This window comes from Carya illinoinensis, chromosome 2, assembly GCF_018687715.1.
Source record: "Carya illinoinensis cultivar Pawnee chromosome 2, C.illinoinensisPawnee_v1, whole genome shotgun sequence".
NCBI lineage: Eukaryota > Viridiplantae > Streptophyta > Magnoliopsida > Fagales > Juglandaceae > Carya > Carya illinoinensis.
In genome coordinates, this window is record NC_056753.1 from 30,794,462 (window position 1) to 31,036,346 (window position 241,885).

General features: G+C 35.3%; 26 protein-coding genes and 1 non-coding gene across 55 annotated transcripts; 20 read left to right on the forward strand and 7 right to left on the reverse strand.

Annotated features, from left to right (window-relative positions):
* The first annotated feature begins 1,492 nt into the window (after positions 1-1,492).
* LOC122300868 (alanine aminotransferase 2, mitochondrial) lies at positions 1,493-7,251 on the forward strand. 2 transcript variants are annotated; one of them, XM_043111805.1, is made up of 15 exons: positions 1,493-1,690; positions 2,399-2,449; positions 2,552-2,602; positions 3,193-3,258; positions 3,347-3,408; positions 3,583-3,661; positions 3,771-3,875; positions 3,966-4,076; positions 4,329-4,466; positions 4,607-4,681; positions 4,941-5,061; positions 5,163-5,317; positions 5,777-5,851; positions 6,205-6,408; positions 6,901-7,251. In XM_043111805.1, exons 1-15 carry the CDS (start codon positions 1,652-1,654, stop codon positions 7,015-7,017), a joined length of 1,449 nt encoding a protein of 482 aa, XP_042967739.1. In that variant the 5' UTR covers positions 1,493-1,651; the 3' UTR covers positions 7,018-7,251. The 2 variants fall into 2 exon arrangements, with proteins under 2 accessions (XP_042967739.1, XP_042967738.1); XM_043111804.1 differs by lacking the exon at positions 1,493-1,690 and adding an exon at positions 1,996-2,019.
* Positions 7,252-8,895: 1,644 nt separating this feature from the next.
* LOC122300869 lies at positions 8,896-12,886 on the reverse strand. The gene is made up of 5 exons (XM_043111806.1): positions 12,450-12,886; positions 11,746-12,340; positions 10,343-10,856; positions 10,190-10,271; positions 8,896-9,193 (listed from the first exon to the last, which is right to left on the reverse strand). The coding sequence occupies exons 1-5, from the start codon at positions 12,600-12,602 to the stop codon at positions 8,972-8,974; spliced, it is 1,566 nt and encodes a 521-aa protein (XP_042967740.1). The 5' UTR covers positions 12,603-12,886; the 3' UTR covers positions 8,896-8,971.
* A 2,304-nt stretch (positions 12,887-15,190) lies between these two features.
* Positions 15,191-16,212, forward strand: LOC122300870. The gene is made up of 3 exons (XM_043111807.1): positions 15,191-15,489; positions 15,723-15,847; positions 15,933-16,212. Exons 1-3 carry the CDS (start codon positions 15,229-15,231, stop codon positions 16,069-16,071), a joined length of 525 nt encoding a protein of 174 aa, XP_042967741.1. The 5' UTR covers positions 15,191-15,228; the 3' UTR covers positions 16,072-16,212.
* A 521-nt stretch (positions 16,213-16,733) lies between these two features.
* Positions 16,734-27,758, reverse strand: LOC122300871 (1-phosphatidylinositol-3-phosphate 5-kinase FAB1B-like). Its single transcript, XM_043111809.1, has 12 exons — positions 27,269-27,758; positions 25,881-26,930; positions 24,618-25,361; positions 23,675-23,828; positions 23,227-23,571; positions 22,149-22,976; positions 21,699-22,030; positions 21,170-21,293; positions 20,913-21,083; positions 18,906-20,402; positions 17,538-17,804; positions 16,734-17,351 (listed from the first exon to the last, which is right to left on the reverse strand). The coding sequence occupies exons 2-12, from the start codon at positions 26,495-26,497 to the stop codon at positions 17,028-17,030; spliced, it is 5,403 nt and encodes a 1,800-aa protein (XP_042967743.1). The 5' UTR covers positions 26,498-26,930; positions 27,269-27,758; the 3' UTR covers positions 16,734-17,027.
* On the forward strand, positions 24,454-24,579 carry LOC122302087. The gene has a single exon (XR_006240333.1). It is a non-coding gene; the product is annotated as a U6atac minor spliceosomal RNA (small nuclear RNA).
* Positions 27,759-31,817: 4,059 nt separating the features above from the next.
* Positions 31,818-35,080, forward strand: LOC122300872 (translation initiation factor eIF-2B subunit alpha). The gene is made up of 5 exons (XM_043111810.1): positions 31,818-32,478; positions 33,518-33,670; positions 33,757-33,898; positions 34,369-34,610; positions 34,759-35,080. The coding sequence occupies exons 1-5, from the start codon at positions 32,014-32,016 to the stop codon at positions 34,963-34,965; spliced, it is 1,209 nt and encodes a 402-aa protein (XP_042967744.1). The 5' UTR covers positions 31,818-32,013; the 3' UTR covers positions 34,966-35,080.
* Positions 35,081-38,041: 2,961 nt separating this feature from the next.
* On the forward strand, positions 38,042-38,945 carry LOC122295201 (FCS-Like Zinc finger 17-like). Of its 2 annotated transcripts, none has more exons than XM_043104327.1 (2): positions 38,042-38,416; positions 38,559-38,945. In XM_043104327.1, the coding sequence occupies exons 1-2, from the start codon at positions 38,121-38,123 to the stop codon at positions 38,755-38,757; spliced, it is 495 nt and encodes a 164-aa protein (XP_042960261.1). In that variant the 5' UTR covers positions 38,042-38,120; the 3' UTR covers positions 38,758-38,945. The 2 variants fall into 2 exon arrangements, with proteins under 2 accessions (XP_042960261.1, XP_042960254.1); XM_043104320.1 differs by having other exon boundaries at positions 38,049-38,416; positions 38,538-38,945.
* Positions 38,946-39,841: 896 nt separating this feature from the next.
* On the forward strand, positions 39,842-50,358 carry LOC122300873 (AT-rich interactive domain-containing protein 4-like). Of its 3 annotated transcripts, XM_043111813.1 has the most exons (17): positions 39,842-40,010; positions 40,591-40,729; positions 41,323-42,048; positions 42,180-42,368; positions 44,459-44,512; positions 44,701-44,789; positions 45,533-45,809; positions 45,954-46,010; positions 46,131-46,162; positions 46,383-46,518; positions 46,599-46,772; positions 47,303-47,923; positions 48,642-48,779; positions 48,854-48,952; positions 49,385-49,485; positions 49,595-49,685; positions 49,797-50,358. In XM_043111813.1, the coding sequence occupies exons 3-17, from the start codon at positions 41,896-41,898 to the stop codon at positions 49,920-49,922; spliced, it is 2,337 nt and encodes a 778-aa protein (XP_042967747.1). In that variant the 5' UTR covers positions 39,842-40,010; positions 40,591-40,729; positions 41,323-41,895; the 3' UTR covers positions 49,923-50,358. The 3 variants fall into 3 exon arrangements, with proteins under 3 accessions (XP_042967747.1, XP_042967745.1, XP_042967746.1); XM_043111811.1 differs by having other exon boundaries at positions 40,591-42,048; XM_043111812.1 differs by lacking the exon at positions 39,842-40,010 and having other exon boundaries at positions 40,549-42,048.
* Positions 50,359-50,495: 137 nt separating this feature from the next.
* On the forward strand, positions 50,496-52,197 carry LOC122300874 (E3 ubiquitin-protein ligase RNF144A). The gene is made up of 2 exons (XM_043111814.1): positions 50,496-51,788; positions 51,871-52,197. The coding sequence occupies exons 1-2, from the start codon at positions 50,989-50,991 to the stop codon at positions 51,947-51,949; spliced, it is 879 nt and encodes a 292-aa protein (XP_042967748.1). The 5' UTR covers positions 50,496-50,988; the 3' UTR covers positions 51,950-52,197.
* Positions 52,198-59,375: 7,178 nt separating this feature from the next.
* Positions 59,376-60,789, forward strand: LOC122300875 (glutathione S-transferase T3-like). The gene is made up of 2 exons (XM_043111815.1): positions 59,376-60,019; positions 60,102-60,789. Exons 1-2 carry the CDS (start codon positions 59,582-59,584, stop codon positions 60,618-60,620), a joined length of 957 nt encoding a protein of 318 aa, XP_042967749.1. The 5' UTR covers positions 59,376-59,581; the 3' UTR covers positions 60,621-60,789.
* Positions 60,790-62,146: 1,357 nt separating this feature from the next.
* On the reverse strand, positions 62,147-63,670 carry LOC122295216. The gene is made up of 2 exons (XM_043104334.1): positions 62,964-63,670; positions 62,147-62,807 (listed from the first exon to the last, which is right to left on the reverse strand). The coding sequence occupies exons 1-2, from the start codon at positions 63,595-63,597 to the stop codon at positions 62,305-62,307; spliced, it is 1,137 nt and encodes a 378-aa protein (XP_042960268.1). The 5' UTR covers positions 63,598-63,670; the 3' UTR covers positions 62,147-62,304.
* An 11,214-nt stretch (positions 63,671-74,884) lies between these two features.
* On the forward strand, positions 74,885-78,520 carry LOC122300879 (ethylene-responsive transcription factor RAP2-12-like). Of its 3 annotated transcripts, none has more exons than XM_043111818.1 (3): positions 74,885-75,302; positions 77,263-78,176; positions 78,280-78,520. In XM_043111818.1, the coding sequence occupies exons 1-2, from the start codon at positions 75,047-75,049 to the stop codon at positions 78,126-78,128; spliced, it is 1,122 nt and encodes a 373-aa protein (XP_042967752.1). In that variant the 5' UTR covers positions 74,885-75,046; the 3' UTR covers positions 78,129-78,176; positions 78,280-78,520. The 3 variants fall into 3 exon arrangements, with proteins under 3 accessions (XP_042967752.1, XP_042967755.1, XP_042967753.1); XM_043111821.1 differs by having other exon boundaries at positions 77,263-78,172; XM_043111819.1 differs by having other exon boundaries at positions 77,263-78,151.
* A 1,498-nt stretch (positions 78,521-80,018) lies between these two features.
* On the forward strand, positions 80,019-86,840 carry LOC122300878 (GDSL esterase/lipase 5-like). Of its 2 annotated transcripts, XM_043111817.1 has the most exons (8): positions 80,019-80,808; positions 80,894-81,139; positions 81,286-81,378; positions 81,479-84,454; positions 84,578-84,699; positions 85,374-85,604; positions 85,702-85,957; positions 86,502-86,840. In XM_043111817.1, exons 4-8 carry the CDS (start codon positions 84,184-84,186, stop codon positions 86,747-86,749), a joined length of 1,128 nt encoding a protein of 375 aa, XP_042967751.1. In that variant the 5' UTR covers positions 80,019-80,808; positions 80,894-81,139; positions 81,286-81,378; positions 81,479-84,183; the 3' UTR covers positions 86,750-86,840. The 2 variants fall into 2 exon arrangements, with proteins under 2 accessions (XP_042967751.1, XP_042967750.1); XM_043111816.1 differs by having other exon boundaries at positions 80,019-81,139.
* LOC122301885 lies at positions 80,732-81,541 on the forward strand. The gene is made up of 3 exons (XM_043113247.1): positions 80,732-81,139; positions 81,286-81,378; positions 81,479-81,541. Exons 1-3 carry the CDS (start codon positions 80,732-80,734, stop codon positions 81,539-81,541), a joined length of 564 nt encoding a protein of 187 aa, XP_042969181.1.
* Positions 86,841-88,352: 1,512 nt separating the features above from the next.
* On the forward strand, positions 88,353-105,605 carry LOC122300880 (GDSL esterase/lipase 1-like). Of its 2 annotated transcripts, XM_043111822.1 has the most exons (6): positions 88,353-88,447; positions 98,196-98,530; positions 98,606-98,727; positions 99,040-99,270; positions 99,393-99,648; positions 105,278-105,605. In XM_043111822.1, exons 2-6 carry the CDS (start codon positions 98,266-98,268, stop codon positions 105,514-105,516), a joined length of 1,113 nt encoding a protein of 370 aa, XP_042967756.1. In that variant the 5' UTR covers positions 88,353-88,447; positions 98,196-98,265; the 3' UTR covers positions 105,517-105,605. The 2 variants fall into 2 exon arrangements, with proteins under 2 accessions (XP_042967756.1, XP_042967757.1); XM_043111823.1 differs by lacking the exon at positions 88,353-88,447 and having other exon boundaries at positions 98,117-98,530.
* Positions 105,606-107,159: 1,554 nt separating this feature from the next.
* On the forward strand, positions 107,160-109,192 carry LOC122300881 (GDSL esterase/lipase 1-like). The gene is made up of 5 exons (XM_043111824.1): positions 107,160-107,481; positions 107,578-107,699; positions 107,852-108,082; positions 108,179-108,434; positions 108,758-109,192. Exons 1-5 carry the CDS (start codon positions 107,217-107,219, stop codon positions 108,994-108,996), a joined length of 1,113 nt encoding a protein of 370 aa, XP_042967758.1. The 5' UTR covers positions 107,160-107,216; the 3' UTR covers positions 108,997-109,192.
* A 13,848-nt stretch (positions 109,193-123,040) lies between these two features.
* Positions 123,041-133,118, forward strand: LOC122300882 (phosphoinositide phosphatase SAC2-like). 2 transcript variants are annotated; one of them, XM_043111825.1, is made up of 16 exons: positions 123,041-123,486; positions 124,353-124,557; positions 124,673-124,838; positions 125,515-125,737; positions 126,475-126,551; positions 126,895-127,082; positions 127,164-127,261; positions 127,420-127,553; positions 127,645-127,773; positions 128,318-128,684; positions 129,258-129,379; positions 129,551-129,664; positions 130,577-130,756; positions 131,039-131,215; positions 131,915-132,005; positions 132,550-133,118. In XM_043111825.1, exons 1-16 carry the CDS (start codon positions 123,391-123,393, stop codon positions 132,658-132,660), a joined length of 2,478 nt encoding a protein of 825 aa, XP_042967759.1. In that variant the 5' UTR covers positions 123,041-123,390; the 3' UTR covers positions 132,661-133,118. The 2 variants fall into 2 exon arrangements, with proteins under 2 accessions (XP_042967759.1, XP_042967760.1); XM_043111826.1 differs by having other exon boundaries at positions 131,063-131,215.
* Positions 133,119-134,436: 1,318 nt separating this feature from the next.
* LOC122300883 (phosphoinositide phosphatase SAC2-like) lies at positions 134,437-151,788 on the forward strand. Of its 5 annotated transcripts, XM_043111829.1 has the most exons (18): positions 134,437-134,570; positions 134,669-134,796; positions 134,843-134,929; positions 137,364-137,568; positions 137,670-137,835; positions 139,124-139,346; positions 140,154-140,230; positions 145,291-145,481; positions 145,581-145,678; positions 146,410-146,549; positions 146,625-146,750; positions 147,219-147,579; positions 148,306-148,427; positions 148,573-148,653; positions 149,640-149,870; positions 150,315-150,464; positions 150,947-150,983; positions 151,552-151,788. In XM_043111829.1, exons 3-18 carry the CDS (start codon positions 134,852-134,854, stop codon positions 151,618-151,620), a joined length of 2,355 nt encoding a protein of 784 aa, XP_042967763.1. In that variant the 5' UTR covers positions 134,437-134,570; positions 134,669-134,796; positions 134,843-134,851; the 3' UTR covers positions 151,621-151,788. The 5 variants fall into 5 exon arrangements, with proteins under 5 accessions (XP_042967763.1, XP_042967764.1, XP_042967762.1 ...); XM_043111830.1 differs by having other exon boundaries at positions 134,669-134,929; XM_043111828.1 differs by having other exon boundaries at positions 134,441-134,796.
* Positions 151,789-152,281: 493 nt separating this feature from the next.
* Positions 152,282-154,400, reverse strand: LOC122300885 (40S ribosomal protein SA-like). Of its 2 annotated transcripts, none has more exons than XM_043111833.1 (5): positions 154,205-154,400; positions 153,507-153,769; positions 153,076-153,273; positions 152,778-152,985; positions 152,282-152,584 (listed from the first exon to the last, which is right to left on the reverse strand). In XM_043111833.1, exons 1-5 carry the CDS (start codon positions 154,344-154,346, stop codon positions 152,490-152,492), a joined length of 906 nt encoding a protein of 301 aa, XP_042967767.1. In that variant the 5' UTR covers positions 154,347-154,400; the 3' UTR covers positions 152,282-152,489. The 2 variants fall into 2 exon arrangements, with proteins under 2 accessions (XP_042967767.1, XP_042967766.1); XM_043111832.1 differs by having other exon boundaries at positions 152,282-152,596.
* Positions 154,401-160,187: 5,787 nt separating this feature from the next.
* On the forward strand, positions 160,188-161,075 carry LOC122300886 (auxin-responsive protein SAUR78-like). The gene has a single exon (XM_043111835.1). The coding sequence runs from the start codon at positions 160,383-160,385 to the stop codon at positions 160,746-160,748; it is 366 nt and encodes a 121-aa protein (XP_042967769.1). The 5' UTR covers positions 160,188-160,382; the 3' UTR covers positions 160,749-161,075.
* Positions 161,076-165,253: 4,178 nt separating this feature from the next.
* Positions 165,254-165,589, reverse strand: LOC122301886 (auxin-responsive protein SAUR71-like). Its single transcript, XM_043113248.1, has one exon. It carries the CDS (start codon positions 165,587-165,589, stop codon positions 165,254-165,256), a length of 336 nt encoding a protein of 111 aa, XP_042969182.1.
* Positions 165,590-166,368: 779 nt separating this feature from the next.
* On the forward strand, positions 166,369-174,340 carry LOC122300887 (probable complex I intermediate-associated protein 30). Of its 8 annotated transcripts, XM_043111841.1 has the most exons (11): positions 166,384-166,518; positions 166,598-166,659; positions 167,153-167,199; positions 167,281-167,342; positions 170,857-170,928; positions 171,138-171,251; positions 171,613-171,663; positions 172,494-172,585; positions 172,918-172,998; positions 173,151-173,249; positions 174,023-174,340. In XM_043111841.1, exons 5-11 carry the CDS (start codon positions 170,877-170,879, stop codon positions 174,212-174,214), a joined length of 681 nt encoding a protein of 226 aa, XP_042967775.1. In that variant the 5' UTR covers positions 166,384-166,518; positions 166,598-166,659; positions 167,153-167,199; positions 167,281-167,342; positions 170,857-170,876; the 3' UTR covers positions 174,215-174,340. The 8 variants fall into 8 exon arrangements, with proteins under 8 accessions (XP_042967770.1, XP_042967775.1, XP_042967773.1 ...); XM_043111839.1 differs by lacking the exon at positions 167,153-167,199; XM_043111840.1 differs by lacking the exon at positions 166,598-166,659 and having other exon boundaries at positions 166,391-166,518.
* A 1,723-nt stretch (positions 174,341-176,063) lies between these two features.
* Positions 176,064-179,474, forward strand: LOC122300889 (chaperone protein DnaJ-like). Its single transcript, XM_043111844.1, has 6 exons — positions 176,064-176,546; positions 176,859-176,958; positions 177,129-177,196; positions 177,658-177,714; positions 178,489-178,731; positions 178,976-179,474. Exons 1-6 carry the CDS (start codon positions 176,442-176,444, stop codon positions 179,045-179,047), a joined length of 645 nt encoding a protein of 214 aa, XP_042967778.1. The 5' UTR covers positions 176,064-176,441; the 3' UTR covers positions 179,048-179,474.
* A 4,398-nt stretch (positions 179,475-183,872) lies between these two features.
* Positions 183,873-194,237, forward strand: LOC122300890 (dormancy-associated protein homolog 4-like). Of its 4 annotated transcripts, none has more exons than XR_006240089.1 (2): positions 183,873-184,840; positions 193,835-194,237. XR_006240089.1 is itself a non-coding variant. In XM_043111845.1 (2 exons), exons 1-2 carry the CDS (start codon positions 184,591-184,593, stop codon positions 186,251-186,253), a joined length of 426 nt encoding a protein of 141 aa, XP_042967779.1. In that variant the 5' UTR covers positions 184,257-184,590; the 3' UTR covers positions 186,254-186,605. The 4 variants fall into 4 exon arrangements, 3 of the variants coding, with proteins under 3 accessions (XP_042967779.1, XP_042967780.1, XP_042967781.1); XM_043111845.1 differs by lacking the exon at positions 193,835-194,237 and adding an exon at positions 186,078-186,605 and having other exon boundaries at positions 184,257-184,840; XM_043111846.1 differs by lacking the exon at positions 193,835-194,237 and adding an exon at positions 189,862-189,922 and having other exon boundaries at positions 184,272-184,840.
* Positions 194,238-194,507: 270 nt separating this feature from the next.
* On the reverse strand, positions 194,508-195,864 carry LOC122300891 (acyl carrier protein-like). The gene is made up of 4 exons (XM_043111848.1): positions 195,420-195,864; positions 195,197-195,310; positions 194,891-195,010; positions 194,508-194,713 (listed from the first exon to the last, which is right to left on the reverse strand). Exons 1-4 carry the CDS (start codon positions 195,462-195,464, stop codon positions 194,588-194,590), a joined length of 405 nt encoding a protein of 134 aa, XP_042967782.1. The 5' UTR covers positions 195,465-195,864; the 3' UTR covers positions 194,508-194,587.
* A 6,371-nt stretch (positions 195,865-202,235) lies between these two features.
* On the forward strand, positions 202,236-211,721 carry LOC122300892. Of its 5 annotated transcripts, XM_043111850.1 has the most exons (12): positions 202,236-202,564; positions 202,801-202,927; positions 203,228-203,373; positions 203,475-203,657; positions 203,775-203,874; positions 203,968-203,998; positions 204,641-204,683; positions 205,122-205,277; positions 207,051-209,253; positions 209,404-210,814; positions 211,010-211,093; positions 211,309-211,721. In XM_043111850.1, the coding sequence occupies exons 3-12, from the start codon at positions 203,315-203,317 to the stop codon at positions 211,371-211,373; spliced, it is 4,335 nt and encodes a 1,444-aa protein (XP_042967784.1). In that variant the 5' UTR covers positions 202,236-202,564; positions 202,801-202,927; positions 203,228-203,314; the 3' UTR covers positions 211,374-211,721. The 5 variants fall into 5 exon arrangements, with proteins under 5 accessions (XP_042967784.1, XP_042967783.1, XP_042967785.1 ...); XM_043111849.1 differs by lacking the exon at positions 202,801-202,927; XM_043111851.1 differs by lacking the exon at positions 202,801-202,927 and having other exon boundaries at positions 203,246-203,373.
* A 5,313-nt stretch (positions 211,722-217,034) lies between these two features.
* Positions 217,035-220,344, reverse strand: LOC122300893. Its single transcript, XM_043111854.1, has 3 exons — positions 219,968-220,344; positions 217,757-219,193; positions 217,035-217,580 (listed from the first exon to the last, which is right to left on the reverse strand). Exons 1-3 carry the CDS (start codon positions 220,070-220,072, stop codon positions 217,305-217,307), a joined length of 1,818 nt encoding a protein of 605 aa, XP_042967788.1. The 5' UTR covers positions 220,073-220,344; the 3' UTR covers positions 217,035-217,304.
* Between the last annotated feature and the right edge of the window lie 21,541 nt (positions 220,345-241,885).

A 241,885-nucleotide genomic window follows, 5' to 3' on the forward strand; every position in this document is an offset into this window, starting at 1 on the left:
AAGAAAATGATACTTCCAACAATAAAGTGTATGGATTAGCATTTTTTGTAAAAAATATTTGTGTATATTTATTTTTAATATATTTTTTTAAAAAATATTAAAATGAATAATTTTTTTTAAAAAAAAAAAAGGAAAAGAAAATTACACTGCCTATACAGAATTTAGCAACTTTTCTCGGTGGCTTGGGCTTCGCCAACTAGCTTTGAAAATGTGGGAATGTGGTAGGCTGGCTGCATTATTGTCACCAAAATATATTAAGTCAAAGTTTGGATTGGAAATCGTATTATATTATCATTATAATTTTCTTTAATTTTTATATAAAATATAATAAATAATATATTAAAAAATAATATTTTATTTAATTTTCATATAAAATTATTTTTATCTCTAAATTTAAATCAATCCAACGAATAGAGGCTGAAAAATAACTTATCATTTATTTTTATTTTTATTTTTATTTTTAAAGGACTCATGTCAAATTATTACGATCAACGATTTATTTATCGATCGTTGACTTTTAACAATTTGTGTATGATAGCGATTAATGAAAAATATGTGATGTGACACAATACAGCTACATTCTACTAGCTTTTTAGGTAAAGTGTTGTACGATTCATAATGTGTCTTAATTTAGATTTTATTTTTTTAAAAAAATGTAGAAACTAGACATTCAAATACGCTAAATATTAATATTTTTAATAATAATAAGAAATTATAATTTTTCATTGTGTAATACTAAATGAGGGATTTCGACAGGAATCTTATGAATTTTTTTTTTATATGTATTTTTAAATATTTTTATAATATTATTAAAAATATTTTCTTAATTATTAAATATATATATATATTTTTAATTTTATCGGAATACCCGTCTGCAAGCGCAGCATTTCTCATACTAAATTCAGTTTAAAATTGAGGGTGAAGTGGGGTGGGGGGCACACAGTGATAGCAGGCCCGCGTGTTTGAGGAAAAACCTGGGGCCGGCCGATTGACAAACTAGACACGATCAGAGTTAGTCAGGTCTGGTGGGGTTCTAGAAGAAACTGCAAAATCCGTAACTCTCTCTATCTGAGAAAAAAGTGCGTGAATCGACGCGGAAATTTGTGACCGACAGAGTTAGCACAGCCTTCGCAGTGGTTTCGATAAATTTTAGTTGAAATTTAATTAAAAAAATTTATTTTTATAAATTTTGGATAAAAAGTAATAAATTTAATAAATTTTTCACTATTTTATTAAGATTTTAATTTTAATTATAATTTAAATATAATTATATTAAATATTATGATTGCGTTAAAATTTATTATTGAATTAAAATTTATGGTATTGTTTGTAATCAATCTTAATAAACATATAAACTAAAAATTTGTATGCAAAGTAGGTTAAAATGCATAGCCAGTTACTTTCACTCAATAAATTTAAATTTAGCCAAGTATATAGTTGATGCTTAAATTTAATATTCATTTGATGAACTTATTATTACATTTTATTTTACACTTTTAACTATTCTTTGCTAAAATTTAACTCTGTTGAGCCCACTGGTATTCTACGTTCTTCGCCGACCTTTCTTTCCCCATCTCAAACCACTTTGCCTGCTGCTGCTTCTTCTCTCCGCATCTCATTCCCGTTTCCTGTTCTCGATTTCACTTCTGCTATGGCTCCCACCGTCACCCTCGATACCATCAATCCCAAGGTCTTCATTTCCACTCTCTCTATTTTTTTATTTATTTTTTCTAATGTGTTTGACTACTGGGATCTATCTATCGGTGTCTCTGCATCTGTGTTCGGTCTTTGGCTTTTCTTTGTTTCTCTCTCACCTTCGAATCTATAAACGTGTTTGCATTTTTTTTTTTTTTTTTGTTGTTGTTAAATATTACTTTTGCAAAGCTTATATCTTTGTGTTTTATTTGGTTTAGTGATTTTCGTCCATATCGTGTCTTCGTAAAATATCAGTTATTCAAGTTTGACCTCCTGATTTGCAGCGAGTTCACTTCTCCAGCAAATCTGATTGGTGTTTAAATGGTTACATCGATTCTATTGACCTTGAACACCATAAAAGCTGACAATTTTTAGTTCATATCGAACGATTCTTGGACCTACTTCAGGAGTCCCCGGCAACCATGGCCGAGGATATGAAAAAGTTGTTTTAAAGTCGGAAGAATCTAAAAGCACCATCTCGTAGTTATTTTTCTATTTTGACGTTTCTAAAAAATCTCCACCTCTAACATAGGTTTAAGAAATAAAAATTGATGAGTGAATGAGAGGTCCTCTACTCTTGTTTTTTTCACCATTAAAATTTATTTTTTAAAATGTCTTTTTCGTTTTCTAGTATTTGAGGCAGTTGTCGAAATATGTTATCTTCTGGACATGATTATTCACAACTAACCGACTCTTTTCCCAGGTTCTCAAATGTGAGTATGCTGTCCGTGGTGAGATCGTCACCCTTGCCCAGGTAATATGAGAAGCCATATTGCTTAGAATCCCTGCAGAGCAGTTATTATCCAATCTTTTATATTCCTCCCTAAGCTTCCTTTTTATTGTTCTCCTGTCGCAGAGACTACAGCAAGAGTTACAGAGTAACCCAGGTTCTCATTCCTTTGATGAGGTATGGTTCTTGTCTTTCGCATGTTATTCAGATTGAACATTTCTTTGCCTAGGCATTATATGTTTCCCTGGCCGAGTGCAGCCTATTTTCCCTTGCCACACCTCCATTTCAAAGCACCAATGAACAATTTTCATGTCTTGTTACCAATACGTAATGAATTATTTCAGATAAACTTATTTGCTGCTATGATAGAAGTCAAGGTTTGAAATTCAGACTCACAAACTAGGCCACATCTAACGTGAGCTACCATAGGTAAATTAGTAGTAGCATCTAATAAAGAATAATATTGGATTTTTTTTTTTATATATATATATTTTTTATAGTTAAGAATAATATTTGAAATTATAGATGAAAAGATGGTTTTGTTTCCTTCGGGTAGCAACTAGCGATTTTATTTTCGAAAAAGGTAATGAAGTAATAATACAAGCAGCACACTCGGATTTCTCTATGGAAAGATAGAAAAGCACTTCCTGCTTGATTCACGCTCTAGTCACAATCTCAAATAAGTTCTTTGAAATCTGATGCCCCAATGTCTAGTTGCTATGACAATAATTGCATTCGAGGTACTGACTTTCATCCATCTTATACAGATACTTTATTGCAACATAGGAAATCCTCAATCTCTTGGTCAGCAGCCCATTACTTTTTTCAGAGAGGTTGGTTTACTCTCAGTATGTGCTACGAGCACCCGCATTAATACAATTAAATGAATGCTTAATTTAATTCCTGAGTAATCCCTGTTAGGTACTTGCCTTGTGCGACCACCCTGCTATTTTGGACCGGAGTGAAACACAGGGTCTGTTCAGGTACTGAAATTCACAGCTATTTATATGCTATTAGGTCATCTAAGTTTTTGTAAGAATCTGACTTCAATAAAAATTTACACTAAAGCAATTTTTCAAATATATATGTTTTTAAAATTTATTTTTGAACCATTTATAACCCTTCCTAAATAAAGATTCTGGCTTCGTTTTTGGCAGTGCGGATGCTGTAGAGCGAGCTAGGCAGATTCTGGATCAAATACCAGGAAGAGCAACTGGCGCTTATAGTCACAGTCAGGTACTGGTCACCTTGTCCACCCCAGGGAATTTGAAGAGAAATTGATTCTATATTCATTGTCCATGTTGGGATGTCATATGACTGGTTTGTTGTTCCTTTGCACCTTCAGGGTATCAAGGGATTACGTGATACAATTGCTGCTGGTATTCAAGCTCATGATGGTTTTCCTGCAGATCCAAATGACATATTCTTGACAGATGGTGCAAGCCCAGCGGTAACTTTCGAGCTCATTATTTTTTGTTTTTATCACTTCCTATGTTTTCCAGTTGATACATAATAACAGATTGTGCTTTCTTATTCATAGGTTCATATGATGATGCAATTACTAATAAGATCAGAAGAGGATGGAATTTTCTGTCCCATTCCTCAGTACCCGTTGTACTCTGCTTCAATTGCTCTCCATGGTGGCACACTGGTAAGCGTCTAACTTTGGGGGCTTCAATCAGAAGCTCAATTCATCTGGCTAATTAGTTGTGTTCAACTGATAACTTTTAGCTGGCTTTTTTGATGATGGGCCTATATTCTTTTTGTAGCATATATTAAAATTTTGACCACACATGGTTGCTTGGGAGTTGGAAAATGTATATTTCATTTATACTTTTATGAATTTTCTCAGTCTTACGCATGTTCTTTTTTTTTTTTTCTTTTTTTTTTATAAAATCTGCAGGTTCCTTACTATCTTGATGAAGAAACAGGATGGGGACTGGAAATTTCTGAGCTTAAGAAACAATTGGAGGCTGCCAAGTCCAAGGGCATTGCAGTTAGGGCCTTGGTTGTTATAAATCCAGGCAATCCAACAGGGCAGGTAAGCTATAAGTAGGTTTTAAGAAGAAATGTTTTTAATAGAAAAGTATTTAAATTACACTCGAAGGAGAATGCCCGAAGATAAGTGTCAACTTTTGGCCACATTACATGAGATGACCCTTTTTTTGGTAATGCCTGAAGGTTCTTGCTGAGGAGAACCAGAGGGACATTGTGGAGTTCTGCAAGAAAGAAGGCCTTGTTCTACTGGCAGACGAGGTTGGTTAATTCTACTTAGTAATCTTAAGAAAGATGCATATGCACTGATAAAAAAATAAAAAAAACTTAAAGATGCATATGCATTTAGCAACTCTAGAATCAAATAGAGATTTGGATGCTTCAGAGGAGCTAGATATGATTTTCTTATCAAAAAAAGGAGCTAGATATGATTTTGTTTGGTTTATAATTACTTCACCGCTCTTTGTTCTATTGACTACTGTGTCAAATTTAGATCTAATGTCCAATAATCTCCATACAGGTTTATCAGGAAAATGTTTATGTTCCTGAGAAAACATTCCACTCGTTCAAGAAGATTTCTCGTTCTATGGGGTATGGGGAGGAGGATCTCTGCCTGGTATCTTTTCAGTCAGTCTCTAAAGGTATGCTGGATTAATAAATTGATCAAGAAAATGAGTGAGAAGAGCTTCTGCAAATCATTAGATGCTGATTTAAGACGCATGTGTTTCCTTGGTTTCTTCAGGCTACCATGGGGAGTGCGGGAAAAGAGGAGGTTACATGGAGGTCACTGGATTCAACGCTGACATAAGGGAACAAATATACAAAATGGCATCGGTCAATCTTTGTTCTAACATCTCTGGTCAAATTCTTGCAAGCCTTGTTATGAGCCCACCCAAGGTTAATTTTATCATCTCTTTAGATTAGTGCTGTTGTTGTCTCTTCTTTGTGTTTTCAGTTTTCTTCATAATTTTATTTTATTTCTACTTGTGGGTTTAGGATTAGACAAGCTTAATTTTAGCAAGCTTGAAATAGGTTCTTGGGACAATTGGGTCAAATCAGGTCAGAAAGTTATAACTTGAGACCGTTGACTCTTGATCATGAGTTATGAGAGTTCAATCCTTCTGAATTATAGTTTGCTTCAACCAATGATATAATATTTACAAGGGCTGGGGGTGTATCTGGTATTTGCAGTCAATTTTTTTAATAGAAGATTCCATAATCATGTTGCCATAAGGCATGAATGCATGGAAACGAGTTGCTATAGAAGTTCACCGAGGGGACAATTTATTGTCTAGTATAATATTAACTGTAATTCACATTCATTTGCTAGAAATGACATTAAAGGGATGTATGCAGGTTGGCGACAAGTCATACGAATCATACCGTGCAGAGAAAGAAGGAATTCTAGCATCATTGGAAAGGCGTGCAAAGGTTAGTCAACTGAACAAAATTAATTCTATGGGATGAATCAATGATGACAAATTAAAGAAAAAGGGCTTTTAGTTAGAAAGGACCTGGTGTAGGATCTGTTATCATGTGGAAACTTGTGCTTGGTAGTGGGAAAGGATATGAATATCCTGCGTGAGTTTCTAATAATCAGATTTAACTATTGATTATTTCTCATGTGGTCCTAGATGCGGTGTTTCCCGGAAATCTTTATTCATTTATGGCATGTTGCCTCCATATTAAGCTTTTCAAAAACTCTTGATTCCTAAAAGGATTTTTTTAGAAAGTTTATTGCTGCATATGATTGCTCTCATATGTTATTTATTGTTTTACAACAGGCACTAGAAAATGCATTTAACAATTTAGAGGGAGTATCATGCAACAAAGCAGAAGGGGCAATGTATCTCTTTCCCCGTATTTACCTGCCCCAAAAGGCAATTAAAGCAGCAGAGGATGCAAATATCACCCCGGATACATTCTATTGTCGTCGCCTCCTTAATGCAACAGGAATTGTTGTTGTTCCTGGTGCTGGCTTTGGACAGGTTAGTATTTGTTAACTTCTGCCGTTGGCGTATTAGTGTGGGATATATATCACTTCAGATGAGCGTATTGGAAGTTTAAAAACAGTCTTTTTAGCAAATCAATGGCCATGAACATCAAATAGTTTTCTTTTTTTCTCTCTAGTTAGTGATGGAAATCAAACCCTACCAACAAACCAATCTTTCAGATGCTATGCGTGGCTTTTTCATAAAGACCCAAGTACCGACCGATAAAATGAGGGTGGGAAATAGAGAAGGGTGAAAAGACGCATGGTTTAACTGACCATTTGATTGAATTTGTGTGAAAGATATGAAACATCCCTCACGAAATTGTCAGAAGGTAGATGTTTTTAGTGGGAGGGTCTCACATTTCTGTTCCGTTTCCCTAAAGAACTGTAAACTGTCAGTAAGGCACCTTTATTTTCATTTGTCATCTTCCAGAGGTATTTAACTGATAGTTTGTTTGTATTTGTAATGCTTGTTGCTTTGTCAAAGGTAACTGGCACCTGGCATTTTAGGTGCACAATACTCCCTCAAGAGGATAAGATTCCTGCTGTTATCTCCCGTCTGACAGACTTCCATAAAGGATTCATGGATGAGTTTCGTGACTGAAGGATTCATGGATGAGTTACGTTACGGTACACAATAAAGGCGTACCCACTCTGGTGGTACATGGACATTAATGTTCCCATACACATACATTTTAGACTTCCAAGTCCTTTTTTTTTTTTTTTTGTGTGAAGACTGAAGAGGGTCCTTCAATAATCTTTTTCTAACAAGGATTTTTATTGCGTCTACTGACACTTACAAGTGAATTAAAGAAGAGAGTGAAATATTGGAGGCCAACATGAACTAGTGATGGAGAGCTTGACACCGCTGTTTTTCCTGCAAGCTTCTCGTCAATTTTTTTATTTTTTTGGTGGAAAGAGAGGAGAAAAGAAACGCCAAATGGTAGATTTGACTGTGAGACGTTGTGGACGAAACAAGCGAAAGATGGACCCCCAAAGAAAGAATTGCAAATACTCATATTTATTAGATAATTTAGATCTCTCTCTCTCTCTCTCTCTCTCTCTCGTGTATGTTTTCGACTTGATTGCATCCTGGTGTAGTCACGTCTTTGCATCCTGGTCCCAATGTACATGGAATATTGGTTTTAATTTCCTGGCTGGATTGAGAATTAGACATCGAAAAGTCAAAAAAAAAGAGAGAGAGAGAGATTGAAAAGTCGTTAAGGTTGTGTCTGGATATTAAAGTTATTTTATTTTTACTTTTTATCTATTTTTTATTATTATTTAATATTTTACCATTATTTTTTTTTACTATTAACATATAATTTAAAATCACCTGTTAAGTAGCTTTTTTTCTCTTCCGGAAGCTTTTCTCTCCAAAAAAATCCAGCGCCACTTTTAGAATTCTGCCCTGTTTGCTAGGGGGAGGGGGGTTGGAGTTCGGCTCCACCAAACTCCCTCCTTCCCCAGCCTAGGCCTCCGTTTAGGGCCTTTTTTTTTTTTAATTATTAATTAAATGTCTTTTACGCTAGTTTTCTCTTGTTACCATCGAAACTAGCTAATCTACTGCTTTTCAGTAATCAAGGTTCGCCACGTGCCTCGCCATCAGGCTCTCTCTATGCACTAATCTTCGAGTCGACAAAAGAAATTTGTCCATTCAAGTGATGCATTCGCCTCATGCGCAACACGGTTGGGATCAACGGCGTTAAATCTTCCTATTCCAACCGTCCACTCCTCTCCAGGAGCGGCGTGTCCTGTACGCATCGTCACCGCCAATGGTTGCCCTCACTAGCGATTCGTCTCAATTTTTCGTTACTTTCTTATGCTCTTACTTTTCCTAACTAAAAATCAAGTGAAAGTGGATGTGTCAGTTCCTTCTAGCTAGTCTAGTTCAACACGTTACAGCACATTCCTTTTTATTGCAATTTTTAATTGCAATTTTATAATCTGTTCATCAGATTATTTAAAAACTATCATCAAGTGCTCTTCCTCTATGGAAAATGGGTGAGAGCCAATCTTTTGGCTTCGACCACCCTTTTTTTTTTGTGTTGTAATATGTGATGGCTTTAAAAAGACTATAGACGACTCAAATCCTATTGAATTTGTATCTTGTATCCACTAATTTATTTATAAATATCTTATTTGCCAAGAAAAAAAAATTTGAAATTGCCTCACTACCCAAACTTATCCTAAAAAAAGACATTGAAAAGCCATTAAGATTGTGGTTGGATGGTGGAGTTATTTTATTTTATTTTTAATATATTTTTTACTATTATTCAATATTTTATTATTACTTTTTCATTATTATTCACAGATCATTTGATATCAACTCACCATCCCAACTTATCCTAAATCTAGAGAGCTCAAGGTTAGTAACGCTTTTTTTTTTTTTTTTTTTTTATAATTATTTTTTATGAGAGGATTGATAGGTGGGCTAATCTTCAAACAATCTCCCTCCCAAAAAAAAGAACAAAAAAAAAGGTGACCAGTAGTCTTCTCTTCATTAAGAGACTTGAAATGCACGTTGTACAATGGGGAATTTGCCTTCTGTTTAACGCTCAATGATAGTTATTGCAAGGAAAGCAACCACAGGAGTTGTGGCCAGGAAAATGGGAGTTATGCCGGTTCATCATCTTACGTGCTTGTTCATTGGCTTTCCGCATGTGCTCCGAGTGTTGCTGCTGGGCTGCATATCTCAATTCTTCAGCTTTTCTATGAACAACTGCCATTCTCTTCATTAACTTCTCTTCCAAGTTTGATGTCATCCTTTGTATTTTCACCTGAAGAATCGTTTCGGAATACAGTTGCATGAGCAAAGGAAAGAGTTCCAATGACTCCATAAAGCAAAATCCAGGCAACCATGGAGAGACTAGGCAATCGTTTTGATATGTTAATTCAAATAATGGATTCTGATCAACCCACTATACTCCACTATATCAAATAATGGATTCCATCTCTTTAGTGAAGCAAGTTGATATAGCTTACACAAAAGCAGAACGAGAAGCATGTAGATATAACCATATTCACTCCTGAAAAAACAAGCGTTCTCAAATGATACGGGGAGCTGTCCCCCATGGCAGAGGGTGGCTCGAGGATCAAGACAACAGCAAAGCCTGACAAAGCCTTCAAAACACATCAATAGGATAGCTCGATCTTTATAGTCATCATTTCTATACATACATATTATAGTTTTTTATTTATTTATTTTAAATTAATTGAATTTTCCACACATCATCCATATATAATATATTTGATAAGAAAAAGAATTAAAAAAAATATAAGGTGCGATGTGTTAAGATGAATAGAATGTTTCTAATAACCCCCTATTTTTTTGACCGAAATGCAATGATGAATTATTAAAGTAAGGTCACATTTGGTATCCACGATACACTTAAAAGAAAATTTATATTCATCATTTTTATATACTATGCATCATATATAATTTTTTATTTTTTTATTTTTTCTTACCAAATGTGTAGTGGATCAATAATAAGTAGAAAAACTCAATTAATTTAAAAATAAAAAAATTAAAAAAAATATATAGTATGTGAAGATGATGAGTAAAACTTTATAGTTAATATATAATTTTTCCATACGTTTCATGTTCGTCGAGAATTTAGAGCCAAAGGCGTGGAAGTCCACGTTTCATGTTCGCCAATGCTTGCATTTTCAATGCAGAAGAATAATTAACAGCCAGCCAAACAAACAATCTCTGCTAGAATGGGAAGCAACAAAACGTTGAGAAAGAAAAATCACACTAGAGCCTGCGAAAATACCTCAAGCTTTCTTGATTGAGCTTCTGCTTTTGCATTTTGAAGGTTCACCCAAGCTTGAACTTTTGCTGCTTCTCTTTGATACCTGTAATGACCCATATTCACAATTGGTAACCAGCATCCTGCATGCTAATAAAACTTTACAAGCCAATTTACCTGAGGCAGCACTTGGTCTTTTCCTCTTCTTTCCACGCGGCAGCTCTGGAGTCTGAAGCACTTTTCCTGCACATGTTTTCTGTATCGAAATGTCTGAGGCTCTTTGACACTTCTTCTTCCTCCTCTTCCCTTGAGCTCCAATTCGACGCGACCGAGTCGTATTGCGTCCCAAGTTGTAGTTTGGCTAAATGGCACTCTTGCAGCTGTGCAACGTCAATGGTGCTGTCGGTGCTGCCAGAGTTCGCCAAGGTCAATGGCCCTGACCTATTTGCAGGCGTGTTATGCAGGGCAGGGGATGGGCTCTTCAATGGCGTGTGGCACCTAGAAGTAGTAGTAGAACTGCCGAGTGGAGTCATCTCCGTCCCAGCATCTCGGTGATGCACCTCATAAACCCCGTCTGTGCAGGCATCTTTCATGCTTCCAGCCGCTTTGTTTTTGAACAAGAATTCTTCTTCAGTGGGCTCCGAGTATCTGAAATTGGGAAAAATGGTTTCTATGTCGTCCGTGTACTTATCTGCATCAACAAATTTCAAATGTCTGTTGTTCATAACAAAACTAATGCCTATTACGATGGGTATATAATCGAGAAATTAACTGTACTCTATCGGCAACCAAATGCACGCTAAGTTGAAACTAGCTCCTGCATTGTTTGATAAACAGTTTTACAGCTAGGAACTCATCTGGGTGTTGTAGCTGAACAAGGAACATAATCAGACGGTACATCAAAAGCTTAGAACTTTGTTAAGCTTTGGGAGCACAAAAGGAGTTTGATAAGTAATGCTGTAATGGCGAAGGTTCCATTAAAGTTGAACGGGAGACCCTTAGAGCACTCCCAATGGCTCTTCTATAATACATTTTTCTTCAAAATTTAAAGAAATGCTCTTAAAGTATTACTCCATTGGATTTTGTATTTTAAAATTAGTTTACATTTTGCTACAGTGATCCATCTACATGTAGAGAATACCGTTCATCAATCTAAACATTTTTAATTCATTTCTCTTTCCCTCGTTCAATATTCTAAACAAATTAATAATATTCTTTTACAACTATCAAAAATAGATTTTCTCATAATATGTTTTGAGAATATTTTTATTATATAATCTATTCTTTTTATTTTTTGAATTAATTTATATTTTAGTTTACCTTATAAATTTGGGTTAATTTAAAATAGAATATAATTTATGATATTATATATAAGGAGATATTGCAAATATCAAAATATATGATGATATTATTGATAGTTGGAGAAAATATTTAAAATGAATAATAAAGAATAAAAAGTATAATATTTAAATGATATGAAAAAAAAAAAAGTTAATATATGGTATATTATAAAAATCAATATGTAAAATAAAAATAAAATAAAATAAAATAGATAGATATACCATCGTGAGTGCTCTTACCTTTTAGTAATATATCCGTTGAAGCTGAGATCTCATTGAGAGCTCTGACCGAGTAAATTAAGTAATGATGGTCCAAAGATGCAGAACCTTGAAAGCTTGAAACTACTTTTGAGACCTTTTCCTCAATAACCTTTGATGTCTCTGCAAAGACCTTTGATGTCTCTGCAAAGACCTCCACTTGTTGCCTAAACCTATCAGACTGTCTGCAGATCTTCGAGGACTCCGGTGGCTTTATGGAGTGGGCAGGAGAGTCATGGCAAGAGCTGCTCACCAGCCATTTCTCTGCGTTGTCCCACTTTGAAGGGAAGTTTTTTCTTAAATGATCACCGAAACTGAAGCTGAAAACAGGTCTACCAGGAGTCGAAGGAGCCTCCACTCTCCTCTGAGTGACCGAGCTTACTCCCTCTCTCCCCCTCTGAGCCGAAAGCTCAAGAAGCCCTCCACCTTCCGTGATGTTGTTTACCATTGGAAATGACTTGACAAAATCAGAGGTCTCTTTGAGATTGAGCTTGCAAAGTGGGTCGAGGAATGTGTCTACAAAGGGATTATCTTTGCTTTTCCCAATGAAGGTTGTGCTGCCTTGAAAAGCAGATTCCTGAATTAAAACAACCAAAAAGAAAACAAAACACCGTTTTAGTCGATAGCCAGCAGGGTATGGAAACCAGAAAAACAATAAAAGAAGAGTGCAAATGTGGGATCTTTACCCCATTAGATGCAAATACGGATTGAGCTTGGAAGTATTTGGGGCTTGTGTGATTCATGGTCATGGGATTGAGGTTAGAGGGATCACTGGAGACTAACGAATCACCCGAAGAGTCTCGTGTATGTTGAGTGGGTGGTTTGCCTGTCTGCACCATTTTAAATCTATGAACGAACAGGTCTATTTTGTAAGCCTGCTTGACAAATCAAATATATGATTGATGTGAAAGCTTGTTATACAACAGTTAAATTGATGGAATAAAACACTGTCACGAGAAAAGCGTCTGACGACGAAGTGAAAACAGTATAGCTGAACAAGGAAAAAGTATTGACTACAGAGAACCACGTTCCAAAATACTGTTACAAATGTCTCACATGCGATCAACCAGCCAACCTGCTCTCGGCGAAAGAGTACTGCTCCGTAAAGGGTACTTTGGGAGGAGGAAAACTTCCGCACTTTTGAGTACTGTGAATCCTGATTCAGAAAAATGCAATCTTGTTAAAATAAATAAATAACTCAGTTCTTATGTTCTTCTCTTTGGAAGCTTCTTATTACAGTAGTGGCTCTCACTGTGTTGCATCCCAGGTGTCCAGGACTTCTGATGTCCCTCTTCTTGCATCCAAGCTTAATGACAGTATACACAGTGGAGTAATGCTATTCAAGCTCCTCCATCTCCCCCCACATCAAATTTTCTAAAATTTTTAATATTTTTTAATTTATTCTTTTATCAGTTTAAAAAGAAAAAATAATAATAAAAATTAAAAAAATATGGTGTGAGAAAATTATGTGAATAGTAAAAATTTGTGTAGCTTTTTTGTACACAGGTGTTCTTATTTTCTATGCGCTTGGATGTGCTACCCAAAGAGTAAGAATAAATTAAGCACAGACTTGCATGGCTGATAGCAAAGCTTTAAACCTTGAACATCTTAGAACATATTTTATTCTGATTCTGTTCCAACATTTATTATGCTGATGGTAAAGTTAAAAACCTTGAATGTTTTTTAAAAATGATATTACAAAATGTCTTTTGTTGCATTTCTTTTATGAAGGAAAATAACGGTGAAAAGGACTCGAGATTCGGCTTCCCAACCTCATCTCTCTCTCTCTGATCTCTCTTCACTGTTGTGAAATATTGTTGGTCTCCCTGTTTGGGTGAACTTACTGAAATAAAAAGGATGAAAAATTGTAGATTAAATGAGTTCAAATTTAAGATTTCTGTTCTGAAATTATGTAAAATTATCACTTATAATAAAAAGATTAAATTGATGAGAAAGACGTAGATTTAATCATTTATACGTGTATTAATAATATTCCTAGTGACGATTTAAACCAGAGTGAGGGGGTCCAATGTTAAAGCCCAAGAATAGTAAGAGGTTGGGTAGATTTTTTGGGTTCACAATGGCTCATTTTCTTTCTTTTTATCTTTTAGGTATATGATCATACACGAAAGATGACAATATTAAGCTGCAAGGTTTTAAGGGGAAAAAAGGACTTACTTTCTGTATGTAGCACATAGGTATAAAGTGATGCTTTTTATAGTGCATCTGAAGTCTGCACATCTAAAGTGATTGATATCATAAAGAAGGGAAAATGTTCCCAATTGGAAGGAATCATAACCATCCAAAAATGGTTGCAAAGCATTTCTAATGATGAAGGGCCTATGATTTTTATAATCATGTCATTGCCTGAATAGTAAATGTTAACGCCTACTTTACGTGTCAATTTCTTTTTTATTTAAAACTTTCGAGTTCGGATAAGATTTTATATAAAATCCAAGGAGTTTCTCTATAAATCTTCCTAAGCTTGAGTTTCCCAACCCATCCTATCAGTTTGGTTTCACTAATAAATTACTACTCAATAGCTGTATGCCTGTATCAACATTTTTTTATCAACGACATGACGTTATCCTATCCCACCCTAGCAAGATCCACATTAATATATTCTTGCACTAGATCATATGATAATATATACAACTATATAGGTTAGGTGATTTATAACCTAATTATATTGTTATCAAAGAAAAGCGAGGTGTGATAGGAACGCTTTAGTTTTTTTATGGGGTGTTAAAATCAGTAGACGTGTTCTGTTAACTAAAACAATAGAATATGAATTAAGATGATTGATTGATGCAAAACTAGAGAGTAAATATGCAACAAAGAGTTGAGTTGATTGATGGAAATTTGAAAAAGAGGCACATGTTGTTGTCGTTGAGAAAGTCTAGAACTCGACGAATGATGTGCAAGGAAGAATTTAAAAGCAACTCTAATGCAAAGGGAAAGGTGTTAAAATTGCCATCACTGCAGCACAAGGGACAAAGTAAAAGATACATTCCATGGCATATGATTCCAATCTCGGATGAGGAAGACTCCTTTCGTATTCTCTTGGCCTCTTAAAAGTTTTTGCTTTTATGGTAAAAACATGAGTTAATTGTGGTGTAAATTTATCAGATGTTGTTTCCCTAGAAGCCTCTTTTTCTGCTAGTAGACATATCAATGTTTCTTTGGAGAAAATAGGTCTGGATTCAAACACCAACAGAAGAAAACAAGCAAGTTCGTTCTTGTATAGCTAGTGAAACTCTGAATAGATCCACCAACAATATATTGGGAAGAAAAAGGCAATATAAACAAACAACATGACTTGGGATTCACCGGCAACACAGATAGAAGATAAGCAAAATGGGCCCCAGATACATATATTTAACCAAAGAACGCACCATGATAAGACAACCTATCAATAATGGAATTTGATATCTGCTTCAACTTATAGAACTTTAGACACTCTTGATGACATGGCCAAACCATTATTCTATTGCCAATATAACTACGGTATGGGGAAGAACAAAAACTTCTTCTTCTTCTTCTTCTTCCTCTTCTCCTTGTAGCACAAGATCAATGGCTATTGCATGTTCTTATTCCTCTCACATCCCAGTTCTGAAATCTGGTCTAGTCACAAAGCCTATCAGCAAATCCCTAATGCTTAAAGACAGCCAAGTTCCACCCAGGAAAGCATCGAGATTCCAGATCAGATGTTCCATCAGAAACAAGGTTAACTATCCCTGCACTTTTTGTATTATCTTACGCATACAATCCCTTTCTGTCTTGATTCTTATAATTAAGAAAACAATCATACCAACAAACTTTTTCAACAGAACAAGACCTGGTTGGATCAACTCCAGTCTCATCCCCTTTTTTCCCTAATTGCAAGGAAAAAAAATACAAAAAGTAAATATTGCTTATCATTTTTATTAATGTCTGAGACTATGAATGGTTTGTTGCAGGTTTTTGAGGATCAGTCTAATGGTATAGTCTGCTATAGGGATGACAGTGGGGAAATAATTTGCGAAGGATATGACGAGGGCCCTCGCTTTCAGAAACAGACTCCAACAACAGCTTATCATCCAAGGTAAATAGTCCTAAAACAAGTAGCATAATATACCAAATTCAAATTGTTGGAAACCTGTCTAATTATTTGCTTTTTGGCGGGTCAGAGATGTTGATATCTTTGACCTTCTTCTTCTTCAACAAAGTAGGCTTCAGACTGTTAAAGGCAGTGGATTGAGCCACGCTGAGGAAAGTGTTGCTGTGCAGAAGGACTTCAATTGCAATGGCTTCAACTCATTCTGCTAATCAATGCCAAACTTTTTTCTATTGTATAGATGTCTCCTCAACTCCCTGCACTTACATCGATCATAGAATGTGTAAGGCAGGCATATACATCTATCATAGAATGTGAATCGGAGGCATAAATGCACTTGTTTTATTTTTAAAGCACATTCTTCACCCGTAAACGTACAAGAAAATGCCTCGTCTCTCCGATTTTCTCTTTCTTCACTAATTTTAGAAGAGAAACAATACCACCCGGACGAGCAGTGTTAGTCACGTTTGCGATATCATAGTTCTAAATATATGAGAAATATGTTCATCAGCAATGAAGTTTTCACAGAGCACGAAACAGAGGATAGGCCAACTATAGCTCTAGCCTACAACATCATGAATCCAAAGATGTTCTAGCTTTCGATACTAACACAGGTTCATAGAAATCTCCAACGCCGTATAAATTATTTTATCCGAGGCCAATGCTCGAAATCTTGAAAATGATGTTGGTGTAAGTGCACCAGAAACAATTTATGAACAAAATGAGCTCACAACGTGAAATAAAAGTAATTCTCTATTTCAAATAAGCAGAAGATATGATAAGTGGATCTCGGTGAAATATTTCTGGATGGATTTACATCAGGGAGAATTCGTGTTATTATAGAGGGAGAGGGGGACTGTGAATTACATTAAAATTCTGAGAATGAGATATGTATACACGTTGTAATTGCTAAATACATGAATAGGTTTTTTGTACAACGATTTCATGGAGAGGTCATCCAATATTATACCCCTGACAGAAATCTCCCCCGGTTCAAACGGCCTAGTTCTACATCTTCTAAAAAATAATTATGAATTTCTCGTTAAACCAAAAAAAGGAGCTATTAAAAAGAAAAACTTATGAAAGAGGGGAAAAAGAGCATGTGAGAGGAGTAATTCCAAATCACATGCTTGCTTAAGTTTACAAGCAGAAAGACTCGCAGTATCATTCAACCAATGTCCCCAGCTTGTGTGTTCTCTTCACATAATTCAGACTGGGATTTACTTGGGATAATAGATGGCGGGGACCATTGATCTGGGACCATCAAAAAATACGTAGTCATCGCTTTCCTGAACCTTTTCTTGTATTGCTTGGGGGAAATTACAGTTGGAGATTCGTTTTTTGGCCCGCCAAGGATGCCTGAAGCTTTCACCCATGTTTCGAGATGCTTATCCCATGTATACTGCCTCATGAAATCAATGATCCCAATAACTAACTCATGCTTCTCTTCATCCACCCCAACCAGTAAAGAATAATCCATTACATCGATTGACTGCAACACCACATATAAAAAGGATAAGGATATAATCTAATGATAGGCTGGGAGAACTTGTAGAGTACTCTTCATATTTTTGTGGCCAGTAAGGAATTTAAACAAGCTTAAATTTTTGGAAATGCATCATATTTCTAAGAGTAAAAGAAAAAATTATCTTAACATATATGGAGTTTAGAAACTTACTGCAAGAAATGAGGTATCGTTCCAAACAGCTCTCTCCAACAATCGCTTTGCTTTGTTTCCCACAAAAATAGGAGAAGTTGGCATTGCTTCGATCAAGTTCTGATCCAGCAGAACTTTGTTGCTACCACTACAATCAGGATTATACCGCGATCGAGAAGATCCTTTAAGATCATAAAGCCGTGTCAAGTTCCTACCAAACAGGAGATTCTCCATAACCAGAACATCCCTCTTTGATTCTTTCCCTCCTTTAATATGCTTAGATGTTACCTTCCAACATAAAGCAAAACAATAAAAAAAGGGGTAAGCCCCGGAGGATCTAATGTGTATAAGTTAGCAAAATAATGGGAAGTGCCAAATCCAAAGGTCCTTTACAGAAATAACGAAGCTCTTTCATTCAAAACCCTTAAGCAACAAGTATAGAAGCCTACTGAAATTAATTGATCAATATGATATTCAATGAGGAAAAGGAGAAACGAGAAAATGGCAGCTTATAGGTAGCTCTAAGCATCAGCTACTTATTTCAAGCTTCTTAGGTGTAAATCACTAGGATTTGCAGACAAAATATTGAGAGCACTCACCAATAAAGAGTGAATGTAACAGTTATCCACTCCGGAAAAAATAAAGAATGTAAGAGTTGTCCCACGAAGAAAAAAAGAAAAAGAAGCGTACACCCAAATGCTAGGCTCCAACTCAACCTATCTAGGACCTTTCTAAAGTATTTATTCTCAATAATAGACTTTATTCAGACAAAAAAAAAGGTTATCAACATATATACAACTGACCATGCATATGTGCATATTTTACTTTTGTCCTTAATGCATTTAGATAAAAAAGTAAATGTATTTAAAATATTAGCTCAATTCTATTTTCTTGTCAGAAAGAATTCAAATGACCTATGTATAATAGGTATAGCATGAGCATCTGATGTGCAAACCCATTACTATGAGTGGGGAACTGAGGAATGGTAGCCTTCCTCCTAAATCATCCTTCCATCTATTATGATTACGATGACTCTTAACATTCTTTGCTGGCCCGAGAATGGACAATGAATTATATACATTACATGACCAACAAAACAGGAATGATGTCATTCAAATTTATAACCAAACTCAAACAGGCCCCCAACAAATTCTCACATTTTTTTGTCCTTTTTGTACCAAACAAAGCTCCATTGTTTCAGTTGCCATGGCATTACCCTTACCCGTCTAGTAGACTTGTGCATCTATATAAAACAAGCTAACGCCTAGTTAAAATGATAATCATAGATAATATTACTGGCATTTAATTCATTACTAGACTTGACAAATTGCCAGGTTAAAAATGAGCACGATGATTTAGTACGACAAGCATGTGCAGCACAATAAGTACCTGATAGATCCCTAGAATCTTTGCCAGGCATGTTGGACTTCCTGTGCCAATTGATTCAGATAGGTACTTGAAGTACGCGGGGGCAAATTTTATGAACGATTCCAACTCCGTTTTTGTGACTTGTTTAATGATAAATCTATCATCCAATGTTTTTGCAAAGAATACATTGCTTTTGCCACCTTTGGCACCCCACTTTTTACAACGACTGAGAGACCTTATGAAATCAAGCTCAGAAGGACAACAGATCTTCCTCAAGGCTTCAAATCGCTTTGCAAAGTAACAAGTGACAGAATATTTCACCTTACCAAGTGGGCTATCATCTCCAAAAGAAACTCTGACATGCAATGCCTTTGTATATAAGAGTGGGTCTAGAACCAGGGAGGTACGAGATCCAGACAGAGATAGAAAGATATCATCTGAGGACCCAAGACTTCTATGATATTCAGAGCCCATGTCATCAGCAGAATGAAATGATTGGGAATTCACTGAATCAGAAAGTGGCAAGGAAGCCAAAAAATCCACACCATCTTTTGGTCTTTCACCCTCGTCACTCAATTGCAATTGACATTCTGGTGATGCTAGAGCATAAGATATAATACTTGTTGGTTCATCATCATACACAGGAATGACGGTATCATTAACACCTACAGGAAGAAACAGCCTAGCTCCACCCTGAAGTTCCAACTTCCTAAAGGATGAAATGTAGACTGGATTATACTCACTTAGTGCATCCAACTTTGGATCACTAGCTAAAAAGTTCTTGTTGAATGATCTGTAGAAGTTCAAGAAAGGCATTCGTAACCAGCTTACAGAGTCTTCTATGCCATCAGGGTTCTTGGTGGTCACTGCTGATGAAAGAAGGGAAACCTTAGTGTCATTTTGCTCTTCTGCTCGGTTCTCCAACTCAAATCCCTCCAACAGTTGAGGTGTGCTTAAAGCTTCTGCCACAGACATATCAGGAAGTGCATTGGTATTATCCATGGGTATTGCAATTCCAGTGTGATTTTCACCCGTCCATGCAGCATCAAGGGTATCTGACAGATTTGCCATGATAGGGAACTCACCTTCAGAGAGGGCCCTACGAACATTTACGTTTGATTTCAAAGGGCCTGATTGATCCTGATCCATGAATTTTTCTTGAACTACATCAGACTGATTGGTGTCACTACCATATCCTCCCCTCTGCTCAGGGCTTTTATCAAGATTTGAGTCCATAGGAAGAGAGGCACAACTATGAAAGGCTTTCTCAGGCTTGTTGGTCACATTCATTTCCATAAGGTTATCATTATTACCAAGGAGTTTCTCCACTTCTTCTGAACTTGAGCTTCCCAATCCATCCTGAAGGTTGTTCGTACCCAAACTGGCTACATAAATCAGGCGATGGTCCCACATATAAGATTGAAAAAGTAACTGCCTCCGCAGTCGATTGATCTCAAAAATGTCAATAACAGGTTGTCCCTTTTTCATTTCCCTGTTCAAAGTCTTTTGGAGTGATTCCTAAGATCATATCAACATAAAAGTTAGAATCAAGTTATTTACAGGCAGCAAACAAACATTGCTCTTGATAGACATAGTCAAGATTTGACATTTTTATTATAGAAATTTCCAGTGTATTTTCTAACTTTTTCAAATTTCCCTTCTTGACCAGGATTAGATTCATGTGAACTCAAAAAGGAACCAACTCACACGGAAAAAAGGCACTTCTTGCAATCAAAAGATGTTTGCATATCTCATGTTACAGAAAATGGTCAAAAGTATAAATGCTTATTCCAAACATACAAATCATATGTCAATGATTTTTCTTCATTTCAATTATGATCAATGCTGAAAGTTAAGAGAAAACAGTTTGAATTAACAATTTCCATAGTGTCCATATTTAAGTGCCAAGTGGACATATAGAAGAGTCCATATTCAACCGCAGAGATAGTCTACATATCTGCATTGGAGTACAGCTTCCAACACATGGAACTAGTGTATGAAAAATTTGAAATTAACAAAGAACCTCACCTCAAATTCTGCCTTCTCCTTTTGTAACATTCCTTCCAGTTCTGCAATTCGCCGCCTTATTTCGGGGGCTTTCGTGCCACTTATAAGAGGCCCATCAGAAGATCTTTTCTCTGCTATTTGGCAAAGAGCATTTAGTACTTCAGAAAATAGAAGCTCAGCTCGATCAACCACCTGTCATAAAAAAGAACTATATCATCACATGCAGCTATATAATCTACATGTAATCTTCAAATATCCAAACTTAGCAATCATTGCACCTCTTTGGTTTCCTTTTGTATCCAGTCCTGATTTTCATAGTTGAAGTCCAGCTTGGATGGTGGAAGGTAGACAGAATGAACATCAATTGACGCATATCGAAAGCAAGCAACCATTTTGCCAAATCTGCACATGTAAAAAAGTGAGAGTAGCAAGAGAGATTGAACAGCATACATGAACTAACCATTATAATTTATTTCTTTCCACCCATCTATTAGTTAGGTCGGTATCTACTTCCTTGAATGGGCACAATACTGAAATCAAAGTTTCACTTTTCTGAAGATTCACCAAATAAATATGGCGACCCAGAAAGAGGGAATAAAAGAGGCTGAATCATTCAACTTGTTAAAATTAGTTACAAAGATCAATTCCAATCCAACCAATTGGATCTTTGTTCTGGAAATGTGGTGTGCAATAACTGTATTGATCAAATACCCAGCACAAGTACCATGTCTACTGTACTCTTCCACAAGAGAGACCACCATGTTGTGACCATATAACAAATAAATATAACTGATATGAAAAAATTACCCATAGAAACGAAGACAATCTCTATGTAAAGAATGGCCACAACTTGCTACCCTGCTTGCAGCTGCATGGTTTGAGAAACTGAGCTCCAGAAATTTCCCAAAAGATAAACCCCAGGCAGCATCAGACATCACTACTCTCCGAGTTGCTGGAGGAAATCCACTGGCTCTTGGACACCGCAGGCATCTGTGCCACATCCAGATCTTTCCTTCCTTCTCACCTGGTAAGAGAATTTCTGATAGCTTCTTAACAGATATGGTGAGTGTGCCCTGCCTATGAGTATAGCAGTGAACATGGGCTTCTGATGGCATTCCACAAGAACGACATTGGTAACTCTGACAAACATTTAAGCAACGTCAGTTTTTTTTGTTTTAAATGTATTGCAAGGTTTTGTACAAGGACATATGAGTATGTATGTATATATGTATCCACAGGCCAGAAGAGAGTACTCACCTGATCAAATAAATGGTCTCGAAGAAACCTACCAAGAGGTTTGTCAAAGCTGCCATAGTATTTGATTCGAAAGAGATGGGACCTTTCACAAACAGTCCCCTTCCAAATGCACCGGGATGATAAGGACACCAAAATGCTTTGGTGATCTGAAGGTGATGGAGGAAACTCTTCTTTTAAAGGCACGGGATCTTCTTTCAAAGGTCCTCGCTCTTGTAAATGGTCTTTACTATCTTCTTGCACGAATGATGTCTCTGAACTGGTGATAGTTATGGCATTCTGTCCCAAAGTCTCTAAGGTCCCAAAACCATTAGCACTGCAATGATTCTGCAAGACAATAGGGGTGTTGCTGGCTGCAGAAGTTTCCACTACCAGGGGTTCTTTAAAACGCATTCTATTTTTTTCCTCAAAGCTATAATAGGGAGAAAGTCTGTTAAGGTAAGAATCTGGAAATATATTTCCCGAAGAAGCGCAAGAGGAAAAAACTGTAGAATTTATCAGATCTGTAGTGGGCTCTATGGATTGAGAGGCCGGATCTGAAGAAGAGACACTGTAGGATCTTTGTGGTTCAACAATATGATGGGGTCCCAGTGACTTGCCATCCACAGAAAGGCTAAAACCAGGTATTGTTGAAATGGATCTCTGAATGCTTGACGATTTATCTGGAAGTGCAACGGTTATTGGAGAATTCAAAGGGAGTTCAGGCAGAGTGGCTCCTTCATCGGCAAGGAAAGAAGTCTCCAAAGCCAAGTGATACGCTGCAAAAATTCCATACTGAATCACATGCTTCACTTTCTTCAATTCATCCCCACCAGCACCTCTAAGTAAAATCTGAAAAAGAGCCAAAAGAATCAAATGAATACCCTGTGGCAGTTCTATCAAATCACTTTGCATGTACTAAACAAGGACTACAAGATTGCCCAAACAGCATGATACACAAACACAGCATGAAGAAAATTCATTTGGGCCATCATCCCTGTGGATGCAAATAATTTTTTTACAAGTATGCAAATAATTATTCCTTTCATAATCCATATTAAGCTGTATCTATGGCCAGTCTGAATTAAGTTTGAGGACTTACGGTACAACCCAGTGGCTTTGGGCACCCTTCAAAATACATCAGTGTCTTCACTGATTTTTTGCCACCCTGTCCAGCAGAACCATGATCTTCTAGAAACTTCTCCACATGAAATGCATCGCAGTAGCCCAACTTCTGTGATGAAAGATGATCAATTGAAGGCACTATTTGAGCACCTGTGCAGCGGGCTATGCGTTCCAAAAGTGGCCTCTTGATGTTGAGAACAAGTGATATGTCTTTGGCAAGAAGATACTCCTGCGCATGTCTAGAAACTGATTTCTCCACCAAAAGGACATCAGGGTGGTGGGCATCTATCTTTGCCACTGCCATCTTTAGATGGTCCATTTCCTGGAGAGGGATATAAAACACATAAGTAGAGGAAAAAAAATCGCCTTCACTAGAAGCCACTCAGCAACAAATTATCAGAAAACAGTAAACAGACAATAACAACCTGCTGCAACAAAGTATCAAAACTTGACAGGAGATTAGAAATCCGCTGGTACTCAAGAGCCCCCTCAAGGATCAATAATCGAGGTTTCTCGATTTTTGATGTCATTCGCCGGTGAGCCACATTTTTCTTACAAACAACTCCTTTGATCACCATACTACAGCAAAAGTAAGTTAATTAGAAAGAATAAATTATAGAGAATTATGGTATGAGAAAGTTTCTAGTTCACCAATAAAAAAACTACCAAAGATAATGTAGGGACTAAACATCTGGCCTGGTAGACATTACAACCCAAGACATGATTAGTGTTAATAGTATAGAATATGTTTCAGATTGGATTGGACACTATACAGTTATTTTTATGTTTCCTCCATGATTAGTGAGATATCTCTTGCTCTGTTATTTGTTGATACGGCTTTAATGGAAAACATACAATTGCTTCTCTTGTGATTTCTATTTTGTTACTTTATTATGTTGCTAGAACACTCTTTTACTCTGACTTCTCTCACGATTTATTAGTTGCTTAACCATATATGATTAGATAAGAAACTAAGTATTAGCATTCACACTTTAAGCAGTACATTCATTCTAAATTCATACACCTATAGCCTAAAATGATGGTTGGGCAGATGCATACCGCTCGAACAAGACTGTTCCATTACAAAAATAGACCATCTCAGTGATTACTTACTGAATGAGAAATCAAAATTTGTGAGTTCATGTCCAGTAATGTGAAAAGAGAAGCATGATCTATTTACAGTCATAAAATTACTAAGTCTTTTGTGTTTGTAGAAAGGAGAGACGGTTGGCATCTCCCCTGACAGGGATGGGAACAGCCTTTGGGCTTACCTGTTACCACACATACGGTTAAGGCTTCCCAACTATGGTGGATCTTATACCCAATTTTCAACTTATCAAAAAATAAATAAAAATACAAATCTTTTACCTCTCACAGCGACGCCCAGATGCTAGGCATTTTACTTTTACATATCCACCTGGATCCATCCCTCCACCTTTGCTCATATCTGGCTTTAAAAGTGTAGCAGCCTCCCAGGATAAAGAAGTTATGATCTCCAACCAACTCTCTTTGTCATCTTCATCACCTACGGGAAGGTTCTCAACCTGCAATAGCTGAGCTACCAATGCCCTAAAATGACCATCAACCACATTTTTCATAGCCTTCTTGTGCTCCTCACTTGACCTATCCCTATTGCGAGACTCTCCACTTCCAAAACTGCTCGAGGTGCGTAAATATCCCCACTCTCCTACAGCATCCCCATAATCATCATCCTCATCAAACAAACCTGCTTCCCTATCATCTTCTTCATCTTCTGGATCGGGGGGGAGCCAGAGAAGTCCATTGTTCTCAAAATCCATGGGTTCTGCTTCGACATGCTGTGCGGCATATATAGAGGAAGGTGCTTCACACTCATCACCGGTGTCATGTTCATCTTTTTTTCCTGACTGTGGATTTCCTTCCAAACCCTGTGAGTCAAAGCTGTGATGCAATGGAGAGCTGTTTAAACTTTTTGTATTGTTGTGTTCTCCATCGGGATGGAACTTGTGTGATCGATCATCATTGCTCAGATCATCAAAGTCAGCTTGATCATAGTAATCGTTGACTTGAGGAAAATGCCTTGCGTCAGAATCTGACCGATATACATTGTACTCATCATCATCATCATCACTCCTGACCCCACAGAAAAAGCAAGCAATGAGTAACTGGTTATAATAAGAAAAAATCTACTCTTATGTTTTCATATAACACTTGCCAATACAATTTAAATGCAGTAATGCTAGTGCATTAGCTTTACGAAATGACATTTCAAGAAATCAACTCTTATCCTCTTAACATAAATAGAACTTGCACACCCTTCTCACTGGTTGACAGAATATAGGCTATCAGTTTTCCATGTTAAAGCATATTAACAACCATGTAGTAATTGTTATGTTATGCACAACTTAGTCGAGTATTAATATATCCTTGACTCAACATCTATCATACATTAAAAAATAAAGAAAAGAAAGATCTGTAAAATCAGCGTGTAAAAACGGCTTCATGCACATAAAATGTCATAGCGTGAATCCAAGAGAAATAATAACAGGAGAGATGTGGAGCGTGCTAAAATTCAAAAGAACTCAATGAAAGGCACTGAAAATGTCCAGTTGCAAATCCAAAAGAACTCAATGACAGGAGAGACAATCAAACCTGTGCACTGAAAATTCATACTGGTTTGGATTCCCCACATCTGAAACAATGTCATTGCTCCTTCCTGACGCTATCTCACCTCGCCTGTCCAAGCTTGATTCCATTGAAGATGATTGCCGTGGGCTGAGACCTGAACTGTGTTGAACTCGCTGGTAAGGATCAACTGGGTACGGCATTGAACCAAGTGTAATGATACTACTGTCAGCAGTGCCACTAGATTTAGTGCTGGCCAAACTTGTCGCTGATGGTGAAGTACTAAGATCCAGGTTGGAAACCTGGATCCCATTATCAGGGGTAGGTATGCCCTGCACCCATTGCTTGAAACAATAATTACACACGCGTATCCTCTCCCGCTCTTCCTGGGCAGTCGTTGGGTCAACACCAGATGGGACAGGAACTGAATTTGAAGTACACCTGGCGCAGAAAACTCGACCGCAATGACGACAATGGTGTCTACGGTTGAAAACGGTGAACTGAGAATCACACTCGTAGCAAACCCTACAGCTATGATCGGGCATCCAAAAATCCCTCGACACATTAGCTGGCTCGGATCGCCAAGGGATCCACGATTTCACGATGCCAACCAAATCAGAAAATGTCTTGTCGGGGGAGTCCATTGACCCACAATCCTACTGCCTTGTTCATTATGATATGCTCATTTGCCACCCTTAACAAATCATATAGCAATTCTACAAATTAACCAAAACTGGAGAATAAAAAATCCAACTCAGAGTATCTCTGCCCCAGTACAGAAAGACCGTCGAACACCACAATCCAATTGATGAACAGTTCTCAGCAATCTATGGCAGCCTTAAGCAGCTCTTGCTTCTCCATCTCATATTCTCAACCCAACATAAAGCCTCCTCCTTTTATCTAAACCCTGCCACCTTGTCATCGTCTGAACCAGAAACCCTACTTCTCAAACAATTCAGCTTCTGATCAGAATATAAAAAATAAAAATCTTAAGTCCTGATGCCGCTTCCATGTAGATTCATAAACCAAAGACTAACCAGCTCATTCTGCCCAAAAGAAAAATAAACGACCCAGGTCCTGAAATCAATGCACGCAAAGAGACAGGAAATGCGTTAAATTAAAGAAACCCCAAAAAAGCTCGTAAACGGTACAAAACTTTCTCGGCCACAACGCGAGTGAGATTCAAACACGCTTCTTTGGGTGACCTAACTCAAACTTGTCTTTCTTCCTTCGCACCCACGCGTACCCAGCAATTCCCCAATCCAAACCGACCCCAATATCCGAAAGAAACTCAATAATTCATATAAATGGTAGTCTTGAGCTTACGTTGATACGATCTAATGAGATTCTCCCAGTGAAAGAAGAAGAATTTGAAAAGGGGATATGCAGAATTCTGATCGGAAATAGGAATTTACCTCTTGAAGATAAAATTTTATCACAATCAGATAATATCCAAGTGAGATACGAAAGCGCGCACCACCTAGACTTCAAGCACGTGAACAGAAAACCGTGACGCAGGCGAAAGTACTCAGAGAAAGGAGGGTAGGTGGAAAAACTGAGAAAAACCCACCACCCAGAAAGCGATTTCCCTTGCCGAATCGGAATATCAAACGCTTGAATCTCCGATCTTTATGGTCTTTCACCCAATATTTTACACAGAGAAGCAGAATTCCGAAATTTTTTTAAGGCGAATGGGGAGTAATGGCAAATGAACGAGGAAGACCTCTGCTATCTGATCTCTTCAAAATCCCGTTCATGCATTGAAGAAAACAAACGATCAGATAAGGTTTATATCAAAATCTTTGTTCTTTTTCCACCATGAAAACGAGTTTTGAATTTTCTCTCTCCTAAGAATGAATTTCTTGCATCTGAGAATCTGGGTTTTTAATCTCCCCTTTTTCTTTTTTCTTTTTTCTTTTTTACTTTAATAGTTATTTTTCCCTGAGGCAGAGAAAGAGACACACTGCTAACGTGGTTGCATGAAACATATCTGATCTGAGGACAGTAAATAAATACAAAAATAAAAAGATAATCTTTTTTAAAAACAAAAAAAGGAAAAATAACAATGTTGCTTTTTTCCTTCTCTTTCTGCATTACTTTTTTCTGTGTGGTTAGGAACTTAGGAGACCTTACCCAGAAGACCTCGACGACGCCGTTTCACCGCTACCAATCACCAGTCACACACATCCAGTGTAAGCCGAATTCCTAAAATGCCCTCCCCATTTTTTTTCTTTTGTAATTAAAAATTGCTGGATTTAACATGGGTGGGGGGAGGGACAGAGATATTGCACGGGTAGATTTGACTTTCTTCTATTTTTATAAGTTTGGGCTCATTGGTCTTACGACCCAGCTCACTTTGACCAGACACGCACACACAGCTCCGAACCTCAAAAACCAAAACCGCGTGGGCTGCTTTGTTATGGTCAAATGACATTGATACTCTCAAGCTCCCCTCCCCCAACATATCTGGCCCTTTTTAAGGGAAAAAGGGTAAGGAAACTCCACAATTTTGGAAAACAAATTATAACTCAATCCATGACCTACCACCTCTTCAATATAACCAACTAATTGGCATTAGATATAATTTTATGATGTGTAAGTCTTGTACACTCTATTTATAAAAAAGAGTAATATTAGATACAAATCCTCAATAGACGAATTCCATGTAATCTCTTTATAAAAATGAAGGCTCTATTATAAAATAATAATTTTTTACACTTTTTCAAGGTATGGTCCACTTTTTTACAAAACCATATGCGGAATTTATCTATTTAAAACTTGTATAAATTATTTCTCTTTAAAAAAATAAATAAATATGTGACATATATGAACAATTATTTTTCTTACCTATTAAATACAATATATATATATATATATATATTAAAAACCCAATAATCATAATCATGAAAAATGATAAATACAAATTTGTTTTATAGACCGAGAGACTTTTTTATAAAATAATATCTCTGATTTAAAACAAAATTATTTATAAATTATAAAAAGAGTTATGTCTCTGTCATTACTCTTAAATTATATATTATATTTTAATTTCATACAAGAGTTTTAAAATTATATTAACGTCTTTGTTTGTTTTTAGAAATTAGATGAGTTGAGATTAAAGTTAAAAGTTAAATAAAATATTATTATAATATATTTTTTTAATATTATTTTGTTATTAAAATTTTAAAATTTTAAATTGTTTATTTTATTTTATATAAAAATTTAAAAAAATTGTAATAATTAGATATGGTTTGGTATTAAGATGAGAATTTTAAGTTTTAATATGAATGATTAAATTATATTTTAATATTATTATTGTTTTAGAATTTAAAAAAATTAAGAAAAAATTAAATTATTTATTATATTTTATATAAAAATTTTAAAAAATTAGAATGAAGAAATGAAAATTTTAACTTTTTGACTTTAACTTTGGACTCACTTTAATTAATGTACATGCATGACTCAATGGCATGATAAACATTTTATCCCCTCCAATCGTTGAATTTTTTTACACATTAAGTTTCAGTTGGATACGTTTTCGCAACCTTTTGGAAGAGTGTGTCGTTGGCATTTTAAAAAAGCCACGCGCATCATATAAGACTTTTCTTCCTTTGCAAATCGGCAAGAGTCATGAGACTCATGACCTACAATGGTGGTTGTCAAGACCACACGCCCTCCAAAATACTTGTTATTTTTATCTAATCTAATAATTATTTATTATATAATTAGTATGGATGCTTAGCACTCTTATCTATCGGTCGTATCATTCCAAATTATTATTTATATCCCAACTTTTAGTGACATAAATTAATATTTTAGAGTATTTAATAATTTTTTAGTAGTGTTACGTATATTTATAATTTTAGCTTCAAAACTCATTTTATTAGTTTTTTTTTTTATAAATTTAAATTTTGAATATCAAATTTCGTAATTTTTATCATATCAATAAGTGATATATGAGTAATTAAGTTTTTTTATAAATTTTTATTAAGTATAATTAGCATTTTTGATAACTTTGTAGCTATAGTAATGACATTTGTGTGAACAACTTTATTTAAGTATTTTGGACGAGTTATTTTAAAAGCAAATGAGTGATTGAGATTGTGGCTCAATGGTTTATGAGTTTGGCAGCGGGTACTACGTCTTGATATCAAATCCCATAATAGAAACTATTCAGAATTATTAGTGACTTGGTGACTCATGGATCATTAATACCCTCATGAGGCTGGAGTTAGGCTATGACTCAAGTCTGACTTGTAGGGAGCGTTTACTGTTCTTATCGTCTAGGCCCTCATGTTTGGCTTCTTAGCGAATTGGGTGTTACAATGATCATGTCCGGGTGGGAAAGTCATCTCTAATTGCCCCCTCCAACCTTTTTTTATCAAAGAAATGAGTGATTGAGATATTATATTTGTTCTAATTTGTGATGGTTTGTGATTTTTGATCTACATCCATATATAGAATTCTCATCTTATTTTATTCTCTAAGTATCTCCTTAAATAAAAAAATTAAAGGTGGATACTGTTTATCCTATTTGCCATATATAACTAATATTTTTACTTATTATTAGGAGCCCTCGTTTGAGACTTGGATAACCTCTGAGGGTGCAAATACAAAAATATCTCACATGCTCAACCGGAAAAATCAAAGGTTGATAATTTTATTTATTATAAAGAGTTCTCACTTCTCATCTCACGATAGGGAGACCTTGTTTGGCAATAGAGATGATAAAATCTTATCTAATATCAAAATTTTTCATAATTTTATTATCAAACATCATTAAAGCAAAATATTTTTTTCATTTCAAATTTTTTATTTAATTACTACGTAAAATATGTGTCCAACTACCGAGCATAATCAATTAACCTGCAAATCATGTATGGATGGCACTAGATGTTCATAATCACTCCAAAACCTAAATCAGTAATAAGTGATAGATAATAATTCAATAATGTAACAAAATGGAATGAGAGTTACCTGTTATCCATATATATAGATGTAGGAGTTTATTGAATCAACACCATAAATAGATTAGGTTCATGCAGCATGTAGCTGTGGAGCTTATCCCTAAATTATTGGAGTGATCTAACCACCGTATTATGGTTTATCCCTCATAGTAAAGAGCGTGGCCAATCGGTCTATTCAGATATTATCATTCAGGACTAGTAGGTTGTAATAGGCCTGGGCTTCGATTTAGGCCAGGTCAATATTGAACCATTCGCACTACAATCTTTCTAAACTTTGAAATAAAATAGAAAAACAATACAATTTTTTTAAATTTCAAGACAAAAGTAATATTAAGAAATAATATTCAAACAATTTTTTAACTTTATAATATTGTTGTTTCAACGAATAATGCTATATACCACACCACCATCTCACTTACATCTTATTATAATGTAATGCATTTATCATAATTTAATAATAAAGAAGCATATAATAAATGATTATTCAATTATAATAAATGTGTTACATCTTACTTAGTGAGATGCAAATGAGATGATGATATGGTGTATAGAATTTTTCTATTTCAATTTTCTTACTCTCATTTTTCAAAACTTGATATAAAACATCTTAATTTAAATTATTTCATTATTATTTATAGTATTCTTTTTTTATATTATCATTCAAACATGCCCTAAACATGACTCACAAAGTGTACCAATAGGATGAGCCAATTTCGGTCATCTTATGAGGCCTCATAAGATGTCCGCATACCGATAAAAAATATTAGATATGGTTCTCAAAATAAATTCGTATTCAATATATAATTATTACATATAAATATGTGAAACTTTCCCCGTTGATCATTGTGCCTGTCATGACAAAATTAGTAATTTCATAAATTAATTTTAAAAATATAATATTTTATGATAAAATAAAATAATAATAATGTCTGATCTAATCTATGATGTTGTTTGGAGAAAAGAATAAAATAAAATTAAAATTGTGGGAAGAAGATAATCAGCTTCGCTTTCTCTATTTATCCTAATCCTACGATGTTATATCGAACACGATGATTCAACAGATCGGAATCTACCAACACAGTCCCAGCGAATTCGGATTTTCTTTTTCTTTTTTCTCTTTTTCTTTTTTAGGTGATTTTCTGTCGTAAATATTCGTTTCCCGGGAAAGTGACACCCTCATATTACACGTATTAATGTGGCGGAGATCGGCCTCATTCATTCTCGACCAACGAATTCAACACGACGCCGCATCAACGTCAAAACCCGAAACCTTGTCTCTGTCTCCGCCTCAAACCGAGGCGTCGCACATGGCGGCCTCAGTCGAGCCATTCAACCAAAACCCTAACCCTAAGATCTCGGCCTATTACCAGACGAGGGCGGCCCACACCGGCGTCGTCACCCCGGACTGGCTAGCCCAGGCACAGGCTGCCGTTGGTCGCCAAACCGAGGACCTTCCCTCGCCGGAACCTGACCTCAAGGAGTCCGACTCCGGCAAGTCCTTCAGCGTCATCAAAGAGTTCGACAACTGGCGGAAGCAGCCCGATCTCGCCGAGGCTGTCGCCGCAATTCGGGCTTTGGCCGCCGTGATTAGGGTTAGCGAGGCCACCACCATGATGGAGCTCGAAATTGAGCTCAAGAAGGCCTCTGATTCTCTCAAAGTAAGCGTAATTCTTTATAATATATTTTAAATTAGAAGTGTATTAGATCAATTCTTTAAACGGAAAACATTATTACAAGTTTCTGTTACCACGTATATGTCCCATTCTAAATTAACTTTGTTGAAAGACTTACATGTTTGTTGTCTGTCACGTTTATTCTCCTAGCGTTCATTGTGGTGCATTATTTTGAGTTTTCACGATCTTAGGTCTCTTAGTGCTATGCTAGAAGATTTTACACGGCAACACCGTGAATTGGCTTGAATTATAAGTTTGGTGTCTGGGAAGTTATAGTGACGCCACAGAATTTGTGAAAAAAAAAAGGATTCATATAATTGGAGTGAACACTTTGTTTGTGGCCTTACGATGTTTCTCTGGGAGTTTCTCATGTTATATAGCACGTCGGTGAGTAAGAAATGGGTTGCAGTTGATGTCTTTCTGGAAGAAGCCCTTGAGAATTGGTATTGGGGTTTTTGACCAGTCTAAATTGCAGGTCGTTGAGTTTGAGAGAGTGCATTCATGTACAAATTTCAGGTATCGTGAATGTGTTGGTTTAGTCTTTGTGTTTATTAGTTGAAATGTTTATGCCAAATAATTCATGTAGAATGAGCTGCTTATAGATTATAACTGTACATTATAGTTTAAACTTGTGGACATCAAGTGATTTAAAAATGTAGTTAGGCGAGGATATTTGCTAAAGTTGTTGCACAGCCCCCTGGCAGGCAGATTTTGATGAATGCGAAAGTTCAACACGGTAAAAAATTGGAAACAAAAAGAAAGAGGAGAGATATCTGAAACAGATGTTTCTTTTTAACAGAAGTTTCAAGCAAACGATATTGCAAAAATACCTATAAAAGAAACAATATTGTAAAAATAATGGTTCAGCCATCTGGAATTGTAATATGTGTTTGTGACAAAGTTGGGGCAGTGTGGGAGAGAAGAGTAGTGTCATTGTCTGCTATGTGGGTGGTCCACTAAAACTGTTCACCTATATATAGATTATATTGCCAATTAATATGTTTAACCTGTATCTGCTGTCCAGTCATGGGACACGACCTCCATCTCCTTGACGGCAGGCTGTGATCTGTTCATGCGCTATGTAACTAGAACTTCAGCTCTAGAATACGAGGACTTCAATTCAGCTAGGTCTCGCTTGATTGAACGTGCAGAGAAGTTTGGTGAGATATCTTATAAGGTAACTAAGCTAATAACGACTATCTGGTGTTTTGCGATGGTGTTGTGAAGCCCCTATTAGCACAACTAATTGTCTTAATGTTGCAGGCACGCAGGATAATTGCAATGCTTAGTCAGGATTTTATTTTTGATGGTTGTACCATTTTGGTGCACGGTTTTTCTAGAGTTGTGTTGGAAGTGCTGAAGACAGCTGCTCAGAATAAGAAACTCTTCCGGGTTCTATGCACAGGTTTTGTTTTGTCAACACCCTCTTTTTGCATTGGAGTAGGATTAAATCAAAATTAGCACCCTTTCTACCGGCAGCACTAGATATTTGGGATCTTGTTTATTTGGTATATGAGCCTTTACCTCTTACATCTTCAAGAGCCTAGGTTGCAAATAAGCGAGGTTGCAAGAAATAGCATTCTTTTTGGTGCATAACTTGATCAATATCATCTGTCATCAAAAGTGGTCCAAGTGGATGATTTCCGAGTAGTTATATGCCTGTCCATTGAGTATGGTTCCCTGCTCCAGTAACATGTACTGGGGGTTCTAGCCTTACATCTGCATATCATTTAGTAACTCATGATGATACTATTCTTGCATGAATGAGTGAGCGGTGTCTGCATCTATTAAGACTTTCCATATTGTGTCGTGATGATTTTCCATATTTTATCATTTCTTACCACCAAATTCAAATTTGCATGCTGTAAAATGCAGAGGGAAGACCGGATAGAACAGGTTTACGATTATCTAATGAGCTGGCCAAGCTTGATGTTCCTGTGAAGCTTCTAATTGACTCTGCAGTGGCCTATAGTATGGATGAGATCGATATGGTATTTGTTGGGGCAGATGGGGTGGTTGAGAGTGGGGGTATTATTAATATGATGGGAACGTACCAAATTGCACTGGTAGCACACAGCATGAACAAACCAGTTTATGTGGCTGCTGAAAGCTACAAGGTATGCCAAAATTTGTTCTTTATGGTATCAAAAACTGCATGATGAAATGGAGCAATTCACTTTGTTGCATGTATCACATTTTTTTAAACATGGTGTCTTTTCTTACAAGAATTATACCAGATTGATAATTTGATACGACTCTTTGCAGTTTGCTCGCCTTTACCCTTTGGACCAGAAAGACATGGCCCCTGCTTTACGTCCCATTGATTTTGGGGTGCCTATCCCCTCCAAGGTTGAGGTCGAAACGTCTGCTCGGGATTATACGCCTCCTCAATATCTTACGTTACTCTTCACAGATTTGGGTGTCCTCAGTCCGTCTGTGGTCAGTGATGAGCTCATCCAGCTCTACTTATAGGGGCATGTTATGGTTACAATTTTGTCTCATTTACCGTTTTCCAGATCATGATGTAAGAATGCTTTGTGCCATGGAGATATTCTGGACTCAATGAATGAATGTTAAGTTTGGTTAAGCATTGGTGGATTTTTCTCTGCACTTGGTATAAATGGTCAGGCACGCATACGTGCACATGTGCACACGGGCATGTATTCCTTTGTGCATGCCTGTGCATCAGGTGCGAACTTTTTGTTTTTTTGCAGCGTATTCTTTTTGTGGTGGGCTCCACTATACTGTTCTGTTTTCGTAATTTGGAATTGATGCTTTTGTTGCTGGGGTCCTTATTCGCTTTTGTTCTGGGTATTGGACTCCAATAAGCTTACTCAGCATGCCCTTGGTTGATATTGAGAGCCTTAACAGCATTTAGAATTTTTGAGAACAGAACTACTAGATACAGTCGCAAGATACAAGCGGCGTGTAAACGACCATACGAAAAGAATAAAAAAAATAAAAACAGACAAGCGGGGCTAGACTCAGAGGACGATGAGAAGCCTGCGCTAGAGTTAGACTCAGAGGAGCTTGAGGTTGAATTGAATAGCACAAAGCTGTGAATGCTCTGCCTCTCCATCCAATTTTCGATGATGACCGATCGACGAAGATTCTTGACCTCCTTGTCCTTTTCAACCTTCCTCAACCTTATTAGAAAACCCATTCCCGAGCTGTGAAGGCCACATAAAAGTTGCTTAGCTGATGAGAGAGAGAGGGAGGAACAGGAAGTTGGCCTCTACCACTTTGATCCTTCTCCAGATCTTTCACACATAAAATAAAAAACAGCTGCTAACCTGAAACACGTGGAAGTGGAAAGCTAACTTGAAACAGTGCATAAAAAGCCATAGGAACTGGTGGAAGGAGATATAATGGTAGAAGGTGGTGGCACGGTAGAGGGAGATGAATCCAGAGATGGCGCTTTGCTTGCCATCTAGATCTCTCGTATTTCGAAATCGTTCATGAATTCACAAAATCCACTTAATTCTCACTCAAATGCTAAACTGTAATCCAACCTCAGCGATTAATTTCCAATCTTACACCAAACCTGAGTTTCATAACTTGAAGAAATTTTCAAATCACCAAACTTTTACCAACCAGACCCCAAAGACCATGCACTCTCCACTCTCAGCTCATAAACCTTGTCCACTGCAAAACCAACATGCCTGCCTAGGTTTTGAGCACAAGTCTGATTACTAATCACTTCTAAAAGCAAAACCAGATGGCCTATTACTTCCAAAAGTTGGGCGGGAAGGGAGAGAGAAGTTGGGGGGGGGGGAAGGGAGAGAGAAAAGTTGGGCGGGTGGGATAACAAAGGAGAGAGGAGGAAGAATTTAAAAAAATATATTATTAAAAGACATTTCTCCCATTTTTTTAATAATATTAATAATATTATTAAAAAAATATTATTAAAAGTTGCGTGTCGATTGTATCCGCCGCTTGTAAAAGACATTTCTCTTTTCGAAATTCAAACCTTGTCAGCGTTTAGAATTTTGGGATGCCATGCCCCTTGATATGAGAGCCTGTAAAAATATACAAACTCGAATACTTCCCTTCTGTTGTCAGTGTAACAAAACTTGATAAAAAATGACGATGGCCCTTCTTTTATAGGCCTCATTTTTATGGAGATTTTGCTGGGTTTCATGCATACCATGGTTGTGGGCCATCTTCTGGCTTGCTTCCAAATTACATGGGCCTTAATTTTTGCCCCACGCAGTCTACTACATACCGTCACTTAACATGCTCTCTATTGGGGTTAGTCAGTCAACTATTACAAGGCTTACGGGGCTTGCAAATTTCAATTTGTCTAATTAATTCGAAAAAAAATTTGAAAAAAATAACTTTTTATGTAAATTTCAGATTTATTTACTTTTTTTTTTTTTTAAAAGAGTACGGGATGATTACAAACTCCAAGACTGTATATCATTTCTCTATAAAATAATAAAAATGTGCACGGTTTTTAAAAATATATAAAAAAAAACTTAATTTGAAGCTCTTTTCCTATCCAATTTTGTTTATAAACTTATATTAATTACAACAAGTTATCATAAAATTACTACAAATATAAAGAGGTTATATAAAGTAAATTTATAAACTGATGTAATTTTATGAAATTCGTTAAATCTGCTTTATAATAAAAATAACTTTCAATTTGATATACCATATTAAGTCATACCAATTTATGAATTTATTTGTGTGTAATTTATTTTTAGTTAAAGTATTTTCCTATCATAAATTCCGAGATTTTTATTTGTGGCGCCACCCATTGAATAATTTGAGATCGTCGGCAATTTGATTTAATTGGGGAATGCTTGCCACTCAGCAGTCACACGTGGTTCCCGTTGATAACTTGATGTGCGACTGCTCATTTGATTTCAGCCTCCATCAGAATCGTTAAAGACTTATCCATCCAATTAAATCAAATTTATTCGTTTCTGGGTCCTATATTTTCTTTTTCGTATAAACTTAATTAAAAACCATTTAATTCATAAATCGGTCTTAGATTTTTGATCCGGACCGTATAAAATCAATGCTGGATGCAAGTATATTTTGTTTTATTTTTCTTAATAGGACCCCATGTTTCCTAAGGGATGCAAGAGGTCCCAAATTGCATTACTTTTTCTCGAACAACACATGAAATGTTTTTTCACACTATCCATAATAGCACAGGTGTGATGAATCTAAGATTATTAATGGGGGTGGTCTCTGTCCCACTGTCCTTTTCCCCCTGTCCTTTAACTAGATTTAAGTGCAAGACAATCTATATATATATATATATATATATGCCATTCGCATCATTTCACGTTTCTCGTGAAACTTTAGACCTAAGAAAATGTTCTGCCTTTTGGTGGGTCCAAACAAAACAAAACAAAAAAACCTAAAAAATGTCGAACTATGTTATCCTTGGTAAAGAGAATGCAGTGCTGAACTCGGCCGGTAAAGATTCTAATATAGAACAATCAGAGGCAAAATGGGAGTACGTGAGAAACTGAATAACAATAGTAAAGGAAAACATGTTATTTTCACCTTTTGACATTATTGTGAACTGTGTACAAAAGTGCCTTTAAATATCTCCCTCTTCTTCGCTTCACTAGAACTCTCATCAAATACCTCTTTCTCTGTTCATAAAAATGATTCCAAGGTTCAGGATCAGTCCTTTCAAGTTGGAGGATAAACAGATCAATGGGGAGAGCATAAAAAATAAGTGCTCAGAAAATATTTCATTAGCTGTTGGGTTGCAAATCCTTGTACAGATTTCACATGGTGAATCCAATGTTCTTGTGAAATCCGCATCGAAAAGTCAATTACCAACATCTCAAGCGCGTGATCATGTTCATACCAAATCTCCTGAATATTCTTGCTTTCTGAAAACATGTCAGTTGTGCAGCAAGAAATTAAGCCCTCATAAAGATGTATACATGTACAGGTAAACTCATCATCTACGTTAACTGATGGAAGTTCATTGCTTTTCCTAGAAGATCGTAACTTTTGAAATCGAGAAATCGCTTGGCTTGTGATCGTGGGCGTTTAATATTACGCTAATGCAGGGGTGACCAAGGGTTTTGCAGTGTAGATTGCCGCGACAGACAAATAGTTCTGGATGAAATGAGAGAAGTAGAGACTTCTACTAAGCAAATGCTATCACCTTATGGGCATCGTTGCAACAGTGGCCGACGGGAGACTCAAATCCTCCTGCAGGAATTCCGTCAGCGACATGAGCGTAGGCCGCGGATCCGTTGTCAAGCAAATTGGGCAATAGTTTCATAGCCTCATTGCTCATATGTACACTCTTTTTTACTATCGTTTTCAGGTGCAGATCGGAAGCAATGTACAGAATGTGTTGCCGAATGGAGTGGGAGTTTCTATAAGAATATCTGTTGTTAATATTTTTGCCATACTTGATGTATAAATTATAAAATAAGTAGAAAGATTTTCACTCAAAAATAACAGAAAAATAGAGAAAATCAGTGCTTTTGTTTCCCTTTGGATTGCAGGATAAGCATCATTTATCCTTTTTGCCTGTCGCTTTCTTTCTTTGTCTGTTACCATAAGCCCATAGCAAGTGGGCCGGCTTGAAAGATACAACCATGCTTTCTTTCCTAATTTTCCAGCATTATCAATGCTTTGATGTTTTCAGCACCAGCAGCTTCGTCTAGTTAGGCAAGGGAAGTAGTTTTATATCATTCTTTCGTAGTTGGCAGAAAGACAGCTCCTACTCCCATTTGTCATGACAATAACGTCGTATTAGTCATATTGATCTGTAAAGGTCTCACCTCAAATGTTATGTTGCCAATCTTGCTAATTCAATTATTGGATTCTTTACATTTTCCTAAACGATGATTGCAATTTGATCTTTGGTGTATGAACTTGTAACGAAAATATTGTAAACACACTGATTTTTAACTCTTATGATGAAAATCTAATCTTCTATCAAGAAAATACACATTTATTAAGAAAACTGTCATAGTTATATAAAAATAATATCACAATCTGATGTGATTTTACGTGATCCGTTAAATCTATTATACAATATAAGTAATTTTATAATCTACAAACTACTTAAAACTATGTTTGAGTTTACTTTTATATAATTAACTAAAATATTTCTCATTTATTAATAATCACTTCTTTAATCATTTTAAAAAAAAAAGATCGGTCTACTCCATCTGTCTATTCCATTGAAATAACATTTTCCTAAAAAAAAATGGATTGAGATGGAACAAATATGAACTGTGCGGATCGCACTCGGATGAACATTAGCGACACTATTCAGTGAGTCTCCCACGCATTGCGTGGATATCATTCTTATCACCTGAAGAGACCATGCATTTCAACATTTTATACTGCATTCACACGAATAAAGTGATCTACGATCCTTAAGTTCGACAAAGCTCGCTTAGTTTAGAAGCCTTACTTGATTACCGGTTGAAAGTTTGGTTAAGTTATATGGATGGATTTTGTGGTTGTTCCACCGACGGGTCGAGTCGTGAAGAGGAAGACACGGTTGGGCTGGAAGGCAGGTAAGGCTCTTCTTTCTCTTCGGCTTTTTCAAACCGTGAGAATGAGCAAAGAATGATGCTTCACAGATTACTAAGCCGAATCCATATAATTTTGAATATAAGTGATCATAACGTATTCCAGAGCCTAGTGAGTCGATGCACCGCATGAAGCCTTTTGCTAGATAAGTCAATGGTAATGGAAGGTGTAAAGTGCTCTATGTTGCCAATTTTCCTGTAAGATTTCGATTCAACACGTGCAGAAAACTCAACTTTCATTACCAAATTAAACCAGCTAGATTACGCTGAGGAATGCTGTTCGATGACACGTAGTATTGCTGTTAACTCTACATATCATCTTACTACAAATTCTTCATGTTTCTTTGATGAAGTTATAACAAGTTTTAGAAGAGAAGAAGAAGAACAAGAAGAGCCCATAAAAATAAAAACTAAAAAATGGAAGGAACAAGAAGAGGAGCCAAAACTCGGCCAATGGCTGTGCAATTGCTAATAGTTATCAACCCTGCAATTTATGGCATTTTCCACGAGTTGTACAATTAAAGCTGACTTTTTGTAATTTTTTTGTCGTTATTAATTTCCACAGAGGGAGAGAGAGAGAGAGAGGTGATGGACTGGACACTGGAGTTTCAAAACAAAGGGGAGCAGGCCTCGTGTAGCCGAACGAAGATCAAAAAGAAGCATGAAAATGAACATACGAAAAAGAAAGAAACGTAGGACTACGGGTAAAACTAGTAAATAAATCCGAGCTTCTGTTTGACTTTTAATCTATCTATTGGAGAACTGACAACGTCGTTACATTCACGAAGTCCGAATCTTTTGGCCACCCACTTAATGCAAAATTATCCCGAAAACTTTTATCTCTATGGATGGATTTTTTAGGTCCTACTATTCGTTTGGTTCGATTACTTAGAAGAAAAGAGAACCTGCCGACGAATACTTGTTTAATTATTGTTCTCAACAAATACATCTTTGGATTTTTTTTTTGTTCTGTTTCCTATGAGAGCTTTTACTTTATGTGTTCGTCAAAGGGCCTTATAGTTGTAATCTCTGTCGCCCTCTTTTATTTCTTTTCCTTAGTTTTGATGTTTGACCTGAGGTTAGATTTGTCTGACACATACTGTTTTAACACTTGGGAATAATATAATCTGATTTTGGGGAATTTGGGCTTTTGATTGTTTTTCTTTCTTGAAGTGTAAATTGGGATATTAAAAAAAAGTTCTTATTTTTATAGATTCTTTTTTTCGAAATAAAAAATTTGAGAAGTGAATTTTAAGGGCCTAGGGTTACCTTTTCCTTACTTTGCTTGTCCATTCAGTGCTTGTTTATGATTCTACAAGCCGCGGACTCACTTGGATCATCGATGTTTCTCGATTCCTCCTTCCGGGTAGTTGAAGACCTTTAATCCCCGCATGGGTCGGTGGGTTTTCTGTTTTATCGTCTGAAGGGGTGAGTTTTCCTCCTTATCCCATCTGGGTCTTGGCTATTTCCTCGATTTTGACAGCTTTCGGCATTGAAAATTGAGGGCTTTTCAACGTTTTATTCGATCAGTGGGAGAAAATTGATTAATTTGGCTCATATATCCATGACAAGGATATAGGGTTTGATTTGCTTCGGTTCTGGATTCCATGGCCTTTTAGTGTTTGGGGGGTGAATTCTGTTTTGGTGGCTGGGATTTGGATTGTTTGCTTGATTAGATTTTTAGGATCTGCTTGTGGGTCTTGATGGGTTTTGGGTGGATTCTCCTTTGGGGTGGAAATTGGTGCAGAGTTTGAATCAAGTGGGTGTCATGATTTCGGGTTCCAACTGTTCTATAAGAAGCTTGTGAGGCTTTTTGGCATAAGAGAATTGGTGGTTCTACTCTCCCGGAAAGAGAATACTTGCATTGTGAATGATGGTTCATCCTCAAGGCGCTTCAAAACACCCATGTAGTCTTCTTGCTGTTACCTGTGGGAAAATATCGGAAGATAAACTCAAGAAGGATGCTGCAGAGGATGAGCCCAGATATCCTTTTCCTGAATTGGCGTCTTCTGGACGTTTGGAGGTGCAATATTGGATTTTTGGTTGTAAATTTTCTGTTATTAATTTCAGAAATGAATTGTGTTACACATGCTTATATTTCCTGCATGTCCATTGATGACTCTTTTTACTATAGTTCTCACTCTCCGTGTGCAGGTTCAGACTCTGACCAATCCAAGCAAAGATGAGTTCTGTAGGACTCTGGAATCATATAGACCGAGTATTGTTTACTTGCAAGGAGTGCAGCTTGTGAATGATGAAGTTGGGCCTCTGGTGTGGCAAGGTGTTGACATGTCCACCCCAGAAGCTATATCTGAGATTTTTGCCATCACATTGCCTACCGCAGTATGTGATATATCTAAATTGCGCATGTTAAGTGCATTCTTTATGTATATACCTCTTTCTCTCTTCCCTTTTTTTTTTGGGGGGGGGGGGGGGGGGGGGGAGGTTTGGGGGAGGGGGGGAGATCTCCACAAGTGGTCAGTGCATTGCTCTGTTTCCTTTTCTATTTTAGGGCTGGTGATTGAGTTGGTACATGCATCTCATGATCTCCTCCTCTCACTTCCCCATATGACTGTTTTTACATTTTTCTTCTAATTTGGACATTAAAGCTTCATGCTTAGTGAATTTCTGCATAACAATCATTGAACCCTGGAACATTTGGTGAATAGTGTCAGGCAGGTACTGCAAGACTGCTCAAGCTCTTGTATGTTGTCAGAACTCCGGTTTGCAAAGATATCTTAGATTGTTATTTTCAGAGACATCCGTGCTTGGATTAATAGGATTGAGTTTTTAGTTATGAAGTTCAGTCATATGTCATTATGTGCTAAATTAAGCTTTTGAGAAATATATGTTCTCTTACTGTGTAAGTTGGATAAATATTGAGATGGAAAAAATGGATGGGATAGATGTAAAGTATGGAAGTTTGAGGGGAGGTTGGTGTTCAAAAGCCTCTAGTGGAGCATATGGGGTGAGTTTGTGGAAATTTATTAGAAAAGGATGGGATTCTTTCTCTAATAATTTTAGATTGAAGGTTGGAAATGGTAAAAGAGTCCTCTTTTGGCATGATTTGTGGTGTGGGGATGCTGCTCTCAAGCTGGAATTTCCTGCCCTGTTCAGAATTGCAAGGGATTAAAATGCTGCTGTTTTTTATTCCTACTGTGGCAGCAATAATAAGGTTGTTTGGAATGTTTTTTTAGAAGGGATATTAATGATTGGGAAGCAGATTAAGTTCAGGCTTTGTTGGCTAAACTTTACAGTATAAAGCTGGTAACTGAAAGGGAGGATAGTATGGCATGGTCTTCTGCTGGAAATGCTAAGTTTTCAGTTTCTTCTTACTATAGAGTTATGTCAAGTCATGGTAGTTGTGTTTTCCCCATGGAAAAGTATTTGGAAAGTGAAAGTTCCTCCTAAGGTTGCTTTTTTCTGTTGGGTGGCTTCTTTGGGCAAAGTTTTGACAACTGATAATCTTAGAAGGAGAGGATTGTTTATTTCTGATTGGTGTGTTATGTGCAAAAAGGATGGAGAATCTGTAAATCATCTTTTCCTTCACTGTGAAGTGTCTAGATTCTTGTGGGATGAGGTTCTGAGTTGGACAGGTTTGCATTGGGTGATGCCCAAAGATGTGGTGGATTTAATGGTAGGATGGAAGGGTTTGAAGGGCTGTAAGAAGGCAGCGTCTGTTTGGAAGATGATTCCTCCTTGTCTCATGTGGTGCTTGTGGATAGAAAGAAATAGGAGATGTTTTGAAGATAAAGAACGTACTTTGGAAGATCTTAGGGTTTTTTTCATGGGTAATTTGGGTTTTTGGGCGAAAGTTTATGTAATGGTGGATAATTTCCTGAACCTGTTTTAGTTTTCTGGGTTTTTTTTCTTTTTGTTTTCTGGAAGTTGTAGGTTTATCCTTTGTATACTTCCTGTGTACTTGGGCTTATGCCTATTTCTTCAATAAAATTATTACTTATCAAAAAAAATATGTTCTCTTACTGTTTATGTTGGATAAATATTGAGATGGAAAAAATGGAAGGCTTGTGGAAGAAAGAGAAGTGATTATAGAGTAAAAAAAACATTGAAATTGCACTTATGCTCTTTAATCATCTGAATTAAAATAAAAGAATTAATACTTATAAAAAACCAGCTGAATTAACAAAATGTAGTAGTGAAAAGAACTTTGTAAAGAATTGGTCAGAGTTTTCATTATAATAAGAAAATAAAGCAAAGGCAAGATATTAGTAAGAAATCAGTAGGAATGCTGTTAGTTCGGATAAATTGGAAGTATGTTCACAGATAATTTGCATGGTTCTGCATGGTCATATCTTGTTGCTTAAACTCCGTGCCGATTATTCCCATTTTACCACTTCTATTTTCCAAATTTTGTTGAAAGTCATGTGGGTATGTTGGCTTATAATCTGATTTAAGCTTTGATGTGCATGCAGGTTTATTTGGAGATCCCAAATGGAGACAAATTAGCGGAGGTGCTTCACTCAAAGGTGAGTTGCATAAAAGAATTTTGATCATGCCTTCAGGTGTTCACCACTAATGGTTATCTAATAGTGAATAAGTTTAGTGTCAGCTGCTTAGCTTTGAGTTCTAGAGGTGCTAGCTTGTGTTTCAATGGTTTAACATAATTTTCATTCATCAAAAATTTGATTAAAATCGGGGTGCTTCACTTTTGCAGGGGATTCCGTACGTGATATATTGGAAGAATGCAATTTCTTATTATGCTGCTTGCCATTTTCGTCATGCATTATTTTCGGTGGTACAGAGGTATATTATCTTTACCAAGTAGGTGCATGGTGAGGTTTATCTCTGCAATTTTTGAGGCAATGTTCGAACAAAAATTTCCATGTGATTAAGCCTTTGAGCTTTGTTTGTTTGGTTGTTGTGCTTGTTTTTTGCTATATGGACCAATTTGATCCTGATTAAGCCTTTGAGCTTTGTTTAGAACTGTGAGCTTGCCCATGTGACCCCTTAGGGGGGGAGTTTGGCAAACATCATTGCTTAAATTTGCGTCTTCGTGGGCCTATGACGAGTCCCCGGTTTGAAATCCTTTATTTTGCATCTGGGACATTGATCTCCATATATTTATACTACTACCACTACCATGTCTTATAAGCACTGAGACAAGCCTTTCATGGATGATGCTGATTAAGGCTCCAGTTGGGTAGCGGAGTCAGAACACTTTACTACTATTTATTATTTTATCTTTACTTTTTACGTACTTTTCACTATTTTTTTACTACTATTCAATATTTTATTATTACTTTTTTGCTACTGTTCAAAGAATATCTGAGATCATCTCACTACCCAAATGCAACCAAAATGTGTCTAACTCTTGCAAGGGATTCACAGGCTGCTTTGTGCCTTCTTATTTTATTTTTCTTTTATTTTCGTTATTGGAAGGGGGAGGGTTTTCACTTTTCAAGGCCTTAAAAAATAATAATAATAAAAAGAGTTAGATAATATGATATGAGCTTGACATGGCGATTCATTTATCCGTTGAATTGCAGTTCATCTACTCATACATGGGATGCTTTCCAACTTGCACGAGCTTCCTTCAGGCTCTACTGTGTAAGAAACAACCATGTCCTTCCTAATAATAACCATAAAGTTACTGGTGAGGTGGGGCCATTCCTTATAGGGGATCGATTGAAAATCAGTGTTGATCCCCCTGAGATAGATGCAGAGGGAGATGATGAAAGCTCTTCAGGTACTCTGCCTGCCATAAAGATACACGATGATGATTTGAGCTTGAGGTTTCTTGTTTGTGGAGTGCCTTGCACATTGGTAAGCTGGGTTGGATCTCTCTTTATCGGTATATATTGGTTCTTCTTCACTTATGAACATCTGCAAATCACTGCAGACCAAACACAGCCATCCACCCATATATATATTTGTTCATAGTATGCTTATCGAACGATTTCCTTTCAGGATGCATGTGTGTTAGAATCATTGGCAGATGGCCTCAATGCCCTCTTGAACATTGAAGTAAGTGATGATTGTTTGTCTGTAAAAGTCTTATCTGCATGTGTTTGGTATCATCTTTTCAGTTCGAGGAGGTTTCAGTTCTCTCTTTTCTTTCTCACTTTGTTCTTTATGTTGTTTCAGCTACGTGGGAGCAAACTTCATGGAAAATTTAGGTATATATGGTGCCTTTATAATTCTTCAGAGTTAAAAATCTTTTGGTTGCTGTCAACTTAATCTTCTAAACTATAATATTATGCCCTTGCTTGCAAAAGAGCTACTTATGCCCTTGTCTGTGAGGAAACCTACAGATACTGGTGTTGTGTTTTTTTCTTGATAAAAGATGTTTTGATATTTAACATTCTAATATGTTGATACATCTACAATGTGGTTTAGTGCCCCTCCACCGCCGCTTCAGGCAGGGACTTTTTCTCGTGGTGTAGTTACCATGCGATGTGATGTGACAACCAGCAGTTGTGCTCACATCTCATTTCTGGTGTCTGGAAGTGCGCAAACTTGCTTTGATGATCAGGTAATATGAACACATTTCTGTGACAAGGTTTTGGTATAGGAGATTTGAAATCTTATAATTGATGAATTATTGATCTTCAGCTCCTGGAGAATCATATAAAGAACGAAATTATTGAGAAGAGTCAACCGGTTCATACAGTGCCTGACGGTGATGAAAACAAAATTACATTCTCTGAGCCTCGTAGATCTGCTTCAATTGCCTGTGGAGCGACAGTATTTGAAGTTGGCATGAAGGTCCCTACGTGGGCTTCCCAGGTTTTTCAACTAACGCCTTTTCCCTTTCCCCACACGCCCCCCCCCCCCTCCGCGCGGGCGGCAATTTTTTTAAGCATTATGACTTTTCTTACCAAGTCGCAAGAGTTGTGCTCTCTCTTTACCATGCCCCAAATGCCAAGCTTTATATACTATTCATATGGACATAATTCCTAAATGTTAGAATGTCAGCTTGCTGGTAAATTGGATTGTTAAAAGTTGAAGCATAGTATAATCAACTCAGACCTTGACATGAAATGATTGCTGGTAAATTGGCTTGCTAAATTCTTTGGATATTTGGAAGTGGTGACAATTTAATCCTTGTTTAAACCCCAGAAAACTAATAGTAATTCAGCTTTTTAAATATTTTTTGGCTTTTTATAAATTGGAGTATCTAGAAAGCCACCTGTACAACAAATCTGAATCTGTTTCAGAGGTATATATATATATTAAACGCACTTACCCTGTTGACTTAATTTGTGGCAGCCAGCCCTGGATATTTGTTACCATGCTGCTTATGGTTGTTTTTTCAGGTTTTGAGGCAGTTAGCCCCAGATGTTTCATATCGTAGTTTAGTTGCACTTGGCATTGCCAGCATCCAGGGATTGCCTGTTGCTTCTTTCGAGAGAGATGATGCAGAGCGTTTACTCTTTTTCTATCCAAGGCACGGGAAAGATACCTGCATGGATAATTTAATTTTTAGCAGTCCCCCAAGTTGGTTGAGACCACCTGCTCCCAGTCGAAAGAAATCTGAACCAAGACAAGAAACTACACCTGCATCTCATGATGGTGTCTCTAGTAAGATTATTGATGAAGAGAGCAAGGTCACTGGATTGAGGAATGGGGCTAGCATGCCCTTACTCCCTCCTAGGAAACGACTGAAGGTTGCTGCAATGAGACCTATTCCTCATGTTCGGCACCATAAAATGACACCATTTTCAGGAATGTCCGAGGCAGATGGGCATGATGGAGGCCAAGTTAAGGCTAATTTGCCAGTTGTTGCCCCTACAAAGCATGGTATTGTAGGATCAACTCCTACAACACAACGAAGATCATATTCGAGCACATCTCAGTCTAAGCAGATCATTTCCTTGAATCCACTACCTCTGAAGAAACATGGGTGTGGTAGAAGTCCAATGCATAATTGTTCTGAGGTAAGTTGTCTAATTTGTTTCACCAAATCGCCAAAAGTTTGGCTGTCAAAAGTTGTTTTTTGGACTTCCATTTTTCCTGTCCTCGCATATTTCTTTAGGTTAAAAGAAGAAATGAGAAATATACACTTTTTTTTTAATTGGCAACAAGTGTTCAGAACAAAGCCCCGACTAATCTGGGGCTGCACAGGCCCTTGGCAAGAAATTTACAAAATGAAATGATATTTTTAGTTTATCTTCCTGGGCTATGTCTTTTGTGTTTTTTGATAAACCTCTGATTGCTTCTAAAAAAAATCATAATCTCTATGGTAAGAAGTCAAGGCTTATTTACCTCAATAACTTCTTGGTAAATGGACTCGAAATTAATAGATCAAAACCATATGATACACGCCTTTGAGATAAGGTGGCTTTTCACATGCCTGCTAGAAAAGCAATGTAAGTGCTGTGTCCTTCGAAGTTTAGTTCAAATCAAAGATGCCATTGAAATGAAGAGAAGACTTCTTAAATAATGGTCGCCTTAATGACTTCTGTTGATTGAAGAATACCGGTCCTATTTCAATGCACCTCTTCTATTCCTACTCTAGTCAGTATTTATAATATATAAGGCCTTACCCCTAGAACGTGTTACGTGATAGTCAGATCCTTAGGAAATAAGTTCTGCTGATTCATTATTCTCAAAGTAGGTTTTAAATTGTTTTTGTCGTTTATTATTCTCTTGTAGGAGGAGTTTCTGAAGGATGTGATGCAGTTTCTAATCCTTCGAGGACACAGTCGACTTATACCTCAAGGTGGGCTTGCTGAGTTTCCAGATGCGATACTTAATGGGAAGCGTCTTGACCTCTACAACTTATACAAAGAGGTTGGTTCATTGCATTTTTCTAGTTAGTGAGAATTTTGTAGAATTTGTTACCAATACATTCGAGGTGTTCTTAGGTGGTTACAAGAGGAGGCTTTCATGTTGGCAACGGTATCAACTGGAAAGGGCAGATCTTTTCAAAGATGCATAATTACACTATGACGAATAGAATGACAGTACGCCCTGCAATCCTTTCTCAGATCTTTCTACCTGACTTTTAGATATTTAAATATAGTTCACAGTTTGCAACAGAAGGAAAAGGAAAAAGGATGGTAAACAGGTAGGGGTGTGGGAGGGAAGGAATGCTTACTCCTAGAGCGGTTAGGATTCCTAAATCAGTCTAAATAAAGTATTCATTGGTGATAACTTGTAACGAGCATATTTAGAATCTATATGATGAGTGATTTAATAGTTGATTGCATATTACCTATGGAAAATTAAGTAGATTATAATGCTCATTAAAAGTTTTCTGGACCTTTTTTAATTTTTTAAGGGTTACTCTTGTATACTCCTCCGGTACGTGTCGAATATTTGTTTGCTTATTAATAAATTTTTCCCAAAAAAAAAAAAAAATCATTTGATTTAAGGTAATCTATATGTTTTGACAGGGAGTTGGTAATACGCTAAAGAGACACTATGAAACTTACCTTCTAGAATACGAATTGGCTCATGATGATGTAGATGGGGAGTGTTGTCTGCTATGCCACAGGTTATTACCTTTTTCTTTCTCCTTTGATTTTTCCCTGCTGAAATTGTATGCAAAGATGTTTATGTTAAACAAGTGGTTGCTGACGATGGAAGTGTGGACTGTTCAACAGTAGTGCAGCAGGGGATTGGGTGAATTGTGGCATATGTGGCGAGTGGGCCCACTTTGGCTGTGACAGAAGGCAGGGTCTTGGTGCTTTTAAGGTATTAGAAAAGCATACCTTTGTACATGAATATGCAGGTGGAATGGATCCATCAAAAGTTGGTGTTTCTTTTTTAAAACTATTGTTGTAATAATATGTTTCCAACTTGCAGGATTATGCAAAAACAGATGGGCTGGAATACATATGTCCACATTGTAGCATTACAAATTTTAAGAAGAAACCACAGAAAGTCGGAAACGGATTTCCTCAAGGCTTAATGGTATCAAAACCACTGTGATTCAGTTTTGCATCTCTTCTTTTGTTTTTTTCCATCTTTGGCTCACTAGTTTTAGGCTTTCTTTTCCTTATATCATGTTCATGAGAGACTGAATTTATTCGGCTGTCGGGGTTAGATGTACTTACTATGATCGCATCCATTTTCATTTGAAGTAAATTAGGAGGATTGTGGGGGAAACCACAAGAAGTAGAGAAGTGAAATGGAGCTTAGTAGTTGCTGGCATGACATCAAAAGTACGGGTTTATATATTTCTTTTTACTTTTTTAGTGGTGCGGAGAGTCTTTAGGGTGGAGGGATACCCTTGATTGGGAAGGGTGGTTGTATAATATTCGAATACTCCATTGAACATTTAACTGATGTAGCTTAACGAGGATAAGCGAGATATCCCTTGAACAATTTAGATTATCCCAAAAATATATATATTATATATTTCATCCGTCTTCTTCTCTATTTATTTATTTTTATGAGATCGTGTGATTGGCAAAAACCACTCACCAGAAGAACACCTGCTTGGAATGTGGCATAACGGAAACGTTATTTTTATTTTTTTAGTGTGTACGGTGACATTTTTTTTTTATATTTAATTTAATTAATTTATTATAAACCACTCAAAGTTGAAACTTGAAAGCAGACAATCTTCTGTTGATAACAAGCACGCCCCTAATGCAAACAAGCATATGACAACAGAATCAATATCTTGATCATAACAGACTCGAAATGCTTGCGTTGACAACAAGCATGCACATGTCCTGAAAGGAGAGAGAATTTGGAAGGAAAAAGAAAAGAAAATGTAAGCAGCAAGAAAAAGAAAAGAAAAGGAAAAGAAGGGAGCCTTTTCGGATTCCTAGATATGCATTGGGAAGCGTTTTAAACTGTCAAATTCATATACAACTTAAAACGTTTCAAGCAACAACATCAATATATATATCCAGAATACTAGACGATCGAGACGACCCTCCAGATCCCCTAGACTTACAGATAAAAACAAAATGAGATCGGAGAATCAGAGTGATATGAGATAGTACCTCCTCAATTCAAGTTCCTCAGGGAAAATCTAGAAGGAAAAATGGCAAGAAGCTCATCCTCTCATAACATTCTCTTTGTCGATGACTTCTATTTCTCGGCTCTCTGTGACGATGAAGAATTATTTCCAATCTCTGATGAAAAATACGCGCAAGAGTTACAGTTCCAAGAGGCTCTCATGTCTTCGGTATTATATTCAACAACCAAAAGTGAGTCACCAGGAGTGGAGCAGGAAGAGAATCTCTCTCCCACGAAAAAATTTAAAGCAAAGGAAAAAGAAACCGGTCAATCCTCTCAAAGCTTCTGCACCATTTGCATGGACGGGAAACGGACCGAAGAAATGTTCAGAAACAGCAACTGCACCCACTCGTTCTGTGCCGACTGCATTGGCTCATATATTGCGGTGAAGATACAGGAAAGTATATCAATGGTGAAGTGCCCTGATCCGAAATGCAAAGGTCTGTTGGAGCTCCATTCTTGCCGTTCCATTATTCCGAAAGAAGTGTTTGATCGATGGGAAGATGCCGTTTGTGAGTCCTTACTTCTTGGGTCGCAGAAATTTTACTGCCCCTTCAAGGACTGTTTGGCAATGTTAGTGGACGAGGGAGAAGAGGTGATTTCTTCCTCGGAGTGTCCGAATTGTCATAGACTGTTCTGTGCACAGTGCAAGGTAGCATGGCATGCAGGAATTGAATGTGTGGAATTTCAGAAACTAAATAAAGACGAAAGAGAGAGGGAAGATATAATGGTGATGGAGCTTGCTAAGAAAAAGAAATGGAAAAGATGTCCCCGTTGCAAATTCTACGTTGAAAAGGTGCAGGGCTGCTTGCACATTGCATGCAGGTTTGTATATGATCATAATTTTATATATTTTTCTTCCGTTAAAGTCATGTTGTATTTACTCGTCGTTATATTTTATTATCAGGTGTGGTTTTCACTTTTGCTATGGCTGCGGATCCTTATGGAGTGAAGTGCACTCATGCAGCTTACAAATACAAGTTTGACTTCCGAGGCCTAATTAGAAATAATGCATTAGGAATGTGATCCCATGCAAATCCTATGTTTTTGAGCCAAGATGATACACACACACATACAATACCTTGGGATTCAATTCACCACCTTTCGAGTTTGTCTGAAGTTGTTTTTCTGATCTCACACATGATACGGGGTCCATAGTTGTCATGTTCTCGACAATTACAGATGAACTCACCTTGTTATACTTACTATTTATAATAATCTATTTTCTCTGTTATTTTTGTATAGTCTTCTACTATATATTATGATTTGCCGAGTTATCTACGCCCATCAATATGCAGATTATTAAGTGGCATCTTCCGGTAATATCTATATTTCCGTTGATAACTTTACTGCATTTATATATATCAAATAGAGTAATGCTAAGTATAAATCTTTTATCATCCGTCCAACCCTAAGGTCTACCCATTAGTCCTTTGTTTGGGTTGAGATCTTGAAGATGTTGAAAACTAATTAAAAGGATGGACAATAGTGCATGACCCAATGCACTCTCGAATATTGTTGAGGATTTATGCACTCTCGAAATTAAATGAAATTTTGTTCTCAAACATCGATATCAATAAATTATAATATATATGTATATATAACATGATGACTTTATTTGATAAATGATGTAGTTGTTCTACTACAAGTAATTAGATATTGCTACGAACAAATCTCATAGTTCAAACTAATAAAGGTTGCAACGTACAATTTCGAATATGATGTTTTTTTGAGTATTTGAATGTACAACAAAGTGTCGGATTAAAAAAATCTAACCTCGGCGCTTGGATAGAATTGGTTTGGTTTTGGGGGGGGGGGGGGGGGGGGGGGGGGGGGAGTCGGTGGTGGTGTTAAACAGCGTCGAAGAAAGTGCCCTTTCAGTTTCAGTCAAAGCCTGTGGACCAGACATCCTGCCCTTTCAGTTTCAGTCAAAGCCTGTGTACCTTTTGGCAACTTGCAAACTCACCTCGCATCATCAAAATTACCCTAAAAAATGGGGATATTTTTGAAAAATCTCATGTAAGAAAAGGTCTCACTTCTAATTTATGAAAAGATCGCTGGGGAGTATACATACTAAATACTATTAACGGGAGATCATTTAATTTGTAAAAAAATTATATGTATTTAAATTTTATAAATCAAATCATGTTATCTCGATAACAAGACAGATTATTTTCACACCAACTCATAAATTAAAAAAAAAAAAAAAACTTTAAATTTATTGTAAAATTTTTTTACCATTAACTAAATTCCTAAGAAATTGCTTTACAACCGTGGGGGCCCGGCCATGATCACTAGCTTTTCTTTTCTTTTATTTTTTATTTTTTTTTATTTTTTTAAGCAAATAAGCATATTATAGATGAACTAAATGATTACAAGATGATGGAATGCAAGCCCCTATAATCTCTTTCCAAAGCCAACAAATACAACACTGTAAATAAAAAAAAGAGGGATCTAAAACTAAAAATTTGGCTCACACTAATTTTTCATATGGAGAAGCTGCTATAAGTTATTTTTATATAATCTAATAAACAGATTATAAAAGCTAGAAACCACAATAAAGAGTTGTGTACTAGATTTTATTGGTCTAAACTGGCTGAATGAGACTTTCTCAACCATTTTAACTTGATAATTGGTTAGGGAAAATTACAACATAAGATACTAGCAACTAGAAACTGTCGAATCACCGATGAAAGACCGTTATTGGCTGTTGCGACGCATACAGCTTAGGCGCCACACTAGAAATGAGAGTATAGGTTGGATCTAGAAAATCCGAAGCCGCTAATCCTAAAGGAGCCACACTTTTGAATTGTTTTCCTCTACCTTCTGATAAATCGGCGACTAGAGAATCTGGTAGTGGAGCATGTGTCGGTTGAAGGAGGCCGGGAGATGGTAGATCAACATATTTTGACGGAAAACTAAAGAAAAACAGAAAATAACCGTAGAACATGTCCGGCAAAGGGCAGACAGGAGGTGGGAGGCTCCAACCCCCTGGCCAGTGAACGAAAAAAATATATCTCGGGGTGGTGGGAGGCTTTTATGGCATGGAGTGGTTTTTTGATATTTTTGAGTCGAAAAAAAAAAAAAGGTCCTGTGGTTTTGGCTATGGATTAGAAGAGGAAAACCTCAGCTCGTTGAGTTTGATTCACCTTCAAATACTTGAAAGATAAGAGAAACTCTCTGGGGTCAAGCTCGGCCAGTTGAGCACTGCTCATCATTTTTGAAATTATCACCGACTTGCTTATTCATCAGAACCAAATCGGGCTTGTTGAGGCTATTATTTCAGTTCCGAGCAACTGGTTTTGATTAAGAGAAAGATGATGTTTTTTCATCTTTAACTTATCATATCCTTACTCATAGGGCTGAAAGTCGAACGGTCCGGACCGGAAAAACCGACCGGACCGGTCATTTTTGGACCGGACCGAACCGGTCCCGGTCCAATTTTTAAGAGACTGAAGGTATTCGGTCCGGTCCTGGTCCGGGGGTTTTTCACCCCGGATCGGACCGAATAGATTAAAAAAAAAAATTATTATTTATATAATAGTTGAATTACTAATAGTCTAATACTAATACAATTATATAGTCATACTAATTATAAATTCATAATAACTAAATCATTGTAAGTCTATAACTATAATATATATATATATTTAGTATCAATGTATTACTATATTCTTTAATATATAACTATTAACTATAATATATAGTACTAGTATAACCGATCAAAAAAAAAATATAGTACTAGTATATATATTAATGTATTAACATATTATAAAAATTATAGTATAAATTATAATATATCATATATTTGTAAATTTATAATAGTATTAGTATAGTTAACTTAATATGTAATATGTTAGCATTAAATCACTATAACTACATAGAATATTAGTAATAAGAGTATTACTATTATTTAATATAATATTACATATATTATCACTATCATTACATATATTTATTAGTTATAGTATTAGTACTAATAGACTAATAGTATTAGTTATTAATATTACATATAGTTACATATATTACTATTATTACTATTATTATTACATGATATAGTTACATATATAATTATCACTATTACTAATAGTAGTGGTGTATTACTAATATATATAATAGTATAGTATATGTATATATATTAAATATGTCACAATATAATTACATAAGTATTAAACAAAATGTCATTGAAAAAAAAAAAAAAAAAAAAAAACTCATAGGGTGGACCGAACGGACCGGACCGGACCGAATGGGACCGGACCGGACCGGACCGTATGAAGTTCGGTCTGGTCCAGGATGGGAAAATCCTGGACCGAATAGGTCCGGTCCGGTCCGTAAAACTTCCTCGGACCGGACCGGACCGGACCGGATTCACCCCTACTTACTCGTACTTATTCATATGACATTTTAAGTGACAATTTATTTAAATGAGAGGCATATGAAATTACTTTAAATATGTTATATTTTTGCACGTATAACTCATTAATTAATTCTATTTATTGTCGTTTAAAACTTAAGAAAAATAATTAAATATTTTCGGAGTATGGAATCTATGGATGACATGATATTCTAATCTTATTACAACATGCTATATAATAGAAATTTTAACTAGCGTGGCATCACATAATTAAATGAATGTATCAAGTGTTAGTGTTCTAAGACTGTGTTTGAATATTAAGCTGAGTTGAATTGAATTGATATAAAAGTTAAAAATCGAATAAAATATTGTTAGAATATTTTTTTTAATATTATTATTATTTTAAAATTTGAAAACGTTAAATTTTTTATTATATTTTATGTTAAAATTTTAAAAAAATTATAATAATGAGTTGAGATGAGTTTAGAAACAAAACCTGCCTATGACCATCTAAAAATTAGTTAGAAAATAAATCACCAAAATTGCAACCACAACAATAGATAGGCCTAATTGCGGCAAAGCCATGTCACGCACAACAATATTGGGCTGGCTGAGAAGTTCCGAGTTCAGTAACCTTGCTAACCATGGCCAGCATGGCAGGCCTTTTATCTGAATAAGCCGGGCTGGCCTAGGTTGCAAAGCCTACTCAATGTCTTTAACATGGATACAATATGTGCCTATTTTTTAAGTGTACGCATACTTATACACCCTAGAATAGGGATGAAAACCAAAGGTCTCACTTTCGATTTTAGTCCAAAATCGAAACTGTACCAATAAGAAAATTATATAATTACTCGACCGAAACCGGTCGGTGAAAGGAAAGAAAACCAAGACATCGATTCACCAGAATTGTTAGTGACGCGATGAGAGAGAGAAATGAGATCGAGAGAAAGTATAAGAGAATGAGAGTTTATTAAACCAAACGGAGTAATTTCTCTTCATTTATTTCTCAAACGGTATGAGTAAAACAACCGTCATTTTACATAAAGTATATATATTAGATTGACTAATTTTATGGTTTAAATTAAGACTGAACTGGCTTACGTTGATTTTTTCAAATTGCCATTGCCTCCCGATCGGTTCTCCATCGATTCAACATGTTCCTTTCTATTCCAACAACTTCTATCGATTTTGTGTATCCCTAGCCTAGAATTGTCAAGTCATTTCCCTATATAGAGTATGCTATTTTTTATTTTTATTTTGTCTTGATGGTCCACAGCTTCAGCAACAGGAGCATTGATTTATCTGTAGCGTGACATTGATTTTTGACAGCCAAAATAATGTCAATTGGTACGTGTAGGCCAGCAAGAACCAAATCTGGGGAAGATATTCTTCAGAATCTAACCATATCATTCCAATATTAATGCAATTTCATTCCCAAATGAAGCTATATATCGAGCATCCAATAAGCAATATTAACGTGTCTGAAACGGTACGTAGCTGAAATTTAGTGCCCATTTTACCTATAAATCAATAGCTACCTGGCTTGCCTGGGGAAATATTAAATGTGCCCTACCGCCCGCGCCCTATCCTATTCAAAAAAATACGTAATCGTAATTTTTTAAGAGTTTTATTATATATAAATATATTTGTATATTAATCTATATATTAATATTAATTTATTTATATTTAAAATTTAAATTAATATTATTTTTAATAAAATTTATTTTTTAATCAATTACATTATATTGATATACAGATTGGTATATAATTATATTTATAATTATATTTTTTCATTTTTTAATACATTGGGGGTTCGAACCGAAAGAGGGGTTTAGATTATATCAATCACGTCACAGTTTTTGATAAGTGAAAATTTTAACTATAAGTACATCTGTGTTTAATATATTTAATGTCATTAATTAAAAAATAAATTTTATTAAAAGTAATATTAATTTAAATTTTAAATATAAAATAATTAATATTAATACGTAATTTTATTTATATATAATAAAACTCTTTAATAAAATACTAATTAATTATGAATTGGAAGATGCTTCTGCACATAATTTTCTTCGCAAGTTAGAAACTGGCCTCTAAAACTAGGTAGCCATGAAAGTTACCTCACGACTTAGAGCATTGGCATTGGCTTCATCAAAGCCAATGCCAAATGCAAAATTAGATGATTTTACGAAAAATATGCTACATTGGATTAGTCAAACCCAGAAATGGGTAACTTTGACCTACAGTAAATGTATCGGGTCTTTCATATATGAAGTGCTACTGTGCACTCATCTTCACATTATTTTAGTGTATTTTATTTATCTACCGGTCACTTTTCATTTCCCTCTCTCCCCGTTTCCTCCCCGCGTTTTCTCTCCCCATTTCTCTCATTTTCATTTCTCCCAATCACTTCAGCTCTACACTTCGAATCTTCGCAGCCATTCGATTCTTCAACGGCAAGAACACTCGGCTCTACACGATCTTCTTCTCCAAAGGAAGCCGGTTTGTTTTCTCTCCCACTTTCTCTCTTTCTCTCGTTTTTAAGGTTTTTTTGATTCTTCCTTGGATTCTTGGTGCAGAATCATTCGGGGGTTTCTTCTACTGGTTTCAAGTAGATCAGATTCGTGCGGAAGGCATCCGATTTCAGGTTCGGCCGATTGCTTTTCTTTTTGAACCCTAATCTTGGATCTGTTTTTTATTTCCATTCAGCCCCGATTGGGGCTTTTGCTTTCGGTTGTTTGGGTGGAAAAAATAAATGGTTACTGAGCATTCGACTGAAGTTGGGTCATTGATTTTGTGAATTTCTTGTAGATTTTCTTCACCAGTCAGTCCCTTCGGCTCAAGCAACCACACTCATTCTGGTATTGTAGTTACTAAAACTGTAATGTATTGTTGCCTATAGGAAGATTTGTGTGGCTGTGTGTGAATTGGTTTTGTATGCACTCGGTTATATGGAGTTCTTCCCTAGCAATTGATGAATATCGTTATGTGTATGGTGGTATATTTGCTTCGGGATGATGAGCAAGTGATACTGTTGAGCCTGTTGTTCATAAATTTTTATTTTTCCCATTGATGAATATTTTGGAGTCTGTTGTTCTTGTGTGTGAGTGGGTAGATTTGACTATCATCTTTAGTTTGTTACTATTGGAAACTACATCCAACATGCAGATCAATTGGATGTAACTGATTTGAATTGGATCATCCCAGATTTGATAAAAATAAGGATGACATGCTTGTGTTCTTGTTTGTTTTTGTTTGGAAGAATTTGGTTTGTTCTTGTTTGTGTTTGGAGTTTTTCCTCATGAACAATCCAACAGCAAGCATCTATTTTTAAAACTTGGTGAGGTTGGTAATGTAAAGGATGCCATGATGCATGATTAGTAAATATGTTAGTTCAAAGAGGTCGATTAAATTGTGGGGACCCATTTGGAAAAGTGCTTGTGGATCTACTGTTTTTGTAAGGACCCATTTGGTTTTATTGCTTGTGGATCTACTGTTTTAGAACTTAGAGGTTCCTAATAAGATCGTGTCAATATTGTGTGAAAGCACTTCGCCTAATAAGCTTTTAGAAGTTGTGCTTCCTCAACTGATTCTTCCATTAAAAAATTGATGGAGTCTTCCAATTGTTTTGGTTTTAGGTGGACTATTCGATCTTGGAAGTTATTGTGTGAGGTTTTTGTTAATCCCCCATATGATAGAGCAGGTTATTCCATTCCTTAATAAATACAGAGAAGGTTTACATAACTCTTACTGAAACAAAGCAAACCTAAGAATGTTGCTTGTTTGCAAGGAGAACAGTAGGTCATTCACACAGCAATATTGGAGTTTTATAGTTACTAATAAATTACAGTCTCATATTCAATTAAATTGTAAGCTGAATTTTTATACTGTCTTTCTGTCTATGGAAAACTTGGTTTCCATATATGACCTGAATTTGATAGGCCTTAAATAAGTGCTTGTTAGTCTACTGTTTTTCTATTTTTTTATACTGTTTTTCTGTAAATTGTCTTGTTGGACCTTGTTTAATGCAAAATACGTTGTATGTGCTGCTGTTTTTCTGTTTTTGTTCTTTTTTTTTATCTGTTTTGCAGTCATTTATTTATAAGAATTTTCTGATTTTGTTATACAGTTTTTCTGTAAGCTGTTCTGTCTTGTTTAGGTATTATATTTTTCAATTGCAGTAATTTTTGAATTCCATGCCTTGTTTATTGTTTCTGAATTTGGTTATGTCTAACAACTTAAAAATTGTAATTTTTAAAGGATGGACAATCTTTTGGAGGAGGACCCATTCTTCACTACTCTCTTACAAAGTGGAGGAGAATGTCCTATTACCACTCCAACATTCACACCCCATTCTAATACTTTGGTCAGCCCAACTCCCCTTCACGGTGAAAAGAGGCCTCCAACAAAAAAAGTTCAAAGAGGAGCTTCTTTCACTGTTGAGGAGGATAACGTACTTGTCTCTGGTTGGCTGAACATTAGTATTGATGCCATCCGGGGAACTGATCAGAAATCCACTCAAATGTGGGAGCGGATTTCTGATTTTTACCATGAATATAAGAAACCACATAATGTGAATCGTTCGGTTGGGTCATTGATCAATCGTTGGTCCATGATTCAAAAATGCACAAATAAGTTTTGTGCATATCTAGCACAAGTTGAGTCATTGCACCCGAGTGGTGCGACCGAGCAAGATAAGGTATGTTTCATTTTCCTTTAATAATGTGGTCTATTTACCTTATATTTAAGAAGCTGACACTATTTCTTAAAAAAAATTTCAGATTGAAAGAGCAAAGATATTGTACAAAGAGATGGAACGAGGGAACTTCACATTAGAGCATTCTTGGAATCTTTTGAGGCACCAACCCAAATGGCATCAACACATGAGTACGCTGATTATGAGGAGAAAGCCTGTCGATAGACAGCCTTCCAATGAGCAGTCAAGTGAAGTTCTGGGCGATGTTGTGGAGGAAATCGTTGAAAGGCCTGCTGGAAAAAAGGCTGAAAAGGAAAGCTTGAAGAAGCGGAAGGCACAAGAACAATTTGATGTTGAGTTCAACACGGCATTAGGAGTAATGACCGAGGATAGACGCTTGTTCATGGCGGAGAGAAGAGAATGGCAGACGAAGGCTGATCGCGATAGAGGTGCACAACTGGATCTTGATAAAAGAAAGTTTGATGCTGAGATGATGGGCAAGGATCTTTCTGGTATGAATGCCATGCAGCAAGCCTACTTCCGTAAAGTTCAGAAAAAAATTTGGGAAGAGTCAATGAGTGATGAAGATGGTATATCCGAATGACTTTCTGATTTCCAGCTTGTAGTGGCTGCTTAGCCACAAGACTTCAACATGAAGCATGTGGCTGGGCAGCCACTATGATAATGGATGACTTTCTATTTTTTTGAATGGAAATACATTGGAATTTCTGAATGTTAGTTTAGTTTTTGGACTTGGTTTTGTGGATAGAAAATCTGTGAAGTACCCATTTTTGGGAAGTGTTTGTGGATCTGTTTGTATGTGATGCAACTTGTAATTGCTGGAAGTATTTTGGTGAATGGAGGTTGTATTCTTAAACTTGTCTGTTGGATCTGTTTGTGGACAATATGGTATGATAATGGTGTCATTTAGTTAGGCTGATTTTGTATGCTTTTCCGATTGCTGTATATTCCTGTTTTGAGGCTGTATTTTTTATGTCATGCAGCTGAATTTGTGAAGGTTTATTGGCTCCAAATGTTGCAGCTGTATAGTTGCAGTCAATAGTATAGTTTGTAGGTTTTATTAGATCCATAGGAGATGTATATTCCATATTGTGTACCAGTTTTAGACACTAATAATTTGTAGAGTTGTGTAGAGATAAATCCTTGTTTTAAGAAGCTGGTTTTATACGAGATGTGTAGTTTTTAATCCACTGAATTTGTACCATCAAAATACGTGCAACGTACGTGCAATAAATTGGAATTCCGTCTCCAAAACAAAATGATTTGAATCCCTCTAGCTATGTTTTTCTCTCCCAAAGAGTGTTCTCCAGTCCAAACTCGCGGCTCTAGAGTGAAAAATGGCTTTTATATGGTCCCACAGCGGAAAACCTGTCAAAATACGATGTTCGCTCGAGCGGGGTGTCGAGCGCGCGTCAAGCGTTCGACTCTGCCTGATTTCGCTCGAGCGTCCTATCGAGCGCACATCGAGCGTTCGACTCTACCTGATTTCGCTCGAGCGTCCTATCGAGCGCACATCGAGCGTTCGACTCTGCCTGAGTTCGCTCGAGCGGCCAATGTCTCTGCTCGAGCGATCTTCGTTTTTCAGCAACCCGCTCGAGCTCCCTGTCGAGCGGCAGTCGAGCGTTTGAATCTGCCTGAATTCGCTCGAGCGGCCAAAAGCCTCCGCTCGAGCGAACTTGTAAAATCTGCAATATGAAATTTTGCAAGTCATCACTGGTTTTATACGAGATGTGTAGTTTTTAATCCACTGAATTTGTATTTTTATTTAAGAAGATGTTGCAGCTGTATGTCATTTTCCTTTATATCCAAAAGCTGTATGTCATTGAGCATTATATCCAAAAGAGCATATTGTGCAACTGCCTTGTTTAGTATAAATATTTTCCTATCCATTACAGTTAATAAAAGGCACAATTTATATACTGCCTTGACTATAAATATATATATATATATATATCCAAAAAGAAGTTAATTATACTCACTAATATACACGTTCGACGTTCAATATAAATATGGATATATATATATATATATATATCCAAAAAAAGTTACTAAAATATATAATATATACTGCCTTCAATATAAATATATATATATATATATCCATATAAGTTAATACGATGAACAAGTGATACTGCCTTCAATTAAACAAACTAGTGATAGGTTCTCAACATTAAAATAATAAAAAGGAAGTCATAAAAAGAAGTTGAATTTTAATGAGCACTACAATACACCAACGAAGATGACGTTGGCTTTTCAAGAAATCCATATTATGCTCGGCCATGCATATTCCATAAGTGCTCGATAAGGTCGGCTTGGAGTTGAGAATGAGTGACTCTATCTCTAATACGATGATGTTGGGCAATGAACTCCATGAATTCAGGTATATTATCGCGTGAAATTGGCTCGGATGGAGTATCATCATTGGCTTCATAATTGAATTGGTCAGCCCCGAGATATAGATGACGTTCATCTTCAACAATCATATTGTGCAAGATAATGCATGCGTACATAATATCTTTTAAAACTTCAGGTTGGAAATACCTTGCAGGTCCACGCACAATTGCAAATCTAGATTGGAGTACTCCGAACGCACGTTCGACATCTTTCCTTGCAGACTCCTGGCAAGCAGCAAAATGTTTTTTCTTTTTCCCATGTGGAGCAGGAATTGTTTTTACTAATGTTGCCCACGAAGGATATATACCATTAGCAAGATAATATCCCATTGTGTACTCGTGACCATTGATAGTATAGTTGCATGGAGGACCACGGCCTTCGGCCAACGTAGCAAAAACAGAAGATCGATCAAGTACGTTGATGTCGTTATGAGACCCAGGTAAACCAAAAAAAGCATGTCATATCCAAAGATCATAAGAGGCAACAGCTTCCAAAATAATAGTTGGTTCATTTACGTGACCAGAGTACATACCTTTCCAAGCACTAGGACAATTCTTCCATTTCCAGTGCATGCAATCAATGCTACCCAACATTCCTGGAAATCCACGCCTTTGTCCAACTTCTAGTAACCTTGCTATATCATTGCTGGTTGGAGACCTCAAGTACTCACCCCCAAAGATTGACACGATCGCCTTTACAAATTTCTTCATACTCAACCGTGCAGTACTTTCTCCAATTCTTACATACTCATCCATAAGATCTGCTGTTACCCCATATGCGAGCATCCTAATTGCCGCGGTCATCTTTTGAAGGGAGGACAATCCAAGCCTCCCACTGGCGTCTCTCTTTTGGATAAAATAATCATCATGAGTGACAAGTGCAGAATGTATACGCAAAAAAAGATCACGATTCATTCGAAATCGCCTCCTAAAAACGTTTGGCGGATATATTGGCGGTTGAGCAAAGTAATCCTTCCAAAGGCGTTCATGACCTTCCAATGGATTGCGTCGGATGAACATACGAGGTTGAGAATTAGGACGACGTGAAGAAGATGCTCCAAGAGTTGCACGTTGTTGTCTATGTACGGCCATTGCTTCTATCATAAGATCCTCATGATCGAAATAATCTTCATCTAACATATAAAGAGTATTGCTATAGGGATCCATAGGGAAATAAGAGAAAAAAATGCGAAGAATTAGAAGAAGAAATATTGGTTTTTGATGAGTGGGAAGTAGTTCAAGAATGGATATATTTATAGGGTTTAATCCAAGACTATTAGCTACATCTAAAAAACTTGGCAAAGGAAGGACGGTTAGCTACATCTACAAGTTGGTTTGAAGAATTATGGATATGAATGTTGGGTATTGTGTATGATGGAATTTTTGTGTTTGACCAAGGATAGAATTGTAGATGTAAAAGTTTAGGTAGAGAAGAAGGGTGGTTTGTAGTTAGTTTCAAACATAATATTTTATTTTGAATGAACAAATTGTATATGTGTTTGTTGTTCCTTAAATTATTATATATTTGATTGTTAGGTAGAAGAAGGATTGACAAAATGTGTTTGTTGGTAATTAGATTGAGAAAAAAAATTAGTGCTTGTAAATCAATAATTTAAATATCAAATTAAATTATTAATGTACATATAGTAGGTTTAATTGTAAAATATGAAAAAAAATTATTATTAAAAAAATAATATTATATTATTATTTTGATGAATCTAATGACTAATCCAATGTGAGATTATGAATAGGAAGATTTTATGATTCAACAAAATATGTACTTTTCATCAAAATTTGGCATTGGCTTTGATGAAACAATGCCAATGCTCTTAGTGATGAGATCATGTATTAGTATTCTGCAGCTGATCATCGCATCTTTTTGGTACATGAACAATATCATGAATCCTTTTTTTTAATCCAAGTTGCCTGAGTTTCAATTGTTAAATGAGATATATAATACTTCAAAAGGTAATTATTTATTTTATATATATATATATATATATATACAGGTGTTGTTCAATAGAAACGAAATAAGTATTAAAAAGATAGTGTGTTGATAAGGTAGTAGCTAGCTAATTAGCTTTAATTAATGATATTATTAGTTATACATCATGATGATAAGATTAAAACGAAATGATCGATCGATAATTATCACGGATGATTTTTTTTCTTTTTTTTTTTTTTTTGTGGGGTAATATAATATATGTAGCTTTCACGTTTGGTAGAACATATGATGCTTACCTACCACCTAGCTAATTCCGTGTCGATCAAACCCCAAGTAGGTCACTCTTTCTTTTCTGTAAAACCTATGAATTAAAAAACATTAATGAAAAAGAATTATATATTTTTAAGGTTACTTTAATATTATAAAAATTACTATCTATTTTAAAAATTTAAATTAATAGAAAAAATAAATTTTATCACCTATATTATATATATATTCTTAACCTTTTAGCAAAGAAATACCTTATATATTTATGAGAACAAATATTTATAATTGTGAATTGTATAATTATCTCATAATTAATTTTAAAAAAATAAATAAAATATAAAATTTATATAAAAATAATAATTTTTAATAATAAATCTCATTCTTTTTTAAAATAATTACGAAATATTAATTATATATTTCATAGTTATATATAAAATTAATCTATATTTATTTTAAAATATTAGATAAAATTGCAACTCAACTCGGTTGCATCATTGTCACAGTCCTAATCATGCTTTGGATAAGTTTGGATTTTTAACCTATGATTAACACTAAGGACCACTAGGAAAATGGTCAGTGTCTTTTAAGTTGAAGACACCCAGTCGTCAGTAATGTTTATATATATTAAGGAAAATATTTTAATTATAAAGACATTATATAGAAATAAATTTATAAATTAATATAATTTAATGTGATAGTTAGATTGTAAAATTATTTTTATTATAAAATAAAATTAATAGATTCTTTAAAATCACATTATTTTATAAATTTATTTTATATAATGACTCATGTATATATATATGTATGTATGTATTATAATATCCCAATATCACATGCGTGCATGATGGTGCTTAATTTAGCTATTGATCAGACAGCGATTACGGCAAACACAAAGCAGCATATTATACGTACGTATAGCACATGAATGATGAGTCACTAGAGACATTACATGCCCACTCGATGCCTCCCAATTGTTACCAAAATATATATTATATTATTTTTGCTGATACGAAATGTGGAATGGGCTTTATTACTTTTTTTGACAATTTTAAATAAAAAGATAATATATATGAAATGAGTTTTACATATTTATTAATATTCAATAAATATTATTATTAATATTCAATAAATATTAGAGAAAAACACTACTCCCACTGAAAAATGGGTACCACATTTTTCTAAAAAAATGTTTCTTTTTTAATATTTAATGGTTAAAGAAACATTTTTAATAAATTTGTGAATTTTATTTTATTTTTAAAAATATTTAGAGTGATTTAAAAAACTTTTGAAAAAAAAAAGAAAAAGAGAAAATATTTTTCGGTGTGAGTAGCGTCACTCAAAGTAAAAATAATATTAATCCATCAACCATAAGAAGTGTTAATTTGTCAATAATTGATTTGTCACTTGGCATTAATATATATATATTTAAAAAAAATTAGTTGTAAGTATAATTATATATTAATATGTACACTAATCTATTATGATTAGTTAAAAAATAAATTTTATTAAAAATAATATTAATTTAAATTTTAAGTATAAAAAAATTAGTATTGATATACAGATTAATACGTAATTTTATTTATATATAATAAAATTCTATATATTTAAATTTTTAATAATATTTATTAAAAGTTAGGCAAAATTTAAATATAAGAAAATCATGATAATCATTATAATTAAAGTAGTATTCGTTTTTTTTCTTTATCGTTCTCGATCTGTTCAAACATTTTGATTTGATTAAAGTTTATGATCTAAAAAATAAAAAATAATTATAAATAAACTCAAATGGATGGGTAGAAAACGTTAAAATATTGACAGGCATATTTGAATAAAGTATTAGCAACTTGCAATAAAGGAAGTAAAATGATTGATAAATATCGGCAGGCACATCAGAACAAAATTTTAACAACTTGCAACAAAGTAATTAAATTACTAAATATAAGAGAGGCCCCGTTAAAAAAGGTGACGCGCACTAAAAGCAAGTAATCTAATCGTGACCTCGAAGCTGTTTCAAACTTCTAGTGTCGTCCATCTGTACATTGAATACGGATCAGCTAAATATTCATAATCATGCGTGGTTGACCCCACAGGTCTCTATGGGCCCTACCTTTACATCTTTTAATATCTTACCTTTTTCTCAAAACTTTGTCGTTTTGTGTTCTGCTGAATATCTATCCATCCATCTCAAAGCCACATGGATGGCGTCGACATTATTTATTTTTAGGTGCATGAACCTCACTCTCTCTCTCTCTCTTTAACTGTAACATAATGTATTATTGTAACCTGACCTGACTTCCCACGTTACGTTACATTCCGCACCCTCCGATTGACCGGATTTTAATGGCCTTTACTTTGGGGATGGGATTGTTGGTCCATCCGGCGGTGAAAAATTAAAATTATGCTTAAAAGATTCCTCTCCCTCAGCCTGTCATCATTTTCTTTCCCTTCCCAGCTTACCCTTTCTTCTTTTATATATTTACCAACTTGCCATTCTACTGCTCCACCTTTCCCTATTGCTCTCTGTCAATATCCCACGAATTCGGATTACAGCCTCCATCTCACTCTTTCTTAGCAAAACACACACACACACATATATGAATAATAATGATAATTGAAATAAATATTTTATAATAAAAACTCACTAAAATATATATAGTTTACACTTTTTTGTAATAAAACTTAATTTTAAAAATTCTATACCCTTATTCAGCAGAGTGATTACACCAACCCATCATCACAGCCGAAGCGGAGCGAGGGACATCATTGGACTTGTTCATAGAGGCAAGAAGAGATTCTAAACGCGCATTGGGTATCAAAATGAAGAGAATGTTACACAATTTTCTAACACTCTACATTCTTTTTTTTTCTTTTTTTTATTTATTTTTTTAAATTTATTCTTTTTAAATTAATTTAATTCTTTTATTTATTATTTATATATTAAATATTTGATAAAAGATAAAATAATAAAAGTTAAAAAAATATAAAATGTGAAATATTGAAAAATTGTGAGGATTTTTTCCAAAATGAAACTGCATGTTTTGTACGTACGCTCTGACTGGTTACAAAGAAGCAAAGCCTGTCTAATCACCTTCCTTTCTGCCTGCGTCAAAAATCGATTCTTGTCACCAACTATCAGAGAGAAAATGTAAGCTTTTTGCACATGAATGTTGATCATTCTACGAGCTAGCCATTGTAAAGTCTATAATTTAATTAGAATATTAATTTTTAGTTAGAATATAAACTTTTAGATAGTTTAGTCCATATTAGATTAGTTATTTTAAAATCTAAATAATAATAAAATATTATATATTTTAATTATTCTTTGTATGTGTGTCCTTGTGTGCATGCAGAAATTTCTCATATCTCATCCAGTTTTTTTCTTCTATTTGATCTTAACATTGCATATGGTCGATTATACCTCTCTATTTTGAAGAATGACCCAGGGTGCACCATGTCTCATTAGGTCTATCAAGCACGATGCATTAATTTAAAAATTAATTTTTTATTTTCTTTAGAGGAATGACAAAACCAATGTATAGAGGCCAAGCAACACATGAATACCTTAAATAACTTCAAGAAAAACACATATAACTATCGACTTTCTCCAGTGAAGTGGGGTGGAGTACTAGGGGTTCCCTGGATTTCATCATATGCGATTTTGGTGGGTGGGATCGTGTTTTTGGAGATTACTGTCGAGCTTCACCTCTGTGAGGTTCCACATCATGGATAAACGAAGTATGGTGGAATCAAAGCAAAGAACGAGGTTTGTGAGTAAAATTGCCCAGAAATTCTAACAAAAACGAATTGCCTTTCGAATTGCCTTCCAAGGAAAAAGTCTAATTCTAAGAAACTGTTTGGTATTTTGTTTTTAGGGCTTGAAGTTTGAAACAGAACAACAATCCTAGTACAAGGAAACGAAATGGTAAGAAAAGTACCTCGTAATCTTCTTTCATAACTGAAAATTGTCTTCCTCTACGGTTCCAACCACCGTCGATGAATTCTGGAGGTGTAACCAACTCTCGTCGACATCAAAATGAGAGAAGAGAATAGCCCTCTTATTTATACGTTAAATATGCTGGAAAGAAGGGGACGCACCGCAGGCTGGAGAAGAGTGAGGTCTCTAGAATGGGGCTGAAGAAGTAAATACTCTGCGAGTTAAAGAAGAAATGAGCAAGAAAGAGAAGGGGGAAGCTTGGGTCAAAGAAGGGAAGGGCGTTTCGGGAGAAAGAAAGAAAAAATAAAAAGATGAAAGGGAGCATTCGGGATGAAGACACAGAAAAACTGAGGGAAGAGCAAGCGGCAAGTAGTGAAATATTAAAATAAACTTTGATCGGTATAGAGTCGCTCGCCAGACATAACAAATTCCTAACATATACTGTACCAGATATGTTAAACTTTCTCCATATAGCCAGATCAATGCAGGAAATTTTTCTTACATTTGCTTTTAATTTAGAGTTGCATTAATGCTCTAACATCTCCAGATCATCTGGGTGATGCACTGTCGGTAGAATATATATATTTGCTTTGACGTCTGACGTATATGCATGCGCACGCTGTATACTACAGTAACGTTAATTATGGTAGGAAAATTCTTCTTATCATCCTCACACTTCACACACCATACTTATTTTAATTTTTTTTATTTTTTCTATAATAAATATGTAATGTGTAGATGATAAATAGAATAATTTAATTAGTTTAATAAGAATAAAATTAAAAAAAAAATAAAAAAAAATATTATTTTAATATATAAAGTGTGTGGTGTGGGATGATGTGTAGCATTTCTCATTATGGTATTAAATGGGTAAGTTTCAAACAAACACATATTTGCATGCATGCGTTCGTCACCATGCAGCGAGTGATCAGGATATGCACGTAGTACTGTCAGTAAGGGTGAATTCGGTCTGGTCCGAAGAGATTTTATGAACCGGATCAGATCTATTTGATTAAGAGTTCTTTTACCTTGGATTGATTGAATTTCTTCGGGATCAATTTGGTTCGATTCGGTCTGGTCCGATCTGATCTATTCAATTTACTATTAACTTTATTTTTTTCTTATTTAATAATATTTTATTTAATACTTATATAATTATATTGTAATATATTTAATATATATACATATAGTATACTATTATATATATTAGTAATATGTCAATAGTATCAGTCTATTAGTAATAATACTATAACTAATAACTATATGTAATAATAGTAATAGTGATAACTATATATGTAACTATATGTAATACTAATAACTAATACTATTAGTTTATTAGTACTAATAACTATACTAGTACTAATACTATATGTAATACTATATTAAATAATAGTAATAACAGTAATATTCTTATTACTAATATTTTACGTAGTTATAGTGATTTAATACTAACATATTACATATTAAGCTAACTATACTAATAATATTATAAATTTACAAATATATGATATATTATAATTTATATCATAACTTTTATAATATGTTAATACATTCATATATATACTAGTACTATATATTTTTTTTATCGGTTATACTAGTATTATATATTAAAGTTAATAGTTATATATTAAAAAATATAGTAATACATTGATACTAAATATATATAGATATAGACTTATAATGATTTAGTTATTATGAATTTATGATTAGTATAACTATTTAATTGTATTAGTATTAGACTGTTAGTAATTCAATTTGGCTATATTATATTAGTAATATTATTTATGTTGAATTAGTTAGTTAGTATATCTATATTTTACATTATTAGTATTAATATCAATATTAGTATTAGTTATAACTATATAACCTATATTAGAATTGAGAGTCTTAGACTATATAATAGACTAATAATATTAGTACAACTATATAAGTATATTGTATAGCTATATATTAGTTTTAATTATAGTGATTAGTATAACTATATAATAGTAGACTATTAGTATAATTATATATTAGTATTAGTTATATATATTAGTATTAGTTATACTGTTATGGTGATTTAGTATATTATAATTTATATATTATATTTATATTAGAACTCTTATAATATATTAATATATACTAGTACTACATATTATAGTTATATATTAAAGAATATAATAACACATTCACACTAAATATATATAGTTATATTTCTAGTGATTTAATTATTAACTTATTATGATTAGTATAACTATATAAATTATATAATAATATATTAGTATTAATAGTAAACTATTAGTATAGGTCACTATAGCTATTGTTGAAATATTAATTATAGTAATTTAGTATAACTATATATTAGTATAAGTATAACTATAGTCTATATTAAACTATTAATATTTTTATACCATATATAATTATATAATTAATTATATACAACTATTATATAAATAATATATTTTTTTAAATTTTTATTTGATCCGGTCCAAGGGTTCCGAGGTGAAAAATTTCTAAATCAGGACCGGATTGAAATCCTGTGATCCCTTAAAAAATAGACCGAATCTAATTCAGTCCAATCTGATCTAATCTAAAAATAACCAGTCGGATCGGATTATCCGATCCGAACCGAACCATCCGATTTTCATTCCTAACTGCTAGGTATGGAAGTTAATGACTTTTCTGATGCATTGTCAAATATTAAGAGATGCCACGACAACTCTTTTTCCTATTTTGCTGCTATCTTTCATAATATTTATCTAGTCATGTAAGTGTTTGAAGGTTAATAAGTGATAAAGGTGATGCATGCCAAGAACATGGCAGTGAGTATAATAAAGGCAACATCCGAGTTGGGAAGTCGTAAAAACCTGGCTTGAATATATATTGCATGGTAAGAAAATGCGACGTATGGACTCAGTCACGAATTCAATAAAAGTTTGGCGATTCAACAGACTTTTGTGGCTGGTCAAATCAAAATGAAACGCCCATTCCATTCAATTAGCATGTATGCCAGCTGGCCTCAGTGCTAGAGTTTTCCAGAGCGCGCATGATCTCTTCTTTACCAAAATCTCTTATACACAAGAAAAATATTTTTTGCAGTCAGCGTGCAGTCGATTATTAAAAAAAATTTAATATAAAACTTACATGAAAAAAAATTATTTTTATAACTTTTTATAATTTATGTAGATCCTCTTGAATATAAAAAAAAAATTTTATAATTTTTTTTATTTATTCTGTATAACCGACTGCACGCCAACTGCATGTGGCGATTGTATGTAGCAAAGTTGTATACACAATATTCACATGTTTCAAATTAATCATTTTTCGTGTTAATTGTGAATTTTCTTAAAATAAATACGATAAAGTTAAAAAATTAATATAATTTTATATAATATATTTTATAATAAAAAATTTTATAATTCACATCAAATCATATTAATTTATCGATTTATTTCTTTATATTTTATTAATATAATCAATTTGAGACGTTAAAATCTAAAATAAAAAAATAATATATTTTTTCTACGCACAGGATCAAATATTCTATTTTTTTACTGTTCTTATAACCTAATCTTGATTAATTTCTTAATTATAAGTTACATTGAAGTTGTATGATGTGACTTGGCATTTAATTAATGAAATTATTTTAAACGTGTAAGGCCAGGCGGGGTGCTTTCAACTTTTCATGAGTTCTCCAGCTAATTTACACCAAAGGTCAACAATATTTACCTCCAAATATTTGGATAACCAGTGCACCTACACATGCTTTAATGCATCTACCAGTCACTTCTACTGTACAGTGACTGATAGTACTGCAAGTGCATGAACGGTACTAAAGCAGTAATTCATGATTTGATCATTTAAAAGCAATTTGAAGATATACCCATCTCTTTGCCAAAATGTTCAACTATGTATAAGCTTTTGTGGCCAAATAAATAAGGGTTAGTGAAATACTGTTTGCGACTCCAAGAATTAATGTTGCAATGTAAATTGGGGTGGTTCGAAATAATAACTAGATAATATTTAGAACAATATGTATATATATAAAGAATCGTTAAAAAAATATATAAAATTAAGTTTACAAATTGATGTGACTTTATATAATACGTTAGATCAAATTTACAATAAAATTAATTTTATAATCTAACGCATTACAAGAAACCATGAATCTTAATCACATTTTTTATATTCATCTATATATGTCCTAACTCTCAATCAATTAGAAGCATTTTTGTATGCATGTGATTAGGCCTATGTAGAAAAACCGTAAACCAGTCTGCCCGAACGACCCGCCTAATAAAACCAATTGGGATTGACTTTCAGATCGAACCTGTTAAACATGAGTTCCAACTTGCGCAACCTGTCTCACGTTTAAACTTAAGCTTGTAGCAGATTAAACCTTAGCCGCTAGCCTTCCCCAATCTCTTCATCATCTTGCTCCTCATTTTTTACCGTTCTATTCTTCCTTAGATCCGGTGCATAATTTTTTTTGTTTGCAACCCATATCACAGATCGTTTCAGAATGGAATACCATATTCCAACATATCGTGCAAATTAATTTTTAGGGTTGATGAATCCTAATTCGAAGTTCTCACCCTCTGATTTCACATTTTGGCTGTCTTTTATGGATTGGCCTTGTGTGATTAAATTGGCTGTATAGCAAAACAAATAAAGTAAACAAAAAATGAAAAAGAATGACAATAGAAAGACACCAACTTGGTTTGTAGTTGTTATGCCCATCTCACAATGGAGACTCATCTGCTATTATGAAATCCAAGGTAAACGATCTCTAATATCAATGGAACATCTTCAATGGCTATCCTTTTTTGCTATTCGTTATCCGAATATGATGTTGAGCAGACAACTTATACTTTGAGAAGCTTGCAAAAACATGCATTGACCATTTGAAGTGATATTGATTGTTGATGGGTAAAGGCAAATGGGTTAGGTGAAGGCCATAGACTGTTCAGTCTTCAATCATACATGCCTTTGACACGTTTCTATTTTTTCTTTAAAAAAAAAAGGGTATGACCCAACTCGCATTCATTAGGTCGGGTTGGCGTGTCATTGTCTTTGGATCGGGTTGACCACAAAACCTCTATAAGCAGGTCGAGTTGCTACATGTGATTACTATTAATACATGATGAAAAGCAAAACTCAAAGTCTATGTATTTTTCGTTGTCGAAAGTTGTCACTCAAGCTCCTTCTCTTGCAAGTGAGAGACGCATGATCAATGTTGTTCATGGAATGCACGAAAAATGTAGTAGTAGCTCGAAAGAAATACATTCATTAATTAACTTCCGTAAGGGTCACTAAAAATAGGTTCCTTTTATCAAATTGAGTTTACATTTGGTAAAAAATAAAAAATAATTGGATGTATAATACGTAATTCTTTAAAGAACAAGGAAAATAACTTACATAGTATGTAAGTCCTACGTCTTCTATTAAAATGAATTAAAATATACGTGAAGAAACAAACTTTTTCATAGTGGTTCTCACTTTGTTTAAAGAGAATACGTAGGATTTATATACAATGTTTCAAATCTCGTTCTTATAATCATCGCGATATTTTGAAGTAAAATATTTCGATATCCGTGTATTTCGAGATTAGCTATATATATTTAAGTATATAAATTGATAATTAATAAAATAATACATATATATATGTAAGTGTGTGTCATGAATGTCTTTGTGTATGTAAATATATATGTGCATGTGTGTGAGGAAGGATTGTAGCTTTATAAAATAACAAACTTGAATTGAGACATATAAAAAATAAAAATAAACAAATAAGAATAGATAAATTGTTAAGAAGAATGAGATTTAATAATAAAAAATAATAATAATGAGACATATTTAAAATTACAAAACAACTAAAATTATATAGATGACTATTACAATTTAAAATTATATCAATACTATTTAGATTTAAAATTTATAAAAATAACATACAAATTCAATAAAATTACAAATTTATCATTAAACAATCGAGAATGGTATGTAAATAGAAACTTGCCAATATTTAAATATATAATCTACCAGATATTACACGGCGACGAGAAATTCAGAAGTATACTCAAATTCCAATATCTAAGATTATTCTTATTCTTGGTAAGAAAAATAGTTGACAGAAACAAATACGTGACAAACACTTTATGTACACGTGACCATCCTATTGTCTGCCACAAGCTACAGTACTACTAACTACAGTAATATAACGTGGAACCGTAAATTCAATCTCAGAAGAAGGCTATTAACGTCAAGTGACACTTCATTGGAATCACAGCTCGCCAACCCCCCCACCCCCAAAACCATCTTTGCTCCGAATATATATTCATATTCATGTTATATACCGCTCCAATTCGTCTTCTCTGAAAAACTACTGAGCACTTGAGTTCCAGACCAAGAAAGATCACAAATCCGACATTTTCTGAGGTACCTTTTCGTTTGCGTCCTTTTTGAGAAAAGAGAGAAAGGAAAAGAAAACTACCATGTGTGGAGGAGCTATCATCTCCGGCTTCATCCCGCCGAGCCGGTCGAGGCGGGTCGCGGCTGACAACCCCTGGCCTGATCTTAATAAATGGGCTCCAGGGAAGTGTTTCTCGAAGCCTCTCTTCGACGATGACAACGACGATTTCGAGGCTGATTTTCAGGGTTTCAAGGACAACGTGTCTGAAGCCGATGACGAGGAGGAGGTCGTCGACGTCGATGTCAAACCATTCGCTTTCTCTGCTGCTCGTGACTCTGGTATTAACTTTTTATCTTTCTGGTGTCCTAGTTTTATGATTTTGTTTATATGAAATATCGTAGCTTTACGATTTTCCCGATCAAATTTCATGTTTTTTTTTTTAATTACAAAAGTAATTTTTATTTTCCCCTCAGAGTTGCTTGTTTGTTTTTACACGTTTTTTGGGTTAATAAATGGTTGATTTTAGTTTATATCAATTCTGGATTTCTGGTTCTGTAAATCAAATTAACATTTTTAATGTTTTTTAGTATCATCTGTTTGTTTGACACATCATATGCGGTTGAAGTAAGCTTTTCTTTGTACTTTTTTAAATGAATATGGGTCTGTAAATCTACAAGTCATTTTTAGATTTTGGTGATCTCGAATTATATCTTTTGGGTTTTTTGATTGATGTGGAAGGGCTTGTGTTTATTCTCAGAATTTTGTATATTTCTGTGTGTTTCTTGACGTGTTTGTGGATGATGAATTAGATGTCTGTGGTAATTTGACTCATATGTAGAAATAAAGTCAGATTTAATGCTTTGCGGGCCAATTTTGCAAATTCTTATTTTTTGCTTTTTAACATAAGATTTATATGATTCTTTTAAATTAATATTTATTATGGTTTATCGTTGGGGTAGAGATCTTCAGTGTAACATGTTTTGGTGTTGAAAGGGGGATGTTATCTCTTATGGATCTATTAATCCTTGTTTTTTTTTCTTGGTTAAACAATTGAGCATCGAATTTATGAATGATATTTTAAACTTTTGAAATCAGTGCCCAACTTCTCAGAAAGTTGTCTTTTGATTTGCCAATTCCCGTCTCCCCCCCCTTCCCTTCCCTTCACTTCTCGCCCCTTGGTGCTAACTTTTATCTCATCTGTGAAAATAGCTTAAATATTTTTGCCAGTGATAATTTATATGACAAAATACTGCGATTCTGGGTCTCTGAGAAACGCATGAAGAACTATATGTGCATATATATATATTCATGTACGTATATATTTTTATTTGATCCTAAACATTTGGGGTTGAAAGCTGCACAGGTTTTACTCAAGGAGATGAATTATTTTTTGTTTCTTAGAAAGATGTCTGATCTGTGAGTTATTTTCCTTTTTTTCTTTTGCGATACCGACAATTCTATTTTTTGTTTTGATCTTTGGGATATCAAATCTGGAATAGTTGCTCGTTCAAGATACATACTCTTTCTATCTTTTAATTATCAAACAATGAATCAATTTTATTCATTCTAGATTTTCAGTCAGTATATATCAATTTCTCCTGCCCCTGTTTTGGTCGCCCTATTATGAGGATCATGTTTGGTTTAATATTAGGAGACTGAATTATTTATATATTCATTAGTTGTTATATCGTATGGGATGAAGATTGATCAGGATCTATTACCCTGCTGCTCAGTTATATTTTTTAACTCCCTAGGTGCATCCTAGTGGTGAATGGCTGGGCTTAGGATGAGCTGTTGGCTTAGACATCTCTGGTCTGGTTTGATTTTGCACTAGGAGTTACTCTGGATTACCTGATACACGCTAGAAACTGAAGTGTAGAATGTAATTGTTAAAAAAAAAATCCACCCATAGGTTAATTTTCCTTTTCTTTTTCCTTTCTTTTTTCTACTGATGATTGATTATCTTTGTTGAAGTTGCTTTATATTGCTGGTTAGTAGAAAATTGGAAGTCTGTGTATGAACTGTATAAATCACTTGTTTTTATTTTTTATTTTGTGTGTGATACTCATAATTTTCTCTTCTTCATCTGATGATGCCTTCCCTTATTGGTTAGTGCTTTTGTACAATTATTAAGTCTGAGTCACGTCTTAGCTCATGCATGTGTGACCTCAATGTCCAATGCTTAAAGGAGTTTCCCTGCTAGGCTTTTTAATCTTTGATTCTTTGCCTTGCCATGTTATTCTTATAGAGTGATGTGTGATTGTTGATGACTCATCTGTTCTTCTCTTGTTATTAAAGGATCCAAGACTATAAAATTTGTGGAATCCAATGGGCAAGCGGAGAAATCCGCAAAGAGAAAGAGGAAGAATCAGTATCGGGGAATCCGGCAGCGCCCATGGGGTAAGTGGGCTGCGGAGATCCGAGATCCAAGGAAGGGTGTTCGTGTCTGGCTTGGGACTTTTAACACTGCCGAAGAAGCTGCTAGAGCTTATGATGCTGAGGCACGGAAAATTCGTGGTAAGAAAGCTAAAGTGAATTTCCCTGATGAGAGTGCCCGTGCCTCTTCAAAGCGATCTGGAAAGGCAAATCTGCTGAAGCCACTTCCCCTAGACTCTCAAAATTTTGATTCCATGAACAACAACTACGATCAAGACTATACCATGTGTTTGATGGAAGAGAAGCCTTTCACCAACCAGTATGGATATACGGATCACATCCCTGTCAAGGAAGATGTTGGAAAATCCCTTCATGTTTCCTCTGGTACCACCCCCGTGTACTTTAATTCAGATCAGGGGAGTAACAGCTTTGATTATTCCGACTTGGTGTGGGGAGAACAGGGTTCTAAGACACCCGAAATCACGTCTGATTTCTCAGCTAGCATAGAAGGGGTAGAATCTCAATTTTTGGAGGACGCGAGTCCAAAGAAGAAACTGAGGTCTGAGTCTGGGAACGTTGTGTCTGTTGAGAACAACACTGCCAAAACACTGTCTGAGGAACTCTCAGCTTTTGAGTCCCAGATGAATTTTCAGCTGCCATATCTCGAGGGTAGCTGGGATGCCTCCATTGAGACATTGTTTAGTGGAGATCCAACTCAGGATGGTGGGAACTCAATGGATCTTTGGAGCTTTGAGGACCTCTCAGTTATGGCTGGGGGGATATTCTGAGCAAATTTCTCCCATGCTTGCTAGTATGTAAATAAAGGCTTCATGTCAGTATGTTTCGTCCTTTTGCATGTTATTGTCTCGTTGTCTCGTTTCCCTTTCATTTATCCTTGAATGCTTAGTTTTATCTTGATCTTAACTGTACTTATTACAGGAATGGTGTCATCATCTTTGATGGAGATGGAGTACAAACGAGCTTGATTCTGCTTCTGGCTTTTATGAAAGATGTATTGAAGTAGCTTCTGTTGTATGGGGGAGTATATAGGTATTTAGGTTCCTTTTACCTTTAAGACTTTGAATTTGGGACTCGATATCTGTACTGATTTTATGACTTGTGATCTGTGATAAATTACCAAACCCGTTCGATAAATGTCAACTTTGGGTGTTTGTTTGCTTCTTGTGTCTTCTACAAGGGGCCGGCCATCAATTTTTGGATTTTGCTAATTTGATATTTTGGTGTCTCTTGTAGATTACCTACTGCTTTGAATGGTCCTTTGCATTTTTATTTTTTTCTCACTCTGATAGGGACTTTTAACCATATGTTACTTTCCTTCCCGACTTTTAAGGTCTTTAGTTGGGCTACCATGAAATTTCCTTTAGTTTGGCCGCAGATTATGAAATTTGAATATCGTATTATAAGTCTTCGAATCGCATTTTGCCATCAGTTATGGTCGAATTTCCTTCACATGTTTCTATATATACTTGTTGCTTCACCTCAATTTCAATTTCCTTGTTGAGAGACAATGCGACTTTTGTTTGCACAGAAAGTATACAGAAATCATCGTAGCAAAACCTTTTCTTAGTCGGAAACTTCTTCGTCTCAGTTATAATTAATCTCTCGACATAATTAACCCCCATCAGTTTTGCACATGGAGGGAGACATGGACCGACCTTGCCATCTTCGTTGTGTATGCAGCAGCATCACAGCATGGGAGATTGGTTTTATAGTACTCCCAGGCCATCTTAACTGTTAGGAAAGTTAGGTAAATAATTATATATTTTTTATATATTTTATTGATATGATTAATTGTATTAATTTTTTTAATATTTAATTAATCACATTATTAGAGTAGAAAAAAAATACGCAAAAGAATTGAACTAAAATTTTTGCACAATTATTATTACCTATAGACACGTGCTAGTGCCACACGTAATCTATGACCACGTGGCAGACACTGAGGTCGATGTTTTGCAGCCATGGGAAAAGGGTCGATAAGTTGCTCCTATGTTTAGTCGTCTGGCTCCAAAATTGAGGTGTTGAGGACCCTAGACTCAGAGATCTTTGGGATCATAAATTTTATAATTTCTAGGCAGATGACCCTATATTGCTCCTGTGCGTAGTAGCTACAGTTATACTAAATAAATAAACAAATAAAAAGACGAACGTGGGGGGCGGGGGGCGGGGGGAGGCACTCGGGGTTGGTTGGCACACGGTGTCCAGGAGCAGTTTGGCTGTCGGGTGGTTCGAGTCGTGCGACTGCTGAGCACATCCTACCAAATTCCCAATCACGGGTATTGTCTTCCGCAGAAGTATACGGCTGTGGAACTAGGAAGGGGACCGAATGGGGGAATTTTACTAAATTCTAATAATTAGGCACGAAGATTGCATTAGTTTTGTTGATGGGGTGCGTGTTTTCAAAATTTTCCTTAGGCTACTTTTCTGATTGAGTGAAATTCTTTTGGGAAATAAGGGCATGCTTTGACCATTTACTAGCTTTGGCAATGATTTTAAAGGTAAGGATTTAAATCACGGGCACGTTTAGATATTGAGAAGTGTTGAAAAATTGTGAATAATAGTAAATAATTAATAATAAATTATTAAATAGTAATGAAAAGTAATAAATAGTAATAAAAAGTAAATAAAAATTAATTTTAAAATAATTAATAATAATTGAATATTCTGAAAATATCTTAGATATTCTTAGACACAAAAAATAGATTTTAAGACGTAAAGTTAGAACTAAAAGATAGACATATAAAATAGATTTTATAATATTTAATGATGTTCGAACAAAATCAGTTAGATAAATATAATTATTATAGAGTTCAATTTATGCGTCTACTTTTCTCCAAGAGCTTTAGGCCTCGGAGCAAGAAATTTAGAGGAGCTAAATCCACCTTGAAGAGCCTAAAAAGCCCTATGGACACCTGGATTTGATGTTCGCTGATCAGTTATTTATAAATCCTACACACATCTGTTGGTAATACGACACATATTTGTTGGTCTAGCAAAAGTCGATCGAATTCTAAAAGTGTATAATCGGTTTGAAGAAAACCATTCCTTCCAGCTCAAGTTAACATTTGAAAGGTTTTGGAATCATTCTATATAAAAAAGGAATTATAGAATGCTACAGTCAAAAGAAAGACATCACATTCCACCTTCACGTTGAAGCAATTACCGCTTAAAATTATGAACGATTTCCCATTAATGTTTAAGTACTTGATCAGCCTCTAAACTCCAAGATGATGGCCTTCTTTCATGCATGGATGCTCCAAGGCAAAATTCAAACTGTTTCTGTTGCCAGGAACTCTGGCACGAGTGTTCTTTCAAGAGATGCTGCTGCTTTCTTCTTATCTTCATCATGTTTATAGTTGTGGCAGTCGGGATGGCTACATTAATTGTGATTTTCCTTTTGAAGCCTGAAAAGCCTGTTTTCTCCTTCCAATCAATAAGAATGGATTGGTATGAGCTAGATACTTATTCTGGTTCAGTCCTGTTTGTTTCATCCGTTTTGACTTTGACCCTGAATGCTCAAAATCCTAACAAGGTTGGCCTAAGGTACAGTCCTTCACGGCTTAGTGTCTATCATGAAGGACTGCCAATAGGAGCAATCCGAGTTCCAGGATTCTTTCAGCCTGCTCACAGCAACAATGTCAGTGTGCGAACCAGGGTTCTGTTTCATTGTGTGAACCTCAGCCAGATTGTTGCAGGGAAAGACATAATTGAGATGAATATATTAGGTGATGTTAGAGCTCAGCTATGGGTATTTCACATGACTTTGTTACGAATGAAGGTTTGTCGCGTATCTCGTTTTGGCAAAATAAAGCTTTACTCTTTTAATGCGATTTACTTTGTACTGTCAGGCCATCAAACTCCCAAAAATCAATGACGTTTCAAGGACACATTTAGCTTAATTATAAGCCAAATCTTTTATTGTAGGTTGCCCTAGATTGTGACATAGACATTGACTACAAGGAGCTTGCATTAAAAGACGAAGTTGAAGCCAAAAGGGTTGTTCAAAATCATCACTTCGTATGTGTTTCTTTCCTTCTGTTTTCGCAGCTAGCTTCACTGATACCATAACAATTAAGATCATTATATCTATGATCTATCAATGGTTTCCGTTTTTCAGGCTTCTTTTCCAACCAACTCCAAATTTATCTTCAGGAAGTGCGCGCTAGCTTTATACGCATAAAGACAGCCAAAGCCACATTTGAGGGTCAATTCTGATATAAAAGATTATGATATGATGCCTCTCTAAAAGTTTTAATGTCAGTTGTCAAATCCAACTATGGATACATACAACTTCCGGCCTCGTCTTCTTGCACTTTCCATCACTGTCTCTACTGTTGCACTGTAATTATTGCCATGGGAGTCACTAATGACTTGCGAGCTATATATATATTATATATATTTCTAGGAAGAAGCCAAGCCCATGCACTTGGAAGTTGGAATAATCTTCATGGATCTTTTAAGCCTCAGGATGTGAACCGTATCATGTACATAATTCTCCATGCATTTCTTTTATATACATGCCATGTGGAGATAATTTTCAGTACTAAAGTTATTTTCGATTGAGATGTGGGTAAATCAGTGAAAAATCGTCTATGCATAAGCAGTAGTACTCTTCAACTCATGTACACTTTCCCTCTCAAACTTCTGTTACCAGAAAAGTCTATAATTTTCTGGAATATTGCTATTTGGTATAAAGAAGCCTCTCTTTTTCGGAGCACCAGTGCTTAATGGGAGGCTTTTAGCATCTATGCTAGCTTGAGCCTTTGGTAATGAATATCAAGAAGAAATCGGCTAGTTGGAGGTCATGTCCTTTATCTAGTGGAAGGAAAATTATCCTGTTAAACTAGGTAGCATGTCTATCCACTTGCTCTTAATGCTTAATATTCTCAAATCGGTATTGTCGTATGCAGTTTCCAAGAACACAAAAAAAAAAAAAAAAACCAAGTCATGAAATTATTGATTGTGTGAAGGAAAATTATGCTTTATATGGGAAACTGTACCATCTTTAGTTTGTTTTTGTTTTTTTTTTGTTTTTCCACTTCATGCTCATGCATGCCCTGTGGCATGTTCTAACTGTGAAAATTAAAAATTCACATATAAACATCAGTAAATTCCTAATGTTAGTTATAAATAGATAGGTTTGCGCAATACCTTTGTAAAAAAGCAAGTCTCATTAAAAATGTATCATTTTTGTTTTATATTTTTTAAAAATAGAATCCATTTTTGTACAAAAATCCGTTATAGACTTGTCTATTTAATATTTTTACAAATTATTTTTCTGTTCCATACTCTGTACTATACTGTATTCTGGAATCAATATTCAAGAACTCGGTGCACAAAAGTTTAAAACACAACCTAAACCGTGCATCTGATCAACGTACCCTTTTCAGTCATGCATTTATCGATTGTGCCAAGGACACATGAGCTTTATGCTTTGGCAGTCAATTATATATACATCTATTGTTGCAGCTTATATATATTTGCTTTCAAACTCTCTGCCATTAGGTCAAGAAGGAACTCAAGTTTTCAAGTCGGTAGCACTTTGCATGTTCAAACAATAAATCATTACCTAAAAGGCCTAGCTACCAGATGGCGCCACATGTGAAACCTAGAAAACACTTCCTATGAATTATATATGTAAAATAATTAGACTTAAAATTATTCAATGGTTAGCCATGATGGGAATGGTCGAGGCTTCATAAATATCATTGGACTTTCGTTCATAGTCTCCATTGGATTAGCTAGAGTACTGAAGTACAATTAATTTACGATCAATTTCTCATTAAATAAGACAATGAAAGGTTGGCACTGTGTCTGAGTGTAACGCAAGAGCATTCATTCGACAAAGGTTGGTACTTTAATTTCTGGGCACGCATATAGGAAAATAAATCAAGTTGATGATTTTCTTGCTAAAGAAATTGCCAAGGGACATCAGACATATTTTGAGCTAGCTCTAAAAGGAGATAACAGATTTATTGAGATTAGATAGAATAGGATTGCAGATTGCTGGTGTTATGATGTAAGTACAAAGCTATGATTCTATATATATATAATTCTTTGATTAAGAGTTTTAGCTCTATCACTTATGGTCTTAATTCACTTTACACTTTGGGTTTGGTTCTCTTATAATCTCAAGGTGTTTTGTAACTTCTGTTTCCATGGTTTCTTCCGTCATATATAACTGATCGAGGCTTATAAATTTAGATTCTCATCGATCCCCTTAAAAAAAAGTTAATGAACAAAGATAATGAGAATGAGTCTTATTTGCTAATCATCTGGGTTCATAAATGCTTGGAATCCATGACATATCATCCGCCAAAACAAATAAAAATTTAATCTCTCATCACTGAACCAACATCCACAGTACTGGTAATGTCAAATATTCTATATGCAATTCCTGCCAAGATGTTTATGCCAGCCGTAGCACAAACTTATTCAACTTGACACGTTTGAAAACCAGGCATGCATCGTCTGAATTGAGAACAATCTTTTCATGTATTTTAGTTCGTGCATATTTTCTGGCTTAATTTTTAATCGCTGTCTTCAAACAAATGCAGCTTATATATACAAGCGTTTTGAATTTTGAGCCAAAAATATAGGAAAGTTGACGTTTTCAAGTTCTTTAGATTAGTTTGACTTACCGTCCAATTCTTTACAGAGATGCACGTGTTTTAGTTTTCATCTTGAATATCCAAGCATGCATCATGCGAAAATTCGAATCAATCCCACTGTTCCAAACTTTGCACTGCACTCAAAAGCATACGCAATCAAAGGGTGGTCATATATTACAGACATTCTGGGATAAATGAAACTGTGCAAAGGATGTCAGCCATGGCAAGGCCTAGCTCTGTCTTTCTCATTATGGCTGTTCATGTAGCGATCCTCATCTCAACGAGTTGCGGGAGTAGATCCGAGCATTCAAGAAAACAAGTTGCTTTCTTCATATTCGGTGACTCCTTCTTAGATGCAGGCAACAACAATTACATCAACACCACAACCCTCGACCAAGCTAATTTCTGGCCTTATGGAGAAACTTATTTCAGGTTCCCAACCGGGAGGTTTTCCGATGGCCGTTTGGTATCAGATTTCATCGGTAAAATTTTCAAACCATATCATGTCTTTGTTGCTTGTACAAATTTGTTTTGGTCAAAGAACAAATATTCTCTATGCTTAAAGAATACTCCTTTTTTTTTTCGTCCTTCAATATATATTGTAGCTGAACATGCGAAGTTGCCATTGATTCCATCCTTTCTACAACCTGGGAATCCTCACTATTTCAACGGGGTGAATTTTGCATCTGCTGGGGCGGGAGCTCTAGCAGAAACCTTTCAAGGTGCGGTACGTACACATTTCACATTAGAGAAATATATATACATATGTAACTTCCTTTCATAAATGGCATTTGCATATGAGTTTATTTTGCAAGTTCTTCTGGTTTATTGAGAGTTAGAATGTGCTTCACAAAGGGAGACCTTTTCGATCCACTTGTGTTAGTTCAAGCTCTTCCAAGAAGACAACCTTTCTAGTTTCATCGTGTAATCATTCGATCGAGAGACTGGCACAGATGTTGACTTTAAATCTGTGGTAATGTAAGCTGTTGTTTTTTGTTTTTTTTTGGGCTACAAGCCAGTTTTACTTTTTCAGCACTTCTAATAGTTTGGGCCACAATTTCTGAGTGCACACTCGATTTGTCAAACGTCAAGTGAGGCCCAAAAGGGGTTACTAGCTGTCCCATTTACAGCTTTTCAACGTCCGTATAAAAAATACTCAGTGTGGACCCATCCTATATATAATACAATGTAAAGTTTAATTTCTGTTTAATGCAGAGAGATAGACACAGGTGGAGTTTACTAGTTCGAGAAGCATACAATTCGAATAGACAATTGAAAATGATCTCTGTTAAATGAGTCTAATGGATACAAATCATTACAATGAAATGTTTCATTATGACAGGTGAATATTGTCATTTGTTTAAATGAGTCTCCGGGTTTAAGTGCTACTAAAATTTGCAGGTTATTGATCTTAAAACGCAGCTAAGTTACTATAAGGAGGTAATGACTTGGTTGAAAAGCAAGTTGGGCAATGTTGGAGCCAAAATGATGTTATCAAGAGCTGTCTACTTGTTTAGCATTGGGACCAACGATTATATGAGTCTTTTCTTATCCAATTCCACGGTACTGGACACCTTTTCCAAATCAGAATATGTTGGAATTGTGATTGGCAACTTGACAACCATCATCAAAGTAAGCTTTCTTGTTATATTTTTCTCTATGACCCAAAATTGCAACAGTTTATCCTTCAAGTTGTGAGTAACATTTGGGTTTATTGCCATTTTGGCAGGATATATATAGCAGAGGTGGTAGAAAATTTGGGTTTATCAATTTGCCACCCGTGGGCTGTCTTCCTGGCATCAGAATCATCAATCCAGATAACAATGGTAACTGCTTGAACGAAGCTTCATCACTGGCAAAATTGCACAATCGAGCTCTGTCTAAGCTCCTCCAAAAACTAGATAAACACTTGAAGGGGTTTAAATATTCAATTTTCAACCTCAACGTCAGTCTCAGACAGAGAATGAATCATCCCTCAAAATATGGTATGTAACATGCACATCTCTCAGCATCTCTTTTCTCCAACCTGCGAGGTGGTCAGCAATGTCTAATTCTACCCAGGTTTTGTCTGAATTCAATAGTTTAAGTGCAACAGAGATAGATGCATGAGCTTGAAGGCATCCAATATTTATTATTGTCTGTGTAGGCTATTCAGACAATATTAAATGCTCAATGAACTGTATAACTCAATTTATGTGTTTATCTTTCTTTTACTTGACGTCCTCAAATTCGAATAAAAACATAAATAACAAATCCAGTTTCTTTTCAACCCCTGGATTCGTTGTTCATCAGGCCAAGCTGCACTGCCTAGCCCTGATATAATTGGGCGAGAGCAGCGCAATTCACAGGCCAATCCTTGTAGCAAAACCACCCAATGAGAAAGTGGCCGAACTAATCTCTCAGATTCAGCCATTACCAATATACAAAACTACATCTTGCTAGCTGCTGCCAAAAGAAAAAGATAGCTTTTCTGTTCTCATTTTCTTGAAGTTGCAAATTGTTGAATGGGGAAAATTGTTTTTTGACAAGGTTTCAAGGAAGGGAAAGGAGCATGCTGTGGGACAGGGAAGTTCAAAGGAGTGTTCAGTTGTGGAGGAAAAAGACTAGTGAAAGAGTTCCAACTCTGTGAGAATCCCAACGAACATGTTTTTTGGGACTCTTACCATCTCACAGAAAGGGTCCACAAACAATTTGCAGATGAAATGTGGGGTAGGGCAAACAACACCAACAGTGTTGTAGGGCCTTACAATCTGAGGGATCTATTCCAAACTCTCTAAAAGTCCTTTTACTTTCGAATTAATGTCTCTTAGCTTGCTGCGTGTAATCTTACTGAAATTAGAGTAAATGAAAAAGAAGCTGTTCCTTCTATTCTTTTATCCTAGTAAATATAACAAGGTTGTCAAGCTTGTCATGACTTCCCTCCCTTCTGAAAGATATTTAACAGTTGAAATACCCATGTGACCTTGATTGCAATTTCAATATCCCTCAGCACCTTAGGCACCCTTTAAAAAACCTTACGAGTAGGAAAATTAGGCAATGTGATTGTGTTTCTTTTATTGTTGATTGTACCTAGACTTCATTCTTTTAACTTAAACAGGACAATGTACGTGGTTGGTTTGGTCTTTCTCCCCATTTGATCAACTTTGGAGCATTCTCAATAGTTATGTATAATACAAAAAATGTAAATTATTTGAAGAATTATGCATAAAATGATTTCCATCCGATTATATAAAAGAATTTGTAAAATACAAATCACTACAGTTTCCCGCTACATGTAGCGGATACTGTTCATCATTCAAATAATTTTTTTTAATTATTTATACTTCATTTACTCCATCATTTCCTTTTACTTTTTTTTTTTTTTTTTACATTTCAATACAAATTCTTTTTATTGTTCATCATTTAAAACACCTATATTTTATTTTATTTTTCAAAAAACTATCTTGGAAATATTATTTATCCAATTTTTTCATATTTTGATTTTATGTGACTTATATATTTTTATTTTATGTGTATAGGATTGAATTATATTACATTATATATAATAATATATTGCAAATATAAAAAAAATATATGGATTTTACAAATTGATTGGTAGAAATGAAATGTTTAAGAAGAATAAAAACTATTATTTTAATGATACAAAGAAAAAATAAATAAGCTTATGTATGATATATTATAAAAGTTAGTATATAACATAGAAAAGTGAAATTTGGTGATATATTTTAAAGGATAAAGATAAAGCAATCATTGTGAATGCTCTAATGAAACCTTAGTTTTATCAGAGATTTATTAAATGTAAAATTTTATACACCATACTACTATCTCATTTGCATCCTATTAAGTAATATGTGACACATTTATTATCATTAAATAATCATTTATTATATATTTCTTTATCATTAAATAGAAATAAATACGCTATATGTAAAATACAAATAGGATGGTGGTGTGGTCGTTATCCTCCATTTGACCAATTCCTTTAATGAAAGCTTTGTTTAATCAGAGGGTCACTAATTACACATGCAGCCGCGAGCGAATATCTATATCTATATCTATATCTATAAGTATATATAAAGTGCCGATCGCTTAACAACAGTATTTTCGTCTAACTTTTTTTTTTCAATTTTGCCCTTAGTTTTATTTGACAATTACGGTGATTTATATTTTACTTCTATTTTACCGACAGTGATTTTGGTTTTTCTACATTCACCGACAGATTTACTTTTTCACTGTTTTATTTCCAATTTTACCACTTAATTTTGTTGTTCAGTTCATTGTCCTTGGTGCTGTTTTGCTTCGCCAACTTGATTTTAATGTCTTTTTATAGTTAAATCTTATCGGTTTGTCTGACAAATTCAATCCGATTGAAATTTAAATGTCAATGTTTCTTTCTTTCATTCTTCACTCTCTGTATTCTAACTTTAAAACAAAAATATGCTGGACGAAGCTACTCGAGAATCTCAGCAGTTGAGGTATGTTCTTATTCTTTAAGTATTGTAAGAATGAATTGTATTGTATGAATGATTTTGTTACCGTATGTAATTAGAGATATGTATATGCATATGCATCACAGCAAAAAAAAAAAAATTGGAAAGAAAATAAAAGACTATTTGCATATTCACATCTGTAGTTTACAAAAAGTAAACCTAACAAAAAAATCAACCACATCATACATATTCGATCTTCTGATTTGCTCGTCTGTACTGAGAACACAAAAAATAAAGGTAATATAAATCAAACGTTGTAGAACAAGAGACAAAAAGGTAGAAGAAATCAAACCCAACAAAAAAAAACTTGAATCGAAAAGATAAAACAGCATATGAACACAGATAACAAAAAAAAAAAATTGTTCTGTGTATCTGAAAAATACAAACTTAATATAATCAATCGGAATACAAGGAGGAAAAAAAAGTGCCAGAAATAACACACATGGAAAAAAAAAATTTCAATCGCAAATATAAAAACCCTAGGAACAGCCGAAGAACACAGAAGAAAAAAAGTAGAAGAAATCAAACCAAAAAAAAAAAAATTCAATCGAAAAGAGAATAAGCATACGAATACAGATCGCAAAAAAAAAAAGACAAGAACACAAATCTCAATGGAACGCAACATTTTAAAAAAAATTGTGCAAGAAGAAAAATACAGAAGGGACGAGAAGAACAAACAGATCTCTTAAGATCTGTAAATAAACGAAAGAACATAAGCCAAAACAGATCTCTTCAGATCTTTGAAGACGTGTTCAGACCTTAAAGAATAAACAAGACAAAACAAAAAATAAACATGAATGGAAAAGATTACAAGACTAAGAACACAGATCTAAACACAAAAAATAAAAAATAAACAAAAAATTGAGCATCAAAGCAAACGAGTAAGAAACAAAAAAATCGAACTACAAACCAACAACTGTTATAAACTATCTTGAATTGTATGACCACATTTATCTAGTCGTCAAATGCATAGTGCATAGTGCTAGCATAGTGAGCTAGCATAGTCCCATTTGTACGCCTATATATATCGTTGAATTCTTTAAGAAATTGATAAGTTTGATAATAGATCAATAAGAGAAACTCTTCTCTCGTTCTCTCTCAATCTCTTGAAACTCTCTCTCTTTTCATTGAGTTTATAACATGTTATCAGCACGATGCATTTTTCCACAGCCTACCAAGCCACCTACCAGGCCAACTCTACCTACTCCAGCACTCATCTCTCTTTGGCCAGCTGGAATACTATTGTAGTGGTGCGTATGCCACACCAAACACCTGCAAGCCATCGGCATACTCTTAGATCTTCAAAAGTTCATGCACTTAATGGTGACCTTCGATTCTTAGATCTCTGTCTAGAGAGATCCACGATTTATAGCTGCAAGACCATGAACGAGAAACGGGAGGATGAGCATGAGCCGATCTTGGTCGTTGATTTCAAAGATTAAGGATCAAACCGATAGATCTAGCATCTATGCCATCTCCGGCTACTCGACCACGGAGACCCAGCTCCGGACCATCTTGGCCCGTCCAGTTCTTCTTTCCAAATGCACCGGTTATGCTGGACCGCATCACGTGTCTCCTCGCCAACTACTCTGTCCTCAGCTAAACCCAAACCCAAAAGCAAGACCGAAGGCCGGGGCTCATCTGCAGAAGTAGAAGAATATCTAGAGAGAGAGAGAGAGATGGCTTTGTAGTGGGTAATACTGATGTACCTAGTGGCTTTAGTAGAGTTTTCGATTGTGATCCCGCTTCAGGTCGTGGCAAACATAGCTCAAGTCGCTATCGACGAGAAAGGGCCGTTCGCGCAGGATTGGGTCACCTGGAAGCAGGTGTTCTTGCTGGTCGATATGGTTTGCTGCTGCGTGGTGTTGTTCCCTATCGTGTGGTCGATAAAGAACCTGCCAAGATCTAAGCCTGATGATGTCCGAAGGGAGCACAATAGTAAATCTATCGCAAAGGGAAGTAATTTCAAAGGAAAAAAAAAAAAAACAAAAAGTCAAAAGCGTGGGGCTTGTTGGCAATATTTTAAAAATAAAACATAAAATAAAAATAATGAAAGAGAGAGCAAGGGACATGACCCCTTGTTATTAAAAAATAAAATAAAATAAAATAAAATAAAATAAAAAATTCAAAGTTGGGAAAGCATTTGGTTTTTGTAAAAAGAAAGATAGATGAAGAGGACAAGTAGGTCCCATGGGAGTGGCAAGTTGTTGTTCTAGATTGATGCAAGCTGTCCAACTACTTTTATTATCGAAGACATTATCTTAAAATATAGGAAGTTCTCTTGCATGACCACAGACTGCGGGTCCGGGAAGAAAAAGAATGGAGAAACTTGAAAAGAGGACAGCAATAATGGGCTGCTTATCATCCTCTAGTAAAAAATGGCTGTCGTTTCTAATTATTTGGCCTAATCTTTAACGTAGATAGTATATATTACCAAAATCTAATTGCAAGAAAAGTCTTTCTTTTCTTTTTCTTTTTCTTTTTGGTACAGGTTTCCTTTTGAGACGGATGATGATGATGGTGGTGAATTAATTTTTCTTCTCATTAGCAGCTTTTCTACTCATATGATGTTGGACATCAAGTAAGTTTTTAATATATTATTTACAATTACTGAGATGAATATTAATGGTTATATTCATTATTATTATTTGATAAATTCTATGTTTATTTACATAGTTTAGATACAAGTTTTATTTATTGATGATATGATTTATCTGAGAATGGAAATGGAACATCCCTGAAGGATCGTCCTAAATCAATAACAGCTTTTGAGTATCTCATAGTTTAAATGATTGATACTTGTACTAAAAGCTCATTATGATTTATGCACCTGAAGTTGCATAATTGAAATGGTGGAAAGAATATATATTTGAATGAACATTTCGAATGTGCTCCTAAAGTAGCAATATCGAGTATACTCCTGAAGTAGTAATATAAAATGCAAACGTTCACAATATATTCTAAATTTATATCTAGTCTTTCAGTGACTGAGTAAAATAATGAGCTTTTGATAAGAATCATTAGTCACGTCTTACTAGATCTATATCATTCCCTGAAGTGAATGATAATGAATTTATATCATTCTATTCCCTGAAGTGAAAAGAATGATGCGTTTCATTCAAAGAAACTAAGAGATTGAACGTGATAATGAATATCTTTTCGGCCCAGAAGCTCGTATTGAAAAAGCTGTAAGCTTTCTCTTTGAGATGATATTATACAAATTATTGAATCAAATATTATGATGCATCAAAAGGTGATATGATTTAAAATATTTGTATATTTTCATGGTTATCTTGATCATCCAAAATCAATTACGATAAGTCGAATGATTTTCATATGGACGTCCATAAAAGAACCAGAAGATTCTTTTACTATAAAGTCTTACCACCATAAGTGAAAAGAAAAATTTGCTTGAAGCAAATAAGATGAAATTATTCAACGTTATCTTGATTATCATATGTGAACCAGAAGTTCAGATGATAATTAAATTTTGGATGCAATAAGATAAAAATGTCTCATATTCTAGCTGCTAAAATCCCAGCGAGGATTGAAGTCCCTGTAGGACAATTAAGAAATTCAACAGTCTAAAAACATGTATAAAGGCATGTGAGACTTATCGATACAAAAGATAGAGTATCTCAAAAGAGAAAGGCACAAATAATTTGGTGCTCCTGAAGAGGCCATACCCACAAAACAAGCAATAAAGTTCATCCAAATTCTTTGTATAAAATTCTCCTATATAAACTCTTGAAGAGTGCCTCCTAAAGAGGTTTTTCATGAAAATGTCTTCCCTTGAAGAGGGACAGGTACCTGAAAATAACGAGATCTCGTTACATTTCATGAATAATGGAGAAATTATGGATAGAAATAAAATCGTTGTCGACAACGTATTTCCATATGAGATGGCAATTGACATTACCAGAAGTAATGGAGAAAGTGAATCAAGAACCGTCGAAGAATACCGACGTAAAATATTGGCCAATATTTGAAAGAAACAATTCCTGCAGAATTGATTCACTAGTAAAATATGATGCATCGGGACTTATAGTCCAAACACCTAAAGAGGTGATGCTTGTTGAATGTCAATGGGTATTTATAGAAAGGAAATAAAAATGTGATATATAAATCACGAGTCAGTTTCTCAATTCCTGCAGAATTGATATGCAGAATTGATATCACTAAGTAAAATGTGATAAATATTGACTTGAAGTCCAAATACCTAAAGAGGTGATTTTTGTTAAATATCAGTGGATATTTATATACATGATATAAAAAGCCTGAAACTTTTAATATGAAAATGTGATATAGAGATCACAAGTTAGTTTCTCGAAGAAACAATATTGATATGTTTTTAAAGTGGTTGAAATCATATTGAGATTTTTAGTTACCGAGAGTTTGGATATGCATGATTAACTGCATATTTATATGGATCATTGGATCATGATATATATATATATATATGAAAATCCCTGAAGGATAGAAAATGTCTGAAACTTCTAATATGAATACATCTGGAAATATGTATTCTATCAAGTTTCAAATATCCTTATATGATCTAAAGCAATCCAAACGCAAATGAAAACAAGCTATTATTGTAGTTTATATATATGATTTAAATGTTATTGAAGCTCCATAAGAGCTCATGAAAACTACACATATTTGAAATATAAATCTGAAACCCTTGCGGCTTCAAGGTGAAGATGGATGATGTTATTAGTCATGAAATGCCATCTTTTAATACAATTAGTATTTCAGATTCATATTATGGGTTTGATATGAAATGTGCATTATTAAAGAAGAAATAAAGCACACAGAACATTTACCAAAAGATAGAAACACAAATATGAATATTTGTGAAATATTATTTTATTATCTTGAAACAAGAATTACAGAAATTTAAGGCACTTTGCCTCATTCTTCAAATGCTCTTGTTCTTCAAGAACCTGCATGGCATCCCTATCTAAAGCGGTGGGCAATCGAAAAGAAGATTTAAGCAAGGATTTTAAATTCCTATTCTCTTGCTTTATTGATTCTATCTTCATGTTGGACTCCAGAAGAAGTCGCTGAAGTATAGCAATATTCTCGTGGAGATCGTCAACTCCACAAGTTCTGGATTGCAGTCGCTGAGAAAATGCGACAATGGATGATGAGTATCGGGTACCGAGACTCACAAGCTCATAGATAGCTTCATTATCTGCCCTACGAGTCAGATCATTATATTGCATGATAGCACCTGTGGTAGAAGCAGGAACAACTGATGAACGAGGTGCAGAGTACCTCATATATTGGCCATGAGAAGATCGCTGAGCCATTGCAGAGTAAAAATGCAGAAAGAGATTGCAGAGTAAAAATGCAGTATGATTACAGAAAAGTGAAGAAGATGAGATGTGAATGAAGATGAGCTGAATATCTCTTTTATAGAGAAAATTATGATACAACATCTCTCGTGAAGCAAGAGAAAAGAGACGAAATATAGCTTCATAGCTCTGCGGCGCCCGACAGCACGCCTGACAGCTGAGGCGCCTGACAGCTGCAGCACCTAACAGCACGCCTGACACCTACAGAGGAGTTGAAAATCTGCGGTGCTTGTCTGATCTCAAAAGGCTGGCCACCATTTTTATTAAAAATGAGGTTAGCGATTTAATGTTGATGAATTCTCCACTAACTGTGTTATTTACAATAACTCCAGAAGAGTAGTGATCAGCAGAAAGATCCAGTTGTGATTATTTTATCAACATGGATCAAGTCCACAGTTAGTTGGATGTACAAATGCGAGTTATCTTTCAGATACACACAAGAAGATCATTGCAATTCATGAGAAGAAAGTTGAAATTGATATCAAGAAGGTACGGTCAAGTAAAAAAATCTGGCAGATTTATTCACTAAAGCATTACCAACTGCAACATTTAAGAAGATTATGCAGAACATTGGAATGCGGAGGTTTGAAGACCTGTTATCATGCACTTTTCAGGGGAAGTAATGTCTTGAAGACTTGTGCTGATTGTACTCTTTTTCCTTCGCCAAGGTTTTATCCCACTGGGTTTTCCTTTGCAAGGTTTTAATGAGGCAATCCTAAAGCACTCGGCGATACATATGAATACTGTACTCTTTTTCCTTCGCCATTGGTTTTTTTTCCCACAGGGTTTTTCCTTGGCAAGGTTTTAACGAGGCATATTCTTTAAATATGGTCATCCAAAAGGGAAGTGTTATAAACTATCTTGAATTGTATGACCACATTTATCTAGTCGTCAAATGCATAGTGCATAGTGCTAGCATAGTGAGCTAGCATAGTCCCCTTTGTACGCCTATATATATCGTTGAATTCTTTAAGAAATTGATAAGTTTGATAATAGATCAATAAGAGAAACTCTTCTCTCGTTCTCTCTCAATCTCTTGAAACTCTCTCTCTTTTCATTGAGTTTATAACAACAACAAAATAAATCCCAGCATAAATAGATTAAAGCAACAAAAGTGGATATCCAAGAAAATAAATCCCAGCAATATACGTTTAACGGAAAAAAAAAATAGTGCATATCCGAGACATAGAAAGTAAAATATGGAAGGTTGAAAAAAAATTGGTGGGTGTAGATGAGAGAACAGAGACTGCAGAGATCGGAAATGAGAGATGCAAGAACAATAAGAAGAGAGAGAGAGAGAGAGAGAGAGAGAGAGAGAAGGGAGACGGCGAGAGAGAGAAAGATTTGGAAGTAGGGGACCGGCGGAGTTTGATGTAAATTTATAGTTAGGGTTAATTTTGTGAAACAGTGCCGTTTTGGGTGAAGGGGATGGGTTGATGATTGTTTTGATAAAAATGGTGCCGTTTTGGAGTTTTGGGTTGGTTAGTGGGCTGGGCTTTCTTGTTGAATTCGGCCTCAGCATTAGGCTAGAATTTTTTTCGCAAATTAAAAAAAAAAACATATTATTTTCTATTTACTAATATATTGTTTATTTAAATTTTGTATTCTTTGTATATGAATTGTAAATAAATTTATATTAATAATTTAAAATATCAAAAAAATAAAATTTACATTATTGTGAAACCTTTTTTTTAACTTATGCTCTAATATTAATTCCAAAATTAATAAATTTTTTTAACAGTTTTATGTTGTGTTGTAGTGAATTGGGCTATTAGTTTAGTTTAATTAAAAATTTTGGTTGATATGTGAGAAATAGATAATCTTATAAATTATTTTGAACTTAATTATTAATGTATAGTGTGTTCAAATTTTTTTAAAATTAATATGATAATTGCTCATAAATTTGTAGTGAGAAAATAAAATCCTACTTTTTTTCAATGTTTTGTTTTAAAATTTCAAAATAGCAAATTTTTTAAAATTTTATTTGTTTTAATTTATACATTAATAATTTTTGCAAATTTAATAATAATGTTTATAAAAGGTTTTCATTACTTAGCTATTAGCACATATTTCATTTAATTTTTTTTTTCATTTAATATATCAATTTTACATAAAATTCTATTAAAAATTTAAAATATAAAAAAATGCAATTTAAAATGTTTTTTTTCACTTAGTATTATATATAAAATTTGTGTTCAATTTTTTTTCTTTTAAATTTATATAAATTTGTCACTTATAATTATATATATATGTTTATTTGTTTAGCTATTAGGACATAGTTCATCTAAATTTTTTCACTTAATATTTCAATTTTACATATAATTGTATTAACATATAATTGTATTAACAATTTAAAATATGAAAAATTAAATTTAAAAAGTTGTAAGATTTGATTTGTCTTGATTTATATATTAATAATTAATTACAAAGATTTTAAGCTACGTTTGCATCTCAACATAGCATTTTGCATATACATATATTGTAATGTAATTCTGACGCCTCTATAAGTATTCAAAATTCTATTTTGCAGAGTACAAGAGACGTTAGAGAAGCATTGAAAGTAGCTAGCTACCTAGAACTTGGAACAAATATATGTGTAAGAAAATTTAAATTATTTAATTATCTAATTAGAATAGAAATTTTACGATTGAAATTGAATTATTTGCAACATTAAAATTAATATCTTTAAAAACTTATTTTTGTTAAAAAGTTTATAATTTTTTTAATAAATTTTTCAAACTTTATTGTATGAGTCAATATAGATTAGATCTGTAGGGGTTTTTTTCTTTTTTGCTTTTATTGAATGATAGTGTATAGAGGAATTTGAAATTCAAGATTAACACATGAACTAAACCAAAACAAAAATCAACATTTTAAGTAAAAAATTTGAAATGTTGTAAGATTTTATTTGTTTTAATTTATATATTAATAATTATTGTAAATTTAATGATAACATTTATTAAAAAAAAATACATTATTTAAATATTAGCAAATAGTTCATTTAAATTGTTTCAATTCATTAATGAATTTTACATAAAATTATATTATGAATTAAAAATATAAATTAAAAAATTAAAATGCTGTTAGGCACTTCTGAGTGTTATTAACTACATTTAGTTGTTGTTTGATCAACTTTTGAATAAATTTGGATTCCTATTATTTGTATGAATTAGTATAATTTATGAAGTTATTTATGTTAAAATACATTTAATTTTCAATTTCTTGGTTTCGATAATATCTAGGCATTTCTGGGTGTTATTAACTGCATTTAGTTGTTGTTGATCAACTTTTGAATAAATTTGGATTTTATTTTATCTATATTATTTTTTGCATCAACTTTCAAAGAAAATTTTTTTGGACATATTATTTGATTAGAGCTTAATTGCTTATACAAATAAATATATTATGATTGGTTTGCTTGAGGTAATTTAGATACATTTTAATCACTTTGGAGATTCCTGATCTACTATTTGTATGCATCAGTATAATTCATAAAATCATTTATGTTGAAATATATTTACTTTTCAATTTCTTGGTTTCGATACTGACTTCTTACAAAATTTTATTTATATTTTTATTTCTTTTATCGAAAACATAAAATTTGACATTTATAATTTTTTGCTCTAACAAAAATTCTTAGATTTTTTTTTTTGTTAATATTTATTTTATTAACAACCAAACTTTATTTTATAGTGTAAATTGTGCCTCCCACTAGGCAAACGTACAAAGGACGTTACATTTACTAATATATATATATACACCAAATGTAAAGAAATCAAGCGTTGAATTTGACTGTAGAACTGGCCTACTCTGTTCGTTTCCAAAAAAACAATTAAATAACAGGCCTCAACTCTTCACGCAACACGTAATTAATTGGTCGGTAAAGATTTTTCCATTATTAACTTTACAAAGGGTTGTTCATATATCCTAATTCTTGGATCGATCGAGTTCAATATCCTCATCCTATAATTTTCGCTGATGTTGATGATCATGTATGTAATAGAATTTCCCATTCTTTTATCGTCTTTCTAATCATTATCATTATCCGAAATCTGAAATCATATGGAACTAATCAATTGTTTCTTATGTTTATTCTTGTTTTTTTTTTTTTATGAGATTTACTACTCATTATCTCACGTATTATACATTATATTTATTTTATAATTTTTTTTAGTTTTATTTTTTTAAATTAATTAATTTTTTCTTCTCATCATTTATATACCATATATTTGATAATAAAAAAAATTTTGTGTGATATATGATGTACGTGAGCGAATAGAAATGGCCGGCATAGTTTATATTTAACAAAAGCGCAGACACGAATATACTAATTAATTATCTGGTGAAATCGAGCGTTGACTATGGCTTTGATCTAGAGCACAATGCAACCTATAAATGGAAATCACCAAGTAACGAGAAGATAACAGAAAGTGAAGGAGATTTAACATGATGGGTTCAAGGCTTCATTTCTGTCTGATGGTTTTGTACTGTGCAAGCCTTATGATTCCAACCCAATGTCTTGGTCGCATCTGCCTGCCGGAGGAGCATGTTGCCTTGTTCATCTTCGGGGAGTCAATGATTGATGCCGGAAACAATAACTACATCAACACCACGACTGTTTTGCAGTCAAATATTTGGCCATATGGAGAAAGCTACTTCAAGTACCCCTCCGGAAGAGCCTCCGATGGCCGTCTAATACCTGATTTCATTGGTAAGTCTCAGTCATCATGTATTTTCTTTAGAACTTGAATTGATGCTCAAAGTGACTTTTGAAGGATTGTTGCAGCTGAGTATCTAAAGTTGCCATTCGTTCCACCATATCTACATCCTGGTTACCATCGATATACTGACGGGGCTAACTTCGCATCAGCAGGAGCTGGTGCTCTTGTTGAAACTAACCGTGGATTGGTATGCTTTTTCTCATGAAAAAAAATCTATTTTCAAGCTCGTTTATTTATGCACAAAAATACATAACTGATGTGTGAGCCTATCACATCAGCTAGCATAAATTGTATGTATGTTTAGCTGGCTAATAAGTACCAGAGCTCTTCTTCCCTTTAAGCAGGCTCCTTGGCATACATAAATTTTTTCTCATCAGCTTATGTGTTCATAGATTATCATTTAAGCTAGACCTAAGCAAATTCTATAAGATGACATGGTTGAGTACTCGCTTCTGTTCTCTTTCTTTCTTCCCCTTTTATTTCTATCCCTCCTTTTCAGGTGATAGACCTACATACTCAATTCCATTATTTCGAGAAAATGGAGAGGCTGTTGAGGCAAAAACTGGGTGAAGCAGAGACCATGACATTGCTGTCCAGAGCACTATACTTCATTAGCATTGGAACCAACGAATACTTGGTCCCTTTCACTTCAAACTCCACCATGCTTCAATCCTACTCTCATGAAGAATATGTAGGCATGGTGATCGGCAACATGACAACTGTAATCAAAGTAATCGCAGATTCGCAATTATTAGTATTTGTTTCATCCAGTACTTAAAGTAAATTATTTTTGGGTATATTATCTGTTTTCATTTTTTAAAAGTTGTTTACTATTGTACTTTGATCTGTTAGGAAATATATAACAAAGGAGGAAGGAAATTTGCGTTTCTAAATGTGGAGCCGTTGGGTTGTATACCCTTGGCGAAAGCACTAAAACCAGGAAACGGAGGTGCATGCATTGAGGAAATGACAGCACTGGTAAAACTGCACAATAAAGCACTTTCTCATGTCCTCCAGATACAAGAGAGCCAACTGAAAGGATTCAAATATTCAAAGGCCGATTTATACAGTTTCGTCACTGAAAGAATGAAGAACCGTTTAAAATATGGTATGTCAAGGCCATTATCATAGCACAAAACATATCTGATTATTGTGGTAATTCAATTATTTTCTCTCTCTTCGATCCTTCTTCTTCTATCGCAGTCTGTGTTGGGAGCTGTTCTGGCCCAGAAACGAATCTAAATAAAGGAGGGACGAAATTTAACGTGGTTCGGCAACTGCCTACGTCCACAGAAACTGTAATTTCACTATGAAATTGATTTTTACAGAAACTCTCTCTCACCCACTCTCTGTTTCTCTCTTCTGTCTCTCCCACTCTCTGTCTGCACGCTGCACTTTCGCTGCACTTAAGCTCTCCTATTTATAGGAGAGCATATCAGAACTATGCAGCAAATTGCTGCATGATTTTAGGAAGATGTGGGGAGGTGCCTAACAAAAGCACCGAACGGTGCCTTCGGTGCCTAACATGCCAAAATAGTAAACGGTGCATGGCACCGTTTACTTCTTTGTCTCCATCTGCAACAATCTCCCACTTGGAGACAAATGAGTCTACATATCTTCATAGCAATTATCACAGCAACTTCAAATCATGCCTTTAAGTACGGAGGCCAACTGAAGCTATACACAGCTTCAGTTTGTCAACAGTAACTACTTTTGTAAACATGTCTGCTGGGTTTTCTGCTCCTCGAATCTTCTCAAGTATCAGCTGTCCACTATCGAGAAGAGATCGGATAAAATGGTATCGCAACTGTATGTGTTTTGTTCTGGAATGAAAGGCTGGATTCTTTGCAAGAAAAATAGCACTCTGACTATCACTGTGCAGAATGCCTTTTTCATTCTTCTTTCCCAATTCCTCCAAGAATGACTGCAACCAAACCATTTCCTTCCCTGCTTCAGTTATAGCAACGTATTCCGCTTCTGTAGTTGAGAGAGCAACAATCTTCTGTAACTTAGAAGCCCACGATACAGCTGTACCACCCAGCGTATACACAAATCCAGTAGTACTTTTCCTGCTGTCAACGTCACCTGCTAAATCAGCATCTACATATCCCTGTAGTTTTAAACCTGCTTTTGTAAAGCATAATGACGTATCTGAAGAGCCTTGTAGATATCTCAAAATCCACTTAACTGCTTCCCAATGCTGCTTTCCTGGATTACTCATGTACCTGCTCACAGCTCCCACTGCTTGTGCAATATCTGGCCTTGTACAGACCATGGCGTACATAAGACTACCAATAGCAGATGCATAGGGTATTCTGTCCATGCATTCTTGCTCTTCCTCCGTCTTTGGCGACTGATCCTTAGTTAGTCGAAAGTGACTAGCTAAAGGTGTGCTCACTGGTTTCGCCTTGTCCATGTTAAACCTTTTGAGCACCTTCTTTACATACTCCTCCTGGGAGAGCTTGAGAGTATCATTAGACCTGTCTCTAATAATTCTCATACCAAGGATTTGTTTTGCAGCACCCAAATCCTTCATCTCAAATTGCTTTGACAACTGCTTCTTCAGTTTATTGATCTCCTCGATGCTTGACCCTGCAACGAGCATATCATCCACATACAACAGTAGGATAATATAAGAGTTGTCAAAGTTCTTCATATAGCAACAATGGTCAGCCTGCAGTCTTGTAAATCCATTACTGCACATGAAGTTGTCAAACTTCCGGTACCATTGTCGTGGAGCTTGTTTTAGGCCATACAAGCTCTTCTTCAGTTTGCAAACTAGATTCTCTTTTCCCTTCACTGAGAATCCTTGTGGCTGGTGCATATAAATGTCTTCCTCCAAATCACCATGAAGGAATGCAGTCTTCACATCTAACTGCTCAAGATGTAGATTCTCTGCAGCCACAATTGCCAACACTAGCCTGATCGTAGTCAATTTTACAACTGGGGAGAAAATGTCTGTGTAGTCGACACCTTCTTTTTGTTGAAACCCCTTCACGACCATTCTGGCTTTGTAGCGCTTGCTACCATTGTGCTCTTCCTTAATTCTGTACACCCATTTATTGTGCAAAGCCTTCTTGCCTTTTGGAAGCTTAGTTAGCTCCCATGTCTGATTTGACATCAGTGACTCCATCTCATCTTGCATGGCTTTCTCCCACTTGATCGAATCTTCAATTTGTAGAGCTTCATCATAACTTTCCGGTTCACCACTATCTGTTAGCAAGATGTAGTATAGAGATGGTGAGAACCGCTGTGGTGGCCTGATTGTCCTTGAAGATCTTCGAATAACAGTGAGTGGTGTACGTTGTTCGATCTGTGGATCATCATTCTCTTGATCCTCGTTTTGATCAGTGTTGACTCGAGTAACATCAAAGTCAACAACCTCAGGTTTCTTTGGCTGCTCCTCAGGTTCAGCTTGTGACCTAGCTTTGTACAGAATCTGCTCATTGAAAATCACATTTCTACTTCTGATGATTTTGCGATTTTTATCATCCCAAAATCGATAGCCAAATTCTTCATCACCATAACCGATAAAAAAACATTTTCTAGATTTGGCTTCTAACTTGTTACGATCAGCAGAATCTATGTGAACATATGATACACAGCCAAAAACTTTCAAATGGGAAAGATTTACCTTCTTTCCGCTCCAGACTTCCTCTGGTAGATCAAACTTTAAGGGAACTGAAGGTCCCCGATTAATCAAATAGGCTGCAGTGTTAACTGCATCAGCCCAAAAACATTCAGGCAATCCTGAATTCAGCCTCATGCTTCTGGCACGTTCGTTGAGAGTTCTGTTCATGCGTTCAGCTATGCCATTCTGCTGCGGTGTCCCGGGAATAGTCTTCTGAAATCTAATCCCATTTGCAGCACAGAATTCTTTGAACCCTCCGTCGATGTACTCTCCTCCATTGTCTGACCTCAGACATTTTAACTTCAAGCCTGTTTCATTTTCAACCATGGCTTTCCACTTCTTGAAAGTATCAAATGTGTCAGATTTATTTTTCAAAAAATAAACCCATACTTTCCTGCTTGAGTCATCAATAAAGGAAACATAGTACCGCGATCCTCCAAGAGAAGCGACTGGGGATGGCCCCCACAAATCTGTGTGCACCAACTCCAACTTTGTAGATTTTGGAGTTCTACCATTTTTCAGGAAACTAACTTTTTTCTGTTTCCCAAAAATGCAACCTTCACACATGTCGAAATCAGTTGATTCCAACTTTGGTAACTTCCCCTTGGATAATAGAATTTTCATTCCTTTCTCACTCATGTGACCAAGCCTTTGATGCCATAGGTTGGCATTTGCATCAGCAATTGCAATAGTATCTCTAATACTTGAAGTCATGTATAGAGTACCTGTTTTTGTGCCTCGAGCTACTACCATAGCTCCTTTTGTTATCTTCCATGTGCCACCGGTAAATAGTACCGAATGCCCATCAGCATCAAGTTGTCCTACAGAAATCAGGTTCCTCATGAGTTTGGGAACATGTCGCACCTTCTGTAGCAACCATGCACTTCCATTGGGCAGATTGATTGGTACATCTCCCATGCCTTCGATTTCCAACGCTTCTCCATCTGCTAAGTACACCTTCCCGAAATCACCAGTGACATAATTCTGCATGATTTCTCTGTGTGCTGTAGTGTGGAACGAAGCTCCTGAATCTAACACCCAAGATTCAATTTGATTGTCGACTGAAAGAAGTAAGGCATCTTGGAGATCTTCTGTTGTGGCATTAACAGAATCATGCTCATTCTTCTTCTTTGCTTCTTTGCAATTATTTTTGAAGTGGCCAATCTTGCCACAATTCCAGCACTGTACTTGTTTTCCGGACCTTGATTTACTTCTGCCTCTTCGGGACTTCGATCTGCCCCGATTTGAACTTCTACTAGCTCCTCTACCTCTCGTCTCGAGATTTAAGGCAGAACTGGAAGTTGATGCTTCTCCTGTATCTCTTCTGCGAACTTCCTCGCTAAGAATATGGTCCCGGATTTCTTGATACTTCATCTTTGTTTTGCCATAAGAATTGCTAATAGCTGTTCTCATGGCCTCCCAGCTTTTTGGCAATTGAGCCAGAGCAATTAGTGCACGTACTTCATCATCAAATTCAATCCCCACTGAAGCTAATTGATTGATGATGGTGTTGAACTCATTCAGATGTTGAATAACTGGAGTTCCTTCTGCCATTCTCAAGTAGAATAGCTTGTACATCAGATGCACTTTGTTATTGGCTGATGGCTGCTCGTACATATCCGATAGAGCTTTCATCAAATCCGCCGTGGTCTTCTCCTTTCCCACATTGTGTGCAACTGATCTTGACAGTGTTAGTCTAATGACTCCCAACACTTGTCTATCAAGGAGACTCCAATCTTCATTGCTCATGTCATCTGGCTTTCTTCCTAGGAGTGGAAGATGTAGTTTCTTCCCATAGAGATAGTCTTCTATCTGCATTCTCCAGTAGCCAAAGTCTGTACCGTCAAATTTCTCGATACCAGCACCTTTAGCTTCTTCTCCAGCCATGAGTTCAAATTTAAACAAAGATCACCGCTGCGTCCGAAACACTCGAATTAGCTGGAAACGAGTCCGGAATGATCCAAATAGTTTGTCAGCACTATTTGATCGTCGCGATGGAACTCCAACTGGCGTGATCTAGCCCAAATTGATCTGCAACACGTGGATGGTTCAGATCCAATATACTGACGCCGAATATCAAAATTTCGACCGTACGGATGAGTCCGGAATGATCCAAATAGTTGGAAAGCACTATTTGATCGTCGAAATTGGACTCCGAATGGCTTAGATCTAGCCAAAAACAGATCTGAAAAAACGGACGGCCTTGATCTGTCTGGCGCGTGAGATGCACGCGCTGTACAGTGAGCGTGGTGAAGCACGTGGCGCGTGGGATGCACGCGCTGTACAGTGCGCGTGGCGCGTGATACGCACGCGCTACAGTGCTGTGCGCGTGGGGAGAGTGAGGCGCGTGTGAAACACGCGCAGAACCTCTGTAGGGCGCGTGGGGGCGCGTGAAGCGCGTGTCCGTCACGCGTCTTCAACCTCTGGTGCGCGTGGGGGCGCGTGAGCGCGTGTGGTGCACGCGTCTTCAACCTCTGGAGCGCGTGGTGCGCGTGGATTTGCAGCAGATGCACGCGCCGATCTTCTAGGGGCGCGTGTAGCCTCGTCCGACCTCCGTTTTCGATTCCGTTTGCGGCAACGGATTCGTCTCGGCGCGAGGAACACCGTGGAGTTGTCAAAAATTGATTTTGAACAACTTGAATTTTCGGACAGATTGAACCGGTGCTCTGATACCAGTTGTTGGGAGCTGTTCTGGCCCAGAAACGAATCTAAATAAAGGAGGGACGAAATTTAACGTGGTTCGGCAACTGCCTACGTCCACAGAAACTGTAATTTCACTATGAAATTGATTTTTACAGAAACTCTCTCTCACCCACTCTCTGTTTCTCTCTTCTGTCTCTCCCACTCTCTGTCTGCACGCTGCACTTTCGCTGCACTTAAGCTCTCCTATTTATAGGAGAGCATATCAGAACTATGCAGCAAATTGCTGCATGATTTTAGGAAGATGTGGGGAGGTGCCTAACAAAAGCACCGAACGGTGCCTTCGGTGCCTAACATGCCAAAATAGTAAACGGTGCATGGCACCGTTTACTTCTTTGTCTCCATCTGCAACAGTCTGAAACCCATCTGCATTATAATTTAGCTTTTTCCAATTTATGTAATGAAGGTTTCAAGGAAGGGAAGATGGCATGTTGTGGATCTGGTCCATATAGAGGAGTCGTAAACTGTGGAGGGAAGGGATCAGTAAAAGAGTACGAATTATGTGGTAACCCCAGTGAGTATGTCTTCTTTGACGCTGGTCATCCATCAGAAAAGGCCTACCAGCAACTGGCGAAGCTTATGTGGGATGGAGATCTCAATGTCACCTGGCCTTACGGTATAAAAGCACTGGTTGGACATAAATAAGTCATGAACTGTACCAACTCAACTAAATTATAAGCTCAGTGTTGTGAAACAATTAATAAGGATTCAGGGTTCTTGCTTTGTTCTAGCTAGTTCCTCTTGATATCTGCAGTCGCACTCTGTATAATTCAATGTCCAAGTGCATAGCTTCTACATATGCTCAAATAAAGTTTACTTACCAAATGAAAAATATTTTGAATACAAAGGAATTTCACAAAAATAAATTCATGGTTTGATAGTATATTAGATTACTATAAAATTATTTTTATTGCAAAGTATATTTAATATATCAGATGAAATCATGTCAATTTGTAAGTTTATTTATTTTTTAATCTTTTGTGGTTTTACTTCTGATATATACCAAATTATTAACCCTTATAAGTTATTATTATTATTTCTTTTTACTTTACCTAGAAAAAAGAAGGGTGTTTGCTCCCAATTCCCATCAATTCATTTCCAGCTAGAGTTCAGCTGATATTCATCGTTATTTTTTGAGCAATTATTCTGCCTGAGTGATCAGTTATAAATCTACAAAATGTGTAGGAATAGCTGCGTTTACGTCTGAATAAAACTGAAAGAAGAACACAAATTATATTTAAAAGAATTATATACTATTAATTAATTCATTTTGATCATGGCGAACGTCGTCGACTAATTGCACCAAAAACGACAAAGAAGGGCGTAAGATTAATATCGTGGATGAGGTAGCTAGCCACATGAATAAGGAAATCAGTTCTGTAATTTGGTCTTTATCCCCCATTTGACCAACCCTTTAATATCGAAAGCTAATATACTAATTAAATGTACAGATTGCATCGAAACAAACATTGAATTTGACTGTAGAACTGGTCTATGTACTTGGTTTTTAATTTCGTTTATTAATCAATCACGCATGCTATCACACCGGAAATTAATTAGAGATGTATTTTTATAATTGTAAATAGATTTTATAAAAATAAATTCACAAATTAATATAGATTTATGTGATATATCAAATCTATTTTGAAATATGATATATCACGTCAAGTCATGTCAATTTATGAATTTATATTTACGTAATTTTTTTATAACTAAACCATTTTTCGACAATTTAAAGACAGTCTAATACATGGACAAACCTTCTAGAAATAACTTAATTTAACTTTACCGAAACGATAAAGATGCATGCTTGGATCCATTATTAACTTTCAATGGGTACTTGTTCATTCTAGTTCTCCAAATTCAATAGCGTCCACCTTTAGGTCAGAAAATATTGATATAATTATTCATAATTAGTTGTCTGTGACGCAGTAGCCAGGTGTATATATATACACATATTTATTGAACCTGGATGCGCTGATGATGGTGATGCAGTAGAAGTTTCTCATTGTTTTCTCGTCTTTCTTATCACCATCGTCGTGATACTCCTCCGATAACTGGGAAATCATGACATTAATTAATTGTTTCTGATTATATTATTTCTTGTTTTCTAGAATGGCCGGCGCAGTTGACTTGTGGTTGGGGGGCTGCCTGTCTAATAATATTATTGAAAAGATTTGTGGACACGAAGGTATGAGCCCACACGGATTTTAATGAGAAATAATCAACTTGTAATTAAATTGGCCTGTTTTGAAAGTTCAACTCAAGCACAATGCATGCAGCTTATAAATGGAAATCGCCAAGTAAGAAGAAGAAAATAGAAAATCAATTGGAGATTTAACATCATGATGGGTTTAAGGTTTTATTTCTGTCTGATGGTTTTGTGTGCAAGCCTTATGATCCCAACCCAATGTCTTGGCCGGCACATCTGCCTGCCGGAGGAGCATGTTGCCTTGTTCATTTTCGGGGATTCAATAATTGATGCTGGAAACAATAACTACATCAACACCACAACTGTTTTGCAGGCGAATGTTTGGCCATATGGCGAAAGCTACTTCAAGTACCCCTCTGGAAGACCCTCCGATGGCCGTCTAATCCCTGATTTCATTGGTAATTAAGTTTCAGTCATGCATGCATGTGTTTTCTCTAGGAGGACATCATGAATTGTTGCTCAAATTGGCTTTTAAAGCATTAATAATGTTGCAGCTGAGTATCTAAAGTTGCCATTGATTCCACCCTATCTACATCCCGGTTATCATCGATATACCGACGGGGCTAACTTTGCATCAGCAGGAGCTGGTGCTCTCGTTGAAACCCGCCGAGGATTGGTATTGACGTTATTCATATTAAAACCTATTTTGATGCGCGCTTTGACTTCTAGTACTCGTAGGAAATGTTTGTTTACATATGTGGTTGGATCTTGGACATGCAACAATGGTAGTCCTCCATTTAATTTGTTTTTCTCCTGCATTTTTGTCAGGTGATAGACCTGCATACCCAATTCCATTATTTCGAGAAAATGGAGAGGCTGCTGAGACAAAAACTAGGTGAAGCAGAGACCAAAACATTGCTGTCCAGAGCCGTTTACTTAATTAGCATCGGAACCAACGACTACTTGGTCACTTTCGCCAACTCCAGCACGCTTCAATATTCCTACTCTCGAGAAGAATACGTAGATATGGTGATCGGCAACATGACAACTGTGATCAAAGTAATCGAAATTACTGCTCTTTAATTCCAGTATTTAAAATAAAATTGGTAATTAATTATGTATTATTGTATGTACGTACGTACTTTGATCTGTTAGGAAATACACAAGAAAGGAGGAAGGAAATTTGCGTTTCTAAACTTGGAGCCCGCGGGTTGCATACCATTGGCGAAAGCTATAAAACCAGAAATCGGAGGCGCATGCTTGGAGGAATTGACAGCGCTGGTAAAACTGCACAATAAAGCACTTTCTCATGTCCTCCAGATACTAGAGACCCAGCTCAAAGGATTCAAATATTCACATGCCGATTTATACACTTTCGTTACCGAAAGAATTAATGACCCTTTAAAATATGGTAAGTTCTCTCTCTTTTTTCTTCTTTCTTCGGTCACAATATTCAAGTCATCATCTGCATTAATTATATAAGAAAGCGCTGCAGTCATAAAAAAATTTCATAAAAGTAAACTTACAACACTTTTATATATCACTCTTAAATGATTCTTTATTTTTTTTTAAAAGAAATATAAAGATTGATGTGCAACATCACCTTATCATAGTAGTATGAAAGTGAGATGTGAGTGTGGAGTATAATATTATTCTTTATGAAATCCCTTTATAGTACTAAAGCATTTCTCATTACATAAGTTAGGTTTTTTCTAATCTGTGTAATTAATGAAGGTTTCAAGGAAGGGAAGAAGGCATGCTGCGGATCTGGCTCATATAGAGAAAATCTGAACTGTGGGAAGGGAACATTAACAGAAGATTATAAATTGTGTGGGAACCCCAGCGAATATGTGTTCTTTGACGCTGCTCATCCAACAGAAAAGGCGTACCAGCAACTGGCGAAGCTTATGTGGGATGGAGAACTCAATGTCACCTGGCCTTATGGTATAAAAGCACTGATTGAAGATAAATAAGTCATGAACTGTACCCACTCAACTAAATTATAAGTTCAGTGTTGTAAAACAATTAATAAGGATTAATCAGGGTTCTTGCTTTGTTCTAGCCAGTTCCTCATGATATCTGCAAGTACTCTGAAAAAATGTGCCAAGTGCATAGCTTCTACATATGCTCAAATAAAGTTTAGGTACCAAATGAGAAATGTTTTGATTACGAAGGAATTTTATAAGAATAAATTCACAAATTGACGTGATTTTTTTTTTAAACGAAAGGAGGACGGCATCTTCACATTTATTAAAAAAAACCCTCACTCAGACTGAGGAATCACCATAATTATAATATGAGGACCCAATGATCTACAAACAACATCCAACGCTTCTAACGTCTAACATAAAGAATAACCAACATATCCATACGTATAAGACCCTTAAGTTTACCCGAACCAAAGTCTTCTCCAAAAAAATCCCAAGTCCCGCCAGAAGCCCCATGTTTTGCTAAAAAATATGCTATCATATTAGCTTCTCTAAAAGCATGTTTAAATTGAATGTTAGAGAAGAAATAGTAGATTGTGCTTCTTCTCAAAAATCTCACAAATACCAATATTTACAAATCCTAGAGATAAACCATCCCATCATTACACTAGAATCCGACTCGACTGACACGTCTCTCAATCCCAAATGTTGACAAAGATAAAGTCCATCAAGAACTGCTCTACATTCAGAAATATTATTTGTAGCATAACCATAACAATGGGCAAAACCTCCAAGAACCCGCCCCCGCTCATTCCTGACAACGCCCATCTTGCCAGCCATCACAGGATTTCCAAGTGACCCACCATCAACAATATTGATTTTTGTGAACTCCCTTGATGGTGGAGACCAAGCAACCAACTTCGGCACCTTAACTTAGTCGGCACAACTAGGCAGTTTAGCTCCCTCAACACTCTCAAATCGTGCTCCCCCACTACTTTAACCGATCTCATGGATCCTGAGATATCAAATTGACATTATTTGATGTAATATATCATATCATTTTAAAGTTATTTCTATTTAAAGTATATCTAACATATCAGATGAAATCACGTCAATTTGTAAATTTTTTTTTTTAAAAATCTTTTTGTCATTGTACTTTCTTTTGTATACCAAATTATTAACCCTTAGTTATCTTCTTCTTCTTCTTTTCTTATTTCTTTTTTTCTTACTTCACCTAGAAAAAAGAAGGGTGTTTGCTCCTAATTCCCATCAATTCGATCATTTCCAACTAGAACAGTTCAGCTGATATTCATCGTTACTTTTTGAGCAATTATTTTGCCTGATCAGTGATCAATTATAAATTTACAAAATAGGTAGAAATAACTGCATTCACGTCTGAATAAAATTGAAAGAAGAACATAATTTATATTTAAAAGAATTATATACTATTAATTATTAATTCATTTGGATCATGGCGAACGTCATCGACTAATTGCACCAAAAAAGACAAAGAAAAGTCAAAAGCATAAGAATATCGTGGATGAGCTAGGTAGCCACATTTGGTCTTTATCCTCCATTTGACCAACCCTTTAATATCGAAAGCTAATATACTAATTAAATGTAAAGATCATCGAAATCAAGCATTGAATTTGACTGAATTTGACTGTAGAACTGGTCTATATACTTACTTGGTTTGTTCTTAATTTAATTACGTTTATTAATCAATCATGCATGCTATCACAACGTACGGAAATATATAATTAATAAATTACATATATTATATACTTACAATAGTATTTAAAATAAATTAAATTGGTAATTAATTATATATTATTGTACGTACTTACGTACTTTGATCTGTTAGGAAATACACAAGAAAGGATGAAGGGAATTTGCGTTGATTCTAAACGTGGAGCCTGCGGTTGCATACAGAGAAAATCTGAACCGTGGGAAGGGAAGATTAAGGCCCAGATTGTTTTAGATATGAGTTGAGTTGAATTATGAAAGTGAACAAAGCCTAAAAGAAGAGTATGAATTGTGTGGGAAGCCCAGCGAGTATGTGTTCTTTGACGCTGTTCACCCAACTGAAAAGGCTTACCGGCAACTGGCCAAGCTGATGTGGACTGGAGATCCCAATATCACCTGGCCTTGCGGTACAAAAGCTTTAGTTGAACATTAACGATTGAACTGTCCCATCTCAACTACAAAAGGGATAAAGGATTCATGGTTTTCGTCTGGTTCCTCGTGATATCTGTGTCCCATGTGCATGCGTATCTGCAGTGTCATAAAACACACCCATCACTTTAGGATCTATATATATATAGATCAGTTCCGAAATGTCCGAATTATTGTATTTTCAATAACTTTTTAATAAAAAAACAAATGGAGAGTGGTTGATTTAAATAAAATTAGTAAGTTGATTGGATATATATATATATTGCTTTACCCTGGACTGGGCTTAAAAGATTTTGGGCTTGGCCTCGACTGAGGTTGTCACTGTACACATGGTCGCTAGTTTGTACACCGTTTAATTGTATACGGTGAGGTAACATATTTTAAATAAATTATATCAAGATGTATGATTAAAAATAATACAATCTATATTTCAAAATAATAATAATACAATCTAAGATTAAATAATAATATTCTTAGTTTAATAAAAATAATAATAAAATAATATTCTTTAAATAAATAATTGTACAAGTAACTATCTTTGGATAGGGAGATCACTTTACTACTATTTATTATTATTTAATATTATTTATTATTATTTAATATTTTATCATTCTTTTTTACTACTATTCAATGTTATTCAATATTTTATAATTATTTTATTATTATTATTTATAAATTATCTAATATCATCTCAATACCCAAACGTATTTTTAATGCTTAAAAATACACCTGAAGGTAACTACTGGCGACGGTTATGGCACGAGTGCGCACACCTAGCGTTTATTGGAGAAGATGCTATCTTGTGGATTAGATGAACCGGAATGGATAAAATACACCAAGTCCAAAATAGTTCTTAAGGCCCAACCCACCAAGTGGTCCTCACTATAAGACAAAAGAAAAATGAAAGAAATGGGACAAATAGAGGGCAAGGGAAGAAAATGTGTCAGGAAAAAATAACGAAAATATGAAAAGGAAATGGGAGAAAGCAGAAAGGAGAAGAGAAGGTTAAACACGCAATGAAAAGGCTGTCAATCCTCACCACTCTTTAAAGGCACGCGGAAAGAGTGACTGAATATAAGATAAAGGAGCCAAGCAACTTAAAGGGAGGCTTCTTCCAGGCTTCAACTTCTATAGGTTCTTCAACCTCACTACAGGGACTCAAGCGACGGGATCTTCACTAAAAGATAGAGCTAAGATCTCCATTATATAGTGAGGACGAGAGATAATGAAAAAATATAAATAAGCATATTATAATAGATCATTCTCCCCTCAAATCTCCATGGACATAAGCTTTACACTCAACCACCGTCAGGGCCTTCACACAATACTGATCTAGGCTTGAACAATCTTAACAGGATCAGGAATGGATCATTCTCCCATTTCATATTGTTTGCGCTATTTTTAAATATCAACACGTACGCTAAGGCCACTATTGCCGAGACAGATCTTTCGAACTGGCTCATTCTCCTGCGAATTGGTTTGGGATGGCCCAAAATCTATATGCGCAACTAATAGAAACGCGTTTATATATAGTACCAATTAAACTCAAGTGTGGAAGCATGACTCATTAAGTAGTACAAGAGAAACACAACAACAACCATGAAGAGTCAAAACCAATAATTGCATTTGGTACCTGCTTTCTAAAACAACTATGTCACTTTCCTAAACAATCATTTTTTTTTTCCCCTATTTCACCGCACTTCAAGTTTTTTAATGTCAAATAAAGGATCACGAGGACCTTTGAAAATATCTCTCTCTTCATCAAGAAAAGTGGACGTCTTTTATGTCAACCATACGAAAGGTGTCGAACAAATAACCATGTGAAAGATGAGGAGTAAAAGCAACAACTGCGAAAAAGGCAAGGTAGCGTAGGCGCAACCATCTCCCTCCCAATTCAACTTTCCAACCTATGAACGTATATGTATATATATTGAGTATTTTGTATTTATATCCATGAGAGGGAAAGCACTGTCAAAATCAAGTTTGGACGACAAGAAAAGTATTTATTTGTAATTAAAATTTACGATGAAAATGGTCATATATGACAATGATATTTTTCTAGTAGTGACTAATCGTACTGCAATCATAAAAGAGAACTATTATAAATATAAAAAAATTACATAAAATAAACTTATAGATTGATATAATTTTATAGAATCTATTAGATCTATTTTATAATAAAAATAACTTTACAATCTGACATACTACATCAAAATATATCAATTTATGAATATACTTTTATGTAATATATTTGTGACTAAAGTATCTTCTGTCGGAAGAAGCTCCGAGCAATAACTAACTGTTGGGTTTTTTGCTTCTTTGCTTTAGTCTCATATTGGTAGAGAATAAAAGATGAGAAAGATCCAAGGCCTATAAAATGAGGATTAGCCTTCTTGGCTAAATGTACCAGTCATATGTTTAGCCAGGAATTTGTGACTTTAGTAAAATTCTTATATTTTCTATTTTTATAAAATTGATATAGGTGAGAGTTAAAATTTTGTTAACAGATAATCTATGTAGGTATATTCGGGATAAAGAGAAAAATTATAATTATAATAATTTTTTATATAGTAGATTTTTTTCTCTAAATTTAATAATTTTTTTCATATTTTAAAAGTTTTTTACGTAAAATTTAGTGTTGTTATTAATTTTTTATTTATTAATATTCTTACAAATAATAGATATTAAAAGATGAATTTGGAATGTTCAAAATTTCCAAGACGTACTTTTTTTTTTTTCTTCCATCCAAGACGTACTTGGATTTGTATCTATGCACATAAAAAAGCATTTATATTATGGAAAATGCTTTGTGCTGCCCAGTTGTACCGTAATAATGTATTGTTAGATTTTTTTTTGTCTAATAATTAAGGAAGTGATTTTAAATATATTAATGTATATTTTTTTAATAATTAAAAATATTTAAAATAAATAATTAATTAAACGGTACGACCAGTAGTATACCCCAGCCGGCATGGTAGCCGCATCCTCATATTATGCGGCAAAGTAGTGCATGGTTAAAAGACCCAAATAATGAAGTGCGCAGGAGAATTGAGACGTGCAATTTAACCATGTGATAATGATTAATTATTGATGGTAATCATTAGAAAAGCCCTTATTTGACAATTTACGCCACTTCTTTTTTATTTCCACGTTCTAATTATTGGTCTCTCTCTCTCTCTCTCTCTCTCTCTCTCTGCGTTTTCTGTACATAGGATAGTCTCACCTGATTCGAGTCACGAAAGCAACTCGTTGGCCATGATTTGACATGACATGTTTGCGTACAACCTTTTACGTTGTCGTTCGGTTTGATCAACAAAATGTCAAAAACACATTTTTAGGAAAAGAAAGAAGTATACTATTGTTGCATTTACTTGTAATTTTATGTATATGATTTATTTTATTATTTTTTAAATTTTAAATTTTTAACATATTAATTAAAGTAAATTTTTATAAAATACAGCAATAATTTTAAAAAAAAAAAATCTATTTATTGGTTTTTTTATTAATTTTTCAAAAACATCACCTTTTTCTTTTAAGTAACTGCAAAGTGCTTTGCAATAAATAACTTATTTATACATCATTTTATAAGTAGTATTTTTTTTTTATTATTTCAAACGAAAAGTACAATATACTACTACATACTAATCTTAATTATATCATATTGTATTAATGCGATACTATATTTTTATCATTTTTTAAAATAAACAATTAAAGAATATATTGTATTAAATTTTGAGTTAGAATAAGATTATTAGTATTAATCGTTTAAAAATTTATTGGATTTCTAATGAGTTATTATATTTATCATTCTTATATCATATATTTATTCAGATAAAAAAAAATTAAAGTAGATGTATAGTATAGAGATGATGAATATAATTTTTCTGTTTTAATATGATTGATCTAAGCTACGATTCATATTCAACTAGAAAAAGAATTTTAAAACCCTTTTATCCATGATATAACATTACCATTGTCACACTCGACTCTTGAGCTTAGTCCACAGCATTAAAGATAGGATAGGGTAACTCAGAGTCAAGTCTAATTTTGCATCAATTGGAGAAGTAAAACGCTTTAGAGGCCAAAAATCACGGTACATAATTAGGAGTGGAGCCGCACTTTACGTTATATCTTGGCATTTGATTTGATACTGACGCTTAATCAAATATCAAAAAAAGATATCAAGATAAGAATTATCCATAATAGAGCGTTGCCACTGATACATCCCAATAGTTATTTTAGGCTAGGTTTGAATAGTAAAATAAGATGAAATTAGATAACAGAAATGCTAGGTACAATCATCATATACAAGCGACGTGTAAACGAATATTTGGAAAAAAATAAAAAATAATAAAAACGACAAAAACATACATCTCTTTCTCTTTTTTATTTCTCTTCTCTCTATTTTTTTTTTATAATCTATTTGTTCTTCTTTCTCGCCATCTTCTTCCCTCATCTTATTTCTCTCGAACTTGTCTCTGTCTTCCTTCACTGACCCTATATCGTTTTCATTTTGCCAAAACCTCCCAACACCGACATAAACTCTCTTTGATCTATTCCTCCCCCCCCCCCCCCCCCTCTCACATAAGATTTTTTTTTTTTTTTAGTCTTGTCCATTTGTTGCCAGTTAGATTTTCTTTTTGGTGAAAAAATGTCGGGTTGGTTTTAAGATGTCCCACCATCCCATAGCATTCAATCAAAATTTTCATCTTTTATTTTTTAATTTATTTTTTTGTCTTAAAACTTGGATCTCTATGGATAAGTGCAATCGGTTGGCCTCTAAAATGGATCTAAAGGCAAATAGATTCAAGTATAGATGCACCTTCTTTTTATTATTCTAAAAAGAACTTCATTAGTTTCTCTTTGCCACAGCTTGCTGTCGTCTTCAACGAGGGAGGGAGCATGGAACAACGCCAATCTCTTGGCTACATCTCCACTTGAAGATTTGAAAACCACAAAATGAATTGAACTACAGTTAAATTCAAGGGAAAAATAGCCTTAATTATTCAAGACCTTTCGTGAAACTTTACACTGATACGAAGTTGAAGATCCACATCATGAAAATGACCCATACAACGATCCACTTGCTGGGCACACCGTTTACTTTTCCTTTTCTTATTTTCCTTCTTCTTAACTTGTCTCTCTCTCAGCTTTTTCTCTTAAGTCGGCCATGACTTATGTTTCTCAGACACTTATTAAATGATAACTGACAAAATTGATAGGTTGATAAAGAAAGAGAGAGGAGAGAAAATTTAAAAAAAAAATTTATTAAATGGGCCGATTGCGTGCCGTTTGTATCCGGCGTTTGCAAAAGGCATTTTCCATTATATAATTTGTAAATAGTAATGAAATAATTTGAATTAAAATGTTTATGAGATTTTAAAAAATAAGAGAGAAAATTGAATAAAAATATCATAGCGTTAAAATATTATTAGAATATAAATTTTTGATACTAATTTTGTTTTGAAAATTTAAAAAAATTATAATAATTAAATAATAATCAGATAAAAAAATTAAAAATTAAAAATTATTTATATTAATAATATTTAAATATTAAGATAAAATAAAATAAAAATAAATTATTTTATTACCCAAAACTATGACAGCCCTTATTGTTTCCCTCCTCAATAAAACAAAAAGAAAAGAATATATATGATATAAATATAGGAAAATTTTTCTTATTATCCTCACACTTCACACATCATATTTATTTTAATTTATTTTAATTTTTTATAATAAATGTGTAGTGTGTTGATGATAAATAGAATAATTTAATTATTTTAATAAAAATAAAATAAAATAAAAAATAAAAAATAATATTTTAATATATAAAATATATAGTACATATAACATTCATCGTTAATATATGATAAATGATATTTGCAGTCGTGGTTGTGTAAGCGGCGTGCAGTTGCTATGAAAAAAATAAATTAATATAGAATTCACATAAAAAAAAAATTATTTTTATAAATTATTTTTATTCATTCCGTATAATCGTTTGCATTCTGTTTGTATTTATCGACTGCATCTAATATTCTTCTTAATATATTATACTATAGCCGGATAACTATTTCGAACTGTACGACCCGTTTATGGTTGTTAGATTGTTGCATATTCGGCAAGTAGAAGCTCTGGTGGTGGAAAACTGCGCGTACGAGTATTACCGAAACCTATGCCCTCTCAGATCCTCCATCGTCGTAAATGATGATGGCTCTGGACATACAATAAAGACATAGGCAGAGACACGTGGCGTGTCGTCTCTGTCGGGTCAAACAAATGGGAGTGAATGCGCACAAATCACGTGGGCTGAAGATGAGACGTCCTTATAATGCCACGTCTGTACCCCCAGCTGTCTCCAGCTACGTATAGAATCTGGCCACGTTGAAAATGTCAGCCTACGACGTCGAGGGTCTAGCTGCCTACTCGTGCCCTTCTTCTCCATTCTATCTACAGTGGCCGTACGATCGCGGTCCCTCTATCTCTCTCTCAATATCGCTACTTAATTCCTTCTCCATTTAGCCGCTGAATATTTGCTACCATCTTTTACACGCAATGGAAAAATGATGCAAGGAGGCAAGTCCAGGTCTTAAATTTCGTTCCATTTTATAAAATTAAATTTATAAATTAAAATATATTTACATGATAGGCTAGATATATTTTTTACATAATAGGCTAGATATATTTTTTACATAAAAATAATTTTATAATTTAATTTATCATATTAAGTCATATTAATATATAAATTTAATTTTATAAAATCTTTATCGTTAAAACATTTATATATATATGAAAAATATTAATCCTCTTGTTAGACTTTTTTATTTATTTACTTTTAAATAATTATTTTTAAAAATTATTGTAATTTTTTTAAATATTTAAAAATATTAAAAAAATATATGTAAACAAAATTAAAAGAAATATAAATAAAATAAACTAACGGAACTCCCCAACGAAGGCTGTATAGCCACCTCTATATATATACATATATGTATATTAGGTCGGAATAACGTGTAAAACATGTTTATTTAGTTAGATGAGATAAATTTTTTAATAAAAATAATATGATTTTTTTATAAAAAATAATAATTAATTACTGCATAATTTAATGCACAAAAAAGAAGAAGCAAATTTTAAAAAATATTTTTAAGTAATGATAAGTTAATGAAGTATAATAATTACATGTTTGGATAGATTAGAAAACGAAAAGATTTGTTAAAAATAGATTATAGTTTAATACATATTGTGGATTCGAGTAACATAGGCAAATTAAAGTCCTACTTTTTTCCAAAAGTAGAATAGATAGTACAAATATTTTTTTTTAGCACATGAAAATACTGATTGGCTTGTTTAGAGATAATTAATCATTCTGTGTCTTCTTCTATGAGATTAATTGAGAGCAAATTCAATTTTTTGTGACGTTGTTGCTTGAGTTGATCAAAGTTTGCATCAAGTTAAATCATCTATTATCTTTGTGAAGTCTGTATTGCAATGTTCTCCAAATATGACAGATATTTCTACATCATATGAATTTAATGCTCGTATATGATCAATAGAAAAGTAAAAAAATATAAATGCAAAAAAGTTATACTCAATAATTATGTGATTACAATAACTTTTGTTAAATAATAGTCACTTATAACAAACAAAAAGTGTATTTAATTATAAGTATAAATTTCGAAATGCTATTTATTGATCAATGACATATCAAATATTGGAATTTAACGCAACACTTTCAATTATAAAGTGAATTTCAGAATGATGTTTGTTATTTTATCATTTTTTTTAATAAAATGGATCGAATAAGAATAAAAAACGTAAAATTTGTTATTTAATTATATTTTCATATGCTTTAATAATTTACATGCTAATAATAAACACTCAGTAATCAATATAATATAAGTAAAGGCTGATATGCATAAATATTTTATGAACTCCATAAAAAAGATGATCATGTATGTGTTTTGAGAGAAGAAAAAAAGTGCTGACTCTTTTTATTCCCTGTGTATATTAAACAAGAAATTGAGTATTAATAGAGGTGTAAAAATAAATCGAATAATTGGAAAACTGGCCCAGACCAGTTGATTCGGTTTGATTTTTAACCGATTCGATCCAAAATCAGTTCTTTTATTTTAAAAACAAGCCAAATTCAGTCCAGAATCGATTTTTTAATATCAACAACGGACCAGACCAGTTCACATATTATATATATATTATTTTTTAATATTAAATAATATTATATATAATATATTTAATATTATATATAATTTTTTATATATAATATATATAATTATGTATAAAATAATATATTATAATTTATAATATAAATATATTAAATACATTTTATTTCCTAATAAATTCTCAACATATTTCTTTTAATAAATACATTAGTAATACTAATATGCTTAATATATTAAAACCATACTAGAATTGGTAAAACTGAAAGTATTGGTTTAAGGGGGTAACTGGTACATAATTGATTTTATAAAATACAAAACCGGTGTTATCGATTTAGTTTTAGATTTTGTCCAAAACTAGATCGGACCAGCTATACCCCTAAGCATTAAGTTCACTATATTTTATGCTATTTAATATTCTAAAGCATTTAATTTTTGTTAAAAAATTAGATGGTGAGTTAAACGGATTAATAAAATTACATGGCTTAAATGGATTAATAAAATTTTACATTCTCATAACAAAATATTTAACTAATTATAATTAAAATTAAGCATGATTTTTTATGTATCATATTTTGTCGATGTAAAGCTAGAAACATTTGAATGTTCATTTGTAGTGTTGAAGTATATATTTTATATGTGCTTATCCTTGTAGTGTTACTCACTAATATTTATTGATTTAATACACAAAAAGCATAACAATTAATGCAGATAATTCGAAGACAAAATAGTGCTAATAATCAATTCCTTGTGAGGAAAAACAATATCGATGCTTTTCGACGTAAATAAAAAATAATTTTTTTAAGACAATAACACTATTCATTACTGTATCGGTACTGTTGATAAGCATGTGAAAAATACTGTTTATTACTATAGACACTGGATAGGCTCTTATTATAACAGAAGATATATATAGAATACACTACGTACCTTAAATTAATTAATTATTGCCTAGCCATTCGATATAGGTCCGATCACCCGTATCGACTTGTAATTTTATATAGTTTGCATCCGAATCTCCTAGGATTCACATTGAACATTAACAAGCAGTTTAAAAAGACGTATATATACATAATAACATGGAAAAAAATCAAAACCCACTTCGAAATTATCTTATAAACCACCATAGTAGCACAGTTGACAAATGCTATGGAATCGTTCTTCCCTCATTTATCTGAGGTCACAAATTTAAAATAGTTTATCTTAATAAAATTTGTAAACTAAAGTTTTGGAGACATCTGTATGCTAGCACTTTGACGGGAATGCAATGACTAGCTACCTCTCACCGGGTCAATAATTATGACTCAATCCAAATATATCGCAGCGAGCGGAGGCCCTTATGGTCACGTCCAAAGAGATTAGTTCTACACTGACCGCCCTTCTCCACTCTTTTGAGGAAAAATATATCTTATAAATCATTGTTGTTAATGTATTTTTCAACCTTAACAGTATGATCAGTCGAACTTATACTCTCACGTAATGGTTCTTGATGGTAGTGTGCTTAATGTGTTCATTTATGGCTACACAATAATAAATGGCACGAAATAAATAAGACTAGTATTTAAATGATTTGGCATTAAGGTTTATATCCATGAGTTTAGAATATAAAATCTAACATAAGTAGAGTTTAATAAAAGCTTTCCATCATCGTATACTCGCATAGAGTTCTCTCTAAAAAAGATGGTATTTGAACTCCTTGGTTCTGTTCTCTCCATCAGCCCTCAAGATTTCAAAAAGCTAAGATTTCAAATGAAGCTGATGTGGAGGCCTCATTCTCCCTCTTGCCTACATCTCTTATAGCTTATATTCTTACTTTATATCATATCTTCTTAGCTTTATATGTTGGAGGGAATCTTCAAACTCAAGAGAAAGAAAGGCCATAAAGAGGTAAAAAAAAAAAAAAAAAATGTTGGAGAAAGGAGTTAAGATAACATGAATGGCTGAAAATAATGATCAATTAGCATGTAACATGTTGTACACATGACGCATGATAGCAGAAGACCTCCCTAGACGGTTCATGCAGGCCACACAAAAACCAAAATGACGAAGCAAAGCCTATATAATATGATGTATACACTTTTGTTTGTTTGTTTGTATTTGTTCTTTTTGCCAATTACAGGTTTTACTTGTGAGAGTCAATTTAAGGGCAAGTCTTTGTTCACAATGACAACATGCCTCATCTTTCATCTACCTTAGTTTAAGAAACATCATAATATTATTGGATGAACATGCGCAATGATGTACACATGGCAATGCCAAGGCACCTCTAAAAACACATTCACACTCTTGATTTGTTGTGAGGTGTAAAATACCATTTGGAAAATTAGCATGATTATTCATGGCTGCAATTTGTGAAATATATGTTTTATTAAGAGTAAGATTTATTATTAAAAAATTAATTTTTTTAACGTGGATATCATATTTACTCATTTTTTAAAAAAATTACGTGACATTTTGATATTCTACAACGACAAATATAATTTTTTTAATAGAAGAATATTCATGCCACGATGACTTGAACCTGACATCTTTAAGGACACTTGTAATCAAATTATTTTTTTTATTGGTCATAATTTTAGCAAAATTTATACTGTTGCACATTTTAAAGCTGCAAATATAAATTATCTTAATATATTTTTCTTCTAAATAGAATGCTCTCACTAGCTTTTTCCCTTATGAAGTCATTTATTTTGTGTTTGAATTGAACATTATTGTCAATAACCTCTCACCATAGTGGATTAATAATAAAATGAGAGAAATAAATAAAAAGTATTTGAAAACTCAAAACACCTCATAATCGATTTTTTAAGAATTTAAATTCTCGCATATATAGCGATTAAAGCGTTATTTGATAAGTTGAGAATATCATTATTTAATAATAAAAATCCAAATTCTCATATTAATAAATTTGGATATTTAGAAATTTTATCCATCTCCAAGAAAAAAAAAATATAAAATAAATTTTATGATTAAAAGGTTTATTAGAGTGAAAGTTAGGCGTAAAAAAAAAAACCGGTGAACTGATAGACTGGACCAGACTAAACTTAATCGGTGAATTTGGTCTAGTACTAATTTTATTTTTTTCAAAATCGATTCAGTTTCAATTTTTTTTTTCTAACACCGTGCTAGACCGATTCATGTATATATATATTTTAATTTTTTATGTTGTATAATTATATATAAAATAATTTTGAATTATATAATAAATTACTAATTAATATAATATTAAATTTTAAAATCCTATTCAATTATCGCTCCAATCTATTATATTAATAGTTATATTAATATTATATCACTATATATTATAATATACTATAATATATTATTATAGTTTATAATATAATTATAATAAATATTATAATATATTATGATATACTATATTATATATTGAAAAAATGGGATAGAAATGTAAAATCAAAAATACTGGTTCTGATATGGTATGATATCAATTATTCAAATCTAAAAATCGATATACACCAATTTTGTTCTAAAATATATTCAACATCATACTAAACCAAATCGGTTACACCATTAAAAGTCATTTTATATGTTTATTTCTTTTGCATTTTCCGAATCCGCGCTGATTATTCAAATTAGTTTACCTAATAAAAACGAAAATTAATGCAATAAAATAAAATTTATTTTCTTGAGGGAATATTATTATTGGAGAGAGATATCTATTTTTTTTTTCCATTTATTTCGGAGAGAGATATATAATTAGATATACATAAAAATGAAAATGTGGATTATTTTTATCTATTTGTGTGGATGCAGTCACCGAAGCTCCGTTCGTTTCTTCCATCTCGATCTGACGCCACCTCTCTCTCTGTCTCTCTGTCTGGGCTTCGATTCGAATTACTTTTTTCTTTGTTCCTTCTCCTTCTTCTCCCTCTTTCTATTGCGTCTTTGTTTTGTCTCATTGTGTATGTTTTTGCGTACGTGTATGTTGTATACTCGGGTTGAGCCCCTGCAGTGAAAGAGTTTTTTGTTTTTGTTTTTGTGTTTGGTTCTGTTGTTGTTTTTGGTGGTCTGTGTTTGTTTTCTGAGTATTGGGAGTGAACCCGAGATTTTGGGTTCGGGGATCCGGATCATGGCGTCAGAGAAAGAGCTCTACATCTCGACTGATGAGGAAGCAGACCCGAACTCTTGCTACTTGCAGAAGTTCCGACTCTACGAAACTCGCTCGGTATGTACATATATGTTCTTCAACATTGTTTTGAGGTTTTGATTTGTTCCTACGGTCTTGTTGCTCAAATTCATATACGTGCCAGGTTTATAATTTCTGTGTTGTGTTTGGTATTTTTGGAAATCCTCGTGTTGTTGCTTTTGTTCGTTGGACTTGGTTTTAGATTGTTTGTGTGAATTTGTATTCGAGTGACTTACTATTAATCTTTATTTGAATTATAGGTGTGAATTTGTGTGATGAATTATTATTACTTGAGTTATATGTTTAATTATATATATATATAAATATATATATATATATATTTATATATCTTCGCATGGCTTCAAAATGAATTTTGGTTTGGTGATTCGTGATTTGGGGATGATTTGGAAATGGTGGTAGAGTTTATTTTGGCTAGAATGAGTAGTGTGGAAATGATTTAATTTGAAGTGTGATTCATATATTTGCACTCTTCCATGCATAGCTGTCAAATGATGGATTATGGGTATTCATTTCTGGTTTTTATCTGTCTCCAGTGTTTTTTCACGTTTAGAGTATTATGTTCATCCTGCCAGAGATTAATGAATGCTTTATCGTCTATGATATTTTGCAATTCATATTTCGGTGTTATTTTTATTCATATTTAAATCTTGTACTTTAAACTTTCACTCAGTGCTTGTCGTAGACTATGAAACTATTGACGCTGGTTTGTTAACAAACTTGATTTAACAAACTTGATCATGGATTTGGGCAATGTTGATTCTATAATGGATTCTAAAACGTGTTCTTTTTTGCTTTTTCTATAAACTGAGCTATCTGCGTTGATTGTTAGCGTTTCATATTGAACTACCTGAATGCAATGTTAATATGCCTTCTGTATGCATCAGAACTTTTATATGATAGGAAGAGACAAGAACAGAACTATCTGGAGGGTACTAAAGATTGACAGACTGGAACCTTCTGAGCTAAACATTCTTGAAGACTGTACAACATACTCAGAAATTGAATGTTATGACCTGCTAAGGAGGATTCATGAAGGAAACCAGTGCACAGGTGGACTTACATTTGTCACCACTTGTTATGGAATCGTTGGTATGTTTTGTCTGTAAGAGTTAATAACTTTGCTCATTTTCTTTCTCAAATATTTTTTTGATAAGTTCATTTTCTTTCTGAGTTATTGAACTCATGTTGTTTCTTTTGATAATAGGGTTCATCAAGTTCCTAGGACCTTATTACATGCTGCTTATTACGAAAAGAAGAAAGATTGGTGCAATTTGTGGGCACACAATTTATGCCATTGCCAAGAGCGAGATGATTCCAATTCCAAATTCTACTGTGCGGTCCAAAATGGCTTATTCTAAGAATGAGAACAGGTCTTTTGTCCATTCTGCATGTAAATGTAATATGCCCTTAGTGGTTCTAAGGAGACCTAAGTGGGTAGCATTCAGAATTATAGATTGTCCGTTGTAATGGATTGAAAATTTCATTATAGTGTTGCTCTTTTATCTTTAGCTTGAATTAACTCGTTCTGGGAAAAGTAATCTTGTTTGGTGTCATCTCTTAATAGTAGACAAGTTCACCATTTGGAGGTAATCTTGGTACCATACCTGTATTCACCCCTTTGTGTGAAACCAATGGCACAGGCTTCCTTGATTCAAACTTATGTCATGTTCGTCTGGTAGTTTATATTTACTATAATAGGAAAATACAATTCTTTTGTTTTTAATATATAGTGCTGTGGTATTGTTGGATCCTTGTTAATACCTTCCTATAGAGGCTATTACCAGTTTGTTTCCTGCAAATGTACGTGGGAAAAGTTCATTGTTATTGTGATGTAAATATAACATGTTGAATGAGACGAGGTTTCATCAGGGTTTTGCAGGGATACTCGTTTCCTTCTTTTTTTTTTCTTTCCTATTTTTATTTTTTTCTCCTTTTCTAGGTTAAAATTTATATTTCAAACTGTTGCTTTATTTCGTTGTTTCCTCTTTGTTCAAGTTATTTGATGTATATTGATGCTTGTTGCCTTTCTTTTCCTGGTGGACATAGATACAAGAAGCTTCTAGGAACAGTGGATCTTACGAAGGACTTCTTTTTCAGCTACTCGTACCATGTTACGCGTAGTCTTCAAAAGAACTTGTGTGATAATAGGACAGGGGAATCCCTTTATGAAACGATGTTTGTTTGGAATGAGTTCTTAACACGTGGCATCCGAAATAACCTCAAGAATACTCTATGGACGGTTGCCTTAGCTTATGGCTTCTTTAAACAGGTATGGAATATGGAACTTGATTAATTTATACAGGGGTTCTCTGTCTTTATATCTCTGTGGCGAGCCACCACCAAGAAGGATGCATCCATAATGAAACTTCAAGTAACCCATTTTGTTTTGGTTTTGTTTTTTGCTGATTTTTTCAAGTACTTGCCTAATATACCCATTTTAAAAACTTTTCAATTTTGATTATTGAGTTTTTTTTAATGCCCTGTGGTTGACTTTTATGTTTGGAGTCAACCCATCCCAACCATCCTCCTTTTGCTGTCACCAGGGTTAGGACGGGCCGTGTAAAAATATTACGTCCAGGATTGACTGTTAAAAAGTTCTTATTTATTTAGTTTTGATTTTATTCCCTTATAGTTGTTTGCTTGCTGAGACATCCAGGATTTTGGCTGAAATTGAGAATAACTCAGTTAAGAATACTATTTTAGAACCTATCAAAAGAGTACTATTTCAAAAAATTTAGCATGTGCAGTTTCTCAGCATATATTAAAACTGAGAATAAATCAATTTGGGAATGTGCATTGCAATTAATCAGACAACTTACTTTTTTTTTTTTGGATAAGTAATCAGACAGCTTACTTGTGAGAATACTTGGACAATTTAGAGACACGTGCAGGCTTGCAACCTTCCTCAATTATTTTTCCTGGATTCATGCATACTATTATGTATTAGAAAGAGAACGTTGAAAAGCCTTTGATTTTATATTACTGTTCCATCCTTTGGTTTTCCAGGTCAAACTTTCTGTATCTGGCAGGGGCTTCAACTTGACCTTAATTGCTAGACGCTCTCGTCATTTTGCTGGTACCAGGTTTGGTGACTGCTCTAACATACTTCTGCAAGTAGTGTTTGGTTAAACTACTTTCTTTTGATATTTTATGTGATATATTGGATTCCCACCTCTTCGACCCACTTCCACATATATGCACCTAGAAGTGGTTTACAATGGGCACATGACTGTTTATAACTGCTTCTTTGTGATTTCAAGTTGACTGAGCATAGCTTTTGATCTTTGCTGGGTCCTTCTAGATGCTTTCAATTTCTGTAGTAGGTCACTGCGGATGATTTGCACAGTACATGTTTTGGTCCCATTTGGTAGAATAAAAATTTCTCCTCTAGAAATAACTCTCTTCTATTCCTGTCTCCTGGAGCAGATATTTAAAACGAGGTGTCAACGAGAAGGGTAGAGTAGCTAATGATGTTGAGACAGAACAGATTGTTTTTGAAGATTCTCCCAAAGGATGCTCTATGCAAATAAGTTCAGTTGTGCAAAATCGGGGTTCAATACCCCTGTTTTGGTCCCAGGAAACTTCACGACTGAATATTAAACCTGACATTATATGTATGAGTTTGGCATATTTCAGTATCATTGTAACCTTTTGAGTTCTGTTCATATTTTGATGATGTATCTCTCTGTTTCCAGTATCAAAGAAGGACCCTAATTATGAAGCTACAAGACTTCATTTTGAAAATCTTGTCAAGAGATATGGAAATCCCATCCTCATATTGAATTTAATTAAGGTGGGCATTTCTGCATTTGTTGAGAAAGCACTCGTCATGTTTCTATCCATGCTTCTTGTATACAAACTTTTGTGTGAATATCAGTGACCTCTGAGGTATGTTTCCTGAGTTATGTTCTGATTTTATTTCCTTTTTGTTATATGGTTGAGGTTTAACAGACTCGTGAGAGGAAGCCTCGAGAAACTATTCTTCGTGCAGAGTTCGCAAATGCTCTCAGGTTTATTAATAAAAGTTTAACCGTGGAGAACCACCTCAGGTTTCTTCACTGGGATCTACATAGACACTCTACTAGGTGCATTGGCTTTTCCCTGGCTTATATAAAAACTTCAGGTTTTTTTGTCATTTGAATCATGATGACTTGAATGGAATCTGTACATTTGCAGCAAAGCTACAAATGTGTTGGCACAGCTAGGAAGAGTGGCAGCGTATGCATTGAATGTAACCGGCATCTTCTATTGTCAAATAACACCAAGTTTAAAGCCAGAGGGATTACTAAATTGTTCCTACCATGAGTAAGTTTTTAACAAAAGGATGCTACATAGCGTACCTTAATGAAATCGCTGTCCATTTATTTTTGCAACATTTCAAAGATCCTGAGTTAGTTTGTCTGAATTGCTCTGTCTATCCACTTTGTGTGATTGAAGCCTAAAATGTTTCCCCCACCCATGATCTCATCATTTCTAACTAGTACAATCCAGATTAGACAATGGAATAAAGCAAAAAATCCATTTTGACTAATAGTATTATATGCTTGTATTCAAATTGTTTTTTTTTTTTTTTTTACACATATAAATTTCTTTACGATTCATACATAGGTCATTTTTGCCTGGCTGAATAAATATGTTTCTAGATGTGGGGTTGTGTGTGTGTGTGTGTGGGAGAAGGGGGGGGGGTGGTGTTGCAGAATCAGCTTAATATATAAGTCACGCTGTCCAGAGCCTATCTTACAAGGCTTTGTTGCAGGATTTGCTATTACTCCTTAAAGATACTTTCTACTCAATTTCAATGTTGACAGTTTTGTGTCAAAACAATGTTGACAGTTTTGTGTTGATGCAGGGAAAATTCTGCTAGTAAATGCTCTATGGAGAACATTTCCAGTGGAAATAAGCATTGTTTTGACTTGGAGAAAGAAGATAGCACTGGTTGTGGTAGCGGTGATGCAAGTGGAGACCACCATGTCAAACCCCCAACTTTTCAAAGAGGAGTCCTAAGAAGCAATTGTATAGACTGTTTAGATCGCACAAACGTAGCACAATATGCCTATGGGTTAGGTGCCCTTGGCCGTCAGCTGCATGCTTTAGGACTTTTGGATTCCCCAAACATTAATCTGGATAATCCTCTGGCAGAGGATTTAATGGGACTATATGAAATTATGGGTGACACACTTGCATTACAGTATGGTGGTTCGGCAGCGCACAACAAGGTAACCCTTCTAAATTTTATGTTTGGAAAAACCGGGAATCAATGTTGGATCCACTATGGTTATCTGATATAGAAAATAGTGTGAAGAGTCTAATAAAAAGAGTTGAAAAATTATATTGCAATTTTACTGTAGGGAAGCACAGCAAGTGGAGCTGATTAGCAGGGAATAAGATTTGTTTCTTAGTTATCATACCCCTGTTCTTCATCCTGTGACAATTCTGGGCATTGAACTCTTCATTAAATATTTTTAATGGAAGTCTAGATATTTGTTAGGTTTTAGCCTGGCCATTATTAGTTCCAAACTCCTAACTGACTATTCTTGTAATGCCTTATTAAACAGGTATCAGGCCCTTGGTATGGCCATAATTGGATCCAAGTTTCTAAGGAGGCAATTTAAAACCTCTAGTTCTTCTTCTTCTTCTTCTTCTTTTTTAATGAAACCTCCCCCTATTAATGGCCTGTGGTGTATTAGTTGAGTCTGGTCTGAATTTTCAGGTTGGGAAGTGATTTTATTATCTGATAGAATTTTAGCATCTCTGTCATTCATTGATTATACCTAGGCGATGCTAAACAGATATTTTCTGAGAGACGAGGCCAGTGGAAAGCAGCAATTCAATCGCAGGAATTCTTTAGAACAATACAAAGGTTTTACAGTAATACCTGCATGGATCCTGAGAAACAAAATGCCATCAATGTGTAAGTCAAATTATCCCCCTAACTTAGAACCCTTTTTCTTCTGGGCACCTCACTTAGAATCCAATTTTGTATCCGTGAAAGATTATTTGAGGAGCCTTCTAGTTGATTCCATTATACTTAGTGGATTGGTGTGAGAGTTGTGATTTATAATTTGAATTGATGGTTTTTCAGGTTCCTGGGCTATTTTCAGCCCCAACCAGGTAAACCAGAGCTGTGGGAGCTAGATTCAGACCAGCATCACAATGTGGGGTGGCATGTTACTAATCTTGCTGAAGAGAATATTCGGTATAAGTTTTCTGTTATCATTAGTATTTTAATTTTGATGGCATTTTTTACAGACTTTATAGACAGAGACTTTATATGTTCATCAACAATAAAATCAAAATAACCCCTAGGGGTTGGCTCAAGTGGTAGAAGCCTTGGGCTTGGGGGTATGCTCCCCCTAGGTCTAAGTTTCAAATCCCCTTAGGTGCAGACAATTTCTAAGGGCTATCAGATTGATAGATTTTTTTCTTGAATTACCCGAGGTGCACTTGCAGGAAACTCCTTTCTGAGGGCCTGTGCACCCTGGGAATTAGTTTGGACGATGTTCTTGGACATCCGGTGCCAATAAAAAATAAAATCAAAACACATTTCATTAAGAAAAAGGTTAAGGAAAATCAGGAAAAAGTTTTTTTTTTTTTTTTTGGGGGGGGGGGGGGGGGGGGGGGAAGGGAAGGTTATCTTCCCTTTGTATGCTTAGAGGAAATTAGATGAAAAGATAATTATATTAGTGGGTTTCAAAACCATTAAAAACTAAACCTCGTCTCTCTTACCTCATCCCTTCATCTCCTCCCAAATTGGGAGGATGAAAAATAGTGGGCCTACTGGGAAGGGAATCCATCCATCTCCCTTCCCTCCCCTCCTTTTCTACCCAAGCAAATAATGGAAAGACACTTGCTTCCATCCCTATTGCCTCCACCATCATCCTTTGCCTATCTTTTCCTATACAAACATGGTGAAAGAATTTTAGGTTTTTCTGTGGGTGGAATGCCTTTTCCAGATCTCTTGGGTGATATAATGCGAAGGAATGCTATAGTATTTGTGCAGGGATGGGAATAAATCTACAGTTTGTCCTTTTTATGATAAAAATTCAATTAAATAAAAATGTCGCTTCTTCTACATAAAAATTACCAAGTCCTATTTCTTTATTTGTAGGTCATTTATTAAAAGATCACTATCAGATGGGAATATTATTTGCGAAAGGGATTCAACTGAGGTTACCACAGGTGTCAGCCACGAGGAGCCTTTGTCTGGAAAATTGAAAGGAGGTAACACTGCTCTTTCAGAGTCAACGCCAGAGATGTCAAGTTGTGAAAGTGATATATCATATTGCAGGTCTGTTAATTTTCTATACTTGCTGCCTTGTGAGGCTACACGCTAAATAATTATAGGTTTTGGTCCTAGAACTTTTGAGGTTTTCATTTTCGGTCTTTTCCATTTTTTTTTCCCTTCACATAATATATCTCTCTCATAAGTTGATATTTAAGGTACCTTAAATGTACTTGTTTGTTGACTATTTTTTTTTTTTTTTAATAATCTTTTTCTGTCCTTGTCTATATTTTGTTCATATGGACCTTCATCTGCATTTCATCCAATAATTTTTGGTTATCTTTGTAGGTTTACTCCCTCAATGTCTCGCAGGCAGCTCTTTAAAGATGTGCTAGAGGACCAATGTCCTGAAAGTAATCACATTTGTTATGACGACCATGGGGATGCATGTACCTGCTCAAATTTTCTTGATGTGGACTGGCTTTCTTCGTCTGGAAACTCTTGTGAAGAAGAAATATATGAAAGGTAATTCTGTCTCATTCTGCCATAGGATACAAGAATTAAAATATTTCATTTTGTGCTACTTATTAAATGGTTCCTAGAGTTGTGCTGTTTGTTGATTAAAAGTGGTTCATGAGCTGAGTTCAGAATGTCTTGAGGCAGTTTGGTTCATATCTGGTGTAGGCATTAATGGACATTCTTTAGTGTTTCTAATTGTTAATTTTGTCTTGGAAGAGAGGGGGTTCGGAGAAGCTTTATTTTGAATTTACACTTTACAGTTTAAGAAAAAGAAAAATCTCCTTTTGGGTAAGCCTTGTTCCGGTAGCTAAAATGTGAGGTGATGTATTCCCACGAGACTTCAAATCAACAAATCATGCTGATTCTTTGGTGGTATTCTGGAAAGTAATATCCCATCAATCAAAGTCTTGAATTCGGAGTCTTTTCTATGGAGGAAGCTTGTAAAGAATGAGAAATGTGCAATAGTCTAATAATGCTTAAACCTTGGTGGTAGTCTTTTAGGTTGGACCTGTCTGAACTTTTCTCTGGCTGAACCTAGGGCTTAAATTGGTAGTTGCATTAAGAGAATGTTCAATTGTGATCTTTTTTGTTGATTTAAGTGTAGGTCTTGAACCCATGACTTTACCCTCCACCTTTTTCTTAACAAAGAGGTGCCATTTGAGTTAGAGTTCATTGGCAACTGACAAATGATATATTTGGCTGCAGGTCTATCACCAGCCTTTCATCGGAAAATGTTGTGGATGGACTAAAACTTGACGCTACCACATCCACAAGTGAGAGTAGTTCCAGCATGAGGGTAAGTATTTCTTATCTTGCTGCTTCTAATTTTATGGAAAGCCGGATTTGAACTTTATTATTAATTTTTATAAGCATTTGGGCTTTGTTAAGAAAGAGTTTATAAGAGAGAATTTCCCCAAAGGCATTTATTGCATGATTGAAAAAATGACTGGCCTTGCTGCATAACGCTTGACAAGACTGTTTCAAGTACTTTGCAGTGCGTGTAAAGAAGTGGGAAACTCGAATATTATTTCAGCACATTTCTCTAGTCTTTGATGTATTTTAATACACATATTCTAGGCTTTATAAACTTGCCCTAGATTTATGACTCTATTCCTTTCGCTTGCTCTGTCATGTACATATGTACGCACATATGCATGCATGCATCATATGTATATTTGTATGGATACACATACATTGGAGAAAATTCATAATCGACACAATGAATCGCTGGAGAACAAGAAACTATATTGTATATGGAAATTTAGCATATTTAATACTACATAGTACATAGTACATGCCTCGTTAGAAATAGATACTGAATTCCATTGGTGCTTGTCTAGGAAAGGGAGCAAAATGGAAGAGAGATCACGCATGGTAACACCCGTGCTGCATTTTCTGAAAGCTTTGCGAACTGGGTAACTCATGGGGCAATACTGTTACCACTAAAGTAGAAGGTTTTTTGTGATTACATTTATTCTCATTGTTGTCGTCATCATCATCTTATTCAACCCGTCCGAAGGGTGTGGGTTCATGCACAGAATAAATCATAAGATAGCGACGGAAAGAGAACATACCATTGGCGGATGGATATATTGTTGAAGACTAATTCTCAAGTCGACTAAGATTTGCAGCATTAATTTGATCACAAAGTCTTCCACGCAGGCAGACATGATACATTAAGTACGAGTAAATATCAGCAGCTAATTCCTCCTGGAGCTCTCAACTCCACGGCATCTTCTAGGTTCTCAATTTACAAAGCTTGACTCTGTAAATATAATATCTTAACTAAACTGATTCCTGCAGAATTTAAAATGAAAGTTTTTGACCTTGTAAATGTAAATAAGTAATAATCTTGTATACATCTCAAACATTAAGTTTTACATTATAGATTCTTATGCTTTTGGGATTACGTGGTAAGGATATAGTCCTGTCCCTCCCATTCGTGGGTCGCAGGCCGAAGGTAATGCCCATAACATTCACGGGGGCGGACCCTGAATACCTGACAGATCCATTATAGACCTCCAAGACTTAAGTGGCCATGAAATAATGGTTGCGTCCACGACTCTTTAAAACCGGTTTCCGAGTGCTCCAGAGATACTATTCCTGCCTCATCCTAATTTATGGATGACAATATGTGACACTATTTATGAATTTAACAGAAAATGATACGATGAAAATTAATGAATTTGAATTTGATATAAATGAGTTCGGGTCAAATAAATTGACTTATTAGGACATAAATGGGTAATATTGGATCAACCAGTTTAATTGAAAATCAACTCATAATAATCTGATTATAGATTATAATTTTATTGGGTATTAATGTTTGGATAGTAAGTTGAGATGACAAGTTAAGATGAAAGTTAAAAGTTAAATAAAATACAATTATAATATTATTATTGTTTCGAAAATTGATAAAATTGAATTGTTTATTATATTTTATGTGAAAATTTAAAAAAATTATAATGATGAGATAGGATGAAACGCTTTTACTATCCAAATGGGGCCTTATTGTGGAGCTCTAAATTGTAATATGCTTATGTTTTTATTATTAAGATTATAATTCTAGACCTATACTCATATATGTTATTATAGGTTTTATAATAATGATTTTTATTATAGGTTAAAATATAGAAAATATTGATATTTTTTGTTAGTAAGTAGCCTTTTTATTTTTTTTTTATAGATATTGTAGCTACTAATAAATTTATACTTTAATTTTTATGTAAAATTATATTAGTCAGGTCAAATGGGTTATGCATATTAGTTTAACGTATTTATATAAAATAAGTTGAAATGAATCATGTCGTATTTATGTATTTCTTATTAATTATTAATCGAGTCAGGATGGGTAACACAATATAACTCGTTATTTAAATTGATCAAGTTAAAATTTAAAAATTTAATACGTTTAACTTACGGATTGAGATCAGGTTGAACTATGTAATCGCGTTTTAGAGCAGATAGATTAAAAGAATCCTAATTGCTAGTGGTTATTTCATTCAGGCAAAAAAACTGAATAAACTAACCGTTGCTGCAAGACTTTGACCGAATATTGTGGGTAATATGGACAACTCATGATGAGGGAAGCTTAATTGTAGTACATGCCGTCACTGTTTCATTAACATAAACATCAGCGAAAGGATCCGTAGAATTTTGAAAGAGTTTTTCTTTTTCATATTTTTATATTTCGAGATATAAATGAAACACATAACGTGTAGAGTAGTAGTTCAAAACTGCCAAGTTTTTGGTTCCCGTTGTAGCGTGGTTCTAGAAGCAGAAGTTTTGCTTATTGCCTGCCTCCTTCCTTCCCTCCCTCTTTTTCCCGGAAAACAACCCCAAACGAAAGCTTCGACGAGTGGTTTGACCTCTTTGATCTTTCTCATCATTACTCGCATGACATTCATTCTCTTTCTCTGTCTCTCTCTGAGCTTCGTTTCGTGATCTTTCTTATTCCAGAACTCAGCGAGAGTTTCCAAGAAAAATCATACCAAGAATTCCTCATTAATCTAGTCCTAGTCGATCGTTTGAGAACAGATTAGAGTTCTGGGTGTTCTTTCTGGCATAAAAGCGCAGGATTGGGATACATATACGATATGGGTTCAGAGCCGCCAATCGCGAGTGCTTCTTTACATATACGATATGGGTTCAGAGCCGCCAATCGCGAGTGCTTCTTCTGCTTACTACCTGCAAAGCTTCAGGCTTTATGAGACCTTTTCGGTAAACCATTTTCCATCGTGAAAATATGCTATTTATTTATTTATTAATGGCTGGATAGAGATTTTGATGTATTTTGCTTCAACATCTTTCGGTTTCGATCTATGCATACTTACCTGTTGTGGTCATTTGTACTGTAGTACGTACGGTTCTTCACTTGTTTCTGGTCCAGCTCAAAGGTTTGAGTTTTGTGCATCGAGTTTCGTGTTTATCTGAATCGTAAATACGATTTCTATATGCATATATATTTTTGTTGGCACATCGATCGTGATGCCCATTACAAAGTTATCGAAGAAGACTTTGGGTTGGCGACGGATTGCGTGCAGCGCTTTAGAATTGACTATTATTAAAACATATGGATCTTTGAGATTTGAACAATTCTTGGTTTTACTGTTTGATATATACATTGCAACTTCCGAATGCAATTTGATCAAATCTTGGTTTGATTAGTTAAAAAAAAAAAATCTGTTTATTATTCATTTTCTTATCCCATTACGTGACATTAGATGATAAATTTATAAGTAAAATATAATAAATAATTTTTAATTATTCAATACCGCATTATGAGATGATAAAATAATGATAAAAATTAAAATATTGAATAATATTATTCTGTAAAATACATATACAAATATTTAGTTCTTACACGTTGACTTCACAATTCTTGAGTTCAACAAAATATTATTTAAGAATTCAATTTAAAAGAAAGATGACTACGTGTAAATTAACCTTTATACACGTACATTTATTATGTATGTATGAATGTATGCATGCAAAGTGGCACATCTTGAACCATTCATTGGAGCAAATGGAAGGCAACTCATTCAGTTGTACGATGATAGCCGAGTACGCAAGAATTCACGCTACGTGGTAGCTTTTACGACTTCTATTTCAGCCGCTCTCATTTCGCCGTTACAGGGGTGCATTACGAATATGCATGTCTGTTGAGGCGACTGGTATCCATGACGTCGTAAGAATGCAATTCGACACAGGAATGCCAGGAAAGCCTCGCCGTAACTCCCCATAGCATGGAGGCTTTACCGAATCATGCTAAACGAGGGGCCTTTTTTGTCGCCTTAACTCTTAGACGGCGCTGCCCCTAATTGAAAAGAGTGCCTTTCGTCTTCTCAGCTCCGACTGCTAATTACAACTGAAAACCCAAAAATCATACCAACGGCAGTCCAGACTCCAGGACACTTCATATGTTATACATATATATATATATATATATACATATATGTACATATATGTATATCATAATATTCATGATCAGCATGACCAGACAGAAGGAAGAACTTAAGAAGAGGGAGACATTAATGCCGACTGCCAATTTTCAGGGGGAAACTTTACTGGAAAACTCATCTCTTATCACATTCGGTGGAGAGTTAGGTCAGCGAGTCGTGGATATTTGGTTTCAGGAAGTTATTGCATGCATGCATAAATGGTTATGTTGGAGACTGCTAACGTCAATTACCCACCCCACTCTTGTGGCGACTGACAGTGAGGCTCCTGTAGGTGGTGTTGACACACACCACAAGCGTAGCTCACTCTGTCAATGTGGAAAAGGGAGTGTTGGAACCAATGGATTCCATGCGGCCTCTAGCATACACTGACACGCACCCACTAGCACCTGATAGTAAGTTACTCAGATGCCTTGCATATCTTGGAAAGGTAAATCAAATTGCATTTGCATCGTACGACATTTTGCTCGTAATATGTTTGAGTGTTTGCCTACATAAAAATGCCCTTTCACGTTGTAAGATGGCCGACGCGCAAAATTTGATTGATATGGTTGCTCACATGGCTAGTATCCGTATAGAAACCTTTGGATTTCTAACTTTTCCTACAACTGATTTTTTGTTTGGTATACTTCGAACGATTAGCTGCTAGGCTTTTGTTCTTTTGTTAATTCTTATGCTGAGTTTATTAAAAATTGCAAGAATCTTAAATCCTACATGACTAGGTAATTCTGTAAGCAAAGTTTTGCAGTATCCGATTATTTATGACTGACCTCCTAATGGGAAATTCCGGATTGCCTTTTAGATTGTTATACTTATGTCTATTGTGGACCTGTGGTTAGCGATAGTGGCTCATATTTAAATGAGGGATTTAAACTATTCTCTATGAGTAAAATAAGAGGGAACTTGGGAGGAGAATATATTGAGAATTTTAATGTCCCGGGATAAAGTTCGATTCGTATGTGTAACTCTAATTTTGTTAAACATAACATCGAATCACTCTAAATATTTGTGCCTACTATTCTCTCTCTTCTTAATTCACCTTAAATTCCATAAGATCAAACAATAGATCGTATCTAGTGGGTGTTATCTTTATTTTGAGGTTTTGTGTATAAACTGATTAATCTATGCGTTATGTTGAGTCCCTCTCATCTTACACAAAGCAAATGCTATACTTATATACCTTTTATTTGCAACAGAAGTATTATATTATAGGAAGAGACAAGAAGCGAACCTTTTGGAGAGTGTTGAAGATCGATCGGTTGGATTGTTCTGAGCTAGACATTGATGAAGATTCTGCAACATACTCAGAAAATGAGTGCTCGGACCTATTAAAATGGCTAGATGATGGAAATAAGATAACAGGTGGACTTAAATTAGTCACGACTTGTTATGGGATCATTGGTATGTTATATTTGCAATCTTTAATAATAATGCAACACACACACACAAAGGTATATTGTTTTTAAACTTTGGGATCTCATTGTATTTTTTTCTGAATTTAGGGTTTGTCAAATTTCTGGAACCTTATTACATGCTGCTTATAACAAAAAGAAAGAAGATCGGTGAAATTGGTGGCCATAAGATATATGCCATTACAAAGAGAGAGATGATTCCCATTCCAAATCCTACCGTCAGGACCTTCATGGCTCATTCTAAGAACGAGAACAGGTCTTTTGTCAATTCTGCATGTAGATGTAACATGTCCTTGGATTCTAAGAAGATTGCAGCATTCAGTTTCATACATTTCTCCATTCTTACCATGATCTTTTGATAACTATAGTCATGGGTGGAACCACAAAAAAATTCAGAAATTTTTTTAAAAAAATTTGAGGTTCTTTTATAAGGGAAATTATATGAAAATCAACTTTGCTGCCCCCCCCCCCCCCCCCCAACCCGCGCTTCCCCCCAATTTTTTTTTTATAGTTTGGCCCCCCACGTTAAACTTTCTTGTTCCACCCGAGTCTATAGTTTGTTCTTTATGGAGTTGGAGCATATATCTTCCCGATCGTTCAGAACAAATAAAAAATTGTTATTGGACTCTTCTTTACTCCCTTTTGAAGGCTATGAAAACCTTCACAGGGGAAATCTTCATTACTGTTCGTCAGTCTGTTCAGTCTGTTCCAATGGTTATATTTTACCTGTGGAATGGGACAAGCATCTTGAGTGTAAAATGTGGATAATCATTTTCTTCGGTTCTTCTCCTAGTCAGAATTTCTAATTCAATCGCGGAGGAGAGTTTTTCATTTGATGATAACAGCTTGGTTTACTTTGTTTGGAGGAAGAGGAACTCGAGGCTTTATGGAGGTAGGGTGATGAAATAGGTATAAAGGAAATCACCAATCTAGGTATAAATGTTAGCATCTTCCAAGGTTTTCCTGCAACACTTGAGAACACAAATCTAGTGGGCAAATGGGGGTTTGTGGACAGTGTAGTAGTTCATAACTAAACCTCATTGCTATGGTGCACAGTGGTGTGGTCGTGTGGTCAGTGTTGGTTATTGCTCCTTGCTTGCTGTCTGCTGTTACTTGATTGGTAGTTGCGGTGATGCTTCTTCTTGTTGTGTTCTGGCGGGGTTGGAATTTCAAGTTGCTGTATTGCTTCCCCACTGAACAAGTTGATTGTATTTTCTAGCTGCTGTATTGCAAGTTTGTTGTTGCTGAGTATTGCGGGGCTTCGTCTAGGATACACTATACGAGATTGCTGTCTGGTGGTTGGTGTGTATAAGGTTCTGTTCCTGGGAGATTTTTTTTTTTTTTGTGTGGTTGGGTATATGGTTTTTTTTGGGTCAATAGGCTTGTAATTTTTGGCAATGCTTTTCGTATTGATTATCTTTTGAGGAATGAATTGCTTAATGACTTGCCCCCAAAAAAAAATCTAACTAAATGATATTCATTATTGTATTTCCCTTTGCCATATGTTTAATATGCTTTGTTATTTCTATTCTTTTTTGACATAGGTACAAGATGCTTCTTTGCACAGTGGACCTTACAAAGGACTTCTTTTTCAGCTATTCATACCATGCCATGCGTAGTCTTCAGAAGAACCTGTATGATTATAAGACAGGACAACACCTCTATAAAAAAAAGTGTGTTTGGAACAAATTCTTAACAAGTGAAATCCGAAATAGACTTGGCAATACTCTCTGGACAGTTGCTTTAGTTCATGGCTTCTTTAAACAGGTATACAATAGAGAACTTTTCGAGGTTACTGATTATAAATGGGTATTTAGAATTACTAACTGAAACATGAACTGTTTGAGAAGTGCTAAGTTCACAAAAACATCTTGCAAAAGTAAATCTCACAAACTAATGTGGCTAGATGTTATACGTTAGATCTACTTTACAATAAAAGAGTTTTACAATCTAATGTATCACGACAAGCTGTATCAGTTTGTAAACTATACTTTTATGAGATTTCTTTCTGAACTAAACATTTCTCGAATAGTTTTATATTGGTTTTTGTTTGTCCTTGTACCCTACACTGAGGCCACAGTAGGAAACCTGGCTGCCATAGTGAGTGTTTTGTTAAATTAAGTTCCTTGACTATTTACCTTTTCAAAATCTATACTTCTTCCCACAATTATATATCTCATGATTTTCCTTTTCTTTTATCTTCTTGCTTGGTTTTATCCTAGCTAGTAGCTTTCTCATTTGATTCTTCAAAGGCTATTTGTATGTAAGAAATCCTTTTAAGTTGGAAGTATGTGTAATCCATTCCTTAAGACTCATCTAAAGTAAGAGTTAACTGAATGTGGAAGATCTCCCCACCCCCCCCCCCCCCCCCCCCCAAACCCCAAAAACCCAAAGAAAAACTTACGGCAGTCATGTAAACTATTTACCTATGGGCTAATTTTCACAAGTTTGCAATTTATATTGGCTTATGCCTTCTCCAAATATTTTTGGAAAAAGCGGTGCATTGTTTGATGTATTTTAACGGTAGAGTTGGAATAGTTTTATATGAAATTGATAGGTGCTTTGGTTATCCAGGTCAAACTTTCTGTACCTGGAAGGGACTTCAAGTTGACCCTCATTGCCAGACGCTCACGTTGTTTTGCAGGCACTAGGTATGGAGACCTCTACAACATGCTTTCTAAATTACTTAAATATTCATAGACACATCCTTTTGATGTGTGTCTGGTTTACTTGAGTTCCATCTCCTTGACCTGTTGCTCAAAACAGATTGTATGGACCATATGGTGAATTATGACTAGTTTATTGTAATTTTATGCTCACGGAAAGACACTTTTTTTCTGCTATGCATTCTGCATCAAAGAGATAAGGATGAGTTATGCATATTTGCAAGACAGTTTGAATGCAGTTGCCCATCCAATGCCCCATTCAAACATTGAGTTGATTGAAGTTTTATGGTATGCAAGACCTGGTTACCCTTTGGCTTTTCCGGCAACACAAACATATTTAAGTAATTGTTCTGTAAGGCCAACCATCAGAACACCTTGTGTACACTTCAAACGAAGCTTTTGCCACTCCCTGGCTCCCATTTGAAGTTTTCTTTATATGATTTTCGACAAAGATCTCGGAACTCTTTGGATGGATGTTTTTTGAATGTTTTTTTCAAAACTCTTTAGAGGATACACTTGAAGACCTATTCAAACCTGCTTCAAACAAAATATATTTGAACTCTCCAAATGGCCTTCGTTTTTATGCTCGTCACATTTGGCGATTTTTATAGCTGGTTTATTTTTCATAGATTCTTCTATTCAAGGTTTTTTTTAGCGTTTCATATATTTTTTCAAGCAAAGCACCCAAGCAAGAATGGTTCTCGAATTTCGGAGTAGAATTTTGGATAGGATAATGATACCCTTACAACTCCTTTACTACTGTTTTACTACCAAGTTGTTTTTTTTCTTTTTGCTATTTGAATCTGGATTAAAAATCCAAGAACATGACCTTCTTGGATAATCTAGAAGAAAATAATTCAATCAACCAACGTAATCGTGTAATTTAATTACAAGTAAATTTAATTTTATAAAAATTGACTCACAGCAAAAGAAGGTCAATTTTTATAAAATCATATTTATTTTTATTTAAATTACAAGACTACGTTAGTTGATTGAATTTATTTTCTTTTAGATTATGCAATAAGGTCATGTTTTGAGATTTTTAGTCCAAATTCAAAGAGTAGAAAGAAAAAAAATAGTTTAGTAGTAAAAGAGTAATAAAGAATGTGCAAGTGTTTCATTACCCTTTTGGATAACATGTCCTTTGTTTAAATCTCTTGGCATTCCTATGTTTTTATACCTTCAATCTTGGTATTTTTAAGTGAATCAACAGGTTTGAAGAAAGTTGTTCTCCTCATATTCATGCATGATTCAGCGAGTTGATAACTTCAATCGTTATAATGAAGTGAATCAATAGATTTTTTTTTATAAGTAATAAGAAATTTTATTAATAAGCATATTCCAGGTACACTAGAGGTATACATGTGAATACACCTATTTAGGATCTAGTAACTGATACAAGGAAATCTTGGAAACTGAGACCATTCAGCTCTAGAGTGATGGCCCACATAAATAGAGTCTTCCAAAAAAACCTCATAAACTCTTCTATGGAACGTTCCTGATCCTCAAAATATCTATCATTTCTTCACTCCAAATACACCAAAGAATACAAAGAGGAGCCATCTTCCATACAGCCGCAATCTGTGGTGTCCCGGCGATTCCTCTCCAGCTTGGAATGTACGGGGGTTGAAAGAGGTTAACAAACACCTCTGGGTACGATCTTTGTTGAGACAATGGAAGCTGGACATTATTTGCTTGTAGGAAACAAAATTGAAGATTATTACAAGAAGAGTCATAAGGAGTTTATGGAGCTACCAATTTGCAAGATGGTCCTATTTACCTTCGAAAGGGGCCTCGGGGGGAGTATTGGTTATGTGGGATAAAAGGGTGGTGGAAAATATTGATGAATTTATGGGAGAATATTCGGTGGGGTGCTCGTTCAAAAACTTCGAAGATGGATTTGTGTGGGCTTTCGCCTGCGTTTATGGTTCTAATTTGGATTGTGAGCGACAGTTGATTTGGGATGAACTTGCAGGCATGGCTTCATGTTGGGAGGTTCCATGGTGTATTGGAGGAGATTTAATGTGACTAGATTTCCTAGCGAAAGATCGGGGGAGGGACGACAAAACCTTGCTATGAGGGAATTTTCAGAAATCATTTATGAGGTGGAATTAATGGATGTACCGCTAATGGGGGGTGATTATACTTGGTCCTCAAACCAAGCCTGGTCAAGACTAGACAGATTCTTAATATCTCCTTCTTGGGAGGAACATTATCCAGATCTCTCTCAAAAAAGGCTCCCTAGGATTTGTTCGGACCACTTTTCTATTTTGTTGGATTGTGGAGGGATCCCAGGGGGTAGAAGGCCTTTTAAATTTGAGAATATGTGGTTAAAACATGAGGGGTTTGTGGAGCTGGTGGGACAATGGTGGAGCTCATATCATTTACAAGGCAACCCGAGTAATGTATTGGCTGGAAAGTTGAAGGCTTTGAAAAAGGATTTGAAGTTATGGAATGAGCAAATATTTGGTGATGTTACGCTACAAAAAAAAAAATCTGCTTCAAGAGTTACAAAGCTTGGAGGGAGTAGGAGATGAGAGCAATCACAAAGGGCAAGTCGTTGCTGATTTGGAAAGAGTGATTCTTATGGAAGAAATTTCATGGCGACAAAATTCAAGGGCATTGTGGCTTAGGGAGGGAGATAGGTGCACGAAATTTTTTCACCGCATTGCAAACTCTCACAGGAGGTTCAATACCATTGAGTCCCTAAATGTGGATGGCGGTGCACTTACAGACCAAGCTGAAATCAAGAATCGTGTGGCTGGACACTTTGAACATTTGTTATCAGAACCTCATGATTCGAGACCTACATTAGATGGATTAGCTTTTGAGCACATCGAACAAAGTAGTATGGTTTGGTTGGAGAGACCATTCAAAGAGGAAGAGGTACACATAGTAATCAGGAAAATGAATAGAGACAAAACACCGGGCCCGGATGGCTTTACTATGGCTTTCTTTCAAAAGTGCTAGGAGGTGGTGAGAGAAGATGTTATGCAGGTTTTCCAGGAATTTTTCACATATGGTAAATTCGAGAAGAGTTTGAAAGCTACTTTTATCACACTGGTTCAAAAAAAAAGGGTGCTATAGAGGTGCAAGATTTTAGGCCTATTAGTCTGGTGGAGAGCATATATAAGATAATTTCTAAAGTCCTGGCTAATAGAATGAGCACAGTTATGGATAAAATTATTTCTAAGACTCAAAATGCTTTTGTGAGAGGGCGCCAAATACTGGATTCAGTTCTTATAGCAAATGAGTGCTTGGACAACAGGATCAAGTCGGGAGAGCCAGGTATTTTATGCAAACTAGACATGGAAAAGGCCTATAATCATGTCAACTGGGACTTTTTGTTATATATGTTGAGCCGATGTGGTTTCGGGACAAGATGGAGAAAGTGGATGAGGCATTGCGTGTCAACAGCTCGTTTCTCAGTGTTAGTAAATGGAGATTCGGTGGGTTTCTTTAATAGCTCGCGGGGACTACGACAAGGTGATCCATTATCATCCCTTTTATTTGTCATCGTAATGGAGGCCCTAAGTCGAATGCTGTCAGCTGCAGTGGAGGGGGGATTCTTGGCTGGTTTTGTAGTGGGAAATATCAACATGTCACATCTTTTGTTCGCGGATGACACATTGCTATTTTGTGAGGCAAATGCAGGACATGTACAAGCTTTGAAGGCCATTTTATTGTGTTTTGAAGCAGTATCTGGATTAAAGATTAATCTTGCAAAGACGGAGATGGTCGCGGTTGGTGAGGTGAGGAACATTAGAGGGTTGGCCAACATTTTGGGATGCGGAGTCTCTTCTTTGCCATTGAAGTATCTTGGCCTTCCCTTGGGGGCTACATTCAAAGCCAAGGTAATTTGGGAGGAGGTGTTGGAGAAATTAGAGAATAAATTGGCCAGGTGGAAAAGGTTGTATTTAACTAAAGGGGGGCGGATCATTCTTATCAAGAGCACACTATCCAACCTTCCTCCATACTACTTGTCTCTATTTCCTCTCCCCGCCAGTATAGTAATAAAAATAGAGAAACTTCAACGTGATTTTCTGTGGAGTGGATTAGGCGAGGAGCTCAAATTCCATCTAGTAGGGTGGAATAAGGTGTGTACTCCATTGAGAGATGGGGGCTTGGGGGTCCAGAATGTGAGGGCCTTTAATGAGGTGTTATTAGGAAAATGGTTATGGTAGTATAATAAGGAAATGGGAGCCTTATGGAAAGAAGTGATTGATATGAAGTATGGAAGTGAAAGGGGGGTTGGTGCTCTAAGGAAAGTAGGGGGGATATGTTGTGGGGTTATGGAAGTACATAAGGAAAGGTTGGTGTACCTTTGCTAGTAACACTCGTCTTTGTGTGGGGGATGGCATGAGGGTCAGCTTTTGGAATGATGTGTGGGTGGGAGACACGGTTCTAAAGGAGGTTTATCCAAATATTTTCAGAATTGCTCGGGACAAAGAAGCAATGGTGGCTGATTTGAGGGTAATAAGTAATGGTACACAGGAGTGGAATATAAGTCTTACCCAGGATGCACATGATTGGGAAGTTACCGGGATGGTGGAATTTCTCAGCTTGATGTATAACACGGTTATTGATGCTACAAGTGAGGATAAGAACCTTCGAGGAAAGGGAATTTTTCTGTGTGCTCCTTTTATGATACAATTACTATCTAGCGAAGACACAACAGTTTTCCTTGGAAGAACATTTGGAGGAGCAAAGCACCTAAAAAGGTTGCATTCTTTGTATGGAAGAACATTTGGAGAATCAATAGATATGAAGAAGGCTTTTCTCCTCGTATTCTTGCATGAATCAGGGTTAAGCAATGGTACAATTTCCTTGTACTTATCATTTACCATGCATTGTTCTTTCTACTTCTAGTTAGTTTTGCTCTGCAAATTCCAATTTGCATAGGCGCCTGGATGCTTACAACGTAGACAGACGTTTACTGAGAGTACTAACCTCTCTAAATACTGTTTCTCTCAGGACTCCCTTCTTTAAAATAAACATTTATGCTATACATGATTCTCACTTTGTCTTTTTATCTTCTGATGCAGATATTTGAAACGTGGTGTAAATGACAAAGGTAGAGTAGCTAATGATGTTGAGACAGAACAGATCGTCTCTGAAGATCCTGTTGAAGGGTGCCCAACACAAATGAGTTCTGTAGTGCAATATCGTGGTTCAGTCCCATTGTTCTGGTCCCAGAATGCTTTGGGATTTCATAAATTTAGACCCGTGTTTTCTTGTATGACTTGGGCCCAACAAATTTTTGCATCTTCATTTCTCCTTGGTAACTTTTCATTAGTCTACTAACTTTTTTTTTTTTTTTTTTTTTGGTTTCCAGTACAAGCAGAACAGCATAATTATGAAGCCATGGTACTTCATTTTAGAAATCTTGTCAAGAGATATGGAAAGCCAATAGTTATATTGAGTTTGCTTAAGGTATTTCTGCATTTAATGATAAACCAAAGTTGGAGTCAGGACATTGTTATAGGAAAGGCTGGGCTGTTAGAGCTGTAGATGTTCAAAATTTAATTTTTTATATAATCGAAATTTAAACTCACACAAACAATAAGGGAAGAAAAGATAAAGAGAGTTTAGCATATCTTATGTATTGTTTATTATTGCCAAAAGTTTAAATGAGCTGTATGGAAACTTGGGCAAATTTATCTAATGACAAAAATTCTGACTCTCCCCATTGAGCTGTGAAGTTGGCATTCAGTAGACTTGGGAAACAATTAAATACATAAGAGAGGAAATACGAAATTCCTGGAAAGTAGAATTTTGGTGCAATAACAAAGGATTGAACATATTAACATATTATTGTGTTGCTAATTGCTAGAACCCCTTGCTTAGCCAGAAATTTAAAAAAATAAAATGTTTTTTCATCATTTCATTTTCTCTCTTCATTCTCTCTCTTCTACTGTTGACTGGAAATTTCAATTTATCCTCTCCTAAAATATTAATGAGCAAATTTTCAAAAGACTTCTTAAATCCATTCTAAGCAATAGTACTCATCATGTGCAGAACTTCTCCTGGAGTTGAGTATATCTAGAATTTGCACACCGTTTAGGTTTTCTGGGTCTTCTTCCTTCCCCATGCTTGTTGCGTATGGGTGTTCATTGAATTCCGAATCTAACAACCTCCTTTTTGCCATGATTGATTATTGACAGACACGTGGAAAGAAGCGTGCTGAGAAAACTCTTGGGGCAACCTATGCAAAAGCCATCGCGTCCATCATTGATAAATTACCAGAGATGAATCACCTAAGATTTTGTCGATGGGATTTACATACGCACATGTACTATAGAAGGTACTCTGACTTTCCCTCATAACTACAGTTTTTTTGTAGTAAATTATGATTGACCTGGATGGAACTGAACTGCAGACCTATATATGAGTTGCAACAGTTAGGAGACTTGGCTGCTGATACATTGGACTCAACTGGCATCTTCTACTGTCAATTACCCCCAAAATTATGGCAGGATGGATTTTTAAATTTATCCTACTTTGAGTAAGTCTTATAAATAATGGATACTATACTTTAAGAAGGTATCTCATGTCATTTTCTTTCTTGTATATGGATGTGAATATTTTTGAAGATGTAACCGTATTTCCACTTCATGGGGTTGCAGTTTCTTATTTTTCAGGGCAACCCGTTGTGCTTTCTTAGTTGAACTAGTTAAATTCTGTTATCACTATCATGGACTGAAATTATAATTCCAGTCCGGCCTGTCTTTATACATCTATGTAAATTAAGGTGTTATTTTCATGCTCTCTCTCACTTTCAGAGAGTGGATTTACTGCCTAAGCTATTGTTTGCAATTTTCACATGGTGAATATGAACAAATAATTTGCTCTAGGTTGTGTATGTGTGTATGCAACTGTTGTTGGATTAGCTTGCTATAAAGCTACTTCGGCTTCCTAGAGGCTTCCTAGAGGATGTAATATTCAGATTGCTGATCATTTCCTTCTGATGCAGTAAATATAATGGTCACAACTCTTTAGAGGATCTCTTTAATAAAAATGGGGATGCCGGTAACTTGGAAGCAAATTTTACTGATGGTGGTGGAAGCTGTGATGCAAATGAAAACTATGGTGTCAAATGCATGTCTCAAAAAGGGGTCCTGAGGAGCAACTGCATGGACTGCTTAGATCGCACAAACGTTGTTCAATATGCATACGGACTAGCTGCCCTTGGACGTCAGCTGCATGCTTTAGGATTTATAGAATCCCCAAATATTGATCTTGAAGATCCTTTGGCAGAGAACTTAATGACAGTTTATGAGGCTATGGGTGACACACTTGCACTACAATATGGTGGTTCCCCAGCACACAGTAAGGTAATCCTTCTAAAATTTCGTGCGTGTTTGAAATATTAAAAATGATTACATGTTAATGGAAATGAGATTTTTTTTGTGTTTGCTAGCCGAAATGATTACGTGTGAATGGCAACGAAAATTTTTGTGTTTGACAGCTGAAATGATTGTCACCTGGGAGTTCTAATGCACATGCATACAAATTTGTGGATTTCAAGGTTTTATGATCATTGAAATTTGATGGGAGGTTTTAGTTTAATTTTGAAATTAAATTAAAAATAAAAGACGATAACACATATTAATAGAAGCACCCACAGTAGCATATGATAATGTGTATTCACTAATTAAAAATTGCAGGGACAAGTGAAAGATCCTGTTTAACCGGATACAATAATGCTACTGCTTTAGAAATTAGTACGCTTGTTGATTGTGGGCATCTGCTATAGAAAATGGTGTGAAGAATTTAATTTCTCAACTTGTCCATGATTGACCCAAAGTTCCAAGCCACCAAGTTTGTTATCACCTTACTCAGAATGCCCGACACCCATAGCCAGGCAAAACTGGATTGAGTTTTTTAAGAGAGAACCTAAATACACCTGGTTTCATTACAATCTAACCCCACCACATGGCCTTTGGTGCGATACCTTTCCAGTTGACCTTTATCTTTTTTCCTAACTTGTTAGTTTGTTTCTTATTTTTTAATTTCAGCAGTATTAGCTCTTCAAGTTTTGCATTGGTGATGCTAAACAGATATTTGCTGATATTAGAGGTCAATGGAGACCGGCAATTGATTACCAAGATCTCATTACAACCGTAAAACGATTTTGCAGCAATGCCTTCTTGGATTTCGTGAGACAGGATGCAATGAATGTGTGAGCCAACTGATTAAATAATTAACACTGTATTTGTTTCACAATGGAAAATTCAAAGAGTGCAAATTGAATCCTTAAAGATTAAGTGAATCAACCTTGAGCGTTGGAAGCATCTGATCTACCATATGACTTGATATGTGTGCAGGTTCTTGGGTTACTTTCGTCCACAACAGGGAAAGCAAGTTCTGTGGGAGTTGGATTCAGACCAGCGTTACAATGTTGGAAGGTATTGCCCTCGTTTTATGAGGGAAGTGTTAGACATGGATTGATGTGCTAGCAACATTCTATCATTTGAATTCAATGTAACATCTGAGAAAATTAGTTTAGCAAGAATTTTATATTCATCCAGAATTATTTTCACTCACAATCATTGAAATTAATGCTTTATTGAGCTTAGTTTCTTTTTAAGTCACAATGATCGGTAAGTATTGGACTTTCTTTCACATTTTTTCTTTCCTGTTTGTCCAGTTTAGATCTGTGGTTAACAGAGTTGCTAAAATCAGTTTCCAACACAGGAACAATGGCGGTTCGCAAAGTTTGTGAAAATGTTTAAGGAACACTAGGGAAATGTTTGTATTGCTGACTTTATCTGAAACGCTTTGGCATTCACTAAGAGCATGCCGTTATGGCATTCACTTATTGCTTTACTTGAATGTTGCCGAAGTTTCTGGTCAAACTCCAGCTTAAGCTTTCCATATTTTAATTAGTTTCCTGACCGTTGTCTTTCATCCTGTTCTACTTGACAGACCTTTCCCTGCACCCATCACCTGCTCAATCTCCCTCTTTCTATGTTTTTTTCCAGCCACATGAAAATCTCTTACAGCATTATCTCATCGAAGCAAACCAACCATCAGGAAAAATGTGGATCAGAAATTTTATTGGAGCTACAAGCTCATGCCCACACACATGCACATACAACATTTGTTTTAATTTTGGATTGCTTTTGGAGCAACAACAGGATTAACTTAAGAACAAATAATTTTATTTTTTTTCAATTCTCTGGCTTTTGAACAGCTATTTGAACTTCTTTAATATTTTCGTGAAAATCAAAATAAATCATTTTAGATTCCTGATCTTCACTTGATGATATTTACACAAATATACGTGTGTGAGGGTGGGAAATAAGTTGATTATACACTTTGAATATCCTTTTAATGATAGTACTATTTTTTTCTTTTCAAGAACTTATGGGGAGAAGTTCTTTAATTGTAGGTCATCTTTTAAGAGGTCACTGTCAGATAGTGATATTCTCTCTACAAGTAACTCACCTATGGTGAGCACAGATGTGATGCTTAATCCGCCTTTTTCTGGAAAAGTGCAAGGAAGCAGCATGAATCTTTTAGGTTTCCTGGCAGACATCCAAACCCAGCCTTCGCATGACCAAGCTCAAGGAGGTAGCACAAGTATTTTAGCGTTCATGCCAGAGATCTCAACTGGTACCAGGTCTGGTTATTTCCCATTTATATAATTGTTCCCTTAGAAGAGCTTTTTATTGAACTGCTCTGGTCTCCTAGTACTGTTAACTTTTCCCCATGTTAGTCACCCTATTTTATTATGGCCATAGATGTTAGAGGCCAGGGGGCAGGGGCTGTTTAAGGTCAACAATAAGTCATTTTTGACAGAGCTGATATCATCTTAATATATTTTCTCATCATTGTCAATCTCTGTGGATTTGTAATTTAAAAATCTTGTCGACCCCAGCTGCTCAGACTGGATTCGCTTAGACCAACATGCTGCTTTCAAACAAAATTCAGTATACTTCATAATTAGTTCTGGATTTATTGGTTGAACTGATCTTTACTCCAATAGTTCAGCTTCATCTGTTTATAGTCTAACAACAGTAAGTTGGCTTTCTTTTTGTAACTTGGTGTCCTCGATCTCTAACAGGCTGTCTCCGGGTTACATGCAAGAGGACCAAAGCCTGAAAAGTGACAATATTTATGATGAGGAAACTAGAGATGCATCTGCTCCCTCAAGTTTATTTGATATGGACTGGCATTCTTCAGCTGCAAATTCTTTTGTTGAAGAAAATGAAAGGTTGCTATCATTTATCTTTTATGCCTTCTACTCAGCCACTTTTTTTTTTTTTTAATTATAAAGAAAGATAATAAACAATTAAAAAACTGTCCTCTATCTTTGCCGATAGATATATTGGATAAAACGAGTTAATTGGTTTTACTGCTATAATTTTAAAAACAAATATTTAAAGAGCCCTTAAAAGTAAGTAGATCTGAAAAATATAATATACAATTAAGCTCGCAGTGGGAAAAGTTGTTATAGCAAAATCGGTGGATAAAACCATCATCAATAATTTCATCTTTGGACCAAAAGCAGGCAGGGGGCAGAACACCACAAAGGGAAAGTTTAACTGGCACATGTTTTGTTAATCCACCCATAAGAACCATATTGGACTTTCATGTGGAGAATATCCGAAAGTGGCTTCAATTGGGTGAAAATTGTTCTGGACCCTGGAAACAACAGTGGATGTTTCTGATTGACCCCTGTTTTTATGGCCGCAGGTGCTTTTCATGTGAGACTATAATTCATCGAATGAAGGTCAGTACGTTAGTATCTTATTGTTGATTGGTGTATAATGGTGTCTTGCATTAGATTAAAAACAAGTTAGTTATGTTTAAACAAATCTGGCTGACCTTGCTGGATTATAACATAGGATTGTGCTCACTTCTTTTAATAAATATCCAAAGATATCTGAGCACTTAATCTTTGTTGCATGTTCATGATTAGAACCATATGACGGTTTAACCAGGATGAGGTAGTGTATTTAGTACTGCTGCAGTGCCTATCAGTAGGGTGGTGACAATCAATTTATCTCCCTTCGCCAATAGACTTTGAGTTCCTATATTTAAATTTTCAAACCTCTAAACTCATGGCATGAGAAAAGTTGTCATCAGCTGTTTGTTTCTTTTCTTTTATTTAGTTCATTTATATTTCATATGATTATTACTTTTGTTCCTTGTATGCAATAGGAGGAATGAGGAATCACCTTAAGCAGTTAGCAGCAGCCATAAGCTGCTACCTACACAATTGTCAACATGTTGCTTTCGTTCTTCTTGATTGCTACAATTGGAAACGAATTCTTACTTCTTTGTCTCTCCTGTCTTAGGGTGGTGGATATTCTGAGAGCTTTGTGAAGTGGCTCTTTCATGGGGAGGCGCTGTTCCTTAGAAGTTGACTGATCAATTGAAAGCTGACAACTTGATGGGTATTTCTTTCTTGAATTGAGAATTATTTGGTATTCTCTGATGTCTATAATTAAAACTGCTTACATAAGCACTAATTTTTAAGATTTAACATTTTATAACAGAATGAATATATCACGTCTAACGACGTTTTAACTCAACTAGCTCCTCAAACTACTCTTAACACCATATGATCATAGCCAGGTATACAATTCCAAGAGTCTAATACAACTAATTTATTGTAGCCTGTAGGTTAGTCGAATTGTGAATATCGCCAATCAACTTATGATGAGGATCTGGAGAACATTTTAAGTCTTTAGATCTAATTCCACTCCGGTGAAAACCAACAATTATCATCGAAGCTCAGTAATACGGCCATATTGGGATGTCAAGAATCGAGATGATGAGATTCCATTCAGAATCTCAATCTTGGAGACTCAGTTGGAGGACCACCGTTAGCATTCAGAGGAATATCTTTAAACACAAAATGCAAATACTTTGACAACAATACATCTTACTCTTCACAGGCATTATTAGCCGTCATTAGCTTCTCAGAAAATCTATACTTCATCTAAATTATTTACTCCTTTGAAAGTTCAGGGGCAAAATGCAGTGAACGATTAGCATGCAATTCGTTTAGTTGCATTCAGGAGATTCATAAAGCATGTCTTGCATTGCTTGAAAATATCAGATTCTTGAACAGATCAAAATAAAGCAACTCTCTCTTAAAGGCACCAACTACAAAGTCAAAAATCCCTGAAATTACACTAAGCCGTGCCGATAAACAAGTTCATATCACAAAAGAAATTGATTAAACTTGGAAAGCTAACTCAAAATTATGGCAGCAAAAAGCTTTCTAACTTCATTCGCCCCATCCAGAAGCAGGAGGAGCACCTTCAATAACAGTGGTGGTCAATGGTGGCACTTGAGCAGCATCCCAATCCGCTGCTAAAGCAACTGGCAGTTGAACTAAAAAGGGTTAGAACTAATTAGTAAAACATGTCAGCAAATATAACAAATGCCAGCCAAATAAGTAGTTTTCTACATAAACGTTTTAATTCTATAAGTAGTTCCACCTGGTTTTCCAACAAACCAAAATTATAAAAAAAGAAACAAAAAACAAAACAAAACAAGGTAGCATAGTTCTTACCTGGCTCCGTGGCCCAAGTAGTAGGAACTGCTGAAATAGGTTGCTGAACATCAGGGTTCCACTGAGTATCAGAACCTTGAACAGGCCACTGGTCAGAGGCAAGGGGAGGAGCAGAATAATCACCGAGTCCGTAATCAGGAATGGGAACTGCTTCTTCCTCTTCCTGTTGCTTAGCCTCCTCAGGTTCACGATAGAAAAACAAGTCCACCTGCACATACAAAGGATAACCCATTTTCAATTAGCAGTTTAGAGCTCTGACAAGATTCTACCAAACAAAGCCCTCTAGTTTCTTCCTCACCATCACATCCCACTTATGTCCAGGACGAATAGTAGCGCGCATCTGCAGAACCATTCTTGCCAAGAGCCAAAAGAGACACCCTATGCTATGCTTCCCCTTGTTGTTGGCAGGGATACCAATATCAACGTACCGCATTGGTGAATCAGTGTCACAGAAGGCAATGGTTGGGATATTACCAAGAGCAGCTTCCTTAATGGGCTGTAAGCAGCTTTTAGTAGTGAGTACAAATCAGGACAAACAAAAAACAACAAGAGCAAACACTGATGCACATAGATCACGGCAACATACATAATCTTCTAATATATGATAGCATTCAAAGTCCTTAAAACTCTTATGCGAATAGCTTTCACAATAAAAATATGCGAAACAAATAACCAACCAGCAACAGAACTTAAACCAGGCATCACATTAAGTTGGGAAGCAGTAATCACCTGGTGATCTGTCCTTGGATCTGTTAGAATGAGGAGACGGGGTTCATTGAACGATGTCTGCAGCTGGTTGGTGAAGGTACCAGGAGTGTGCCTTCCGGCAATGGCATGGGCACCGGTGTACTGAGCAAACTTAAGGACTGCTCTCTGGCCGTAAGGCCTTGCAGATTGTACTATGATGTCTTGAGGATTCTCAATTGCGACAATCACCCGGGCTGCCAGCTGAAGCTTTTCCCATGTCTTCCCCAGGTTGATTATGTATATGCCTAACCATCCAAACATCACTCCCAAGTATCAGAATATTTTCACAGGTAACTAACACGAGTACACGACTTTACACAAATACGGAAAGTGAGAGATGACCGAGTCCAGTGTTCTTAATAACACTGATAAGAAAAAATTGATGTACGAATAAAAGAACCGAACTCATAATCAACAGAACACGACTAAACCATTCAGCATTTCGAATTTTTCTATAAAGCCAACGAGATCAACACCACTTTGCAGTATTCTTTATTTCACTCACTCCGAAAAACCACCAATACCCCTCAATTCAGTTTGTTTTTTCCCAAAAAAGACCAGAACTTTAAATCCTTATTTATCTCTTTACTTCCCACTCATTTTCATCACCCCCAATCAGAATAAAACACAGGCAAGGTGAAAAAAGACTGAACGATCTGAGAAAGTGAAGCGAGAAATACCATCGTTGCGGCGCTTGAATACGTAACGCTCCATCTGGAAGTCACAATTTTTAGTTCCAAGGTGGACTTCCGCGGCCAACATCATTTGAATGTCGGCTTCCTTCTGCGAGAGCTGGCGAGCAGGGGCGGCGGGAGCAGCCATGCTTCTAGGAGTGGAAGTGCCGAAGAGCGTGCAGAACGGTAGAAGACTGCAAAGCCCTAACCCTAGCAGTACATTTATAAGCAGTTACACACACCCTTCTGACCTTCTCTCTTAATGACTTAAATGCCCTCTTGTTTGGAATTACAGGAAATATAATTTTTCCTTGCAGGGATTTTAATTATAGAATTTTATTAAAATTTTAATAACTTTATTCCAATATTTTTACTGCACACATCATATTAATTATAATTTAATTTCAAAGATATATTTTAAAATTAAATAATACTAGATATAGTTATAAGAGTATCACGCACTCCTTTTAAAAAATAATAGAGTTGATTATTAAAAAATTAATTTTTTCATATAAATTTTATATTTATTTATTTTTTAAAAAAAGAGTATACGCCGACTTCAAATATCAATTATCTTCTAAAACATTTACGGGTAATGTTATATACAGTTTTAGAGTGTACATTTTCTATGTACTCTTTTTAAAAAAAGTTGAGGTCACCATTAAAAACAAATTCATATAAATTTTTAATTTACCTTTTTCAAAAAATAAAATAAGTAAAAACTGCACACACAAATATTACAAATATCATTTCTAATTTAGCATGGCAATAACTTTCCAACAAAAGCTTTAATTTGGGTATTTTAAAAGAAAAATAAATTTATCTTCATTTTTTTATCACCCTTTCAATATTATATAATGTGGTAATAAATAATAAGTCCACAAATAAAACATAATAAATAATTAACAACAATTTAATATCATACCATATGATATGAATTATGAGGATAATAATAAAAAAGATAATGAGAAATATTACTCTATTTTCAAAGTGATTTTTCAACTATTTTAAAGTGTTCAAAATCCGTTTTATAAATTTAGCAAACGTTTTTAAAAAAAGAAAAACTTTGAGGCTTTAAAAACATTTTTCGTTTAACGTTTTATATCCAAACATGGACCTACTTATTTCAATTTTCATTTAACGTTTTAAATCCAAATAAATGAAAGGAAAATAATTTATATAATGTTCGGTGCGAGCAACTTTCATGTAATATCTTTCAACCAAACTTTGTTTATCAATTTTATTTTTAAATGAATTTTTTTACTCGTCATTCACACACACTATATATTATATTTTTTTTATCTTACTAAATATATGGTGTATAGATGATGAGTAGAAAAATTTAATTAATTTAAAAAAAATAAAACAAAAAAATAAAAAAATAAATAATAAATTTAAAAATAAAACATGATGTGTGGTATGTAAAAATGATGAAGAGATTTTTTTTTTTAAATGTAAGTCATATATTTAAAATAAATGTCTACATATTTTATAGTTTTTTTTTTTTAATAGCTAAATAAATAACTAATATAAAGATAAATCACATATGAACTTCCGACTGTTTTGGGCCTAAAAGGCTTAAAACTAATAACCCGGACGACCTTTCGGCCTAATAGCCTAGAAACCAATAACCCGGGCTTTGTTCCAAATCTCCTTAAGGAAACAACTTTCGTGGGTTGTGGGCTTGTTTGGTGGAGGAAGGCTCCGCTCAGATCAGATTCTTTTAGCTTGATGTTCTCTTAAAAACAATGTATGCGATACATTGGGCAAATGGGCTCTAACTATTTGTTCGATTTTGGTAGTAAGTTATTGCATAAATCAGAACAATGATTTCCTCTTAATTACTAACCAGTTCTTCTACAGCCAGTGAGTGGCTGCAAACGGCACGCAATTGGCTGATTATATTATAGTTTGTTTTTTTTTTTATTCAATTTTTATGCCACGTCAGTCTTATATTATATATATTTTTTAAAATAAATAAAAGTTCAAATTCTATTATGTTCTTCAAGCTTCGCTGAAGTGAAAATGGAACTCTCAATCGAAAACCAACCCAGACAACAAATCTCAAAAGATCTTAAAAAAAAGAAACTGCAACAACTGTCCCAAGAATTGAAAAACATCCAACCAACCTGCAATGAAAACAACCCATCTTCAACAATACACAGAGGACAACATGTGGTACAAGGAGAGACTTACCACACCAACTTAGCACCAAAAACCGAAGACCAACAACAAAGCAATTTCATAAATCACACAATAGAGGTGTAGGGGTGAAGATATGAACAGTACGCAAGCATAATCATCCAATCTAATCGACACCCATATTTTAGCTCTGTCCAAAAAGCCATTTTCTTCATGCGATGGGAAAAATCTTTGTATGAACTATGAACACTGGTGCTCCAAGCTCCTGCTCTAGGGTTGGTGTGCCGTTGTGAGGGGAGGCTTGGTGGCTTGGAAACTACTAGTACGGTGATGGAGAGTGGGTGAGAAGTGGCTCTTGGTGCAAGGGTGGCCTAAATTCGTAAGGGGTTTCACATAGAGGGGAAGAAGAGGGAGAAGGGGTCGCCGACGGCCTGACCGAGGGGAGAATTAGAGAGAGAGATAAAGACGCTGCCGTTTTGAATTTTTGGTCTTTGAAAGTTGAAACACAGAGATAGAGATAGAGACGGTGCCGTTTTGGTTTTTTCCACGTCAACACCGTTTGCATGGCGCTTGCACATCTCGACTACATCTAGATTTTTTCATTACCAACATATAATAACTAAGGCAAAGAACTTTTATCTTTTGGCATTTGGTTCCTAATAAATTTTTATAAAAATAAAGTTGTATAATTTACTATAATAAATAAGATCGTAATTTTTTTATTGTAAAATAAATCTAATGAATCATATTTATAAAAACAAATAAATAAACTTCATATTTAGGATATATTTCTGTGAAGCCAACAATTTTCTTTTATAAATTAATAACTTGAATTACAGATCCTGAGGTTATGACCCATTTCTTTTTAACATGGCATGTCCCTTGCTACATGCAACATCACAATCACCATGCAAGTGTGATAGTGTCGTTTGATATCGTGTCCGCAAATCAGTCCTCAGTCCTCAGACATCATACATATAAATATATAATGTCTGGTCTCTTCATTTCCATATAATTGTTTGGAACGTACACATCCATGATCGTGTTTGATATCTGGATTTTATTTTATATTGTGTCTTGTAAAGCAAATGATACAAGCTCACAAAATCTGTGAAAATCTTTGAGCACGTGACCCTACATCTTATTTATGTTTGCCGACAAGGATCAGTTTTGAATATCTTTTCAAAAATTTATTGCTCTCAATCTAAATATCTTTACACCAAAACTCTTTAGAATACTTATTATTAATATATATTCTCTTGATTTATATAATAAATAAAAAACGATTTTCACAAAACCGAAAAAAAGAAAAAGAAAAAACAATTATTCAACGAATATCGACACAAAGCATCTCTAAAAAGTTTCATAATCCAAATATAATGTTAATAATGTTACTACAAAACCTTATAAAAACCCATCTTTAATCGGTTTTCTAAAACGTTTCAAAAATATTGAAGAAGATAATATATGTACAAATAATTGGCTAACAGCTAGAGCAATCTGAATGTTCCATCCTCCTTACCTTCCAAAATTGAAATTAGAGAAAAAGAGGGAGACAACATAATTACTGCTCAATCTTACTGTTCATATATTTAAATTTTATTTATTTAATAATTAAGGAAGTGAATAATAATAATATTATATATTTATTTATTTATTTTACTTAATGATTAAGAATATTAAAAAATATTTACAAAGAAAAAAAAAACTATCTTCAGATTATAGCTAGCAGTACGCCTAGCGGTAAGTGCTGGACAGTCTGCTAGCTTCATCCTTAACCGAAATGATATGTTTATGCATTTTGAAAATTCTCAAACATGTTAACATTTAGATACTGTTTGAATAGTGAAATGAGATTATTAAATAAAAATTAAAAATTATATAAAATATTATTATAATAATATTTATTATTATTATTATTTTAAAATTTTAAAAAGTTAAATTATTTATTATAAGTTATGTGAGAATCTGAGAAAGTTGTAATGATAAGATGAAATGAAAATATTTCTCAATTTAAATATCTAGTATCAATAAAAAAAAAAAAGTAAAAGAGATAATAAAATAAATAATTAGTTGTATCTTATAGCTAGCCTAAGTTTTTAAAAGGAGTGATATCACAAAATTAAAACAAATTGTGAAATTTATAAAAGATTTTATAAAAATAAATTTACATAATGATATAACTTGATAATTTATATTAGCTGTATTTTATAATAAAAATAATTTTATAATTTAATATATCATATTAAAATATGTAATCACTTTATAATTTTATAAGGTAAAACATTTATAGAAAACTCGGGGGTGGTGGGAGGCAGAAACATGGCAAGAGGCCGAACCGAAACTCTACTGCTGGACCACAGTTACTTGCTGGGGTATGTACGTCCTCGTAGGTGTATAAGGAGTTTGGCCCGTCTGAAGCTTGGTCCAGTCCCGGCACCCTGCCATTGGCCCATTTGGACCACAAAACGACGTTGACATTCATTTAATGTTGTTTTCTTTCTCATTATTATTTTATTGTTTTATAACAAACCAAAAACTAATAATCTAAATAAAGGTTTATTGAATATTTGACGACATGCTCACGCATGGGATGACGCTCGAGTGTAAATCATAAGGAAAAACAAAATAACTATAAAAATGAGCAATATTTTTATCTTTTTACCCACATTTAAAGCTCACTCTATTATAGAGTGTGAGCTAGAAAATACCCATGTACATGCAGTCAAAAATACGAAAAATTACTTACAACGTGGTAAGAAAAAGAGGATCCAAGTTCTACACTATATGTATAAATGAGAAGTATTTAAGTAGGAGTTAAAAATTAATATTATATTTAGTTGTAGAGTATGTAAGCGTCGTATAATTATTTAAAAAATATAATATCTATTATTAACAAATTAATTTTTTTCATATTTATCTTTTATTTAATTTTTTATTTTTAAAAATAATTATACAGTACTTACATACTGACGATTGTAAATATTATCTTATGCAAAATATATATTCATTCACAGGCTGTTTTTTGGGATAGAAGCAGCTGGTGGACTCTGCTAATTACCCACCAACACCTTAACTAACTTAGAAATTAACTTGGTTTTTCTGTTAATCATAGTACTACTTGCTGTGGACACAACAAAAGAACGTGCTATACGGTCCGTAAGTGTACACTAACCGAAGATATAAACGGTGACTGTTCATGATCTTACTGTTTATGTCTCTTCTCTGTGTACATATATAGGGTCCGTATATCTATTATTTTGGCTCGAAAATACTATTGAATTAATTGAGAAGATTTCGAAAATTGTCGTCAACTGCATGCATGGCTAATAAATTAAAACCAAAATTTCACTATGTATTTCAAAGAAGATCAACATTTTGTCTACTACATGGGTACGTAGCTTTCATATATATATATATAACATCGTATAAGAGTATTCAAATAATTAAAAGATTTAAATCTTATTTGATTATACAATTTAGATAAAATGAGATTAGATATTTTGTTAAAAATTAAATTAAAAATTATTATAATATATTTTTTAATATTAATTTTATTTTAAAATTTAAAATTTAAATTATTTTTTATATTTTATATAAAATTATAATAATTAAATAAAATAATTTGAATTTGGTATTCAAACTAATCTTAAAAAAAAATTAAAAAGGTCATTGAGGTTGGAGGACAGGGTCGGTACATTACATTTTTACGTACATATACTGTACTAAAAGTCTAAAGGCAGAGGTCATTAATTTTAAAGTTAGAGACAGGAGTCCCACTCCCACCAGACGCCAAACAGGCAAGCTTGGCGCAACTGGTTTTGCTCTGTTCCTTTAAATATCTCATTCTTAGCTGGTTTCAAACAGTGGGCCATGCACGTTTCCTTCTCTTCTATTCTCTTCTCTTCGATCTCTTCTCTCCTCTCCTCTCTCTCCCTCTCTCCTCCATGGCCTTATATACGAACCTTCCCTCCCTCTTTCCTCCCACACACACAACAAATCCTCTCTCTCTTCCAATCCGCAATCAAACACTTTTTGAGAGATGGCCAAACTAGTGAAGCTTACAAAGCTCAAGTCGGCCATAAAAAGATGGCCCTCGTTCACCAAGCTCGCCCGCACCACCAGCTCCGTAGCAGCGGCAAACGAATCCGACGAGGCCTCGAAGGACCAACTACATGCAGTTTACGTAGGAAAGTCTCGGCGGCAATACCTCGTAAGATCAGAGATCGTTGACCACCCTCTTTTTCAGGAGCTGGTGGACAAGACATCGGCGGGTGAATACGATGGTGGGGTAGCGGTTGCTTGCGAGGTAGTGCTGTTCGAGCACTTGTTATGGATGCTTGAGAATGCCGAGACTCAGATGGGGTCCACAGATGAGCTTGTCGAGTTCTACAGTACTACTTGCTGAATTTGACAACGGTGGGCTGCGATGGCGGATGATTCAAAATCCAACGACAAGATAGAATGAATTAGTTGTATAGATATTAAAGTACTAGCTAGGGTTGGCACGTTGTTAATTAGTCGTGTGTAATATTTGTTTGGCTGTTCCATGAGGATTAACCCATTTTATTTTAACGGCTGGGGATTTTGATGATCATGTTCAAGATCAAATACTACTTGATTAGCTAGCTAGCTAGCTGCAGGCTGCAGCTTGTAATGAGTTCCTATTCTTCGTTATAAACATCAAATATGTCGATTGAGCAACCACTTAATTTACTCGACGGTTTGCTTGTTAGTTGGCTATTGTTTTCAACCAAATTCTTGCCTTTTCTCTTCCTCTTGTCTTACGAGCATTATGCCTCTTAGCCCCACAGGTTAGCTCGAATTTGCTGTCCACTTAATTAGAAGCCACTCTGTTCCATGATTTATGGGTCTACTAGAGCTACCCACTTCGATCAATTACGAAAGACCTAAGGCGGAAGCAAAGATATATATATATATATATATATAGCTATCAATAAAGAAACCTCCTCTGATCCGTATATGACCATTAAAAACCAGCCATATGCACTCCAAAAGGAGATCAGGGGCCTGAAAACAATGAAGCGATGAATGATTCAGACCGTAGTACCGGTCTACGCAAGCAAACCCAAAGGTCCAAACTCAAAGAAAGAGATCGAGGAGAGAGAAAAACTCACAAGAGTAAAACCAATGGATTAATAATTGGGTTCTATTGAATTGATGTGATGATTAGATAGTTCTTGTCCAAATTGTGCGAGTACTGGTCCCCCTAATTTGGGTCTTATAATATTGTACTAGAAAATTAGGGTCAATCTCCTTTCAAAAAAAAAAAAAAAAGAAAGGAAAATGAGGGTCAATCTCCCTTAATTTTTGTAAAAGAAATTTATAAGTTTTCTTAAAATTGTAGTTTTGCCAATGTTTTTCTTGTAAACTAACGGTACGTATTCTTCCAGTATTATAATAAAGTTGGTGTACCTTTCCTATTCATTATAAGAAAATAAAAATTGTCGATCTCGATCCCTTTAGATCACCCATTATTAATATTCTGAATCGAATGATGATCATGATGGACCTAATATTTTATTTTTCTGGTAAGACTAATCAATATTGCTTGCGATCACAGCAGCTTGAAATAACATACAAACAAACGTCAAACAAAAATATCATACTACTCATAATCATGAAAATGCATGCTGGCCACTATTTGCTCTGCTTAATTAGTTGTCCAAGGTCGGAAAATAATGGTTGCAATTCTACAATTAATGGACACACAATTACCATATATCCTTGATGTCCAACTCATTAAATATTGTATGTGTAATTTATTAACATAGATTTTGTGGCTCAAAAGAGAAAATCTTGTGGCCTAGTTTTATCACATCACAAATTTTGAAATTTATCAGAGTTGGTTCAGACTGTAAGCTATTTTTTTTTTATTTTTGTTTTATTTTATTTTCTTTATTGTATAGTTAAAATAAAAAAAGAATTGGCCGGTCTTTTGGACGGTTTTTCTGTAAATATTGAATCCTCATTTTTTATGAAAGGTGAGGTTGAGTTTTTGTTTAAACGGAGTAATATCTCTTGAATGTTTGTTAATTTGTAAAGAATATCAGCAATAGTGAAGTTCAGATCAGTAGAGTAATATATTGGTAGAACTCTAAATGATTGATATATGAATATTCTTAAATATATTTAATTATAGATGTAAATTTTTTTTGACGAATGAATGATGATTTTTAACCTTAAAAAAAATTATTAACACATCAAAGTTCCTTTTTTTCTCCTTTTTATCACATCGCCTACCATTTGTATAGCTCGAACATACGGGGATGACAACGACGGCCTTTAGATTCAGACTGGTGTAATGCATGTGGGTCTCTTTATTACTAGGTCGCAAATTGAGTATTATTTCACAGTACTGTTGAGAAGGAAGAAGAGGAAAGTAAGTGACGAAGTAATTATCAAAAGTCAAAACAATTAATCATGCGCGCAGCATGTTTGGCAAATTTCTTAAAAGGATATATAGCATGATGCAATATTTAGGAAATGATTGGTTGTATAGCTAGTTAGCTGGGGATGCTTGCTGCAGATGATCTGTGACAACATGCATGACTTGACGCACACTTCATTAATAATTAATTTATTAAATATAAATTATTGCCATGATTAATAATTATATATATTCTCGCTGACCGACTAATTTAATTAGCTTATATATTATTTTATTGTTTGAGCCTGACAGACACATTTTGCTTGTGGTTGAAGGCCGCCAGCTGCTGTTCAACGTACCGCGTACAGCTTAGCAGAAAAGTAATTGACGAGCATGCACTAAAGATCGAGGGAAAATGGGAAAGAACAAAATTGGAGATCATCAAGATATTCTATCATCACACAGTGACTTTTATCCTCTATATATTCTCTTTCAATGGTCAAAATATGTTTGGAAAGCTAGCTTACTAATGGACAAATACGCCTACTTATTTTCATACTTTTTCTCGTTTCTAACTAGAATATTCGAGTATGACAAGAATTGAGCCTTAGATTTGTCAAAAGCTGCAAGTTCATGCACGCTGCAGGGTCCAGCTAGCGTCTAGCTGCAGAGACTGCAACGAAATCAGCGGCTCATATGCCAAGTTGGCAACATGCATGCTGCAAATTAATATGATACGGTGTGCTGTTACCAGGGGCCATGGCTGCTGGATCCTTGCTGCATTGCACTTTAATTACTCCCTCCCAGTCCCAGATCGATCACGTTTGTAATTTGGCGGATAGATAGAGCTGGAAGTGTTTAATTCCAAGAACCGCGTACGTTTAAATTAAGGAAAGATGATCAGTTGAATTCCACGTTTAACAAAAACATTGAACATGTTATAAGAACTAAGGGATCTTCAAGTTCGCTCAAGTTCCCGGGGCCGGGGAGGTTTGGATATTAATGAAAGTGATCTTTTAATTCATCTCATATCTTTTTATTTAGTCTATATTTAGGTAGTGAGTGGTCTTAGATAATCTCTGATTAGTAATTAAAAAATAATAATAAAATATTAAATAATAATAAATAATAATAAAAAATAATAAAAATGAGATAAAAAATAATTATAAAATATTAAATAATAGTAAAGTGATCGTGAGATTTTTTCAAATATAACTTAATTATTATAATTTTTCTAAATTTTTATACAAAATATAATAAATAATTTAATTTTATCAAATTTTAAAATAATAATAATATTAAAAAATAATATTATAATAATATTTTATTTAACTTTTATCTCAACTTATTATATCTTAACTCAGTATCCAAACCTCCCATATAATTTTATTATGCATTTAACATTACTCCAAAAATTTACATTAGCAACAATAAAATGATAGATACGCTTATAAAACTAAACTCCTCCTATATTTATCTCACTTTCACTTAATTTCTTTGAATTAAAAAAAAAAAAAGGACAGTAGAAGGAATATTAAAATATTTGGGAGAAAAAAGCAAACCCAGATACTGACTTATAAGCCATTTGGCGGAAAGTCAATGGGCAAACCGGAGCTGGCCCCCTAATTGGCGACAGTTAATGTGGACAAGTTGTGACAGAGATACAGACATAGGGATATAAATCAACATGCTGCTTGCTTAGAGAAAGGAAAGAGTTTGTGACTTGGATAGCAACTTTTGCCTTGTGATTCTGAACACAGTTTGTATACAATTAATTGCTCTGATTGTCAATTTGTCACTTCCTACAATTGGCATCCAATATTAATGATCATCATAAAATTAATGCCATGCCAGCTGCGCGCAATACTGGTCGTCCTCATGCATTCAATTGTGTCAAATCTTTCCTTTTTAAAGCATTAATTCCTCAAGGCCATGCCAAGCTACTGTTGCGCTCTCTCTCTCTCTCTCTCTCTCTCTCTCTCTCTCTCATATGGATCTAGTTAAAGGAGTACTGTATTTTCCCTTTTTGAAGACCAGACTCACTCACCAAACAATGCCGTCTAGTTTTGCCAGTGATTTGCTCTGACATTGATTTGGGTGTTTATGCAAACCATGTGGAAATTAAATCTCATACGAAGGTACAGCTACTAAAAAGCAGTATTGATTATCCAAATTACAAGAATGGTTACAATTTGTCACTACATCACATGGCTTATAAGATGATTTTATTTCCTGCTATTTAAAATTAGTGATTATCCAAAAAATTAAAATTGATGGAAAAATATATACTAATCATTAAATTGTAAGTATTTTCAAACACCTTGTATTAGTAATCAACCAAGACAGCTATGATTATTTGAAGAAATGGCCATATTTGTTTTCCTGATAAAATGTAAATGGCAATATTATTTGCTTGAAAAAGGCTCTGAAGAGGCAAGTTCTACATTACACGCATAAAATGATGCCCGAAACAAGGTTGCCGACGAACGTAGCTTTACAGCAGCAACAAGAATGGAAAATAGCTAGTTGGGTTTGTCCCTGAAGACTTTTCTCTTGGACCTTCTCATCAATATCCTGTCCTCGAAGGCATTTGCTTCATAAGGAATCTTCATAATCCCTTCATTACAGAAGCCATATTCTTCAGCTGACCTGTAGAGCAGCTCCAATAAATCTTCGTCTCCATTAAGCGTGGTTGTGTGAACCACAAATCGCCTAAAATCATTGTTCATGCCAACACATACAGGAATGTAACCTCTGGGTGTCAATGGAGGAGGAGGAGGGGTTGATGATCTCAAGCGTTTAAATTCTCGAGCTCCGAGCAATTTGTCCAATTTACTGCCTCTCACTCCCATAATCATTGCCCTCTAACACAGCTCCCATTCCTAACACATAAATAAAGCCAGATACATGTACTGAATTGGTGTCCTTCTTGGGCGTTAATTAGAGAAATTTTGTTTTTGGGGGCACGTCATGGTCATATTTAAATTGTAAGCACTTTGCTTTTAAGAGGAAACTCCATGCCGTGACCGCAAGGTTGATCTTACTATATTATTTGGTCTGTGTCTACACGTCACGACATCGCCATAGCAGCAGCGACTCGGTGGTCTTGGAGTAAATGCTCATTTTTTGAGTGCATGACAGAATGGTTATATAACTTGCTTACCCAATTATCTAGAAATTTATTAGAATTTTTGAAAAAAAAGGTATTAGGTGACATAATTTAAGATAATTTATTAGAATTTTTGAAAACAAAGTATTAGGTGGCATAATTTAATACGTTAAATTTATTTTATAATAAATAAAATTTTTGTAATTTAACGAAATACATCAATACATGTCAATTTATAAATTTTAAGATTGTATAAAACGATCTATTTTCACAAAATAAAGCATTTTTTTTAATTTTTAAATACCAAACTTGTATGTCTTTATGCTGTTGTTTGATTTCACAATAAATCAGTATTCATCGGTTTTGTAAGTATAGTTTAGTATATCAGTACAAGTTTTGTGCATATGGAATCAGATGGACAACTTTTGTAACACCCCAGGCCCGGGCCCAAGCCAAGTGCCAAACCCAACCCAGCAAAAAAAAAAATGCAAACGCACCGTTTCTTCCCCAGCCCCACCGATACACCTGTTTCACGCGGTAACCCCCAGCGCCCCCACCTCCCTCCCCCACCCCGCGGCGCACGTCTCTCTCTCTCTCGGTTCGTAGTTGGTCCGTCTAGGGGTTGCTTGCCGCCGACGAGCCCCACGCCTGAGCGACGTCAGTTGCCCCACCACGCCGGTAAGTCCTTTTTTTTTCCCACCTCTGTTTCTCCACCACCGATCCGCATCTCTCTCTGTGTTCTTTCATTCTTATTCAGCCGCACCACCCAAGCTTCGGCCAGCCACACCACCGTGCCAGCCCCTCGCTGCTGTCACGTCGGTAAGCATTCCGTTCGTCCCTCTATCCCTCTGTTTCTCCTCTTCCCAACAGCACCTCTCACTCTCCCTCGGTCTCGTTGTCCAGCTGCCTCCACCGCCTCCCCAGATTTCTTGTCGTAGTCTGTTAAAGACTAAATTGATTTAAAAGTATTAGAACTGTTCGAAACTAATTTGATTATTTAACTATCAAGATTATAACATTCCACTACGCTTTCTAATCTGACGTCCTCAACAACTCACTCTATTGACACCGATGTAGTGGTAGCTCTTTCCCTTTCGGTGATTTTACTCATCTATTAATATTTAATGACTTAATATCATGCTCATACATAGTATTAAAAACATTTTAATCTAGTCTATCAGTCACCCCTCCGTTACTTGCACTCACTCATGAGGTGGAATCTGGCTTTACTACCAATTGTTAAAGATCCAACGATTGATCCAAAATTTATAGGACTGTTAGATACTAATTTGATTAAGTATTTAACCCTAAGGATCATAACATCGTCAAGCTCCTCTGGCTGAAATTCTTTGGACGATGGTAAGCAACTCTCTCCCTTCTTTTCTCCCTCTCTGTGTGTTTTCATATGCCCGAGATTGACATTGTTCATGGAATAACCAGTGAGCCGCTGCCACTCCACATGCAACACCATCAATAACCACACTGCAGCCTCGTAGTTGGTGGTATAATTTCTCTATCTTTGTTGTGAGGATATTTATGTTGATGTAGTTGGAATTGAGAAATATTATATTGATGTAGTTAGAGTTTGTGGAATTTATGGATTTCACGCTGATATTGTGAACTGTGCGCCGTACGAAGTGTTTGGAAATTGTGTGATTATGGTGTTGATTGGGTGCCGTGTGAAGTGATGGAAATTTGAGAACTTATGAATTGGGTGCTATGGTTGTGATCGAAATAATTATGTAAAGTGTTGGGATTGATTTGTAGCACTGGTTGTGAATTTGTGTAGTGGCTGATGGCCCCTGCGAAATGTTGGGATAAAATTTGTAACTGTGATGTGGTTGTTGTACCATGTGAAATGTTGAGATAAAATAGGTAATTGTGATGTGATTGGTGTGTCTTGTGAAGTATTGGGATAAAATTTGTAGTTTGTATTGTGATCGGATGTTGGGTACAATGATGGGATAAATGTGAATGCCTCTAATGGGCGAGGTTCGAGAAGATATTTTGTGGGTTGGAGATGAGTAGAGTTGGGTTAGAAGAATTGGAACAATGAGATTTATTGTCGTGGATACGGGTTAAAAAAATGGTGAACCAGTAAATCCGGATTGAATTGGTACTGGTCTAGTACTAGTTCTATTTTTTTTCAAAACCAGTCGAAATTAGTCCGGTTCTAGTTTTTCTTTTTCTAACATCGGACAGACTGGTTCATATATATAATTTTTTATATATAATATATATAATTATATATAAAATAATTTTTTATTTTATGCTAAATTACTAATTAATATAACATTAAATTTTAAAATCCTATATAAATAATTATATATTATCACTATAGTCTATAGTATTAGTAGTTATACTAACATTACATCACTATATACTATAATATACTATAATATATCATTATAGTATATAATACAATTATAATATATATTATAATATACTATAATATATTATCACTATATTATTATTCACTATAATATATATAGTATTATATAATATACCAAAAAAAACTAAAAAATCGGACCGAACCGATAAAACTGGAAGTACCGGTTTAGGGGTGTAACCAGTGTGGTATCGGTTCTTCAAGTTTCAAAACCAGTGTCTATCTGTTCGGTTCTAACGTATGTCCAAAATCGGACGGTTACACCCCTAGTCGTGGAGTTGTTAGTTGTGTTGTTTATTTTAGATGTGCTAAACCGTGCTACTTTAATTGTATTAATTTAGGCCTTGTTCACTTTCATAAAACTTTTCATCTCATCTCATCTCATCTAATCATTACAACTTTCCCAAATTCCCATACAAAATAAAATAAACAATTCAATTTTTTCAAATCTCAATACAAAAATAATATTAAAACAATATATTCTAATAATATTTTATTCAATTTTTAATTTTAATCTCAACTCATCTCATCTCTGAAAATAAACGAGACCTTATTGTATGTTTAATTATGTCTAGGTAACAATCAAATTTTGCTTAACACGATTCAGAGGATTTTTCAAAAAAGTTGAAGGGTTAGGTAAGTGGGGTTCTTATGCTAGACCTTGCATAAAAGAAATGGACTAAGGTTGATTTTAGAAAATATGCATGTTTTTTTATGAAAAGAAACTTGAAACAACTTCGGTTATTTGATATGCATTACTCAAGAAATATATATAAAAGAGAAAAGTATTTTCTGTCATGAGTGGTGTAGACATGAGCAAAATTTTGGCATTCTGTTTTTGAACTGTGCAAAAAGAGTGAATATGAAATCTAAAAGTTTGTGCATGTTATGCGAAAATGCTCTGAATCTGTTTGATTATGTAAAGATGCAATGAATTTGTTTTGATTATGTGGAGATATGAATTTATTCAGTACTTTGTTTTCATATGATGTAGCATCTGAAAATCCTTTGGTATGACATTCTGATTCTAATTGTGTATTTGATTCTGTTTTTGGTTTTGATCCGATGATTCTGATTCTGTTTTTGTTTCTGTTATGACCTTACCACGAGTTTAAAACTATGGCTTTTGTTTTATGGTTGGTACCAACATTTCTGTTCTGCTCTAATTATGGCCCTGTCATGGAATATAATAGTGGACTCTAGCCCTACCACGAGACATAATAGTGGCCTTCGGCCTTGCCATGGGATACAATAGTGGCCTCACAATGGGATATAATAGTGGTATTTGTTCTGAGTGCAATTGCTTTGGTGTCATGGTAATTTATGTTTTGCTTGGCTTTTCGCAGAATGCACAACCCTACCATGGGGGTTAAACATGGTCTCGGTTTTGATATGATGATTGATGATTTTGTTATGATATGATGCTCTGATATGATATTATACGATGATGATGTCCATTTCATGCTATGCCAGAGGACTTTTAAAATGAATATTTCTGAAATGTCGCTCTGATATTTTGATAACATGATTTGGTTATGCATTTTGGACTCTGTAAAAGGCTCATGTTTACATACTAGTATATGTCCTCTGCTTACTGAGTTGTTGATAACTCACCCTCTTATCTCCATAATATTTTTAAGAGAAAGTGAATGTTTCAGCTGAGGATCAAGAATAGGAAGTGGGGACAAGATTGTTGAGTGTAGGGAATAAGTACTGAGATTATTGAAGATTGTTATTCAGTAGATTGATTTGTTCTATCGATTTGGTTTATTGGGATGTTGACACTTTTATTACTAATAAAAAAAAGGGATTTTGACACTTTTATCAAGTCTTAAGGAGTTGTTGATTTATTTGTTAGACTATTATTTTGATGACTTGTAGAGGGATATATATGTATATTTGGTGGAATTAATATTTATGGAGTCTTTGAAAATAGATGAGGTTATGTTTAGGAGTATTTGGGAATATATGTATTGTAAATGATGATTTTAGGCTATAGGAAGTATCTCCAGCCCATTCGGACACAGGGCGTTACAATTTTGATTCCAATATTTTGGGGTTTTCGGAATGTATGTTCTAATGGATGTGTTTACTGTTACATTTGGTTAGAATGGTTGCTTGTACTTCATTCCTTTAGGGTGCATTTGGATGGCTCTTGGAAATGAAATGGATAAATTCATGTGTCCTAGGAGATGAGCCAGTTTATAAAATTGAGGGCAATCATTCAGCTAGTTGTTCTCTACCGTAATGGATGGCACTTTGTGTTAAGCTTTCATGCATTTGCTGCAATTTCATAGGACCATTACGTAGTGATCCCATCTATGTGGAGTCCTGAGAGTGGTGATTTGGCATGAAGTTTTGACTCCCAAGGCTTGACTCTGCACAATAGTGCTTGGCAGCCCAAGACTTTATTGTTGCATTAGGCATTTGCTACAATTCTTGTATATATACATATGTTGTATATGTTCTAGTAATTGTGTATAAGATGTAAAAGTTATACACAAAAATAGCAAGCATGTCATATACAATGGGATGTCCAATTCTACTGCACACATGTCAAATTATTGCTGTGATAATCCAAAGAAGAGATTTCCTTTTTCTAAATACTTGGTCCTCTGTTCTTATAGGAACCTGAAGTATATTGGAGATGTCCAGATTTCGATCATTGTGGCAAGCTTCTCTGAATGCAACGAAGAGAGGTACTATATGATTACCATCTTCATCTCAAGCTTCTGGAGATTTTGTACATGTTGTGTCTTTGTTTGGATGTTTGGGGGCTTGCCTTTGTCTGTACGATGTAGTACCTTTCTCTGTTCAATATCCTTTAGCTATATTTTGTATAATATATTTGCAGTCACTAATTTTGCTCTTTTCTATCTTTCTCCTTTTTGGAAAAATCAATCTATAGCTATCGCGTGGAATGCTGAAGACTTGATGCCTCCTGCAGAAAGATACATATTCACTTTTAATTCGAAGGAAGAACTAAAAAGGTGGCATCTGTATTCGGATTCTGAATATGGAGGTCTGTATCTGAGTCAAGAGTTCAAGTCTCTGTTGCATTTACTTCAAGTCTCCATTGCATTCAGAACACCATTATTATGTGCTGTCTGAATGTAATTTTGCAAGTTTCAGTCTTATATTATTTTCTTTCTCATAATGGGTGAAATGGGTGAAACAGAGCAGATGTTTATCCATGATTCCACGTCATTGATAAAATTACATATGGCAGTATTAGGCTAGATTTTCCGAAACCCCTTTATCGTTTATGAAGCTTTTACTGTGTATCAATTTCCTCTTTATAATTGTAATTTGTATACTATTGGAGGTTACTTTAGAAAATGTAATGAGACTAATATAGATCTCGTTGTTTAATTGTATTGCAGGCTTGTCCTCAGCGTCTTTGGAGATCAAAGAATCTGAAAATGGACTCAGTGGTATTTCTTCTACTTACTTTCACAAGTTGTAACACATTTGCATTAGCTCATTCGAACAAAGGGAAATGAAATTTCATAAGGGATGTGTGTTTTGAATGGTTTGTGGTGCATGATAAGTTCTATGGTCGTATTGAAATGATGACAAAAGAAATGGTTATTACTTGGTTTTTTGACTAGATACACCTGCCGGTGGACACCCCCCCCACAACACAAAAAAAAACCCCCCCCAAAAAAAAGAAATGGACTAGATATAACATCTTAGGAAACTTGTGTTTAAAATACCTTCTACAATCGCATGGAAGAATGCAATGAGTAATATTCTTTTATTCCTTTATGAATCCTCGCCATCTCCAAGTTATTCTGATTCATTTAGATAAGTTATTGTCATTAATAATAATCCATTGCCTCTAAAAAATATATATATATCTATTGCCTCTAACATCATAAATTCTAGTTGTTCTTTGACTCAACCCTTTGGTACGGTCAATTCAGATGTGGTCGTAAAACAGATTCGGTGAGCTTGAGTCTCATTTCTGTAGCCTTAACTTTTTGGATTTGGATTGGTTCTCTTGTGCCATCATCATCATCTTTGATTGTTTTTCTGGCGGGGGTCTCTTTAGGCCATCGCTTCTTATGATCCTGTAAATGAAGACATGGGAATCTGTCATGATAAATAAACATATGAAGAATACATTCTTAATTCTTGAGATAGAAAGTTTGTAAATTACTGCTAAATTTTTTGCATATTCCATTGGATCTCTACTTTTGACAAGTTTTCACTTCACATTCCTTTATTCCGATGCCATTATCATCTCGAATTTATCTGATAGGGATTTTCTCTGGGAACCTTTCCTCTGATGTTACTGAGGGTTCAAAATGGAAAATTACTCGCAGTGGCTTCTGTGGAATGCGGTCCAAAAAGGTAATATATATCATATATATCTTCAAGATTCTTATGAATGTTTATATCTAGAGTTTGAATTGCAAAAGATGTTTTGTTTATTTGAGTTCATATTCGTGGTTGTTAGGCTGCAATTTGAGTCCTGTATAGCCGCTCACTATTCATTGTTGGCTGTTCCTTTTCATAATGACTACATTACAAATTTATTGTTTAATTCTTGTAATGAACTCAAAAGCATATCGAAGCAATTCAATATTAATATGTGACAGCCCTTGTTCGTTTCTCTTAATAACCCATTAAGGGGAAACTATTAGTAGAGAGTATCTTTCCTTATGAATATTTATCTTCTGCAGTTTGATGGCTTCATTGATTTGGATGCATATGATACAATAGCGCTAAAGCTTAAAGGAGATGGAAGATGCTACATATCTACCGTGAGTGTTACTTCCCCTGTTCTTTTCATAAGAGAAGGAAATAGAAAAGTAGCACCTTATATCTGCTGCCATAGCCGTTTTCATAACCTTTTTTTTTTATTGATGTAGAACTTGCAAGTTTTGTACTGAACCTCAGTCAAATTCTGATACAGATCTATACAGAAAATTGGGTAAACTCACCTGGACAAGAGGAAGATAACTCTTGGCAATCTTTTGTTTTTGTACCCAAAGACAATTGGTATATTGCAAAGGCAAGTTTCACTTTCCTTTGTTTCTTATGCATGATATGGTTACCAAATACCAAACTATCTCATCTCATCTAATCATTACAACTTTCTCAAATTTTCATACAAAATATAAGAAACAATTGAACTTTTTCAAATTCCAAAATAAAATTAATATTAAAAATTATATTATAACAATATTTTATTTAATTTTCAACATCTCATCTCATCTTAACTGTGTAACGAAATGAGTTAGTTTCTTTGCTTAGAAACATGATTTTACATACTTGGCTCTCATAGATAGCTGTTGGTTCTTTATATGATATTACTATAGATGCTTACGACCATTATATGGATAAGCTAAATAAAATCGGGGCCATATTAGATGTTTTTTAGTAGCAGTTATTCCATTTGCTAATGCTTTTGTTTTTAGAGAATTGAACTAACGGCTAATAGATGCATGAAAGTCGAAAGCATTAGTGCATAATGCATCTTCGTGTACCTAAGTGAGGAAATGATACCACTTCGTAGATCATATTCCCAATTAAAAAGACCAGAAATTAGATGAATGGATTGATATAGATATCTTCAATGTTATTCAACTGCCGCCCCTATGGAACGGCCTGTTGGCTGAAATGCTTTATTTACTCTGATTACACCATAAAAGGTGACTGATATCATGCATGGGCATTTGTGTAACTCATGGGCATCGAGACACCATAGTGCTTTTGCATTCGTGCCACTTTTCTTCGAGTAATGCATGTTTTGTGTTATGCTCAAAATTCAACTTCCCTTGTCAGATTCCTCTTGCTCGATATCTGCCAACATGGAGGGGCAATGTTATAGATGCAAACTTGGAAATGAATCAATCACGTATACTTGGCATGTCTCTATCTGTTAATGCTGAAGGCGGTGTTCCAGGTGCTAGATCAGGACCGGGTGATTTCCGTGTTGAAATTGATTGGATCAAGGCCTTAAGATCAACACAATAAGTTCTTGTAGACTCATTTGTAGAGGGGGAGTTGGATGTATAACGGCTATGATTTTGTGTTATAGCGACAAATGTATCTCCACTATTAAAAGCTTTTATCAAGCGCCAAAGGACTTTTTCATGAGTAGACTTTTGTTTTTTGTTCAACTGGTTTTTTTATTGGCACTGGGTATCCTATAACAAAGTGCCAACTAATTCTGGAATGCACAAACTGTCGATAAAGAGTTTTCTGTAAGTATGTCTTAGGTAATTCAAGAGGAAGTTCTCCTGCCTCTAAGAATTGTTTGCACTCAAGGATTTCAAGCTGTAATCCTCTAGTTTGTCATGAAGCGATCACGCCACTATCTAGTTAAGCATTTTCAACAAGTAGTTACCAGTTAAATTGATGAGCATAAAGGTAAATCTAGGTTCTTAAAACAAGTTCTTTAACGGGTCAAGATTTTTCATTGACTTGATTTGACTTTTTTGGTGAGTTCTTAAATTGATTATAAGTTCAAAAAATTTCATTCGCACGGTTCATATCGTAAATGCTTGATTATTTATAAAATACTTGAATTTAATCTCAAACATCAACTGCGACCCCACGTTCTATAATACAAAAAAGTAATCTTCTTGTTCATTTTCGACTATCATTTTTAATTAAACATGTTAGTATGGTACATTTTAAATTATTGTATCTGTCTATTCCTTAAATGTATAGTCATATAAAATGTCACACGCTAACATGGAAGTCAGAAATGCCCTTAAATTATATTTAAATGGCAGAAATAATTGTGATAAAAAATTACAAAAGTTGATATTTTCAATTCTAGGATGTGCTGCAACACAGTGGAAGTCTTGCACATTTATTTTGAAATAAATGGATAAATATGTGGTTTATATAAAATAATAATAATTTTTTAATAATAAACCTTACATTTTTTAAAAAAAGAGAACACACATAAATTACCTGCACTAAAACTATATTTAACAGTAATCATTCAAAAAATCTTATGAAAGATCCCTTGTCTTCTGCGTGAAATTTGTGCTGCGAGGCTGCATAGTCGGGCCTTACAAATTGGTAATTTCCTAAGAGTTGTTTGGATTAATAGAGCATCCAAATTCAATTCATCTAATTATTATAATTTTATTAAATTTTTATAAAAAATAATAAACTATTTAAATTTTTAAAATAAAAATAATATTTTATTCAATTTTTAACTTTTATTTCATTTCAACTCACTATCAAAATCTACAATCTTTTTAAAAAAATGATGAAACTTTTAAGAGAGATTTAGATTCAAAACTCATTCCAACTTTTCTCATCTAATTATTATAATTTTTACAAACTTATATACTAAAATTTAATAAACAATTTATTTATTTTTTAAATTTAATAATCTTCATAACGTGCATCCCTCATCCCATCCCAACTAATCTTCATAACGTGCATCCCTCATCCCATCCCACCTAATCTTCATAACGTGCATCCAAACCTCCTTTGCTCCGAAATATCAAGAAAAAATGGCACTTGCAGCAAATTTTCAAAATGGGGTCTCTTTCCAACGTTGGAGCCTCCACCTCTATTCATGCCCATTGGGTTGCAACTTACCAGTGGGGCCCAAAAACTTGTTATTTGTTTGATTGCATCTCTCACGAAGTGTGGCCGTGTGGGCCCCCAAAAAAGACCTCACAGAGTCACAGTAGCGAAAGCCGAAGTTTCTAGAGACACAAAAAATAAAAAAAATCTACCAGCACCTTGCGATCTCAACCGTACTTCATGCCCGGTTCTTATTCCACAGTCAACAGATCCTAAGACATATATATATATATTAAATTCATTCCTAAAACTGGAATATTAACTTCACAAACAAATAAACAAAAAAAGGTCGAAGAACTATATAATATATATTGGGCGGGTTTCTGGAGAGTTCTATGAGTCTCAGCGTTTAGGGGAGGGGTCATGTTCTCTTCCTAATTTACTTTTCCGTTCTTTCCTTTCTTGTCTATTCACCCCCTTCTTTGCCATGGAAATCAAATGCAAAGTTCTCGTGTTCCAACCCACAAAGATGTAGTCCCGATTTTGCAAGATACATATAGAGGAGGTCATGCTTTTGTCTGATATCCAGGCCAGTAGGTTGTGTGAATTCGTCGACAAGAAAAAAAAGGTGTCTTGGTTTGGTTTGATTTGTTTTGTGCTGTGCTGCCTGTGTTTTTAAGCTCTGTGTGTCTGTGTGGTGGCTTGGAGAATGGAAAGCGAAGAATACAAGAGCAATGACTTCTATGCAGTCTTGGGGTTGAAAAAGGAATGCACTGCGTCGGAGCTCAGGAATGCTTATAAGAAACTTGCGCTGGTTAGCATTGGAAACTTTTTTCTTTATCCACTTTTTGTTAACAATTCATAAATCAAATGGATCTTCTTTAAATCCTTAAACATGCCCTATAATACCTCTTCTGGAGCTTACTTTCTGAAATGAACATCTGGGTTCCTTCCGGATCCTTGAAAAAAGTGATCTTTTTGTCATGGTTTTGCTACTTAAAGAGGATTTTGTTTACGGGCTTTCCTGAAAACGAAAAAAAAGGGCTTGGAATTGGAAACGCTAATCTTTACTGGTATTCGGGAAAATTTCGAGAAACTTTCATTCTTAATTTCCTTGTTGGGCTAGAGATGGCACCCAGATCGTTGTTCGGCTTCGGGGAATTCAAAGTTCGTGGAAGTAGAAGAAGCTAAGAAGAAATTCCAGGCCATCCAACAGGCCTATTCTGGTAAGGCTGACTTCCATTATTAATATATTATTATCAAAGATCTTCAAACGAATCGCAAGTCGCAGTAATAAAATTTTAAAATATCAGAACACATCCCGATTGCTCTTTTTGTATATGGCCGAAGTTTTTGGATTCACAAGATGCTGTCTTTTGTTCTTCTTTGTGTGCAGTTCTCTCTGACGCCAACAAAAGGTGTCTGTACGACGTAGGAATCTACGACAGCGATGATGATGAAAAAGTAAGCTTCTTCTCCATGACCTCGTAACGTGCGCCGTAGGTCGTGTGCTGCATTCATTACTGCGTTTGCATTTTTCCGTGTCATGAATCGTGGGTCTGAACTTTTTTCTCTATTTTTCTTGGCGGGTCTTATCTTTTTTTTCAGCGAATACGACGAATAATGTAGGATTAATGATATTCTCGTCCTATCATCGCACGTCTGTCGCTCTATTTAAAACATCAGTGATATGAATGTTACAGTGTCCATACTTGGCGAACTAAATAATTGTTCTGTTTGATAGGTTTGCCTACCCTTCTTTGTCTTGTTATCGGGTAGATGTATGGTTCGATAGAACTAAATGTGTTTTGGTTTCACATTATGTTGGTTTCGTTAATGGTTTGGAGCCGTTGCCAAGGGATCTAAAAGAAACCAAAGGAATCGCTTTGCAGTTGATTTAACACATTAAGATCATTTTCGTGCAGGGAATGGGCGATTTTATGAATGAAATGACAGCCATGATGAGCCAAACAAAGTCTAACGTAAGCTTCTTTGTTCATCTCTTCTCTCTCGCTCTCTCTCGATTATTGTTTGATTAATGGATTAAGTTTTTGTTCCTAGCTAATTATCAATGTTCACACTGTCAACTTGTTTTTGTGCAAATTTTCTAAATCTAGTCGAGAGAATATCAGAATGAAATTAGGAATGTCTTGTCGAATCCTACGTTGGATTAGAGCTTTCTTTTTGTTTTTCACGTTTATAAAGACAGCTTTTGCTTAGCTGAGACCTGATGGAAGAATCATGGTGGGCAGGTATCTTCTTCTGAAGCAGGGTATTATTAAATGTGACACTTAAAAGGTCATTTGTCCAAATACAAATTAATTTTTATTCATTTCTAGGCAACCTAAAAAATTGTCCTAAACTTCTTGGCGAGGAATGCTCAGGTATGTGTTCCGTTATCGGTACTCGTTGAAGTGATTCATCAATGCCCATCAGAGACCGCTCATCTCTGCACAATAGATTTGTTGCAACCAAATCTATCAAGCTGGACGTAGGCCCACATATGTGCTGGCCTGATGGGCCCACCCAGCTTTTTGTCAAGCCCACTATGATGGAAAAAGTATCAGGTGTGACTAGCAGCACACTGATAACTGTGATTTTGACGCTTGTGGGTCCCTATTGACATATTTAGGAATTAGGAGGAACCTTTGTGATTGCCATGATGAAAAATAAAGATATATTATTGTAAAATGACTGATAAGAACATTACTGACGATATTTCTGTTATGGTATGTGGAATGTGGAATTATATATAGAGAAATGGGGAGGAGAGCTTTGAGGAACTGCAGGTATTGTTTGAAGAGTTGTTTCAAGGGGATATTGACACATTTGGCTCAAGCTCACGTACTACTAGTTGTTCTGGTTTGTCCTCCTACACGTCTTCTTCTGGGAGTTCTGGTTCCGACAACAAACGCAGTTCCTCTGAGATGAATTTTGGGAAGAATAACTTGGAGGGTACCTCTGGCTTTGACACCAACTTTCAGAGCTTTTGTTTTGGGGTTAGTAATCTCTCTCTCTCTCTCTCTCTCTCTCTCGTGTCCCGTTGTGTGAGAATAAAAATAAAAAGTAATTAAAGGATGGTAAATAATTCACTTGTCTGTTTGTTATTGTGTTATTGTTACAATTAAGGCTACAACTCAACGTAGTCCTTAATGCTATTGACCATTCTTACTTTATTTTTTTGTGCTTGGTCTTATATCGGTTGCATACTCTGTTGCGATCATGACAATGATGTTATTGAAGCCGGGGGGAACACCAACAAGATGCCAGAAAGGAGAAGGGAGTAAGAGGAGTTCGGGGAGATGCCGACGGTAGACGAAGGCAGGACAGGAAACAAAAGTTTTCACCTGGTCATGATGTCCCCACCAACGACTGTTCAGGCATCTCTGCTTGATTATCCACCGATATGCTCGCTAATCGGTGCCAAATCCAATCCTTGCATTTCAGCCCTCTTACAATATCGACTTGACTGAGAGAAATGGTACATCATACGACCATGAAACTACTCAGAAAAAGTCTTATTCACATCGGTGGGTCACAACTAGTGAAATCAAGGCTCCATGTTGTAGACCCATTTCACCATTCTACTATTATGCTCATGTTCATGATTCGTATTGTTTACTTGTAATGTAATGCCTTCGCTGCAAGTTGTTAATGTTACTTTGTAAGAAATTATGAGATATTCTTTAGACTCTTAAATCACTTCATTGGTAGCTAAATCCAATAAGTCTCTTGCCTTAAAGATTTCCAGTGTTCATCAGTGGATGCTGAATACCAACCAAAAGTCGACGTAGGAGGATGCATGCGTTTGTGAATGTGAGAACAAAAAGTTTGCTTTGGATGTCAGATTATAGAGTTACAAAACTCTGCCCCCAAGAAATACCTAGAAAGAAACACATTTATCATTTTTGTTGCGGCAAACATTGTCATCATGCTTCTGTCCTACGATTAGGCTACGAAGCATTCCATTTAGCGTTGGTCCGAAGGGCTAAGGCTGTTGGCTACCTCACTAACCCAGTTGGTAGCTGCACCCATTTTTCCTTCCAAAATGGAGTTCCCTCCCTCCCTCCCTCCTCACCAAAAAGCCTTCATAATGGGGTTTCAAACAAAGGGTTTAGCGTATGGTTTGTGGTTATTTTTGCCATGTCTTTTTGCTACTGAAGTGCTTGGGGGTAAATTTAATGCTGCATAAATCTAAAAGAGAAGTGTGATTTTATAAAATTAAATTTACAAATTAATATGATTTTATATAATATATTAAATCTATTTTATAATAAAAATAATTTTATAATTTCATGTGTTACGTTAAACTATATCTTGAATTTGTAACTAAAACATTATTAAAAAAGATAAATAGATGCAAAGAGATTTATAAATTTACATGATCACATCAATTTTCTTCTTTTATTTATTTATTTTTTTTCATTTCCGCCCTCTCCCCGTCTCCCTCGTGCCACTCCCCCCTCCCCCTTCCTCGTTTCCTTTTCAAAGCTCAACACCGTTGCAACCCCTCACCTACGTCACCATCCCAACCCCTTGCAACCAACCCAATCCCTTGCAACCACATCATTGCTGTACCACTCACTTCTTCACCCCTCACAACAGTCCAACCATCTTCCTCACTTATCACCGACTTTGCCTCTTGCTTACAGGTTCTCTCTCCCATGACGTGTAAGGGAGAGGGTGTGGGGTACAAAGAGGAGAGAAATAAAAATAAAATATAAAATATAAAAATTGACGTCATACATCAGTACGTCAATGGTATGATATCTTTATCTATATCTTTATCTCAAATATTTTTTATCAGAAATGTTGCATATATAGAAGACTAGGTATAATATTTTTACTTTTGGGTGGATGGCCCTACAGCACGTGGGTAGGGACCCTACATGTGGGGTCCGGTTGCCGGAGGCAGCTTCACGCTTACAAAAAAACGTCACAGCAACTTTCGGTTTAAAACTTAGTAGGGTCCATCAGCTTGCAAGTTGCCAAATCAATGCAATCCGGGTCTCAATAAAATTGGTCTTCCATCAATTTTTTACTGATTATTTATCAATCAGCTACTCAGAGATGTCACACACGAGTTGGGGCAACTTTCACTCACCCTCTCTACCTAAATTATTTGTCCAGTGTCTTTAGACTTGATTAATTAAGACTCGCAAGTGGCATTTGCTTTTATACTTATTTTATGCTGGATTTGGCTGTATGCAAAGCTGGTTCTGAGTCAGGTCGGTGACCTTTTACTCCCTTAACTTTTTTTATAATGATTGAGAAATGTCTTTATAGTTGGTAGAAAATATAATAACATAGTAAAGGAAGAGAGGAAGATAAGACTTTGAGGGTTATATTTTTATTGACTAAATGAATGAGGCCAAATAAGAAAATATAAAAAGAAAATGTTTACAGTACAAAAATGTGGTCAACAGATTGTTAAAATTCAGTTAAGCTAGACATTAATTCAACTTAATTTTCGTAAATCCAGACAATGCTTCAATTTGAAATGACACGTTGGGGACAATTTGCGGTAGAAGGGAAAAAAGCACAACGCATGATGTGAAGGTGGACAAGTTGAGGTTTACAAAAAATAAAAAAGCAAAAAGAAAGCTAAATCACAGTCATAGATGGTGTGATGGTGATGTTTATGGCAACAAGTTGATGATTAATAATCTTGACTCATTTTTGGAATAATCTTCTACATTCATCCTCACTCTCTCTTCCTTGAAAAATGTGGTTTATAGAGAAATGATATTTATAATTAATAATTATTATAGGCATAAAGAGAATATATAAAATAAATTTATAAATTAACGTGACTTTATAAAATTTATCAGATATACTTTATAATAAAAGTAATTTTACAATCAGATATATTACATCAATTTATAGGTTTATTTTTATATAATCACTTTGTGGTTAAAGTATTTTCCTTTATAATTTTAGGGTATACAAGTATCGCACTCACTTTTTTAAAAAATTAGATAAATCTGATAGTACTAATACCTATATGAATTTTTTTTAAATAGTAGACTACTTTTTTTTAAAAAAGAGTATGCAAAACTTACATATTCTAAACTTGTAGCATTATTCTTTGTTAAAAGGCATCTAAATCAGTGTTTTAAATATCGTGCCGTACCGATCGATATGGCTGGTATATTCTGTATCGGTCACTGGTCCAGTACAAGTATTATACCTGTTTCGTACCACCCCAAATATCGTCTGTACCGACTGATCTTTCGGCCTGTACTGGCCTATATTTCGTCCATACCGGCTGCTATTTCAGCCTTTACTTCTTTCTTTCTTTTTTTTTTTCATTTTTTCAAGTTACAAACTCATTTTTTTTACCTCCAATTTAGATCAGACTATTTATAATTTATATATAAACTATTATTTTGAAATATAATTTATATATATTCATATATCGACTATTTTGAAACGGAAAACGAAACAGTACCGATATCAAAATATTTCATTTTAGTACTTTGACCAATACGATCTCCGATACAATATTCAAAACTTTGATCAAAATCACATTGGTTATGCCGTAAATGAATGTAATTGGGAACAAAATCCATTTTGGGGATGCTTTTTATTTATTCATTTGTATCTTTCAAATCCTCGATAATTCCAGTCCATGATCAGTTTATTTAGTTTATTCTGGGCCAAGATCTATAGTCGAAGCTGAAACGAGGAAGAGGGATAAGATCCAAATAAAACTGAACAGCCCAGTCACAGCACAAAAGTGAAATAGGCCCCCAAAGTAAGTAAAGTCTAGCCCCGATCACGAGTCATGACTATTTGCTTTGTTTTCTTCAAATTCCAACTTCTTCTTATTTGTAACTTGGCTCTGGTTGAGGTAGCAAAATCCTCCCAAGTTATCGACCCATCTCATTGCATCTTATTTTAAATTCAAATATTATAAATATAAATATTTTTTAATTTTTAATCTTTTTAGACTAATCATTACATAATTATTTCAACTTTTTCAAACTTTCAAAACAAAATATAAAAGATAATTTAATATTTTTAAATCTCAATTAATTTATGAGACCATTATCTATTAATTAATAGGAGGGGATCGAATTGTACGTCTCCCGGCAAAATTAGTGAGAGTACTAACATTATAAATTAATTAAAGTCGGTTCAGCTCGATATATAGATATTAACTTTCAAAACTTGTGGAGCCTTAAAGAGGATTTTAGAGTAATATTCTGTGATTTAAATTTTAAAGGATCACATATCTTCATATTCGTAAAAGTCATTCTTTCAAATATGGTTGTATGAAACACATGATTAAGAAAATAAATAATAGTTGTAGCAGTAAGTATGTAAATATCACGTAATTATTTAAAAAAAGTAAATAAATATAAAATATATATAAAAGAAAAATTAATTTTTTAATAATAAACTCTATTTTTTTTTTTTAAACGATTACACGACATTTACACATTTCAAAATATACGATATGTAGCATTATTCTAGACTTCACAAAAAAAATATATATATATATATATATTTTTATGATGGAATCTACTTTCTTATAAAAAAGGGGTAAGAATCTTGTAGATTTAAAACTTGTATATATCATTATTCATAATAAAAATGCTCAACTCTCTCTCTTTTGCTATAGCAAGCTAATTTCCGCCTCACCGCTAACACAAGAACGGCTAGAGAAAACAGCTAGCATTATTAATCCATTATTTTTCTTTCCTTTTGCTGCCAATTTACCTATATATACTATAAGAAAAATAGATAATTGCGATCAATTTATAGTAACGAAAAGATTATTAGTAACTAAAAGTAGTTATTAATAGTCTTTTAGTTGCTATAAATTGATACCAATTACCTTTTTTTTCTTGTAGTGATATTTCCTTTCTTCTCCTTATAATCTCTTAAGACTTTGGCATTAACTACGTGCCTCAAAGTATAAAAATATCATATATAGCAGGCATTAGCCGCCTGTTGGATGAAAATCTAAACCCATCTGTCTTTGACTTAGGAGTGGATTAATATTAAGGACGATGGATGCACCATCCTAGTCACTTACGTGCCGGTGCCGATGATGTGGGTCTCACCTACACCACAAAACCTCAATATCCCAGTGTTGGTATATAATGGTGGATCAATATCAAGTACCATATTTTGCTTCAATCTTATCCACTTGACGTGTACGTGGTGGGGACCGGCGACGGCTTGGCTCTCTGGGAGTACAGATCGATGGAACTGGACCTAAGCGGCTAAGCCTAGCTAACCCGGAGTACTCATGACGGCGCTTCTTCTTCCTACCAACAATTGTGGCTTCTACAATTTGGTTCGGGCCCTCTCTTTTTTGATATGGTCCATTCTCGTCGTAAATATTCAAATACGATTATGTCTTTTTGAAATGTTTCCCACAAAAGTTTGAAAATGTAGATAGATGACAACAAAAAATGAGAAAAAACTCATTGCTCAACGTAATTTTACACTTTTCTGCATAGTTACGTACGTACAAATTAAATTAAGTACGTATAATAAACTAGTAACCTAATTTCCTAAAACCCCCATGCAGATAGATTTGGATGGCTCGAAACAAAGCCATGTTAGCCGGATCTAGCTACCCCCAACTCTCATAATTTAGCCATCAAACATCTGATCTCTGATCTCTCTAACAAGACTCCACTATAAAAGCCTTAGATTTAATTCCTCTTTCTTCACAGGAGGAAGATAAAACTCTTTCTCAGCACCCTTCCTGGTCGCATCTTCTCTCTTCGTTTCGTTCCCTCAATATCTCTCTTCGTATATATACTTAATTATTTTGTGTAGGCAAATCCAAAGCCATACACGTACGGCCTTTTTTTGGTTGTTACACAGAAGAAGTACTCATGGGTTTCCTTCACAAGCTTTGGGACGAAACACTTGCCGGTCCGGCACCCGACACCGGCCTTGGCAAACTGCGAAAGTATGATTCATTTTCAGCCAAACGATCGCCTTCTATGGTAGCCAATGAGGTGCCGATAACTCGGAGCATTACCATTCTCAGGACTAAGTCCACTTTTAGAAACCTTTTGGTTGATCCCGGTTCGGCCTCAGAGTCTCCAGCCGTGCCAGGTACCCCTGGGACACCACTCACACGTAAGTTCAATAACCACTCTTGTTTTCCCCCCCCTGCATGAAATATATCAAGTGTACCCGTAGAATATGGTGTTTTTTTTTTTTCTTTTACGGTTTAGTACTTGGTTTTTTTTCGAAAAGTAGAAGGAAGATCAAAAGCAAACAAAAGATTATCATTAGTTGGTGAAAAATAGTAGAAAAGAAATACGAACTAGTAGTATCTTGTCTATTGAAGGTGTTAAAATATGGATGCTTTAGGATTCACGCAAGCCCTTTTCTGATGATCTTATACTTGATTGATTTGTCAATATGTGGTAAGGCCGGTTTGTTAATGATCATGATAATTGCGAAGATCAGTACTGGATGAGGAAATGAATATATGAATGAGAATATTGTGTGCATTATATCATGCTTGGATTCACTTCACATGCATATATATTAATGACTATTAAAATGGTGAAAAAATTTCAAATATATTTCCCTTTCCCGAGTTTTCTCAGCATCCAGACAAGCCGGCCTTATTTTCATAATTTCCAAATCAGGTACTGTAGCTTGTTTATGATTTGGTTGAGTCCAGTTTGAACAAAACCGACCCTACCGGCCCCCCGAGGGGCCGACGTTTATATATGTTGTATTCGTACGTGGTTAATTTATCCGGCGTTTGTAACTTTGTGTGCATGCAGCGGGTGTTGGTATTTTTGGTACATATATGTGGTAAGAAGATGAAAAAATAGAGGAGAACTTCAACCAAAATACTTGTTGATTGATATTGATATTCTACCGATTACAGATGGAGAAGTACATTATATAAACAACATTGAAAATGACAGAGAATTAATAGTCATGCTGTCCCAAGATGCACGATAACAGAGTTTGACTACAATAACAATAGACTAAAAATAGACTTTATTGAAAAACTGCATCATAAACATATGTTAGTTTCAATACTCCTCCTTGATGCATTTTTCTGACACTCCAAGTTTGAGCCTTAACATCTGGAATTTGTCTCTTGGAAGTGCCTTTGTGAAAATATCAGCAACTTGTTCTTCGGACCTGCAAAACTCTAACTTCACATCTCCTTTTGCCTCTACTTCCCTCAAATAATGATACTTGATTGCAATATGTTTAGTTCTGCTATGAAAGATAGGATTCTTCGCCATAGCTATTGCTGATTTGTTATCACAATAAATCACAATTGGTAGTTGCTGTTTTGCACCCATATCTTCAAGAATCTTACTCAGCCAAATAGCTTTTGTAGCTCCAGCAGCAGCCACATACTCTGCTTCAGTTGTGGATTGTGCTACAGATCCTTGCTTCTTTGATCCCCATGAAAACACACCAGTTCCAAGATTAAAACAATACCCGGATGTGCTTCTCATATCATCCACAGGACTAGCCCAATCACTATCAGTAAAACCAGTCAAAGTTGAATGAGAACTTGGTTTATACCAAATGCCGAAATCCTTCGTGCCTTGAATGTATCTCAACACTCTTTTAGCAGCTCCAAAATGGATTTGACTAGGACATTGCATGAATCTTGAGAGGAGGCTGGTTGCATACATGATGTCAGGCCGAGTGGCAGCCAAGTAGAGTAAACTTCCGATTAAGCTCCTATATATTGCTGCATCAGCTTCTTTTGCACCATCTTCCTTCTTCAATTTCTCATTAGCAATCAAAGGAGTGGCTACTGATTTGCATTCAGCCATATTGAACTTGTTGAGCAAATCAAGAGCATATTTTCTTTGTGAAATGAAAATGCCTCCTTCTTGATATACTTCCATTCCAAGGAAATAGTGCATTAATCCCATGTTACTCATTTCAAATGTTTTCATCATCTCTTGTTTGAATGATTCAATCATAACTGAATTATTTTCCGTTACAATTAAATCATCAACATAAAGTGAGACAATGAGTAAACTTTCACATTTGAGACATAAAGTGTAGGTTCACTAACACTTCTCTTGAAGCCATGATTGTAACAGCCCGCTAGAAATTTAATTATGAAATTTCTATTAACTTTAGGAATCTCGTGAAGACCCCATAAGTTTTCACGAATCCATTAATTGTATAGATTTTTGTCTAACTACATAGTTAGTGTTATTATTTACTATAGTATCAGAAGTGTGTTTTTGATTATTGGAGATAGTTAGAAGTGTCAAAATGTATTATGGTTTGTGCCATTAGACTCGGAGGGTTATTTAAGGTCTTATGGCGCAATAACATTTTTTCATATTTTTGGACAAAACGTCTGTTCAAAACTGTAGATATTATTGGATAAAAATATCTTAAGCTAATTTTGTGGATATTATTAGATAAAAATATTTTAAACAAATTTCTTGGATATTATTGGGTAAAAATATCTTGAATTGATTTTTGTAGATATTATTAGGTAAGAGAGTCCTACACTTAACTCTCACTTCAGCCTCATCTCTTCCATATCTCATCCATAAGTATCTCCAGCTACCTCTCCTCACGAAATTATTTTCATTTATACTTTCTATTAAAAGAATATCAAACACACTCTCTCGGACAGCTTTTAGGAGTTCTTTTGCATGCCCATTTCGAAGCTTTTGTAAGTATTTTATCATAAAGTCTCCTTCATATAAGTTGTTCCTTTTTGAGTTTAGTTTACATGGATCTCTTATTTGTCCCATTTGAAGATCATTTGGTCAGTCAAATATTATATAAACTATAGAAAGATCATTCTGGGAGATAAACTGGAGAATATGTTATAGTCTGGAGTTTTTGATCAAGCTAATAGATAGATATTAGTCCAAAATTTTTATGGAGTATTGTTAACATATATATATGACTATTGGTTGAGGATTTTTGCATGATTAAAGGTTTTGATGAAAGATTTTCTTAGATTTAGAAACTTAGAAACTGGAAGAAGAAAAACAGTTTCTATTTTGAGAAAGTTTAACTCTTTGGTGGTCTAAACCTATTCTAATGACTTTGATAATTTTATTGGAGGATCCTAAGCATCTTATATACATGTTATATTATTATTTTGAAGATATTTGATATTAGTTTCAAAGATATGAAATTTTATGCAAAGAGATATTCAGATAAGCCAAAGTGTGGATGTTCTTGGCTAAATTTATGTTTTGGTTAATTTCTAACCATGTGATCTTGAATTAGAAGCTTATATATATTTTAGGACATCTTTTTAAACCATGTGATAGTTTGGTTTGAAAATCATATATTTATAAGTCATAGATTAAGAGATTTATCAAAACTAGTTGAGGAAAAAGTTTCTGTTTTTGGACTAAGTGTAAAACCAAAAACTCCAAATGTTATTTTGTGATTTTGGTGACTTTAGTTTGATAATTTAAAGCATGGTTGATGTTAGGATAATATTATGAATATGTTAGAAGTAAGATTTGATTTTTGAAATTCTTTGAGATGTTTTGATTTAAGGTCAAAACTTGTGATTCAAGTGCTTGGATCTTTTTACAAAAAAAAAAGTTTGGTGTTGATTATTAGCTTTTTCTAAATGGATATTTTAAGTATAGTTTTGAACTTAGGATTGGAAGATGTTTGTTGCAAAATTTTGGTTTAAGCATGAGTTTTGAAATTGGAATGAATTGCAACAAAAATCAAGGGAAATTGCCTATGGATGTTTCGGCCATAGTGTGTTTTCTATAGTTGTGTTTTGTTTTAAATTTTTCTGAATTGATATTTAAGTTTAAGACAAAATTTACATGAGGAATATAAATTTTGAAAACTTTTGGAGTTAGTATGCAAAATCTTTAAGTTATGGGTAAAACGGTCATTTTCCCACATGTAGAGAGTAAAATAAAAATTTTACTCTTTAAGTTTGTATTTTCCATATTTCAAATTATTAGTGATTTAGTTTTAACTTTTAGAATCACTAATTACAGTTCCTCGTGATCGTACTTGAAATTTTATAAGAAATGCGGAGATCGAAGTAAGTTAGCTTTTAACTTACTAGCAGCCTACTGTGTATGTGTGCTAAGTAAAGGAACTACAGTGTATGTATGTGTGTTATCATATATGTCATGCCATGCCAAGTTATCACGTAATTGTCTATTATACAGAATTTATTCTGTCATCAATTTTTATCTGTTACATAATATATTCTGTCATGTATTACTGTACCTTATAAGTACGTCATGCTAAGTATACCATCTATTACATGTATGTCAAGTCATGTAATATTTACTGTTGCAAGTATGTCATGTTAAATAGTTGTCTATTATATGTTATGCCATGTTACGAAATATTTCTATCTCAAGTTGGTCATGTATTTCAAGTTATGTTCAAGTCACGTTATGTTACGTCAGGGCTTCAGTCATTTCGTATTCCAGTCACGTTTCATCTTGATTACTTATGTATGGGGTCACAACAATTGTGACGCATACACTACGTGAGACACATCAATTGTGACACGTAGAACACATGGGGCCATAACAACTGTGGAGTATGTATTTAAGTAGTTAAATAATAAGTTTCCGTAGAATACATGGGGCCACAACAACTGTGGAGTATGTATTTACACGTAGAATGCATGGGGCCACAACAACTGTGGATTATATATTTTTCATGTTAAGTCAAGTTTGTGTAGAATACATGGGGCCACAACAACTGTGGAGTATGTATTTACACGTAGAATACATGGGGCCACAACAACTGTGGAGTATGTATTTTTCACGTTAAGTCAAGTTTGTGTAGAATACATGGAGCCACAACAACTGTGGAGTATGTATTTACACGTAGAATACATGAGACCACAACAACTGTGGAGTATGTATTTTTCATGTTAAGTCAAGTTTCAGATCAAGTTCATGTCAAGTCAAGTTCAGTTTATGTTTCAATTTAAGTTATGTCAATTATGCTATGTTGTACGCCAAGTTATGTTTTAATTACTTATGAATTTGATTATATATTTATGCTTTTACTGTCATCCATGCATCATTAACTTGTGTGGAAATTTTTTGTTAACTTACTGAGATTTGTAATCAAATCTCACTTTGGTAGTCCCAACTACCATTCCCCCCGAATGGTAGATCTTATTACAGGACCTGAAGGAGAATCAGGAGCTGATCAACTAGACACAGTTGACTAAGCGACGGTGCGACGTCAATGTTAATATAGTAGTTAATGTAAATTACTACTTATACAATGGAGTTGCATCTCTAGTACTTTTTGGATCATAACCATTTTGGACTAGTGTTGTGATCGGTTCAATGGGTCTTTATGTATGAAGTATGTTTCAAGCATTTGGGATATTTTCAATTTGGTGCATAGTATTGCTAAAGAAAAAAATTATCCGCTGCGAATATTGCATAATGTTAGATGCATGTTAGGAACATTGCATCTTATATGTCATGAACGGGGGCAGGTAACCTTGTGTTGCATGTCTCGATACTTCAAATGTCCGTCCGATCCCAAACGGGAATTTGGGGGCGTCACAATGATCACAAAAATAGCCATATATTTTGTTGTACCAAGCTCGGGGTGCTTGCTTAAGCCCATAAAGAGCCTTTTTTAACTTAAATACTTTCCCTTCTTCCATCATAAAGCCTTCAGGTTGCTGAACATACACTTCCTCCTTGAGTTCTCCATTGAGAAAAGCTGATTTTACATCAAGTTGTGAGATCTTCCAACTTCTTTGAGCTGCAAGTGCAACTACTGTTCTGATGGTGTCCAACCTAGCTACGGGTGCATAGGTTTCATTAAAATCTATCCCAGCCTGTTGTGAATAGCCCTTTGCAACCAATCTTACTTTACACTTATTTAAAGAACCATCTGGGTTGAATTTTGTTTTGTATACCCACTTAACTCCGATAACATCCTTGCTGCCAGGATATGCAACCAGCTCCCATGTATTGTTTTTCTCAATCATTTTAATCTCCTCCTTCATTGCATCCACCCAAACTTGTTCTTTAGAGGCTGCTGCATAATTTTCAGGCTCTATGGAAGTGAAGTTGCAAGATTCATAGATCTCATTCAATGCCCTGAATCTTCTTGGAGGAGTCTCGGGTGATAAAAGTGCTGAACTTCTAGAGTTGCCATCACGTCCTGAAACTGAGAATGGTGATGAAGGTTGATCATTTGGAGCTGATGTTTCTAGCCTCTCTTCAACTTGCTCAATAACTGGAACATGAAGAGTCAGACTTGGTTCATGCTCTTCTTCCCATTTCCAGGTTGAATGCTCATCAAACTGAACATCTCTACTTGTGACCAGCTGCTGAGTTTTGAGATTGAAGATCCGGTATCCCTTGAATTGAGAGCTATACCCAAGAAAAATCCCTTTCTCTGACTTTTCTTCTAGTTTGTGCCTCTTTTGTTAAGGAACATGAATGTAACAAAAACATCCAAATACTTTGAAGTGATTAACAATTGGCTTGTGTCCACTCCATGTTTCGATTGGAGTCATATCTTTCACTGCCTTTGTAGGGCATTTATTTAGCACATATACTGCTGTATTAACAGCCTTTGCCCAGAATTTTTTTGGAATGCCCTTCGCCATTAGCATGGACCTAGCCATCTCCATAACAGTCCTATTCTTCCTTTCCGAGACTCCATTTTGTTGTGGAGTGTAGGCTACTGTCAATTGGTGTTCCAACCCTTCTTCTTGGCAAAATTCAACAAACTTACTTGAGTTGAATTCACCCCTTCTATCACTTCTCAAGATCTTCATCTTCCGACCACTTTGATTTTCAACCAGCATTTTGAAGTTTTTGAAAACACTAAAAGCCTCTGATTTTTCTTTGAGAAAGTAGACCCAAGTCATTCTTGAAAAATCATCAATAAAGAGCATAAAGTACCTGTTTTGGCTTTGAGAAAGTGTCCTCATGGGACCACACAGATCAGTATGCACTAGCTCAAGTACTGATTTTGCTCTCCAAGCTTCTCCTGATGGAAATGTCTGCCTGTGTTGCTTTCCCATCATACACCCTTCACAAGTAGGCATGTTTTGGTCCAACAAGGGCATATCTCTTATCATGTTCTTCTGATTTAACATCCTTAAGGCATTTAGGTTGTAATGACCAAACCTTTGATGCCAAAGAGTTGTTTCATCAGATTTGGCCATCATTGCTCTTGGGTACTGCCAAGTAATGAGAAAATTTCTTCCATTTCCCATTTTAACTTCTGCCACCACTTGGTTGTTTTTCTTCAAATCAAGAATAACACATAGCTCTCCCTCAAAGTGAAGTGAGTAGCCATTTTGCATCATTGGCCCAACACTTAGCAAACTTTGATCAAGGCTAGGAACATCAAGAACATCTTTTATGAATCTAGTCCCTCTCTTGGTTTCCATGGCAATCGTACCTTTGCCACTTGCATCCACCAAATCTCCATTTCCAAGCTTCACTTTAACACATACAAATTTATCGATTTGAGAAAATAAACTCTCATCTGGTGTCATATGGTTGCTGCACCCGCTGTCTAGAAACCACTCTCTTCTTTGCTCGGCTGCAACATGACAAGCATAGAACAACTGCTCTTCCTTGTCCTCGGTAAAATTTGCTTGCTGATTTTTGTTCTTGAACCGGCAATCTTTCTCCTCATGCCCAAACTTCTTGCAATTTGAGCATTGTGGCTTGCCCCGGTGGTAACAATCTTTCTCCAAATGATTAGTCTTCTTGCAAACACCACAAGGTGAAAATTCTCCCTTCTTCTTTTGAGAATTTTCTCCTCCTTTTACCACGCCCTTGAACTTTTTCTTGAAGTCCTTTTGCTTTTGATTCTTTAGGCTAACTTTGGATTGAAATGCATTTTTCCAAAGACACCTCATTCCTTCTGTCAATCCTTTGTTCATGAGCATAAAGTGATCCCATTAACTTAGTGACAAAAAGTGAAGAGAGATCTTTAGCTTCTTCAATGGCAGCCACCACATGGTCATATTTTTCAGTCAAGCTTATGAGGATTTTTTGAACAATCCTTTCATCTGAAATATTTTCATCATAAGCCCTCATTTGATTAACTACTTCAATGACTCTAGAGCAATACTCCTTGATATTCTCAGATTCTTTCATTTTGAGATTTTCAAGTTCCCTTCTTAGCCCTTGAACTTTGATAGTTTTAATTTTGGTATTACCTTGGAATTCTTGCTGCAGGATCTCCCAAGCTTGCTGGGAAGTAGGAGCCCTCATCAACCTTGGAAAGATGGACTCACTCACAGCCTGCTGCAGAATAAACAAGACTTTTGCATCCCTTTACTTATCAGACTTGACTCGGGTAGGATCAGAAGCTCCTTCAAACGTGCCTTCAATAGTTGAAGAGACTCCATTTTCAACAACATCCCACATATCAAGAGATAGGAAAAGGGTTTTCATTTTTATGCCCCAATAGTCATAGTTTTCACCAGAAAAAATGGGAAGAGTTGCAGATGAACCAGGCACATCCATCATATCCCAAAGGATCGTAACCTTGGGCTGATACCAATTGTTGGTATTTTTGGTACAGAGATGTAGTAAAAAGATGAAAAAATAGAGGAGAACTTCAACCAAAATACTTGTTGATTGATATTGATGTTCTACCGATTACAGATGGAGAAGTACATTATATAAACAGCATTGAAAATGACACAGAATTAATAGTTATGCTGTCCCAAGATGCACGATAACAGAGTTTGACTACAATAACAATAGATTAAAAATAGACTTTATTAAAAAACTGCATCATAAACAGACGTTAGTTTCAATAGCGGGGACACCAGGCGGAGATAACAAGATATTTACGAGGACAAAATCGTCGGGCGGGGCATTCGAACAGGCCGCTGAGCCAAGAAGTCCGAACGCTTACCATTGGTTCTCTCTCTTTTATATTTAACTGGAAAATGATAAATTAATTAATCTAACTCCAATTCCACATACAAGTGCTAGATCTAACCGAACTTGATATTAAAAAAACTACATCTTTTCATTTGTTTTTATTTTCTAGGTAGCCAGAAATGATCAAACTTATTTTGTTCGATCGATGCAAATATATTTGTAATGGGGTCGATCCTCCTGATGTTTTATTCCTATATTACCTTCTTTACAGGATCGTGATCAGTGCTTTGGATCGTTGAGAGAGCAAGTGAAGATCTTGTTTCAAATATCAGTAGTAATAAGTTGTAATTTGTACATATTGGTTAGCTCTTAAGCATCTGCATGTAAATATAACCACTCAGTCCATACTTGTACGTACTCGTGAAAATAATATAATGGTTCCGGTAACGAATGGTCGTCGTATGAGGAACCAATGCTTTGATTACCAAGGAAGACGCAGCTGGATAGCTGGCTTTCGAAGTTGCCTGAATCTGATTTTTCTGGGTATCTCGGGTGATAGAAATTTGGAGTGTTAATATTCTTTGTTTGTTTTCTTTCTTTCATTTTTGGTCTTCCTGAACATGTACTGTCTCTGTGTGTGTATATATATATGGACTATGATTTTCCAGGCTCCATTTGATTATTTTCATTGAGAGGATTCAGAATACAAGTCTGTACTAATACTATATATCGCTGATCTTTTCTATATATGTTTGTTTTGCATCTATATATGCTGTGTCAGATGGAAAAGTTCTTAGAAATTCTGATAGCTTGTCGAGGAACTGCTCTCCATGGGGATTCCAGCAGAAATTGTTATTATTATTATCAGTTAAATGCATGTGACTTTTTGTCACAGAATTAGGAAAGTTTTAGAAAACCTGATAAACGTAGGGTGAGAAATCATGAAAAACGAAAACGAAGAATTTCCTTAATTCATCATATCGATCGACTCTTGATCAGAATTAATATTTGAAGGAAGTTTAGACTAAGCTGCGGCCGCCTTCACTTTCTCAATCAGATCAGCTGCATCTTGGACTGTTGAGATATTCTCCGCACCCCCTTCTCCGATCGACACGTCAAATTTCTCTTCCAAAGCCATCATGATTTCGACCTGATTAAAATTCATTAGTGTACCTAATTAATCTTGCAAGGTTAATACTCGAACAAGTAAAAATAATTGAGTATGTAACATCTAAACATATACACTTATTAAAAGTTGAGTGATCGAATAGTTTGGGTCACAATTGCAATGAGAAAATGAATTAGAAACTGAGCAGGACATGCATACAGTGTCAAGTGAATCAGCGCCCAAATCGGCAAACTTGGTTTGGGGAGTAACAGTAGATTCATCAATTGAGAGTTGCTTTACAATGATGTCTTGGACAGTTTGCACCGTTTTCGGTTGAGCCTGCATGCATGCGTAGGTACATGGTAAATTTGTTCAGCATTGAGAAGTACATACTTTTTCTCTGGTACTCCGGATGCATGCCAGGTGAATGAGATATTTATTGGAATAAAAGTGAGCATATATATGGTATAGTGGTATATATAGATCATATGCATGCATATGGTGCAGTGAAAATCAAATTTTTACAATGGAGCATGAGATTGTAGTCTTGGGGCAAATAGGAAGACGAGATGATTTTCTAGCTGCCTCTGTGATTTTTATTTTTGGCACCAGTCTCAGTCCTCCAATCATGGGGACTCCCTGCAAATGACAAAAAGCAAATTTTGTGAATCTCTCTCTCTCTCTCTTGCCATTGAAAGAGAAAATAGAAAGATCAGGAAGGAAAAAAAAAAAAAGGTTTGGCCCTTACAATGGTGCGTGGGGTACTGTTGCATTGGTAATTGATGCTTCTCATATTGAGAGTGTAATGTAAGGGTGGCCAAAGGAGATGAGGAAGCAAGAAATGTAGCCATAAGATACTAACTGAGAAGTACTACAAGGAGAGAGATATAAAGTGGCTTCCTCGAATTAAGTACTTGATCTTGATATACAAATGCAGAGAATGAATGGTAACTTCAGGTTGCCTCATATATAAGAGATCGAACACACAGAGTGGCTGGAAATAAGGAGTAGTGCTATAACCAGGAGATCAAGTTTTCCCAATGAGCAATGAGTAGTACTTGGGCGGATTATACCATGTAATTCTGTCTCTTGTCCTTGTAAAGCTAGCTCAAATAAAGCAGAACTGGCCAAACTCTAGAGCTAGCTAGTTGTTAATATCGCTTTAGTGAAAAACTGATCAAAGACTAGGGCAGGCTTATTTTTTCCATGGCTAAGTATGGTCCAGATGCTAATTATACACTTCCTTACATTGAGATAAAGCCATATCTTTTGGCCTGTCCAGCAGCTTCTCAAGTTACATAAAAGAGTATTTAGATGTCACTGTGTCTGCTAGGTGGTTGAAGTAACCACCAAGGAAAGGATCATTTCAAATGTTATTTTCAAGAGATCTGCATAACCTCGCATTAAATCTCATTTTAATTTAAGTTATCCGAGACCATATTTGCAGAACAATAAATTCGAAAATCGAAATGGCTAAATTTACACTTTATCCTGTTTCCCTGAAAAAATATAGGTAGGAGACACTTTGTTTGGTCGTAACAGGAAGCCCAACCAAACAGGCAACAGCCCTGTCCATTTCGAGAAAAACATAGTCGATCGATTCACGAACGTTATTGCTTGCTGGGGTGTCGTGAATCGTACCTCAAGAGAATATATACCTTCATATCATGGAACAGGTAGCCACTACCCACAAAGCTAAAAACACAACGTGGGCGAATCGTATACGCCATCCGCACATCTCTATCGATCTATAGCCACCGATTTCAGAAACGGTGGCTTCCTCTTAAAGTTGAAATCCAAGCTAGCTAGCTAGGTTGATTGCTGAGAGGGAAAAGAAAGTCCACCCATAATGCTATTAGGACCCCAAAATGCACATGATTTTTCATCCATCTCGATGGTGGGAGCCACACAACAAGAACCGTCAGGCGAAGATTATGCCATGGTACGATCTTTGCCCCCACACCCATGTGTGTTCTCATGGCTCACACAAAAGAGATTTTTTCACACTTTTTTGGGTTAACCTTAAATTCGTCTAAAATCTCTGATTTTCTCATATTTTGTCCTCAGTAATAAACCCAATCAAGCGGATTCTCTTCATCACTCTTCTACTAAATTATGTGTCAAGTCGGCATACTCTGCCTTCGTTATTCAAAACAACAGCACCATCCAATCGCATCATACCTCAATTTGGAAAAAAACTGTGGTAGTTGAAGATTCAAGACAGGCTTAAGCTCTTCATGTGAAAAGTTTTCAACAATATCCTTCCAACTTGATCCTTATTGAAAAGCTGTATTTCCCTTAACGAGAAACAAGCCATCTGCCAATCTGTAAAGCTGTAGAAGAAACTGCCCCCCACCTTTTCTTAGACTGCTCACACTCTAGAATCATTTGGAGACATCCTCATGACCTCTTAATATCTCCTTCATTGGAAGGCAGGACATAAACAATTAGGTTTTGTGTATTCTAGATCTTAAGGAAAAACTCCAAATTTTAGAAACAGATACTCACAAATTTCAACTCTTTGCTATAATTGCCATGGATAATATGTGGTTTTATAGAAATCAAGTTATCCATGATTCTCATAATCCATCAATAGATCAGGTTGTTAAAAGAGTCAGCCAGTCATATAAGGATCACTGCAATGCTTGGGAATGGAAAGAACTGAATAACAAAACCAGATGGTCCCTAGCTTCCTCCTCCAGGAAAATATTCAATAGCATTTGATGTTGCAGTCAGATTGAATGGTAGTAGTACCTCTGCTTCTATATGCAGAACACAGTGGAGAAGTTGTATTCGTCATAGTTGAGCACTTAGGGAGCTATAATCCAAATCAAGGAGAAGCTATGGCAGCATTCATAGGAGTACAAGAAGCTCAGTCCAAGAACCTAAAGAATATCATAATAAAGTGTGACTCTCAGAGAATCATATCAGTTTTAAAAGAAACTCAATGAAATCAAGAATGAATTGCAGAAAGTATTATAAAAGATGCAAGAATAATGCTTAAGAACTTTGAAAGTTGGGAGGCAATAAAAATACATTGTTTTCATAATCGATACACGCATGCAATTGTACAATGGGCAGTATAAAAAAATGTATATAAAAGCATACTCTTAATCAAAATTCTATTATGTTTATTGAAATTTCACAACGACAAGATCCACCCAATGTAGTTAGTGATTGTTAAGTAGACTAGTTGTTAATGTGTATTATCTGTATTAATACGTTGCTTATCAATGAACTTTATCTTCTCGCAGGAAAAAAAACAAAACCCAATCAAGCGCTAATAATTGAATCATAATCACCTATTTGAACAGGGGGTGTGGAGGGGGATGTAATATGCGTCTTTTGAGGGGCAAATTGAGCTAGTCTTGTGGCGCGTCCCCCACGTGCTTTCGTGATGTAATGGGAAACATGATGGCTTATTCAGTTTTGACATGTGCTCGATGGAGATTGGTGGAGGAAAGTATGTCAACAACCATGCTAATCATACCGGCCACTCAAGATTTCAAATATGAGGCTCATTCAGTCATTTCCATCCATCCACACTGATAAATGCTAGCCCTTGAGGAAGACGAATGTCGCTGACACGTTGCCGAATTTTGGATGTTGTTGTTGCACAAGTGGCTCTCATTCCAACCCACCAACAAGGGAATGGCAATCTCTCTGCTCCTAAAGAGGTTTTTTTTGTTTTTTCCACACCGAAGGAAAAATTAGTTAATTCGAGATAATATTAGTGACCGAATAAAGAGAATTCCTTAAAACCGGTCGGGCTAATATTAATCAAAGAACAGCCTGCTAGTAGTTAAGTGACACCTATTACTTCCACCACAGTTATCTTGAACCTGCACCACATCAGAAACAAGTTTGCCCCTTCACAATAACGTCAGCCCTCCTCACGATCTCAGCCCTTTTCAGAACAACGACGGCCCCCCTTGCGAGTTCAGCCCCTAATTGAAGCTCAACCCCCTCGCGTCGGCATCATGTCTCAGCCCCCTTGCACCCCCCTCGAAGCTCAACCCCCTTCGCATCGGCGATAAAGCTCAGCCCCTCAGACGTAACCCTCAGACTAAATAAATAGCCTTTACAGGTGAAGAAACTGTATCAAGTACCAAGTTTTTTTTACGACATTCATGATTGAACATATTTGAGACACATGTTTTCATCTTTAAGTTCCAGCTCCTCATTCTTGTTCAAATTATATCTACTTTTTTTTTTTTTTCTCGTTCTACAGTTATGTATATATTGCATAATTCTTTATTTTTCTTTTGCAACCATTGGGGTTTATGCAAATTTGGTGGCTATTTATGTGAGGTTTTCCATTTTCATTAAACTTATGCTTGTTGAGAGTTCACCAGTAACCCAACCACCATTTTTTTAATATATAGATAATTGTAAATTTTATTAATAAATTTGTATTTTGTGCTATTGTTGCTGTTTTCTTCATGCAGTCTGGCTGCCTTTGAATCCCAAATATGTCTGCAACACTTTTTAGTTTCTATAAAGGAGACAAAGCTATGCCTTTTCATTTTGTAGGTTATGTTTTGAATTTCCTGGATTTCTATTTTTGCTTAGAATGTAAACTGCTTGGAATGTAAATATGTTGGTGTCGGACTGAGATTGGGGCGGTGCAAAGAGAGGCAGCGAGGAAGAGAGGAGCAGTGCAAAGAGAAGGAAGAGAGGGGCAGCAAGGAAGAGGAAGACGGAAAAGATGAAGGCTCCGTCGGCGTCGGGCTGAGATTGGGGTGTTGCAAACAGATAGAAGAGACTGAAGAGAGGGGCATACTCGAAGAGGAAGATGGAAGAGAAGGCTGCAAAATCTGAGTATATTTCCTCTTGATTCTCTGTGGTGGAGCCTATTCTAATTGCAGTACATTTCCTTACGTGGCAATAGTTGAATAGAAGGCTGCTTTTGTGCGATTTACAGCCCGACCGCTTAGAAGCGGTTCTGCCGAATAAAATACACTGAAGCAGCTCATGATGTTAAAAAACATAAAATAAAATTAAGAAGAACGGATTCTAAAATTGTTTTTTTTTTCTTTTTTTATAAAAAGGATGAGGTTTTAAATTCAGATTTTCTATTTAGAAAAATAGATCCTTTAGATTTCAAAATTGTTTCTCTATTCATGAATCAGTGTGTAAAATATAATTACATTACTTATTGCAAACCTATATTAATTACAAAAAAACTAAAAAAAAAAGTATTTTGTTCACACTAACTTATGTGAAATGTTTATGTTGATGAATGTTGACTTAATAAATTAACACTAAAAATAACTCCATTTTGATGGTGTTTAATGTTAATTTAGTCATATTGCCAACCTTATTATAATAAAGGGTAACTCCCAGAGAACCATACTACATGTTCACTAAGTATGGATTTGGATGCCTACCTATACTTGGACGTGGATCCAGTGTAAAATGCAGTCTGTTTGGATTAATATGGATTGGTACTCGAAAAAATTCAAATTTTTAAAATTTGAAAATCTGAGTATTTGGGTAGACTTTTTTTTTTTTTTAAATTTATTTTTTAAAAAATCCGAATACCTAGATTGTATCTAAAAACTTGAGTATCCAGATTTTTCGTTACTCATTTAATATATTCATACATATCTTGAATATAGGTAGGCAGATGATCTGATTATTGGTCCAAGTAAAATATGGTTCGATAATTGCCTCCAAAACTTGGCGTGTCTCGAATTAGGGAAAAAAAACTAGTCTAGATGAAAAGTGTTATGTAAAACTCATAACTACTTTCCTTTCGTGGTTTTTGACTTGCCTTATCTAAAACGTACATGAAAGGGTTTGTGTGAATAGTCCCATAATGAAACGAGTTAGTAATATGAAAGAGAAGTACGAATGAAGACTACCAACAAGTTGATGCAAGCTGCCGAGGAAAAGAAAAAGGACATAATGGCGAAAACCATACTCCCTCAATTAATTTGTAGTTTGGTACATTTTCTTTTTAATGTAATGAAAATGGTAACTTGGTCGGTGCCCTTTGCCATCAAAATAAATCACAAATTCAAGCCGGTGAAGGTGCCGACTCGAGCGCTGGTCACAAGTGTCACACTACGAGTGGTCTTCGACACATAATAATTGATTGTGGACTTTCTAGAAGGGCACTATGGTAAATCAATACCCAATATATATTCTTTTTCATTTTTTTATGTATATATAGGTATATTTTCTCTTGCGAGAGAATAATTCTTTCGCTATCACTTTCGAACTTTTTGTAAAGAAAAGAACCGTTAAAATTTAATAACTATTCCCGCTTAAGAGTATCATCTGCAGCGAATGTCCAGAGTTGACCGTAGCTCAAATTACTAAAATGCCTTGCTTCTTAGTAGCCCTCCATTCCATGAAATAGCATGTTATCATAAGTTGGCAAAAACAGAAAAAACACTAATGATGAACATGTTTCTTTCTTCTTGATATCATTCACTTTTCATCAAAATATCAATCTAAAATAATTCTCTCTGCCTTGACATGGAAGTGTTTTTTTTTTTCTTTTTTCTTTTTTATAAGTTATAGAAATCTCAATTTTATATAAAAGATAGTTCACTTCAATTTAATTTGAAATTAACTCCATTCTAAAGTGTGAGTTTTAGATTATAGACATTACGACTATTTTACATCTGGACATCGTATAGTTATTTATTACTGTAGCTATTTATTGATGTGCAAGCATCTGACCAATTTTGTTGAAACTCCTTGTTTAAATATAAGAATCGTTTTATTTTATCTCATTTTATCATTATAATTTTTTTAAATTTTTATATAAAATATAAAAAATAATTTAACTTTTTCAAATCTCAAAACAATAATAATATTAAAAAATAATATTTTAACAATATTTTATTTAACTTTTATCTTAACATTTCATCTCAACTTACTATCCAAATTACAAGAGATATAAATTAAAATCGATATAGATAACTATATTAAATGTTTTTATAGATAATATAGTATTAGGCCCTGATTGGTTACATAATATCTAAAATTTCATCTCAACTCATTTTTATAATTTTTTAAAATCTCTATACAAAATATAATAAATAATTTAACTTTTCAAATTTTAATACAAAATTAATATTAAAAAATTATGTTATAATAATATTTTATTAATTATTATTTAAAACATCTTATCTCATCTAATTTATGTAACCAAACGAACTCTTATTGTTAACTAACGTAATTTTACATGATTCGTTAAATCTATTTTACGATAAATATAATTTTACATATATTAATATTGTAACAAATTAAATTAATTTATGAATTTAATTTTATATAATTATTTTGTGATTAAAACACTTGTATGATCAAATTAGCTTACAAACTAACTAACGTAAAATTTATGTCGATTGTCGACTATTCGTTTTTTTAACAAAATTTGAGACTTCTCAAGCACGTAGGCCAAAATGTGAACAGAATGGTAATATCAGGTCAGACGAGTTTGTGTAAATTCGTCACCAAAACTCTTCTCTGAAGCCCATTTTGGTAATTTAAGTCAACAGTCATTATCTTTCAATTGTAGTTAGGGTGATTAGGATTTGGAAATGACGTATTACACTTGCCTGAAAGCACACTCCTCTCTCTCTCTCTACTGTATAGGAAGTGTAGAGAGAGAAAGGAAGATACGCATATGTGGGGATGAGTAAAGCAAAGACCATGTTGTTGTTGTTGTTGTAGTTAGGGTTATCTTTGAACTTAAAGCACAATAAAAGAAAAACTCATTAAAGAAATTGGAAAAAGCGACTCTCAGAGAGAGACACGGTACACAGAGAGAAGAGAGTATAAAAACTGGAGAGAGCGGAATGTTGGTACCCGTTTGAACTCGAATCGGAGGATCCGACAACGCAAGTCCGAGATCTCAGAAGATTGACCTCCCAGGTACGTTTCGATTTCAATGATCGCTCTTACATTGCTTCAAATGTTTCTGAGACTAGGGTTTTTGGCATGTGGTAAGCAGTCTTGTTTTTATTTCGTGTATTAATTCGTATATCTTTTTACATGCGCATGTTTTCTTTACCTGGGTTTGGGTTGCTTTTGCATTGGAATTTGGTTTTATGGTGTGAAGTCGATGTGAGGTTGTTTGTTTTGGCATTTGGGTGTGGACATTTATGCAGCCAGATCTGGGACTAATGTGATTGAATTTGCGACGTGCGTGGTTTCTATTTTAGCGCAAGAGCTTGACCCTGGGTGCTTTTGGTTTTTAAGTTGGGTATTGGGATTGAGATCTTTTGGCTATTTTTGGTAAGCTTTTTTGCTCAAAGCTATAGTGTGTTTTGCTCACCGGGCATTTAATTCTTAATTAAGACTCACCTAAGTAATCCATATGGTTTTGAAATGTGGGTTACTATAGTATGGCTCCCTTAATAGATTCGAATAATTAAAGTTTCTCGCTCTCTGACAACTTCAAATTGGTGTATAGCTTATGAGCTTTAGATTGCATTTACTTCACACTCGTAGTGGATGGGAAATTTGTTATTGTCTTTTCGATCGATTTACTGGTACCTGCATTGTGGTGAAAAAGTTGTGATTGAAAATTTGCAGGTTCTATGGTTTGATTAGGTGATTTTGCTGAAGTACATCTGGGTGTATGAATAATTTACGGAAGGGATAACCTGGAGCAGGGGTAAGATGCAGTCTGATATGGCACTTGATTATGCTGTGTTCCAATTGTCGCCAAAGCACTCACGGTGAGGATAACCTGATGCTGGATTGTAGTTTTCTATTTCGTTTTATCTTTCTTTTCATATAGTATTGATATGCGGATGTATTACTTTTCCTATCTGGGCAGATGTGAGTTGTTTGTCTCGAGTAATGGAAACACCGAGAAGCTTGCATCAGGATTAGTGAAGCCATTTGTGACCCATTTAAAGGTTGCGGAAGAGCAGGTTGCGCTTGCAGTTCAGACAATTAAGCTTGAAGTTGAGAATCACAAACATGCTGAGACGTGGTTCACAAAAGGAACACTTGAAAGGTAACATACCTATGTTGACATTTGAAACAATTTTTACCTGTCCTTTGAATTTTTGCCCTTTCTACATAAAATGTTTTTCAGGTTTTCTCTTTGACTTCTCGGGAATTTATTCTCCAGGTTTGTCCGGTTTGTTAGTACACCAGAGGTCTTGGAGATGGTGAACAAGTTTGATGCAGAGATGTCTCAGTTGGAAGCAGCCCGTAGAATATATTCTCAAGTAAAAACCACAATTCAAATTAGAGAACCAATGTGCTAATAGTTGGAATACCATTAGTTTGATTACTGAATTTGTAAACTTACTTTATGTCAGGGTGCTGGAGATCAGCAATCTGGTGCATTAGGTATGTTTTGTTTCTTGCTCTTTACAATAGTCAGTTGATTTTCTGTATAGAATCCTGTCTAACAAGGCATTTAGTATGTACCTTTGCCATTTTTATATGTACAATTAGAAGCTAGTATGTCTGAAGTTAAGGTTTTAGATTTTTCCATTTTGTGATTTGCTTGTAGAGTTTGGAGATCAACACCTGTACCTTGCAAAAACAAGGTATCAGTCTTTTGCTAGAATTGTATTGCAGAAGTTAGTAGAGAGTAAACTAAAGCCATGACTTTTGTTATAGGAAACAGCATTTTCATCTTCAGTACAATGTCAGAAAATTGAAAGAAAAAAAAAAGGACATGTCCTTTGGACTGAGCAATGCCCATTGGTTGTTACTGTAAGCCTTGATATTTCCTTGGAGCTTTGGGGTCTGCTGGCAATAAGTCAGTTTCATTGGGCCCAGTGCACCTGTTGGGAGTTGGGCATTGAGAGGGAGATTTTGGTCTCTCATTTCCCTGGAATATTCACAAGTTTTGATTTGCCTGGGCTAGTAGATATCCGGAATTTTTTTGAAGCATGTTATGTTGGAATTGTCCAGCCAAACCTGCATTCTTTTTGAAGCACGAGTAATTAATATGCTGACATGGTTTTGGACAATATGCTCCAGGTGGGGATGCTACAGGAGCGACAAGGGCAGCAGATGCAACAAAGTAATACTTTCTTTTCCTTTTTTTGCCCAACGTTTATTTAAATCAATACGACCAATGTGCTACCTAAGTTTTCACTTTGGAACACGATTTTGACTTCTTTGGGTTTCATCTTATGCTGCAAAATGTTGTTTAGTCAATTGCACTTTCCCTTTAGATATCATTCTTTGGAGATGGCTTTGATGTTCAAATTATTTAAAACTAGAGGTTGCCTTCTAGCAGTGACTGAGTTCTTAGGCTGGATTCTGCAATGTTGCAATGATGCTATGAAGCCTTGATTGGTTTGATTAGTTGGTCTTCGATATTTGGGAACTTAGGAATTGCCGTGTCTATCTGGTCATGGAATTTCTAAGATTTGTTGTTACAGCATGTTATTTTGATTATACATTCACTCCGACGTGTTTGCTTTTTAATTTTTGTTTTGGCATGTTCACCTTTTAGCAGGAAGGAGCTTCTGAGGGCTATCGATGTGCGGCTTCTTGCGGTTAGGCAGGACTTGACCAGCGCTTGTACTCGTGCATCAGCTGCTGGTTTTAACCCTGATTCAGTCTCTGAACTGCAGCATTTTGCAGATCAGTTCGGCGCGCATCGCTTGAAGTAAGACCTCTATCTTCAACTTTATGTCTCGAGATCCCCCCCCCCCCCCCCCCACCCCCCCCAAAAAAAAAAAAAAAAAACACACACACACACACACCAAAAACATAAAAATCGGCTGTGTGTGTGGCATCAAGTGAACCCAGCTTTTCTTTTCCAACACAAAAGGAAAGAGAAACAAATTTTTTTAACTTGAAAAATCATACTTGCAAGGAAGTGTGAAACACACCCTCTACACCGCGACTTGGCAGGATTTGGTTTACATGACAAGTTTAAAAACTAAATCTCTTGCAAATCAAATCCTGCTCCACACCGGCTGGCAAGTAGATTTACTCTTTTAACTTCTCTCTCTGGATTAAAATATCTCCACAAACTGCAGAAAGTGCACCGAGGAAGTTGGCTACTGTCATACCAATGTCAAGTGGTGAGGACATTGGATAGCCACAACATGTCTTATTCTAAAGGGCTTAAAATGAGACAAAAGTATATAACGTAAAATTGGCTTTATTTACTGGGGATCCTTCTACATGTCCCACCATTTTGTCTTTGTATTTTATAGAGAGATCATTAGCAAGTTTGCCTAGTTTCTAACTTATCCATAAAATTCTGCCCATTGGGACTAGATTTTCTCTGATAATAGCTCATAATTCCTTAGATTATCCTCACCTATTGTTTCCTCTTCACTGCACCACTCAATGCGTCGTGCATTTGAAGGATTTTGTGACGCTTTTCTACCCAACCAGTTTGCCTATGTGGTCAAACCAAGTAGAAACCTTGTTGTAGTTGTCTGTTTTTGGTAAGGAGTTTTACCTTATTCGTTGCATCGTCAACTAATTTTTGGTATAGACAGTCTCTTTTGAAACAGCTCATGTTTTGGTGGTTTTTTGGATGCTAAGATGGTTTGTTATCATTTAACACAATTCTGGTTTGGTTGTGTGCCTTTTGCATTGATTCCAGATGTGTTTCTCGTCAAATGGTCAAGTTTTTGAATGGTGGAAGTAGCTCTCATCGCTGTTTTTTTAGCTATAAAAAAATGTGTTATTTTTCAGAAGATCATTATCATTTTGATGAGTTTGATAATGGATTTTTATCTTATGGAAGTGACAATGATGTTACCCAAATTGAGGGTCTATGGCCCCAAACAATCTTGAGAAATGGAAACTAACCATGCAACCTGAAGATATACCCGTTAAAATGGGCTGGCCTGACTGCAAATCAGATCTGTCAGATGGGCATAATGGGAAAGCACTGTGCAATCATATATATTTCGGGTCACTTTAATCTGCATGGGCTGTAGTTTTTGTTCTTGTTTTCAATGGTTGGTGCTTAGCCCACCACAAGTTTTCAGAATCAGATTTTGGGTTTTTTTAATTGAGGTAAGTGGGTCCATCCTTGAATTGACCAATCTCTTTCCTGCTGCTTTGCTCCTTTTCTTTATTTTGTTTGTGGGTTCATCAAGGTGTTGTATGCGCGACAAACATGGGAGTCTAATCCCATTTTGGAGTCCAACTTTTTATACGTGCCAAAAGTTACCACAGCTCACAAAAACCCAATGTAGCATTGGGTCTTAATGGGATTTTGCCATTTGGTTCATGTTGGGCCCAATGCAAAAGGTGGTTAAAAAAAATGAAACAAAGTAAAAATAGAAAGAAAATGTAGAAAATTGAAGATAAAAAATAAAAATAGTTTAATGTATACACCACGACCTTCCAACATATTCGTCCAAATGGACGGTGATTAAAAATAAAAAAAATTAATAGTTGAATCTTTGTGCAGCGAAGCTTGCACCAAATTTATCTCACTGTACCAGAGAAGACCGGACCTACTCAGCTCATGGAAGCCAGGTGTCAGCGATCGACGCGTCAGATCATCGACAGGGTCCGACATGTCAATCGATGAACCCACGGACAACACAACTGGGTCCCACTACGAACACCACCCAGCCGGTGAAGACCAACTACAACAACGTACGTACCACCTTAACCAATCGCTGGCCTCCACTTATCAACAGCCCAAGGCCCTTGCCGCCGCCTTCCCCGCCCGACCCGACCTCAACGAGAAAAAGGAACTCAGGGACGAACCGAACCAGCCAGAGCCCGATGCGCGGAACGACAAGAAAGAGGAGGCTCCGACCGAGTCTTCTTCCATTGCGGGGAGTCAACCCGCTAGGCGGCTCAGCGTGCAGGACCGCATCAACCTCTTCGAGAACAAGCAGAAAGAGAATTCGGGTGGCAAACCCATCGTGGGGAAGCCTGTGGAGCTGCGGAGGCTCTCGTCCGACATTTCGTCTGGGCCTGCGGTGGCAGAGAAGGCTGTTTTGAGAAGATGGAGCGGCGCGAGCGACATGAGCATTGACTTGAGTGCGGAGAAGAAGGATGTAGAGAGCCCTTTGTGTACGCCATCGTATGCTTCTTCTGTTTCTCATTCGCAGGATAAGTCGAATAATATTTTTTCTGGTGCATTCGACGATAAGCACCGGAAGGGTTTGAACAACACTCAGTGCTCGTCTAAGGTTGATTTAAAGAGTGGTTCTGATAGAGATGATGATGTTGGTTTGAGAGATCAAACTGAAGTCCACGGCTTGGTTAGTGGGATTTCGGATAAAGAGGAAGAGGTGGGATCAAAGGTGCGGACAAATTGGAAGGATCAAGCACGATCTCAAGACCAATTCAGAACTCTTACCGGTAGAGCAGAGCCTGCTGAGGTGAATGACCCAGTGGTTTCCAAGGAGAAGTTAAAAGTTTCTTTGGGTCACGAAGAGAGTGTTGGTGGGGTTAAAGGTCAAGCGGTTATTGAGGCTCAGCCGAGAGGCCTTTCTACCCGGACTGAGGTTTTTGGAACGAAGAATCAGGTTGTAACTTTTGCAAACAAGCCAGGGGATGGCACATATGATGGTGGATTTGTCAGTAGAGCGGAAGATTCTGAATTGGGAGATCAGGCGGTGTCTCTGTCACGTTCTAGGGGTTCTCAGAGTCATTCCCGCTCTTTTTCAGTACAGGTTGACGGTGGTAGTGGGCTAAAACTCAAGGAAACTCCATTGGCTCAGCCCAAAGGACTGGAGAGTGATCAGTTGGATCCTCAGCCCAAGTGGAGATCTTATACAGGAGAAGTTGAGGAGATTGGTAAGAAAGAATTGCGGTTATCAGATACGAGACAAACCAAAGTGGAAGATTCTGGAGTCCAGAGCATGAAGATTCAGAAACCATTTTCTTCTGGTCGTGAGCCGATTAAGAAAACTCAGGGTAGGAAGGATGAAATTGGTCTTGCTCATGAAAACAGCAACTTGGATTATTCTGGTAAAAAAGTTTCAGATACGAGAGAGAGTTTTTCTACAACTTCAACAATGCCATTGGAGAAAGATCAGAGAGTTAGGCAGTCTAAGGGAAATCAGGAGCTCAATGATGAACTGAAAATGAAGGCTAATGAGCTTGAAAAGCTTTTTGCAGAGCACAAGCTTCGGGTTCCTGGGGATCAGTCTAGTTCTGCACGGAGAAACAAGCTTGATGACAAACAGATGGAGCAGGCAGCAAGTTTGCAGTACAGAAAACGGGCAGCAGCAGAGATTACTCCTATGCAATTGCCGAACAAAAACTCGGTCATTGAGGAAGCTGGGAGTACCAATCAAATGGCAAAGTTCAATACTCCTAGTCCGCTGAAGAAGGTGGTAGATAATCAGGATTATGGCAATACACTTGGGAAGAATTTTTCTGAAACTATTATTACAGAAGATTCCAGAGGAAAATCCTATGAGAGGTACATGCAGAAAAGAGATGCTAAACTGAGGGAAGATTGGAATTCTAAAAGATCAGAAAAGGAAGCCAAGATGAAGTCTATGCAGGATAACCTGGAGTGGAGCAGAGCTGAGATGAAGGCCAAGTTTTCTGCCTCTGCCGAGAAACAAGATTCATTTACTAATGCTAGTCGGCGTGCAGAGAAACTCAGATCTTTGAATTTTCGATCAAATATGAAAAGGGAGCAGGTACTCTTATTGTAGTTATGTTTTTATGAAGTTAGCAACAAACCTGACTACCAGTAGAATTTTTTTTACTGTATTTTTGGTATCCTAAAGCCATATTTTGATTCTTAATTTGTTCTCTTGACCAATCAGATAAGATTTTCCTTTTTATAGCACCCAATAAATTCTTTTCAAATTGAAGATGACGAGGACCTTTCTAAAGTTCCTGGGCTGAAACTTTATGGACAGGACAAAATTTTCAATGAGTCATCTGTTGGGGATGTTGCATCCAGAAGTGCTCAAACAAAGAAGCTTTTGCCTAATAGAAACTTGTCTTCGTCTACCCCCCGCACCACATCCAATTCAGTTCCACGGTCATCATCCAAAATTTCTAATACCAGTTTTGGGAAGCGAAGGATGCAATCAGAAAATCCTCTTGCGCAGTCAGTTCCGAACTTCTCGGATTTTAGGAAAGAAAACACAAAGCCTTCTTCTGGAGTCAGCAAAACAACCACCCGCCCACAGGCTAGAAACTTTGGCCGCAGCAAGAGTACCAATGAAGATGTACCAAATGCCAAGGAAGAGAAGCCACGTCGGTCCCAGACCTTGAGAAAAAGCTTTGGTAATCCAGTAGAGTTTAAGGATTTGTCCCCCCTGAACTCTGACAACTCTGTTTTGGCTCCACTAAAATTTGATAGAGAGCAGATTGAACATAGCTCGTATGAGAAATCTCCAAAGAATGCTGATTCAAAGCCTTTTCTCAGGAAGGGTAATGGCATAGGTCCTGGTGTTGGAGCTAGTTTTGCCAAGTTGAAAGCTTCAGTGCCATCTGAAAGTTTGGAAAATGATGAAGAGTTTGAGGAATCAGTCTTTGAGGCAGAAGATTCTGTGGATATGGCCAAGGAGGAAGAAGAGGAAGAGCTTGAAACCATTCAGGTTAAAGATCATGCTGGCATGGATAATGGAAAAACAAGACTGAGCCAGGAATCTGACAATTCAACTAATTCTGAGTCTGAAATTGATGATTCCGTGAGATCTCTTTCTCAGGTGGATCCTACTTCTGTCGCTGAACTGCCTGCTACGGAGCCTTCAACTTTTCATGGTGTGCGGTCCTTGCAGGCTTCGCCAGGTGGAAGCCCTGTCTCATGGAACTCACGCTTGAATCATCCATTTTCATTTCCACATGAAACGTCTGATATTGATGCTTCTGTCGATTCTCCAATTGGGAGTCCTGCCTCCTGGAATTCACATAGTCTTACCCAATCTGAGGCTGATGCAGCTCGAATGCGAAAGAAATGGGGAACTGCTCAGAAGCCTATTGTTGTTGCTAATTCATCCCACAATCAGTCTCGTAAAGATGTGACGAAAGGGTTCAAAAGGTTATTGAAATTTGGGAGGAAAAGTCGTGGGACTGAGAGTTTGGTTGACTGGATCTCTGCGACAACTTCAGAAGGAGATGATGATGCAGAAGATGGGCGGGATGCAGCCAATCGGTCCTCAGAAGACTTGAGGAAGTCAAGAATGGGATTCTCACAGGGCCATCCTTCTGATGACAGCTTCATTGAGAGTGAATTCAATGAACAGGGTAACCTATGTTCTTTTTTGTTGTTTCTCATTGTATTCTTTTGGGAATTTTTTGTTGATAACATGCCCGCTTATATGGTATTAAGTTTCAATTGGTACTCTGTTAAATGATACCTGCCTCATGCAACTGCTTCCAACTTTTAGTTTATCGTCCGCATCTTGCAAATGATTGAGACTCTTTAGTTTCATTTTTCAGTTCAAGCCTTGCAAAGCTCTATCCCAGTACCTCCGTCAAACTTCAAACTTAGGGATGACCATATGTCTGGAAGCTCCTTAAAAGGTACGGTCAATCAGCAATAGTCTTGTTTTATACCATTTATCATATTTTTCTTAGCAGTAATGTTATCAATGGGATAGGGCTGAAGAAATTGTTTCTGTTAGAGGTGACACATGATCAGAATTATATATCTGAAATGAAATCCTTCCATTTGATTGTCAAAAAAATCGCCGAGAATTTTCCTGACAATGATACTCTTTTAAATTTTAATCTTACAGCTTCAAGATCGTTTTTCTCGCTCTCAACTTTTCGAAGCAAGGGAAGTGATTCAAAGCTTAGATAAAATTACCTCTGAGAGGATTGACCAGAGGCAGAGCAAATTTGTTGGGTTATCGGAAAGGGTAGGGTGTAAAGGATTATGAGATATGCACAAGCTTGAGGTAAGGACAATACGAATATTTGTAGAAGATCTAGAATGGACCATGTATACCTTCTTTGGATTCATGAGGCCTTCCTCATGGTTTAGTTGGTGATATGATAGCGTGTTAAAATATTTTGTATATGTTACTGAAAGAAGAGTCACCTATTTTTTTGTTGAAATTTTGTGAATGCTTGTAATCAATTTACGTCAGAGTTCTTTATGCCTTTTGAATTCTGTTGGGAATGATAGGCACTTACAGTTGAAAGTGAACTAGAGTTGGAATATGAACGTTCTAACTGGTGATGATGTGTACGTTGATGTTTTGAGGATTGATTTTCGGTTGTCAATGCCTCCTAGATGCCTGTTCTGTTGATAGTTTCACCGGGTTGGAATGTCCTTGTGGATTATCTTCTGATTTGGACTTCAGATCGAAAGCCGCCTAGTGTAGTGTATAAACATAGATAGGACCGTGATATACTTGGTTGTTTTCGTCTTAGTGCCACTGATGCTCTCTCATTGAATCCCTCTGCCTACTATGCATTGCTTGCTTGGCAACAAAATAATTGTTCCTCTCAAACTTTATGGGAACAGTACATTGAAGGTGCAGTACTTATAATCATGAATAGAAGTGTAGCATTACAAATTGCAATTCAATAAACTGGGTGGAGACTTCCAATCAAAAATAAAAATGAACCTAACAGGAGACTGACCTCTATTCTTATAGGGCTGGCTGCTCGGTGTATTTGTGCTTGCAAGTTGCAAGAAAGAGGATCCAAGCTGGAGAGCAAGAGCACGTGCGAAATGCTCAGCTCTTGGATCTGATATTATCTAGCATGTGCCCTGCTTCTCCAGCATGGCTCAACCTCTCCCTATCTCCCTTTCCTTCCGTTTTAATCCTATGAGAATTGGCAAAAAGGCTTCGACCATATGCAGAAGGCTTTATTGGTAGATTTTAAACAAGAAATGGTCGAATGCTATGGGATACATGTGAGCAATTATTACAAAGGGCTTGCGAGTGGTTGATCTTGTGGTTTACTGATAAACTAAGAATTTATAAAGTTTTTTCTTCAAGAAGAAAATAAACGCATGTTGTACCAAACAAACTTTGGTGAAGTGACCGTTGAAGTTTGGCTGCCAACATACGAATTAACGAAGAGGCCAAAGCATTAACAATTCCAGGGAAATGTGAAGCCTACCAATGCATGCATAGAGTATGAAATGAACCCCATTTTGTTTTTTTAGTTGGTGAAGTAAGAGTAGCTCTTTGGTAGAAGTTGAATGGAATTGAAAATATCATAATCTAGGAGACTCCCAAGACTTCGTAATAGCCACATCAGAACGACGGAAGAACGGGAAAGACATATCGCATCAACCCTCGGTGACTTCTCCTCATGGTTTACCTGTGGGGTGAAAAAAAAAATCAGTGAATGGTTCGGTCTGGTACTATAATCCATTAATTCTAATATTAAAATCGGTCCGATTACAATCATTTTTCTATACTAATACCATAATCTACTAATATTATACTAAAATCGGACCAAACCGAGTCAGAACCGATAAAACTGAAAGTACCAGTTTAGGAATGTAATTAGTGTAACATCGGTTCTTCAAATTTCACAACCGATGTATACTAATTTGGTTCTAAAATATATTCAAAATCAAACCGAATTGGACGGTTAACCTATGGTTTAACATCAATATTCACAACTATATGAAACATTCCACCTCCCACAATCACTATTGTGCGAAACATTCTCGTTTCGAGAATTCCCCCAATCACGTACACATTGCACGTACCCCTTTGAACTTCTATGACCTTCTCACTCCTCGTGTACCAACTTTGTTCGGAAAATAAAAATGGATGCATAAAAGTAGTAGCCCCTGTTAGCACACCAGAATGCTTTGCATCACAACACTCACCTCCACAACAGAATTGCACACAGCAGACATGCAAAACCTGTGTGATGCCACCTCAGAATATTAGATGGTTATATACGGAACTTCTAAAAACTTCTTGTAAAATCATTTGGTATCTGATTTCCTCTCTATAAATATTGTAGAGCACAGTGTGCTAAATATGGAAAAAGATATACTCTGTAATACCAGTTTTGAAATGGTTTACGCCCTTTGAGGCATTTCATCAAATGTCTTCAGCTCATAGTGTCAACCCATTTCTCTTCATGGTATCGAGAACCAAATAGGACCCCTGTCCATTTTTTTTTCTCTTCTGATCCATCATGGCTCCTGCTTCTTCATAACCGAATCCTTCCCTCACCAATTCTGCTGCTAATCTCATCACAGTAAAACTCTCTCATGACAATTTTCCCCTTTGGAAAGCTCAACTCCTTGCCTTCCTCAAAAGCCATCAACTCTATCCTTATGTCGATGGCTCTTTTCCCCTTCCTCCTGCTTCTATTGATGATAAACCGAATGATGCTCATAGTTCTTGGCTTTTACAAGATCAAATGATTATTTATGCACTTTATTCCTCTCTCACCAACACTATTCTTTCTCAGGTTGTTGATTGCAAAACTTCTCATGAAATTTGGACCACTCTCACCAATCTGTATTCGGCTCAATCTACCGCTCATCTCATGCAAACACAATACCAATTGGCCACACTGAAAAAAAAAAGGCTCAAATGCTATTTCGGTTTATTTTAACAAAGCCAAAGCGTTATCCTCCTCTCTCTCCTCTGTTGGTCATCCTCTTTCTCCTCGTACATTTATCGTTTATCTCTTGGCTGGTTTGGGAACAAATTATGAATTAGTTGTTTCCTCCATAACAACCAGACTCGAACCATCATCCATTTCTCAGGTTTACAGCTATCTACTAAACCATGAGTCACGGCTTGCTCATCAGACTCACACCACTCTCTCTGATGTAATTTTAGTCAATTTCGTCCACCTTCAAATTTCCCCAATCGTGGTCGTGGTAGAGGCTATCGTCGGGGTTGTGGAGCAGCTCGCACTCCTGCTTCAGGCTCTCCCACTTTCTTTTCTTCTCAAAATCAAAATAAACCCACATGCCGAATCTGTACTCGGGTTGGTCTCTGCATTCCAGTGTTATCATCGTTTCACTCATAACTATCAGCCTTCCCCACCTTCATCTCTCACTGCAAATTACACTTTTGTTCCAAGTTCCTCATCCACGTCCTGGTTTCCAGACTCAGCAGCTACGAACCATTTCACCGCTGATTTCTCCAACTTAAATTTGGAATGCACACCGTATACTGGATCTGATCAAGTGCATATTGGCGATGGGTCTTCTCTTCCCATACAAAACACTGGTGCTGGCCTTCTTCCAACACCCACTGGCAAATTTCTTCTTCGTCATTTAATTCATGTTCCTTCCATTTCTAAAAATTTATTATCTGTCTGCCAATTTTGTCTTGATAATTCTGTTTTCTTTGAATTTAATTCATCTGGTTTTCTGGTGAAGGATTTGATACCCGGGAAACACTTCTTCATGGCCTTGTTAAGAATGGCTTGTACGTACTTCCAACAAATGATAAGTCTATTTCCGAAGTCACTGGTTCAACTCAACATCAAGCCTTAATTGGAGAAAGGACTACCCCTCAAATTTGGCATTCCCATTTAGGACACCCTTCTCCACGTATCACTTCCTTTACTATTAGTCAGAATAATCTACCCACCACCTCTACCTCTCAATTCCTGCTTTGTAATGCTTGTCTTCAAGTAAAGTCTCATACCTTTCCTCATCCTCTCTCATCTTTTAGATCACATCATGCATTTCAACTTTATTTTTAGATGTTTGGGGACCGGCGCCTGTGCTATCCTTTAATGGTTTTAGATTTTATTTTTCCATTGTTGATGACTTTACTAAATACATTTGGTGTTTTCCTTTACAAATCTGAAGTGTCTACCATTTTTTTAACTTCCATTAAATTTGTGCAAAATACCTTTTCTAAAAACATCATTGTTGTACAAACAGATTGGGATGGAGAATTCGGTCCCTTTCACTCTCTTCTTCTTAAATTTGGTATCTGTCATCGCATTACATGTCCCTACTCTCACGCTCAAAATAGTAGTGTCGAGAGGCGTCATCGTCATATTGTAGAAACTGGGCTATCTCTTCTTGCCCAGTCCTCGGCTCTATCAAAATTTTGGGCTGAGGCATTTCAAACTGCAACCTTCCTCATAAATAGGATGCCTACCCCTATCTTAAAAAATAACTCTCCCTTTCAAGCCTTGTTTAAGCAAAAACTAGATTATAAATTTTTGAGAATTTTTGGTTGTGCATGTTGGCCTAATCTTCGTCCTTTTAATCGTTATAAAATGGATATGCGATCTCAACTATGTGTCTTCATAGGCTACAGCTTAAATCATAAAGGCTATAATTGCTTGCACCTTCCTACTGGTCGCATTTATGTCTCTTGAGATGTACGCTTTGACGAAACACATTTTCCATTTTTTGTCACTCGCATTTCATCTCCTACTTCTATTTCTAATCCACACCTTCAAACATCCATTCCAATCCTACGGCCCGATACACCTCCACCTACTCTCTCTTCTACTCCATCACATAACACCCAAGTTCCTTTCTCTCCTACCTAGGCCCAGACGTCTCCCTTACCACCGGCCCACACCTCAATTCCTCCTTCAACCAACAACGTCCCCTCTTCTCCTATCTTAACACCGGCCCACTCTCCTATCTTAATACCAGCCCAACCTTCACTTCCTTTTCCAACCCATCAGACTAATTCTTCCCCAGCCCTACCCGATTCTAACCCACCCGAGTCTTCCTCTTCATCGCAACCTTCAGCGTCGAACTCCCTTAGCTTACCTCCCTCACATTCCTCCTCTCAATCTACACATTCGATGCTAACCAGATCAAAAACCCATCACTCTTGTCCACTACAACGCACAGATGGCACTATCCCTTGGCCTCTTCCCAAGCCTTCAGCCTCCCTCACCGAATCTACTCCTATTCCGGAAGAACCCACGTCGTATATGATTGCATCCAAATACCCAGCCTGGTGTGACGCCATGGCAGCTAAGTTCGAAGCTCTCATGCGAAATCATACCTGGATTTTGGTTCCTCCTTCTCCTTATCTTAATGTCCTCGGTTCCAAGCAGATCCTCAAAACCAAAAGACACTTTGATGTGGTTTACGTCCTTTGAGGCATTTCATCAAATGTCTTCAGCTCATAGCGTCAACCCATTTCTCTTCAGCCCCGGACAATGTAGATCACCCACCATGCCCAAGTAGGAGATGTAGACAAACTACACTCATCGTCCCATCTGAATAGGTCATTTTTGAAGCCTACCATGTAGAATTTGTCTTCCAAGAATACATGTTCTCTTCCAGGGCAAAACTTTATTAGTCTAAATTGTTTATTTCTTCCTAGCAAAGAGAGAGAGAGCTATATATTTTTTAGGGGGAATTGTTACCTCATCTAGAGATTAATTAATAACGTTAAACACCAGATTATTTCATTATGTAAAAGGAGACAAAAAAATCAAGAATACGTTTTCGTTGAATGAGGAAAATGAGCTCCGGGTGCTATTGTGGGAAGAAAATGAATCAGAAATAAAAAAACGGTTCTTGGGAAAAGAAGGGGAATGCAAGTAGAAGTCGTTCATAGGAAACAGAACCTGCTAATAATCGATTCGCAGGGGAAATGTCGTACAATTAACCGTAAGCATATCTACATAGCGGTCATTGAATCTGTACAATTATGATATTATCTACCATATGTTATTCTCTCAGGCACCTTCCAAAAACAGAAGGCGGCTATATAACCCTCGGCTCCAATTTCTCCCTAGAGCTGAAGAAAACTAGCCCGAGTATAAACCACTTTGAGACAACTCCAATTATATACCAAGCCTATCAACTTTTTCTGAAAGTAAGATTCAACCGGCCGGATAGGATATTTGTTTCCTCCAGCAAATGTTTCGGTGCAGTGTTTGGGTGAATGGCTGTAACACCATGAAAAATATGCCTAGATTTCCCCCCAAATATAAGAACATCTCCCGATTCCAACAAAACCTTCTCTGCATTACCAACGTCCCTCTGATCACCATATAAGAAGTCTGCCGAGTCACCAATGGAAAAAGAGATCACAGGTAAGCCTTTATGCAGACTTTCTGTACTTTCATCACGATCCTGCACGGAAACAAGGTCATTAGTGTCATATAAAACAGTTAAAGGTGCATCTGGAATTAAGGGAGGTTCAAGTTTTGGTAATACAAACATGAAAGAAAACGAAATCCAAGAACAGCAATTGCGATAGATAAATATATAAATTCCAAATAATATGGGTAAGAAGGTTCACAACAAACCTGATGGAGACCCAACCGGCCATTTTCGGAGTAAAAGTTTACGATGCAAATGTTAGGTGACATCCGAGGAAGTATGTTCTCTACATTGCTTGCTTTAGAATTATAGCAAATGACAGAATGGGAATCATTGATCGCTTTCTCAACCAACTTGGAGAATTCAGGAGGTATACGGGGCGGTTTACTGCCATCAAATGGCCGGTGATCTTCATATAGCCTTGTCTCAGGATCCCAATTCTTACCAAGGCACATCATCTTCAAATGCAGTTTCGCTCCATCACGGTAACCTGGTTGGTAGAAACCTCCAGGACCCAGACCAAGGTCTCGGCATATTTTTACTATTTTGACCTGATCAGAGGAGGAGATATGACGCTTTAAAAGAACCATTCCAGACCTCAGCACAGTGCCATTTTGCCCTTCCATGGAGTGCTTGATTTCATTCCGCCTGTCTCTATTCTTTACGAGTAAAGGTGGTTTGAGCACAACAGAAGTACTTGTTCTGGGTGGGCAGATATCGAAAGAGTGAAGAGCTGCAAAGTGTTCAGAATACTCTGGATTATCACAGCCTGATGAACTTTTTGGAAGCTTCCTTGGGGAAGGCCCATCTTGTTTAGCAGATTTGTATGGCAGCTGAGCCTCACTCTGCTGGCTTGAAATTCTCAACTTGGACAGTTCATCGTGGGATTTTATACCATCAGCAGTTCCACAACCCAACAATTGCCCAGACTGAATCCTCCAGGTAACCGAGTCCTCGGAACCTGAATGCACTGATTCTGAAGTAAGCAAGCACTTCGATTGGTTTGATCTACTTCCCACACCAGCTGGTGAATTTAGTCCTTGCCAAGATTTTCTAACATTAGAGAAATCATCTTCCAAACCGTGTGAAAGGCGCTCTTGCCTATTAGTGGTACCTAATTTTTGTTTAAGCGAAGAGTACTTTGGAATACAATCCTCTGGCATCCGCCGAAAATCTTTCTTTTTGCCTTTGCAAAATCCAGCCTCACCACCAAAAGAGTTCTCAAAAGGTCGGTCTGCTACAACCGAGTCCTCAGAACCTGAATGCACTGATTCTGAAGTAAGCAAGCATTTCGATCGGTTTGATCTACTTCCCACACCAGCTGGTGAATTTAGTCCTTGCTTAACATTAGAAAAATCATCTTCCAAACCATATGAAAGGCGCTCTTGCCTATTAGTGATACCTAATTTTTGTTTAAGCGGAGAGTACTTTGGATTACAATCCTTTGGCATCCACTGAAAATCTTCCCTTTTGCCTGTGCAAAATCCAACCTCACCACCCCTATTAGTGATACCTAATTTTTGTTTAAGCGTAGAGTACTTTGGATTACAATCCTTTGGCATCCACTGAAAATCTTTCTTTTTGCCTGTGCAAAATCCAACCTCACCACCAAAAGAGTTCTCAAAAGGTCGGTCTGCTACAACCTGCAGTTTGTGTAATACAATATTTTAACAAACCAAAAGTCGCTCATAAGATCCAGTAAAATATATCGGAACAAGCTTATCAAGACGAACTAAATTTTATAACTCCATCTTCTGGTCACTGTTCTATATAAACCACAAGCCAAAAGATAGTGAAGAACTCCAGGCGCATATCTTCAGTACTTAAATTTCATACAACTTACAATCACTAAATCGACACTGCCTTTTTCAAATCCATTCACAAAATTTTCCAAATGATTTCCACTCTTTTACTTATCCAATTCATTATGAAAACCCAAATCTCAAATTTGCAACTTTATCCCTAAAGAAAAGTAATATTTATAGTCATAGTGACAAGAGCCGCACTCCTTTTGAAAAAAGCGAGTAAATATGAGAAAATTAATTTTTTTTTAATAATGAACTCGGGTCTTTTTCAAAATGAGTGAATGTACCAAACCTTACTCATCCGTAAATATGTTAAGCTTACCATCACAATTAAAAAATTAGCCGCTAAATTTACATTTATAACGTAGATACCCATCAAACGAATAAAAGCTATGTGCTATTAAGTTATGAATGAATTTATCTTGCTAAGAAAAAAAAAAAAAAAAAAAAAAGAAAGATGAAGCTATGTGCTATTATAGCACTCTAGAAATTCACAAAGATCTCTGTATTTGTCTAAAATGTCATTCTTCAGAGAAACTCGCAGAGAAATTAGAAGGGACAAAAATATACACATATTTCACTAAGAAAACGAAAGGGGTACGGTGAAATTACAGGGCTGTTCCGACGCGTAGAATTACCGGCCCCGCTGGGATCTGAGAAGGCTCTGGTGCTCCTAGCCCCGCCACGGCCACGGCCACGGCCGAGATCACGACTCATATTGGTTCCTGGGTCGGGAAGCAGGGGATAAATTTGGCGTATAAATTGTGGTAGACAGAGGTGAAGGAAACGAAATGTGTCAGACTTTGATGTGAACTCCGAGGGGCGAAGATATAAACCCAGAGATTAGAGTGATGGATTGGAGCAACGGGGAGGATTTGCGGTCAGGGGGCTTTAAAGGAGAAGGAAGAAGCCGAGGAGTTTGAAACCATTCGTGTTCTCCAAGGCATGCAGGGCAGGGGACATGCATTTTGAGTATTTTTTTTCCTTGATTTAAAAAAAAAAAAAATTGAAAGCAGTCACTATTTATTATTGTGAATCAAATACCTTATAAAAAATCCTATAAAAACTTGTAAGTATGTGCAGCATGAATAACAACTAATGTATAGAATTACTCTTTTTAAAATGAAAAATGGGATTAACCTTTATTGCTCATTTATTATTTTTTTATTTGATTTTTTTTAATTTTTTATTTTACTTAATGATTAAGATAATAATTATTAATAAAATTATATATATTTTTTAATTTTTTCTTAATGATTAAGAAAATTTTTAAGAGTTTTGTTACATACAAACAAAGTCGCGTATTAATCTGCGTACCAATACTAATTCTTTCATACTTAAAAGTTAAATTAATACTGTTTTCAATAAAATCTATTTTTTGATCAATCACAATAAATTAGTGCATATATTAATGAACAAGTGTACTTGCAACCAGACTTTTTTAATTTTTAAACGGTTACTTTTAATAAAACAGCCTCCAATATTATGCTGCCACGTAACTCACCCATTAGACTAAGAATGGGATGCACAACACCGAATCCCACCCTCGTCTACCTCTCATCAAATCCCTTGCCCCTCAAGCAACGAAACCCGTATCCCTCACCCTCGTTTCTTGGGTGCTCTTCGACGGAGTGTGCATCGGCGAAAAGTGTTGGCCGTTTCAGACGATCCAGTGGCATTGACCGAACAACCTCTGTCAGAGAGAGGATCGAGGTGCAAATCAGGACTACGTCGTTTTCTGGTTTCAAAAAATGCACCTATGTCCCTGATGAGAAAGTGCTTAGAAAAAACGATATGTGTGTACTAGTTTGGACGTACACCTGTATTTACCTCAAGAAGGAGATACACATATGGGCACAGAGCTGAGAGTAATCAGTCCGTGAAGTTGCCCGTAGAAGGTGGCCTTGTCTGATCATGGTCTTTCCCAGAAACTGCCTATTCTCAAAGTTCTTGAAGCCACATCAGAAGAGTGCTCCGATGAAATAGACATAGTGGGGAGAGAGAGAGAGAGAGAGATGTAGGATTTTCTTTTTCTTTATGTTTTTCCCCCTTGGAAGAGAGACGTGGGTTAATGTGCTTTAAAGGTCTTCGGGTCCCTCCACCAACGCCTTCAACTCCAGCCATTCTAGGAGCTATGCACCAAAACAGAGTATCATCTTCTGTTCTTTGGTTTGGAAGGCGAACTCTGCCTTCAATTACAGTGCATTGAACAAAAACAGAGTTTTGATAGTTACAAGTAATTTCGTAGACTAACTCGGATACAGAGAATTTTTTTATTTAAAAGAAAATATAAAAAATTTTGAGAGAAGAATAAAATTACTTATTTTGTGAAAATTATTTTCGTCATTAATTTACATTATTTTGTTAAACATATACTTTACCAATAGAATAAATCTGGACATCAGCCACTATTTGGCTGAAGCCAGAATACACCTGACGTGACTCTTAATGTAGATTTATATTTTTATCCTTGCTCTAGTTCCCGTTCCTCCTCTCTCATTTTTGCTTCATTTGAAATCTAAACATCATCTCTCCCCCCTCCCCAACCTGCGTCCCATCCTCTCCCCCCTCCCCAACAGCGTCGGCGAACCATTAATCCATCCCGTGTTCCCATCCTCCCCCCCCTCTCCCCCGGTGCATCGCCTAATCTCTCACCTCCCCTCCCCTCTTTGCATTCCATCCGAGTTTATAGGTGTTGGTCCGATATGTATAAATCTTCATGCTTTTTTTGGGTGTTGGTCTGGTATGTATAAATTAATCTTTTTTTTTTTTTTTCCTGGGTGTTGATCCGGTATGTGAAAAAGCATATTTCTTTGAAATGTGATATTGATCTCTCTCATATATTCACTCTGTTTGTTGCCAATATGAAAAAGCATATTACTTTTGCTAGTTTTACGGGTTGATGCTTCTATAATTTATTAAACTATTATATGAAATTCGAAACATGAATTTCTTGGATCTGTTGGTGTACTTTCTAGTTGTAGTAGTGGTTGCTGATTTAATAAAATTAGGACCTGAATACTATATTTTTAGTATTTGTTTTTTTCAATTCTCTCTTGAGCTGAAATCCAAATGAAAAAAATTTCCTCACATAAGATGCTTTTGCTTAGTCCTCTGTAGGGGTGAGTTCGGTCCGGTCCGGTCCGGTCCGGAGAGGTTTTGTGGACCGGACCGGACCTATTCGGTCCAGGGTTTTCCCACCCTGGACCGGACCGAACTCCATCAGGACCGGTCCGGTCCGGTCCTATTCGGTCCGGTCCGGTCCGGTCGGTCCATTCGGTCCAAGGTTGACTTTTTTTTTTTTTTTTTTTATCTAATGACATTTTTTTTAATATTTATGTAATTATATTGTAATATATTTAAAATATATACATATAGTATTATATATATATTAGTAATATGCTAATACTATTAGTCTATTAGTAATAATACTATAACTAATAAATATATGTAATAATAACTATACTATAACTAATAACTATATGTAATAATAGTAATAGTAATAACTATATATTTATATAATATGCTAATATTTAATGACATTTTTTTTAATATTTATGTAATTATATTGTAATATATTTAATATATATACATATAGTATACTATTATATATATTAGTAATATGCTAATACTATTATATAAATAATATATATAAATAATATTTATTTATTTTTATTTCTATTCGGTCCGGTCCGGTCCGGTCCGGGGTGAAAAACTCCCGGACCGGGACCGGACCGAATCTTTTCGGTCCTTTAAAAATGGGACCGGACCGGACCGGACCCAATTCGGTCCGGTCCGGTCCGGTCCAAACAGTGCCGGTCCGGTCGGTTTTGCCGGTCCGGACCGGCCGATGCTCACCCCTAGTCCTCTGTGTTTTGTTCTTTGAATGTTTTATTCGGTGATGGTCCTATTTTTTTCCTAGAAACTTTAATAGTAGAATGAGTTTAGGACCATGAGTAATTCAGGTATCAGGATGCATGACCATAAGATCTCAAATTGTATTAATAGTTTTGCTATTGATAAAATGTAGACGAAGCTTTATAATTAAGAAATTTCCAAACTGCAAGAATAGGATGTTGGGAAGCTAGACTTCATTTTCATGATAGGGTTACGATTAAATATGGTCTGATTTGGCTATTGTGAGATTTTGTGCACAAGATGTATCTTCTTTACGAGACTATGATATTTATTGTGTCATGCATCATGGTTGACTATTTTGTTGAAACAAGCACTGATACATTGATATGGATGTCAACTTTCTTCCCGTTTTATATTGGCTTAGTTCTTAACGATATTTCCATTAAAATATTCTGTAGTTTAAATTCCCATAATTCTTTGTTGGTTAGACATCCACTAGGCTATATTACTATGTACTCAATTATGTAAATGTTTCAAGTCACTTGTGTTTGAACTTTCCTTTAGTTTTTCAGAATCACGCATGGCATCATCCCAATCATCATCGTTGTCTAATGATTTTGTAACGGAATCACTCACTTGTTGGTGTGGTTTGAAAACAAAACTAAAGACATCTCACACTAAGACTGATCCTAGAAGGAGTTTCTTTACCTGTCCAAAGTATGATATGGTAAAGCAATTATATAATTATAGATTTTGAATATTTATTTGCTGCTTGCCTGGTATACTCTACTACGTTAATTGCAAATTTGTAGGATATATTTAATTTGCTAGATCAGAACGTACGTAGTAGGGAGAATAAAGTTTGGGAGATGTGGGATGATGTACTTCTGCGCGAATATGAAGTTCGGAAAAGGGAAGATCAAGTTAGAGAGAGAGAGAGAGAGAGAGAGAGAGAGAGAGAGAGAGAGAGAGAGAGAGAGAGAGAGAGAGAGAGAGAGAGAGAACGCTATAAAAGAACCAATGAAAATTGTTGTGTTTGTATTGGGTTATTGTAATTGTATTAGTTTTAGCTTGGTTTGGATAAATTATATGTAAATTTAAACTTTGTATGGAGCTGGAGTCCTGACTAACCTCTTCCTATGTAATTATACTTTCTGTATCTTTTGGTTATGATGTACAAATTGAATTATCGTTTTGGTTATGTAAAACTCAATGTAGCTTTAACCACCATTTCGGGTATGAAAAATTTGGTTATTTCCTCCTAACCTTTCAATTAAGAGTGTAAAAGGTTTATTGTGGAGTGGCACACTTGTTATAAAAAAAATAAAAATACCAATTGAAATTGGAATTTACTTGAAGATGGCAAAAGCAGGAAGTAGCCAAATAAAACTACCCAAAATTTGGTTTGATTAAAAACCAAAGATTCCATGTGATTCATCTGTACACAGGTATCGGTCCAAATGGATAATTAAAATAACTTCTGAGCAACAGAAGGGACCCCACATCTTGATTGTAAACTTATAAAGATTCCATGTTATAATAGCTTCGGGCGCTTGACCATTCATGCAATTCAATCATGTGCGGAACAACCAAACAAAGGAATGTGTGTCCTCACTTGACAGCAACCCCGCCCCTAGTAGAATGGACTGCCCATGATGGTTAACGCCAGCAAAAGGGGCGAAAGGCATCCCGTATCGGTTTGTTAGGCACGTTGTATCAAAGGTTACAACATCTCTGAAGTACTCATAGGCCGCTCGACTCTGTGCATCAGCCCAAAATACATTCCGTAACCTTCCATCATCATCGACATCCATGGAAGAAACAAAGCCATCATTATGATTTCTCATTTTTTGAAAATACTCGTAAAGGGTATCGCCACCTCCTTTACCCAATCTTAGATGTCTAGCCTTGTCAATGAAATTCCGACAATCTCTCTCTTGGAACTCTAGATTTTCAAAACTCCCCGCGTCAACGACAAGAGAAAAATAATTCTTGTTCATTCAAATTCCAGCTCTATCATTGAGGTCAAGGATCCTTTGACTGTGCTGAACAAGACGCTTGTGAGATCGCAAGAGTCTTATCTTCTTGGGGCTGATAGTAATGTGGTTGTATGCACTTTCGACTGTAGTGATAACCCATTTCTCGTTCTTGTTCAATGTTGCATTTATCTTTGTTTTACAATCCGTTTTAGTTGTTGCATGTGGCTTCGACATATTAATGTTCTTAGGTTGATATTTTCCGCCACGGACACAACCAATAGTGACATACACAGATCTCCCATCATCATCTCTCTTAGTCCTTTGTGTCCTTACACCAAACACCTCTTGCTTGGCATATTTCTTATAATAGTCCATAAGCTCATTCTCACTAACATATTCCATACCGGATCTTGGTGTTTCGACCCGTACCTCATTATCCGGGACAACAGTGGTACCCTCTAAATCTTCATTTATGTCAAATAACATTTCTAAACATGGAAATATAGAGATGGATTAGCATTAATTCAATATTAGTGTCATTAAAGTGAAAGTAAAAATAAGTGTAATACCATTAGCAGCTGAAGAAAATGTACAACTAACATTTTCTTCAAATTCTCCACCGGCAGAAAATTCTGACCTAAAGTTATCTGGATTATTAGGAGGCGAAGGGTGGGACATATTTGAATCATAATTATGCTGCAAAATTGCAATTAACTATAGTAATGAGCATGTCACACACACTTTTTTAAAACAATAAATGACATCAACATGCGCACTCACATGGTAATCATTTGGATCTCCAAATGTATTTTCAGACGTCATTAATGAAGTCGAAGTTGACGTCGAAGGCCTGGGTACCATTCCATCTTCCTTTTCCCCCATCACACTAATTATATGAAAGGCTTCTGAGACTTTAAAGGGGAAGCACTTGATGGCAAACGAAGAAAAATTAACATACTACTCTCATCATTGATAACCAAAAAAAAAAAACCCAAGAATATGAAAAGTAAAAATACAAATAATAAATATTTAAGCATAAGGGGACACTTTATCATTCTTACAGAGGTTTGGTTGCGAGTTACTACCTATTTTATCCTTATGTGGAATTTACTTCTAATTATACCAAAGGTTGATTTGTAGTGTTGAACTCAAGGTTTCAAGTTTCATGTGATTATAAATCTACACATGGATTTTGATGATAACAAATGAATTCAAAGAATAAAGGAGTTTCAAGCTCAAGTTGTTCACAAAATGGAATCAAGCACATCAAAGAACCAAGCATGAGCAAGAAGGAAACAAGTTCACATTAAAGTTATATAGTAATGTTGTAAATCTCTTAAAATTCGAAATTAGGATTAATGCTCAAAATTAATATTTTATCATAAAACATTAAAATACATTTTCCACATGTGCATAAATATTTTTGAAAATTAAATTTGAAAATTTTGAAAGATGATTGATTGTCATCTTTTATATGTGCATGCCTTGATTAAAGGGCTGAACTTTGAAAATATTAAAGATGATTGATTGTCATCTTTCACATGTGCATGTTTTATTTGAATATTTTCAAAAGTGATTGATGCTTTTTTAGACTTATACAAAAAGTAAAATATTAGGTTTGAATTTTTTGAAAAGGAAAGTGTGCTCCTTTTGTCATATGCAAAAAGTAAAAGATTAGGTTTGAATTTTTTGAAAAGAAAAGTGTGCTCATTTTGTCATATGTCAAAAGTAAAATATTAGGTTTGATTTTTTTGAAAAAATGAATGATGTTGTCTTTGACAATTGAAAAAGAAGAACCTTTTATTTGAATTTTTTGAAAAAATGAATGATGTTGTCTTTGACATATGAATCTTTTTAAATTTGAATATGAAGTCTCATATGTCTATAAATAGATCATTTGAGAGCTTCACATTCACAACACCAAGAGCATACAACATTTATTCAAAGGCAAAACCTTATAACCGGTCGGGTTGCTTTTCACTTAATAACAGCCCTCCAATTATGACCCATCACGTATCCACTTCATTTTATAACAGATGGACCCGTCTACACCAAATCATTTCTTATCTAATTTCAGACCCCTTGAACCCAGACGAAACTTCTTCTTCCTCGGCCACACAATGCACACACCCCTCTCGCTGAACACCCTTTGAACCCAGACGAATTTCTTCCCCCCTCTTCCCGTACGTCTCTGTCTCTCTATTCCATCGTGAACATGTCGTGTCCTCCCCCTCCAATAAAACCAGCCCCCAGATTTACATAGGTTGGAAAAGTAGTACTTTAGTTGGGATGGTGACCAACACCATTAGAGAAAACTGGTGTAAACAACAGTCTTTTTCTTTTCACATTTTCTTTGATTCAGAATCAAGAATTGCAAAAAAGAAAGAGCAAATCCAAGAAACATTCTCACGAAAATAGAGAGAGGTGGAGGATCCAAGTCTGAGAGAAATAGAAAATAAAGAGAATAAGTGGCTGGGGCCATGAAGAAGCAGAGCACGGCATCACAATTGACGACTACAAAGCCTGCGACCACAGTGTTGCCGTATTAGACCCCACCCAACTAGCGGCGGCTGAGAGATGGGCGACGGGAACTCGGCGGCTGCGTTGAGGAGAACCCGAGATCTAGTTGGCAACTAGCAAGTCTAAGAAGGCTCAAGTTCTACGCAGTGGTGCTTCATCTTGAATGGCAATTTTAGAACCTATTATGTAGTTGATTTGAGTCGCATTTGTCTTATTTCAAATTATGGATAGTTCAATCTTTAGTGATATTTTTGTTGGGTATTTTTGGTTGAAAAGACTGTTAATTCAAGAGTTCTATATACAAGACCTCTCTCTGGTTCTTTTCTCCTACCCACGCTAACGACCACTCTGCCTTTTCTTCTACTCGAAGATGAAGATCTGTCTTATTTCTTCTGTTGTTTGTTGTTTGTGTTTGGAAGAGAGAGCTCCCGTGGCTATTTCCTTTCCTACAGTGGGTTGTTTCTGAAATCAATCAGCTGGAATGTCCTTCAGACAATTTGGTGTGAGCTTGTCTACGTGTCACCTCATGTGTGGGAGCTGTTATTATGAGAAAAACAGCCCGACCGGTCCGAAGGGGTTCTGTTATTCAAAACTTTCATTCTCTCTTCTCTAAGCATTGAGCCTTAATCCTTGTTCATTTTGAGAGATATAGTTTGCACTGTATTGTTCTTATTTCACTCATTGAGGAGTGTTTTCTGATAACCTACCCACTATCAGCTCTTGTATCAGAAAAAGGGTGTGTATAACCCTTGTGTGTGTAGAAAGTATTCTACATGGGAAATAGTTGAATCACCACGTGTAAGGTGATTGCAAGTGTAGAGGGTGTTCTACACAGATCCTTTGTAGTGGTGTTGTTCAAAGGTGTAATAAGTTTCTATCTTCACCTGAAGGAGATTGAATAGTGAATTTGGGAATCCTCAAGGGGTAGCTTGAGGCGAGGACGTAGGCAGTGGGGCTGAACCTCGTTAACATACTGAGTTTGCTTCTCTCTTACCCTTACTCGTTATATTTATTGTTATTTCATATTTTGTTTATATTTTATATTATATATTTGATTTATAATTGTTATTTTTTTAATACAACTCAATTCACCCTCCCTCTTGTGTTAGTCATCTGGGCAACAATTGGTATCAGAGCTAGTTGACCTGTACTGTTCATACAGGCAGATCACTCATGGGAACTCTCGCTTGTGACTGTGTCACCGAAGCAAGACTCTCCGACCATGGGTAACGGTGCACCGGTAGAGACGCTGGCCGGCTAGTCTGATAGGTACAATTGTTAGGTGACATAGGTGCGGCCTATGATCAGTAACAATTGGTATCAAAGCTAAGAGCTCTATTATAAGACTAACTATCTTTTGAGTTAAGATCTTTTGGCTAACATTTCAGCTTCGTTTGGTAAAGGTCAATCTAGCAGCCGGACTCCACTCTTTTGTGGAGATAATTACTCATTTTGGAAAGTTAGAATGAGAATATTCCTTCAGGCTCAAGGTCGAGAAATCTGGAAATGTATTGTAAATGGACCTTATATTCCAACAAAAGTGGTTGATGGAGTAAAGGTCAAAAAGGAAGAAGAAGAGTTTGATCGTGAAAACGATAGACTTTATACTTTGAATTTAACTGCTATGAATTTATTATTTAATGCTCTCAATGGAAATGAGTTTAATAGAATAATGACTTGTGCTACGGCAAAAGAAATTTGGGATAACTTGGAAGTTACTTATGAAGGAATTGCGCAAGTCAAGGAATCAAAAATTTATATTCTTACTCATGAATATGAAATGTTTAAGATGAATGATGATGAATCTATTTCTAGTATGCACACTCGTTTTACTAACATCATAAACAGCTTGACAGCTCTTGGCAAAGTTTATTCCAAGGTGGAGATAATAAGAAAAATTCTCAACTCTCTACCAAAACGCTGGGAATCAAAAGTGACAGCGATTCTTAAAGCTAGAGACCTCAAGAAGCTCGAAGTCAATGAACTCATCGGGTCACTTATCACCCATGAGTACACATTGAAAAGAGGAGAAGAAGAAGGAAAGTCAAAGAAGAGCTTAGCACTTAAAGTTATTCCTCATGAAAGTGAAAGTGATGAAGATGAGGAAAATGAAGATAAAGATGAAGAAATTGCGATGATAACAAGAAGAATTCAGAGGTTCTTGAAGAAAAATAGAACTCCTCCAAGGAAATCTTTCAAAAAGTTTTCCAAGAAAGATTCAGGTAAAAATGACACTTTAATTTGTTATAAATGCAATAAACCTGGTCATATCAAACCAGATTGTCCTCTGCTAAAGAAAGATCGGAACAAGGGCAAGAAAGCAATGAAAGTTACATGGGATGATGATTCAAGTAGTTCAGATAGTGAAGCAAGCAATGGAAAATCAGCAAATCTTTGTCTTATGGCTAAAGATGACATTGAGGTAACAAATCTTGATAATATTGAAAATCTTTCATATGAAGAATTGCAAAATGTTTTAGAAGAGGTATATGAGGAATTTGAAAAATTGGGTATCAAGTATACTGCTTTGAAAAAGAAAAATTCTTCTTTAACAAACGAAATTGAAATTTTAAGAAAAGAAAGTATCATTTTGAAAGATGAAAATCTTGAATTGAATAAGAAGAAAACCGATTTAGAAAATATTGTTGAAAACTTTACGAATGGAAAAAGAAATTTTGAAAAACTTCTTGGTAGTCAAAGATGTATTTTTGACAAGGCAGGTTTGGGATATATGCCAAACAAAAATACAAACCTTATAAAAATTTCTTTGATAATCATTCTACATCAAAGACTAATATTCAAAATTCTTTTCATAAAAATAATTTTGTCAAAAAAGGATATTATTATAATCATTCAAGTTTTTCATATATGTCACATGCTATTTATAATTTTTGTAATAGAAATGGTCATAATTATCATACTTGTCCTATTAGAAGAAATCATACAATGACTCTTAGGGCCATATGGGTACCTAAAAATTTTGTTTCTTCTAATACTAATAAATAAAGGACCCAAAGAACTTGGGTACCAAGAAAAATCATTTTAATTGTTTTTATAGGCATGCATGAAGTCTTCCACAAGCAAAAACAAATGGTTTTTAGATAGTGGATGTTCAAGACACATGACGGGAGACAAGACTAAGTTCTTTGATCTTAAATCTAAAGAAGAAGGACACGTGACATTTGGAGACAATTCGAAAGGGAAGATCGTGGGAATAGGTAAAATTGGTAATGAATCTTCTCTTATAATTGAAGATGTTCTACTTGTTGAAGGTCTAAAATATAATCTTTTGAGCATAAGTCAATTATGTGATAAAGGATTTACAGTTACTTTCAAAATGGATAAGTGCATTATTTTGAATGATCATGATTGTAATATTTGTTTTATTGCTTTTAGAAACAATAATGTTTATACAATTGATTTTGAAGAAATTACCTCACAAGATGCTATTTGCTTTTCAGCTCAAAATGAAACTAGTTGGTTATGGCATAGAAGATTAGGTCATGCCAACATGGAACTTATTTCCAAACTTTTAAAAAATGATCTTGTGAGAGGTTTACCAAAAACATATTTTCTTAAAGACAAAATTTGTGATGCATGTCAATTTGGTAAACAAACAAAAACTTCTTTTAAAACTAAGAAACATTTTCCACTACTAGACCATTGCAACTGATACAGATGGATCTTTTTGGACCAAATAGAGTTGCAAGTCTAGGAGGAAAATATTATGCATTTGTTATTGTTGATGATTTCTCTAGATATACTTGGGTCATCTTTCTTGCTTATAAAGATGAGGCACATAATGCCTTTACCAAGTTATGCAAGAGAATTCAAAATGAAAATGGCTATACTATTTCAAGTATCCGAAGTGATAGGGGAAAAGAGTTTGTTAATAAAAATATTGAAACATTTTGTGATGAAAACGGTTTTGTGCATAATTTTTCTGCTCCTCGAACTCCTCAACAAAATGGGGTAGTAGAGAGAAAAAATAGATCTCTTCAAGAAATGGCAAGAACAATGCTCAATGAGAATAACTTGCCTAGTTATTTTTGGGCCGAAGCGGTAAGTACTGCATGTTATGTTATAAATAGAGTTATGCTAAGGTCTAATTTAGATAAAACCCCCTATGAGCTTTGGAATGAGAAAAAGCCCAACATTGGTTACTTTCATGTATTTGGATGCAAATGTTTTATTTTGAATGACAGGGATAATTTAGGCAAATTTGATACAAAATCTGATGAAGGTATCTTTCTCGGGTATTCTACTAATAGTAAAGCTTATAGAGTATTCAATAAAAAGACTTTGACTGTACAAGAATCTATGCATGTAGTATTTGATGAATCTAATTCTTCACTCTCCAAGAAATCTATTGATGAAGAAACAGGAGGTATAAATAATACGGAAAGTCTCAATCTCAACAAAGAGAAAACAATAGAGGAAGTTCAACATGGAGCCATCAGGAAAGATCATCAAAATTTAATACAAGATGCAACCAAACAGTGGAAATTTGTAAAAGATCATCCAGTGGAACAAATTTTGGGAGAACCTTCACAAGGTGTAAGTACTCGATCATCTCTTAGAAATATTTGCAATCATACTGCTTTTCTATCTCAAATTGAACCCAAAAATATTGATGATGCACTTCTTGATGAATCTTGGATACTAGCTATGCAAGAAGAGTTGAATCAATTTGAAAGAAATGATGTTTGGACACTTGTTCCTAGACCTAAAAATCATACTATTATTGGAACAAAATGGGTTTTTAGAAACAAGAAAGATGAGTCCGGAGTCATTACTAGAAATAAGGCTCGACTTGTAGCCCAAAGTTTTAATCAAGAAGAAGGAATCGATTATGATGAGACATATGCACCTGTCGCAAGATTAGAAGTTATTCGAATGCTACTTGCATATGCTTGTTATAAATATTTCAAACTTTTTCAAATGGATGTTAAAAGTGCTTTCTTAAATGGTTTTATAAATGAAGAGGTATATGTTGAGTAACCTCTAGGTTTTGAAAATCATATTTCCCCAAATCATGTTTTTAAACTCACAAAAGCACTATATGGACTCAAACAAGCTCCTAGAGCTTGGTACGAAAGACTTAGTGGTTTCTTGATTGAAAAAGGTTTTTCAAGAGGAAAAATCGACACAACTCTTTTCATTAAATATGAAAATGATAATATTCTTTTGATTCAGATTTATGTTGATGATATAATATTTGGTGCTACTAATGAAAATATGTGTCAAGTTTTTGCTAAGACTATGCAAGAAGAATTTGAGATGAGCATGATGGGAAAACTTACATTCTTTCTCGGATTGCAAATTAAGCAAGCAAAAAGTGGGACATTCATCAATCAATCAAAATATATTAAGGAATTACTGAAGAAGTTTGAGATGGAAAATGCTAAGGAAATTGGAACACCAATGAGCCCATCAACTAAACTTGATAAAGATGAATCCGATAAGCCAGTTGACTCGAAGATATATCGAGGTATGATTGGTAGCTTATTATATTTAACAGCCAGTAGACCAGATATTATGTTTAGTGTGTGCTTATGTGCACGCTTTCAATCATCTCCAAAAGAATCACATTTAATTGCAGTTAAGCGCATTTTTAGATATCTTAGTGGTACAATCAACCTAGGATTATGGTACCCTAAGCACACATCTTTCGATCTAATCAGCTACACAGATGCAGATTATGCTGGCTGTAAAATAGATCGAAAAAACACTAGTGGAGCATGCCATTTCTTAGGTCATGCATTAGTTTCCTGATTTAGTAAAAAACAAAATTCTGTTGCACTATCTACTGCTGAGGCAGAATATGTTGCTGCGGGTAGTTGTTGTGCTCAAGTTCTCTACATAAAGCAACAACTTGAAGATTTTAAACTCAAGTATAATCACATTCCAATCAAATGTGATAATACAAGTGCTATAAATCTTTCAAAGAACCCAATACAACATTCTAGAACTAAGCATATTGAAATAAGATATCATTTTCTTCGAGATCATGTGCAGAAAGACGATATAGTACTAGAATTCACAAACACACACGATCAGTTAGCAGATATTTTCATAAAACCTTTACCAGAAGATAGATTATGTATGATCAGAAGAGAAATAGGTATAATGCATGCTATGAATATCTCTTAAAAGATAGACTAGAGTCAATAAAAATAGAGATAGATTTTTTAAATACTTTTACATAAACTTGAGATTCTTAGCCTCATGTTTGAGACGCTCATTCTCTTCATACAATATCATGTCATTCTTATCCATGGGAACCGGCAAGCGGAATGAAAAATCTAATAAAGATTTCAACTGTTTATTCTTCTGCCGAATGATTCCTTCCCTTGTGTGAGACTCTTTAACAATTCGTTGAAGTACAACAATTTGTTCTTTGAGCTTTTCAACTTCGTGATTTTTGGCTTGTAGCCGCTGAGAAAAAGCAACAATAGAGGAAGAGTAGCGAGTCCCAAGACTCACCAAGTCATAAATAGCATCAGAATCTGACTTATTAGTCAGATTATTATTTTCTTGCTGCAACATGGCACCAATGGCAGCTGCAGAAAGGACAGGAGGTTGAGATACATAATGCCTCATGGATGGATCTAGAGAAATGTTAGAAGAATGAGCCATTGAGAAAAGAATAGAAGACTTAAAACGAGAATGCTGAAGGAATGCAGATGAGTTATAGAGATGATATGAAAACTTGATACGGATTGGATGAACTTCAGGACTGATTTTATAAAGATAGCATAAAGAATAAGACAAACTATTGTCTCTTCAAATCTTATTTAGTCAAAAGAAATACAAGATATGCTGAACACACATTGTCAAAAGTTTTCTTACTAAGCCAGCAAGATTAACAGTAGATTGTCCCTATTTTTCTAGTAAACGATGAACCTCTGCTGTTATCTGCCGATGTTGACCTTGTATCTGAACCCTTTCTCGTTCCAGCTCCTCTATTCGTGGTTGCAGATCATGAGCATACCAATCTGCAAATTTTTTCAACTCTTGGTTTTCTTACTTTAGCCTTTTATTCTCACTATCCTTATTAGCAAGCTTCTGTCGTAATTTAGATATTTGCATGTTAAGATGATCAATCTCACTCACCCTCGCCATTAACCTTCGAGACAAGATCGTAACAGAGACAGTATATTGACTACTGAGCATTCTTGATTCTGCAATAATCTCAGAATCAGCCTTACTAGAAAAACGGTTCACTGCTCCTATCATGGTATTGACGGCCTTAGGAGAGAAGATTGATGATTGATGCGTCAAGGGTTCCTGATTCAAGTCTGGAACATTAGTGGAAGAGAATTGCTCAGTCATTCTATCGTTGTGGTAAAACAGAACTCAGGTCAAGAAGCAATTATTTTTTTTGGCATCCAATAGATGAAAATGATCATTTTTTATAGCAACTCAGAGCCTTCAATCACATTTTTCAACAACATCAGGTGATTGTTTAAATCTCTAGCCGCACTAAATTCATAGAGTTAGGCCTCGAGTCTTTGCAACATTTGTCGGGTCACGGACGACTCCTTTTTCAACTATCTACAGTGACTATTAAACGCATCGTTTTCTTTAGTCCATTTATTTGCTGCCGATCCTTTTTAATGATGCCAAAAGGGGGAGAAGTTTTAGACTAGAACATTAACATTGTTTAAATTGCTAAACTTGTTATATATGCTTGGAATTATATTTATACTTTTGCTTGAAAAATTAACGCATATTTTCAGGGGGAGCTTAAGTATTAATACAGGTTTCAAGTTCTATCAAGTATTTGTCATCATCAAAAAGGGGGAGATTGTTGAACTCAAAGTTTCAAGTTTCATGTGATTATAAATCTACACATGGATTTTGATGATAACAAATGAATTCAAAGAATAAAGGAGTTTCAAGCTCAAGTTGTTCACACAATGGAATCAAGCACATCAAAGAACCAAGCATGAGCAAGAAGGAAATAAGTTCACATTAAAGTTATGGAGTAATGTTGTAAATCTCTTAAAATTCGAAATTAGGATTAATGCTCAAAATTAATATTTTATCATAAAGCATTAAAATACATTTTCCACATGTGCATGAATATTTTTGAAAATTATATTTGAAAATTTTGAAATATGATTGATTGTCATCTTTTGAATGTGCATGCCTTGATTAAAGGGTTGAACTTTGAAAATATTAAAGATGATTGATTGTCATCTTTCACATGTGCATGTTTTATTTGAATATTTTCAAAAGTGATTGATACTTTTTTAGACTTATACAAAAAGTAAAAGATTAGGTTTGAATTTTTTGAAAAGGAAAGTGTGCTCCTTTTGTCATATGCAAAAAGTAAAAGATTAGGTTTGAATTTTTTGAAAAGGAAAGTATGCTCATTTTGCCATATGTCAAAAGTAAAAGATTAGGTTTGATTTTTTTGAAAAAGTGAATGATGTTGTCTTTGACAATTGAAAAAGAAGAACCTTTTATTTGAATTTTTTAAAAAAATGAATGATGTTGTCTTTGACATGTGAATCTTTTTAAATTTGAATATGAAGTCTCATATGTCTATAAATAGATCATTTGAGAGCTTCACATTCACAACACCAAGAGCATACAACATTCATTCAAAGCTTTCATTCTCTCTTCTCTAAGCTTTGAGCCTTAATCCTTGTTCATTTTGAGAGATATAGTTTGCGCTGTATTGTTCTTATTTCACTCATTGAGGAGTGTTTTCTGATAACCTACCCACTATCAGCTTTTGTATCAGAAAAATGGTGTGTATAACCCTTGTGTGTGTAGAAAGTATTCTACACGGGGAATAGTTGAATCACCACGTGTAAGGTGATTGCAAGTGTAGAGGGTGTTCTACACGGATCCTTTGTAGCGGTGTTATTCAAAAGTGTAATAGGTTTCTATCTCCACCTGAAGGAGATTGAATAGTGAATTTGGGAATCCTCAAGGGGTAGCTTGAGGCGAGGACGTAGGCAGTAGGGCCGAACCTCGTTAACATACTGAGTTTGCTTCTCTCTTACCCTTACTCGTTATATTTATTGTTATTTCATATTTTGTTTATATTTTATATTATATATTTGATTTATAATTGTTATTTTTTTAATACAACTCAATTCACCCTCCCTCTTGTGTTAGTCATCTGGGCAACATGTAGGATATTCATGAAGTGCAAGAATGATAAAGTGTCCCCTTAGTTTATCTTTTGTTCTCATTTGAATTAAATTGAACTTGGTCCGTGAAACATACTATCCAATCATGTTGCCTTATATATACCCAATCATACCAGTCCAAATGTAAATAAAAAAAAAAAAAAAAAAATTAGCTTATGAAAAAAGAATATGAAAAGTAATAAATAAAAATATAAAGCATTTAAGCATAAGGGGATACTTTGTCATTACCCAAAGATAAAACAAGTTGCCATATTATTCAAGGTAGAAAGAAAAAATGCTCAAAGACAGAACTAAAGGCAAATATGGTGTCAAAAGTAGGGAAATTTGGGCTATTCTATGAAAAGTGGGTCAAACGGCAGGGGATTAATGGCAATGTGCATGGATTGGAACTTGAAGGAAAGGAATGCACCAACACAAAATTAAAGCAAAAATTCTCAATGGGTTCTAAAAAAAAGCACTACATGCTTATCATGATAAAGAAATTACATCCTTATTGACAGTCACTTTGCTAAGCTTTTTTCCAAAACCATATAAGGATGTGTGTTTCTTTTAATGGGATTTGCTTTTCTTGCTTTCTTCTCCAATATTCCTCTCAATGCACAATGACTTTGTTGATATTCAGAGGGAAAAAAATTAAAAATAAAATCTACTTTCTTTGTGGATGATATAAATCTTTCTATGCCAGTTTCCTTGGAAACAAACGAGGCTATCATACATATCTTAACATCAACTTTTCTAGGGCTTTTTTGAAATTAATCAATCCCGTCATCATGCCGAGTGCTCCCAAACAAATCTATATATAATCTTAATCATGATTATTTCTAATTACTAATATTCGGATTGTTATAGCAACCTTCGGACAGAACCAAAATCTATAATAATGGTATGCGTAAACTACAAACCACAAATCAAACATCAACAACAGCAGTCAAAACTAAAGCCCAAGCATTTTAGGTTGAAATATGCAAGATATGCAGGGACTCTAGGGCAAGAAACTACTCACCTAGCTGCCGAAATGTTTGGGAGTTTATTTCACTTCGATTCTGAAGCAGGAAAGAGAGACAGTTACAAACTGTGGAGGAGATGAACCCAAAAGCATCTGGATTGCCCAGTAAGAGAAGCAGTAGAGAAATATACCTCGAAGGAGATAAACAATAGGAGATGGACGGGTGTCAGGGAGGGAGTAGAGCTGGGAGACACGGGGAGCGCAACTGTGCAGATGGGCTCAGTGTCGGCGTCGCCCGTGGCTGGCAATGGACAAAAGAGCTTCGACGCACGTGGGGAGAAACTGGAACGCGGGCTCGATTTAGTTCAACGTGGGGGGGGAGGGGTGCCGCTTCAATTCGAAGTGGCTAAAAGAAAAACATCACCGAAACGGTGTGTTTCGGTTAATTGAAAAAAAAAAAAAGGATTGCCACGTAGGGTGTGCAAAATTGCACACCGCTACACTGGCCGATCCGTATCATTACTCACAACTACAGGAGTGGTTTGGGTAGTGTGCATGTAATGGAGAGGAAATAAATTTTAGGATATCTTGAGCAATAGGATGTAATCATCCTTATGCGTTTATTTTCTACAACACTGAGGTGTCAATTGGCCATGGTTGCTACTTTAAACTAAATCGGACAGGAACAATGTTATGACTGTAATGCAGATATAGGTAATTTTATTTTTAAAATTTTTTAAAATTATTAAAATATCTTTCTTTAAATGATATTTTTTTTCTTTAATAAATAACCTACACAATGCAGTTCCTAGTGAGACCTACAAATAAAATTTCTCAAAATCTTTTTCACGACCCAACGTGGAGTACACACACGGCAATGATATGGTATAATTTAATTAGTAAAAAATTTTATTTATAAGTCGGTATAGATAATGCATTTAATAAAATATTTATATAATATAATTGATTTGGTATATAGATATTAAAATTTATCTTATAAATTAAATATTAAAATTTAAATATTGTACATGCTCTGCTTTACATACCAGTTTGATAATGCAATAACTCTTAATTTATTGAAAATTTTTATAAATTTAAATTTTATAAATCAAATCATGTTATTATAATAGTGTGAATATGTATTCTCTATATAAGTATGTGAATAGAATGATTCTTTTCTCGATATGTTCAATAGGAACTGTTGAAGACGTGTTTTACTACCAATTGATCACGACCTCAAACTTGCAACAAGGGAAAAAGGGTGATTTGGTGTACCTGGTATACCTCCAATGCCTAAATAAGAAATATGAGTGTATTGTTCAACAAGAGGGGGGTTGAACTCGTACCTTCGGCTACTAGTGTTAGTCCCTTGTATAGGGGTAGACTATTGTTGATAATGATAGTTTATTTCTCCCAAATCTTGGGTTCTGATCGCCATATTCTTGGGACATGGTTGCATAAGGGAATGGTTGACATTTCAAAAATTAATACCTTGAATATCTCGCCGTTTCCCTAGGAGTAGATATCCATGGTCAACGTTAATTACCATAATAATCTTATATGGGGGTGATTCGATCCCGTGGGAACGAGTATACAATGTCCTTGCAAATTTCTGAACCCTTTGAGACCGTTATATGAGCCTTTTATTTTGTATCATGGATTCCATCTAATAGAGATTCAAGTCACTCAAATGAACCTTTATAATTATATATAAAGATCACATTTTTACATTAGTTTCATAACTTCTTTGGTTTTGGCGATGACAACTTATTGATATATTTTTCATGTTATATTGCTGCTATGCAGACTATATGGACTCAATAGGGGATAACTCATAACACAATCTCAGCCACCACGTTGGGAAGCCCCTCCAACAAATTGGGTCAAAGTAAATTGGGATGTAGCCATCAATGCTCATGATAAAAGATTGGAATTGGTGTTGTTATTAGGGATGCTGAAAGCCATGTTCTAGCAAGTATGATGAAACCTTTTAAGTTATTGTGTGGAACCTTCTATAGATGAAGCAAGGGGCTTATTGGAAGCGACTACTCTATGTAAGGATCTCAATATGCAGCATGTTCTTTTTGAAGGAGACTGTGTGAAATTTGTTGAAGCCATTTTAAACAAGAAGGAAACTGATGGTCCATCTAGGTGTCTAACTTTTGTAAGACATGGGGCAATTGATAACTCAACTTGGAAAATAAGGCATGTAAAAAAGGAAGCAAATGGGGTTGCACACACTTGCTAAGGAAGCTGTGACTCTCACATTCGAGTTCTTGGACATACCCTCGACTCTATAGCCAGTTGTGTTTATCGTCTTGTATCGGCTGAAAGCCACACCATGTGATTAATGAAATTTCTTTTGTTTAAAAAAACGTTAGTAAAAAACTTGTGAACTATTTAACACAATGAGATATCTTCATAACTTAGGTGAGTCAGACAGGTTGCACTATTGCGGCTGTATTTGTTGTATCGTTGAAGTAATACCGTTCTTCCTAAACTGCTCAAAGATACAATACTAAGATGCAATCCCTCTCTTTTTTGTCCTTCAAATCCCACATCCCACATCCTATTTAGCTTAGTCTTTTTCTCGCTCAGATTCTAAGCATCTCATCACTGTCCCTCAGATCTTTCACATCAAAGCAAAGTCCAAATGCAACAACCAGGTACGTCATATACATAGAAATATTATGTGCTGGTTATTTCTCAGATACGAATTCGACGCTAACGTTATTCATGCATTTCATGTTGAATTTTTGAACAAATTTATCAATTCGGTTTAGTGGGTACCTCTCTGAACGAGTAAAGATATGATTTCAGCAGTTCATGGGGCTTACCTTGATGCCTTGTAATACATCATTGGAGATCCTGATGAAAATGGGAATGCTCATCGTTTTGAAATCACGTGTTCGTAGTTAAAAACCCTCGCCCAAGAAACCCACTCTCATGACACCCCCACCTTCGCCAAAAACCAATACCATCAACTACTTTCTCTATTGCAGACAAAGGAAGCTTCAATTGCTACTCACCCGATCAATATTGTCCAAACAGATTGCATTCCCTTATGCACCATGAATGGTAATTGTTTTTCTTTTACTTCTTTCACTCCATCACAGCACACTAACACACACATATCCTGGATTATTGATACAGGCGCTACAGATCACATGATCTGTAACACCTCCTATTTTTCCTCTATCACCTCTCAAACTTCATTTGTTGTTAAATTACCCAATGGTCACTCAGCACCAGTTACTCATATAGGCACTGTCCACATCACCCCCACTTTAATTTTGCATAATGTCCTTTGTGTTACCTCCTTTAATTTCAATTTAATCTCAGCTAAGCAGCTAACATCCTCTTTATCTTGCTGCTTTCTTTTCTTTTCACAAATATGTTTTCTCCAGGACCTTTTGACATAGACCATGATTGGCATGGGTGAGATGAAGAATGACTTATACCACCTGACCACAGTACCAGTCACTCCATCTACCCTTCTTGACTATTTTTCCATTTCTTTGCATAAGAACATCTCTGTTTCTGTTGTTTCTCACAATTTTCATCAAGTTTCAGATCTATGGCATTTTCGAATGGGTCATACTCCCATTAATAAATTACTTTTTATACAAGACCCATCCATTAAACAACATGTTTCTAGTATTTCTGCTACCAACCCATGTCATGTTGCCCTATTGCAAAACATCACAGATTGCAATTTCCTATCAGTTCAACTAAAAGCAACACTCTCTTTGAGCTTATACACTGTGACATTTGGGGTCCCAACCCAGTGGAAGCATATGATGGAACCAAGTATTTTTTAACAATTGTAGAGGATTTTTCTCGAAGTACTTGGATTTACCTACTTAAAAACAAATCTCACACCAGAGCTTGCATTGAAGCTTTCTATAATCTGGTTGAAACATAATTCAATACTAAAATCAAAATCCTACGAAGTGACAATGGCCTTGAATTCCAAATGACAGATTTTTTCAATAAGAAAGGCATAAGCCATCACAAAACCTGTGTGACAACCCCTCAACAAAATGGGGTTGCTGAA

What these genes read in the sequence shown, in the direction of transcription:
- LOC122300890 (XM_043111845.1), top strand. Translation starts at nt 184,591, where the DNA reads ATGGGTTTCCTTCACAAGCTTTGGGACGAAACACTTGCCGGTCCGGCA. An exon ending in CCCTGGGACACCACTCACAC is followed by an intron (nt 184,841 to 186,077) that starts GTAAGTTCAATA and finishes TAGCTTTTGTAG; the next exon opens with CTCCAGCAGCAGCCACATAC.
- LOC122300872 (XM_043111810.1), top strand. Translation starts at nt 32,014, where the DNA reads ATGTGGCGGAGATCGGCCTCATTCATTCTCGACCAACGAATTCAACAC. An exon ending in TTGGTGAGATATCTTATAAG is followed by an intron (nt 33,671 to 33,756) that starts GTAACTAAGCTA and finishes TTAATGTTGCAG; the next exon opens with GCACGCAGGATAATTGCAAT. An exon ending in CTTCCGGGTTCTATGCACAG is followed by an intron (nt 33,899 to 34,368) that starts GTTTTGTTTTGT and finishes TGTAAAATGCAG; the next exon opens with AGGGAAGACCGGATAGAACA.
- LOC122300887 (XM_043111836.1), top strand. Translation starts at nt 170,877, where the DNA reads ATGTCCAGATTTCGATCATTGTGGCAAGCTTCTCTGAATGCAACGAAG. An exon ending in GTGGAATGCGGTCCAAAAAG is followed by an intron (nt 172,586 to 172,917) that starts GTAATATATATC and finishes TATCTTCTGCAG; the next exon opens with TTTGATGGCTTCATTGATTT. An exon ending in ACAATTGGTATATTGCAAAG is followed by an intron (nt 173,250 to 174,022) that starts GCAAGTTTCACT and finishes TTCCCTTGTCAG; the next exon opens with ATTCCTCTTGCTCGATATCT.
- LOC122300871 (XM_043111809.1), bottom strand. Translation starts at nt 26,497, where the DNA reads ATGGACTCCCCCGACAAGACATTTTCTGATTTGGTTGGCATCGTGAAA. An exon ending in TACAAAAGGAAACCAAAGAG is followed by an intron (nt 21,084 to 21,169) that starts GTGCAATGATTG and finishes TTTTTATGACAG; the next exon opens with GTGGTTGATCGAGCTGAGCT. An exon ending in ACGATACCTCATTTCTTGCA is followed by an intron (nt 17,352 to 17,537) that starts GTAAGTTTCTAA and finishes GTGGTGTTGCAG; the next exon opens with TCAATCGATGTAATGGATTA.
- LOC122300883 (XM_043111827.1), top strand. Translation starts at nt 136,508, where the DNA reads ATGGATTCCATGCGGCCTCTAGCATACACTGACACGCACCCACTAGCA. An exon ending in GCCTTGCATATCTTGGAAAG is followed by an intron (nt 136,598 to 137,363) that starts GTAAATCAAATT and finishes TATTTGCAACAG; the next exon opens with AAGTATTATATTATAGGAAG. An exon ending in CAGCGTTACAATGTTGGAAG is followed by an intron (nt 148,654 to 149,639) that starts GTATTGCCCTCG and finishes CTTTAATTGTAG; the next exon opens with GTCATCTTTTAAGAGGTCAC.
- LOC122300892 (XM_043111850.1), top strand. Translation starts at nt 203,315, where the DNA reads ATGCAGTCTGATATGGCACTTGATTATGCTGTGTTCCAATTGTCGCCA. An exon ending in CCCGTAGAATATATTCTCAA is followed by an intron (nt 203,875 to 203,967) that starts GTAAAAACCACA and finishes ACTTTATGTCAG; the next exon opens with GGTGCTGGAGATCAGCAATC. An exon ending in TTCGGCGCGCATCGCTTGAA is followed by an intron (nt 205,278 to 207,050) that starts GTAAGACCTCTA and finishes ATCTTTGTGCAG; the next exon opens with CGAAGCTTGCACCAAATTTA.
- LOC122301886 (XM_043113248.1), bottom strand. Translation starts at nt 165,589, where the DNA reads ATGATTATGGGAGTGAGAGGCAGTAAATTGGACAAATTGCTCGGAGCT.
- LOC122295216 (XM_043104334.1), bottom strand. Translation starts at nt 63,597, where the DNA reads ATGGATCCCTATAGCAATACTCTTTATATGTTAGATGAAGATTATTTC. An exon ending in TTGTCCTAGTGCTTGGAAAG is followed by an intron (nt 62,808 to 62,963) that starts GTATGTACTCTG and finishes CGTTGGCCGAAG; the next exon opens with GCCGTGGTCCTCCATGCAAC.
- LOC122300889 (XM_043111844.1), top strand. Translation starts at nt 176,442, where the DNA reads ATGGAAAGCGAAGAATACAAGAGCAATGACTTCTATGCAGTCTTGGGG. An exon ending in CATCCAACAGGCCTATTCTG is followed by an intron (nt 176,959 to 177,128) that starts GTAAGGCTGACT and finishes CTTTGTGTGCAG; the next exon opens with TTCTCTCTGACGCCAACAAA. An exon ending in TGAGCCAAACAAAGTCTAAC is followed by an intron (nt 177,715 to 178,488) that starts GTAAGCTTCTTT and finishes AATTATATATAG; the next exon opens with AGAAATGGGGAGGAGAGCTT.
- LOC122300880 (XM_043111822.1), top strand. Translation starts at nt 98,266, where the DNA reads ATGATGGGTTCAAGGCTTCATTTCTGTCTGATGGTTTTGTACTGTGCA. An exon ending in TCTAATACCTGATTTCATTG is followed by an intron (nt 98,531 to 98,605) that starts GTAAGTCTCAGT and finishes GGATTGTTGCAG; the next exon opens with CTGAGTATCTAAAGTTGCCA. An exon ending in ACATGACAACTGTAATCAAA is followed by an intron (nt 99,271 to 99,392) that starts GTAATCGCAGAT and finishes TTGATCTGTTAG; the next exon opens with GAAATATATAACAAAGGAGG.
- LOC122301885 (XM_043113247.1), top strand. Translation starts at nt 80,732, where the DNA reads ATGGCTACATTAATTGTGATTTTCCTTTTGAAGCCTGAAAAGCCTGTT. An exon ending in TGACTTTGTTACGAATGAAG is followed by an intron (nt 81,140 to 81,285) that starts GTTTGTCGCGTA and finishes CTTTTATTGTAG; the next exon opens with GTTGCCCTAGATTGTGACAT. An exon ending in TTGTTCAAAATCATCACTTC is followed by an intron (nt 81,379 to 81,478) that starts GTATGTGTTTCT and finishes TCCGTTTTTCAG; the next exon opens with GCTTCTTTTCCAACCAACTC.
- LOC122300886 (XM_043111835.1), top strand. Translation starts at nt 160,383, where the DNA reads ATGGCCAAACTAGTGAAGCTTACAAAGCTCAAGTCGGCCATAAAAAGA.
- LOC122300881 (XM_043111824.1), top strand. Translation starts at nt 107,217, where the DNA reads ATGATGGGTTTAAGGTTTTATTTCTGTCTGATGGTTTTGTGTGCAAGC. An exon ending in TCTAATCCCTGATTTCATTG is followed by an intron (nt 107,482 to 107,577) that starts GTAATTAAGTTT and finishes ATAATGTTGCAG; the next exon opens with CTGAGTATCTAAAGTTGCCA. An exon ending in TTGAAACCCGCCGAGGATTG is followed by an intron (nt 107,700 to 107,851) that starts GTATTGACGTTA and finishes CATTTTTGTCAG; the next exon opens with GTGATAGACCTGCATACCCA.
- LOC122300893 (XM_043111854.1), bottom strand. Translation starts at nt 220,072, where the DNA reads ATGAGTCGTGATCTCGGCCGTGGCCGTGGCCGTGGCGGGGCTAGGAGC. An exon ending in CTACGCGTCGGAACAGCCCT is followed by an intron (nt 219,194 to 219,967) that starts GTAATTTCACCG and finishes CACAAACTGCAG; the next exon opens with GTTGTAGCAGACCGACCTTT. An exon ending in GCCGGTTGGGTCTCCATCAG is followed by an intron (nt 217,581 to 217,756) that starts GTTTGTTGTGAA and finishes GTTTCCGTGCAG; the next exon opens with GATCGTGATGAAAGTACAGA.
- LOC122300874 (XM_043111814.1), top strand. Translation starts at nt 50,989, where the DNA reads ATGGCAAGAAGCTCATCCTCTCATAACATTCTCTTTGTCGATGACTTC. An exon ending in TGCTTGCACATTGCATGCAG is followed by an intron (nt 51,789 to 51,870) that starts GTTTGTATATGA and finishes TTTTATTATCAG; the next exon opens with GTGTGGTTTTCACTTTTGCT.
- LOC122295201 (XM_043104320.1), top strand. Translation starts at nt 38,121, where the DNA reads ATGATTCCAAGGTTCAGGATCAGTCCTTTCAAGTTGGAGGATAAACAG. An exon ending in AAAGATGTATACATGTACAG is followed by an intron (nt 38,417 to 38,537) that starts GTAAACTCATCA and finishes ACGCTAATGCAG; the next exon opens with GGGTGACCAAGGGTTTTGCA.
- LOC122300891 (XM_043111848.1), bottom strand. Translation starts at nt 195,464, where the DNA reads ATGAGAAGCATCAATTACCAATGCAACAGTACCCCACGCACCATT. An exon ending in ACAGTACCCCACGCACCATT is followed by an intron (nt 195,311 to 195,419) that starts GTAAGGGCCAAA and finishes TGTCATTTGCAG; the next exon opens with GGAGTCCCCATGATTGGAGG. An exon ending in CTACAATCTCATGCTCCATT is followed by an intron (nt 195,011 to 195,196) that starts GTAAAAATTTGA and finishes GCATGCATGCAG; the next exon opens with GCTCAACCGAAAACGGTGCA.
- LOC122300885 (XM_043111832.1), bottom strand. Translation starts at nt 154,346, where the DNA reads ATGGCTGCTCCCGCCGCCCCTGCTCGCCAGCTCTCGCAGAAGGAAGCC. An exon ending in ATCCAAGGACAGATCACCAG is followed by an intron (nt 153,274 to 153,506) that starts GTGATTACTGCT and finishes AGCTGCTTACAG; the next exon opens with CCCATTAAGGAAGCTGCTCT. An exon ending in GACATAAGTGGGATGTGATG is followed by an intron (nt 152,986 to 153,075) that starts GTGAGGAAGAAA and finishes TTGTATGTGCAG; the next exon opens with GTGGACTTGTTTTTCTATCG.
- LOC122300879 (XM_043111818.1), top strand. Translation starts at nt 75,047, where the DNA reads ATGTGTGGAGGAGCTATCATCTCCGGCTTCATCCCGCCGAGCCGGTCG. An exon ending in CTCTGCTGCTCGTGACTCTG is followed by an intron (nt 75,303 to 77,262) that starts GTATTAACTTTT and finishes TTGTTATTAAAG; the next exon opens with GATCCAAGACTATAAAATTT.
- LOC122300869 (XM_043111806.1), bottom strand. Translation starts at nt 12,602, where the DNA reads ATGGTGCAGACAGGCAAACCACCCACTCAACATACACGAGACTCTTCG. An exon ending in CCGTATTTGCATCTAATGGG is followed by an intron (nt 12,341 to 12,449) that starts GTAAAGATCCCA and finishes GTTTTAATTCAG; the next exon opens with GAATCTGCTTTTCAAGGCAG. An exon ending in AAGACCAAGTGCTGCCTCAG is followed by an intron (nt 10,272 to 10,342) that starts GTAAATTGGCTT and finishes GGGTCATTACAG; the next exon opens with GTATCAAAGAGAAGCAGCAA.
- LOC122300882 (XM_043111825.1), top strand. Translation starts at nt 123,391, where the DNA reads ATGGCGTCAGAGAAAGAGCTCTACATCTCGACTGATGAGGAAGCAGAC. An exon ending in TATTAAACCTGACATTATAT is followed by an intron (nt 127,083 to 127,163) that starts GTATGAGTTTGG and finishes CTCTGTTTCCAG; the next exon opens with TATCAAAGAAGGACCCTAAT. An exon ending in GAAGAAGAAATATATGAAAG is followed by an intron (nt 131,216 to 131,914) that starts GTAATTCTGTCT and finishes ATTTGGCTGCAG; the next exon opens with GTCTATCACCAGCCTTTCAT.
- LOC122300878 (XM_043111816.1), top strand. Translation starts at nt 84,184, where the DNA reads ATGTCAGCCATGGCAAGGCCTAGCTCTGTCTTTCTCATTATGGCTGTT. An exon ending in TTTGGTATCAGATTTCATCG is followed by an intron (nt 84,455 to 84,577) that starts GTAAAATTTTCA and finishes TATATATTGTAG; the next exon opens with CTGAACATGCGAAGTTGCCA. An exon ending in ACTTGACAACCATCATCAAA is followed by an intron (nt 85,605 to 85,701) that starts GTAAGCTTTCTT and finishes CCATTTTGGCAG; the next exon opens with GATATATATAGCAGAGGTGG.
- LOC122300873 (XM_043111811.1), top strand. Translation starts at nt 41,896, where the DNA reads ATGATGGTTCATCCTCAAGGCGCTTCAAAACACCCATGTAGTCTTCTT. An exon ending in AAACTTGCTTTGATGATCAG is followed by an intron (nt 46,519 to 46,598) that starts GTAATATGAACA and finishes ATTGATCTTCAG; the next exon opens with CTCCTGGAGAATCATATAAA. An exon ending in CTATGACGAATAGAATGACA is followed by an intron (nt 48,953 to 49,384) that starts GTACGCCCTGCA and finishes ATGTTTTGACAG; the next exon opens with GGAGTTGGTAATACGCTAAA.
- LOC122300870 (XM_043111807.1), top strand. Translation starts at nt 15,229, where the DNA reads ATGACATGGCCAAACCATTATTCTATTGCCAATATAACTACGGTATGG. An exon ending in GATGTTCCATCAGAAACAAG is followed by an intron (nt 15,490 to 15,722) that starts GTTAACTATCCC and finishes GGTTTGTTGCAG; the next exon opens with GTTTTTGAGGATCAGTCTAA. An exon ending in ACAACAGCTTATCATCCAAG is followed by an intron (nt 15,848 to 15,932) that starts GTAAATAGTCCT and finishes TTGGCGGGTCAG; the next exon opens with AGATGTTGATATCTTTGACC.
- LOC122300875 (XM_043111815.1), top strand. Translation starts at nt 59,582, where the DNA reads ATGGACAATCTTTTGGAGGAGGACCCATTCTTCACTACTCTCTTACAA. An exon ending in GTGCGACCGAGCAAGATAAG is followed by an intron (nt 60,020 to 60,101) that starts GTATGTTTCATT and finishes AAAAAATTTCAG; the next exon opens with ATTGAAAGAGCAAAGATATT.
- LOC122300868 (XM_043111805.1), top strand. Translation starts at nt 1,652, where the DNA reads ATGGCTCCCACCGTCACCCTCGATACCATCAATCCCAAG. An exon ending in GAAACACAGGGTCTGTTCAG is followed by an intron (nt 3,409 to 3,582) that starts GTACTGAAATTC and finishes CGTTTTTGGCAG; the next exon opens with TGCGGATGCTGTAGAGCGAG. An exon ending in GCGCTTATAGTCACAGTCAG is followed by an intron (nt 3,662 to 3,770) that starts GTACTGGTCACC and finishes TTGCACCTTCAG; the next exon opens with GGTATCAAGGGATTACGTGA.